This window comes from Megalops cyprinoides, chromosome 2 (genome assembly GCF_013368585.1).
Source record: "Megalops cyprinoides isolate fMegCyp1 chromosome 2, fMegCyp1.pri, whole genome shotgun sequence".
NCBI classification, from domain to species: Eukaryota; Metazoa; Chordata; class Actinopteri; order Elopiformes; family Megalopidae; genus Megalops; species Megalops cyprinoides.
The window spans coordinates 48,242,836-48,531,193 of record NC_050584.1 but is presented as its reverse complement, the minus strand read 5'-3'; the positions used below and the strand labels follow the sequence as shown (position 1 = coordinate 48,531,193).

Sequence of the window (288,358 nt, the reverse complement as noted above, 5' to 3'; positions counted from 1 at the left end):
AGCAATTAAAAGTGTAATCAAATCAAATGATTTGTGAACAGATGAATAAAATCACAATTGGGTAGTGGGGATGGCATGTGGATTAATAATTATCACTAAATTCAAGGCATTTATATTGAATTAGTTTTGATTTATGAAAAATAATTACATTAATATAGTTTTAAAAAGGAATCATCTCATGTCAGACACACACCTTTAAAGGTGCAAGGCAATTGCATTTACACAGACAATGACAACTAAATAGGTTTTACTAAAGGTGATAAAATGAGCTTAGTTATTGATAAAGTTGCACATTTTAATTAACATAATCCTAAAACACATTGCACCAAAACAAACATTTAAACAATTGCAATGAAGCATTTAGCTTTAACATATTTTGGCATGGCTGAAGGCTGTCCCTCGCAAGTATCAAAAATCTTGGATTTCTGTGAAAATTGAGCTGAATGGAAATGAGTCATTCTGAAGGAATTTTGAGAAACACTGTGCATTGCTTGAATATTATAATTGAGAACTAGAAGTTGAATTATGCAGGTCCCGCAAACAACACTAACATTGTTCTCCAAATGTTTTGCAGTGCCACATACTAGCTCGACAGCAAACACACTGGTGATTCAACTGATATGTATGTGAGCTGGGCCAATTGCTGTTAGATGTTGTTAGTCTCGATGGGCCAATTGCCAGGACCTGTAAGTTGTGGGCATTCACGGTTTATCCTGTATTTACAATTAAATTGAGGATGAGAGGTAAAGTTATACCCACCTCAAGTCCACACTGCAATAAAAAAGCAGGAGATCATTTTCCCTCCACTGAGCAGTGGCGTTGAACTGGACAGCAGTGCTTATCTCACACAGTTCTTTGTTCCGTGGCTCCAGCCATGTGTTAAGTTATTTTTGGGTAACTGGTTTTAGTCAATACCTAATACTCTCAGAATTTCTGTGTACTGGTGCTGATACAGTCTTATTTCAGAGAACCTGGAGGAAATGTACTCTTTCCCTTATCTAACAAAAAAGCATAAAACTGCTTACCATAAATTTACAAGGGAGATGTAAAATTAAAAAAATGTCTGGTCTGAAGATGCAAGATCCTTTTTTTTTAATTTTCAAATTAAGGTTAGTTTTTGATCAAAGTGGTTGCACTAAAAAAGAATTCTACATTATGCATAAATGAAATACTAATGAAATTCAGATAAATACATTCATTGTCTTTCTGAAAATACAGATTATCATAACTCTGATTCCTATTTACTACATCATTACAGTTCGAATAGAGATTATCTGCTCGGAATGCATTGTCCTCTCAATCACAATCAGGGTTTACTTTGGAGAACCTCAGCTGTACTTAATCAGTTAATAAGTGAATTCAGTGCACATTTCATTGGCCTACATTGCCATTGATGCACGTTTTGAGGAAATGCCACAAATGCTCAAGATAATTTGCCTTGAATATACTCAACAGGACCCCATTTACATGAATACAGTATTCCTTACTTTCCTACTCTCCTCTTTTTTGACTGTGATCTCTGTGATCTCAAGCAACAACTGTTCTTAAAATGTGTGTGTTGCTAGCTCTGAAAATGATGGCATAATGAATGATCAATTTATCATGTTCTTTTTTGAGAAAGCAGAAAGGGCTTTCTTAATCATAAATGGAGTTATTTCATTACAGACTCAGACTCATGGTCATATGTAACCATTTAGTGAAATCCAAATACTTGGCCAAGCATTCATTTCTTCACTATGGCAAATATTGACATGGCAAACCATTGTTTTGAACTCTGTTGTTTTAAGAATAAATAAAAATGAATTTAAAACTACAGTAAATGAATAATTCATCTGTAGTGCCTCCCATTTCTTTGTCATTCCAGGTTTTGCCAGTGATGAATAGCATGGTGGAAGATGCTTATTGGACATTCAGGGAAAGTGCCTTTTAAGGGGCGGGGCAAGCACCACAGCATCAAAATGTCAATGGCAAAACACACTCACTCTCAGTAGGCACGCACATCATCACTCATCTGAGGGGTCGCGGCAGCTTTAAAGAGCTCAGCAACGTTACTCCCCTCTGACTGGTGAGCGAACCCTCTGCTAAGATTCCCTTGTCACTCCCTGGCTTTATCTCCCTTCCTCTGTGGCAGCGAGATTCTTCTGCTTTCTCAAACAAAGACAAAACACAACAAAACAGACTCTCATGTATTAATAATATAAAGGCTTTTCAACTGCTTTAGCGGGCGAGCAGACAGGCCCTGCTCACCTACCCGTCTCTCTCCCTAATGCTCGATCCTTTTAAAGCAAGATCAAACCAATCAGATAGAGAAAATAATCACACTCAATTATCTTCTTCTGGAAGGTGCTGTAAACAGGTAAGTTTGCAGAACTTCCCCCATTCTCGTAGTACTTTCCCTCTTAGCCTATGTTCTCATGCTGTTAATTTTAGTCCGAGTTTAATTTTAAAGTAGTTGAAAAACTGATCAATGGAGTATCATTATATCAATTAACCATAATACTGTTCTCTTCTTAAGTAAATATTGCTTTAGTTTGCAGTCTTGATTTTTTTCTATATTCGTGTCAGTTTAGCATTCAATAAATTCTTAGTTGGCATCATTTGGACTGAAATGGTAATCACTTTCAATGCTTATCAGATTTTCAGAATTTCATCATAATTCATGTCAAGGAGCATATGATATTTTGTGTTCAAATGAAAAGTTGAATACTGTCCACCTTTGCCCTTGGTTAAAGGATATGTTTCCTAGGCACTGTTACCTTGATCATTTTGTGTGGATATTAAGCATTTCAAGATGCTTATGGGAAAATTTATGGGAAGTTTATGCAGCATAATTTGAATTGATTTGAGGTATAAGCAACTAGCTTGTTTTATATGGCATTTATTGCCTAATTGATTGTACAATTACATAATATCCTCTCCCTAGATGTCACCAAGGCTAGCCGTTTTAGAGTGATTTTTTCCAAAATATTTCTCATGGCACATAAGATAAAGACCATGGTAAATGATAGTTTTACTGGCTATTTCCACAGCAATTTTTCGAGTAGTTTTAGATTTATGTGTGGTGATATTGTACATGGTTCCTAAAATTGAAGGGGAAAAGTGTACAATGGTTCAATAATAGAAGAAACAAAAATATTTCCCCATCATTCCTCTACTGACTATTGTTTTTGAACTTTTTTTACAGAGAGTAGTGTAGAGATCAGGGCAGTGTTTCCAGGGGTCATCAGAGTGAACAAAACAATAAAAAAAGAAGTTTTGTACTACGTCAGCTGTAATTTATTACCAGCAGGAGTCCAAGTACGCACTGTAGAGCTGAAATCAGTTAAGGCCCACTCTGTCTGACAAAAAGAACAGTAAAAAATTTAACAGCTACAGATAGTAAGATAGCCAGTTATGGTTTGGTAATTGAGGGGTAATCCAAGGGTAATCAAGCACTACCCTTATCACTGAACAGCAAGAGGATCAGAGTGACCACAGACTACCAGTTTACTTCATATAGAAAGGAATAAAATGTGTCACCCAAGTATATGTGTAGTCATATTCTATGATTGTTACAACCAGACATGTATGTTCATGAGTTTAAAGGTGAAGTGAAAAGGAGTAATAATCAGAGTAATAATTCCCCATGTCGAACTGTAGCAGGTAGGTATTTCTGTCCTCATGAGATTTCTAGAAATTATCATTTGTTACTGCATGTGACTTTACAGCAGACAACCAGAGGAAGTATTTGTGCACTTTCGACAAACTGCCAAGAGGATACATTGTAGCAAAGGAGCTCAGGACCGTTGAGTCATTGTAGAGAAGGACAGAGTTTGAGTTACAACAGGTTTGGGACAACAACTGTTTTTCCCATATATTGTTTTTCTTTTAACATGTATTTTGCATTCTTTGACAAGCAGTTGAACTTAAGTGCCCTATCTCTTATTATATTGATTCCAATCTCTTTCTTTTATAGTGAGGGAGTGATTTAAGTAAGTGTTTCTCAATCCTGCTCCTGGAGGCCCACTGTCCTGCATATCTTCTATCTATCCTTGCACCAAACATACCTGATTGAAATTAGTGTGCATGCTCTTGATTAAATCAGGTGTGCTCAACTAATCAAAAGCGCCACTGATGAGTTCAGTCAGGTAGGTAGAGCAGGGAAAGATGGAAAATGTACAGAGCAGGGGGGCCCCAGGAGCAGGATTGAGAATCAGTGATGTAAGTAATCAAGCAGTGTGTGCTACTATCCTCCATGTATAAGCATTTTTCTGTGTTCAGGATATTTAGGAAGTCCCTTTCTCACTGAAGTTCATTGGGCAATGTTCTATAGTGTGTATGTATTAGGTATAAAGGTCTTGGGTGTCCTTGAGGATCCCACCTTTTTGTATGACGTGCTACACCTTAAGTTCATCACATTGTCTGTATTATTTGTCAATTGTGTATCATAAGTCCCACTTTTGTGAGGTATTGGCACTTTCGACTCGGGTGTCGTGCAATACTCCTCCTCCCACTTGCTATCTACAGAGTTGTTACCCACTATTGTATACCTGACCTGCAGGCAATGGCACTGATTGGGCAATGTGCAATAACCTCTTCCCCACCCTTTCACACAAAGCTGTAGCTACTCTTCTCTTTGCATTGTACAGTACTCTTCTCCCAATCCTTCTCCTACTGGGCTGTTGCCTGTTAATGTATACCTTAACTCTGCAGTTAAGTTATTCGTGTGGAATCTGATGTCTTTAGACTCCTCCCTCTTGTGTAAGCAACTAATGTAAAGGTATGAATTTGGTTTCCTAAAGTGGTATCAGAACTTAGTCCACTGCTTTGGTTTGTATTTTAACTACCTTGCACTTCAGCTGTGGTGCAATCACTGTTGAATACTTGGTGCACTTTGTGTTTGTAATTATTTTAAAGAAAAATTAATCAGTTGTGTTATCTTAGGTATGATGAATAAACAAAAGATTGTACATTGATAATTTTAGTCTCTCTGATCCTGTAAAACAAATATGGATAATTTTTGTACAACAGCCTATGCTTTGTTTATTCAGTTGAAGATTACTTGTGTAGGAAACTTTAGCCTTAACACACATTACATTGTTAAGGGACTCCCACCCTTCCAACTGAGAGTAGTGTAGTCCGGTTACTGGTTATTTCAAGTAGTTCTACTTTCTTCCTCTTACGTCAGGGGCCACATAACACTGAGAGCAAGGACCAGAGGCTCTATCTGGGACATTACCTCCTTCAAAATAGTCCACAAGTACATGTCACATGACCAACACAAGCCGTAAATGTATGATATGCATTTATGATATCCGTTTTCTGTCTTTATTCAACAGAGTATGGTTGAACATGATATTAGCATTATCCCTTTTAGGGATCCCAGACTAAGAGGAGGAAACCATATTTTTTCGCTGTGGCATAGTCAATCAGTTGTAACCCAACAGAACCAATAGCAAATATCCAGCAGTGTGAATGAATATCTTTCAAAAAATGAAAGTTCTGTAAGTTGCTCTGGATAAGAGTATTCTGCTGAGGAAAAAAAATAAATGCAAACAAGAAAATAGGCCATAACTATCCTGCAACAACTGCACTGAAATTAAACAAAACACCTATCCTTCCTAACAGATTTTCAAATTGGACAGGAATGATTGGACCATGGAAAGTGAGCCAAGTAGCCAAACTCCCTCCTGAGGTCACTCCATGAGGTTTTTCATATTGCCTACTCTATTTTGCAAGGAAATCTTTATGATACTGACATGTGAATGAGATGATTTAATGGTTAACATATGGTAGGGGAAATGAATATGTAAATTAATAGCACAAATCTGTGCTTGCTGTGTCTGCTATGTCAGTGTGGGTTTTTTGGGATACAAAACAAGCTGCAGGGGTGGTGAGGGTGTTTAGCTTTTCCCATTGATTTCCTATTTATATTCTGGTCCCAGCCTCTCTCCCCCACATGACACCTACACCTGTCTCTCCAAGTGCATACTTCAATTTCATTACTAACCTTCTGATAATCCTCACTGACATTAACCCCCAGCATGTCTACCATCATGGCTGCATTGCTCTGTTCTCTCCTCTAAACAACCACGTCTAGCACATGTGTAATCTTAGTAATTCCCCTATTCATGATTACAGAAACTAAATCGCAATGCTTGAAAATAAGCCCCTGAATCTACAGTACATTGTGACTTAGCAGCTCATCTAGGAGTCAGTACAGCCCATCATGCTGGTTATTAGTTCACTGTGTCAGTGGAATATTGCTCAGAAAGCCTGAATATACAGATAATGCATGGCAAGTTGTTTCCATAAATACCTTCACAAATAATGAATCATTCTATTTCTGTATGTATATTTCCAGAAAAAAATAACCACATGGATGTTGGGTTTTGATTAAATTTATTGATTAAATGTCTGTCAATTTGATTAAATAATTATTTGTGACTGAATAATAAGCTTAAGTGACTTTGACTGTTTCACAAGCACAAAATCACCTTTTTAGTCAGATGTGCTTGGGCAAGAGTGTTGAATGACACCTGTAGGGACTGATGGAAAACTGAGTGCATAGTGGTACATCGATGAAGTCCTGGGACCTCGCTGTTTGACCCTCCTGCATGCTCATCGCAACGTGACAACATTCTAGCAAGACGGTGCACATCTTGAAATGAATGCACATCTTCTGGCTGCTCAGGATGCAGTGGCTTTCCTGGGATATTAGAATGTAACAGTTGCACTGGATACCCCACTCAACAGAATTAAGTCCCACGGTCCCACACCCATCATTTGCAGGATGAGCCACAATGATGTGCAGCTTAAGGAGCTCATAAACAAATGAACAGGAACATCTCTTGTGCAAGATTTACAAGAGGAATTGGGCAGAATTGGTGCAAAGAATGTGGCTGAATGCTGATCATGTTATAATAATCGTTATAATCATGTAATTATAATAATCGTTCCTCTGTTTTGTTAAAATGTTAGGGGGGGCCAGTCCAAAAGAGATCTTGTACTTTTGGTAATTTTTTGTTGCAGTTTTCTTGGATTTTTTTGTAGGTTTTAGTAAAAATGCAGCAACAGGCATCACATTTGATTTAGTACATCCTCCAAGATGCCCGTGGCACAAAGCCATTCTCTTGATAAGTGGGACATGCTGGTTCTTCTCTGTGTTTATCTTTATTGATTGTCCCCATGCTTGACATTCAACAGGTCACCTCATCTGCTGCGCCCAACCACCTCTCTCATGTAGTGCTTATGTTCCAGACAAAATCAGTCGAGTATAACACAGTCAGTCCTGAATGATCAATAAATGAAACTGATGGCAAATCCACTAAATGAGTGTCAAAAATCTGCACACCTATTTTTTTTTCTAAAAAACTAAAGTAACAGCTATCATTTGATGTTCAATACCACAGTCTGAAGTCTGGACTCACCTAACTCTCCAAAACAACAACCACACCAAATACCAACAAAAAGCAAACACTCTCCATGAACTCTATTGTGATTACACTACAGCTCTGTAAATCTTGCAATCAAAATGCAATAGTTCCTTTGGTTTAATCAATAAATCCTTTCTCTCTGTCCTCTACTGGCAAATGCAACACACTCTCATTGACCATGTGCAATCCATCTCATAAAATATTCAACAGAGTTCAATGAAATTCATTTATTAACAATGCAAGTGAGTCTGCACAAATATTATTGGGGTGAAGTTTCTATATAATCTAAACCTCTGCCTCGATTAGAATTGCTATCCACCAGCTCAGTATTCTGCATTTCATTTCAAATAGCATTCGGTCCCTGTTCTGGTGGGCAGTGATGTCCTCCCCAACAACTCCCTTAAACACTGAAAAGCCAGTGTGTTCCAATGCAAGCCTCTGACAGAACTGTTTGGTTTTGTGTTCCCTAATCTCACTTACTAACTCAATTCTCATTCAATTCACTTTGTCAGACAATGTTCTCACAAACAGATCTTGGCATTTGTTTTAAATATTGACCCCTTTTTAAAAGATCCTAAAAGCCATAGCAGTTGTCTAATGGAGGGCACAACACACAATATTTTGGGAGAACACAAAGAGGAAAAAATGACAGCTGTGCTAAAGCTGCCATTTTCCACCTTGCTTTTTTAATATAGCTAGGTAGTTCTTCATTGTGTCAGTTTATGTCCCTACGATCGTTCACATGACTTCATTAGTCCCTTTCTCTTTTGGATAAGAGTGTCTGCAAAGATAACAGTAAACTCACCATACTAATTCCAGTGTCATTTTCATTTTAATGTTATTGACTTTCCTGACTGTGGATCTTTGCTGCACGGTTCAAACAATTTAATCAAAGTTTTCCATGTTAAAATGTCTGAAATAATTATCCAAAATGGAGCAAACAGTTATTGGCACAGAATATACCCTCAGATATTTGAAAATCACAGGATTTCACTGCAGACCTGCTGGCAAATTTAAGGGTGCAGCAAGGAAGCAGTTTCTTTACTCTAACGACTGTGCTGTCTACCAAACATATCTTTTGCACACAAAACTTTATCAAAACATTCAGATGAGCTGTTCAGAGATGAAATATGTCGAACAGTTTGGTGAATGGCATATGCTACCACTTTAACAGTCTCTGCATGGGGGATGGTCATGCCTGGTGACCAGGGTGTACAGCTCAATAAAAAGCAGGGGTTGGATTGAGAGTTTCTACTCGATGAAGAAAAAACAACTTTATATTCAAGTTAGCTGAGATATCCTTTACATTTCAATCCACTGCCACAGTGATCTATGAAATTTAAAATCCCATAAATACATTAAAGAGATAGACCTGCAGGCAAACTCCCTATTAAATGCATTCCCTCGGGCTAAAATGGCCCATTTCAAAACCAAACAGTTCAGAGAAACAAAATATATTCGAAAAAATCTGGAACACATTTATTCAGTTTTCACAACAGGATTCATCCTTTTGCTCATATAGTTTGACAAAACTTTGAATAGGATCTAATCCTCTGCATATAAGATTCAGAGGCCAGCACAACATTTTTTTTATACTAGTGTCCTTTTTTAAAACACAGCAACAGCTGCATGTTGACAAATGACAGACAGCTCCTTTGCATTCAAAGTCTCTGCAAGCACCTTGAAAAGAATCCATTCGATCCATGGACAACACAGGCAGGATGAATGGATGTTCAACTAGCAGGCAGAAAATGTACATAGAACATGTCTAGAATTGGACTTCTGGGCTTTGGAGAACTACACATTTTACCTTCTATTTACTGACTCCCTGTTCCTATATCTTGACGCAGGTGGTAGTAAATTCCAGTTCACTTGGTTTTCATTTCTTTAAGCTCTTCTCATTCAGTTCAGTGCATACATTGTGAAGTGCCCCCTCTAGAGTTGGAGCATGTTTCATTTCACACTGACACATCCTTTCTGTTTTCCACTATCCCACAGAGTTATGCATGGTTGTCAACAGCTGGAAATGATAGAGGAATCCATGCTTGTTTTACAACAACAGTGTGAAAAGTGTACTTGTAAAAATAGGAAAATCCCTCCACACAGATGGATACAGCCAAAAATCAATTTACCTTTGACGGATTTGGGTTGCTTTTTCCCACTTCTGCGTGCAAACCATCCATTTTGAACTGCTGGATGTTTGCATCACATTCATTTCAACAACAGGACCTCTGGAACAGTTATGTACATGCAGTGCCTTCAATGCAAAGACAACACCTGTGCATTATTTTTAGAATACAGCTGATGATATAGACTGAGATTCATGACAGACTTCTATATCTCAAATAATGCTAACTATTCCTTGGAATATCATATAACCTCTTACAATTGAAAATTAAGTGATCTGCATTTCTTCTTGCCTCCTGGTGCAAAAAAGTGTTATTAAATGCTGAACTTGGTTTCCTTTGTCAAGTGAGGGGTCAATCTCACAATTCAGTAGCACTATTCTGTGAATAATGTGCTGTGAGTAGAGGTCTCATCCAATGTTTAAGCAATCCTGCAACGTTCACAGTGCTCATAATTACATTGCTCATGATTATATCATGAATCAAACCTGCAACCTTTAAGACCCACCTTCTTAACCACTACATGGCACTTCTGTACCCAGTGGTGCCCTGAGGCCTGCAATCTGCTGTCCAGCTTTATTCCATCACTGCTCATTGTCCTTACAATCTAGGAGATTGACACTAAAATAAGACCGTACCAGCAGTCGTGTTCAGGGCTCATTTGGAATTAGCAGTAGTAGGGGAAAGCACAGAGATTAGGTGTCATATTTCTAAAATTACTTCCAAATTTTTTTCTCTCACTCCTCTGTAATAAGTATGTATGAGTCAGACTCATAAGCATTACCAAAAAACAAAAACATTCTCTTACTCTCTGCCAGCTGTTACCTTGTACATCAAACTAATCTTGTATTTCAAAGCAAAAGGACCATTTCAAGTTTTCTGTTTATAATGTGGTTTAGTGAAAAGGTTTCTAACCCAGTGGATACATTTGTGATTAAAAAATACACTCCTGTGTAAATGTAATCCTTTGCTCTTTGTAATAAGATTTTTTTTAATCGGTATAGCACAATGCAACACAATTGTTGTCCCAATAGTCTTTGCAGAGGCAGGTTCCCAACACTTGTTTAAATCATCATTGTATAATGAAATGATATTTTCATAAGGAGGAAGAGTGATTCCTTTTTTATTTTCTGCATGTGCTACATCTCTCTGATGCAGTACGTTACATTCAGACATACTGGTGGCAAAGTAGGTAATCTTTTCCCTGAGCCAGAAGGTCACACAGATTAAATCCTTCTTTGAAAACTACAGTTTTCCATGGCAGGGTGGAAATTTTCATGTCTGCAGGGAAGCTGTGCTCAAAGAAGCAACTTACAAGAAGATAAAAATTAACTTTGCATTTGTTATGTTAAGGTCAATTTTTAGCAAAGAACGCTGTCTCCAGACAGATTAATTTTTCTCTGTGCAGTACTAATGTGTAAAACATAATAAAAATATCCCTTAAAATTTTGCCATAAGTTGAAGTATTACTGAAACTTGGTTTGTGTGCTCTGAAATCATACATTATCTTACTGGTGTAAAACAACTTCAAAACCCCCACTTTTCACTGTTTTATTTCACAAAGAAGAAAAGTATGGTTTTAGTGTCAATTGCTAAGCCCTTTGGGATTGTTTCTGAGTAGTGTGGACATATAAAGTTATAAACCTAAGATATAAATCAAATGTGAGGGCTTAGTAAAGTGGGCAATCAGCAACGAAATACAGCCAATATATACATTTGGAAACATGAATCAGCAGTTAAGCCACAGGAAAAAAGACTTCCTCTAAACCCAGTTATTTCACCCTTATGTACAGCATTCTTCAGGCCCAAACAGTGCATATGGTTGATATCTCCAGGAATAATCTCAACATTCCTGTCAACCATTTGCTAATGATTATGCTTGGCTGTGCATTGTATTTTCATCAACACTGTATATTGCACTGAACTTTTTGAAAAGACACCTTACATGAATAATGTAACAACAGTCCTTCTCCCTTGTGTCTCCCTTCTGTTTTCACACAATGTGCAAATGACCTTCATAGTACGAAAAGCAGCAGGATGGAAACAGATTAATATTAAACTATATATGTGTATATATATATATATATTTCTTTTCAATAGAACTTTGAAACTGTTCACAGGGCTTCATCATGCTTTTCAAACACAGCAGGGCTGTGCATAAGTTAGGCCGGAGTTAGACCAGAAATAAAGACAAATAAATAAAATTACATAATAGGAGCCTCTGTGAGTTTGCCATTTGCATCTGTGACCAGAAATAGCCTTCTGGGAACAAGAGAGGACAACTTTTGAGTCATGCTTTATCAAACTCCATCAAATTTACTGGGTGGACTGGGGCACTGGAAACAACTTTTCTCATGGATTGTTACAGAATAGAAAGCCTGGAAATACAGTGGTCCTTCAAGCGACTATGTAGGGCATAGGTATGGTATGTCACATAACATTTCATTACAATAGACAAATTGGCCACCTGTGGTGCTTGTTTGTTGATGTTGATCAAAATGATACATTTCTATGAATATATCAAGCAGAGGGATAGGATTTATTCCCAAAATATCATCTCATGGTCATACCTTATTTTTCAACAGCCTTGTCTCTTTGTCTGAACAATTTGTTACAAGAAGTGGTAATAAAACTAACATATTAGACATATTTATATCACAAGAAGGCGTGCTTTCAAAGCAGTCTGGCATGATGGCACTTGATAACAAATTAACGAGTCAATTAATATGTCATGGAAGTCATTCAAACTTACCGGTCTGACTGATTCAGCGATTCTAAACAATATCTTTAGGAAAACACATGTTTAAATTTGGTATGTTTCTCCTGCACATATAAATGAGATGGAAAAACAGCCATGTAGATGCTCATTTTAATTGTTATAGGGAAGAGCAGAAAGTAATTACCTTTACACCATAAAATGGTCAACACTGACATTTACACAGAATACTTTGTTTACACATGGTTTTATGCTTCCTGCATTAAAGCTAAGGATTCTCACCCATTAACTCAACACATTAAATTTAAAAGAATGGTAATCTAATTCTTATAATGTCCTTTTGTATAAGTTGCAGACAAGCCATAACCTGTTTGGAATAGCTCTAGGGCTGGTGATTACTCTCGGTAGACATTAGCAGAAGAACAATCCTGTTAATGTGGTGCTTAAAATTGGTCAATATATTTCATCTGCACCGACACCCTTTACAATCAACATGTGATGTTTAAAAAAGGTTATCTTTAATGACCCCATTTGTCACTGCCTGAAATATTTTAAAGGTCACTCTTGGGTGTTAAGATTAATTGTAAATAAAATCAAGCATTTTTGTAAGCAAACAAAATTATATTTTCAATTTAAATATGTATCAAAGCTGATTTCAAAGTAATTAAATTCTCAGACATTGACATGTATGCATTTGACTGGTTGAAGTGAAAAAGCAATAATGACACAGAGTGAATCTAACCTTAAAGTTTTTTGAGACATGGTGAACTGTTGCTTTCATGGGAATGCTTGGTCATCATCTCTATGAGGTTACACAGTTTAGGGCTGCGGTGGGAAGGGGAATATCATGGGCCCTGTTAATCTTCAGGAAAGAAAATCACTACATTCAGAATTGCACAAGAACTTTTGAAGGGGCTGATAGAAAATTTTCCTTGGTACCACTGCAAGTAAGCAGTGAAGTCTCAAAAACAGAGAAAGTGTCCTTGAGTGTAATGCTGGCAGCACAGTGGGGAATGCTCTTAGCTATGTGGGGCCAGTGACCAGGGCTTTGCTAATGTGCTACAAAGAACAGTGTCCTTCAGATGCTCATACAAAGAAAATTAAGGCAGTGTTCTTTAAAGCAGAATGAGAGATGGGACATTCTCTTTATCCAGACTCTCAGGACTCTCTATTTGTCTTTATTTCTCCAGTCCTTAATCCAGACTCTCAGGACCATTTTAGCTGAATGATAGCATGTAAGGACAGTGAAACACATGAAGAGGATGACAAAAAATGTATATGGAACTTTAAATTATTGTTTGCTATGAAAAACACACAATTTAACCTTAAATTGTATGGTACGGTATGTTGTACTGTACTATGGTACCGTACCAACGCATGTACATACTAGTTATCGCAGCACTGTAAAAGGCTGAATCATGTCTGAATGTGGTCAGATGGGTCATATATGTAGTCCCATGTTTTATTCAACTTTATAGATGGAATATGCTCTCGATATTTTTTGTTTGAAATAAACACTGAGAAATCAACTTCAAGTTTGTTTATTAATAAAATGTTCGCTTCAACTTGAATCCTCACACACAGCACCAAATTGAGGCTGATACTTTTACAGAAAAAAGTTGTAAAATTCACTCATCTCCTCACTTTTTTTTGCTTTGACCAAACATAAACTCAGAATTCCCGAACTAAATCCACAACAAATGTGCATTGAAGCACTGCATTTAAATTCATATTCATAATACAAAGTAATTCAAGCATTAAAAGTATGAACTGTCCACTTTGAATGTGCCATAAGTAAGCCTTTACTGATAAATGGTGAACCTCACACGAAATAGATTTGCAATATTGGCTTTGTAAAACACACATTCAAAACATAATATTTATTCATTTTAGTCATTTTAGACATTTTTGACCTCATCCCTGTGATTTTGTGGGCTTATTTGTATTTTTTCCCCAGCTGCAATGTATTCCTGATGCTGTTTGTAGGTAAAACAATATGGCTTTCAGAACCAAAAGAAATTGCAAATGTAGTAATATATGCTCACAGAATTCTTTCAGATCATACAAGTTTTTAAAGGGTAAAGGAAATGACCTGATTGCCATACTTTGTGTCAATACATCATGTTCTTTGATTGCCATGTTGGATTATGTTTGGATTTTTTTTCTTATTCAGTGAAAAATGTCAAAATTCATTAGTGTAAGTTAAAATTAATTGTTTTAATTGAAAAATGCTCTGTGAAACATGGAAAATTCAGCATTAAATGAAATATATGTATGACTAGATAATTGTATTTTTTTGCTTTCCACTCATTCATAATTGCTTTATTATTATTTCCCTTGGGTGCGTGGGCCAATGTAGTCTGTTTGGTGGTGTAATGCATAGGACAAGGTCTGCACAATTACTAGGTCACCAGTTCTAAGTTCAACTTAGGGACATGTTGGATTGTAAATGTTTTCAAGTGTGGCATAAAAAAAAACATCAAGCTTTGAGAATCAGAGAAACATATGGCAACATGTTTTTGTGGAATGTTGTTTTTGTGCATGTTCTTGGCCCATGTGATCACGGCTTGCAGCTATATTCTGTTTTCTCCAGTTTGATGGTTGCTGCCAAGTCTGTAGTTTGGCAACCAATCAACAGTGCTTCCACTTCGAGTCGGACACTACACAACAGTGGAGTCAACAGCACCTCAAAGAATTCTGTTTGAGTGGCATAACTGACTGTATAACAGCATACCTTTATGCCATCCAACACCACAAACATCGTCAGGTAGGGTGACAGAAAGCTAGGGTATTCTGAACCTTTCCTCAATCTCCATCCCAAATTCACATATCCTGTTTGAAATGCCCCAATGACTGAAAAACAGTGTGAATGGTTGTGATGGTTAATAGGGTTAGTTACATGAGATACATGAGATGCTTGGTTAACAATATAGCCAGCTCTCCAAATTTAAATGTCTTTTTATGACTTTCTCTGTGTTGTGTACAACTTATTCTAAGGCTTTAGATGTATCAGTTTTGGGAAGCACATGGTATCACTTGGTCCAGAGCTTTTGCATTAGTAGGCAGGCTTGTTGGCACACTCAGACTTAGTTTGTGTAAGAGTTTGAGAGTGAAAATAGACTTCATTTATGGTGTCAGAATGCATGCATCTGGGAAAATGCGACACCCTCATTTTAAGCAAAACAGCCTCATTTTTAGACAAACTCCATCCCAAATGCACATCTTACACATGGCAGCTGAAGTGATCCATCTCTGAATGTGTTTAGTAGTAACAGAGGTGTGAAAATCACCATGGAAGCACTTATGTTTACATATGTTTCATTACATATGTAGGTTTATATGGGTTTACACATATATCTCAAGTCTGAATCACTCCTTTAAAGATTAATTGAGATGACTAAGATGCCACAATGGGAACTGTGGGAAAAGTGGCTTGATATTGAGGCTATTGACCTCTTGGTGCTGTGCAATAAAAAACTCCAACAGGAGCAGTAGTATTCTTCTGGTTTATGGTATTTAACTGTGATAATTATGTTATTTGTAATAATTATACTGCAGAAATTGAGCATGTGGGAGAGTCAGTCTGGTTCTTTATGTTGTTGAAGTTGCCACAAGAATTTGCACATTCATAAGTACTCTTTCAAACAAGAGGTGGTTGATGAATGAAACAACTACTTTTGATTTTCCTTTTATAATCTATATGCAAAATCTTCATGTAGGTTTTAACATTGTCGTGTTATCCAAGTGACAGAAGGTGTTTGTGGAAAGATTTATGTAGATGAATTCACTGTCTTGTCAGCTTGTGAATCTGCATTGTTTTATAGTTGATGCCTCCAATTATTGCTTGAATTTTTATTACTTGCAAAGTTGCTTATGAATCCAAAAGCTCTACATTTTAGTTAACCTTCATATTTCAAAGAAGGTTTGATCCGTCAAATCAATGAAATTGATCCATCTAATCAATCAAATTTTATTTAGTAGAGCACCTTTAAGCATACATTTACAGCAAAGGGCTTAATGCGCCACAGACTGTTTGACATGAAAAAAGCATCTCTGGCATTGATATGTGAAACATTAAATTCAGTTAAAACAGAAATCTGAGAGTTCAGGACTATTGTTCTGCTGCCCAGAACTAACATGCAAGGCTTTTTGAAGGTACCTCATCACTCTGTCAGCAGTTTGCATGACGTGCTTTATGCATAGCTGACAACAACCAGCTCTGAGTGCTTAGAAGGCTCAAATTTCTGTCAAGGTTGAAGCTTTTGTTTTAGCATTTCAGCAAATTGACACAGAGCAAAATGCACAGGCTGCAAGTCATAGATCTTTTTCAAGCAACACAAATGTCTAATTATGAGGCTGTACCCAACTTATATCATTATGTGTGGGCTTTTCTATTTTCTTCAGTCAAGTGGCCTTTTCAGGATTGCCTTCATCATATGGGACTTCACTCCTTTGTTGCTTTTGATTATCTTTCTTTTCCATGGATTTCAACCTTTTTCATAAAAGAAAAAAAAATGTTTTTCTTTCAGATTCAGTCTTCCTTAGGTGTACTCCCAACTCACATCTTTGCTTGCATTATTATTATTTTATCAGTGACTATATTGAACAACAGGGAACAAGGATATGTTGTAGTTGTAGATTTTCTCTAGATGTAGATTTCATTCTATATATCTATGTGTGGGCCAAATGTCATTTACACATCATTATATTACTGGATTTTTTTGCAACTCATAAAAAACCCATTTAGTATTTGTACTGTTTGCAATTAGACATTACATAGGTAATGCATGCATTACTTTAGAAATTCCACAGTGTGGTGTTCCCATTATGTTGTATTTAATCAAAATTTTCTAAAAATCACCTAGATTTAACACCTAGGCTTGGTGTTAAAAAAAGACTGGGAGAAGGAAGATGTGGGAATATCAGCTGGTTGGGGGGCACTCTAGATGAGTTTCAGAGGCCTGATCACACAGATATTGAGAGCAGTAAGGAGAGAGTTGAGGTAATCCTGGGGGGAGAGAATCAGTGCCTTGGCCAGGAGCTGGGCTGAGGATGTGATGAGGAAGTGGCAGTTTCTTAAGATGTCATTGAGGAAGAATTTATATGCCATGTTCGGTAATTGTATGCCCTCTCTAAAAGTCAGCTTGTTGTCCAGTGTCACCCTGAGACTTTTGGCAGTATGAGTGACATCACATTTCACTGTGTTATGCTTGGCAAAAAATTAAGAATATATGACTATTTTGAATAATGCATATACGACATACAGTCTAAAATTCCCTAGTATATTTTTTTCTTTTCTGTGGTGGGCCATTCTGTTAGAAAATAGGTATGTTTTATCATTTGTACATACCACAATCTGAGGGGGTTGGCAAAAAGCTCCTGGATGTCATTTGAGCATAACTGGATGATGCTGTTATTTTTGAAGATAGACTAAATACAAGCACTATGACTATAAAGATCACTAATATATTGGAAGGGCAGGTATGCCAGTCAGCCATGTTCTAAATTGGTACACTGACATACCCACACAGTGCCAAAAGTCTGTTTCTAAGAAAAGAGAGGCCAAGGCCAAAACAAATCCTCCTCCCATCTTCTGTACTCTACCTGAGGGCCCTCATCACTCAAGCCCTCAACATGTCAGGCTCTTCCCCAAACCCAACATCAGTGCCAAGTTGTGCTTATTCAATTACTAAAAGAGGGAAAACAAACAAACCCAATCATTTAATGAAAGTAACATCAGTGGCAAAATGTGGCATGAGCAGGATAAACTGTAAGGGAGGAAATTGAAAGCATTAAAAGCATGGCTTCTGCAATTGACAGTTTGAGGTAAAAATACTAAGGCTGACATTTCATCATCTGTTTACAACATTAGTTTTGTTTGTCTGTGTGCTTTGTAGATGACAGCAGGGTTGTTACTGTCAGCAATCGTGGGATGAGGAAGCAGGGAATGAGTGCTGGTGGGCAGGGCTGGGGGATTACTCACCCTAACACATTTCACTTGCAGGTAGTCAGGCAGTGGGGAAGCTGACGGGGGAGCCCTTTATTAAAGAGGCTTTTTTTAAGCAGAGATGGGTTAGGCCAGCTGGGATGGCTGCAAGAAAAGAAACATCTGTGAGCTCCATACAACATATTGAATATATGTTCATTGCATGACCTTTCATTGCCAGGGATAGATACCTGTAATAGCAGCAGTCAGGATAGATGGTGTGGTATCCCACTACTTATCAACAGGAAATCTGAAGCATTCCTTCACTTTGCTAAAAATTGTTTTATCAACACATACCTTAACTTACCATCAATGGTAAGATCAAGGAATTAATTTTATGCATCAGCAGCTGGATACCAAGAGGTTTTACATATACAGTTAGACTATCACTGTGGAAGCCAAATAAAGCCATATCCGGGTATTTCATGGGTCTGAAGTGCATATTCTAAAGCCCAAATTCTTTAGATGGTGTAATTTAACATGTTCATAGAAAGCAGGCAATGTTTTAAAGAAGCTGACAGTTTAAGGGTACTGTTGTGTCCTAGATCATTCATCACTCTTTGGCAAAGTAGACTGGCTCACCATGTGGCCAGCCAACAAAGCAGACCAGGAATGCATACTGGTAACTGGCCACTACTGGAATTATTTCAGAATGGCACCCCCTACCATCAAAGTTGCTGCCACTGTAATAGTGTGGCTAAATGCCATTCAGCACACTCTGAAAAGTCACTTTCTTCTTGTTGGTGGTAAAATTCTTGTTTTTTTCCATCAACACAGACTTTCAGAATTTCAATGAAAGAACAAATCAGATAGAGTATCAGAGATTTTTAAACATGTTTTTGGTCTGCTTCAGTAACACAAACCAATTTACAAGTGGGCAATAAACTTGCATTGTGTTACTGAAGTAGACCATAAACATCTTCTTGGAAAAGGTGATGTACAAAGTGTGTGCATGACCCTCATCAATACTGAATTATCCTGCCATCTTTCAAAAGGTTTACTGGATAGCATTAACCCAAGTATGTACCACCACCACATGCTCCACTCAAATTGGGGAACATCATGTTGGATAGAAGATTAAACCTAACTGACTTTCCCACATGCACATATGCACACAAATACATACTCACTCACGTATACACATTCATTAACAAAAGAACTACTTTTAAGTAGTTCAATTTTGGCAAAAGCCACAAAAGATGGAAAATTCTTGAAATTGCCCTTGTATTAAACTGGGCCAATGCCCTGCTAAGTTTTTTCAGAATACTGATTTGATACATGCTGTGATACTTTAGCTATGTTGGGTAACCTTACACAATATGTACCTACCACTGGGCAATTTGCAACTTTACACAACATGCAGTCACCATTGGGCAGATTGCAAAAAAGCAAAACTCAAAAACATCTCAAAAAGGAAAATATATAAAGGAATAAAGGAAATAACCATGTATTTGGTTACTATATGTAATTAGCCTTTTTCACCTAGTGGCCATATTGAAAATGAAAACAAGGCTTGGTTGGGTAAACAAACAGTTCCCCGCCGAGGTAATTTGACATTAGCTGGGCATGGCATGTGAAAGATGGACACAAAACCTACTGCTTGTGCCCAAAGGCAAAAGGGCACACCTTGCCCATAGTTTGTGTCCCCTGTATGTTAGTTAGTTAGGTCATTCTTGTTGAAATGTTGCCCATTCATATGTAAATCGTGTGTTGCTACTGTTATTTAGGTAGCTAACATTACCTCGATCTCACAGTCATCATAATGTTGCCTAGCTAGCTCTTTTAGCTCGCTAAACAGGGATTAAATATTAGCTAATTAAGCGTCCACCAGCTGGCTAACAGTTTGTGTACCCTGAATGTGTTAGTGAGATGTTAATTAGTATTAAAATGTTGTCCATTCATTGGTTAATCGTGTTTCGATACTGTTATCTTGCTAGCTGCTAGCTACCTCGTTCTCGCATCTGACAGTCATCTTGCATGACAGTCATCAGCTGGGTAGCTAGCTAGCTAGTTTTTTTAAAATCGCTAAACACGGTTGAAATATGAATGAAGTAGATAGCTAAGACCAACCTTTAACGCTCTGGTAACGCTAAATAACTGAGTAGAAAGTAGATTCATTTGTAGTGTCGAGTGTCCACTAGCTGGCTTAACTAGATTCATTTACCCACCCAAGTTTTGTAATCAATATGGCGACGCAGAAAAAGGTGAATTATACATAGGTTGTAACATATAATTTTACTTTCTAGTATGAAACTGCTTCATTAATTTCTTGTCTTTGGCCAGCATTTAACAGGAATGTAAAAGTAGTTTTGTGTTAAAGAATATACGTAAATAAATATGAATATATATGTGTGTGTGTGTTCTCCATATTTATTTACACTTCAGTCTCAACACTACTGCACACAGTCACACATTGTTCACAGAACACCATTCAGCTCCATTAACTACATTTTGAAATGTTTATGTGATAGCTTCACACACAAATTTGAAATGGAAATCACAATGATGTGATACCAAAATACACCATCTCTCATTCTCTCTCTTCTCTCAGGTGTTCAGAGGTTATAAAATAGTTTAATGTCCATACCTCCTCTCACCAAAAATATGGAAGGGAAGAGACACCGGTTAAATGGACAGCAGTTGCTGAAAAGGCTTTAGAATCTTTCTTTTTTCTCCCCTTTAGCATTCACACTATTCTTCCAGACCCTTTTGTTTCTTCACCTCAGGGACCCCATTGAGCAGTCTGAGAACTTGAGAACTTGCAGGTCTACGACAAACCAGGGCCAGCCCCCCACACAACACCTGTGAACAAAGGCCCATGTGGAACATCCTCTCTGCATCCAACAGAGAGAAATAAATGGAAAAACCTGCAAGATGCACTCTTGTAGCGACTCCTCAAAGACAAAATTCAGGTCTGACTATCAGAATGGCCATTATATTAATCCAGTGTGGCAATTTGGATAGGTTATTTTCAGCACAAAGCTGTCTTTTATGCCTGCGATGAGAGATACCAGGCTGTCTAGGCTTTGAATGCCAACTTCTGATGGCAAGATATTAGTGTCAGTGGAAAAAAAACTAAACCAACAAAAATTTTGTTTAAGGAACCAGTGAACAGAACAAGCTAGTCTGATGTGAAACACCACAAAGGCTGGACATCATTTGGTTCCATTTTATTTAGCAATGCATAAGAACAATTGTCAAGTGGTTTGTGTCATTGCCATCAAGTGTCATTGTGGCATTTTTTTTTAAAATCTCGAGTTAGTCAACACAAAACTAAATGTGAGTTTATACTTAGTACCGCATTCAAGTTCAGGTTTTTATAATACTGATGCATTGAAATATGAAATAATGCATCAACACAAACATTTTGTGACCTAACTAAACATAGACATAAACAAATTAAGCAATAAACAAGCTTAACATCACATTGTTCAAGAGGGATGAATAATGAGACTGGTTCCCCACCAATAAAACTAACCAAGGTATGTATTTTAAAGCTAATAATAAATTATTAATAGATAATATAGAATAAATATATAACACCGATTTGAAAACGAATTATTTTGATTAACATTCACTCATTTATCAAAGTTAATCATTTAAGGCAATTCATTTCTAACACGATAACCTCAGATAGCAACCTGTAAACTTATTCCAATCTACCTTTGCTTCATCATTACAAACTGCTGCTTGTTCTGTGTTCTCTGTTTAGCCCATTTTTGTAAATAAATCTTATTTGTGGATATTAATTGTGTGTTCTAGTCATTTTACTTGTTGGACTGTATTCATTTAAACAAACTCAAAACAATGCAGTTAGGGGATCTTCTAAATCATGAATTAATCAATTCATCTGTTCCCTTTGATAAGAAGAAATAAACACCCAATGTCACCCACATAATACACAGCACAGTATGTAAGAAAATATGCCCTCTCACCACTGAGTACAGCACAGTTGCATGTGAAAAGGACTGCAGGGCTTATCACAATATGCTCTAATGAAGATGTACTTCAGTGAAAAATGATCTAGCACATAAACACCATTAAACAAAAAACACAGTATGAATTTGGAATAGAGGCCTTCAGTAATCATGATGTTATCATTGAAAGGTCAATTGTGTTTGTTTTTCTCCATAAACTTTTAGCTTTCTCTTTTGTTATTTCAAATTCTAAGGAATACATTGACATTTTAATGACAGAAAGTAAATGGTTTTATAATAGAAGGATTTTTTTCCACAGGGCAATAACTGCTTTGGGACAATGACCACATGGTAGAATAGATATGTGAAAACATGTCACTATGCTAACACAACACAACCACTATGCTAAGCATGCAAATTTGCTTTAGAAGGCAACGGATGCTAATCTTTCTCTTTTTTCTCTTGTGTTAGATGCCACATCTGTTTATGTGTTGTCTGCTTTGTGTGATGTTGCCATGGTCGACAGGTTCTCTGATTGAGGTGTTTACATTCTGCACTAGTCAGGATTTTGTCAAGCTTGCAGGTGACCCTTTTTTCCAAAGTGTTATACAAGTCTATTACACCTCCTATCTTCCCCATGGAACCTACAATAGCTCCTTAGTATGCTGTACAAGGCTATCCACAGTAGACAATCCATATCCTTACGTTAATTCTTTTTGTTTACTTGGGTTTAGCTTTCTCATTTTGTTGCGTGAGTGAGATATTTGTGGTCATGTCCCATCCAGGCCAATTCAGTATGCAAGAGTCCTGGCTTGTAGACTACAGCATTTCTCTGCAGAGTGTGCTGTATGTCCCTCATACCCTCTCTGTATCTCTACTGGATTAAAGTAGCCTGCTCTTTTTCCTCTCCTGCTCCTCACGGTATTGCTCTGCATCTCTCCTGATACTGTGAGAGGTTAGTGGGTGTTAGCAGTGGGTTTAGGGCTTCGTTTTCCCACCCACACTTCAAAGTTATATTGCTGGCTGTTCACACCACGCTGGTAATCCAGTCAAATATCACGAGCCGATAATCATGCATTAATGTGCTACAGCTAAGCATTAGCTATTTTTCTCTGTGGGTGCCTAGAATTTCACCTTGCGTTATTGCATGCTAACCTCTGCGCAAGGCATATCACTGCAGTGTACAGTATTCATATGCAGTGTATAGTTCATTTACAATTACTGTCATCAGTTCCAAACAGCACATTTATGTAATAGCATTCTGCAATGTATTTGTTGCACAATTACGATTGTCTACTACAATCACTTCATCTAATATTTAGTAAATAGTCATTTGGCTAGAATTTCAAGATTGTGTGTAACATCTACAAATTGTGTAATTTAAATCTATAAGAATTTAAATCCACTTATGCCTTTCATTTTCCCTCTCTATTGTAGGCTATTGACAAGGGCCGGCATTTTATCCTGAAGGGCCTTCAGCTGCTCCTGTACAAATGGTGTGAACATAATCCAGAACACACAACACATGTGTGGCTGATGTACCCAGGCGTGTACTGTATTTACAGAATGACAGGCATGGTTCTCCCTCTTTTTGACGCTCACTTTCGAGGTGAGAACACTGGTTGTATTCAAAACCGCACACTATACTACCAGTGTATACTGATTTTGACCAAATGTAGGATGTAGTATACAGTATGCGAACGAAATGAAATTTCCAAAGATACCCGGATGACAAACTGATTTGGAAAAATATCACCAGTATGCATCAGACTAGTCTACCTCGCCTACTATAGGAAGTGCAGCTGTAGACGTCACAGGTAATTTTAAGGGTAAAAAGCTGAAAAACTGATTGACTTGATTATGATCCTTTGCAATTCCATTACATGTAAATGACTGTAGTCTGAAACTGTATGACATCTGTAATTAAACTATCAATTGTTTCTCACAGAAAATGTTTTTATTCATAAAGAAACATTTTTATTCATAATTATTCGTGAATTTTCATATACATTTTGACCTTATTACTTATCTGATGACATAAAGCGTAACAGGTGTAACACCATAAAAAGTTAAGCTTGCAAGCTAGCAGCGTAGGCTACTTACATTATATTCATACTCAAATAACACGGCCAAAATGTTTTGGTTTTTTTTTTTTTTTTTGTAGCAGCCCTTCTCCTCCTCTGTGCCACATTATGTGCCCATACCACCTAAAGGTAAGAGATTGAAAAGAAAAAACCTGAAAATACTTCAACTCACAAATACTTTTTGTGAACTCGTCAATACTTTTCAGTCGTGAGAATGCTAGTGGCATCAAACTGGAAAATACCATGAGGAAATCTGGACATTTCTAAACTCACAATGATTTCACGTGACAATGTAGCACACATTAGCATAGTATATACTTGTGTAGTACGCAGTACACAGTATGCAGTAGGTGGTTTCGAATACAGCCACTCTCTATGTTTGTACAAAACACAATGGACTATTGGGTTTTTCCTGTTACAAGAATGCGCCCTTGCAACTCTCTGGGTACTGGTGTATCATTCCTTCTATTTCCATCACTCTCAGAAAAGTAGATCCAATTAATGTGGCTTTGCCTTGTCTCACCCAATCTTATGTTAATGGCTTGCATTACGTTAGTGGCCTCCTTTGCCTATCCAGAGAGACTCAAATGCCTAGTGTAAGCAGCTAATCTTACATTACAGCTGTTTTCTGTGTACCACTTGTGTAAATATCGAAGGTGCAACCAGTGCAGGGCACTGGGGCCCAGAAGCTGTCATGGGCCCATGTAGGAAGGTTTTTTGCTGCTTTACTATAGAGCATGTGAAGATACATCACGCCGTGTTGTATGTTGGGACCGGGGCACCATCTTGTGAGGAACGCTCTGTTTACCTGTGTACCTTTTGTTTTGTCTGGCTAAAAAGTTGTTTTAATCGTTCAAATCTGATGGAGAAGGGAAGACATGGAGAAGGGGAAAGAGAAAGAAAGCGGACCCTGCCGGGAGAAATTAAATCGCAATGCCAAGCAATGGTATTTGGACAAACTAACAACGATAAATAACATAGATCCATATGACTTGGCAGCCCAAAACTGAATTACAGACCCCGGTGCACTACCTCTACTCACATACCCGGACATTGTAAATTACTAGTTTTTGGACTGAGCGCATACACTTTGTGTGAGTTTAAAAGTTATAAATCCCTAAAAGCTCATAACGTTTGCAGGGGCAGGGTGCAAGATCTGCTAATTCATAATCTGGCAAACTGCAAGAGCACAGTCATACTTGAAAAGGTAAGGTGGCACTCTTCTTTTTGGCCCAATTATTAAAACAAACAAAATACAAAACTTTGAAACATTCAGCAATGTGATTCTTTTATTGAGTCACATTATTAATAAAAAAGATTTGCTATAATCTTGGACCTCCTTCTTACTGCAGCTACCCAAGCCATCCAGCATCTTCTCATCACCTTCTCAACCTGTCTCCCTTCGTGTTTTTTCCACGTAGGAAAGGCGAAAAAACGTATTCCATTGTCCAGTTTTCTCCCTCAACAATGGTGCGATCTACTATGGCAGTTCTTGATGGAGCAGCACTGACCTACCATGGCAACGTTTTTCAGAATCATGACAGAAAATCAAAACACAGCCTCCACGAACTCATGAACAGAAAGGCAGCGGGATCCTCACAAGATGGCGCGTAAACAAAATTCAACACGGCGTGACATTAACTTCACATCCTCTATTATAGGTGGGCCCTCTCGCGCATTGACCTCTTATTAAAAATAAATATTATTTCTACCCACCACTTATTTAATTTGGTTGCTTTCTTCTCAAAAAGTTACGATGCAAGAAAAATGCTACTTTGTTTGTCCAATGACCTTGCTCCCTGTCATTTGTGATAGCTTGTGTGGACGTCATGATGTCAATTTTTTCTAAAGGGTTCAACCTTTTAGCAAGAAGCAAGTGTTCTTCAGCAAATGGACGATAAGTTAGCGAGTTGCATGGTGAGTCTCTCCATGGTGACATAGCAATTATCTGCTTTGCAATTTTCTGGAGTGGTTGTGTGTGTGTGTGTGTCCGTGCATCTGAGCATCATATTTGGGGCTTGGGGCAAGAGAAAATATTTGCACCGGGGCCAATCACAATTATGTTACGCTACCGTTGGGTACACATACTACATGCCTTGTGGCCAAGAGATGTAATCTCACTACAGTGTATTTATTTGTAGTGAATTGCATTTTTTAGAATTACTGTCATCTGTTGTACAGTCTTGACCACCATCCATTTAGTTATTTAACTGTTACATAGTAGTGCAGAATGATTTTACAGTTTTTAAGCACGCTAGCATTGTTCAAATCACACATGGAGTTTATAGATGTATTACAAAATGAGCAAAAATGGCATTACAACACAATCATCATCTTTTTTTTCATAAATTCATTTATTTTCTTACCCTGTTGTAGGTAATGGACATAACATGCTACCGAACTTAATAATATGAGGACATTTATTGATTAACTTATACTCAGTTCTTTATTATAGACCAGATATTTAAAAAGTTGATAACAGGAATCTTGCTCAAAGCTATTGTGCAAGAAACAACTACCAACCAATTGTGAATATCAAAAGCCTGACATATTATTAATGAACAAACCATGGTCTGAAATGTGATAGATGGAACTTTAACAGAAATCAAATCCGAAATTGATACAGGCAAGAAACTTGTTTCAACCTCTGTTCTCTCCAACAACTGTTCCTGCTTTTGATGAGTAATGAATAGGCCCTTGATTTCTAATTCAAAGTGATCTTTTTTCAGTTCTCCATAAAAGCCTTAAGGCATGCATGGGTGGCTTCCTTTAAACATTCAAACCATTTGTTTATATTTTAATTGAAAGTTCCACACAGTAACATACAGTTCATCCTAACATATGTGTTGACTAGGTCTACAGGGAATAGATGGAAATCTATAGCATTGTAAATAGGTTTAATAGAAGCACAATCACAGACAATAGCATCTGAAAACAGAGAAGTTTATCATAAATTGGTTTCATTTGTATTCTCAGTTTTTCCTCATAGATTTTCACTCTTTATGCCCTGCTGAAATGCTTAAAGGATAACATAGTACAACGTCAATTTGTCCTATCATCAGATACCTTTTTGTCTAAGTTTTCAAACTGAAAACTCAACTGGCAAAGAAAGCTTAGCTTGGGGTAAAGCTTGCGTTTAGAGCTCTGAGTATAACTCTCATTTGAGACGAAGCATGAGGAGTAAGTTGTTGACATTTGGCAGACACACAACCATGTCTCAGCTGCTAATGATGAGGAAGAACTTGGAAAATAGCCAATATTTATTGAAATGTCATGTCACAGCACACTTCAGGGGGTACATGGCCCCATACATCATCCTTTCCAAACAAGAGATTTGTCTCCTATTATTCTATCAAAATATGATACACCATAGCTGGAAAAAGATCATCATAAGAAATTATCATTATGTTTTGTTTTGTTTTTTTTCACAGAATAAACAATATAATAGATTGCTAAGTACAAAGCCAAGTTGTAATTCCACAGTGTGCACTATGATATGTAAAGAATATAATACACATTAAAACTGTAATTCCATAACATACAAAACATATGACAATACTCTGCATTATTAGCACTCAAGACATAAAAATGCCCCCAAAACATTTCATATCCTATGGATTAATTAATTTATTACATGTGCATTTCCAATGCTTATTGTAAACATTTGGCCTCCAGTGTTGCCTCTTCTCTCTGATCTATACCTGGCAGTTCAATAATATATTGTTGCTTGTTCATGAAAATAGGTTTTCTAAATGTGTATCCATTCTTTGTCGTGTAGCTCAATTTACTTAATTCATTTTGATAGACCAATGGTTTGGGCATCTGTCCTATCCAATAGGGTTCAATGAAAAAAGTAACAACAGGCTGTCAAACATGGCCTGCTTTGTTTCAGTTTCAATTTGTGTTGAAGGGAATTCTTTAGGTAGTGGAAAACTAAAATGCTATAACAAAAAGTCTATTACAGTACAACTTTTGTTGTAGGACTAAAGTTTGTTAGCCACAAGCCATGTTTAAAACTAATATTCTAGCCCCAAAATATTTACTACTAGCAACCAAGTTAATAAGCATTAATAAAGACAGAAAATGTGTGCTAATTAATATTGTAAGCTTTTAATGTCTGAGCCATTTGGCAGTCCATCCCTTGTTGCAATGCAGAAAACCTGTTGGAAATTCCTGCCTACCATTAGCTACCCGTTCTCAAACGTGATCACGATTAATATGTGTTTTTGTTTGTTGTTGGCAGTTTTTGCTGGCAGAGAACATGATTTTTGTTTTGGAACATACTATCATAGCATAGCTGCTGAGGTTAGCAACTGCAAAATTTATCTAACATTGTAGCTAGGCCTCTGCTGCAGCGTACTAGGTATAGATTTAGCTAGCTAGTGAAATTATATCCCGGCCCATTGGTGACTGCGCTGTAGGTAACTAGCAAGATAAGTATTACCCCTGGAACTGACTACCAGTTGAGCTGATTAGATAGTAAACATGATAGCTGATTACATTTTTGATTTTTACGAAATATCTCTGAGGCAATTTCACATTGCCATGACCAGTGCTGCAATGTATATCTGAGATATTCTCTCTAAATTTTGCAATATGTATATTTTAATAATGTAAAAAAGTGCATGTACAACAAAAAAGCAAAAATAGTCATTCAGTCAAAGAAGCCTACATCTTTTATCTTATTGCATAAAAATAACAGCACTGCATGGAACAACTCCATGTCCATAATAAGCAGGAGCTGGGCAGTAGGGTTTCTCGCAAAGTAGATATAGACTGATATTAAAAAAAGCTTTGACACCTGGCATAAAAGAATGTAAATTCAGAAGCCTGGAAGAGAAAAGATTGAGTGAACTGAAAATCACACTCCTCGTTTACTATTGCCTCCTCACACAATCAAAGCATTTCATCTGGAAGTGTTGCGTTGCCTGTGGCTCGTTTTGCAACTGAACATGAAAAGAGGAACCCTAGAGAGCACAAAGAAGACAGAGCCTCCCAATAGTTCCATTTTTGACCCATATGTGATGATCACATTTGTTCATATAAGAAGTTTTTGTTTGTGTTTGATCGTTTTAGTTATTACATTTAATGTTTCATCTTTTTTTTTTCTTCTTTTTTGGGGAGTCATAGTAACTGAGTGTACAATAAACCCAATCAGTGAGAGAAATGTAAACATTAGTTCATTAATGCTTTGCTATGAACATAATGACATGAGCCATGTTTTTTTTCTCCTACATGGCCAACTGGCAGAGAGCCCAATATATTATTCAAAGCAGCTGAAACCTCACATAAGAATTTTTCATCATTACTTCTTCTTCTCTCCCTCAATATAAAAGTAATTTTAACCCCACTTTTAATTGTAGTTTCCTGACTGTGTATCCAAGGAAATTTGAAAGCTACCCACATGCAAAAGATTAGCTGCTCTGTATTACAAATCAGGAATGTTTCTTTCTGATCTTTCTGCCATGTATACAGCATGGAAGGTCTCTCTAGGGATACAAATCATTTATGAGCCATGAATACTGTAGGATTCATCCTCTGCTGGCAGAATGGATGTGAGGTGCAAGGAATGGCAAGAATAAATCGCAGCCCTAGGTGTATATATCATAACACTGCTGTTCATACAAAAAGTGATTTTGCTTGGCACATCTGTACGATAAATGTGCATTTGGAGTTGGACAGCAGAGGAGCGTGTGAAAAATGTATTGCATTAGGCCTCACTCAGCCAAGTGGAAGCTGTTGAACTGTATCATAATGGAGTTCTCTATGTCTTTTGTAGGGCACATAAAATTATAGGTATCACTGTCCTTTCACCCATGCCACACACTTTTTACAGGGATTGATCCAACTCCATTGAATAATTTAGCTAAAGTACATTTACCAGTTTAAATTTTATGAGATGTAATAATGCTCATTTTTGCAATTATTGATCTCCCAAGCACAGGAGACAGTGTATCTTTAACAGCAGTATGAGATTTTAAATGTTTTCTGTGAAACACTGAAGAGAATAAAATTGCATATTATATACAGTAGTTCACTGTTGTATGTGTGTGTGTGTGTCATCGCTGTCGCTGAAGTCAGAGAAAATATCTCATTTCTTTCACATTAAAAGGAAAATGCTTTTGATAAGAGCTCAGCATGATACTGACTGGTGGTTTAATTTTCTTTTGAAGCTGATATTTCCCACATGAACTGTGGAGCAGCCAGGCACTTCATACACAGGCATATGCGGCCCTGCATTATTCTTGTGTCAAGGCAGCTTCCTGAACTGTGCTATTGTCATTATATTCAGGGCTGCTTAGACTGTTAGCAAACATTGAGCACAGCATGGAACAATTTGCAACTAAATGGTTATGATAAAAGTTTTACAAATATATCTTTTCTAAGCTCATAACAACCACCCAGACAGAGGTGTTTGTAATCACCTACATATCATATTTGATAGGTAAATACTTTAGACATTGGAAGTTTTTAATTCTTTGGATTTCCATGCCCTCCTGTATTTAAAGACAACTCATTAGATTGCTGTAATCAAAATTATAACAAACTACCAGCTTTTCCTACAGTGATCAGGGTAGTGGAAAGGGCATGACAGGTACAGAACAGAACAGTTTAGAGTTGATTTCCTAATGTGATGAATGAATAATCATTTTTTAAAAAACCTGTATAGTCTTGACATATATTCTAAATACCATTTAAATAGGAGGCTATCACTATCACACTGTTGGGTAACCTGGGAACTTCACAAATAATTAAAAAATGTATATGTTGTTCCTTACTAGGTTTAGTTTTGTAGTTATGCATAACAAAAACCAAGGGAATTTTTATAATCTTTCAACCAAGAACTGCACAACAAACCATATCTGGATTAAAGAGTGAGTAATAGCAATGCAATTCCCAAAAATACAGTGATTCTCTAACAAAGTAACAATATTTGGATGATAAAAAACCCTCACCCACTTAAAACCCTATAGGACCTCTTGTGTGAGACTTCACCTTATGATTTCTGTGTCAGGTGTACACAGTGGCGACCACACAGAGGAGGCACTGGAAGTCAAATCTCCTTTAAAAATTCATCAAAAACATTTTGTAAATATCCCACCTTTTTCTTACGCAGACAGTGACAGACTAGGTTAACAACACTCCCAGACCAAGTGCATGCACATCATACAAGGATCACCATTAACATGCCCGAATTAGACAGCCTAGAAAAGTATGGGAAGTCTTTAAGTACATATACAAGCATACAATATATTAGAATGTCGCTAAATCACGATATCCAGAAATCATGGCAATGATGCAGGTAAATAAGCAGCAAGTCATGCAAGTAGGACAAGTAGCAGATGCAAGGGAGTGGGGACTGAAGGGGAACCGAGATTCAATCTGAAAAGGTGGGTCTTCAGTCTGTAACAGAAAATGAATAGTGATTCTCATGTCCTGATCCCCATGTGAAGTTAATTTCACCACTGGGGGAACATGCATTGTGACTGAGACGAGTGACCTTGCCAGGAGGATACAGTGAGTTGCCCCAATGTTGCAGACTGGAGTGATCTGGCCGGTGCATAGGGTTTGAAGTTTGATCAGAACTACAATGGGGCCATTCCATTCACTGTCCCACATGCCAGTGGTAACAGCAAGTCGATGAAGTGAGGTGAGGACAGGTGTGACTTGATTGTATTTAGGTAGATTATAGACAAAGTCATGCAGCTGCATTCTGGTTCCATAATTTAAAATGTGTAAATTTAGCACAGCACTGCTAGCATTTATGACTGTTATTATATCATTATGTCATTATATAGCCCTGCCCAGAAGCCCAGCTTCACATCTATTTGTAGAGAACCTTATAGACAGCTAATCATATGTTTTGATGAATACTACCTCCAACACTTAATCCCTAGTTCCTTGTACATGCAAAGTAAATTGAAGTGACCACTGGATGTCAGTACATGAGAATAATATACCTGGAGAGTGGACTTTAAATCCACATGGAGTTAAATTGGAAGATTGACAAATTGGTGGTGTGTTGTCTAGGGTTTGAGTTTTGTTTTTACAACCACAGTTGTATTTAGCTAGCTAACATAACTGCTAGCTTCATTTACTTTTAGCTGGCTAGTCAATTTGCTATTTTGGGTAGCAGACTATTGACAGTTAGAAAAATGGCTGCTCCATGCAAACGTGGAGAACATTGTAGATTAGATTTTATGTAACTTGTTTAAATAAGTTAAAATAAGTTCGTTACAAAGAAAGAAATGCATTAAATCTCAGCAGAGGCCAAAACCTGTTATTTATTTGGTTCAAAAGCCAAGACGCAGAAATGGGTCTTTTCACTCCTGTCGGTACAAAAAGAAAGTAGTTTACTGGTAGCACGGTTTCCAAGTGAATGTACTGCTGCCCCAGTCTGCTGACATGGTCAAGAATGGAACTTGATTATCTCTGTAATTTTGACAGATCTTGCAAAAAGCATCAGAATTCGAAGAGCATGGTAGCGCATGTGCTTGATTAAGTCTACTGGGCAAAATATGGGTTGATGCATGCCGTAGATGAAGACACTCATCTCAAAGTGGCATGGCATCACAAATGGTCAGGAAAAAAGGACAATGCGGAAATATTTGATTGATACATCCACCATTACAGGGCAAAAGGAACTGGCTTTCAGAGGACATGATGAGGGCAAACATTCTGATCAATAAGCACAACTACAGGTAGTTAGTTGAAGTAATTTCCCAGTATGATGAAGTTCTAGCTAGGAATGTTGAATCTTCAGCTGTGTTTTCTGATATGTTAAAAACAACCCAGAATGACATAATGGCTTCCATGTCAGATATACAGCTAGAGGGGCATAAAACTAAAATTATAACATCTCCTTTTTTGAATGACAGATGGATGAAAGTACTGATGTTGCTTGTCACACCCAGCTCTTCATTATTCAATGTTATGTAAATGTTAAGTGAATTATTCAAGAACATTTCATTGGTGTTTGACATTTTGGATGGTTGTGATACTCAGTCAGTGTTTATTTTGTAAATGCATGATTTGCCTTACTTGTTTTCATGCCTTATATGTGGTATTTATTTTCAATGGCGGCAGGCAATTTGCTGTGAGAGGACAGCTTTCAGTTCAGGAGTGACAAAATGCACAGACAGTTGCTCCATATTCAAAACAGGACATAGTACAGCTTTCTTGAGTTCCCTATCTGCACTATCATCACACAGTAATCATTTAAATGCTTATCATGTTGTTGGATTGCAACGGCTAAGGAGTTATAAAATATTTTGTTTTCAAATTAAGACTTGAATATAATGTTACTGTCCTGTTTTGTCCTCAGTGGAAAGGTGTTTTTACATTTACATTTACAACACAAGCAAAAAACCATACGGAATCAACAATATTAGAAACACTGCATGACCAGGTTTCAATGGTTGGTAAGACTTAAAAAAATGTAATCTAATGGTTTAACACACTCATTAACTTTACCTGCTAGTTTTTCCTTGCCACTGTCACCCTGGTGTTACTTGTTTGGACATTCAGCGTATCATGATATCGTGGAAAATGTTTATGCAAATCAATTAATTTTTATTTGAATTTTAAGCAATTAGATTGTATTTGACTGAATTTGTTCCCTGATTGCTTGTAGAATTAAGTAATATAATCCCCCAAGAGGGAACCAAGACTAATGACCTCAGAATGTTTTTGGCCCAAAATTTTCTTCCAGGCATGTTTGAAAAGGCTGTATCTGAATTTGAATACCTTTTTCAGGTATGTGGCCAGATGGACGAGCACTGCTCAAGAGTTGTAGTGCACCCATCTGGTAGGAAATTTTTCCAAGAAATGCAAGGAAGAATAATGCAGAACTATTTACAAATGACAAAAAATTGGAACACATATAAAACAACTACTTTGCTTTTCAAAAACAGCATGACACTACTCTGTCTCTTCAGCTCAATACCAACTGAACATTAGGACCAGCTTTATCTATGATCTCCATTTAAGCTCCTCCCCCAGAACATACCACAATTAAGGGAAAATAAATTATCGTCATCAATTGTATTATTTACACAAATTTTACCAGTAACAACAATATTACCTACATTGCTCTGAAAATATAACCAATAATCACACTGTAATACTCTACAGGTCGATGTAATTTCATCATTATCCTCCCCAACATTGGTTTGACTTTTGTCAGGCTCCCCTAGATCAATACGGTTTCACCAAAGATAACGTCCCACCTTTTCCATCACCTGACGGTGCTAATGCCGCACCATTCCCACTAAACAATGGGGTAAGTTTTATCACCTTTACATTAAAAAAATGAATACAGATGTGCACTTTTTCCAGAATATTCTCATATACATTTAACCAATGTTGCTTTAATTCACCTAGTCATATTATTTGCGATGATGCACATAGTTAGCACGATTGCGTAGCCCCCTCCATATTAAATTAACCTGCATGCTAACTTTGGTGCTGCTTTTGCCGGACTGGCTTCTATTATGGCAGAACTACATAAGTAATCCAATAACAATTCATTCATTTCCATTTGTAGTGCAGTCATTAAATTAAACTGTTTTCAACATTAACATTGTACACATCGTTACAATTTATCATATTAAGGAACGGAGGACTCGCTCCCTTATAAGTTATGCAAAAAAGCATCCGGTCATTGAGACTGAAAGTGAACCAAGCATGAGCAAGCTTTTGTGTTACAAAAATACTTCTAACATTGTTATTTGAACATCTAGTAGCTAGCTACGTTACTTCTTCTTCACAGTTTTGACTCACTCCACTTAGCAATCTACAACATAACTATCAGTGTTATATGTCTAGCAAGCTAGTTAACTTGTTTGTTTGCAATGTGATGATCAATATTCTGCTTTAGTTGGTAAATTGAATATCCCTACATAACATTCCTTTTCATTACAAAAATCAGTTAGCTAGGTTAATAATTTTCAATTTTTAAATGAAATACTATGTGTTTTTCTGTTAGAATCCAGACAAACTACTAAAAATACATTTGAGAGATGCAAAATACAACTATAGCTCTCCAGTTGCTGTCTAACTACAATCCATATTCAGCCATTAAGAGTCAATGAATGATCAGGTTTATGTTTGTGGTGATAACCTGGACAGCATAGGTTACTGGGCCTCCTGTTCTAACAGTGTCACCTTTTGGAAGTCAGTCTGTAGTTACAGTATCTCCCAGACCATCATCCTCTGTGTCCCACAGTTGCAATAAAAGGGAAAAAATTCTATGGCTACAATCAGGCTTTACAAAAACCTTGACTGATGTTAGGACAAACACCACAACTTCTGTTATGTACCATCACATCCCCTTCAGACACCATGTGATAGCATTTGACAAATCCCACCTTGACAAGGGAAGCACCAGCCAGCTGTTCAGGCCAGCTGCCGACAACAAATCTGACAAAAAAAGTCACAGAAATCCCAGTAGTTTCCACTTTAAATGCTCGAGCACCATATCCAATCAGGCACCTCACAGCAAAGCTAACTGTAAAAAAAGATATCCACCAGAGATCAATGGTGGTGGTGGAATCTTAAATAATAAATCAATATGTGCATTATTTATTTTATTCAGGAGGAGTGGGTAATAGGTGGCAGGGTTAAAAAAGGGCAACAGAGTAGCTAATTAATGAGATATCTATTGAAATCTGAATTTCATAGTCTTGTTCTTTAACATAAATGACTCTATACCAATTTTACAGTGAATGGGTCCCCATAATACACACAGAGCTGTTTCACTAAATGTTACATCAAATTACATGTAAATTCCAGTTCATAATACAACTACTTCTCCTCTCCCAAATTCCTAAACAAATAACAGTAAAGAAACTTCAATAACAGAGACAGTTAATGTATCTTATGTATTCCTAGGTGTTTACTGAATTAACAAAGAAGGACAGCCTGGCACAGGCTATTGCTATCCGCAATAAACCAGAAACAAAAATTAATCCTGGAAAAAATCTAATTGTGCTGATTCTTTTAAACGAATGATTAGACACTGCTCCAGGTATTTGACTGAACTCTTGGTAATGTGGTGCACTGGCCACTGTTGTGTCTAGTGTGAACTACAGCTGACTTGGAAGGCTTAGAAATAACAATTGTTGTTTTACGCCACCTCATACCAGTCCCTCTCAAGTACAATATACCCTATGGCCTGCACCTTTGGATGATTTTCTCATTATAGCCTATCATGTCTCTCCTATTGCCTCATTTCTGAATTCTTTCATGTCTTTTTTATGCTGTGGGCATTCCACTGTCCCTGAATAAAAGCTTCCTTGAATAGCTCAGTATGGTATCACCCTCTGGGCTTCACAATCCTACGCTGTTGCCATTTCCACCAAGTGAGCCCCCCTGTCTGTCCTTGGATACTTTAAGTTTGCAATGTGCCTTGCTATTCAGTACTACTGTGTCACTGAAGTCCTCCTGTCTTTGTTGTCTTTTTCCTCCTGTCCCCAAGCTTGACTCATACCGCATACCACATTTCTGTTTGTGCTATCCCTACTACTCCCACAGAACTGGGCAAAACATTTTCTATGATGACAACCTTTCCTGTCTTGATCATCTGAAATTCTTCAACAATACTCAAGTCTCCTTTAACTGTGTGGGTTCCCTGAACAGTGTAAAAAAGTCAATAGATCACCAATTAATCTCTATAACCCTTTTGTTACTTGCTCTGGCATTAGACATCTTGGAGAAATAATCATCATTCCAGGAGGTATGTGACTAGGTTCCCAGTTTCACTTGAGCTTGCAATTTTGAGCTGCTCCTATTTTTTGAGTAAGCTGTGAAGAGACAGTTGATCCAATTTTCCTTTCAGAAATTGTTGATTTATGCAGCATCATATATATATATATATATATATATATATATATATATATATATATATATGAAAAACAATGTTAAAAATTAAAGTAGCTAACAGATTATAGTAGATACTGCACAGATTTATTAATCCAATTAACAATAGGTTCATGTTATCTCTTACCTAGTTAGTTATCAGTTCATTTTTCTAATTCATACAACAGATTTTTTTAGAGACAGAAGTTTAAATGACTTGAAAGTAGAGATACTAGAGGCATTAATGGGCTAGCTAGTGAGCATCACTTTACATTGTTTGGAAGCATGGTGGCTTGGCATGGAGCTTGTTACAGCTAACTTCAGGTACTTTACTTGCTAGCTATGTGATGTCACTGATTTGTGTCAAGAATATCAGAGAAAGGCATAATGTTTGACAAAAGAACATCTCAGTCAGGGGTTTGGAACATGCACTGATGTTAATATTGTTCCACAATGAGAGAGTAAAGACATAATAATACTACTGGCAAAGCAAGTATGGATGCAAGCAGCATGAATCAGTCATTCTGAAAACAGTCCCCTTAGACCCCCTAATGGTAGTAACTTTGCTTTTTACACCCACACCTGTCTGCTCTGTCACAGCATATTGCTCGGTGCTCAGTTTGTGACTGAGTGAGTTATATGACCACCCTGCACTGATTTTGCCAATATCTTGCATTGCTTTTAAAAATTTCAAAATATATGACACAATTTGTTCAGTCATTGCTCCAGAATCTGTGCTGAGGAAACAGTCTTTCTTACCATAGTATGAAACTCATATGTTTTTGAACTCAGAAGATTTCCAAACATGAGATTTGTACTTTACAGAATGCCAGTTCTCAAATTACCAATCAATCTGCCTTCAGTTTGTCTTACCAAAAACTTAAGAAAAAATTGGGGGTCTCCACAGTCCCCTGCCACTCATCAAATGAGAGATTCCACATGCAATTGCTAGGGATTTATTCCAGTTCACACACTCTTGGTGTCCTCTATACTTAACATTGAGCATCACAGTTTCTACCAAGCCCCCTGTCTTCTCCCCCTTTGGCCAAGTTTATATTAATCTTCAGTGGGACAGAAATGCCAGAATTCAGAGCTTAACAGAGGAAAGGTATGTTTCAGCTCAAAGACAATTTTTCATGGAAAAATGGAAATATGGTAGATAAAAGGAATGTGTGGAAAAAAATACTGTTAAAAAATACAGGCCAAGCTGACTGTTGAAAAGTACAAACGATTTTATGGGTTGATAATGTAATACCCACTACAGGAAGTTTATCAGTAATGGAACTTAGCACCAGGGTTTACTCAGGTATCTACCTAATGTTTGTAGGTAGACCTAAGTACTTCCTTTCCAGCAAACATTTATTATTTAAAAAGATGTATACCAATTCATTACATAGGCATCTATGCTCCCAGTAACAAATATGAACATATCCAGTGGTAGCTGTTTGAAAGCTGTACAAAAATATATGTGAAACTATGAATTCTACTTAAAGATAATGAATAAAGAAAAGAATACCTACATCTTTCCTGTGCATTCATTAACACTTCATTCATTGTTTTATGTTGCACCTTTCCCAAGCTATTTAATTTCTTTAGCTAGCTTTATTTTTATCTTTACATACATAGTTCTTTCTCTGGAGATGGTGATCTTAGTTTTGTGGGGGAAAGTATGCAGTTTTGGATGCAGTCCAACATCCCTTCCATGGGCACACCAGTAACAGCAGGAAAACTCAGATGTAGCCTGCACTCATCCTGGGGGCATGGACATGGTCTGGAATACAGCCAAAGTCAAAGAATATCTAACTAATTCCTTATCAACTGCAAGAGAAGAGGTGAAATAAAAATTACCAAGCAATTTTCTGCGAATTTCTGTTCTTAGGAAACCAAAGTAGTGGTATAAGCATACCGTTTACAAACTGAAGGGTCACAAGACTGAAGTGTTTCCCTGGTATTTACACACTTAAATTTACTGCCATATGAATTTGGAATGCAATTTGGATTGTCTGTTATAAATGCTGAATATTTCATTTTATAACTTCAGCTCTCAGCGTAGATGTGTTTTTTAGTCTGGTTTATTGATCCAAGCCTTATATTTCTTGTTGCGTTGTCTACATCAACACTATGTTAATTAAAGAAAAGATGGTTCCTTTTGTTCTTCTGGGAAATATTTGAAATCTAGAGGCTACTGCATTGCCTTCATGAAAGTAGCACATGATTTCCCTGCACCTAGATTATTGAATTTTTATACATGTTTCTTAACACACACTTGTCATATCAAGCAAAGAATAATCTCCTGAAGTAAAGCATATTGAATATTGCATCAAAATGTAATAACTGAATGCAGAAATATTGTAATAATTATATCAGTAATAAAATGTATAATACAGTGTATTTATATAGTGCTGTACCACATCTACATAAAGATGAAATATAACTTCATTAAGTATTTGATCCCAAAAGGCATATATCGAAGGATAAATGTATTCCAGAGAGTTCATAGCTGTGTGTGTCTGAAATTCAGTGGTGTAATTTTGCATATATGCTCGCAGGAGGTACATACTGTAACTACTTTTAAGTTCACAGATATACGTGGACTACCTAGTGGTGATCAGTAAGGCCTGCAGATCAACCCACCTGCAGGTCCAAGCCCATGTCCTCTCCTGCCTGGACTAGACAGCTTTCTTCTTTCTGTCCTCCCTGCATGTGTCATCAAACCCCTGCAACTCACCCAGAATGCTGCTGCTCAGAGGGTCCACAGTGTCCCCAGATTCTTCCATGGCTCACCCATCATGATCTCCTTCAAAGATGGCTCACCCTTATCTTCAATCCATCATCAGACCCTACACAGCAGGCCAGGTTTCGGCAGTCAGCTTATTCAGGCTGTCCACATACATGTATGTCATACATGCATACAATTGACACATTTTCCCAAATAATCTCAAAGATGTTAAAATGCCAATATTCCAGATGAATGCTGACAAATGTTTCCCTATTCTTTCAAGTAAATTGACCTTGTGCTTTATCATTTTAATTGGCCTTTTATTTGATATTGATACTCTGAGTGTATTTTGTAAATGTGTATCCACTAACATAGGGAAAATATATGTTTTGTACCTGTTAGTAATCCATATGCTATTTTACCTATATACTTCTTTCCTTTCCAGATGTTGATTGGGGTTTATGTTTTGGGGAAAAAAATACATTCATCTTATTCATCCTGTTTAAACAGTATTATCTCATCTGTCTGCCCCCAAAACAAAAATCATCCATGTTAAAAATCACTGTTGAGTCTTGGAGAATTTGTTTCTGTATGTGCTATTTTCACCAGACACATTCACGTGTACTATACCTGGTCCATAAGCCCATGCTGGCATGTATCTGCTTGAAATAGCAATTTTTTTGTTGTTTTGATTTTTTCGGTTGTTGAATTTTTGCAGGTATTCTTCACCTTGGGTCCATTCCAACACCATCAGAGGTCAATTACCCGTCACTCCACCCCCTCCATTTTTAGTGTGCGTACAGCATAACTTAAAGGTGCTTGCAAGCGAAACGATCTTTGTGAGCACAAGTTATGCAGTGTGGAAACTAGCTTGAAAACTAAAACATTTTCAGTGGCACATCAACTGCCATAAGCCCATTCCTATTGGATGACCTTAAGACAACTGAAAAAGTAGGTTGAAATTGGTAATAATTTGTTAAATGCAAGATAAAACTTTTAATTTTAAGAGCTTTGAATAATGAAGTAATAGATGTAAAATGTTTTCAAAGGCTTTCTCTTGCTCTCTCTCTCTTACACACACACATACATACACACAAACACATGCACACACTTACACACACTCATACACACAAAATCTTCTCCAAGTGGGTATTGACCGTTAAGTCTTTATGTGCATATAGTTCCAAGCAAGGATTTGTAACTTATATAATTCCACGGGGGCTTCTAGTCAGACTGTCAAGTTCATGTTTTTGTCAAGTGATCATGCGGATTTAGGAATATTACAACAAATCTAAAAATCAATATTTGCTATGTGTCAAGTGATAGTTCAAACCACTGCTCAGCTAAAAAATGTATGGGGAAAAATCATAATCACAAAAACAGACATGAAGGTATCACTGCTGCTGAATACCTGCCCCTTCACTGAGCAAAGCATAGACATGAGATCTATTTTTCTGGACAACAAATATGTCTTAAACTTTTAGATCTATGCCATATGGCCTGTATTACTTAATATCAAGAAAGAGGCTCATCAATGGGTTGGTGAAGGTCAAGTCTATATTAAGGCTTAGGGTCTCATGTGCCCTTCTACACTTCACTGCCTTGTGATGCACAGAAATTGTTTCTGAAATATTTGTAATTGCACTTTTTCACTGTAATGCAAAAAAAGTATTGCCATGCAGAAATCTACATTAGTTCTACACAAACCAAGTTTTTCAGTATGTAACCATTTTCTGTAGTTAAGCAATCATCCATAGGCAACTGCTATCTGATTACAAAATACATCCCAAAACGTGATGACATCTTGAAGCAAAACGAGAACTACTATTCACAAAGCTGAATAAGCAAATGCCACCACATTTTTAGGTTAGAATATTCAAGAGTCTGAGGTCATCATTAGCAATAGGTATTCATATCAAGCAGACATAATTTTGTATTTGCGACCATCATGATGCACATACAGCACTATACCTCTCCTTTCACTGGAAACAGTCTGGCTTCATCCTTTTGTTCCTCAATTCGGCAGCCTTCTTGGCTTTCCCCATGCGGCGACTGTGCATTGTTATCAAGATTCCCAAAAGAGGCCAAAAAAGCTTTGAAAAGAGGGTTAATCAGGATGAAGCTACGGTTATGGAAAACCCATCTGAACCCAACTAACAATCTTAGTCTCCCCTTCCCTATTTCAGTCTTTTTCACAGGAATTACATCACCCAGGCAAGTGAATTATCTTTAGAAATACTGTGTAAACTCCACTGGCTATCTTTGCATGGAAGTGTCACTGAAAAACAAATGATGCTTTCTGTCCATGGAGGCCTATCCTCCGCATCAGTTAGCAGGTTGAGTTGTGAATACTTCATCTCTGCCATCATGTTTCAAAAAGGCAGCTATTAACTTATGGCTCATAATGGCTTTGGCATATAATTGTATACATTTGAACTGCTGAATTCATGGATGTCTGTTAGTAGGATTCTGTTGTTTTGATCTCAGTACTTTTTCATGTATGTAAGCAACACTGGGACTTTATTTTTTACTTTTTTTTTTTTTTGGATCGAGACGAGAAGTGAGACATTTGTTTTTGCTTAAAACAAGCTTAAGCATTATATCATATGCACCATTACCTCTGTTAATCTTGGGTAGGTTTTGGTCTGTACTACTGTTTTAAGATTGATGTAACAGAGATTTGTTAGCTTACACGCACACTAGTTTTACAGATGCCATTCCCTAGGTGCAGCTGACAACATATATGTTACACATTTATATCCATTTAAATATCTGAAAAACATACTGATTAAGGTGGAGCATGTTGTTCAGTTGTTCAAGGGTACAACAGCAGTGTACTATGGCATTCAAAGCCAATACATCACACTCCCATCCTGTTATATAACTTTCATGTTTAATAAAAACACATATTATTTATTGACACAGTGCAGCATGCACAACCCCAGAAGTATAATTTAGAGCTACACAAAGGATTTGTGTCTACATAGATGGTTAAGTTGTTTCATAAAATGGCAGAAATACTGAGGTTTGTTCACTTGTTCTGCGGTTTATACCTGCAAACTTTTTTCCTGTCTTCTCTTCCTTTTTTTAATTATGTGATTTTCACACTGAATTACAATTGTGAACAAGCCCAAAAGAATATTTAAAAAGGCTTATCTGTCACAATACTTAAAAGGGCACAAACCTTCAAAGAACTCTATTTTCATGATGTTTCGTATCGCGCACCTTATTTAACATGTAAATTAAGTGTGCTAATGTAACTTGGGAGCAGAGATCACTGGTTTTTCAAATTCTACTTGCAAAGCAACAACCCATGATATTTCACTAGTTCAGGGGGTCAGGGAGAGCCAATAAAACTTGAAATTTACATTTTGTTCACAAAAAAAAACATTTAATATAATGTAACAATATATCAAAGTTATTGATACTCATTTTTTGTGTAATAACAAGATTGGATAAAGCATTTGTTTAACTGTTACTCCTGTGGGCTGCCAGAACAATTTTTATATCCCAGATATTTCTTACAGCATAATAAATTCTATTTGAAATGGGCAATACAGAAAGCATGAAAAGAATTGACAGAATAGAACTGCTGCACAGGTGTTGAGTCTATACCAGTCTTGCCAAGTTGTATCTAAAATGTTCTTTTCAGTATTTCTCCTCTTCTCAGTATGTGTTAATCTTAGTTATCTTTGACACATCAGAGAACTTGGAACATAGAAAACATAGTAGTCCCACATGTGCGGTCTTCCGATTTTCCAAACGCATGCAATAAAACAACTGTAGGAGTGAAGATGTTGGCAAAACTCAGTGTGGCCATGGTACAGATCATTGATGTTAGTTATGCACAGCATCTTCTGTAAACTGATGGTAAATATCATTTGTTTTTTGTTTGTCTTTTTTGTACTTTTGTACTTTTTCAATGATTTGGAAATAAATGTTAGCTAGCTATCTTCTCTTGAAAGGGTGTTTTAAAAGGTTTGGGAACAACTGTCTGCTTCCAGAGATTAAGGTCAGGTAGCAATTATAAAAAGACAGGTTGCTCCATTTTTATGCATCATCTTCCAGAGTGATGAGAGATTTTATGACCTTGTGTTTTAAGAACCACGTGAATAGAAAAGACTATGCAAAATCTAGTTACTCTAAAGGCAAGAGCGTGTATTTGCTGTCAGGACAGACTACTGAGACTACCCAGGCACCTTTTCTTTTTTTATCCATCTAGCACCTATTAGACAAATGAAGCAGTAAGATGTCTCAAAACTTTCTTAAATTTCTGCTGCTCATAAAATACACAAAAACATCATTGCTAACCCCTCCCCCCCCCTCTCTCCTACACCCCCTAGAAGCATCATCACCCAGAAGAGCCCACCAAAGAGAAGCAGGCACCCTCGATCACACACACAACACTGTAAGCGGGTTTTGCCTGAACACACACTCTAGTACTGCTAAGTGCATAAATCTACTAAATAGACATGTAAGGCATGGCCCCAGACAGAGATTTTTCACACAGAAATAAAACTCCTCCTCACTGTTGGTAATACAGCCACTCTCCAAGAAGCAAAAGAAACACAAGGGGGTATAGTATAGGCCTGGCTGGGAGGCAGGGGCTGATCTACAACCCAAAATACCAAAAAAATCAGCTACACGGCGTAGTAGGAACGACAGGTATCATTCATCAAAATGTTTGTCGGCCACAATGTTTTATTCCTGGGAAAAGTATACAGAAAAGTTACATTGGATAAATGAAAGGTATGGAAAGACCCAATTTCGTTTTTATCCTTGTCCGTATATGCTTGTCGATGTTATATGTATTTAGCAATTACAAAACATGCATGTAAGGACATGCTGACGACCTTGTTGCATCAGAAATTTTGCTAGTTTAGTTTATTCCATCAATGTTTGTCTGCATTGCGTTAATAAACTTGTTTTATTAATTACATCGTCACCTTGTCTGTGTTTTGTGTTGACAAACCAGACTTTAACAGGCTTAAAATAAAAAAAATGAAATCAATTTTCATTTTTATATTCATTGATGAATGTTAACTATCCCCACCAAATGATCAGTGCCTCTATGGCAATAGCCATGTCTCTTACACAATTGGTGTCCTCTCTATTTATGTAATTTCATTAATGGTTCACCTGCATCATAAGGTACACCAAAATGTTCATCTGGAATGTGGGTTTTAGTATCCGAGTGAATTTTTGGAGAAAAGTTGGACAGTGAAGGCCGTGGGATGCTGAAATAGGAGGACAGGCTACATGTGCCATTCACTTTCATTATGAATCTGATAACTACATTCCTTGCTACCCATAATATACCTGTTTTAAGACCAACACTGTTTTCAATTGTGACAAAAGAAGGTCTCCCCTCTGTCCTTTCTGAACTCTGGTTTAGCTGAGGAGTTCATTTGTTTAATTGTTCTGACAATGTGCAGCTATTTTAAAACTTCAACAGAGTTTTAAAATGTTTCTTCCTTCCGGGTTTTATATGTTGTGCCTGCACCAGTTATAAAATTTGATTTTATTCTCAAAACATGGGTAAGTGCACTGTTCATGATGTGATGCTGACATGAGATCTGCTTAGCTGGAACCAGAATTATTTGTGCCATTTTAACAACTGTTTTGAGAACAAGATGGATCTCAAAGGCGTGATACAGGTTTTAAGTTCTGTTTTTCAGCTTGGCTTGTACAAGATAAAAGGGGTAAAAGTATCTTACCTGCTGCTTATCAGACCCTGAACTGATAAATTGGCAGGCACGCCAAATTTCCAAAGGTACAAACCAATGTAACTTGGATACTGTTGTAGCAGATTCTGCTGCTTAGAGGATGTGTTACTCAGCACTGCATTTCTCAACTTACTGTTGACAGCACTGTTTACACAGGCTGATAACGCTCTCTCAAGTGCCTGCGATGTCTACATTGCATGCTGCGAAATGGGGCCATGTTCATGGACTGTACTGAGATTGCTCAAATAAAGGATTTAGGATTTTAGGATTATTTTGGGTTCCACTCTTGCTTCCTCTCAGCATTGGCTGTCTGGGTTTCTTTAGTGCTTCCCTTGGCTTCTCATATCATTTCTATACAGATGATGCAATATTATTTCTCTCTGTCTTTTACATTCTGATTTTGTTTCTCTTGGATTACAGACTGCCATTCAGACATCTCTTGGGTGCATTCCCACACTCTGCTCAAAATCTGACCCCCCATTACTTCTTGCTCCTTCTTTTCGGTTTTTATTAACATTCTTTGGTGTTTATTGCTCACCTACCTGCTAAAATCTTGGGCTCACTGCTTACTCCTTCCTTTTTTTCTCAAGTTCTTTTTGACATGGTTTCCTTTCTTCATCTTATTCAGTATTCATAGAATTTTTTTTCCCTTTTAACTGCGTGTTCTTCAAAATACCTGTTGCGGCTCTGATAATTTCGTTTCTCTATTGCTGTAATTCTCTCTTTCCTTGTTATATACTGTGTCTTCAGAATTGTACTGTCTTTCTTGTATTTTCTCTTCCACCACTGTGTTGCTAGTCTGTTGATCAGTTCCCACAATGGGCTTAGAATCACTGCTTGTATTCACTTTAAAATTAATTTTTTGCTTACTGCAGGTTTATTATAATCTTTATCATCATTTATTATTTCATTCATTCTCCTCCTGTGGAATAACCATCCAAAGGAAGACTCTCTTTGTTTGTCCATTGACAAGTATTATTCTTTCTCTTCTGTATTTCCCCAATGGTCATGAACTGTCTGCATATATTATAAATGTACTGTTTCTTAATACTTTTCATTGTCTCTTGACACATTTCTCTATGTCCCCTTTTCTATGAATTTTCTCCTGTTAATGCCTCATTTAATGCTTTTAATTTAGCTTGCTCATATGTCTTGGTTCCATGATTTTTCCCCTTGAGTATATTAAGAGCTTATTTTTAATTGTAATTGTATTATTTTCTTTGCATTTCCATTTTAATATATTGCCATATATTTCTAATGTAACATTTTTTCTAAATTGTAGTTTTGTCTGATGTAGTTTTGTCAGTATAAATTTCACATTTTTCCTGTTAATGATAATAATGATGTTGTAAACACTATTTAAAATTTCTTTCTCTATTGTCTGATTTTCTCTGTTAAAGAACGTTCTACAATACTGCCATACCATTCCAACAGCAGAGGCTATTTTAATAAGGGCACTACAGTATATCTCCTCCATTCAGACAATTGGCTGATTTCCCACAAACACATGAACCTGCAAATTACTGCATTCTCCTGCTGGCCAGTAAAACTATTGATCTGAAACTAACAGTTTTTGAACAAAAGAATTTTACTTTTTATTGAAGAAAGGTCCTCTTCAGTGAATGTCTCCTACAGGACATGCATTAATTTTGTGAAGCCTCATTACCTGTCAATGACTGAAGACTAAGTTTCCCTGCATAACACAAACCAGAATTCAGGTTCATTTGTGGTCAGGTTCTGTATTGCCACAAGATTTATTCATAGTATGAATATTCAGTTTATGAAATAATTGCTGCCACTGCTTTGTTGAAATCATTAGTAAATTAGAAATGATAACCAAATTTATACTGTACAATATCCCACACACACAGAAGCAGAAAGATTGGCAGCAACACGAGCAGATTTACTGAAATAGCATCACTTTCCAGCACTGAGTTACCTGTATTTATGTTTCAGTCTTATTAACATACTGGCCTCCTAAAGCAACATTCCCACCCATATGAGTAAAATATTGTTAACACCCCCAACAGGATGTTAGTTATTGAACCATATTTTATCTGGAAGAAAGTACATTGATGCAAAATGTGAACTGAATTTAAATATAAATTGATGATGAGCTTTCTCAGTTTTTGCCTTTGATAGCATTTTTCAAATAAAGGAAAAAGAGTCAACTGTTTATTACATGGTTCTGAATTTTAAAATTTAATTCAAGGCAGCTGAGGATTATTTTAAGACTTTGAGAATTTTTCAGTTAAGGTTGTTCTCACATTCATTAGCACAGCTAGTGGTTAGTAACCTGAATGCTGCAGTTTGTAGTAGTAGTAGTATTTTACAATCAGGTTCCATATATGGAGCAAGAAGTTGGTTAGTTAAAATTTTGAATATCAGAATAAAGTGTGTTTTATAGTTTTTTGGGGGCCACACTTGTCCTCCCAAATAAACAGATCAAATACAGACGGCCATAAAGAGATTCCAGATTAGAATGGAATTAGAATCCAATCGATATTTTGTTCTTTCAGTTCCCAATAGTTGTTTACATTGTTTACATGTGTAACATTCAGGATATAGTCTTATGTGCGTCTGTTTGGAAACCATACAGTAGGGAGCATGTTGACACTTTCAAAAAGTGTAAAGAGGTGCGCAACAAGACTGATTCTGCATATCAAACATATAAGTCATAAAGAGAAAACTGAGACACAGAGGGCCCTACCGTGAGGGTGCAAAAACTTGTACAATGGTGAAATTCAGGTGGTTGGCTCAATACTACTATATTGTTCTACATGTAGAAGTATATGCACTTATGTTTTCATATTCGTCCTTGCTACTTCCAGCACTTGCTTTGGGTGTGTGTGATGCGGCTGAACAGTTTCTTTGGCCATATGTATTTGTTGTAATGTGAAGCATAATGTGAAGGTAATAGAAATCTGTAATGTTAGTATAATACAATGCAAATGGTTTGTTAGTTAAACCAGAACATGGGTCAGATTTATTAGGGGATGCATCCCAAGACAGATGCCACTACAGTAACAATACTTCATAGAATTCCATTCTAGCAAACTAAGTAGACACATATTGTTAAAATCTGTTATACAGCTATTTGTCTTTGAAAACACAAAAGCATGGGAGGAGAGATTATCCATAAATAATTTAAATGCTGCTTGAGTTAAAAAGGCTCAAGTTGTAACTGAGCCTTCTGAGCCATCTAAGTAGGGTTATGAAGGCTAATGAAGTAAATTTAATCAACTACTCTCCACCTTCAATTGGACATCTTTGAAAGGAGAAAAATAATAATATCAGTGCAATAACAGAGTGAATGTGCATACTTCACAGTATGATGACAGAATATTATAGGTGCCACCTTTCCTACACTGCTGTCTTCATAATATTATTTTTTCCAATTAGCACTGTAGACAGTATCTACGTCTTTGCCCAGTCCTCACTTTTTCCCATTTATGAGAGTTACAGGCACTTTTGTGTAGTTTTCATATGATTTAATGATTAGTGTTTTTTCACACATTTGTACTCACAGAGAGAAAATTCTTTCTTATTCATTAACCCAGTGCACTGGTGGCAAGCTAAAGAGTATTAAACATTTGAATCTTTGTTATTCTGAGTAATAGAATAGCATTTGGGAAATGGGAAAAAAAAACAAAATGGTTAAAAAGAAATAATTGTGTTGGCTCCAGGGCTTACATTCAAATGAAAAGTCCTGATTATCTGCACACAGTAATAGGCCATATGCTACAAAGTCTTAGACAGCAGACAAATGAAACATTAGAATGTCAATACACGCACAGGCTAGTTTTCCACTGCTCCACTGCATGTTTCTTTTTTGTTTATTTATTGATATTATACCCACGCATACAGCCACTGGCATGATGTCGAGTTATAGGTCAAGGTAGCTCTTTCTCCAAAAAAAGGTAAAGGGATGACACAGTTATCCAGGAACAAATTAAGTGGAATATAGCTCCATAAATTACCACAGCATTAAGGTTTCCTCATATTATAGCTTTTAGTCTGAATAAATGGAGGTATAGTTCCAGGTTTCAGTTCCAGCTTGTATGGCCTCTTTCTTTGAGGAAATAATCAGGGTGTTCCACCTGAAGCCAGCCCCACACCCTCTATGATCATTTTTAACACTTTTATTTTCTTGGAGCTGCTGAATATTGTTTGCCTTAAATTTTAAATTACAAATGCATATTATATTCTGTTTTAGAGTTTCAAATAACAAACATGTGTGTGTACAGATCTGTTCCTGTAACACGTCTGTACAGTGCTAGTCAGAAGCCTTTTCTTGCCCTTTCACAAACAGACTTTGTATTTCTTATTGGCAGCAGATATACAGTTAATGTTGACTATTTTGAACAATTGCTTATATTTTGTCGAACAAACTTGCAGTAATCATAGTGTAATAGTTATCCTTAAATACTTTAGTTGTTTAATATTTGTCATTTATAAAATCGATCACTAAATAGGTGACACAATTTATCACCACCCTCAGAAATATCAATATAAAAATCACCATAACAGTCGGTCCTCCTCTCTTGCATATGTGCAAAAGTGATTGTTGTGACTGAATTCACACTTGGCAAAGATCAGTATTTGACACAGATATTTTGATGGCTGAGAAAAAAAAAATATTTAATGGGTCATACATGCAATAAGAGAGGCTAGCGGTGTGCAGTAAAGAAAATTATCTGGGGAAATTGGGGAGATTAATAGTGTTGAACAGCTATTGATTTATATATGGCCTGCATGGAAAGACCTAAAAGAATAAAGATCAGGAATTTATGGACTTGAATTTGTAAACAGTCCACCTTGGACAGAGGAAGCTGGCATGTAATTATTTATTGGACAGATACCCTTACTGATAGCTACTTGTAATGCATTAGAAAATATAAGATTTGTGCAAAATACAAGCTGCTTTCTACAATGTAGTATGCAGTAGTGATCCAGAGCATGAGTAAAGTTCAAAACAGAAAATGTAATTTCATACCAGCAACACATTACACGTGAATGGCTGTAGTCCAGCCATGCACATTCCGAATAGACTCAAGCTAGGTAAACCAAAGAAACCCAATATCTCATCATAGGGGCTTCAAAGTGGCTCAGTCTACATGGTGGCCATCTTGAGCGCAGGCTGAGCCCTATGGCTAAGGTTTGCTCCCAGCCGTGTCATCAGCCGACAATGACATGGAACCCACAGTGATGGTACAAACCGGAGGATAGGAATTTCCATTGAGAATAGCAATGGATAAGTCAGCCAGAGTTCCCTTGTCTCACTGGTCTCAGAAACACTGCAGGTCTTCAGGGGCCTGTGCGTTGCTCGGAGCTGCTTCCATCCTCCAACTGGTTCCCACTTCACTATGATGCGCTCTGTAACTTGTAGTGCCATTGGCTGAACACAAGTGAGTTGGAGGATTACCTCAGCATGACTGCAGGAGTACTGTCGAGGTGGGATGATTGACACAAAGCACATGACACTCGGCTTACAATATTCACATCCATCCAGGATGATCTGATTCTTATAAGTGGATGGTTTTTAAATGCGTAAATACAAATATAATGGATAAAATGGATTTGTTTGTTTTATGCATTTTATAATGTTTGAGAAATTTCTTTAGTTAAAGTCTGTAGAAAGGCATAAAAGGCATATCCACAGCATTTCCATGCAATCCTTCATTAAATTAATGAAGATGTGAGATGTAATTTATGTTAGGTGTGGCTTGTCTGCATTCATTAATTGCTCTTTATAGAACAAAGCAGGGATCGAGTGATAGAGAATCATGTTCCATATGATGGATTTTACAGTGGTAGAGACATGGTTCCTGTGGTGCAGGGATTGCAGGAACTGTGCCCCCTGAGAGAAAGAACAGAGCTGTTTAGTAAAGTTTATAACTTGGTTGCAAGTCATCTGTGCATGGGGGCGGCAGCGTAGTATAGTGGTTAAGGAGCAGGACTTGTAACCAAAAGGTTGCCAGTTCGATTCCTCACTGGGGCACTGCTGCTGTACCCTTGGGCAAGGTACGAGGTACAATTGCCTCAGTAAATATCCAGCTGTATAAATGAATAACATTGTAAAGAAATGTAACCTATGTAAGTTGCTCTCGATAAGAGCATCTGCTAAATAATGTAATGTAACAAAAGGTGAGTATGAAGAAGGAGAGAGGGCCAATGTTGAGGCTAAGTGTTGAGGCAACACTGGCTGAGAAGGGACAGGACAGGTTTGCCGAATGAATACCATTAACATCAGCAACAGCATACTGCAACACCATAACAACAGCACAGACCACTGGCCTGTTTGGGTGGGAGAACAGTAATGTGTTAATATTTTGGCTGTAATGCCATATCCATGAAAATGCAGTGCAGGAAGTGTATGTTTCACCTATGCGTCACTACAGAGAAGAACTGTTTCATGTTCATCTTCAGATAAAACTCAAGATGAATATACTCATAAGATAGAGTGGAAGGTAGCTTCAATCTGTGTCACACTAAATTATTGAGCCAGTGCTGGCAGCTCATGTTCAACAGCGAAAGAAAATGGCCTTGAAACTATTTGAGTTGGGTTATTTGGTTTATTTCTGAGCAAACACTGTGACAAAATCATAAACTTTGTCAGCACGTCATCTTCAATAGGAAGTACAGGCGAAATGCCAGCACTGCATGTAATTTGTCAGTTAGAAGAAGGAAGCATTTGCAATCAACAAAAATCTGATGGTTAAGATGCATATATCGCACAGTGTTTCTATAATTACAATATTAAAGTATCAGCTTATTCGATTTCTACCAGACATATGCACTGCCATGCTTTAAATTTAAATTCAATAAATCCCTTAAAACTCCTCTCCCTTAACTCAGTAATTACAAGCAGGATGCCTGGTCGAAAATGGACAAAACAACATGAAAATCCAGTCAGTGTTCCCATTTACAATCTTACTGAAGGAGTGAGTGTCCAGACTATGTAGCCTGTTCTTGTGCATGTAAGAAAAACAAAAAACAAATAGTGCAGAGACAGATTTCACAATTGTTGTGAAACTCCAGAAATTTTTGTGGGCATTCTCAAAAGTAGTTTGAGAAAGCATCACTTAATAGACAACTAGCTATTAATGGAATCAGTTATCACTTCATCCAGGGTTGTCAATTCTAACACATTCATTGTGACACTCACACATTGAGACTGTGAGGGCAAACTTCAACAAACTGTGGAAGCTGAAAACTGTGTCATTCTGAAGCACTGCTACATTTGTAGGCTCACTGTATATTTCTGTTTCAGTGACTTAACATTTATCATGACCTTGACTTTCCAGCACAAATATTAAAGTCATGCCTTTGCACAATCCTACATGCCATTAGAAAAATGACTAGTGGGCTATAAACACTCTTATAAATAGGGGCACCTGCTAATTATCTTGATAATGAGCAGAGAGGTCACTATGTGTGTAGACATACATGTAGTTAGCGAGGTTACTGTAAAGGCAACATCTGACTCCCACAACCTTTACAGTTATATCTGGCAGCAGTACAACATCTGCTGCAATGTGACTCATTATTTACTTAAGACTTAATGAAATGAATTCACATGCTTCTGTGGTTGATGCGAACCGTTATTGTGGTGAATATAATTACTTTAACAGAAAAATGTCTGTGAATCTAAGATTTGAAGTCAGCAATGGTCAGTAATGTCATTGTGTATATGATGCTCATTTTGATGTGTGAGGTCTGCAACTTAATTTTTTGGTTGTGACAGGATTCTGTTCAGCAGGTCTCATAAATTAAATAGGATTTTGGATGAAAATACAGTTTTCTTTGTACATATCCTTTGTCTGTTTAACCCTTTCGTGCATACAGTCAAACGGGAGTGATCATTCTAGAGTGGTCCCTATGGCATACAGTCAAATTGGTGTGATTAGAACACTAGATTAGATGCAACAAAGCAACATTTGTTCTAAACCCACTGCTTATTCACATAAAAACATTCTGCAAATGCAATATGATTATTTATTTTTCAGTGCAGATTCACATAAGTTCCAACATAACCAGCATAACACCGTTCTGACTCCAAATCGGAAAAATTCTAGTTAATGTTAGCTTAATGTTAGAAAACAGTGATTTTACATTAGAAATTACAGCAAATGCGGTGGTGAAAACTATGAAAAACTTTATAACACGTGACTTATTAAATTACTGAAATCCTGTGTTTCTGGGTGTGATTAAATATTTCAATACATCAATACCGTGGAATTCCATTTTTTCCCATGTTGTACTTGCTGAGTCAACTGAGCAGCACGATTACACTGATACATCTACGTATAAAGCAAGTTTATTCATCTCAAAAATAAAGGATACGAAAATGTACTATAGGCAATTCATAGCATATTATGTATTCTTAAAATTATATTTCGAAATAAGACAGTTCACATTTATGTATCTATATTTCTGAGTGCCACAAAGCATACCCACATTTGCTGCTGTTTGCCCACCAAGGAAAACAAACAACAGATTATGATGTGTGCACATACAGAACACTTGGTTTAGGTATACGTCTGCTGCAATTCTATATGTAATAAACCAGTTTTAGTAAACAATATTAATTCAGATATTAACCAACTTCCATGCCTTCTTAGCTAGTATAATTAACTGGGCTGCTAACACTGGGCAGAAAGTCTGTTTATTATGATGTGATAAAAAAAATTCTACGATAGCAGGTGTGCAAGAGCTAAAATCATGCTGGGGGCAGTTGGAAATATTTTAGAACTTACGTGTGAAAGGGTTAACTTTTCATATTGTCTTTCACCTGTTGAAAGACTAGTTATACATGGCCTCCCCAAAGGGCATATCCTTCACTAATTAAATATTTTTACTTAGGCCTACTTGTACATGTTAAGAAATGTATGACATAACTAATTTATTACAAAAATGTGTTAGTTATCATAGTATCTTTTCTAAATGTTAGGGCAAACTGTGGAAGCTGAAAACTGTGTCATTCTGAAGCACTGCTACATTTGTAGGCTCACTGTATATTTCTGTTTCAGTGACTTAACATTTATCATGACCTTGACTTTCCAGCACAAATATTAAAGTCATGCCTTTGCACAATCCTACATGCCATTAGAAAAATGACTAGTGGGCTATAAACACTCTTATAAATAGGGGCACCTGCTAATTATCTTGATAATGAGCAGAGAGGTCACTATGTGTGTAGACATACATGTAGTTAGCGAGGTTACTGTAAAGGCAACATCTGACTCCCACAACCTTTACAGTTATATCTGGCAGCAGTACAACATCTGCTGCAATGTGACTCATTATTTACTTAAGACTTAATGAAATGAATTCACATGCTTCTGTGGTTGATGCGAACCGTTATTGTGGTGAATATAATTACTTTAACAGAAAAATGTCTGTGAATCTAAGATTTGAAGTCAGCAATGGTCAGTAATGTCATTTTTAGTAAACAATATTAATTCAGATATTAACCAACTTCCATGCCTTCTTAGCTAGTATAATTAACTGGGCTGCTAACACTGGGCAGAAAGTCTGTTTATTATGATGTGATAAAAAAAATTCTACGATAGCAGGTGTGCAAGAGCTAAAATCATGCTGGGGGCAGTTGGAAATATTTTAGAACTTACGTGTGAAAGGGTTAACTTTTCATATTGTCTTTCACCTGTTGAAAGACTAGTTATACATGGCCTCCCCAAAGGGCATATCCTTCACTAATTAAATATTTTTACTTAGGCCTACTTGTACATGTTAAGAAATGTATGACATAACTAATTTATTACAAAAATGTGTTAGTTATCATAGTATCTTTTCTAAATGTTAGGGCAAAGGTTTGCTTTTCCATCATCCTCTCACCAATATTGACTAGCTGGAAAGCATTCTCAATGGCTTGCTGTGAATTATGGCTTCTTCCATCACTGTGGTGATTTAAAGACACCTGCCAACACATCCGCAACCCTCCAGGTACTATCTGTCATTGGAATTACACTCACTCACCACTTCGGTATGGAACTTAACATGCATTTTTTTTTTTATTTGCCAATGATTTAATGTCTTGGCCCATCTTCCAAATTCATGTCTTTTATTACTTAATATAGCAGTAATATGGTAATGACTGACAACTTTTCATTTATCTGACTGCCAGTTCTGGTAGTCAGCTGCAGCAGTAAAATAGTCATTCATCGTACTAAAGGGAGGCTGGTAGGCATTAAAAAAAAGGGAGCCACATCTTTCTGGAGCCACTCTTGGGTAAAGGGGTAACCTCACACAGTTAGTGGACATCAGCATGTTGACCTCATATTTTGAAGCCTTTTATTTTGAGGGCAGGCAGGAAACACACTGTAGGCCTCTGGACATGCCTTTTTTGGTTTTTCATTTGTCCTGTTAATTACATTGATTTTTTTTTGCTCATCCACTGATTTTTTTCTTCAGTTACTTGATCTATGGTTAATGACCCCACATGCCTAATTTAGCCGCACAAGCCAATGAAAAGCCAGTCATAATAAAATAAAATAATAAAGATCATTTTCATGACAAAAATATTTGATGCACCTATACATGCTTTATAGCACATAAAATATAAAGTTTCTCTCACATTTGAGTGGAGATTCTTGGAATCTTCTTAGGTATCTGGATCAACGGTTAGGGTGATTTGAGCAGCTAGGGAAAAGTCACCAAACCTTCAGTGAACTCACTAAAATGTGCCAGTTGCTCACACCACTGCTTATCCTCTTGCCACACTAGAGAACGGCTTGCTCCCGGGTTCTAGGACTGCATTTTATGTGATACTGGAAATGGAAAACATTAAAATACTTAAGAAGAAAATTAAGCGGTTGGAGAGCAGAAAGTGCCCTTGAGATTCTGTCTTGCCTTAAGCTTTTTTTTTTTTTTTCCTTTTGCATGTCCCCACAGAATTCCAAAAAGAGATAAAATTCTAAGAAGTCATCTGTAATTCCAGTGAGTGTTTTTATTTATATCACATCTGTGGAAAATGTTTTTGAAAATAATTTTCTGTATACGTAATAATGTGTAATAATTTCAGAATGATGATCAAATGTATGTGTTGGGAGGCATTTTAAATAAATGATCTGAAGGGTTGCATTTGTGTTTCATTGTTGTTAAGGTAATGACTTGATCTTTAAAAATTATTTTTCAACAGTTGTCATCAATATCACCTCCATTATCAGTCCAGATAATGTTATTCTTTAAAACCAAGTGTTTTGACTCATAGGTTCCTGTGTCATTTAACATTATAAAAACCTTCTGTTGTCAATACCAACCTACAGAAGCACACAGCTTTCTTTACAGGTACTTTAAAGGTTATCTTTCCTAAACATCACTCCCAGAAGCACAATGAGCTCTGCTGAGCAGTAGGTCGATGCAATGTCTGCTTTTTTTCTGGAAGTAGCCTGTTTGCAGTGAGTGTGTGAATGCCAATACTCAAAATGCCACTCCCTTTTCTGTTCTGGGTAAACAAAGGAACAGTCCACTCTCTATGTATGATCATGAGCTAGCTAGTAATACTGTTGAGCTGTGCTGTACTTCCATTAGGCAGTGTGAAGGAGAAGCCTTTACATGTCCCCAAAACTTGATTGTTTGTGATTGTTTAACTGTCATTTGTATTAGTTTCTGGGGATCCCCTGTCTTCCATTTTACATCCTGGTAAGTAACACATCTATATCCACTCAATTCCATAGCGAGCAGCCTCTTGTCATTGCTTTGTCATTGTCTTGTAATTACTTTTAACCACCTCATTGGTTAATTGGCCACACCTGCCTAATTAAAGGCATATTAAATACAGGTGTGTGGTGGGAGAGCAGGAGGCTCATTTTTTCAGCTGACTCTGTGCACAGGCTGCTTCTGTTTGTTTCCTGATTTTCTTTTTTGAACACTTTCTGTTTCATGTTTTGTGAGAATTGTCAGTCAGCTTCTCTACAGGGGGCAAAGGGGGGCAACATGGTATCTTGATGGAGAATTATTTTTTTCCAGATGTTTGTTGACTTGAATGAAGGATAAGGGCACGGGAGTCTATTGCTACTTTTACACCTGAATCTACATCTGTTATGATTCACATCGGGGGAGTGCTGGTATGGGGCTTTCCCCACAGTTTTAATACTTGTTTCTGGTTTCTTTGGTGGGATTTGGATTTCTTCATGCAAGAGGTTCCCATGCATGCATAGGGCTACAAATGATCTGGAGTAAAAAGACCACAGCCACATAAACAGGTATGAAAAAAATAGTGAAGTGAACAAGCTGGTGGTAGCTCTTATCAAAGCAGGCCTTTGCTACACGTCTTGGAAATATGATCTGAAGTTGAAATTAAGAATCACAGCAAACTTACAGGAAACTGCCCAAGTAAAAGGAATGCCAACCTTGAGAGTCTTAATAGGGCACTGGGCTACCACAAGCCACCAAAACATCTTCACTACACCATGGCATAGTGTCTGGAACTCTGTTGGAGGGAGGTGACACCATTCATACATAAGAGATTCCATTATTTGATGTGCTGATGGTTGTGGAAAACACAATCTCATGTGCCACCCCAGAATCTCCAATAAGTATTCTGTTGGTTACTGAGATGGCCATGGCATATGGTTCATATTTTCATGCTCATCAAACCATTCAGTGGCCACTTGCGCTCTGTGAATGGGAGCATTATCATCCTGGAAGTGATCACTCTCATCAGGGTAGAAATGCTTTAAAATAGGAAGAAGGTTATCGTGTAGAATGGCTTTCTATTTATTGACCTTCACCTCTTCCTCTGAGGGGTTGAGTGGCACTAACCCATGCCAGTAGAACACACCCCTCACCATAACAGAGCTTCTAGAACCCTCCACTGTGGGGAAATGAGCACTTGGGACAGTAGGTTTCTTGTGCAACATACATGCACTCATCTGCTTGTTGAGACTGGGGTGAATGATGACTCATCTGATCATATGACTTTTTTCCACTGCTCGGTAGATCACTGCCTGTATTCTTTGCACCACTCTGCTCACAAATATGCATTTTTAGATGTAATCAGGGGGTTTATGTACTGCAACCTGAACTTGGTATCCCTCTCTGTGAACTTGAAACTGCCTGCTCACAACCAAGATTGATATTTCCAGTCAAACACATGACCCTGAGCATGACAGGATGTTTATTGTTTGATTCAGGAACCATGTGTGGATGCATCTATTTTCATTATAATTTGTATCCCTCATTTACTTCCTTTATTTTTCACAGTTACCCATATTTTGTGTCTGTTCAATCACCTCAACAATTTTACTGTAATTCACTGTATCAACAAGTTCATGTTCACTTTACTGACTCAACACTCTTAGTGAAGCACTTGCTAATTAGCATAAACCATGTAACCAGACAAGTCTAGCTAGTGGACAAATAAAACAGAGAATAAAATACAGCCTGAATCAAAAAAACATGTTAGCTTCCATGGGTAGCAGAAATGCGGTGGGCCTGATCTCACTTTTTTCCATCTGATCTAATCAATTTTTGTTTCAGACTCACAGAAAATGTAGACTAATGTGCCTTACTCAACGGATAAAACAGTGCGCCTTCTGACTAATCCTGGACCTCAAGGTTCTCAAATGACCTCTATGTCCAAGGCTTAAAACCTGTCTATCCCAAAGGTTAGGTATGAAATCCACCTGGGTGAATCAGTTTGCCTCTATGGACTTGAAAGGTGTCTTTTATCCACTTGCTTGATGCACATTTGATATGGTAGGACTACATCTGCACCAGTACTCATGGAAATTAATTGAAATAGAAATTTAAGATAAAGAATAGACCTCACACTAAGTATCAGTCATAAAGTCTTTCACAAAGCCTTTAAGATCCTAAAATCATTCGTAATATATCAAAATACTTTACAAAGCAACATTGAGGACAGTTTGGTAATCCATTCAGAGATCTGTGAGCCCGTAGATCTTTTCTGCTGTAGGGCATCAACTTCTACAAAAAAGCTCACAATTTTTTGGTTAATCATGGAATCATGGAAATATTTTTTTATGGCAATGATGAATAAAAAGTGTAGTCAAATATGGCACGGATTTGGTTTGTGACAGATTAAATTAGTCACTGATCTGATGCATATAAGTAATGGCAAATTAAACGTTGTGACAACATATGGAAACATCTGGTTAAGCTATTGTGGATTCCTGTTTTCCATTACTATAAATATTTAGTCAATACATTTTGGCAGTGTAATTATGTATTTCTTTTTTTAAGAACATTGAGATGATTAAGTTATACCACATATGGTGTATATCTGTTTGTGGGCATCCAGCTGTTCATTTGTTGGCTTACATGGTTAGTTTACAGAAATGTGTCGTAAATATACTATATATGCTGCATGTTGTGACATACATACAGCAGTGTTGCATAAGCTTATGCATCAGAAACTCAGCAATTTGAGTTAGGTCTTAAGTGACCCTATGCTACAGAATCCAGAACAACAGCAAACTGCAACATATGTTGATCTTCTCATTTGGGCAAATGCTTGGCTGCTTTTGGAAATGTAGTGATAACTAGTTACGCAGAGACAATATTTGTTAAAAGGCATTATTATTCCCCCCATTTCTGAACAATTACTAAAACATTTAGTTACTTGATATAACCATCAATGGAAATATCTTGTTGATGCAAAAATGTAGATAAAATAAATATATTTGAACACATAAGCCAGAAAAAGTGTAACCTTTCTGTTATGTCAGACGTAAATTATTATAACAATGCTTCTGGATTTAATTAAGATACAAAAGCATTTAGTTTGGGACCTGCCATTTGTATATCACTGATATAAGATGCCAATATTTTCACTATGCTGTTCCTCAGAGCTGGTTATACAGTTTTCCACTGATGGTGAAAAGAAACTTCTATATAAATATCAGGGGTGAAACATCATTGTGTGTCCATAAACATGAAACGTGATTTTCATAGCTCAGACATAAAACACATTTTGCTTTTTTCTGAGAGTTTGTAACAATTTTTGGCTATAAAAAATAAATAACTCTGCTGTGTGCAACTTTTAGGTAAGAATGAATTTCAAGGCTTATACTGTAGAGTTTTTATGAATAACGGCCCTGGGCTAAAAATACATGATCACCTATTTTAAAGCAGGGAGAAAACTGACATTGAAGTCCTGCCTCTCCAGTTTTCAGCCAGGAATGCAGGTACAGTACAGTGATCTACCTTATGCTACCATTTAGATCAGTTAATCAAGGCTAAGAATCATAAACATGAGGATGGCCTACCACTGCTGCCCATAAACACTGCATGAGCTTAAAGTGTAAAATGAATATATTTTTACCTGTGATATTAATTTCTTCAAAGCCATGCATTTTATTCATAATTTGCATATGCACTCATTGCAGAGTACTTTGCCCTAACACAAAAATATTTTCTTTCAAAATAGAAATAATCAAATACATATTCAAAAGCCTATCGATCGACACATGCAGATATTTCCTATGTATAGGTATGAGGTAAATAGATAAATTTAATTAATTCATCTGCGAACGGGGGAGTATTAGCCATTCTTTCTAAATAATATTTACACAATAAAATACAGACAAAACAATGTCACTGTACAATTATTTCTGTCATCAGTTCTTCTTCTCCAGCAGTGAATAGAGGTTAGGAATCAGTGAATATATTAAGTGTATATACTTAATCATTACAACATTCATATCCACCCTCCCCACAGCACACAGGCTTTCAATCGTGTGTAGTCTGAAATTGAGAAAAGACAATCTGACAATATGATTTAATAGGTACATCCTCAGTGCTAGTATTATCAGCATCTAAAAAATCCCTCTGTTTTAAACTGGCCATCATTCTCACTCTGCTCCTGTGTTACATTGATACAACAGATCCCTGCTGACTATGTCTTAATAATTCTATGGGTGACATCCATTGACTGTATGTGGTATTGATCATACTGTTCAGCCACGTATATATAAAGCATACATAAAGCTGACATAATCATAACATGGCAGTTGCATTATGCATTCATAACACACTGTGCATGATATGTGACACATATCTCTGCCAACAGTGTCACATGACATTGGGACACCTCTTGCCTCAACTATGTCTTTTGTGTCATGTGATGTACTTGGTGGGGTTGGATATGAAATTCATTTCCAACACGTTATGACATGTGATAAAGTTTGTCATGTATCATACAAAATTATACATGACAATGCTTAATGCAGCTGCTATGCCATTCCAATGAGATTTATGTATGCCTTTTGTAGTTGCACTTTATGTACAATGTGACCCTGATATTTAATCATTACTCTTGACACAATGAAAAATACATATTCTACTATTAATCATACTGTATACAAGCATTTTTTAATCAATGTTTCAAATTATTAGGTTCACCCCACTAAGGACATTTTAGTGGTCACCAGTGTCCTTTAAACCAACATCCTTTACTACAAAAATAAGGAGACTGTATTAACATAGCTAGTTATGTAGATACTGCAGTTTTCTGAAGTGGAAGAGAGAAAATGGAATGGCTGTCAATGCACTTGTAGATCAAGGAATCATTTACTTTTTACAATGCAAATTCTAACAATATAGCATCCAAATATTTCATATTTGTGTTTGCAAAGCATTTCATTGACATTTCACTGTATATACTCATTATTGAACGTTTTTATTACACACACAGGTACAGTACCTGAGTGTGTCTGTATGTGTACATGGAAATTAGTCGTATAGGTTTGTTATTCTCAAATTATCTGTTAAATCAAGAGCTGTTGAATAAATAGGCCAAAGAATACCCTAAGGGTTCTAACAGTACACTGCAATTTCATCTTGGTGATATTTGTCCGTAAAGCTTGTATGTTACCATCTATTCCAAAGAGAGCAGGAAGACCAAGCATAAACAGCCTATATCCAATTGCTATTAATTCTTGTCTGCTTCAGTCTATGCAACTGCAGGATAAAGGTGACACCAACTGAATGCTTCACTCAGTCATCATGTTTGCTACCTTATCTATTCTTGCAATTCCTTTTAAAGTTTAAATTAACTGCAGTCATTCTGCGTGTGCTGGACTCACTCCAAACAGCCAGAGAAAATCTCACAAAAGCGAATGTTTAATTAAATGTAAGCACCTCTGTCTGTGTTATTGATAGGATGTTTTACTGCTAAACCAAATAAGTGCATATCTCAAATGCATGGGTTTTTTCAACAATTTATAGTAAGTTTATATTAAAAATTGTGCTTCTGAAAGTACATTATCTTGAATGTGATAATGAAATGCAAGCACAGACATATATTTAGAACTCTTATCACACAAAGTTCCATGTAAATACCACAATGTGCTCTGAAGGCTACTACATATAATTTACTGAATTAACTGTATCACCACATTGTTAAGAAATCTGTTTCAATATTCTGAAACGTTGAGTATACATGCCCATGGATTCTGAGGAAAACACTGACAACTTGGAGATCCCAAAATATTATAAATAACTTCCATGTTATCTTTTCTCAGTTTACACTGATGATAAGTTAAAATCAACAATATAGGAATAAAGAAAGTTAAAATCAAGCATTTTTCAAGATATGAGGATTCCAGTGTGATAGCTATGGTAGTTTCCTTAAGGGGGCTATCTCATATCTCACATGCTTCAGATCTAAAAAAAAATAAGTAAAAATAAATAAATAAATAAATAAATGTGTAAGAGAGACATCTCAAATTATTAAATTATAAGAGAAAGCATAACTCAGAACAAGCTGATATAAATGCATTTAGATAACTAGGAACTTCATAAACAGAACTAGCTTTCCCTCCACTCTCAGTTAAAATCAGCTGACAACATCCTTGTTTCCTGAATAGTTAATGTTCATTTAGTTTGTTAATGAGAGCAGTCTTAGTGCCATAGGGCTGACAGCACAAGTGCAGGGTAGGGCTGGGAGGCCAGGTGCAAACAATAATGAACTGAATAACAAGGGAATGCAGCACAGCTGGTTTCCTTTTCCCTTTGCACTTTCCCAGAGTGATTGGAGGTTTTAGGTGTGTTTTGAGTGTGCGTGTTTTTGGTTGAACAAACCAAGATTGCTGAGAAGGGTGCGCTGCCCAGGCCCCAGTGAGCCATCCGCTAAATTAGCCATTGAGGGGCAGACATTGCCCAGGAAAGATTGAAAAGGTGAAACCAACTCTTTTACCTTTATTGTGAGCTGGGGTCCAGACAGATGTGTTGTCAGGTGGAAAGCCGTCAGGTGGGGAGACAGGAAAACAGAGCATCAGACGTGTGATCAAGGGTGCTGATCTTTTGTATGCAAACAGATTTACCACTTATTCCTCACAGTGTGTGTGTGGCCCACCTTGGCGTAGCAGAGCACAGACTGGGCGCTTTTATGTACTGCAAGCTTTGAAGACGTTGGCTGCTATTAGACCACACCAACCTATTACATTTTGCCATTAAGCAAATACTTTGATCCAGAACAACTTACAAAGAGCAAGTATAAAGTCCATCTACTTAAGTGGCATAAAACATTGTACATACAGGACACAACTGATCACATTTGGACATGTGACTGCTGGTGAGCTTGAAACAGAGGTGGCACAAGCCATACCTTTAGCTCTGGTTTTGGTCTTGAATTGGTCTTGCTTTAGGTAATCCTGATTACCGCTCAATTGGATATATTCCTAGTGTCACTCCATGCCGCTGTATTGATACATTGGTAACTTACATTATATTGGGCTTTCCTCATGAGGATACGACAATCTGTGTGAGGACAGGAATTTGGATATTCTTGTCCAACTCGACCTTATCTGTAAAAGCCAGAACTGAATATAGTGTTAGAGTAAGTGTCCTTATTCGATTCATAGACAGTGGCACAGCTGTAATAACATGCAGTTTTTACCTGAGTACAGACATGATACACTGTACCTGCTACTCTGCTAGTTTGGACAAGTGTGTGTGTGCATGTGCATGTGTGTTTCTACAGGAGATTTCAAGAGTACATTCTACTATGTAAACAATTGAGATGAAAAGTAAAAGTAAGACTCAAGCCTTAGTTTGTAAATCAACATTGTCAGATGGAAGTTATAATCTGTGAAAAGGTTTTTTAAAAAAAAAATGAAAAAGTGTCATCATTTATTCAGTGTTTGAAAAGCTCTTCCACTCCCTGACTGTGCTCCTAGAAAAGCTCTGTAATGTAATTTAAAAGGAGCACCACAGCCAGCTGGCAGGGCTTCCGTGGTTTGCTTCACAATTGGGAAGCTACCTGTTTGAAAAAAAGGGTATTATGGTACTAAGGATCATCTTTGAACATAATCTGCAAGAAAACATGGAGCTGAGAGGACTTTGGTTTTATACTACTGGAACACAACACAGTGTAACAAGAACTCTGATTTCACAAAAAACAGCAATAATGAAAAATCTAATGTAATTACTTGCTAACAGGGCTGTTAAATAACAACAAGGATATTTTAGTATATTGAAAGCATTAATTCAGTTTAACTCTGCAGGATGGATTTACATGGACAGTAGTTTTTGAGGCATGGTCTGTCAATCTGCCTTTGTAATGAAATCGATTTTAAATGTATGTACAGTTCACTCAAAAGGATACTACCTTTATTGCCTATAAATCACTAGAAGTAGTAGTACCTTCATTCAGTCACTCCCTCAAAGTAATGACACTACCTTTGTGTTACCACTAGATGGCAAAAAAGCCAACAATAAGGGAATCCATCACAGTAATCACTGTCCCTGAGATATGAATTTTGAGCTCAGGGAATTTTGGTATTATTCACAGTGTCTGTCTTGTGGGATATTGCATAGTTCTGTCCCTAAACACACACTGCAGTCTCATATGACCTTTGAACTGATATGTTTAAGGTTGCAGGTGATTCAGAGATCTTCATGTTTACAGTGATGTTTCCAATTTCCAAGTTTTTCCTCAGTGGTGTCATTTATGGACTGTGCTTATTCAGGCTGGATCTGACTCAGGAAACAAAATCATACAAACTACCATAATTTATTTATATATTGTGAACTAGAGTAACCAAATCTGCTCTCTTATTTGGCTTAATCGATTGAAATGTCATGATTTCAGTGTAATTCATATTTACTTTCAGTTATACACGATGGTAAACCTGCTCAACCGTAGTTCTTGTGCGCCAAAATGTCTGATTAGTGCCCAATTTGTTCAATCATAGTCTTGATATAATTAGTTGAGATTTCACCTCCATTTAAGAGAATGGTCATGGCTGAAAGATGAGGAATTTGTTTATTATTATTATTATTATTATTATTATTATAAATCTCGAGATTTTGTTAAACAACAGGGATCAGGGAAATTGATAGGTTTTACAAATAAAATTACAGTATAGGACTAAATGACTAAGAACACTAATAAGGCCTTTATTTTTCATGTAGAGTTTAATGAAAAAAATAAGCAAAGTTCCTTTTTGTGGGTGATCTACTAATATTTATGTCAATGATGACTGCAGCCAGACTTGAACATTCGCTGTTTCTTTGGAAAAAAAAAATCCTTTTGCATGTTGTTATTAATTGTTAACATAGCAGATTTATATGCACAGTTGGCACCAGCTCAGAGAATATCAAACCAGTCCATATTGTCTATTAACAACTAAAAATGCATGGTTTTTGTTAAGCTGATATACTTTTTAAAAAGGCAGAAAAACCTGAAACCTGAATTCCATTGAGCCCCATAGGTTAGTGAAAAGTATATTAGTCATTAGGCTGATGGCAAACTACGCAGCCCTTCTCACACACCTTGTTGAATGCCTTGGGAGTATCTAAAAAGGTCCTTCCAACTCAATTATTATGTGAATTTCATCAAGTAGTCCAACCGGCAGTGACTTAGACAGTCCTACAGATTGCACATTTGTAATGGCTGCAATCAATGCACACCAGTGTATGTACAGGTAACTGAAAATAAAAGAATCACTTGAGGAAATGGGGGATACAAAGTATACTAAGAGGACATGCTTAGTTAGTTAAGCAGTTAACATTCTGTTATGCTTAGGGTCATATATAAATGCAGGGAATTATTTTGGCTAGAGGAATGATCTCAATAACTTCAGTGATGAAGACTGCTCAATTTGCTGATGTTTCATGAGGAACAGTGGATAGGATGAAGTTGGGATAGAAGTCTGAGGGAAAGACATCATCAACAGACGCAACTCTGAATCAGTTGACTGCAAATATCAATCATGGTTATGGTTATGTATAAAGAGGTGCACAGAACACAGGCAGTCATCTACTGAGCAGTGGAAAAAAAGTCATATGATCACGTGAGTCATCCTTCACCCTGTTCTCAACAAGTGGTCAAGTGAATGTGTGGCTCATTCCACAAGGAACCCATGGTTTCAAGTGCTTGTTTCCTACAGTGAAGGGTTCTGATGGCTCTTTTATGGTGTGAGGTGAATTCTCCTGGCATGGTTTAGGTACACTCCACTCCTCAGAGGGCAAGGTAAACACCAATAAATACTAAACTAATCTAAGTGATCACCTATCTCTTTTGGCGAAGCATTTCTATCCAGAGGGGTGTGGTTTCTCCCATCTACAGGGCACGAGTGGTCACTGAATGGTTTAATGAGCATGAAAGCCATGTAAAACTTATGTCATTGTAGACTCATTTACCAGATCCCAACTGAACGTTTGCGGAAGATTCTGGAGTAGCAGCTGAGACAGCGTTTTCCCCCACCATCAGCAAAACAACAATGGAAATTTTTTTTAGAAGAATGGTGTAGCATTCCTCCAACAGAGTTCCGGGCACTTTTAGAACCTAAGCCAAGGTACATTAAAGGTGTTCTGGCAGCTTGAGGTGACCCAACAAAGGTGACCCTATGAAGACACTTTGGCGTTTCCTTTATTTCGTAAGTTACCTTTAGGCACCTATGTAAGATAACGGCAGCACATTAGCAAAAAGCTGTCAACTACCCAAACTGAGTTACTTTAAAACTCATTAGGCTGATTTGGAAATGCAGAGATGGAGAAATATGGTTGCACGCCCCATGTCCCGACACTCTGTAGTCCACAAGAGGTTTGTTCACACACCCTTGTCGAGAAAAAGCTAATTGCCAGTAAACGCTCAGTAACTTAATTTCCAAGCTCTGACGTAAAAAATTCTGGAACTTGCTAGCTACCTATACCTAGGAGAAAAACATTTTCAATAGTTAAACCGAATGTGAAAAAGTGAAGAACCTGTACTAATATTTCCAGCCTAAAGAATCACTGCTGTTTTAGACTGCTGCTAGCTAACAAGATAATGCTAGTGTTTTCTAACACCATCAAAAAAACCCCACCAAATTATGGCATTTTTGTGGAAGAATGTTGTAGCATCCCTACTAAGATGCTTTATAACAATAAAAGATGTAGATCTGACTGCATTTGAATGGCATTTGACCAGCTACCACTGAGGCAAACCAGGACGTTTTAGGAAGAGTCAAGCTAAAATTATTTCTGAATATTTCCCAATAATATTTGTCCACACATTTGGGTTTATTTGTGTAGAAAACCTGAAAAGGAAAACCTTTCATTAGGCAGCCACTTCAGATAATTTCAAGTCAATGGTTTATTTCTGTAACTACAGTGTGCAGTGGGATCTCAAGCTCATGACATTCAACAAGAGAACAATTCATTGTAATGCAAATTACAACAGTCTAGTCTTCAATGCACAATCACTTGCAGACCAAAAAAAAAATAATAATAACACAACGTTATGCTGGCACGATATACATTTCCTGCTTTGAACCTTCATATGGCTCACAATGCTGAAGAAGTATAAAAGAAAGTCACTAATGTATTATATTCTTTATTCAAAATCCATGTATCCTTGTATAGAGAATATTTCTGTGACCATTGTCTTTTATCCTTGTCATTATTTCTGCAGCTGCAATGTGTAAAATATTAAAAGCTGCCATTCTTCTCCACATTGACTCAGTGCAGTAACCGCTAAAGAGAGTCACAGTAATTATAGCTCTTTCATGCATGGACAGGTACGTATTGTCCTATAATTCGAAAGGCTTTTAAATCGTTTCCTATTGCTTAAACCCAAGCAAAGATGGCACATCTGTTAGGGAACAAGATATTTTAGAATTTGAGCCAAAACCTTCCATAACAGCATTTTTCTTTGTATGGTTTCTTCAGATGTCTGTCCTTTTTCTGAGGTCATCTCATGAGCTGAGTAATGCATGAGTAAATACAAATCCAATCTTATTTTTGTTTGTTCATTTTTCATGGGGAGAAAGCTTAGATATTATCCATGTCATAATTGTTGAGTGAATGATTTCATACTGACAAGTCACATTAACATACAAATTACAGCAGATGTACATTTCAGCACTTAATATTATATTTAGTTTTTATTCAATATATTTGTTCAAAAATGTATTATCATTGCAATCAGTGTATGAAATCAATCTAAAAGTGCCAGTTTGATAAATGGCAACTAATACTCATTTCACACATGTAGTTCAACCTTAATAGTAAGCAGAAATGATTAAATAGAATCTCATACACAAATTCCACTTCATTTCTGGACTTTTGGTGATTTTTGTGCATGCTCTGCCTATGATGTAGATCAAAAACTTTCATCTGTCCCAGACAAATATGGAGCCAGAAGTATCTTCCTTAGTGTATTCAGGTGTAATCAGCAGAGACTGAGAAGAGTGAAGAAGTAAAAAATCTCAATTTCAGAAAGGAGGAAATGGTTTTACTTGCTGCTATGAACTAATGCTGAATATGTATAAATTTAAACCACTGAAGGCTTAAATTCATTTCCCTTGATTTTGGTTTCTGGTATGATTTTTTTTTCTTTTCTTTGAATTATTCAACTCTGAAGACCTTTAATGATCTCATGAGCAGGAGACTGTGTGTGTGTGTGTGTGTGTGTGTGTGTGTGTGTGTGTGTGTGTGTGCGCGCGCACGCGTGCACATCTGTCTGTCTGTGTTTTTCAGTTCTAAAGGGTCCCCTTATGGAAAAGTATGTCGTTGCCTGGGTAACCACTGTGCTAACTCATGTGCTAAGCATGTTTATGTAATACAATGGGCCCCAAGGAAAACCTGTGACCTCATGCTGCACAAAGTTGCAGAGTACACAGTTTAGTAAAACTCTGTTGTGGGTATTTTATATTCTGCGGGATGGTGCTGGGTTGATAATCAACAATAAGACAGGTACATTTAATTCTATTAAATTTATAAATATTTCAGCAAACAAGACTGAAGATATGCTGATAGTAAAGGAGAAAAGCACTGTTCATGCTTTAAATCAAAGTGCAGCACCTTAACAAATGAGGGTTACTTTTAATATCTCACAGAATTAGACACTTCAGTGAGATATCAAAATTATAAAAAAAGATATGAAACAGTTTGCTTGATTTCAAACGAGTTCCTCTTGTATTTTACTAAAAGTATGAGTTGTATTCCTCTTTGTGCACAGAGCTATAAAATTGTCCCACAATTTGAAATCATGAAATCGAGCCATGCTATCATTGGTTAAACATTACCTTAGTCAACATATTTTAAAAATACTTTTTTTAATTCTTTCATTTTCAAGGATCATTTCTTTGAAATAAATTAAAAGCAGCTTGAACTATACAGAATCACCTCTATCTTATTGCCAACTGTTAATTTCACTTGCATGCTGCACCAATACTTTCACCTTTTCTGCTTGTTAGAAAATGGTTTACAATATTGACTATGGAAATCTGAATAAATGTATCACTTTAAGTTCCTCTCAGTCCTCTACTCCTTATGATCTACATTTTCATAGCTAGAGATTATTTCATCTTTGGGCCAGGAAGGTCACTTGCAGTCTCATTACACAGACATTTGGATGTCATTAATTAACTACTGCCATTCATGAAACTTGCAAACCTTGTCAGAAATAAGCTGGTTGGATAATATGAAAACTGCCTTATTTTAAAACTTCATTACATTTTAAAACTCTGTTACTTATTGGAGATTTTAAAATGCAAATGTGTGTGTGTGTGTGTGTGTGTGTGTCTACATATGTACAGATATTTTAAAAACTCATAAAGGAGTTTCATTCTCAGAGGTTTCATTGGACAAGGCAAGGTGTGCCAGTGCTGTCATGTCTTCAGCTGCACATTTTTTGTTTTGAACCCATCTGTAAACTATAAAAAAAATACATGTGCCTGCTAATGCACTACATGTATTGATACATTTATATACAGTGCATTTTGCTAATAAAAATACTGGGACAAAACATTTCCATACTAATACTGTTCAAACTGCTTATAAGAATCAGTTTGGGTTAACTTAAAACATGTAATATAGTTTTTATTAGAGTCAAATGCTGCCTGGACTTCACTGTCTACATGCCAGTTGACATGTCAAGAATACTGAATATGGTTTCTACAGATGGAAGATGCTGTGGTACTGTGAGTCTTACTGATACCAATGAAATAAATGCAGCTGAGAAACTGGGCACTCAACACACTAAAGTGTCTAAGATTCTGTGATCAGCTAAGTAGGCATCACATCATGAAAGTGAAGAGTGCAGTGTATTGGATTACTTTTAAAGCAATTAAAGTTCTGTAATAAAATTCCTGTTCCATTTTTTTTTTTAACTTTTAAAATGTACTAACAGATTACAAGTGGACTAGGTGGAAGATGGAAAGAAAACACTCATTTTAGTTTTTGGAATGTACAATTATATCACCAAACTTTGTAGTTTCAGAAGCTAATGTAGTGTAAAAGTATGATGTGAATAATGTAAGAAGGTGCAAGTGTCACAGGTAAATGGCCCATACTTTAGCTTACTCCACATATAAGCAGTAATAGTTCAGAATATGCTGACAAAAAGCAAAGTGTTGAAACCCTTAAAGCAGATAGGGCACAATCCCATTTGATTTCACATACCTGGTTAAACATTATTTAAGCACCCTTCACAGTATAGCAAGCATTAACAATACATATCAATTTTACTTTGCTTTGTAGTTGCAACAACTTTCAATTTACTTGCTGAATTCATACAACACTCAATATCAGCTCTGCTGTGTTGTCTGTGGTGAGATCATGTGGCTGTCCTTTAGACAAAAAGGAAGTTGTTGTTTCCATGTTGATGAATACTCTTTAAATAGTAGCTAGCTGTTTAGACACTGTAGTGTGATTACATTACATTCCTTCATTTAGCAGATGCTCTTGCCCAGAGTGACTTACAAATAAGTACATCACAATGCTAAGTGTAGTTATCGCAAAGTATTACAAGAGGTCAGTAAGATACAAATTTAAGTGCTAGGCTAGTTTAGAGTTTTTCTTATTATGAAAATAGCAATAGGATAGATCCTATTGATCCTATCTATCGATAGGATAGATAGACATAGATAGGGAGGAAGGTAGGCTACAGATACAGCTTGGTTACTCACTACAATACTAGCTAACTAATTCCATTTGCTAAACGCAGTGAGAGGACATTCCTGATTCTGAGCACATCAGAAGAGAGCCAACTATTGACATTATCATCACAAGTCCAGTTAATTCTTTATTTATTTTTAAATACTGCATAACTTGCCTTCTATTGCCAGCTACTTTGTGTAGTTTCAACAGCAATGTTGAAATTCAGTCAGTAAAAGTAGGATTTTACCCCCCCCCCCCCCCCCCCCAAAGGCATGACAAACTGTAGTGTCTGAAATGTGCACTATATGTTACAATAATTCAATATAAAATTGTTTTGAAGTTTTTTTTTTTACAATTGTACAGTGACATTTGGTACATTAGGACTGACAATAGTGACTCCATACTCTATAATCCAGAATAAAACTTTTAATATCAGATATCTCATTTTCAAAGCTGTGATATATGTATATTACAGTAATGCACTGCAGCTGACAGCCACCAGCGTTAGACACCCACATTAATGTTCAACACAGAGCTTTGGAGTTCAGTTCAGTGATCCACAGTCATGACTACCATCATCACTTTTGACACCTTACTCTTGGGATCTTGTGATGTGTTTTGGCATTTTCTTTAAACAGTTTTCAGACTATTTGTTTATGTTCAGACAAGGAGCTTTCTATAAATTGAATCCCTATTAGCCTAAAATTTCCAGGACATGACAAGATTTATTAATAGGTTTTTTGGGGGTATTGGCAAAAAAAAAAAAAAAGTTAGAATATTAGAAATGGTACACTTAGCTCATTTAGAGTTCATGTGTCTCTGGCATAAGTAGAGTTAAGATTTGTCATGCTATCAGCCAGCAAACCAGCTATGTCTGGCACATAGCGTAGGGTTAGGATAATTCTGCCATCGATATTTTTAATTGCTCGTGTGTTGTTTTGTTGTATCAATACCTACCAGCTTTAACTGCTCCAACACCAACTACTGGGAACAGGTTGCCTGGGAAACGGCCGCATGGCAACAGGATCAGAGCCTGGGGGTTGTCTGCTGCTCGGTCTGCTCTCATTTTACATCACATTTCCTCACTAGATGGTGTGCAAGCCACTGGAGAGTAGACTTCTTGATACAGTGCCGCTCTGACAAAACAAACCTGGAAAACTCTCTGGAACGCCATTTCTTGAGGTTTTCAGGGAGGGAAGAGCCGGAATAAGAGCTTTGCGTGAAGGTGTTTGTTGCCGACAACAAGGAAAATATTGTAGCTGTGATGGACACAATGTTTGCGGTGCAGGATGCGTCCGTCTCCGGTCAGTGGTTTACCGCTATAATTCTAAGTCTCTGCTGCTTTCTGCCCTCCTGTTTGCCTGCTGGACAAACTGTGGACTATGCGTGGATGGGAATGGAAAATGTGGTCAGCAGACAAGGGGACACGGCTCTCCTCAGGTAGGAAAACAAACCAAACAACTTAACTAGTTAATGTCCTCTGCGGTCCCATACTGAAAAAGTACAACAGCGTGTGATACGCACATCACCCCTCTCGGAAGATATTGACGAAAGTACTGGTCGAAGGGACGGGAGACCGTTTTCTCCTTCACATCGTGTGAGAGAAATGCGTTTTACACATTTCCCCCCACACTCTATCCTTAAGTGGGTCATCTGGTGTACACTGAAATAAGCGGTACTGTCCTCGCTGCATTCTGTCAACCAACTAAATACTTTTTTTGCGTAGTTAACATTTCCACTTAGCGCTTTAAAATCCTGGCGTTGCAATAAGCTGGCGATGCTTTTTAGACATTGCATTTGGCTTCAGTTACCTTCTTGCATTAGTAATATGCACATACTTAATAAAAGTAGCTATTTTTAGAGACTGCTTAATGTTTTCTTAGTTAGCTACAGCCCTGTCGTCATCTATATTTAAACAGTCAGGCTCTGAGCGTGCACTGATTTGTCCGAAGCCCAATATAGACATATTTAGTTCATTTATTTTAACGAACAGTAACAAAGCTTTCTGTATTGAAATGCTGGGTTATATTCGTTTTATACAAGATGATGTTTGGTAAACTGAATAATCCTGTGATAAAGTTCTCTTCAAAGGAGTTGACGTATTTCAGCTCTGGCCAGGCTTAGCCTACACACCCGATTTACAGTCGGAGAAATGTATTTTTAAGAATACGATATATACTGTATTTCCTACGCCTTTCTCGCCTTTCCACTTGTACACTTTTCACTGCTGTGCAATCATTTCAGGTGTTGTTAAAATGGAGTTAGGGCTAAAGAGGATAAAAAAAAAATGATGCATGCAAGGAAGGGTGAGAGAATCAGCGGCTGAGGTAAGACAACTCTGTCTCGCTGATGTTGGTGGGGCATGGTCAGAATGTGACAAATAGACTGACAACACTTTCACAAATCTATATATATATATATATATATATATATATATATATGGGTGTGTGTGTGTGTATAAAATATATAATTTTTGTGGGCAGTATAATCAGTATAATTTGTGTTTATGGTCATAATAATGAGGTTATATGTAGTGGAATAATTTATAGCTATATGCATTAACAGCAATGGATTTTCCCTGCTGAATGTTGACCCACCACATCATGTTAGTGATGTTCTATAAGGACGTTTTGGCACTGTAATTGCATGTAGGGGTGCCTTAATGACGTGTAGCATTTTAACACTCTCATATAGGTAGTTATCAGACAGAAGAATGGTAGATAGTAAATTATACTGAAGTCAATAATGCATTTGTCATACATACAAGGAGCTGAACTATGGAGACAGTCAGAAAAGTATTTTAACACATTCATGTACATGTGTCATGACAGAGGGTGGCTCTACGGTAATTGCTGGGAGGGGATACGATCAGGATTTCACTACAGGGGTAGATCATTTGAATATGAAGCCACCAGTGTGATAAAGAATTAAGAATTATGAACAAGTTGGTGAGTAAGGGAGGGGACTCATCTGAAGGCTTAAAAAAAGCTGAATCTCCTCTGGTTCTCATTTTCATCCTGCTGGTTGCAGTGATGAGATCTGTTTTATTGTGTCATTAATAGTTTATGGGGCTGCTCAAAATTACCGTAGCAACAGCGATGAGGAACACACTCTTATTTGCCATATTGCTTGTATGCCCAAAGGCTATTGTGTCACATTGCCGTATGCTTCAGATGATGTCTAAAAAGAAGTTTAATTCTCTGGTGTCAACCTGGATTGTATTTGATGAGTGTTGGACGCATTATTTGAACACCAGTGGGTTATGCATTTGAAGCTTATCTTGTATTCTGTGGTGTGAAGCAACTTATTATACAAGTACACCCCCTGGAAAAGACATCAGCCAATGGGCCATATTAATGTCACTACCTCAACCTTTTCTCCATAGTACAGAGTATCAAGTATAGAGGCAGGAAGTACCTTGGGTAAAATCTTTGATGTGTCCTGAGTGGAGAGGTAAATCTAACTATACGACCACCAGAGTAGTTTCAGTATGTTTTCTTTCTCATAAAACAGCAGTGTTCCTTGTTAAATCGTTCAGTGTTTCGTTATTATTTGATTCTGCTGAAGTCTTTTGCCCTGTTTTATACTGAAAAGCCCTGTAAACTGCTGTAGCTCTCTCAGCATTCAATATGATTACAATCTTTGGTTATAACTACTTGGCTGAATACAAGTGAGAGGACTGGTTATATCAGGCTGAATAAGATTAAGAAGACTGGTTATAACTGTGAGGACAAATGTGAGAGGACTGAATGTGAGAGCATGTGTGAGAGGACTGGTCTCACATTTAGAAAAAAATGCATCTTCACAAAAACACCATTTCTGCACCTCTGTGCCCCAAGGAATGCACAGAGGTGCCAAAATGTTGATTTCACTGTGATGTATTTTTTTCTAAATAAGGATAGATAAATGGAGTGCAGCATTTACCCTCCAAATAATGTTGCCTTTCATTTTCCCCGTTATTTCCTTTGGCAGTACACTTGATGTTCATGTCGCAGAGTCCAAAGCCTTGAAAAGATGATTTATGGGGAGAAATGGGTTCCTTCTTGGCCCTTGTTTTAAAATCTTGTCTTTCAAATCTGTCATCATATAAAAAATGAAAAATCTGCCACCAGAGATGGCAGGGAGGCAATCTTTTCATTGCTGTTTGAAGGTAAAACACACAAGACAAAACTTCTGTAGTTGTGACAACCCCAGAGGCCAGCAATTAGCCACGTCTGTCACTTGGATTATGAAGATGCTGACTTAGATGGTCACCCTGCTCTCTGTTAATTTTTTCATCCTCCCCACAATCCTTAACGTGGCATTGCGTGTGGTTTTGTTCTTTCTGATACAGCTGATTATGCCCTTCAACAGGTCAGAATCAATTAGATGGTTAATAGGGAGCAAAATGAATAGTTAGCATGTGGATCATATTGCTTTTAATATATATTTTTAATGATGTAACAATTAGCTTTCTTTCTAAAGTCCTTTTCACAGTTAAAAAATGCCTTGCAAACTAAATGTGTTGAGGTGTGGCACACTGGATGGCTAGATGAAAGCTGGGGTTTGGCACACTGGATAAAAGCTGAAAATGCATCTATTCAGAATACATCTGGGCTCCCTGTACTCTGATACCTTCCTCTCCTGACATTAATACATGCTAGTAGCTAGGAGAGGAAACACATTGCAATATAAGTGCAGAAGGTAAAAGCTTGGTTGCTCCTCAAGCTTTTGAAGTGACTTTAGCTCACTTATAAATACATTGTGATGATACAAAATTGTGGAGTTTAAAGTTGTATGGTTTAAGTTTAAAGTTGTACAGTAATAGGTTGTGGTTGAAGTTTACGGTTGTACAATAATAGTTTATAGTTGTACCAGTGTTCCCCCTGGGATTTTTTTCAGCAGCGGGGGGGAAAGGTTTTGTTGTACCTGGGTGGTGCGCGCACATAGTACGCCGGTGGTTGGAGTGAATATCAATAGGTAATTAAAAAATATGAAATAAAGAGACACTTGACTGCAAAACAAACTTTAGAACATATTTATTGGCATCTATGTATTCACACATAATGCCTCCTGGACCCACTACTTACAGAGGGCACTATATATTAGCCTCAGTGGCAAAGTTTGCAGCCTGGCTGAGAGCACTTAATTTTTCTTGGTTATTTAAAGAAGAACTCTAAGGCTCTGTCATAGGGAAATTCGCCCAGAGGTGTCCTGTTGATGCTCACGAGAGGGAGTGCTGTTATACTGTAATATCAGCACGACTGTGATTCGGTCGAAGATCATCACAGTCGTGCTGATATACAGTATAACAGCACGACCTCGAGTGCAATATTGCTTTTATACAACAGTTCTACAAACAAGGCTGTTTTATCAAGTAATGATAATTTGAGACAAAAAATGTGTTTTTTGTCATTTATTCAGCTCCTCTGACAAAAATAGTTCCTTCAGGATTACATTTACACATTGTCAAGCAGCACATGATCAGTTTCTTGACTGCAGGTTAGTTAGCTAGCTACCTGCTTTTTGTCATACACGAAAAGGCTAGCTAGCTACTTTCTTTCATACCCAACAGCAGGCTCGCCATCTACTTTTTATCATACACGTAGCTATACAGTAGGCAGGCAAGCCATTTTTAATCATAGCCTACTACAGGCTAGTGAGCTACTTTTTAGCATACATGGACAGGCTAGCTATACGGTAGGCTTGCTAGCTAGCTATTGTTTATCATACCCAACTGCAGGCTAGCTAGGTTCTTTTTTATCATGCACGGAAACGTATCCACATTTGCACTGTCAGTAAATGCAAATTAAGTTCGCATTGGTTTAAGCAATGATTGCATCAGAACATCTGTAAAGCGAAGTGTATAGTAAAATGGCCCATTGATGTTATACTCTATTATCAGCACTCTTTGGAATGCTCTTGTCCGATCAAATTACTCGACCGGAACTATCTGTTGTATAATTCAAATTAAAAGCCCTCTGCAGGCTCGTGTAATTGCGACTTAATGACATTTCATAAAATGAAGCAATAAGGGCAGCTGTTGCAAAATTTATATAACAGAAACATGGTGTATACCCTTTGACAGCACATAATCCCATTTTGGCAGTGTTTCCCACAATGGCACTACATGTCAAAGATGACACTATTTTTTTAGTATCTGCACAACTGATTACCTAACCCCACTGCATGCATGCTTTTAAGTTGCTCTGGATAAGAGCATCTACTAAATGACTAAATGTACATGTTGCAAGTACAAATAGAGGGTGACCCTGCTCTTTAAATAACAAGCAATGATGTTATGTGTTTGAAAACAATAAGATAGACCAAGACTTCTTCTGCTTAAGACTCCTCACAAAAATCACTCCTGTTCACCAGGTGACAGGAGGAATCAGTTGGGTATTGAGACCAAACATTCCCTTGAGTTTCTTGCCCTCATTTAACCAGAAGAATGATCATTGTTGTTGATTATTAAAGCATTGCACATTTTACTCATCTAATCAAGGAAAGATTATGAAAAATGTAAACAGCCTACAGATTCCTGATCTGTACATCAGATGCAATGAAGTGAATCCATTTTCCTTTGGTAGCCATTAGGCATCATTGGCTAAAAAGCCCCCTTTCATGAATTAAATCATTTGTTCAATTGCTTTGGTGAATTTCATGTGTCTTCATGCAGGCCCCACCCTAGAATGTGACAGAAACACTCTACAATTTGATTATAACAAAACTTTCCTCTGGAATTGTCTTCAGGTCATGTGCCAGTATTTTACAACTGAGTAAAATAATATTGATATATTATAATATTGGCCTATGTAACGATAACACTGTGAAGGCTTAGAGTCATCCACGAGCAGTCTTGTGAGTAAATAGCAAACATTATGATTCAGCATGAAAGTGAGGTGATATGATACATTACAGTGTCATTGTTAGATAGTCATCATTGTTAGTATTATTTTCCTCAATTTAACAATCTCTCTCTCTCTCTCTCTCTCTCTCTCTCTGTCATTACATAAGTCAAGTTTCCAAATTCTTAGTAACAGAAGTCAGATTATTGTGTATGCAAGCACCAAGCCAATGTGTGGAAATGGATGTTACTTACTGTCTTTCATCTTAGTTTGAGTTGTTTTGCTTTGTATTCTATGACTTGAATATTTTGTTCCTGCATGTTTTTGTTCTGTCTTGAAGTATTGTAGTAATGTTCATTTGAGAAAAAGAAACACAGTTGTCTCACATTTCAGTGTTTGACAACTGATGTCAAACTCTGAATGAAAGTTATGATAAAATATGGATTTTACTAGATAGTTGTGTGTTTACTGAATGTTTAGGAATGTTTACTGTGTTTGGTTTACAAAAATACATTAATATTTATTCATTTTACATAAAATTAAAACATTGCCAAGTAGGTGCTATCCACATTAATGTGTGTGTTGTGTGTCTGTGTTTGTGTTTGTTAGCCTGTGTTAGTGTGTTTACTTTTTAACACTTTCCTAATCTGTAGCTTCAATCTGTAATTCCAACATCCTCTCCCATTCTCTGAGATAATCTTTCACTTACAGACTATCTCTTCCATATCTTGATTTTCACATCTGAAATCTCAACCCTTCTGTTAAAGTATGTACAATAGCTTCCTATTGGTGGAATGAACTTCCTGCCAACATATGAACTGCCCAGTGTCAATCTTTTCTTGTCCTCAGGCACACTTCTTCAAATAATCATTTGTTTTCTTTTCCCAGCTCTGTAATACTTCCACTAACCCTGCTGATACCTTTAATTTCTTTCTGGATGTATGCAATTATCCATGATTTTAGACTTACCATTTAGTATATAATTTAGGTTTAACATGAACTGTTTTAATTTGCTTGCTTATTGTTATTCCATTTCAATGTTTATATCTTAATCATATTCAAATGAAGAATTTTATTCGAGATTGTATTTCATACTGTTTTGTTTCCAGTTGCACTATATTCTCATTATAACGATTTTGATTTCAGAGTGCCATGCTGGTCATTAAAATGGTTCAACTGCAACAAGAATTCACTTGAAATATTTGTCTGTAATCTGAGTTTTACAAATTGAGTGAATTAAAAAGGGGTCAGGAAATAAATGGGGCAAAGTCATACTCATGTAATTCCCAAGTTAGGACATAGGAGTCCCGAGTCAAGTCCTGAACAACAATGATAAAATTTCAAGTTAAGTCCCAAGTTAGAATGATAAGGTCAAGTCATGAGTCACCAGTCTGGAGACTCTAGTCTAGGGTCTCAATACTATACAGTATTGGCCCACCAGTTATTCTGCAATTGTTCATCTTCAAGTCTATTTTATGTTTGTACAATTTGGTCATTAACAGGATCATATAACTGTCCTTTTCATGTTAGCAATATTCATTTTTGTACTAAAACCACCTTAAACTTTTGTCACAACACAAGATATTGAACTACAAGCAATATTGTGGCTATTAGCCATGTCACCCGGAGGGCCATTTTCCATATTTGAAGGGGTTTTTTTTTTGATGAATACGACTGTGGAAGATGTCATATCGTATTTGTTTTCAACATCAAAACACATTTTACTAACATGTGTGACTGGATCTGATCCTCAGAATGCTTCATTCTCAACAAAAGCAGAGAGAGAGAGTCGTCTACGTCCATTACAGTGGTACATTTTTTCCCCTAATCAGTGCATGCATTTCTTCCACCTACCCTTTCTGTGTTTTTTTTTTCTGTAGATATTCTATGATGCAGATGTCTTGGCTTTAGCAAGCTTGGGGAATGCTTAGGGGAGTGAGGCTGTTGATATTCCAAACTTGTAACCTACACTTTGTATCTGAATTCATGTTGGTTTCTGGGTGAGAAATGGGTGACTTGGTAATTCCTTTATATCATCAGAATGGATTAAATACCCTTTCATTGATAGTCAACACACACAAGAACCTAATTTGAAAATAGAATTGAGTTTCCTTTGCTGTATAATATAGTTGTGACTAACCAACTAATTAGCTAATATGCTGACTGGCTAACTGAAACATACTAAAACAAAGCCACTAACAAAATACATCAATCTATTGAGCACAGTAACATCACTCTACTTTTCTGCAAGCATTCAAGCACAGAATGTGTCATGCTGGCATCAGTGATTGCAACAGATGAGGGAAAGATACTCGCATGCAAGTCCAAGTCCAATGACTTGAGTCCACATGAGGATGCTGAAGAGGTAGAAGACAACACATGTGATCTTGATTTTCATTCCATCTGTCCCACAATACATTATTCAAGCAGACCATGAAGGAAGATAGTGTCTGCAACTGTCTATTTCTACCTTGACAAGCGGCTCTCCACAATGCATTACAGTTTATGAATTATATCAGATCTTAGTAATGGGTTATAAAAGCAAACAAAATAAACACATTTTTGTAATGTGTTGCTTCTGATACTGTGCTAAGTTTAAAGAAAACTAAATTATATTTCTGAAGACAACCAATCAAACCCTCAAGCTAACTCAATACAGTAGTTTGCTAGCTACATTCTGTGATCAATGCAGTGGTATTTTGTGAAATTCTTTGCAGGTGTATCACTTGTAACATAATGACATCATATACTATTGTGAACTGGTGAGTAAGTGGTTATTACTGGTGCAAGGTGCTCCTTTTGGCACTTTACATATTATAACTAGTTACTGTAATATTGCAAACCTGTAATTGCTATAGAGGACTGCTCAAGTATACTATTATAACACTCCTACTTTTAATGTCACTGCCCTGTCTAGCTCTATGATTTATGCTAAATGTACTCTCGCATGCAGACAAAATGAAAGAAGAGCTTGATATGTTCTAACATATCAAAAGAGCTTTATTTCCTTTCTTTTCATAGATGAAATACAAAATGAATGACATCATGCTGGCATTGATACACCAGTTCTCCACAATGGCATCCAAACCATTTGACAGCCAGAATAATTGCTGATTGTAGCAGCATCATAGAAATGCCAAGTGTTTCATACCATTGCCTGATATTCATTCAATACACTATTCATCTGCAATAATTGAAATTGTTGCATTTGAATATAAAATGAGAAGGTTGGAATAATGTTAGGACAGTAACCTTTGGAGGTTTCTCTCTAACCCCTTGACACATCATCCACAACCATCAGTCCAGCAGGTCAGTATATCTTGGAAATAACAAAATATTTCATATATCAAGGTGGCTGTGCTGGTTGTCTTAAAAAAGCAGACTCTTGAATTGATTTTCTCTGAGTCATGAAGTCATCAATTAGATGAAGTTATGTTTTAGGAATATAATATTTTTGCAGCCTGATTTACCTCCCTGTTGGTTTTTTTTTTTTTTTTGGATAAGACTCCTTGATTTCCACCACTGTCCTGTTCAAAACATTTGCTGATAAAATAAGTTTTAGAAAAGTGGTTTGGCTTAAGAAACTTTTGTGGTATTTTGTGATATTTCAACCAAATGAATCAAAATGGATGGCAACATTTTGAGTAAATAGGCTTCTTCTAGTGATAATGTTCAGGCAGTCTATCAATTCATGGTGAAATGTCTGTTTTGGCAGCCTAATAATACTCAAGTGAAAACTGTTCTCTAACAGTAAGAATGTTTCTTACTTCCCAGCCAACATTTGAGACTAAAATAGAACATATGGCTTATAAAATACACAAATACAGTTGCATGAGCAATACAACTGTAAATTATTAAACTAAGGGTTTAATGTACTGACTTATGAAATGTACATATGGCATCTGACTTAATAATTTCTTCAAAGAATATCACAAAAGGAAATAATCTGTCAGGTAGGTTGTTGTCTTCCTCTTTTGGGAACCAAGTAGGTATCTCAAGGGAACAGTATGCCCTGTCATCTACCCTCGTCTGACATCTTGGAGCTATCAGGATCCAGACATTTGATGGGTGGAAACCTGCTTCCTGGTAGCCAGAAAAGATCCAGGGCCCCACCTCATTCTGTCACTGCTGATAAATTGGTGCATTCCCATTGCATGCTGTTGCCACTGAGGATTAACGGGATTAGTGTCTACATCAAAACATTCATGTACTCTTATTTAATGGTCTAGCCTCCTTTTTTGTGCATTTAGACAGATCACAGAAAGAGTGGCGATACACTGGCTCACACCCTCCTTGCACCCAGCCAAGCATCCAGCCTTGGCATTTCTTTCATGCCTCCACTGCATTTCTCTTTGCCAGTATAGGAATGGCAAGTGTTCCATTGTGGAATGGTGCTGTGAGGATGAATCCATGGATCTCACAAGTCAGAGGATATTGAGTATATTACATGAATATTAAATAGAATAATAATTTTGTGATTTACATGTGTTATAGTGTTGATTGTGAAATGAAAAATGAGTTTTGTTACTAATGTAACGTAATGAGAGCTGCAGCGGGTTGGGGTTGGGGTTGGTTGAGGGGGGGGGGTCGCGGTTCCGGAAGACGGAACCACAACACGAGACCGTGGGCGTTTGTATTGCGGTTTCAGTTTCAGAACCGTTACACCCCTAATATTTACATTAATAACATTAATAGGTCACCTTTTTGATTAAGTATTGTTTTGGCATCTCATATTTTAAAATGCTCAAACTTTACTTGTCACTGACAAAAGTGAAACATGACCAGGGAGGTTAAAGGTTGTTTTAGGTATCCTGAATAAATATGTCAAAAATAGACTAGTATGAAATAAAGGTGGAAGGTGGATGGACCAGTCCATCATTCTTGTTTACCTCATAACTCGCATAACTGCCTTGAAGAACAATGGGAAAACAGATGTAGGACAGCAGATGCATATACAGTACTGTAGTCTAGAATGGAAAGTTATGGTATATTTCTTAATTGGCACTGAATACGAATCCCATGAACTCTAGAAAACCCAAATTAGAGCTAACCTCATTTTCATTGTATTAATATTTGCTTTTACTTGAATGCTTTCCTGTCAGGTGTTAATTTTGACATTTAGATGACTTTGTCAGCTCTCCACTTGACAGGAAAGTCAGATTAAAATGTACTGCATTTGTACTGTCACGGTTAAGAATAAACTTTACATAACTGTAAAACTATAACAGTCAAATAACAAAACACTCACAATTATTTTTTTTTCAAGGACAGTTATCCTTGTCAGATTACCCCTTTATTCAGGGGTAATCTGACAAGGATGTCCATTAGCAATACCCCCCAACCCAACAAAGTTTACTGTATTAGTAAAATGCGACAAACTAACTGAATCAATGTTATTATACAAGAGAGATATTTCTTAAAAATTTGGGCTATAATATATTTATTATTATTGTCAGCCATCACTGAAAAAAAAATACATACCAACATGTCAGCCCACAAATGCATCTTGTAAGAACCCAGGAAAGCTTTAACAAGAAGGAACTCACTTCCTGGAGGATGTTGTAACATATTCCTAAAACATAATGAAGAAGCAGAAGTATAGATAGGATGTATCATTTCTTAATATTTTTCAAATACAATCCAACTAAAGATTTGGTTGAGTACTTATGAGCCGAGGTTCAAGCAGTATCTGAATATACATAGCCCTCCAGCAAGCGGGTTATCATTTGCAAATTCAATTCATTACCTGAAAATACATCATGATCAATCATACCTTTGTGGCGCATTACCAGTGTGGGCCCATCTCCCATTTATTGTGGGTAACACAATTACCTGTACACATAAATACACTGTATGTACCTAAAAATGCAGGACAACATAATAGACAACATTATTCAATGAAATACTTTGACTAAACAGAAGCCATAGATGTCATCTGAATCTAACACTGACCTCAAAATTAAGCAAGCTTCATATACCCATGAAGGTCCACATGTATCATCAATATACCATTGGAACCCCAACTTAACTTACCTTATTGTCTTTATTCAAAGCAGTAAACAGACACATTGCTGATGCATTAAGCAACAACACATTAAGGAGGCTTTGTAACAACGGTCATTTCCAGCAAGGAACAATTGCTAATTTTCCATTACCCCAGTATCTCCTCCCACGCAATGGCTCCAGAATCCATAATTTCCAACCAGTTTTGGGAAAAATAAAACAGTAAAATTAAAATGAAGGACTTTTGTAAAGAACGGCAGACTTAGTGAAATAGCACTACCAACCTTCAGCACCATTTCCCTACAGTGCAATTACAGTACTCAGCTAAATGGACAAACCCTAGTCAATCCCACTAATGGTTAGATGTAAAATAAATTTGATTTTAATTAAATCTCCATTAATGACTGTCCAGTCACAGACCAACAACTACAACAACCACCACCAAAATAATAAAGCACAAATGTCTTAAACCTGGCTAAAACTGAGAGCATGGTAGAATTCTACAATTCTCTTGCAGTCTCACCTCAATTAGGTGATCGAACTATTGACTAGATTCATTTTCTGAAAAATTAACAATAATTTCAAGTCAAAGCTAGTGTCAAACTAAGAACCAGACAGTCAGGATTGTTGTTAATCTTCATAAATGTTCTCCTGTTTTCACTTGTGTACAAAAATGTGTTGCATTCAGACAGAACCCGAGCAATACTATAAGCTTCTTTTGATAATGTCAAAAGAAAATTAAATTGTGGTCTTTTGTACCACAGTACCATAATATAAACTGTGGCTGGGTGGGCTACAAATCCAGACCAGGTTTAAACCCCTCCTTTTCTTCACACAGCAATTGTTTATTATTACACCAAGAAGCTTAGATGTACCCTGGACGACTGACAGGACAAAGAAAAAACTTCTGAGACTTTAGTCCTTTTTTGGGAACTCCCATGTGAATTTTCAGTATAAGAGCATATGTGTCTGATGTTCTCACTACTAACCTTTAAGCAAAGCACTGCAAACAGAAAAATATGAGTTATATTTACATTAGAACAACAACAGCTTTGAAATCAGTCCAAAAGTATGGGGAAGGAGAAAGGAGGTGGTCCTAAAATTCATTTCACTCAAAACCTGGCTTTGTATATTTATTTGTAGTCATTTCCCCTTACAGTAATTCCCCATGGACACTCAAATGACATAACTCCTTCTCTGTAGGACTTCTCAAGGCGTCTGTGATAACCTTGTGTTCTGTCTTATCTACAGATTTACTTGACTATAGGTTTACAAGTGTTAAAACTGATTTTAAAAGTGTTTTACTCTTACTACTGAGATAAAGATTTCTGGTTCATATCAGTGTAAGCTTGAATGAGTTCCCTGTTATCTTTTTCCCCATATGGAGGCATTCTTTAGGTAAAAAAAAAATGTATCCAGGAAAAAAAAGAACAAAACACTTTATGGATTATGGACTCGAGCACAGGAACAAATATCCCTCTTTGAGTACCTTAATGATATATTTCTTTGTATGTTTGACAAATGGTCATGTACAGGCATGAAAAAAGACATGCTGAATATGTATCATGCAATGTCTACATACATACTGAATATGGTATACTCTGGTCTCTTTACTTTTGGACCAAGAATGATTCTCCATTGGAAACAGGATCTGCACTGCACAAACATCTTTCAAATCTCTATGCATAGCGAGTATGACTTAAAGAGTACAATAATATTTTAGCAGGGGGAAAAAAACCTAGTGGGCCAAGATTTTATGAATATATGCTTAATTGTATATAGAAATATGTCCTAATGGGACATTGTATGGTTACTTGTTTATATTTTGTGATGGATCTCAAATTGAGGAACCAGAAGTGAGAATGATGAAACTTTTCCAATTCATACTAAGCCTCTGTATCCCTACTATATCCCTAATAAATTGAACACCAGTTTATAAAAGGGAGCGTTCCATTTTTGCAAGGCTGAGAGAACTGCACATTGGTGTACAAGAGCTTGCATACAATAGTGCCCTCTACCCAAATTACCTTGTATTACCTCAGTTGTCAATAGGCATTCGAGGGACTTGCCAACTTGTGACTTGGGTCCCCAAGGCATGACGAGAAAACCCGCATAAATACCACATGAGAACATTTTGACAGGCTCTGTGACAGAAGAGCTTTTACAGCTACCATTGGGAAATATGCAGATTACTAACTATATGTCTCTCAAACATGTTGCTTTGATTGCCACTCAACATAATACCTGTAGGTGTTCCCTGCATCTCCACTACTAATGTGCCAAGTTGCTTGCAAAATCAAATTAACCAGCAGCAATCAATGAGTCACTGCTAGAACAGAGGTGCACATAAACTGAAGTAGTACTTGCTGAGGATCTTTTGAAAAAATTTGATGCTTGTCAACACTGGTGGCAGAAGTCAAAAATCACAATTCAGCAAAGATTTTTGTTGTCATGTGGCGGGTACCCAAGTCTTGAAACTACTTCTTTTTGGAGATCATTGGTATTGTTATGGTGTGAAACAACCAGGTATACAAATGTACCTTCCTTCATGTCTCATCACAAAGAGGATTATACCTGTTTGGGATCTGTACTTTCTCTTGCAAAATCCTGGCAGTCAAAACTCAGGCATTATGAATTAACTGTCCCATCTTCTGTGCCTTGTCCCAACCTCTCTGATCCAGGAGATATTACGGAGCCTGTTCTCGCTGACTGTTAAAATCTGAAGGCCAGGAATGTAAATTAATATGGCTCTTTGTATTCACAATATAACTGTACGTGATGGGGGTGATGAATGATTATGCAGACTCTGCAACCTCTGTCTGGGAAACTCAGCTCCTGTCATTACCTTTGATAATTGCAACAGCCCACCCAAAAAGAACTGAGGTCTCTGCAGTTGAAGTTGATGGTGCTCTGCTGTTTTGAATGCAGCCCTGCTGAGAGGGGTGTGCTTGGGGCTGGTGGGTCTGTTGCTCCCATCCAATCATGCAAACATAAAAACAAACACTAGCTTGTCCTCTGACACACTCTCAATGATACTCTGACTGTTCAGTGTTGATGGTAAATGCAACCTTTTTGTAAGTGGGTAACTAGGCTTTAACCATGTGGGCAGAATGAATGATAAGTGCCCTTACAAACAGTTCTTTGATTTAGCCATGATTACTTTCTATAAAGACAAGTGATTATAGTCCTTACAGTTTAACATAACTGCAAATTAATGTAAAGTGAACACTGTTCGAGGAAACTTTATTTTGGAAATAAAAGAAGCACTGCATTCACAGCGGTGTTCAATTCTTTTGGATCTATTACATGATTATCATTATGAATATACTCTGTGTGTGTGTGTGTGTGTGTGTGTGTGTGTGTGCGTGTGTGTGCGCGCGCGTGTGCAGGGGTATTAAGCACCCTGCAGAACTGTGCAACAATATCCACATAATTATAGAATTTCTACGGGAATGAGCTCAAAGTATTCCACAGAGTATTTCTGAGAGAAGGCATACAGTTCAAGATGCTATCTGACAGCAAATAATTATAGCAGCAAGAATGGGTCAACAACTCCATTGCAAATATACCCAAAGCTTTTAAAACTTCAGTAGATTCAGTAAAGGTAATTCATGAGAAAAGTATTATGAGTCTGCTGGGGTTTTTTTTTCACTTTTGGTGTGATGATTCATAATCAATGTTTTCTGGCATCCTGTCAAAATCACTTTTGTGAGCATAAAAAAATGTTGGATATCATCATTTTACGACATATTGGAATACCTAATAGATTAAAACTTTAGATAGCGTAAGAATGAAAATATGTGCAGACCTGCCAACATTGACAAACCTTACTGAGTAACCACTCCACAGGTCAAGACTGTAACCTACTTCATGTGTGATACACAAATAATTTTAGTATGTACAAATAAAGAAACGATCTCTGTTATTATATGGGCCTGTTTATTGTATGTAATTATATAATATTTTTTCCCAGCAAACTAAATGTTTTACTTTTACTTCTGCTTACTTCTTTATCTTCATTTTCTTCTATGTCTTCTCCTCCGCCTTTATTTTCCTGTGGCATTACCTCTTTGCTCTGGTGTCCCTAATTATGCCTCTCACTATTGATCCTCTTGTATTCAGATCGATTGTCAAGGGCAAAACATACATGGAGCCACTAGGCCTCCAAATATTTTCACTTATACAACAGATAAATATGTACACATCATACTATTTCAGTCAATAAGAACATGTTTAAAAATAAATAAAAGATAGATGGTCTCCATCTTTGCTTTAGCTAGCTTGCTAATGAACTACAGTGAAATGTAGTAACACTTAAAGACTAATATAGCTGTATGACCTCATTGGAAACAACACATTTACTATAATTATTTGTTTAAAAAATTCTATGTATGTTGACTGATGATGCCTAACAAGGTTAGAATGCAGGTATTAACTTGTGCCCAGCTGCAATCTGTCCTCTCTGTGTTAAAAATAGGCTCAAGCTTGACAACTACCTGGTTAGCCAGCTAACTTTCTAATGTTCTGTTTGTATGTATGTTTGAGAACATTGTTTTGCATAATGGCTTAATTGTTATATCAACTACTTTAATTACAGATGTATTTTAACAGGTAATTTTACTGACAACTGCTTTTTACATGTGAGGAACTTTGTCGTTCCACTTTCGTTGTCATAAACTCAGTAATTCTTAAGGTTTGTTCATCCGTGAGGACAGAACATGTTTTTACCACTGCAAATGCATTTGAAATGGGAAAGATCTTCCCATCATTCAATTGCTAGCATCCCAATAGGCTAAGCCAAACTGACACGTGACTCCTCTCAGGTGTAGCCTTTAATCAATAAATCACCCTCTCCTTGTTTAACAAAAATTGCCAATACCATGGCACTGTTGCAGAATGACATCCAACACAGCAGCTTGCATGCTCAACATATCCTTAAGCCTCAGTTACTAGCAAACCTTCCTGTCATGCATTCATAAATAGGATTTGCAGTGCCTGAAGTTAAGCCTTAACTAAGCAAGTGCATGCAAAGCAGTGTTGATTGATACATTTCTAGCAGGTCATGTTCTGTGAGTGAATATATCATTCTTTAATATAAGACTGTTATCCTAATGCATCTTACTCTTAACACCTGTTGGTTACGTTTAGAATACCACATACACATTAAATGCTGGATGAGTAATGCAACTGAGAAATAAGCTTAGGATTTATAATGTCAGGACATACTCAATGCTTTCAGCATACAAAACAGCCTTAAACTGAAATTATTTGAACATTTGCACATATCCTAACTACTAGAGCTCAGGTTGCTGTATGCATTATTTCTGCTTGAGCTACAGAACAAATGCTTGACAAAGGAAAGAGAACAAAATTTGTCTTGTACCAATAGTACATTATTTGAAGCACATTATAATGTGTTAACAGTATTTGATACAATCTAGTTCAAGCTCTACAGCAGCAATGTCGTGTAGAGCAAAAAACAATAATTAAGTGGTCCTTATCAGATATCATTAGTCTGTAGTGTTGGTTTTATTCAGACCTTCATTTTAATCAGGCTGCAGTTTTACATTTTGGGCAGAACTATATTGTGGCTATAATTAATGGCTTGAAGAAATGATTCATAGATGAGTAGAACTGGTGATCAAACCGCTTCAGAAAAACATGGAAAACCCACATTGGAAATACATATTTGTTTTAAGAGAATGAAGGATAACATCTAAATTAAGCCTATCTCTCCAAAAACCTGTGATAATGAACCAAACCAAGTTCAGAAAGTAGAGGGGTAGGTATTAATTAAGACAGTGCCACTTTGACTTCAATTTATTGTCTGCTTATGTGATAGTGCATTAACATTTTGAGGTAATTCACTTGTTTATAATGTAGAATCATTATATAGTTCATTTCTCACTCAAATGATTTATGGAAAACTACACTGCATTCTTAAATTTTCTCCAGAATTAGTGTTTTGTTGTTTTTGTTTCATATATATTACACATGCATAAATGCATGCATTGATACATACATACTATACAAATAAACATTCAGATATTAATTAAAAATGTTGGTCACAAAAAAAAAAAAAAAACTTCTGTGAAGACTGATCTGTGTTAAGGAAGCAGGAGCACTTGGAAGAAAACAAGTAAATAAAAAAGTTCTTTGAGTGAGAGACCACATTAAATTATGGCATCTCTAAACATATTACCATAATCAGGCAATGGGCTTCTGTCCCATGCAGCCTGTTTTATTAAGATATTTTACTGCTTACACAGGCAGTACAAACCTTTTCAGACTTCCAAAAGACAGAATTTAACCTGTGAATGTTCTCCACAGTTTTAACTTTAACAACACTGAATATGAATATGACTCCAGAAGAGTTATTTTTGTTATTTTCATGAAAAATATAAGAAATTATGTTTTAGACTGCACTGGGTCCTTTTAATAAAACACACATAAGTAATTAAAAGAGGAACTATAAATAATGCAAAAATCAAGTTAGTTGCACATATGGTTAAAGACTTGAAGGTTTTTTTTGTTCATAACATTTTATAATTTTTCAATTACCTTATTGCTTCAAACATTGCTTTTGTTCTTTACAGTAAACATGGGCAATTTGGTTCGGACTATTTTGTCAATGAGCAAGGAATAGACTGCAAGTATTGTGGGAACCCATGTGATAACTAAAAATGTTGGCACTGTACAAAAAAAAGTTTAAAAAAGAGACAGCAGGAACCTTTTGGTGGATATGACAGAAAATCACTACTTGCCTGTGGTATCAGAAAAAAAAAACAGCTTACAACTAAAATCAATCTATAGGATTATAATTGTGTTGTGAGTTCTGAGTGGCTCTGAGATTTGTGTAAATATGATGCCTCCCACAACCTATTGTGTCCCTGTGGCCTTTGGATTTCTTTTATAAATTGGATTGATCAGTCTTTATGATTTATGAGGGCGTTACAAATTTCAGCTCTGTTGGGAACTTGCAAACAAAAAGCAAATACAGTGCATTATTATTATTATTATTATTATTATTATTATTATAGGGGCTGTATAATAGTAGTACTATTCTCATGCTTTTTTGCAGTGGACCTATTCTGGAAAAAACAGAGGCCCCCTCTTTAGGCTGCTCAAGGCAACCTTATCAGCACTATTTTGCCATGTCTCTAAAGACATAAAGTCGTCAGGGCAAAGGCCATTCATGATCTTCTCTTGTGAGAACATGGCATTTTTTGGAATGAGTTCCAATTTTCTCCACAATGGATGAGACCATTTAGTAGCTGAAAGTGTTGATTGATACAGTCCTGAAGGACTATCATACATCAATGTCTCAGCACAGTCATGCCTTTCAAAGTCCCAAGACAGGTGAAAAGGATAGAACCAGGGTTGGTGGAGATTGCTGGTCAGTTTGGGGCTATAAGATGGTGCATTACTGGGTCATTGAGGTCCTCTTCCTTGTCCATTTTTAGGGAGTTGAAGGGGTTCGTCATCAACAACATTTAACTTTTTGGTCCACCACCCAGAGTGGCTGGTAGATGAAAAACTCACCAACCAGTTCGATTTTTCACCATCCAAAATAATTTACTGCAAATGAAGTTACATTTTAACTGCATCCTGCCAAGCATGCATCTGTGTGGTAGCAACATTATATATTATTAGCTAAAACCGCTAGCCAGCAAAATACCAAAATAGCTAAAGCTGTCAGCTAAACCACACTAATATTTGTTACTAGTTAGCTACATTGTCTAATTATACAAATAATCAATGATGTAATAAAATTTACTTGCACAGCTGCTCAAAAGTTGGAAAGGGGGGGGGTCTCCCCTTTTCCAACAGTATATACCGTTCTGAACATAGTCTTCATTTGCCTGCAGTGTGTTAATTAGGGTCTCCACATTGTAAAATGAATAGTAGAGTAGTTCTCAAAATATGTAACAGACATGATATCAAGAATTTGCATTGTGTCATGCGTATCTTGTTATTACACAGTTTGCATTGAGATCACCAAGTGGAAATTTTGCAATTTGGTCCTGCCATTGATTTACAGTTATTTTTAAAAAATTGCAATCGGACTGGAAGAGGCTTTTATTTGGGTATCTTGTGCTCGAAAAGGGTTTATAAGGGTGGCTAGTGACTCTGCCACTTTAACTTGTGAAAATCCACCTATATTTGTGGGCTGGTGGGTGTTAATGTTGGTCGCTGCAATTAGATTCTGATTACATTAATAGTGTATACTAAGTCATCTTACAAAGGAAGGGTCTTATATTTATTCATCTAAAAAAGGGTAGGTTCTGTATGATTTGACAGAGCTTAAAATAATGCAGTGTAAGAGTGTAAATTTTATTTATTTTGCATTACCATTATGTCTTATTAAACTGACACTCTCATTTTTATATTTTACAAGAAAAAAATGTGTAGATGACAAGACAGCAATACCTCTGTATTGAGCTGGTGGGAAGTCAATTTGGTTTGGTTTTGAATTACAGTATTTAGTGTAATGCTGTTCAACCTTTTAAGTTGAAGCTAGGATTAAATTTATAAATATTATCAGCTGTTCTTGCTTGTAAAATTGTCATTTTATGTGATAGTGAATGCAATTCTGAATGCTTTTGTAAGATTATATGTCAGTGTGGTTCATTCAGGGCATACAGAGCAGACTATATATTTTGGTTGATAATGAAGGTACTGTTCTCTTCCTTCATCATGCTGTCCTTGTGCTAAGACTCAAAAAGACTAAATTTTCATGGGCAGAAAGCAACATCTCACTTTTTTTCTGCCATGTCCACTGGCATCAAAAAAAACTGCACAATTTGCTCTCAGATTATTTTAATGGTGAGGGCTATAATAATTAATGCCAGATTAACACATTTAAATTCTTGGTTTTTTGATAAGTATTTTAGAGCATGAACAAGTACAAAATTATTCTTAAAAAAAGACTCCTTGATTCTTATAAACAGAATATTCAGTGATAGTATACAAATGATTCTGCCCCAGTATTTCAGCATGGGGTCGATTTTGACATAGGAGTGCTGAGTGCATTTTTTGTGCACCTCAATGTTTTGCAGTTGTCAGGATACAAACTTTACTTATGCACCGATGTATCTTTGTAAATAAATGTAAATTGGCCTTGAAAATCACATCTGTTTTCAGACAGCAGGGAGGCGGACAGATTTTCTCATGGCATTCCATTGCATTCATTTCCTGTCATAGCAGAACTCAGCTGAATGACACTTCTAACTTTAATTATGAAACCTGAACATACATTTCTGATTTTTTAATACTTTAGCATAAAAGGACAAAAGTTAACATCAGATTTTTTTTATTTTAAAAAGGCAAAAACAACAGTGAAAAGTATTCTTTTAAAATCATTTAAATGATTATCATCATGAAATAATTAATACATCAAAAGTAATAAGTAATATGGAAGTTTTCATTTCCAAAATGAAATCTACAATCTATTTGTATGAACATATTAGTCGTATTTACATACAAATAGATTGGAGAGTTCATTTTGGAAATTTGTTGATAATGGGGCAGCTACCACTAGCAACTGTTAGTTATAGCAAATTTTACTGTTTAATGGACGATTGAATCGGCATTTCATCTGCCACTTCCAGACATGACAGTATTAAAATGTAATGTTTAAACAAATGTCAAAAAAGATCATGTCTTGAGGATTAAAAACAATAGTGCAAACAAGCAACTTTAAATAGCTTACAGGACATGGTGTAGCACATACAACGTAGCAAGATAACTGTCACATCAGTAGAAAAGTGTACATTTAGTTTGTGGTCTGAAACACTGAACTAGTTTGGTCTACTACCAAGCTAGCTATCTCGCTAACTGCTCAGAACAACAGGCTGAGTGGTCCACACCATAGACCACAAGTGTTATGTGCACTGTTTTTCCAATGTTTTGTGCATGTAAGGATTGCAGAGAAATCTGACATGTCTGGGCAGAATGTGTATAGTTGGAAATAAATGAGACACACCGTCACTTTTGGTAAAATGCCCTCGGTTTGGGCAATGAAGGTGTACAGCTTTTCTGGGAAGCACTTAAGTGAGTCTGAATTGGCCCCTATATGTGGTTAATCCTTACATCAGTACTTCTTACAAAGAGAGCGCACTGTAACAAAAATGATACTTTCTGTCCATGGTCATTGCGCTTGTGGTTATTGCTAAGACCATAGAAATTGTGCCTTTTGTGATGATGTATGAAAACTTTTACTTTGATAAAATGCATTTACATTTCATATATTTTTTCTGAAATACTGGTGAGTATCAGACTTGCAACTTCCACTCAGTTTTTTTGTAATACTCAGACCAACTGACAGGAGGCATATGGAGAGGTAATACCAATTTTATATTGTAAAGGCCTCCTGAATGCAGAGGGCATTTTCTTTTGGTTTTTGTCAATGACATCACTTCAAAGATATCTGAATAATAAACCTGAGACTAAGACTGACCCTAATATACCATGTGTCTTTGAACTTCATCCCTTTTATTGAGAGTACCCTCATTCTGCTGCTCACATGTTCAAGATGGGTGGTTTCTCCTGTTTTTCTCCAGAGAAGGTTTAAAAGAAGCGTTGACATATTTTATTTGGCTGTGTATTGCTTGGCCAAATGGTTTTAATTGGAGCCAGTGTAAGCAAGTCTCGAATTTGTCCATCATCTGCATAATGAATGTGAGAATTGCAGACTGCTGTTAATGTTTATTCGAGCTGAGTAATTGGAGGGACCACATTGATAATTATTAGGAAGTGGAGGAAGGAGCAGTCGAGTGAATCAATATCACTGTGCAGAGACGTTTTTTCCACTGGGAGTTTGTTGAAGTAACAGAGGTGTCATGCACCAAAGAGATTAGCAACTGCTTGATTTGCAGTGATAATTTATTCAAGTGTCCTAAATTCATGTACATAGTTATGTTAGATAACAAACTAACACACGTGTGTGTGTGTGTGTGTATGGAAAGTTGTACTTTTGTTTGTATTCTGTGTGACATTGCTAGAAATATCTCATTAAAACAGACAACATTATTGGCAACCTTATTTCACGGTTTGTGCTGTGAAGTTTGTATATGCACTAAATACTGTCTTACAGCATGGAAATTACAATCTTACAGATAAATAGGACTTTTGAATAACTGTAGGTTTTTGTAAAACTAAAATTCACCATCACTTTTCAAAGCATTAAATAAATTGCTGATACATACATGTATTATTAATTGTTTAGTATTTGCCTCATTCAGTGCATTCACAGAAATGTGAAAAAGGAACATCACATATAGTATACTGCTAGACACAAATGGACCTATGAAATAAACTGTAGTTTACTCAGTGTAGCTATCTGCATTACATAAACATTGACCAGTAAGAAACAGCTAAAAGATACCAGCAAGATATTAAAAGGAGCATTTTAATCACAAATGTTTACAGTATATAATGTTTTTATATAAGCTTTTAGCTTGCTGATCTTGTATTCTATTGCATAAACATTGCAACCAAAACATGTTTTCTTTGTTAGCAACATAACAGAATGAGTGTTTACCAGTTATTCATTTTCACCAATGTTAACATACTTTTTTGGATTTGAAGGATTCATTCTAACAAAGAAATAAATATACACCTTAGCCTTTTTTATGTATTAAAAAATAGGCTGTGTGGCCTTGTTGCAATGGTATTGTAGTTACATACGTAGATTGCTGTTAGGCCTACTGGAATGAGCTGAATACATTGCATGTTTCACCTCACTTTTGCTCCTGTTCATCTTCATATCTAGTGCTGAAGAAGTAATAAAAGATACACTGTTATTTTGTTTGGCTAATCGGGGTACAATTTGCTATACTGGTTGCACAACTGATGAATTTATAAGTTTGTATTTTATTATGGATCAAAGTTTTTACCTTTGTCTTACCCTAGACAAATCTGATGTTACTCATCGCAGTGACGCAATGAAACTCTGGCTTAACAATGGCTTACTTGAGCAGTTCTTACTACAATGCCATGTATTTACCCTTGAGTTTAAAACTAAACTTTTACTGTTACACTTAATTTAATAATAAATATTAATTGCAGAGTGAAGTTTGAGACTGTATTATGTTCACCTTTGGCTGCTCAGCACATAAAAATGTTTGTTATATGGTCACCTTTAGCAGGGGAATAATGCTAGATCACATACTGTATGCATCTGTTGTAATGTATTAAAATTACAAGGTGCATTGGTCCGGTCAGATCTTTATGAATGAAAGGTCTGGGAATAGTGTCACCATAAAGCCATATCTAAAAAATTATTTTTGTTCAACAGTGATTTCACCAAGCTATTTGAGAGAAGTGTTATTATTTATCAGCTAATTTTAGGGCATGAGGGCTTTAGGTGGGAACTTGACTGCAATTAATACCCCTTATCTTTGTTGACAAGGTTTGTTTTCTTTAATGGCCTGAGACTTCTTGTGCTGATTTGAGACTTACTTTATCAGTGACATTTGGTGGCCTGAGCCAAACATATGGCCACATCTGTTCAGAGAACTTGGAGATTTTCCAAAGACATTTTATTCGTAATGTCTCCATTTACTCAATGCCAAGATGAGTATTGTGTGCCTCAGTAGCTGTAGTTATTGCTTGACTGAGGGGATCACTTTCACTGGTCACTTCTGTGTGGAGTGAAGTGAACAGACATTACTACACATACTGTATTAGTGTAACTCAATAACATGCAGTTTGATTTCCAGTAAGTGTTCATTGTGAAGCCCTCCAGTCAATGAAGAAAGAGGCATAAATGAGAGAGCATAAATTATTACTTTGTTTAAATGCATGAAAATGTAAAAAATGCACAAATTAAATCAAAAACCATATCATTAGCCATTACTTTTGATGTATTCATCATTAGCATCCCAGGAAAACAGCACAGTTTGAAAGAAATTGTGAATATTTATTGGCATATTAATCAATTTTTACTCTCTGATATTTATAAACTTTTGTAATTTGAGGAGGTGTGGCAGGCAGGGTATTGAATTCAGTTCTGGTTCATGGTTAAAAGTAGGGGTGCAACGAATAATTAACATAGTTGACTAAAATCAATGACCAAATTAGTTGCTAACGAAATTAATTGTCTATTAGTTGGTGACGTCATCGCATGTGTTTTTCGTGCCGACTCGGAATGCTCTGACATGTAGCTTAAGCTGCGTTTCTTTACTGGAGTGAACAATAGAGATGGCAACACCTTCATGAATAAAGACCTCAAAAGTTTGGCAGCATTTCACTCATTTAACCCTTTCGCACGTAACTTATTTTTGTGCTATGTAGCTCGTGTATTACATTACATGGTTCATTATGTTTTCATTAGTTATTACTGTTATTAAGCTTCTCATAGTTTTCAGGTAGCATTTGCTATATTCTTTAATGTTAAATCACTGTTTCCTCAAACTCAAAATTAGCTAGAACTTTTCCAATCTAGTTTTCTAATCACACTGGTTTTAGCATACGTGCTAAACGGCTAATCACAACGTTGTGACCGTACACATGAAAGGGTTAACTCTGCGGAGAAGGCTGTGAACTGCAACATTTGCAAACCTGACCCTGCCTGGCATGGGAGCACATCAGTTATGCTCAAACATCTGAAGAGGTGCCATGTTGGCTCTCTGGATGATGAAGATTCATCTCGTTAGTTAGCTAGCTAGCATAGCCAATGTTAATGTTAAAAGCCATGTTACTTCACGTTGATCAATAAATTATTAATGATGTTGAACATGCAGGGTAGCAAATGATAACCTATTATTCTCAACGATCCTGTTCACATTCCAAATGTTCCCTAACTTTACAATGTTAAACCAGAGCCCATGTACTATTTAGAAATTCTCTGCTTAAACGTTGCATTGTTGTCGTGGCGATGTTTAAGGCTGGAGATAGTGTCCAGCCGAGTGCTGAGGGCACAAGTTTAGAGAACACTGAATTAGTCCTAGTAACCATTCATTAAAAGACATACTGTATTTTTGAATGAAGTTCTCATCTTTATTATATTCCTAAAACAACCTTAAACTAAATTTACAAGCCGATAGATAAATAGGAGCCACTGAGTAATTGTGCGATTCATAATCTGAATAGTCAATTATTTGTTTCAATAATCGATAGATTATTCTACTATCAAAATAGCTGTTAGTTACAGCCTTAGTTAAAAGTAAAAAGAACCCCTGCTCTCTCTCTCTCTATATATATATATATATATGTATACACATACAGGAACTTGAATTTTAAGTACAACAAATATGGCTATCCTCAGTATAGTTTTCTCTGTTTAATTTGTCAAGAAGCCACTGTAATCAGGAATATTAATTGTCAAAAGGAATAGATACTTTTGTCTTTTGTTTTAATGGAATTATGAATTTTTTACATTAAAGGAATTCCTCAAAGTCATAATTATTCTATAGACATACGTAGGGTGTTAGATATGAGAGTGCTAGTATTTTGTGATGAATTATTACCACATTTTAAGAAGCGTATTTGAGTAGCGATACTGCTGCTATTATTATAACTACTACTAATAATAATGATGATGAGGACCTTTCCCCTTTTTCCATATTGGAGAATGAGATGTATGCATTGTAATTGTATTGTAATTGTTAAGGATTTGGCCATGTAAATTCATGCTTTACTATCTATACGTGCTACAGAGTAGTCTGAAACAATATTGAAAATTTATATTTCCATATATTCTCATGTCATGGGAATGAGTTAAAAATAAATAAAAAGGTCGTTTCAACAGTGTTTATTGTATACCTCACCAAGTTGTGTTAATATCAATAGTGTTGTAGTGTTAATGTGGTGGTTGTTTTGTTTATTGCCTTCTCAGTTTTCAGTTTATTCCCCTTTTCAGGTACAATTACAAGCTTGAAATCATCTCACAACCCCTTCTGCAACAGGAATAACCAGTGGGTCATTGTACGGGAATACTCCAAAGGTTATTGCTCTGTGTGGAAAGAAAGGAATGAGAGAGGGGATTACCACTCCAATGAAGTACAAACTAATTAGTATGCAGCTTTAAGATTCCATTAATGGATCTGTAGATAATAGCATTGCATTAGAGCTACCACCATAGAACCAGTTACTAGAAAAACAAAAACAGCCTTAATTTTGGACTAAATAGTGTGTGCAATGTTACGCAGAGAGAAAGCAAGAGAAAGAGGAGATCAGGTTATAATGAACAATTACCAGTTAGTTTGTTGGATGCCCCCCCACACTTCGCATAGTGTTATTTGGTTTTGTGATGTCTGAATAATTCACCTTGGAAAATGTATTTCAAACAAAAAATAAATAAAAAAGGAACAATGCGTTTCTTTCAAGAGAAACATTCAAGGGAAAATAACGGTTTCTAAACTGAAATCCGCTGCCAAATCACATCATATTCTGGTTAAGGTATCCCATGTTTTAAGTAAAGGTATTGCCTTAAAGCATTCTTGTAAGATAATACACCCTTACCTAAGGTAAAAGATATCCCTTGAAGGGCACCACAGGCAATTTTAGAAAAAAACAACAAACAATTTGCCTTTCCATGGCCTGTGGGTATAATGTGTCTCATCTGGGTTGACACTGGCTTTAAACCCGTGCAAACTGAATATTAATAGCCCTATAAAATCCAAAGCTTGCTTGTTTGAGAAAATTTAAAGCTTTTCTACAGTTTAAAAATATATACTTAAAAAGTTTCCAGTGCTGTATGTCAACAAAATAAAATGTTTTGGGATTATAGACAAGTCTTTCCAGTTTGGTCTGAAATGCTATTTATATTGGTGAAGCATGATAAGTGTTACATTCTGTAAATTGTAAAAGGTATCATTACTACTATTATGCTCGACGCATTTAGGAGGCAATGGCTCCTATAATTGTTCCTGGCAAGAATACAGTCACCATTTTTGGCAGCATCTTGTTGTATAAAAGTTAGATTCTAATTTCAAAATGTGTTAAGATGAAAACTTGCCATGGAGAGTTATTGGTAGCCTGCATAAAAGATGTGTATTGCCTTTCACAATAGGAGGGATTTACAGTTCTACCCACAAGAAAAACACCACAACAGCGAATCATTGTGTTCGGCAGGATTTCTATTCAATGGCTGGAGGGTTGTTAATGCACCAGCCACTTGCACAATAAATTCTTGATAAGAGGGTTTTCTCTGAATCTGCTGAAGAAGAAAATTAGCTCTGGAGAAACTTTTTGCTGCAAAGAAGAAAGATTCTCTGGAGATTTTTTTTTTTTTTAATAATGGTACCCCTTGTAAAATCTTGCACTTCAGGGTTATCATAAAATACCTAATCAAACATTATGCTTTGTACAACTTAAACCTAAGCATGTTGGGAGGAAGAACAATCACTTAAATCACTTTATGCAATGAGAAACTGCTCGTTCCCAGCCTCAGTGACTGCACTGTGTTATGGTGTTTGACTTGAATGAACTGTAATTAGATGCTGCAAAGAAAGATCTGAATATGGCTCAAATGGCATACAATTTGAAGACATTCACTGTTGCAGATGCCGTACTGCCCCTGAAGAAGTTGATACATAGAACTGGCACAGGAAACCACGTTGCACATGCCCCACATATTGGTAGAGTCAACTGCACTAGTGGTTACATATAAATTCAAAAAGGGATATATAGTAACTTGTAAAATCTGGCACAGGGCTAAGCATGAGAAGTACTTATTTTCTTTTTTTTTGTCTTATTACACTCAGGACAAACCTGAAAACAGGTGCTGTGCACTGTCACTTGAGTGGCATGTGCTGTTTTGTTATGGGGGGATATTTGCAGCAGATGTTTCATTATGTTTTACTAATGGTAATGGGAGCACAGTACATTGCAAAAAGTAAATAACCTGACAGACATTAGCTACTCTGAGAGTGACTGTTTTCATAACCAGTGAGGCAGATGTCCAAGTAATACACATGAGGAGAATGCAAATATAAATGAAGTAGTGATTTAGGACAGCATTTAACCTGAAGTACCAATTATACAGTGGAAGGGCTTCTATAAGTGAGAACAATATCTGCTCACACATTTTTGTGTACAACAGAAACACTCAGATGAGACCCCCGAAGAACTCACAATCCATTAAACCAATATTTAGAAAATACTGGGTGGGATGACATTAAAACATAGCTGTAATATCTAAGCAGTCAGTGTCATATTTATTGAGCCCACTGGCCAAGATATTAATGAAAAGAGTACATTTCCACTGAAAACACATCTACCATCAGCTGGTGCTTCCACATTTTTGATCACTGAATGTGAATGACAGAATCACTGTTTAGTTGGGAGCAAATCGACATACAAGAGCCCTAGAACTAGAATTTGTTGTACCTGCACTGGCCAGTCCATTACCATTTCACTATTTCTTTCAATATTGTATACAATATATTCTTGAAGCCTATTCCACGTATCCTTTATATAAAATGTGATTTGATATCTACAATATCTGTTTGTCAGGATAAGCATGGACTTCTGATTACATGAACTCATTTGAATGGCCAGTGTGCCAATCAGTTAAGTTATAGGTTGATTGCATACTGTTCATTGCACAATTTTCATTGCATACCTTTACAGGACCAAGAGTTAAACCCTTTGTTCAAGTTTAATCTCCAAATGTGTCTAATTTCATTTAAATATAGATTACTTGGAAACAAATGTAAAAGACATAAAGGTGGCTAATCTTGGACCATTTTGCAGTTTCTTACCTTCTTATGCTATTTTTCCATCTTAATTTTTCTACCCATCACATCATCACAAATTTGCCACTATTCCTAGCAGTACTCACCGTTGGTTTGACCTGTTTGAATTTTATTAATAGCACCATATTTAACCTTTGGTAGCACCTGTTTATTGGCATCAGTTGCAAGTGTATTGTCTGTAAATAATATGAATAGCATTATAAGTGATGTTGACTGTGTGTTAGAAGGGAGATAGTGTGGGATTATTGCTGTTTGAAGTACAACTAACAAAGAGGTCTCCTTATGCCTTTCAAACTAGTTGGCTATATGCTGGGCTGAAGGCCACATTAGATATGTAGTACATAACTTCAGACTGTAATACATAACTACATATTTGTCTGTATTCATTGCTGCACCATCTGGAATTGTACTCTTTATATTATACCTGGCCTGTGTTGGTGGGTATAGCATCTCATGTAAGAATATTCTCGGGTAATGGTATGGCAAACCAAAGGACTGAACATCTGTCTGAAGATGTATTTCAACACTGCAACAATCCATTACGCATTGCTGGAGGATATTGACAGGTTTGGATTCTGCAGAATACACTTATTGCTTTATTAATGAGCTCTTACTTCAGACAGTGTGCATGCTTTGCCAAAACGGTGTGTATCCTGTGGTGTGCGCCCAACTCACAAGCAGAAGCAGCATTTCAGGTTCTGCTTGTGCGTTGGTGGGACAGGTGTGAACTGGAAGTAATGCAGGGCACGGGAGTGCTGTAAGGCTCTTAAAAGTCCATGAAGAAAAAGCACAAGAGCCAGTGACATCAGCACACATGATGTGGAAAACATGGGGTTTAACATTTTGTGTGTGTGGCCTTATAATGATCGAAAACACTGGGAGAGAAGTATTCCTGTATTAATACTGATTAAACTATGAATTGATCACTGTGCTTGTAAGAATCATAAGGAACATGTAACACAGTTCTCAATGAAGCATAATGGCATTTAATTAGTGAAGAAAGTAGAATTGGAGTGCAGTGAATCCTATTTTACTTACTATAGCCCTTAGCATGTAAAATATAATGTAACTTTAGCCAAGTATTTGTATGCAGTTCGAGATTGCAGGGATAAGAATCACACTTTCCGCAGACTGAAAGCGCTGTCTTCTTGAGTCTTGAGACCAATGAAAGAAATGTAGTCTTTGCAGAGTGTACACTTTCCAAGATTCTGTTAAGCACTAAGGAGACATCACATCATGATAACAAATGCAAACAGGCAAAGCACCATACTGCCAATTATCATGGAGGTACTCAAAAAATAATTTATTTGAGCCACATTATTTTGTTTTCATTTAAGGAAATTCACTGCCACACAGCCGCTTAAAGAATCAGTTTGTCCTGGACAAATTCAGTTTTCATTGGTAGAGTGCACTGTATCAGGATTATTTGGGGCTGCATGAGTTGAACTCTGGTTTGCAATTCCCTACTCATCATCAGGTTAAGCTAAGGTTTGGTTAATGTCAAAACACTTTGTATCTCCGTATCTGTTGTGATTATTTTGCTTTCAGATCTTGCCTTTAATTTAATACCATGATCAAGAGGAGTAAATATTGCACACATACCTCTTGGTTATGTTTGCATAGTTGTTTTTGGTGGTCACATATAGTACTTTGATAATAGATGTTTTGTCATCAAATGAAACTTTTCTGAATTACAACACTAAAATATTGTTGCATACACTACGGTGTACAGATAATTAAAAACCACCCCGAACCACGTCAACAGTCACGTCAGCCAGAATTTCCAAGTTTGTACTTTGTATTGACAATGAAGCAAATATCCAAATACGTTCTGCATTGTTTTCTAGGTCATTACATTACCAGTGATTATATAAACCCTTGTATTTTCTCCCCAGATGCCAGGGCCAGGTGGCAGCCATACCTCGATTTCATAATTCGCAAGCATGGTGTTCCTGCCCCCTTTATTTCAGGGGATGATAGAGATGAGGGTAGCTTAGTCATCAGGTGTTAACAATTGGAAGCAATCAGCCTCCAGCTGATCTCAGCTGGAACAATACTGTGCAGAGGCCTGACACTCTTCTTTGTTAATGCAGAAACTCAGAATTGGGCAGGTCACCCTTTTTCCAGCACAAGCATGCTGTTTCATCACTTTAGTTGCTACTCATTCCAACAGTGTGTCCCTTGCCTCCCTTACATTTATCGAACAAGTTCAACGTACAGAATCCATCTTTTGAAAACCTGCACACGTTCTTGTAATTTGTCTTGCTTTTTGTGTGGATTAATTGCTATTGAAACAGAATGTATATGTCATCATGTGTTCAACAGTTGTAACTAACAAAATATATCATTTAAGACTTACAGTTTTTCATGATTTCATGATTAAATTAGTCACTGCAAGTTAAGGACAATATGCGGTGAGATTTAATGCCCCCCCTTTATTTTCAAAGTGGGGTTTAAAATGTGTGAGGTCTGTTGCTCCACATCTGCCTCATTAAACACAAGAAAGAGTTGCAGCATCCCTTGGGTGCATCATTAGCCATTTATATTTTTGCTTCACTGGCTAATGTTTTCTAACATTAACACGTTCATATGTGGTTCATTGACAGCATTTAAAAATTAATTCACCAGTTTGAAAAAGGTTCTAAAAACTCAAAGGAGTCCAGAGGTTATAAAATATTGTGGTCATTCTATGGGAGGAAACAGAGTTCCTTGTTGTTGAGAAACCTGCTTTTTTATTTGGCTACAAGCAGATCCAGCACTGTCATTCTGTAATGTCATCTCTTCTGTACAAGACTGTATGATTGGCAGATGAAACTGGCAAGATGAAACAGTAAAGGGGAGAGGATAAGCTGTATGTTGACTCGTTTCCCCCATGTCCCTAGAATCCTGATGTTTGGTGTCAGAGAGGTTCCGTGAACAGAATGTCATGCCCAGCTGAAGTGCTATACAGACATGCTGTATTATCCTTGTGATAGCAAGAGCTACATTACTTTAAATATAGAGTAAATTAGTCCAGAGAGTCAGAATGCAAGTCAAAGGATGGGTCAGTGTCACAAAAAATTACCTTGTCCTTATCATACAATTAATATTTTTAAGCTGGAAAGAAAAACTCTGTACAATGGCATTTACAGATATCCTTATTTTTTTCCTTTGAAATAACATCATAACAGTATATTGCATATTGCTAGCTAGCTAAATTACTATAGCCAGCTAGCTACATTTCTGTAGCTAGCTATGTTTTTAACGTTAGCTAGCATCAAGATGACATTTTGTCGAGTAATGTTAAGATTACTCGTGCTATTGCTCAATTGCTCTAGTCTGGACAAGAGTATATAGCCAAAAGTATTCAGTATAAATCTAAGGAGGTTATATTGAAATTATACAATGCCTTAGTCAGACCTCACTTGAAATACTGTGTGCAGTTCTGGGCACTGCACTATAAAAAAGATACTGAAGTTCTTGAAAAAGTTCAAAGAAGGGCAACTGAATTAGTTCCTGGCATGAATTATAAAAGCTATGAGGAAAGACTCAGGTTACTTAACCTATTTAGACTTAGCGAGAGAAGGCTTAGGGGTGATTTAATTGAGGTTTTTAAATTTATAAAAGGACTCAATAAGGTTAACTATAATAGATTTTTTAGGGTGAGTTCAGTCTGTAAAACAAGAGGACATAAATGGAAACTAGTTAAGAGTAAGTTCCGCACTGATGTAAGGAAATATTATTTTACACAAATAGTTATCAATACATGGAATAGGTTGTCAGGTCATGTAGTTGAGGCAGAGACCCTTGCTGTGTTCGAGTCTAGACTTGATGCAGTTTTGGATACTCTTTAATTAAGAAATGTCGAGCTCAGTTGGGCCGAATGGCCTGTTCTCGTCATAATATGTTCTTATGTTCTTAAGATAGCTAAATTGCTAGCTAGCTGATTATCAGTAATGAGAAATACAGGTAAAATGAGTTAGTTGGCTAATATGTACAATATTACAGGTAACATCCCAGACTAGTTCACTCATCCTAGAAGCCAGCTATAATGAGCCTCTGAAAATATTATGGATGTACCCGAATACGAATAGCCTACATTATTTGGATAATCACGAATAGTGAATTTTTCCCAAATTAGTGATGATGCTTTAGCTTGGATTAATAATTGCACACCGTTCCTTGGAGTTTAATCATATCATACCACTATCTACCACTATCACTAACACAACTAGTTCACAAAAATGAAAACCACGGCCCTTCTCTTTTCATCCTGCATCTTTTTGACTTTTTATTATATTTAAATACAGGATATCAGTACGTCTCAGCTTGTCATCTCCGTTAAGTCCTGCTCCTGGTGAGTTAATGGGTTTGCAGGCTTTTGTCCCAGCTAAGCACTAGCACACTTGATTAAAAATAGGCAAGTTCTTCTTGATGAGCAGTTGATTAGCTGAATGTAGTAATGCTGGGCAGGAACAAAAGTCTGCACACCCAGTAGCTCTCCAGGACCTCTGTACTGATAGCTTACACTGCAGTTGATATCATTAACATCTGAGTTAATTTAGTCCTCAAACACACTTTTTTGTGTCAAATTCAAGCATTCAAACTTGTTCATCATCTCAAGTTCAACAAAAAGGTCATTCAATTTACCACTGTGAAAGTTCACTCAACAATATGAGGAGCAATACTTCTGTATATATTGCATTTACTTTTACAGTTCGTTTCTATGCAAAAACGAGAAAAAAGAAGAATGTTTAATCATAAAAAAAATTCTACAAAAACTTTGCTAATGTCTTAAATCTAAGTAAATAATTAAAAAAAAAACCTTCCAGGAAACGTATGAACTAAAACATGCAGGTATCAAAGCATAGTGTGTCGGAAAGCCTTGCCAGTGCATAGGCCAAATTAAAAGCTCAGGTGATTGTGTGAATTTCGTTTTTGGCCTCTGCCAACTCCTAACTTTGATTTAAAATGTACTTTTTGGTTTGGATTAATAGAAAAGTACAAATTGCATGTTAGCTGTACTTCACCTTTTAAACCATAACACAGAATAAAACAGACACATTCCCTGAAAACATCCTGGATTAAATGAAATGGGTTCATCTCTTTTGTGCATTTCATGTGTATACCTTTGACAAGGTCACCCACCTTGTTGTTGTTTTTTTTTTTTTTGTCTTTTCAAAGAACAGTTTCAGAATTTTTTAATGGGTATATTGACTCCTTACTTACCCATCCCCTGCAGAGGACCTAAGTACTCCTTGCATAAGATTACTTATTCAATAACAAAAAGGTCAAACCAAAATTCTGCCATGGGGGCTTTAAATTGAACTGCAGCCAAATCCCAGGCCACCACAATTCCCACATTGGCACTACAGATTGTAAAATGGCAATAAAGATTATGAATTATATATTATCAAAAAATAAATGGACGCAGTAGTGCCAGGATGTGATGTTGTGACATCTAAGGATTTTTATTATTTTTGGGAGCTCTGTTTAGGAAGACAAATTCACACTTCCTGGTTGCAAAGAGAAAGACAGAAATCCTTATTTAAGAAATGAAGATATTCTTTGCCATTAAGTATGATTAAATTTGGTGACCTCGGTAAGGTCAGAGCACAGATTCTGGGTATCTCTGCCACGTGGTCCACATCTTCTTCAAGAATGACTACAAATTAACCTTACAGCTGAAACAGGTAATTATTCGAAGTTACAATATTAACTCTTAGTTTGATTTTTCATAACAGTGGGGACCAGTCTGCTTCACTCTGGTCTTTTAATATGAGAATCAGCTAAAGGATAAGTTGACCTGAGTTGATCCCTCTTCAGAGTTACATAAGCTCAAATTGCTGTACACAGTAAATGAAAAAAAAAAAAAACAACTGGCAAGTCATATTGTACATCTTGAAATGCACAGCTAGTGTTGAAAACCCTAATTAGTAAAAATGTGGAAGTGATTGTTGGATGCAATCTACATACAATAAAACATCATCAGTATATGAATGATATTTTATGGAGGGGTGAAATTATTATTGGTGTAAAAAGTGTAGATTGTTAAATTGCTTGAGTCAGAAGTTCAAGTACTAAACTAATAAAAGTGATGAGGGAGGGCGACCTGGGGGTCTCAAAAATGGCAACATTAGGTGAACATAAACACACAGGGATAAACACACAATTTCAATAATGTTTGTAAATTTGTCTCCTAAAGATACATACTCAAGTAGAGATTATTAATAAGACCATTCTAAATGATCAAAGGCCCTCTCAGCATTAAGAAATGGAAACGTGCTGGGAGATAAAACATCTGAAGGGGCATTTATAATATCAAGATGACACAAGTTTTCTGGGACAAATGATTTTTTTTTTTTTTCAAAACTTGTTGGATCTTAATGGAGTAGCATAGACAAATCTACTTCATGACAATATGACAGAACTTGATCAGTGGTAACTGCTGTGTTTGTTTATACAGATGTAGAAATACCTATATGGTCGTATCACTTCAAAGCAGTTTCACAGCATGATGATGCACAGGTTAACAATTTATCTGAGGTGAAATATGAATGGCAACTTTGCAAAGTATGAAGTAAAACTAAAACTTCCAATGCAAGTTATTTTTTGTTCTTATGTAGATATGATGCTTTGGGATAAGATTGTTTGCTTTTGATAATTATTGATTATAAATTGCAGTGTGGAGGAGTGCTCAATTTAATGTATTTGGCCAGTTAATGAGAACTGTGTTTCTGCAATAAATTACCATTCCATGCAAAAGGATGGGTTAAGTCAGAATTTAATTTAAGTGTGATAAGTGTTTAAAAGCACATTTTTCAAGTCTGTCAGGGTGGCAAGGCAGGGGGTGTAGCTGCTCTTATGAGCAACTGTTTAATGTTATTTGTGGTTGATTTTAAGTCTCAGCTGCATGAGCTAACTTAGAGTTTCTTAGAGAGATTTCTCCACTTTTTCTATTTGGTCCTCCATGAAAATATTTTTTTCATTTTGAGTATTTGCTTACTCCTGCTGTAAAGGAACATCTGTCTTCATCTGGATTTTGGAGGAGTCATGTACCTTGCAATCACCCCTCTTTACTGTATGTGTCCTGTCAAAATTTGACATGGCCATGTTTACATCTTTGTAAAATGATCCTTTGTCAATGGTTGTAGTTATCACAGTCAGTAGTTAGTTGGAGCCAAGGTGAGCCCAAACTCTGCCTGCATGCTGTCCATACAAGGAGGTGACTCTTTGCTCTGTTTATGGTGAGTTAATACTGAGCTCATAAGTAATAACTCTTCAGGTGATGGGTTTGGCCTTGTTAGCTCTATTTGATTTGGTAATTTGTAATATTATATAAGGTGCACAACATCATTTTTAGTGGAAGTATGAGGTTAACATGAAGTAGTGCATTTCAGTGGCTTGATCATAAGCTTGTGGTAGCCTGGAAAACATGATCAACCAATTTAATATTTAAGTCATTCGCTAGTGGCCCATCATATATCCTATCCTTGTACACAATTTAAAAACGATCAATTTGATAGCACGGAGCTTTATTATCACGCATGACATTCACAGTTTATTGTCAGCTTGTTAGCAAAAGAGATTGTAAGGAAATTGTTGAGAAAAAAGGAACTGAGGAATAGGTGCAAGAGATAAATTTAGCCTGTCAAGAATGGAAGGGGCTGATTTGGAGTGCTGCTCAAGCTATTCATTTTCGTAAGGTTTATGTTTCCTTCTGTGCTTGCATACACACAGTGACTTGGCAGGGGGGTAGTCGCAGCATCAGCCTCATTAACCAGAGTTTTCACCTCCCTGGTTTTCATTAAATGGCAAGCTAAAGGACAGTAATGCATTTGGAAAATACAATTTTTGCCTAAAACACATATGCAATCTAAGAATAGATGTTTTATTTTCATCATATATTATTTCATCATATATTATTTGGAAATTATTCCTTGATGTTGTTTTCCAAAATGTTATTCATCACAACCATCAAAGAAACCCATTGTGGGAAAGAAATGAATATATATTTGAACAGAGCAATTACACAGTATGAGAGCAGAATTATCTTTCATATGGTTACATATTGTTACAGCTATAACCCAAAATAAGGAAAATTTCATGCATTATCTTTCTTCATTGATAAATATGATTAAAAGTCAAATCTTAGAGTGTGGCAGAACATTGAAAATTTAATACATATTTTTATTTATTTATTTACACCTCAGTAACAGTTGAAGCTGTGTGGAAATAAATTGTGAGTTATGTCTTTGCTCAAGACATCCTCATTGATAAATGACTGCCTAAATTTAAAATAAGGTTTAAATTGAGGTACAGTAAGTGAGAGCTAGGAATTAGAGGAAATACCCCAATATCGTGTCCCTCACAAAATGACAAATGTGTCCTGGCCCTGAGAACATCCTGCAAAATCAAATTACCATGTGATTTAGATATGTATAGAATGTAACCCCCCCCCCCCCCCCCCCCCCCGATAGTAATGTCTGTTGAATTTTAACTTGCTTTAATTTTACTTGGCCTGTGCATTTCTCTACTTGAATGTTGTCTGCATTTTTTATAGCCATTTGAACTGCTTCTTGCTAATACCACTAGAGGTCAGCTGATATATAGCCATTATGATATTTGTATGGTTCATTACATTGGCATTAGTACATAGGTACATAAGGAAAACAATATGGCAGATTTTAATTCATTTTCAGTGGGTGTTCCTAGTGCTTTGTCTACGTGTCACTACCAGGCTTCTTCCTGCTGCATGAGATGATGGCGATCATGTAACCAGGGAGCTGTTGGTGCATGGAGAAGGTTTGTTAACCCCACTTCTGCGATCTAAATTAATTTCCTTTGCCATTTAATATGAATACTACAGAAATTATTAAACTTGTGGTCATTCATAAATGTAATAAAACATTCATTGCACTTTGTCAAGCAACATGCCAACAAACAATAGTGACCAAAGCTAGCAGCTGTGGGCTCCCTTATTCCCACGCTTGCTTTCTGCTATGCTAGCTAGTTTGTTATATAGCTATCATAAAACTTCATAGGAATGGCGGAGTGATACTTTTCCCACACTGTACTACATTTAGTCTAATTAAAATAACATTTACTGATTTGGAGGGTTATTTTCTTCAAGCAGAATAAGTTCCATCTAGCTAGCTACTCCCATTGTTGATAGCATCGGCATTGCTTGTAAATACTTTAGCCAGCTAGGAAGGTGTTGGGTATATAGTAAAGACATTCTCTGCAACCTTGTTTCTCCTGCATGAAGAATTCTTTTTAAAGACCGAGGTTTTGTTCTAAGGGAGCTTTGTCAGAATTCTGAGTTTCTCTTTGAATATATTGGCCATATTAGAAGCAGTGTCGCATCTCTATCTACATCAAAAGAGGCCACCAGGGGAGGCCGTGTCAACTCATCCCATTTTGCTGCTGCTAATTAACTTAAACTATATGCTTCTAATCGTATCTATTATCTATGGAAGTTTTACTTCAGGGTATGTTTTGACATTGTGGTACAGTTGATATGAGTGTTTTGTGCTGCCCTTGTGTGTTAGGAAAGGAACACATTTGTCATCTTTGCATTTCTTGGCATTTTCAGCATTTTGTTGGGTGTACTTTGTGCATGACTTTGGGAGTCATTTTGCATAAGGACTTCTGTTGGTTGTCAAAAATGTAACATTAAATGTTCTCATCATGTATGTCACTCTGTATAAAAGGGTCTGCTGAGTCACAAAATGTAAACATAACATCATGGATAACAAATGTCACTCAACAAATGGTAGTCATCGGGATTTCCAAAAATTAAGCAGGCCAAATCTGTCAAGGCTCAGGCAAGGACTCAGGCGCGGACCACGGGAGCTTCGGGTTCCAAGCGTCTTTAACGAAATCGTCTGGCAGATCGCTAATCAGAAACGGGCAGGGTCGAAAACCGGAAGGCAGTCCGTGGACAGAATGAGGATCGGAAACCGGAGCAGGCAGGGTCGGGAACCGGACAGGCAGGCAATCAGGCGAACGTGGCAAGGCGGCAGGCAAAAACGAGGTCAGGATACGAGCAGGGTCGAAAACGAGGAATAACGCAGACAGAAGCAAAACGCAAACAGCGGGGACGAAACAGGAGAAACACACTGTGACGAACTAGCAACAGGACAGGGAAAAGCAGGGAAGATATAGGGCAGGGCTGACGAGGGGATGGGAAGCAGGTGTGCAGGCAATCAGGCGGGCGGAGACCGGGCGTGGAGCGGGGCAGGACTAAAACACAAGGAAAACAAAAGCACATGGGCAAGGAAAACAAAAACACAACAGCTAAGGAGGCGGAGCACTGACAAAATCAGTTTTAGTGATCAGGCCAGCTAGTATAGTATAACGTTAAAGAAATTGTGTGTTGATAGTGAAAATCGGAAAGTGACGAATGAATTTGATACTGAGTTAATAATGTTAATAAACATTACTTAACGTAATAACGTTAAGTAATGTTTTAAAAGTGATTAAATACATATTATGTCAGACAGAGTATAAATGAAGCAATAGATATTGATCTCCTGAGAGTTTTTGAAATTCGTGAAAATATGAAAACTCTAATAATGTACAATTCTATGAAATTAAATTCAACAACTTGTTCCTTTTTATTGAACAGCTTGTTAATAACCCATCAAAACGTAGGAATGCTTTAATACCGACAGCCCACCTAATGGAACAACATGCCATAGAAACAGTGGAAACTACAACTAGTTGATAGAAGCAGTCTTCATCTCAAACTTGAGGATTTGGTAATTCAAGTCACTTTGACATTATATGGCAGTTGGGGATTTGTTCATTTAAGTCATGTTTATACAATAAGGGATTTGTGCAACTGATTTGAGCAGCATTTGCATAATACTAAAGTTGGCCATTTAATTTAAGCTGGAATGTGTTTACAATGTGACAGCTGTGCATTTGAGCTGAGTCCCATTAATACTAAACAGAAGTTTGATATTATATAATTTGAGGGTTGTACATTTGTTAACTCAAGATGATTTTATTCCTTTTTTCATTTTTATTGCTTCTTAACTTTTAATTAGCAGAAATGAGTGACAAGTTGCATATGTGAGAAGTTGTTTTATCTGTATTTATGTTACAGTGGACACTGTACTGTAGATAACCTATACAAATCAACAGAGTACTTTCTAATAATGGGCCTTCATTACAGAGAAATCTTCTGTAATGAATGTTTCATATCAAAATGTACTGTACATTAGGTTTCAATTTCACAGTTTTGTCTTCACAAACAGTACTGTTATCTTTGTAAGAATCTCTTAATATTGCCTTGGAATTATATATTGTGAAAACAGTCACACAGTAAAAAAGAGAATGTGCTGTCGTCTGTGCCACACATTATTCATTTTGTTAGGAATAAGAATGGAATAAGCACAACTTACGCTGTAACCTTGCATAAATAGTTTTAGAAAGAACGAATGAAGTAGCATAAATTCAAATGTCTTTTCCATTCTGCTTTTAAACAGTGCTTATGTATGAGGGCCAGGAATATACTGAAAGGCTGTTGTAGGTGCAGCCCTCCCAATTTGTATTCTGGTGATGCTCTCTTGGAAGTGCGACATGCTGAATCTCCTTACACTGTTCCCTCTGTCAGTGAATAAGTGACAGCACCCAATTATACGATCTTAAGGCAGCGAGACACTTCAGCATTAGGAATTACTTAAAAAGGAAATTGGGGAGATAAAATGAAGGGAATAAAGGAAAAAGGCCTCAGGTACAATAAACTGCGAAGGACTGGAAATACAGTCAGGAAAGCAGGGATTTTAAATAAAATGGGAAAGGTTTTTGGAGAGGGATTTACTGTTTTGCTATAAAAGTATGCAAATGGTGAATCTGCATGTCTGTCTGTGGTAGCTGTATTGACAGCATATTATGTTTAGATGTACTTCTCCAGGACAACTTTCAGTCCACACAATTTTACTGTTTTACCATTTGCAAAATTATGTAACCCATTTGCACACTGGATTTTTGCACCAGCAATAGCTGTAGAATCGGTGAAGGATATGACCCAAGATTCAAACTCTTAACCCTCAAGTTACATAGAAATGCTGTTCAACGTTAGCATGGTTCTCTCAGAAACCAGCAGGTTAACTGAATGGGGGAATATGCAAATATGGTATAGTTTTTGAAAGCAGTGATTTGTGAAGGGCATATATCACTGAAACAATTTTATGCATTCCAGACTGGTTTGTTATCAAATGTCCTACCTGCATACTTTTAAGGAATAAACCACTTCCTTATGAATAAGAAAACAGTTTGTGAGTTTTCATTATCCTGAATTCCAGTAGGTTTATAGAATTAGGTTGTTATAATTATATATATATGTGTGTGTGTGTGTGTATGTGTGTGTGTGTGTGTGTGTGTGTGTGTGTGTGAGAGAGAGAGAGGGAGAGAGAGAGAGAGAGAGAGAGATTATTTGTACTGGTCAAACTTCTTGGTGCTAGTGCAAAGTATTTATACATGTCTGTACTATTATAAAACCTTAGATGATGCATTGTCACTTAACAGTCTCCCACCATTTGTTCAGTAAGTATGATTTTATAGTTACTGTATGAAATGTGGAGTGTGTTGCTAAAGACTGTATTTTGTTTGATATAAATATAAGAACAAAAAATAAATTTGTTAGAGGTGAACTGAATTTGCAAGATGAGTGAATTGAAGTTGCTCACCATAGCTAAACAGTAAAGAAATCTTCATTTGTAAGAAATGAGTTGGTTTATATTACTCATATAGTCTTGCTATCAAAGGACTATCAGTGAGTTGCTAGTTAATTAGCACATGGAATACTGAGGATGAAAACTGAAAAGTTATAAGAGGAATGTGATGTAATCCTGGCGAATTGTTATAAAATTAGCAATCCCAAACACTGAAATGATTAAATCTCTCATTTATAGAAGTTATTTCTGCTTTTTGTCAAAGTAAAGGCCCATGGTGATTATCAAGACCAATACTGTAGGTATAAGGCCAGGGATCCTGTGGCATCTCGGATAACAAGTATACTGAACAGCTCCATCTGTACTTTCATTATGCTACAGTGCATCCCCAAGCCTCTCATTTTGTTAGATATTATTTAGTTTTCAAATGGTATTATATATTTTTTATTTCAATCCCTCAACAGAACTGTTGTTCTTACATTTTCAAAAGTAAGAATGTATATTTGTTGCAAAGTGGATTTTTTCCCTAGGTAGTCGAAAGAGCACTTGAGTTACATTCACGAGTAATTTGTCTAACATTGGTTGCCATTGATTTTTTTCTTTTAATCCTTTTTTTGTCAAAAGTTGAGCATCTTTCATTTTTTTTCCAAGAGCTCAAAAGTCAATTTGTCGCTCTTATTGAAACATTCATAAGTTACTTAAGCAAAACGACTGAAATTCAGTCACAAACATCTTTCCTTTTAAAGCTGGACTTTTTTTGTCCTGCACTGTAGGTGAAAATGAGCAGAGCAATGGGCAAGTTTCCACCATGATAGATGAGTACTATTGATGATACATATGCAAGGTAACTGGCTGGAAAAAGGTCCTTCAAATATATTGGATGGAACCTATGAGTCTTCCTGAATTCTGCAAAATACAACAACTCAGCCTATTCGTTAACATTCTGTTTTCATCTATTTTATTTTATTATGTAGTAAGAGGGGTCCACAGATGCTAAGCACCTAGTGAGCTAAACCAAACCAGCTGAATAATGATCAGAACAAGTAAACGTTTAGCATTGAGTTCTTCACAGGTAACAGAGGGTGCTGAGACTGAATTAAGGGTCATTCATTACAATCTGATGAATTTCAGAGCTGAATAATTTCAAATACTAATTGCTTTTCTTTTGCTGTTATCACTCACATTTTAATAGTGATGAGTCATTGCATGGAATGTGTGTTATTCCTCTAATTACTGCAACCAACATTAGAGTTTTTTACTGAAACTAAACTCGTTAGTATAATCATATGAGAGGCCTATATAATCATATTATCATTATGATCTTCTAAATTTGTCAGATTTATTCAGAGAACCCTCTCCCTGAAAGCAAAATGTTCATAATTCATAATGTTCATCATTGGAAGTATGTGCATGTAGGAACTCTGTATTTCATGTCTTAAGATGAGAGACACCAAGAATACCATCATTCGTTAGTCTCCATTTCAGCTTTAGGTTTTTACATCCTTTTTTGATGCGTTGGAGTCTTGTCATCCATGACAGATGGGTTTTCCAGATAATGATTTTCCTTCTTTGAGCTTTTGAAGTTGAATATAAAAATTTTAGACAGTTTAGATAATGTTATGAAATCTAAAAGGGAAATACTAGAGATTTAAATTTTAAGTTAATTAAGATGAAATTAAGCTGGTGTTGATTTTCATGGGTTGGGGAGGGGGGGGGGCATCACAAGAGGTTGAGAGACAGGGATCAAAGTTTCCAGTTACCATAACATTACCACAGCAGCGTTGTAATGACAATCTTGAAGTAAGTATACTGTATCATATGTCATATTCAAGATTGATACCAAATTCTGTTTTCAAATGTCAGAAACTCATCTCACATTTCACGTACCTATTTGCCATGCCCACACTTGTTTTCATAGTTCTTGGTTCTTTGCTACAACCAATTGTGGCATAAAAAATATTTCTGCATCAGTTCTCACAAATGTCTGATGATGCTAACATTTTCCATGTGTTAGTAATATTCCATAGATATGCAAGAAATACTCTTCTGTTGCTGCTGGTTTGAGGCCACATGTAGCATGGCCTCCAAATATGTGTTTTACATTTATCAATGACTTCTTACCATATGCCCTCATTCATTGCACATTTAACATGTTTATCAAGTATGGAATTTGACTGTGTGGATTGTTGTGGCCCTAGATCCCTGGTCATACCCAGAGTAAGCAGTAATTATACAATAAATGGTACTATTGTCTCTAATTGTATATAATGAAATGGTCTGAACATGATTTTGGCATTTTTTCTCAGCACTCAACTAATATACGCAACATTTCTAGAACACTGTATATATGTGCTCTTGACCACAGTTAAAGCTTCCATCTATCCACTTTGAAATCCTTTTTGTTGTTACATTTACATTTACATTTATTCATTTAGCAGACACTTTTGTCCAAAGCGACATACAAAAGTGCATACAAAGGGCAAGCAGGCACAGGCACAAGAGCAAGATGTGTACATGTCATAGCAAGCATATAGTGCTGAGGCTGAGTACAAGGTCAGTGTAGCGAGACAGAGCTAATCTGATCTAGGGATACATATATCGAATGCAATCAAGGGACGAAGAAGCACCGCTATGCTACCTAGGTAAAATGTGCTACAAATACAAGGTGAGAGATAGAGCTACAAGTACATGCCAAGAATCTTAGGCCAACAAGGTCAAAATGGCAAGGGTGTCAGTCCAGGTAGAGTCTGAAGAGGTGTGTCTTTAGACCACGTCTGATGGGTTGGATTGAAGCGGTTGTTCTCAGGGGGGCGGGTAGTTCATTCCACCATTGAGGGGCGATGGTGGAAAAGTGACGTTGTGAGGAGCATGGGCCTTTCGTTCTGATGGTGGGAGGAGCGAGGCGTCCGGATGTGGCAGAGCGATGTTGTCGAGCAGGTGCGTAAGGTTGGATGAGGTCCTGGAGGTAGGTCGGGGCAGTCTTTTTCGCAGCGGAATAGGTGAGAGTCAAGGTTTTGAAGCGGATCCTGGCTGCAATCGGGAGCCAGTGGAGCGATCTCAGCAAGGGGGTGACGGGGGAGAACTTGGGGAGGTTGTAGATCAGCCTAGCAGCTGCGTTTTGGTTGAGCTGCAGCGCCTGAATGGTACTGCTGTTGTCTGCAGCTTATCAGTAAAACATGCCTTTCTTTGCTGTTTTATATGTTTTAACCACCTCTGTAAATTGAGATATAGGACATGTTGTTTCAGCTCTTTGAAATTAACACACAGCCTACTTCTCAGCAGGAGGGCTTTCTAGCACTGCAGTCTGAATAATGTACAGGATTTGAGCAGGGACACTCTTTTATCCATAAGATAAACAAAACAATCTGTATGTTTAGTCAGGACTAACCCATGACAAGCTGTGCTGTTGTGTTCAAATAAAGCACGACGGGGTGGTGTGATGAATTCCTGAGGCAGACCCACCCCAAAAATACAGACATAAATAAACACATATTGTGTTGATTGTGAAATTGATTGTCAAATGTTGACAAAAGCTGGAAAACAGCACACATTTTGTAAAATAATAAATAGGTTAAACATTATGTTATCTACTGTGTCGCAGTACATAGCAAACTAGAACTTACACCTATTTCATGGCGGTTCTCTATAGCTAGCGATCTTACATGCAGTTACATCTCCTATATAGCTCCAGCCTTGTGTAGCCAGCTAGCAGCACCAATTCTACACATTTAAAATATCATTATCAGTACTGTACCAACTGCAGTTATCATTCATTCTAAATAAAACATGTGTTGCTCTTAGATCGCTAACTACCAATACACTTTTCCCAGGCCAAACACAGCTAGATACCTAGTTAACTAGGTAGTTTCTGAATTTAAAGAGTCAGTGATTTTAAATTGAGTTACAAACTGGAGATCATTACCCTCTTGTGGAGGAATAATATTTGGATTTAGGATTGTGGGGGCAGTAGGCATGTAAATATGTTTCTGCTAGTTCCTGAAGAGGCAGAATTAGGTTTAAAGTCACTCATTTGGAAGTAGTAGTAGAAGATAGCAGTCTGCTATGTCTGGGTACAGGCAAGCTAAATTTAGAATTGTATTTGTGTATTGAGTATTGATTTCAAACTTTAACTGGGCCAATTTTGCTTAAACTAATTTACTCCCATCCATTTAAATGTATCAGCAGTGCCGTTGTTGGAAATGAATACAAAAACTCTCAACCAGTCAGAATCCATCCATCCATACTTGTCCAAGCTGTGGTATGTGGTCTCTGTATTTGAGGTAAGGGATGCCCACCTTGGTTTCTGGGAAGGCTGTGCTTCACCATTCAAAGTTGCAGCAGCACAACAGCCTGCAGGCATTCTTAATCACAGCAAATAGCTTGTTCTGAGTGGCTGTTCGTGTGGGCCTCACAGGCTCCGTAAGGGAACTTGCAGTGTTGGCCAATTAGCAGTGGAAAGTGTGGGGCTGTGAGCGTTAGTCAGCAGGGAAGTCCGGGCCAGTGGAGGCGTGTCATCAATCATCACAACAGCTCTGGTTCTGGCTGCTTCTTGGCTGAGGAGAGAGCCTGACTGTCTGTGGAAATGGCACAGACTGCATTAGCAATGCAATCACGAAGCATCAGTGAGGCAGGTGTTTGCAGGAGAGAATGTGAAGAGTGACTTGATAAATAATTTCTATCATCTCCAACTTTTCATATTATGATTGTTATAATTGTTGTAAGTACATTTCCTCATTTTTGTTGTTTCTTGTGTTTTTTTTATTTTCATATCATTATTGTTAAGTTCATTTCTTTATTTTTTGTTAAAGTATTTTCATGTTCAACTATGGGACCGGACATTTGAAACGTTCTGACTTTTGCAGCCATTCAGCTCATCTTGTGCTTTTAGGATGCAGAGATTATACTGGTCAGCGTAAAAAAAATAGTTGGTTCTGATCCAAACCTCAGCTGAATTTCTATAACTAACGGGGTCCTCGGAACAGTCCAGGGTAAAATGATCCCAGCACAGGTAAGGAAGTCTTGGTAATTGCGTTCTCCTGACTGCAGGGCAATTGTGAATCCACTGGAAAAGAATGATATATGACTCCACTAGGACCTTCTCTGTTGCTGAGACAACTGCGCGACAGTGCTTTGGCCAAAGTTTGCAAGTTGTGGCCAGAGTTTGAGTGCAAAGTCTCTACTATCACCTCTGATTTATTCTGGTGAAACACAGACCAGCATCATCAGTATCGGCATCAGGAGCCATGCTTTACAGGGGTTATAAAAATGGTGACGTCTTGTTGATTTGTTGTGTTAGCCAGTACTGCAAAAGTGAACAATGATGCAAAAGAAAAAATTTCATTAGACTGCAAAAGACATGAAAGAGAAAGAAGGTGATATCTCTGTGACTTGCTCTGCATATCATCCTCCATTTGCTTGATTTGTATGCATATACATGTCTTTCTTGCTTATCTGGTTTCATATTGGCAAATGTAGTAGAATGGCAGGTGTGATCAAGGCATGGATTGGTATTGGATAGCCCATAACCATATAGCACAGTGACCTGTGGGGTCTGATCCCTTACAAACATTTACTTCTTAATGGCAAAACTGGAATGTATGGACTTCCACCTGCTTCATCTCCATCCTAATTTTTCTGCTATATTGCACCATAACAAATTACCAGTATACATGTTAATACTTATTATAGGTCTGTCCTGTCCGAATAGCCTATTTTAGCACATTCAATCGATAGATCTGTTCATTGTAGCCTTTTTCAGAGCATTGTGGGTAATAACAATTTCAGCTATTGTGGATTGTATGGTAAGACCTCTGATGAATACGAAATGTAGAAACATGAAGGTTTCTACATTAAAAACACATCTGCTACGGTATATATTATGTATACAGTGTCACAAGTCATGATTGTACACACCAACCAAGGAAGAACTGAATCAGAAAAGAGTAAGAGTGGTTGCAAGTCAAAGCTCAATGAGAGGGATAGATGGAAAATTGCTAAAAAGAGTGGTTTTAAAATAAAATGGATATAAAAATGGTCAAATGATGAGAAGTGAGCATTTGCCACATGAAAATGGACCATTTTAAAATGGAAAAGTAGTGGCTTTAATCACTTAGCTTAAATGTCTGTTCATGCACTTCAGTGCATAGGTATTTACAAACACTTAGATGGAAGAGGTGACAAAAAGACAGCCAGGGAACAAAATTTGAAGTCCAGCAATCACAAAAAGTTAGACTGACCTACATACTGCAAGAGCTATTCTTCTCTTGTGAGTGTGTTCTGGTGGGGAATTGAAGGTCTTTCTACTGAGGGGTGATTTGCTGAGGCTTCAGACTATCTTGGGAAACCTTGTGAAATATTGGACACCCCTCCGAAGAAGCCAGGCTGTTTCAGCTAACATTATCAGGAGTCTCATATCTCAGATAAAAGGTCCGATATTTCCATGAACACTATGCTGCTTTAAGAAATAAAGCAATTTCTTGTACAAGTGAGCTGCTAGGTTTGTTTGATTTACTGTATTTCTGCTTCATGGGATTCCATCATTAGACAATTTTTATCATTCATATATTGGGCATCATTTGGATTAATTAGTTTTACTGCTCAGGTTTGAATTCTGTTTTCAGAATAATAGGATAACAGAATTATTTGAGATGCCAACTTCTGCAATTTGGCTGTAGCAACTACAGCTATTTTATGCTGAGGTGTTGTTGGTGAGGAAATGTGTATTAAAATGCAATTAGCAGAGCAGTTTTGTGATTAATGCATCAAAGTCGATGGATAATTGTTGGACATAAACCTATGGGAGAGTCAGGCCTAATTATTTTTCTGTTATCCTGCCAGTATTCACTAGACGGCAACATAACTACAAAACATGAAAGTGATTTACTGTTTATTACTGTGTCATGTGATCATATGGCACCCAAACTTTTGGCAACATTATGCCAAATCAAGACAACCAAGTTTAAAAGTGTGAATTGTTGCTTCTTTTTTAGTAAGAAAGATTATACTTACCAGTACTGCTTCTCTGTTTTGGTTTGCTTCAGTGATGTTTCAGGTATTTTTAACCAAAAGGGAAAGAAAAAAGGGGAAAAAGGAAACATTTATCCATAAAACATGTGATTTATTTTTTTATTTGATATAGTTTTTACCCATGACCATCTCTTCTCCTTATATACATTGCTAAATTGTTATCTTTCACCAGCAATGGCTGTCAGCATTTAGGGCAATGACCTTGTTTTGTAAAGAAGATATGGTTAGTCAGCTAGGTAGCTAACAGCTTTTTCCATCATCAAAGAAAAATGTAGCCACCTGGGAAATAACCATCATAATCAAGTAAAAATGAATACATTGTTTATTTTATGGTCCTCTTTATTCCCTCTTCATGCCTCTGTAATGTCATGGGATACTTGAATCACCACACGTTACCATAGATTCTGCTGTTGCCTTTCACATGGCCACTGTTGAAATTTTAATATCTCTATAACTTTAAATGATAGCCTGTCTTTTCCACTTTGTAGTACACAGTCTCGGGTTTTGTGAGTATTTGTATTTCAACAGTACAAAAAAACTTGCCTTGATGAACTAAAAAGATGTTACCATAACAGTATTCTACAGCAGCCTTTAATCTCATTTCATGCCATAGGACACTGAATAAATCATGCATTAGTAGACATGTATCACCACAAATGAAATTCACAATTCATTTTCTGCAGTTTATACATACAACTTAACATCTTAACAACTTTACATTTAATGCCATCCACCATATTTTTGTCCATGACATTTGATTACAGAAAATGTTACGAAAGATACATGTCAATTATATAGACCTTTTTCTGCATAATGGTAACAGTCTGTGCAGTGGCAATAGGGGACTTTGACTGTGTTTTAATGAGAACTTCAATACAGATATATTTTAGATATTATATAAAGTGTGAATCAAACAGAGTTGAAAAGACCTAAAGCTGAATGTAACTGTAAAAAGTCACCATTCATTTGTCTAAAGGTAAGGGAAAAAAACTTGGAAAAAGAGGCAAAGATAAAGGAAACCTCTTGCAAGTGGGAGGTAAATGCATCTGTAGAAGCCAATCATGTTCCCTACCAGGCACATTTTCTATTTAATGATATTTATACTTGTAAATGTCAGAAAAATATGAACATAATGGTTCTTTTTGAGGAAGGATAATACATTTTCAGATCACCAATAGGTATTTCTTAGGTAAATAAGAATTTACATTGAAATTGTTCAAAGTGGAAAGTATTTAGGTATGATATGTTGTTTCACAGGTGTTAAAACCATCTAGGATGTGAAAGAATATTTTATCTCACATGATCTAGTAGGGCTGAGAATACATAGAGAATTATGTAATTGAATAATGTGTAAAGATGTAACATTTTCATAGATCCATTGTCTTCCATTACTTATTTCAAAGCTGTGTTCAGTGTTCAGTGTAAATGTTACATATTGACACTTTAGGGTCTTATTGTCATACAGGAATGTCATTCATAAAAGAACAGCTGTTCCACCGCAGACACATGCACATGCATAGACACAAATATACATTTGAAAAAAATACTTTTGTCATAATACAAATGTTCTGTATTGCAGTGATTTTATACATCTAAATTGAGAAATAGTTCCAGGTAGCAAACCATTAATTTTGCTGAAAGCATACCTCATGGTTATTCCCAGAATGTGCACATACATTTAAGTACCAATGAAATCTGAACTAGAGTGCTCTGAATCATGATTTCTTTCATTTTCTGGTAAGTCATAAATCACAGAGGACATATAGAAGATTTGATTTGGTTTTGGGGACACTGTTGGCAGATCCATTCCTCTGGTAAAATGACTGCATGGACTACTGAGAGATGATGACACTTTCAATGTATTTCAGCTTTATGTCACCCACAACAAATGCAAGCTTTTACATTTACAAATATGGCACTTTCAGCTTCAATACCTACAGTATGCTGGTATATAAAATGAAATAAATAAATAAGAAAATCAAGATTGCAGTGTCTCTTTGACACTTGTATGTTACAGACATAATACTCATACCATTATACATTTAACATATGCATATGTTTAAGACACTTCTAAACAGCTTGTCTGGTACTGTATTTTTTCTATGTTTACATATAGTATATGGTAGTATCACAGGATTCATATATAATTTTGATTTTGTCATATTTTCACTATGATGGACATTTTGTTTCTAATGTTATCATGGACATGTACATTGCTATAACTGTTAATGAGTGATATTTCCTTTTTACACTGCTTAATCATTTCTACCTTAAAATGTGTCATTTCTTCTCTCTCTAGTCTTTAGGTTAACCTATGAATTCTGGTCCCTGGTGGTTTTTATGACCACCTCACAGGCATTAGGCCTGTCACTTTTACCATGAAATGGTAATTACAGCTCAGCATGGCCAGTAAACAATATGTGCGTCCATAACATGTCAGCATTACTGCATACTTCAGTGTATGGGTTTCTTCACATTTCTGACATGGTTAATTATTGCAGAGTTTAGAAAAATAATACTTCAGGGGAAGTCAGACACTTGTGAAAGCTTATTTTTGAACCTTGCTTAAAGGAATTCAGTGCCAATGGCAACATATTCCTTACTTTACATCTTTTATTGTTATAATATGTGTGCAGCAGGTACCGTTATCCGGTAATTACTGGTTTTTGCCAGGTAAAATTTATTTTAAAAAAACAAAAAACGATAAATTAAAAACTTGCCAGTCAAAATGTCCGGTAATAATGTCCGGTAATAATGCTCATACAAAATGTAGCTATAACAAAGGCTATCCCTAAACAGGACAGTTATGTTTTGACAGCGAGTGATGTTATGGGGGTTTAACTTTTGCAACAGCTTGCAAAGTGCTTGTTTATGGGTTCAGCGAGCTGTACCCCAACTGGGCTACACTGGCTAAAATTGCCTGTGTTCTGCCTGTGTCAGGCGTGCCAGCAGAGAGGGGCTTCTCTCTGCAGAATCGAATTAAGACGGCTTTGCGAAGTCATGTGGAGGAGGAGAGAATGACACGGCTTATGCGCCTTGCAAGCTGCAAAGACACAGTGGATACATTTGATGTCAAGTTGGTAGCAGAGGACTTAGCCGCAATGAAAAAAAAGGAGAAAATAAAATGTTACCTGGTGCCATGTAGGCCTAGCCTTTTTTCAAACAGCCTACATTTTAGCGGCTAATGTTGAGGTTTTGCTCAATCATTACTGTTCTTTTTGCTTAATCATTACTGTTCATTAATTAGTCAAACTGATTTGAGGTCGTTGTCATTCTTTTGTCAACCTAGATGTACATTATATTTGCGTTTGTAACATAGACTGTTATTGAAACATGACCGGTAAGTTTCAGATTTGTCCGGTGAAATAAATTCTTTCCGGACACCAAGAAGACACGGCAAGAAAAAGTGCTAGCGGAAACCCTTGTGTGCAGTATAATTACCAAAAATGACTCCTACCAGAAAGAGCAACATCACGCCAATCAATTGTTATCATTTATCATTATTGTTGTGGTAAGAGAGCATATTAGCAACTACTATGAGTCGCTTTAAGGTGCTATTCAGGAAAGAAGACAATATTCTTGGGTTGGGGGGAGGGTACTTCATGATGTTTCATAATGGTTAACACATACAGTAAAAACAATAATGCACACAGTGGCAACATCTCCTTGATCATGATGAATATATTATAATCCCTACAAATATAGTCACATCTAGAAAAGTGATAAGCCCATTGCAATATCTGTAATTTTTCATCATTATCAAGAGAAAGGTCTGCTCATCAGATAAAACCAGTGTCAGACATACCATACCAAGCATTTTTGGAAGTGTAAGCGATTGTTTCATGTACACAGTGTATTTTTCTTAGTTCATTCAGCTTAACAAATGGCATTTATTCATCTCCCAAACCCTCACCAACAAAAAACTAAGTAATAGAAACTAACTCTATTAAAGTTCATTTGTCAGTTGTGTCAAATGTAGTCAACTGATTAAATACTGTGCACTACCTGCAAAAGGCGATTTCATTTAGAGCACAAAAATGATTTTGAAATTTGATTTTGAATTATGAAAATATTACTGCATAAAAGAATGCATGCTTTTGTGGTTCTTGTGTGGAATTAAGAATTACTGTCCAGGTAACCAAGAACTGAAGCTCCAGGTGTGGGACCAGCTTATACATAAATACAACATGATGGACATCTTCACCATTAAGTGTTTTTCTTTTTTGACTTTTGAGTGACAGCCAACTGAGCTCCAAAGCGAAGAGTTGATTAGATCTCAAATTTATCATGTAACTGACTTAATAACTTAATTGAAAGTAAAAATGTAAAGTGTGTATCAAAGATCATTATATGGAATGGGATGTGTTCCATCTCTAGTGTGCTTGTTTCATGTGCATAACATGATAATTATCATTCTGTGCTTCCACTACATGCAAATCACGATCAAGACAAATGTGTGCTTGCTGACTGAAAGTCATTTAAATGGATGCTTTTTATTTTAACTTGTACTCAAATACACATGCGGCTTTTTGTGCTCTTACATTCACAACCACAGTGTCAAGCTATACTGTCCAGCTGACCAGGAACATCACCTGTTGCATTTTGAATACAGAAAAGAATCTGCACCACAATAGTAAGCCAAAGTAAAGACATTTTCAAACATGAAGGCTGAATGAATATCTTATTTAATAAACGTTAGACAAGTGCAGTCCCTAAACTTGAGACAGTCCACAAACAGGCTTCAGTTTCACAGTAGGATTTTGTTTTTAACATATTTTTAATTATTGTGAATAAATCATATGTTGTCCATTTTGAAAATGCCATCGCTTCTTCCATCTGATATTTTATACCAAAATATCAGATACTGGTACTGAAGGCAATGTCTCTATCCGGCAATCACTTTCCAACCATGGGCAGTATGTTCTTGAAAACACCAGACTTTGGCAATACCATGGGATAACATAATTTCAATTAACATTCATTAAAAATAGACAGAACATAATAGACATTTTTCAGTCTTCTTTAAATGGTTTGGCTAGCTACAAATTTAGAAAATTAGATTAGATTAGTTCATTGTGTCTTTAGCCTTTTTTAATTACAGACAGTATAGTCAAGTAGTGCCTTTATTGTTTTCGAGGTTGTGGTTATAACTTTGTTGTAAAGGGATTTCATTCCCAGAGGATTAACTTGTGAGACAATTGAAATATACTTGTAGTAGCAGTCACAATAACAGACATTTTTAGCTGTGCTCCCATAACACCATGGATTTTGAAAATATTGAATGACATGTATTTAATTTCTTTTAGGTAGAATGCTGTGAACTGATGGATCATTTTCAGGGTATTATTACTCTTAGTGATGTTCAATATCTGAGATAGCTGAAGCATTTGTTCATGACTATATCTGATCTATATCACCCAAATCAGTGAAATACCAATTTTGCTGTAGGCTATTCCTTTGTGTCATTTCTTCCAGGTCCATTATTGATGATTATTTTATTGTTTACAGGGCAGTAAAATAGTTTTACATCTCAAAATATTTGCTTTGTATGCATTGTCAAATAATACAAGCTGTGATTTTAAAATCATGCATTCCAGATAATGTCATGTTATGCTTTAATTTAAATGTTGTTTACATTCATGCCTGTTCACCTGTGCCAGATTGGCAGTTGTCATCTGCAGCTACATCTACTGTTCCAGCAAGAGTACTAGTCACAATTTGCAAGTACTGTTTATGCTGGGGTGGTACTTTCATGTTCATGTTCATGTTCATGTGGTCGCATTCATGATGATCATTAGGCTGTTTTGGTAGTACATGTGCATGGTTTTGAAACCACTTTTGTTGTGTGCTTTAATGGCATCATTGCAAAGGTATTGTACAGAAATTGCCTTACTTGTAATGTGCAAGTAAGTTGAGGCTCACCAGTGTGGAAAAGCAAATACTTACCCTCCTCACCAGGTCATGTGCATCTAAGGCATCTCATTAATTTGTCTGTTTCATTTACCTAAACTACACTCGGTAGCCTTGATGATTAAGATGTATACCTGGGGGCTGGATCCATGTGCTGTGTGACTGACGGAATCTTGCATTTCAGAGTTTACATTTTACCTCTGTTAATAATTTGAGCTCATTATCTAAATAGGACAGTAAGTGCATCTTAAACAGGCATTGTCAGCATGAATGTTAAAAGATTCAAAAGCTGAGATTTCAGAATAATACCACCATTCAGTAAAGTTGTTCTGTTGTGCTATTTGATTATGTACCAGATTGATTTCTACTCTCTCTATGCAGCCTCTTGACATTGTGCTTTTTTTCTTCTTTTATCAAGACATATACATTGAAAGGGGCATGTGTGGGGTTACAGTTTTTTCAAGTCTTTTATGTAGCAATAGCAGCTCTTCTTACCTACAGTGAAAGGACTTTGCAATAAAAAGGAAGTGAGAGGAAGTAACAGTATGACCAGTGAGGCTGAAAAACACAAGATACTTGTGTGCTGTGTTCACTAATCAACGTTTGCTGGCTAGCATATTTCTTATATATAATAGGAGGAGATATGGTACTTACATTATGGCAGTACCTGGGCAAAACATTTTGCAGCAGAGAACAACCTTTTTTGTTCTGCAGCATTTAAATTCCAGAAGTGGTAGTTTGTGACTGCTAAAGACAGACCTGTCTGACGTTATTATGATTCCTTGATTTCTTCTTGCATGTCAGTAATGCCTTTGGAAATTATTATTTTGTCTGAGACTGGCTTTATCAGCTTAGATAAAGAAATACCATGTTTTCTTAATTTAAGGAAATAGCTTTACTGTGCGTGTATACGTATATCAAAGTAGGCCAATTAATTTAGTATGCACTTTAAAAATATGTATATGTTAATAAAACAGAATTATCAGGGCTCCAGACTGTGACCATTTTTTGAGTGTGCGAGTTAAAAGTTCATGTGGTCACATTCATGATGATCATTAGGCTGTTTTGGTGCCCCTCTGGCACGGGTACTGCATTAGCCATTGTGGTTGAAAGTAGTACTTTTTCTTCTTCACTGGCTCAGTTGGTCTCTCCCTACCTGCACTTTCATCATCAGTACGCTTGAAACGCACAAAACAATCCATTTAGCTGTTACCGTGTTCCAAAGATGAAGCGGTCTATAGCTGATTATTTCAACCCTTTCGCTCGTAACTTATTTAATGTTATGTAGCATGTGTGTTACTTTACATGGTTCGTTATGTTTTCTCATAGTTTTCACCGCCGTATTTGCTATATTTTTTAATGTTAAATTGGTTTCCTCAAAGCTAGAATTACCTAGAATTTTCCCAATCTCGTGTTCTAATCGCACCAGTTTTAGCATACGCGCTAAACAGCTAATCACACCGGTGTGACCATATGCGCGAAAGGGTTAAAAAACAAAATGAGCAAAGAGAGGAGGAGGCTGGTGGAGAGGGAGAGCCAATGAGAGGTCCCGACTCAGACACAACTAATGATGAGAGTGCAGGGTGAAGGGAGAGTGCAGGTGCAGGTAGGGAGAGACCGATTGAGCCAGCGAAGAAGAAAAAGTACTACTTTCAGCCACAATGGGTAACACAGTACCTGTGGTTGCGGTACGAGGGGAATGCTATGCTGTGTGTGTATTGTAGGCAATGTGGCCTGTCCATTGCAGGCAACTCTAAACTTGTTACCGGGTCAACACAGTTTAAGCTTTAAACTTTGAAGTTGTACAACGACAGTAAGAAACACAAAACCTGCAGGGATCGATGCATCACCCGAAACACTGAGCCCCTCCCCACTTCTTTTCAGTGGTTAGATCAGAGTAATCGCTCAACAGTTCAAGTTCAACACTGCCTATAATATAGTTATGCTTTGCTTTTGTTTGATAACATTTTTGTTATGTTTTCTGATATATTATCTAAGACGACCTATTTTGTCAGCCACTGCTTGTGGCAGAGAAACTTAATGTTCAGATTAAAATATTTTGCAAATATCATGTCTTGAGTCTTTACATCAATGCAAAACCTGGGTATGCAATCAAGACAACAATTCATCAGCATGCAAGGTCATTGATTACTACCACGCTGTACCAAAAAAAAAGCGTGCGACCAAATCATTTGCTGGTGCGACCAACTGAGAAAGTTGAAGTGGAAGTTTCCAGTGGAAAAGTTTGGAGCCCTGATTCATCTCCTCTTCTCCTTCTTCTAAACATCATTGTAACATAAGAATTTTATTTGTTTTAGTTGCAGCCTCTGAAAATAAAAAGGCTTTTGTCCCATTCAGTGAGCTATGATTATATGATGCATTTCTATGACTGATTTTTAGAGTCCTGATCTCCTCAGTAAGTTTGATTGTTGCTGGTGATGAACTGATACAGGGAGTATGTAAAAATGTTCACTGAGGCCAATAAATTGTTAAAGCACAAGCATTGTTGCACACTATATCGACATGTTAGCTATTGTTTCCAATAGAAGTGCATACTGAAACACATTATGCTATGACTCTTTATGCCTTCTTACATAGCATACAGCTCCACTGGGTGTGTTGCCATGGCTACCAATGCTGGACTGGGGCATATGTCCCTGAGGAACAAGGGAACATGTTTACAGAGAAGAGTGGGAACACTACCAGCTCTACTGATACAAAATCAGGGGAAGCCTTCTTAGTTATCTGCACTCAAAACTAACCAGATTTCTTCCTCAGTAATTATGTTAAAGATGAATAAAATGTAACCCAATCAGGGAATTTATGGAGAGCTCTCTTTATATTCACAGGTATTTGGAAAGGTTAAGCTTTAGAAACAGGCTTTTAGTCTACCTTTCAAATAAAATAGAAAGCATAGCAGAGAGGGATGGTGAATGAGGAGGCACAATTTGGGACTGAATGATTTCTGACCAGCTGTTTTTTTTTTTTTTTGAGTTGTATTTCGTGTTGAAAATAAATCACATCTTGGAAAAAAATGTAAAATGCCATGACCCATGAGTAGTCAAATACACTCAAACCGCTGCTCGGTGGGCAGAAATGCAATTAACCTTAAACCTGCTGGGACTGCACTTAATGTTTTAGTACGTTGCAGTTAAGATTTTTCTTCATACTGGTGGCATTTTTATGGATTTTTTGGCCAAATTACCTTGTCTCAGTAATATTCTACTTACATTAATCTTACCTCTGTCTAAAGCTATATAACGACACAAGCATCCATTCAAATTGCTGAACTATTAAAATGTATATTGAACTAATTGAGAAACCAGCACTCAGCATTACAAAAAATGACAGTGATGCACAAATGTAAATCATCAAATTATTTATTTTTTTAATTATTTTTAATTATTTTGTTTTCACTTATTTCACTTATAAGTTAGCAAGCATCATACAGGGTACCACATTGTCTTAAGTTTTTCCACTGAGTCACAAAATTAATTAATTACCTTTTTATGGTAAAAATGGCATTGTTGAGGATGCAGTTTTTTTTTTTTTGTATAGGCAATGATGCAGCATCAAGTTCAATGGTTCATATGTTGATGAATTTGTTGGAACAGTGATTTTTGTAAGGTGCTATGAGTAGTTTCTGTTAATTACTGTCTGTTTCTTATCAGCGGATGAATCCTGAAAGACCTCAATTCCCAGTCTCTACACCCAGGGGCAAAGGGACACCTTATTGTCCAACTTTTTCAAAAGAATGCAATGCAAGTTAACAATTAAAAAGACATTGGGATGGTGTGTCTTTCCACTGTGCTTCATCAGGGATTTTGCTTGCTGTACTGCTACGATGCCATAGATTTGCTTGGTGTAGTAGAGACATATTGAGGGATGTGCTTTGATATATTTCCCAAAGTTTACTTTTTTCTGATTTGAGCACAACCCAGACAGGCACAGGGAAGTTTCCAACAAGCCTTGTCATTTTTATTTCCCATGCATTATACAAGTAGCATGCTCTTATTTTCATATTGTTTTTTTAGTATTCCTATCACAGTCTCTCTCTGAAATAGTCCCTCCTGTTGGTTTTCATCAAGAAAGTAAATGCTTTGCTCTTGCCGCCCTCTATTTGAATCCCAGCATGACAGACATGGATGAGCTCCCTCACCACACTCTTGTACATCACTCCTGGGACTTTCTGTTAGGCTGTCCCTGCATTTTAATGTATTAATCATCTAATCACTTTAATTACATTTTAGCGTTGCTAATTTCTTGCTATACAGTCCCCAATGATTAAGGCAATCTCAAGCTGAGTGCATGCTCTATCAATAAAATCACATTGAAATCACTTTTATGATTCCAGGACCACCTTTGTGGGACAAACCCTGTGCTGTGCATAAGCCCCTCCAAATGGTGTCATGATTAGCTTAACTAAGGGGATTGTACTCCATATCAATACAAAATATGGAGGAAATATAAGGAAAGGGTACTCCTTCAATCATCTTCCTCTTTTCATCACATAGTACTGAGTAGTTCCTGATACAAGCTGTATTTAATAAGAATAGTAATTTAATAAGAACAGCAACTGAGCATCAAGGTGAAAAGCAATGCTAAATTATTTGTATACAATTATGCATACAAAATATGCTTCAGGATTAGGAATTGTGTGTTTGTGTGTATTTTATATTTAAAAGATTTGAAATAACATATTTGTATATTTTATTACAAATTTACTACAACCAGAAATAGGATATGAAAAAATATCTGAAGGCCCACAGGGATATTGTCATGAACATTTCTCTCCCCAAATATTTGTAAAGTCAAGCGAACAATCACACATTTGTGTTTTTCAGGGACATAAATGTTGCTGTGCCCATCTGTCTGTAGAATGTTGTAAAGCCATGTAACAATGTAGCATCACTCTTTTGGGAAATGGATTTTACCCCTGAGTAGTTAAATCCTGGAGAACTAAATGCAACTGACAAGCTTAACTTAAATTCTACAATTACCAAACATTTCCCTTTTCCCTTGGCCAATTCATTTTCAGAAGTTACCTGAAACTGTCAAAATACAGAATACCACAGTGAAAGGAGCAGAGAGCTCATACCTGTCTTGCAACACTGATATGAGGTTGCATTTGCACTTTTTTAAACACAAACTGTGCATTGTGCAGAAATATATAAGGGCCCATTGTAGCCACTCAGTAGCTCCATCATATTCATAGTCTACCTTATCACCTGCATGTGATTGGCAACCTCTGTGTTTACCAAAACAGAATAGCAACTAGACACACATCAACTGCCTGCTCCATGCCATTCATTCAAGCAGCATATGGACAAGGGACAGGCACAGCAGTGTAAATTATGATTTAATCCATACTACTGGATTAATCATTTGGTCATAAAATTATACAGCTGTCCATAATTATGTCCTCTCAGATGGGAATTCATATAAATTGACCCTATTTGTTATTTCCTTAGCCTCTGCAGTTGAAAAGTGCATGGATTACTGTGTCAAAGAATGTTTTGAATGGTTTGATACAGTGAAGTGGGATAAGGGCAAGCAATCTTAGAATTTAAATTTGTGCCATTAAAGTTCACAGTCCACAAAGGTTTAAAGCCGAGATGAAAATGAGATGAAAAATATTATTGCGGAAAGTCATGGGTAACCTTTTTTTCTAACGCAATAGCTGGTGCAGCTTTTTAAAGCTTCTTAAAACCTTGCCCATCCCAAAAGCTATGATGGTGTGTCTTTCAAACAAGTCATCTACATTTGCTGAATTCTTTTTCTGGCTTTGGCGCAGCTCTCATATTACAGCATGTACTGTATTTAGCGGTCACTCTCTACACGATGCTTTATCTGATTTTACTTCACCTAGCTGCAGTGGTGCTCACCCTCATTGAACTGCTCAGGAGGATAAGTAATCAAAACCCAATTTTGCTAAAAGCAAGCTGCACAAATGAAAAAAGCAAAATATGCAGTATGCATCTTCAGTGCAACAAGCTCAGCTAAAATTATGAATAAAATACAAACAAGACTAAAAAGTGACCTGAAAAATTATTCATCAAGAAAACAGTTGCATTGTGTGTGTGTGTGTGTGTGTGTGTGTGTGTGTGTGTGTGTGTGTGTGTGTGTGTGTGTGCGCGTGTTCAACACATTATTTGAGACATTGAATTAAAATACAACATTAAGGCAAAAAAACATTCAGCCAATTTGCAACTTTGCTTTAACATATATGTAGTGTACATGTGGAAACAAAATTAGAGTTTTTGATCCTAAACTACAAAAGGAAATATTATGAAGGTCAAGAGGACACAGCCATTGTGTTAGAGCAGATGGGGCTGAAGGATAGGATAGCCATGCACCAGAAATATACTATGTCTGGTAACGAACACGCCAGGAGATTATGTTCAGGTGAAATACAAATTAAGTGGCACAAACTGAATAATAAAAACAAAAAATACTATATATGTAGAAGTGCAAAAATTAATTTCAGCTGGATCCTTTCATATGCTCTGCAACCATGGAGCATCTGACTGTCCCATCCTGATGGGGTCACACCTCTCTCGATCCCTGTCTGTATTGGTCCCTCAGTGGTGGGGGTCAGGACAGCAGAATCACTGGCCATCTTCTGATACAGACTGAAGACACTCCTATTCAGACTGCATCTCGGTTCCACCTCAATCCCCACCCCCCAACACCAGCTACTGGTAGTACTTGCTTTTTATTTTACATGTAGTATCGCAATATGTTTTGGATTCTGTGACCTAATGACTGATGCATGGTATTATACTTGGCTTCCCTTGTGTAGTCAGGTTGCACAGGTTTACTTGTGGCAGGGCTTGAATAGTGTTATGCTCACACTCACTGTTCTGGGAGTGTTCTCAGCCTGGTCTGACACTGTTGCTCATTCACTTCTGTTCTTGTGTGCTGGAGGTTGTTCTGGATAAGAGTGTCTGCTAAATGAATGTAATGCAGTGTAATGGGAAATGAGGAATTCAACAATACAACAGAACAGAACCATACTGGGAAAACTTAAATTAAAGCCAGTCAAGGTCTACAGTGTGAAAGTGTGTTCAGTCTAGGTTTTCTCCCAGTCCTTACTATCAAACCAGCTCTGCTTCAGCAGATGACAGGGAGCTCTCTAATTGTGTGGTGTTTCTTGTTCTATTGTGTCACCTTACTAGTCACAGACTAGTTGGTCAGCAATGTGAGTTTTTCCTGTCTTACTTGGAGAGATGGAGTCATGAATTTGTGCTTATTTCATCTAGTAATCTGCTCAATCCACCATGCCACATATTGGAATTATACATTTCCACATTTATTGTACTCATTTAATTGAAACAAACATATCAACCTTTTGTTTACTGAGTTTTCACAACTTTGTTATGATACATGCATTTATATTGATTTTTTCAGTTGCATGGATCTAAATTGCTTTGGATAGCTTTAGTGCGGCTGGAGCTTTGTTATAAAAACAAATGGATTTTTCATTACATTGGTCTATCACACAAAATGATGACTAATTAATTGCTGTATGCATAATGTTGAGAGTATATTTCAATAATGAAATATACTTGGTATGTATCTGCATTTTACTTCTCAAGGTCCTTTCCCCAATGTATTGGTGCTTTTAATTTCTATACAAATCATTAATATTTAATGATAACTTGATTGTTGACATATGTCACTGTTGTATATACTGGTGAGTTCATTTCTACATTCTTTGAAGAGTTTCATGATAAATGCAGATGTTCTTCCCCTTTTTGCACCATTTCATTTAAGGAATTCACACTAAATGTATTCAGCTGTCCTCGACCATTCACACAAAATCATTCCATTTGATTGCAATTAGCATTGACATATCCAGCGCTATTTATTTCTTTTATATGGGAGGTTATATGGGAGATGAAAAGTCTTGTTTGATTTGCATCTACTTCCATCTATGGTTTAGAGTTTCTTAGCACTGTGTAAGATCCTGAACTGAGACTCCTCCCCTACTCATTGGTGTGGGTTAGGAAGGCCAGTATGTTGCAAGCATGCTGTTACTTTGTAACTCATTAACAGCCATTACATTTCCGCAAATATCTCAAGATGCAAATTAGCATTGTAACAGAAGGAGCACTCTCTTTTGAAGTATTGCACAGCAACAGCAAAACCTCAACCTCAAACTTAGGTGTCTGAAGTCTAACACTAATAACTGTGGTAGTGTCTTTGTGATGATTTGAGCCCAGGCACAGATGGCCCAGAGAAACAGATGTCTCTGATGTGTAATTCTGGTCACTCTTTTTTTCCTCTCAGGGTGAAAGTAAGGTATGAGGCATGCTTTTAAAAAGAATATGGTTTTGTCTTGAAGCGCCCTGTAGGTTTAAAGTAACATATGCTCAGAAATCATAGTGGAGACTGTATCTATTGAAAAAATATTTTTAGTTAACCAACTATGAAAGCAAATGATGAAATTGCATTGTTGTATCTCCATGTGCAAATTACAACACACATGGAATCAACTGAAGCTGAAATAATGACCTTGCAGAGCTTATGAAGAAATGATGTGCTCAGGCACTGTCTGGGGTGTGTCAACAAGACCTGATACAGACAAGTCTCACTGTGTGCCTTCCATCCCTGGGCCTCGGCAAGAGGCTAAACTGTAATCATCTCAGGCCGTTTACTCCACGCTCCCTTTTCAGAGAGAAAGATTCACGGGCAGGCATCCATGTGGAACGTTAGCACCCATGTTGCAGCTGAAGCAGGCCTCATTTTCACACAACAGGTAGATTAATGACGGAATACTCGCCTCATGACTCCTATCCCTTTTAATCTGCAAACACATCCCATTAGGCACATTGCAACCCACAGTCAGGGGCAAGGGGTTTACATTTGGGAGGAGCTTACATCTGTTTTTCTGAGTTAAGTGATGTCTTTGCTAGCAGCTAGGGCCCAGTGCACCAGCATCGCAATACTGTATGTATAAATCTAAATCCTTAATAGTGGTAAAAATGGTTTAGTGGCAGCTGTTTCCTAATGATACTAACGTTTGAGATTTTAAGATTACACTGATAATGCAGCTTGGGAAACACTGACAGATACTGTTTTTTTTTTTATTATGCACCTAGAATATTCATTTTTAACTTTAAACAATATTTTATTTGTAATTTGTGCTGGAATCTTCTACAGTTTATGGCCTGACCACTGCTAATTTCAGAAAGGAACATCTTTGAGACATACCCATTGTATGTTGTAAGAGTAGGGTGTCATTGAAGGCTATGCTATAACATAGCATGTTATTGTTAAAGCAGAAACATTTTTGAAAACATTTTAGGCATGATGATCCTTGTTAGAATACAGCTACTATCTATGTATCTACAGACCTACTGTAAGCATGGTCAATGTTTATCACCGGTGGAACTATAGAAAACCCAGGTAATATACATATTCCAAATTTCAGTCCCGGTTCTAGCCTTCCATTTTTGCAGTGATACTCCATTGCATCATATACATTATGAACAGTTTCTTTTACAAGACCCGGTTTGGACTGAATTATGTCAAATTGTGTGATTTGAATCCTTATATTAATGTAAAATCATTGGCATGTTCTCATCCGTTAAGCCCTCATAGACTCCTCTGCACAGCAGTCTGGTTTTCTCAAGTCACCCATCCAAATATTTACCACAGCTAGACCTCCTTAGCCTCAGCCATTTGGCAAGTGAAGGGCTTACAGAGTGGCATGGCTGGTGATATCACTAGCATGTGCTGCCAATTATGTGGTATCTCCACTTCAAAGGAGAGCGCTTTACAGATAATGGTATGCCATACTTGATATTGTATTATGCATCTAGTGGCTGCTTTTATTTGTGACATTTACACAGTGGATCTCTGTAGAGGTGACACTAGGTAAGAGGAGATTAGGGGTCTGTTGGTTGTTATGGAAATAGTCTCATTTGTGAAAGGCATGTGCATAATAAAAAGAACTTTTCCAGTAATGCACGGTAAAGACTATTTTAATACTGACAAAATTCTTCCAGATAATTAAAAATCAAGATGAATTCTGAAAACAAATTATTTATTATTATTAAAATTTTAAACCAAAATGTATGATATGTAGTATGAATTCATTCTTAATTAAAATTAACCATAGATATTGTGGATTAACACTATGTAAACTGCAATATCATGAATTAATCATGGGGAATTACATTTTTATTCATGAGAAATTCAAAGAGATTAAGCATTATGAATATAAAGCATTGCCAATATTTTAGTCTTCAGCCTAAAATCATAATTACTTTAGAATATTTTTAATGTCAGTTGTTATCTTAGATGAACAGTTTCAAATATTAAATTTGAATTTTAGTTTAATTGAGTTTTATGGTCACAGAAGGGCGCCAACACAGCGACTCAGATGTTGCAAAGAACAACTTTTTATTTATCAAAAGATGATATTAAGTGTGAATTTTGTGCTGTACTAAAATGTAGGTTTCAACAGCCATACTTGCTGTAATGCAGATAATCAAGTAAAAAAAAACACCAAAAGCAGAGCTGGAAAACAGGTGAGTCCATTTTACAGACTGAAATAGTTTAAAGAATTTCATAGTCAAACAGTATGTTCCAAAGTTGCAATATTTTTCACTGCCTGTTATAAGGTTGTGTAAGTCTTCATGCTTGTATGCAATAAGCACTGTGGCACTTTGATGTCCTGTTTGAGTGGCACATAGCACCATCTATGTCAGTCATGTTTTGACACTTCAGAACTTGTCAGAATGTCATAGGTTTGTCAAAGATAATGTCCAGGAGTTATGTGATGGTAAAATTGTGTAGTTACTATGATATGTGTTACAATATCAAGCGAGATTGCCAACTGGAATGCATTGTATATACAAATGTATTCAGATAATACACAAGTGGTCTAACTCAGCACATCTGATTCAAATTTTAAAACAGATTTTCATGATTCATCATTTCCCATTTTATACTGCTGTCTGGGTAACTGTTCACAGCATACTTCCAGAACAGTTTTTTAATACCAGCATTTGTTTCTTGTGATAAACTGCTTAGGATGGCAGTGGGGTGAAAAGGGAAGTCATTAATGCTAAGCTGCAGTGTCCTCAGCAGTATGATTTGACCCATATGACCCTTTTCATTATTAGTTAGGATTTAGAAATCCTATAAAATTTGTCCTAGAAAAATATTTTTTACTGGTTTCAAATATGTTCTATAGCAAGTCATTTTGATAGAAAATTGGTTTAACAATCATCCAAACCATTTTTTTTCCTTATTTTTAATTGTCTTTTTATATGTTGCTTTTTGGCTCATCCGTGATGATGAGGTTGAGGATGGTGCTAGAGGATACGGATCAGGTAATAAAAAACAGCCCAAAGATTGGAGGTTTGATTCTAGTTCATTCTATTTACTGTGTGGATTATGGCTGCAAGGCTTCTGATATCACCCACATGCCTCAGCAGACAGGATTACCGGGAGATTATGTGCCTGGTGTTCCATACCTGCACTGTAAGGCATCATGTCCTCTTTTCCGTGTCTGTCCTCTGTTGTTAAGGATGCACACACACACACACACATACACACATACACATGGTATTATTGTGCAAAGTTAGTTGAAGTCATCTTAGTGTGTGCAAAAGTAACACTGAAACCTTCATGCTTTATGGATAGTCCTGTCTCACTGTTCTTCAGACTATACTCTTACGCTTCCTGGAAAATAAAATGACAACACTACCCATTTCAGTTTTCCCCCCTTTTAACTACCATAATATGCCTGGTAGATTTGACAGATCTCATGAAGACCAGTCACACTTAGAGGTACAGTCTTATCTGAATATTACCACAATGAATACTATAAATCATGCAGCCTGCAGTCATACACGACTAGCAATTTTCTCACCCAACACCTTCCAACACACATTTGATCTATGGGAAATTATACTTTAATTCCACAGTTTGTGACTATTCATCTTTTGAAAGTACATGATCACACTGCAGTATATCTGAGACTTTATGGTTAGGACCCAGACTTTTTTCTGAACCATGTGACTTGCGGGGGTTTCAAAGTATTTTTCAGCCATCCTGCAGGAATCCTTGTAGGCACTTCAGTCTCTGCAAGCTTGGTACAATTAGCGCATGCATGTGAAGAATTATACAATTATCAGTTGTATAATTGTAACAATTAGGAGTTCATCAGTGCAAAACAAAAATTGGTGCAGTTGTGGGCAACTGGAGGAGGAAATGAAACATGGATGCACGAACACTGTCAAGAAACATTTTTTAGAGTGAGTGAGTACAACATTATCTGCCTGGTACACTTCATATTGATGGATGTAATTTATTCTGCACAATTTGCAATTCATCATTAAACCACACACAAAAGATAATCAACTGGTATTAAAAATCTAACTCTGACATTAATGCAAGCACGGTTTAATCCTCAAAAACAAAAAACAAAGGGTGAAAGAAAGACGTCATTCATGATTTGATAGATGTACTTGTCTGTGCAAGTATTCCCCTTGAGAAAGTAGATCAGCCAAAATTGCATATTTTTAAACAAGCAGACAATACACATTGCGGCATTTCAATGAGCCAGTCAAATTCAGAAGGTTTGACTGGTAACTTGCAAGAAATCAGAATCAAACAACTTATATACAAAAATGTTCTGTATTCACTGTGTAATAGTGAAAAGTCATAATTCTTTCTATATTTTTTATGGCTGATGCAGTTCATCTGAACTCTGTGAATTACTCCTCAGTGGCAGATAGTGAAGACTGAGAAATTATTTTTCTCCCTTTACTGCCAGTGGTTGGATCTGTGTTTACCTGAAGCATCTCAAGTACTCCTGAGCTCTCCATACCAGCACACCAAAGAGGCCCCTTTGGTGCTGTTGTAAAGGAGGGTGAGAAAAGACCCAACTGTTACAATGCTCATCATAAGATACAGTGAATTTAAAAGCCATGCAATAAAATACAGCTCAAATATACATCAAATATATTAAATATTCCAAGGTCATATTGATGTCAGAAATGCGATACCTTAATTCCAGCCCATCCCAGATATTTTCCCTGTTTGGGTCAATGAGAAAAGGGGGGGGGGACTACACCATCCAACAGTAGGTGAGGTACCGTCTCCTCCTGTTTTCTGACAAATGAATATGGAATACTGGAGCAGTCTAATATGGAGGGCTCGACAATATTTGTTGGCTGTTACCAGTTCTATTCTACCAATGCTGCGATAAGTATGTCTTTCTATGGGAAAGTTTCAACGGTATCAGCAATCCATGAAAGAAAAGACATAAACCAGCTGACAATTATTTAATGTAACTACACATCTTAAACCTTTTATTAACTACAAAATTTGTAACATTGGACTGTCTTTCACTAAACCAATGTTCTTGCTTCAAATAGCTTTTTGTTTTATGCTACATTTTATATGCTAGCGCTGGTTAATGAGTTACTGAAGTAATATTCTATATATCCCCACCCCTTTAAACAAAGAAACTATTCTATACTCACATTTCTGATAAACAATTTAACAGAATAGCACAGCATTGCTACAGAATAAGACTGTAAGGCTGAATTAATGGTAATTAAATATATCATTAAGATGACTGAGGTAGCTTCAAACAGATGCTGCCTCTAAGTGCTGGTCTAGGACCTTGTGCTGTTCAGCTTATACTGGTTAACAACAGAAGTGTGGTTGGGGAATCTGGTCCTAGACACATATGAACTTTAATAAAATACAAGCGGACAATAGAAATGTAGAAGCTTTTATCTTCTGTATAAACTTATACGTGTTACAAATGCACAGGGACATGCAACTGAAAGGGAACATAATCATCCCTTCTGAAATGCCTATGAATACATTCTTTAGCATCAGATCATATTGCATTAGATAGCACCATCATGGCATTAATGTTGCTAATGTTCCCTCCAAGGTATCAAATAAAGAGTACAGGCAGCTGAGGAGAGTTAAACATGAAATGGTTTAAATAGTCAGACTTTATGTAGAGGTTTTCTTAAAAATAGTAGATAATTGTTTTACCACAGTATAAACACAAACACTTCTATGTTCATTTTATGTGTCTGTTTTCTTTTTTATTTGTTGATGCACTGGAAATGTAACAGATTCCCTTGTTTTTTGTTTTTCTTTTTTTGACTTATGATGCCATGCTCATTATGTACTACATCTCTTGACACTTTGGAAAAAAATATTTTGATGGAGAGTTATTTTTGTGTCTCTGCAAATAAATTGGACAGTCAGCGTAATGTTCTAAAATGAACAAAAACTCCTTCAAAACAGTGTCCAGTGTTGCCCAATTACAATTTCCTTTCAAAGAAAAAGAGCCAAAACAAAAAAAGTAACGGTTGGTTTTAAGTTTAAACGGATTGCTGCTGTCTTCAATGTAATCACAGATATTTACGGTAATCCAAACCTCTTGTAATACAAATTATTTGGTTGGATAACAATCTGTCTGTCTAAAATAATTCAGACTGGGATACATAAAAGTGTCACATTGCCATCTCATTAAATACATGTAAAAAGGAATCCTCTGCTGCGATTAGTGAGCTGTACTAAAACGGCTAAGCTTGTTAATCACTAACAACAATTAAAACCAGGCCCAGGGTAATCACAACGTAAATTCTCATCCTACTGTTTCTTTCTCTGTGGAAGCCACTTCTCTCTTATATAGTGCTGTATCAATTATGACTGGCTTTCTTCCTCAGAAATAGATTAACATCATCAAGTGTAACCAAAAGGAGGTAACTTTTAATTGTCTTGTTTGTGGAAAGATAGCCTTGGAAAGTGTCTCAACAAACTTAGTGAAGTGCTTTAGTTAAAATGTTTAAATGTGATTTTTAAATTTTACATTGCTCTTTGAAAATAATACTTTAATATAAATACATTTTTTTCATATTACAGTATGAGACATGTAGTATCAGTATGTTTTACATTGTACATGGCATTGCTTAGTTCATCTGGGGGAAACCAAAGTTCTTGAAGTAATAAGAATGTAATGCTTCTAGTGAGATTGGAGTGAGATTCAGCACATTGACTCACATGATGTAGGATGTTATAGTTTGTGTTTTCCACTGCTTGAGTCTGTTAAATTGCTTCAGGAGTCTATATGAATTTCAGTAAAAAGTGGAACAAAGTCACAAATTTCAAAGGATTTTGCATACATTAAAAATGTATGTATCCTCGACCTAGGGTTTTAATTTACCAAGGTCTTAATATAGTGTCAAGTATATGCAAATCCCATTTGCCCTTAATCTCCTACAGAATAGGTTTTCTTCTCAATCTGAATTTTAATTCACAGTGAGTTTATAATCTGAAATCATCTGTTCTTCTCTTAGAGTGTGCTCCTGCTCTTTTACATCGCACAACCATAATGTTGACTCATCTCTATTAAATTTACTTTGTAATAATGTTGACACTGTGGAATGGTGTTGAGTGCATCCAATGAAAAACATAAAACACACATTCCTAGGACAAGTACAGAATATAATACTTCACCCTATTTACAAACAATCCAGTTAAGTTCTAATTCAAAAATATCCTTTTTATGCATGCATAGTTACCGTTATTCACATTAGCAGTTTTATTGAAAATTTAACACACACTGATATTGACAATAGTACTCAACTGTAATAATGACTCAGGCAAATATCTAATAGCACTACTGTTTTGCAATGGAAAGTGTCACATTTGATAGTGGAATACTTTAAGCCCATTAGCAAGAATTCCTGGTACAAGTTCAAGTCATTACTTAATAAATTAATCTCTGCCTCAAGAGAGAACCTTTCAAAAGTGTGCATATTGTCTTAGCCAAATGTTAAAATCAGCTTACAGTGGAACACTAAGCCATGTTTGTAGGATAAAATATTTCAAATACTCATGCCAGGAAACATATTTACTTTGTATGAACCATTCAACTGAATAGACAGTTTCAAAAGAAAATACAAATCTGGGTCAAACCTATGCTCCAGCTATAATTATGGCTCACTCATGTAGTGCCTAAATGAGTTTGGATAAAAGGATTAGAGCCTGCTTTGCTTAATGACTGCCATACTGTAATTAACGGTGGCATTTAATCATTTTCGATTCATAAGAAGGTGCTCAACACACTTATACTTTTTGTCTTCCACATTATAACTGAAGTGAATAAAATAGGTGTGCATTGTGAGTCAAAATACAAAATGTTTCAAATGAGTCCATCATTCAGAAGCCATTTTGAAGAAACAAGCAAAATTTTTTTTACCTGAAACACTATGAAGTAGAATATTCCCGATGTAAAATGAGCAATAGAATACAGGGAATGGAGCCAGTAGAATCATTAATGCAGTGCCCTGTGGTGCAATGGAAAGCTTCATACTTTAGCTTCTAAAAGACAGGTGTGTGTAGAGAAAAACTCAATGAATGTGAATGTTTGTGTGGAATTGTTGGGAAGCTCTTTGAGAAGAAATGACACCATTGACTCAGAGAAGTTTACAGGGATGAAAAATAGACTACAATCATGACCTGATTGCAGTGGGTTTTCAAATCGTCACTGAGTTCACTATCCCTTTTGAATGTTAGTAAATAAACACCTGGAGAGACATTTTTGATATGAATGCATTTCTATTTTCTACCTGATGTCTATGTTTAATAGTCAGTGGACTTTTGCAGTGGAAATCAGTATCTATTGCATTTGCATCCACTCTCACTGTTGCTTTACTGATTTCATATACATATGTACTCCAGTTAGCTATGCTATGATGTGGAACAGGCTGAGAATATAGGAGTATTATGGGGTGTTCTATGTTAGTGCTGTTTTGGGGTTTGCATGGGTGGGACTTCCTTCTGCACCAGTCCAGTAATTATGCATTGTCTGCTGTTGACCAGGGTGCTTACATTGTGCCTAGAGCCGTATGTGTCCTTTGGGCTACAGAGTGCTACAGAGGCCATTGTCCTCCACTGTATGCTTCATAGTAATTTTCTTGGCCCAAATGAACAGGGCTTAGCAGAAGATGCCAAACTGATTTCCTGTGTGGCAGCATTGCTTGAGTTGGCACAGTAAATGATGTGGTCACAATTATTAAACAATGACTGGAGTGCAGTTTTTTTTCCTCATTATGTTTCTATTTTGGAAAGTGGCCATGTTGTGTTTCCCAGCAAAAGCTACAGTTCGGTTTCACAAGTTAAAATCGCATGGAAGCAAATGAGCTTTTGACAGAAAAAGTGAAGGTTTGCACTCTGTGGGAAATTGTGTGCACTTTCGATATTTTGGTTTAACAGTTATGCTTCAATGCTGCTTTAATATATGGTGAAATGTATAACAGAGGCATGATACAAAAGAGCCCATCTTGGTGCCACTTTTCCACTGGGAAGGGATGCATGAAGCCATACATAATGGATTATAATCTTTTTTTTTTTTTTTTTAAGAAAAGACCAACACATCAGGCAAAACCTTGCTAGTGTGCCTTTTTTATTCAGATACCTCAGAGTTTTATACAGACTGTCATGGAAGAATTGAGCTGAGTATTTTTATTACAAACCCAAAAATGATTAAATTACAATTTTAATTTCAGTCACACATACTTTATGTCATCAGTGGGAGGTAATTTATTTTTTTTGTTATGATTTAAAAAATAATAATAGGAAATCCAAGCTTACATGTGTACTATGAAAAATGTAAAACATTAAGCAAGTCATTGAAAAGTAATACAACTGAAATAAATTTGAATTTATTTTTTCTTACTCTTTCAGGTGTTATCTGTTGGATGGATTCTCAAAAGGAGCGTGGTTGAACCGCTCGAGCATCATCTTTGCGGGGGATGATAAGTGGTCAGTGGACCCTCGAGTGTCCATTGTATCGGGCGTTGGCGACAAACACGAATACAGCCTGCAAATACAGAAAGTGGATGTTACTGACGACGGCCAATACACCTGTTCTGTACAAAGTGAACATAACCCACGATCAAAACACATTCATTTAACAGTAAAAGGTATGTGCTTCTTATTTGAAATGAATGGTATGTTTTATGAGTTTAACACAGCATTGCAGTTCCTGAAGATTTTCTGTAGTTACCTTTGAGTGGCTGTCTGAATTGGAAGGTTTGGCAATATAAGAGCTATTATGGAATCCTGCACGTACTGTTCAATTGTCAGGTACAATTTAAAAAAGGAAGATGTTTCTGCTTTATTTTTCTTTCTCAAGCCCTACGAAGGCCACTGCACACCAGTAATGGATGTGACATGTGAATGTGTTCAATCGTGTGCCATTTTGTCCCTAATGATAAAGGTAAATGGCAGAGGGCCTGGAAAAACTGATGCTTAGAATGAGCTGATTGGTTTACGGAGACAGCTACAGCTGGACCAGCTGGATCACTCTGGACCCTGTAGTGCTCGTCCATCTTGTCATCATTCTGTTTCCTTGTGCATTTATTCAGGTTTAAGTTGTGGTTGAGTTAGTATCATAGCCCATCCAGAATTCAGTGCTATGAATTTGACAGTGCTTTATTTCCATTGGGTTAACAGTTGTATTATAAAGGCATGTACTTGTTTTAACGCAACATTTTGTTGCTACATATTTACCTCAAACACAGAGTTCATGTGTTTGATGGCAACTTTTGGTAACTGCACTATTGATAATGATGCACAGAGGTGATTTTTGGTCATGTTGTACTCAGCTACAGTTATTGACCAGAGGTAATATCAAAAAGGGTATAATTTAAAATGATACACATTTACAGTTTGGTGCGGTGTAGATAAAATGAAAACCATCAAATCAGGAGTAAGTCTCCTTAAAGGCTAAAATGTGCTTGTTGTCAGGAATTGTTTTTTGGTTTTCAGGAAATGTTCTGAGAAAAGGCCCTTCATTCAAGAAGGTAAATTGATTAACCAAACAGTGCAGAATAAAGGTTAATACTGTTTGGCCAATTACAGCTCAAATCACACCCTTGCCCCATCAGTTGTAATTAAGTATCTTAAAGAACATCATAGGGAGTGGAGCTCACTCTGATGCATGTGTTGGAGACATTTTCCCTATCCAAAGCATTTCTCACATCTCCTAACCCCTCTATACGTGCAATTGTACAATGGCTCATGCTGTGGTTGCTACCCTTATGAAAATGACACTGTGAGTGAATGTCTGTATATTTTTCTCTCAGGTACTGTTGCTGGACTCAGGGGACAGATATTTGCTATGAGCCATACCTAAGCTGTAATATTAATCAGGGCATGATATACACAATATGATAGGGAGAAAAAGCTCATTTACCCAGCAGGGTCAATTAGTTTAACAACCTGTAATAACAATTAGGGAACCTTCAAATACCACAGTGCTATCAACAGTCTTAAGGCAAGGCCTGACTTTGTTGTACTGTGATTTCTAAGGTTGTTTTTTCATTAACAATACTGGCACTTAATGGTAAGAGGTGTATCCGATACCATCTGTACAGAAATGTATTTTACACTCTTTTTAGCACTTTGCCACTCTGATACCACTTATTTCAGAGTCTTTGTTTATGCTTTATTTTTGTGTAACAGTCCACACACTGCTGGGGTAGTTCAGGTAATATGAAGATAATAATGCAGTTACCACGTTCACATCATATAATTAATGCTTTATCACAAATTTGGTACAAGTGAGCATGTGTGTTCATTAGTAGTTTATTATTAGGGTTATTTAAAAAATTATGACCATAGATAATGGAAAGTTGTGCAATTTGTCTGTATTTTCATTACTTGAAAGAGGCACCAAAATTTAATGAGCAGATACTTCCATTAGCTTTCTACAGTACTACTTGCTTTGTGTAGTTCAAACAGATTTTGTAGGATTAATGCCCTTTCATCAAAGTTTATATGTAAGAGATTTTAATGATGCTAATTTGGATGAGTCTATTTGTAAAAGGATGGTGCTGCAGAGATTTGGATGTTTATCATGAGCTCATATGAGATGTGCAGTGTGTGAAGGTATGACGAATAGTCTAAGGTCATTTGCTGTGATGGACTAATGCCTGATACCCGGGGATGTCCTAAAATGGATTCTGTACTGTTGAGAGTCATGTCACCAATGTGAAGATTGCTCATTCAGATTCATGATGTTTGATATTTCAATACATTCTTTATACATTAAATTAAATCTTTGAGTGAAAGACCAATAACTCGCTGACTTGACTTTTTCCACATGGACAGTGTTTATGAAAAGGGTAGAAAGCCGAGAGCAGCACTCTAAACAGCTTAGCTTTCCCAGAGTGTGTTTCATCATTTTTGACCAAACATTACCTGAAAAATCCTTTCATCTACAGAGATCCAACAGTGCAAATCTGAAATCACTTTTGTCTGGCAGCTGTTCATATCTTCGTGCCAGCATAGGCCTTTTCAAAACATGTCTTTGACTTGAGACTAACAAAAGCAGGATTCTCAAAATATAAACATATAAGTAAAAATACTCAGTAAAAACATTTATGTGTCTGCTTTTAGCGACACATTGTAGTACTTTCCAAAATGTTCATTTCAGAATTTGATAGTGTGAAATGTTGCTCAAGAGAAATTACTTGCATGGCCATGACCCTTGAAATAATGAAAATAAAAACAGAACATATAATCTCTGTTAACTCACAATTCTTAATGCCATTTTTACACATTGATTCATTGCTTTGCTTCATCTCTTTGGATTAGATGGTATATACATTTCTCCATGCTTCAGATAAAATACATTCAGATAAAATTCATGCTAACTAGACTGCTGTACAGATCTTGCACCACATAAGTATTAAATCTAACAAGTTGCATTTGCCATGGGGCCTTTCGAAAGGCATTGCAAATGAGATCTTAACCCATATTTACAAAATCAAGCTTGATAAATATATTTATGTCCTCATTTTCATCTTTGGAAAACTGCAAAAGTTGTTTTGACACGCTTTCACGGCACTAATTGACAAGGTAGACCACATTATTATTGTCTGCTGTGAAGGTAATTGGCCAGTGTCTGAATAAGTGCATGGATGCTTCCTTATTTGGTTCTGCAGTGCCAGGTAGTGCCCATCATGCAAATGTGTCTTATTCTCTCTCTGCAGATATAGGTGAAGTACTAAAGCATGTACTGCAGGTTTGGTCATAATAAATGTTTTTTTTTTGTCTGTTATAAGAAAAGGAAACCTTCTCAAGACAAACTGTAAGATCCTAGGGTTCATCACATGTTGTAAATACATTCTTATTTTATTTGATTGTCTGATATGTATTATGGTTGTCATAAGCCATTATGTCTATCTACAAATGCTAAAAGCAATAGAAAGCATTATGAATGGTTTTGAATGAATATCAAGTCATTATGAATTCATTAATTTAGCTATATAGTGCTTTATATTCATATACACTTCAAATAAAGTGTATGAATATCAATTTTGTTGTTGCATGAATTACCAAAAAAACCACTAAAGTTAAATGATTCATTAGTTGTTGGAAATACAGTGTGTATTTTAGTCAGAGTTGACCATTTCTGTAATGTCAATCATAATTAAAGGTGGGGATTATATTTCTCTGCAATTTTTTTTGTTTATTCTGCATGAGAAAATGTAATATATAATACAGGTTGTAATTGCAACATATCTTTTGAGTCAATTCTACTATTCAAATTGATATTGAAGTCCAGACTTTTGTGTGCTAGAGGACTCCGGATGCATTGTAAGATGACTTATGATCTACTGAAAATTCACTGCAGTTGATAAATGTCTTTGGCCAAATCAGTGACAAGCTGCTTATGTTGGTAAAGAAAATTATTCATTATAATAGCAGACACTTGTTCATGTCTGTATGTATATGGGTCTGCAGATGCTTTGCCACCTCTTCAACTCCATGCCAACAGTTTTTTTCTTCTTGGAAGGCTTTGTCAAACATTTTCATTTTGAATTATTACTTGCTGTGATCCATCGCTCTGTGCATATAGCTTTCACTAGACAAAGTGCTTTTTTTCCTCTCTTGAAATGTAGTGAAGGATAGAATTCTGTCACGTTCTATTTACTTGTCATTTTAACCATAACATAAGCTAATGATGAGGCATGGAATATAAAAACCAAATAATGTCAATTTTAATTATGAACCTACGCATATTGTAATGTCATAAGAGGTTGTGCAGGAAGTGTGTGTGTGTGTGCATACATACATATATAACTCTCCATATAGGTTCAATGATGCTTAAATCTGGCTATTGGTGATAGAATAGAAGGTGGTCCTGATGTTAATGACACCAACCTTGAATCCTTTTGTCAGTTTGTATGGGAGTGTTATCGTCTTGGAATATGGGAACATTTTGGGGATCACATATGGGATCACATTGCTTGTACCTCATTGTGTATCATCATCAATCCTTATGGACAAAGAGTTACAATCATCACCATACTTCATAAAAGATTTGCAATATATCTTTTATGGTCTTTTATATCTTTTATATACTGTATATGCAAATTGTAAGAAAGAAAAAACAATTTACCCATAAAATTGTCTCAAAATTCGCTACTTTATCTACATCAATGAAAAATATGTCCATTGACTACCCTCATATTCAAATTGCTGTATCATTGCCAACCATTTTATTTCAGTGTAACTGCAGTAATATGTTTATTGGATTATTCAGTTCATATTCATATAATGCCAAAGAAAGTACACACATACACACACACACACACACACACACACACAAATGGAAATGCTTATAGTGGGCCCCTTGCCCTTTCAAAATCCTTTAATCCCAGTGTGACATTTATCTTCCTTAGGCATCCTGTGCCACCTCGACAAATTATAGTTTTGCATCTGAGCTTTTCTCCTTAAGGTTTATTGCCATGAAGTGGTACCCATGAGACTGCGAAAATTATTTAATTCAGAAAGCTTTACCAGTCATGCATTACAGCTCAGAAGGATGTCTTGGTTTAAAGGGCATATCTGACTACCTCATTTCCCTTAGTCTTATAGTTGTCTCAGAAATGCAATGTATTATTGTAGGTTGTCCCATCATATTAATGTTCAGGTGAAACATATGGTATTTTGTGTGCAGTTATTATTATTGTTGTTATTATTATTATTATTAGTAGTAGTAGTAGAAATAGTGACAAAAAAAGTTGAACTGGAGAGAGAGCATATTGTAGTAAATTCTTACATTTTTACACGTTTCCACAGTTGGCATATGCTTCTTTGTTGTTAAAGTGTAATTAAAATGAAATATGATTGTGACTTTAGATACTGCATCTCATACAACCCCAGTGTCCATTTCACACCAAACCGCTCATTACATGTAATTGCAGTGGAAAGTTACACATTTCAATTAACCTATTAGCTTGAAAAAATGTTGATAGGGCAAAACTGGGATTTATTCCCATTTTTGGTATGATTTTGCCCAGTGATAAGCATTCAAGAGTTTTGTTATGACTGCTTTTAGCTCTGTTTGAGTAGGTCATACAAAAATCAACATTCCAGGTAGGAGTGGTAGTGGTCATAAGGTTGGGCAAATCCTATAGTTGTCTGAGGAAATGATATTGTCATGGAGATGAGACAGGTATGGCTAAGGTCCCCTCCTCACCCCTGATCACCAAATAAATATTATTTGATGGAGTTGTCTAAGGGGAGCTTTAATTAACCTGGGAATTTGTGTATTTAAATCCTTTGTTGTTTTAATCCTGTAGCTGTTTAATAATAATTTACTTATCACTCATTGTATAACAATATGCCATGACAAAATATGGAATATACCTTTGGTGAAAAGGTGAAATGTTTAATAACTGCCATGTGTGTAACATGTTTCATAATGGAACATACTTGGACCAATATTTGGGCTTAAACTACAACATCTGAACAAATTGCCCTTTTCTATTATTCTGTGCTGACACTATGGATTTTGTAGGTTTTTAAAGTGAAATACTATAGCAACTTTAATGTCCCGTGGTTCACAACCTATCAATCAGTGTGTTAGAGACTCTCATCTTTGAGAGAGTCTAGTTTTCCATTTCCATATTATAGAAAATCAGAGTGGAGACAGGACAAACTGGCAGCGTTGTTAAAAATAACCATGGATATTGAGTTGTTTCTTTGTTTATTGAATGTATTGGCTCAGGGAGAAGAATCTGATTCTTTCATTTTGCCATGAGACAACTCTAACTAGGGAGAGTCATTAGTGTCACTTCTGTTAGATTCACAAAATATATAAAATTCTGGCTTTGATTTCAGGGTTTAGCAGTGTATAATTACAGGGTACAGCATAAAGCCCTAGCAGATCTGTATCAACGCTTGATACCATACTTCGGAGACTTTGAGACTGTCATTCTCAATTGCTCTTTTATAAATAGATTTAATTTTCTCTGGCTGAAGTTAAAAATAAATGTCAGTCAGATACACTTTCTGAATCTCTAAATTAATTCAGAGAACAAACACTTTTAAATGGCATTTCTTCAATTTACCATTAAAAATGTTTATAAAGGTACAACACCATCAATATTGTATGCTTATAGGTAATTGCATCTTCGGTCTCCCACTAACTTAATTCAGAATAAATTACATGCTAGAGAATAATGGTTAAATTGCATTGGAAATAGCACTATTTAAAGTGCTAAAACCTGATAGGCTTAAATGTATCTGTTGTGAAATCCTCACTATTTCTTACTTGCCAATTAATCCCCTGCTTTAAGGCATGGAAAATCACTAAGTTTTCAACCTTTGAAATGTAAAAAAGTTCAACTCCTCATGCCAATAACTCAAATCTGTATGGATTCTGTATGAAAACATTCACATTACTCTGTAAAGGCATACAGAAAAACTGTTCAAAATGCTGTTTGATTCTTCCTTGCATTTCATCAATTGCTCATTTCACTGTGTTACACATACTCATCACTGAGTGTTCACAGTGTGAAAGAATGACCATTTTTCTGTTATGGTGTTGTTGGCAATTTCATGTATATTAACATGATTTTGAGTTCATACTTAACATATTTAGGTCTCTGCACAACTAGCAAAACTGAAATTAATGAAAAACAATGTAACAGGCTTTAATCACTTTTTCCAAAAAGGACAAAGCACTTTAGAGGTATATATAGTGGTTTGTATTTAATTATATTTGTTATGAATATATGCAGTTCGCCAAAAATTGCAATCAAAATTTGCCATTAATAAACACAAAGAAAAACAACAACATGGTCATAACTTGTATTATAGGAAAGATGCATTAATCAGGTGAGTGACCTGAAATTTCAACAGAGAACAAAACTTTGAGTTAACGTTAAGTAATTGACATTCGAGTCTTTCAAACTGTTCAAGTATCAGACAGGCAAGTGAAAGAGACATCTCCTATCAACGTTTCAAAATTTTAAGTGTTTTTAATAAAGTCTTACTAAAAGAAAATGTTCATTTTGGTCAGTAAACCATAGCACATAGCAAGTGTGTTTGCAAAGAATAAAGGTAATGATGGTTAACTTTATGGCTGTTTAATGTGTGAACTGAATTGACATCAGATAGCTAGAATTATTTCTTTTTACAGGATTAATTTTTGGGCATTTTTTGTATTAATTTATCTATGATATGTGGTTGCTGGACATAAATGCAGTGTTGGATTATGGAACTGCAGTATCAAATGACATTCTATTGTTTCTGTGTGTGTGTGTGTGTGTTTGTGTGCACGTTCGCACATGTGTGTGCACCATATGAGCATACAGTTCTGGAATTAAAAATTTATCCACTGGCTCATCATAAACGCTGAACCTGATATCCACTAGTCTTTCAGGTTTGCCCCAAGTAAAGCAAGCCCTCATGTTTTTCTTTCTTAATCTGCTGTAATTTACCATATTGTTCCTCATGCTAAGGGAAAGGGTATGTGTATCACTGGCCTGGTATCATTTTTCTCCTATCATGATATTGTGCTGGGATTATTCAACACAGATCCATAATAACTTCCCTTGTCAGACTTTCAGGCTAAGCTCTCAGAGTCCTGTATGTCCTGCAGGGTCTACTGTGCATTAAATTTGTACCACTGTGAGAGATGGTGACTCTTGGCAGCAGAAAATATGTTTTAAAATTATCACTCTTTTGTAAGATGGCTACCCATCTCAAAGACTCATCATTCCTAATTAGGCATAGAAGAATATCACAGGAACCACAGTCTGCCCCACAGTCCAATATATCACACTTAACACAGACAGGCAGTAGCAGCAGGACAGCGCCTTGAAATCTCCTCTGTGAAATTCCCCTGCATCCCTGGGAAAATGTCTGAATGGATGAAACACATGGAATCATTTCCCACTACTTATAGTTTTCCATCCATAATCAGCAGAATGAATCAAGTCCAATTGCTCAGCTTTGGTGGATTTCAGGATTTTTGCCCCATTCAGAGCATGCACAAGTCATATAAAATAAGAAGCATGTTTTGTATGTTTGAACCATAATTTACTGTAGAGAGAGAACATTTTACAACAGTGTAACTTGATTTTGTGTATAAGGACATATTTTTCAGCTATAAAGCCTGTTCATTTAAGCATTTATTTGCAACAGAATTATGTATCTAGCTCTTCAGATTTCAACTAGCCTGTAGTCTGCCTCAGTTTTATGTAATATTTAAACAGGTACAGATATGTGCATCTAAAATGACTCCATGTACTTAATTCAAGTCAAGATGCCAAAAATTCATAACTGAGAAAAAGCATTAAACAAACCCTTGGGACACCGAATTCCGGAAAATGGGGCAGAAAACTGGGAACACTTCCACACATACTATGAACTCCCTAATGGGTCTAACAGTAAAAGCTGAGACACTGTTTGGAAACAAAATATGATGATATTTCAGCATGTGCAGGTAGGGTTGTTGAGGGTTTGTTCTTTCAAGTGCTAGCCTCTTGTCATTTTATTTCCTGGCAAAGTGATAATAATAAACAAAAACTGGTAAGAGTAATCTTATAGAAGTACTTTACAAATTAGTCAAGCAATCTTTGCAGAATAAGTTTCACTGCATGTGCCTGAACTCATGCATTATAATATTCTGTACATATTATAAATTGATGTGTAACCTCTATACATACTTCAGACTTTCATGTAGTGCATATGTATTTTATTCAGTATATGTGTATTCATTGCATTGCATATTCTTCCAAATGCTAAACTGAATTCTTTGCACTGGGTGTCAGTGACCCAATCAATAATAAAAAGTTGTATATTACAGCTTCATTCAGCTAAGTGTGTTTTGTCTCATTTGTTTTCATTCAATGAAAACCCAAAAAGCAGTAAATTGAAACCTCACAGCTAAATTTGGTAAAGTACATGGTCATTTTAAAATTTATACAACTTGCATGTTAAATTGCAAGCATCACTTTAGAGCAAATGCTGTGCATGTTCATTAATCCTTTATAATAAACACATAAGGTTTCATCTTCAGATGAAGTCGTCTGATTCCAAAGTTCATCAGAGACTGGCAAGCCATGGTTTGTGGGGGGAGACACCAACAAATCCCTGGATAAGGTTTCAGCATGAAAGTGTTTATGGCCATGATTTGACTCAGAACTAACCCAGTGAAAACACATGTGATAAAGTTAAGATCAAACAGAATTGCTGAAGGAGATGATGCAGTGTGTATCGGGATCAACTGATAGTATATATTTCCCTAAATAGACAGTATTTATATGTCAATGTGTGATACTGAATACAGCCCTGCAGCACCAATGTTGTTGAGATGACAAATAATTAAATCTATGCCTTTGAGATGGTGTGATAGTGTGTTTAGATCTTCATCTACATTCCTCGACTTGTGCCTTGCGAGTAGAAAAAGATGATTTGATGTTATACTATAGAAAGAGGGTTGTTGTGTCCTACTGGGTAATCATGCATGGTCATGCAGATATACATCTATCCACAGGTTCTTGCATCAGGAGTATTGTATTGATACATGTCTTCAACCAAGTAAAGTCTACAGATGAGATGGATAGTACAGGAGTAAGGGATAAAGAATTGTGGATATTTGATCATCTAATTTTACATGTCCATTTTTTGTATTACAATAAGGAACAGGTCATGAGATGCATTATCAGTATATTTAACAGAATTGATAGCTGACCTTGGGTTGAAGACATTAAATCTGATGGAGTCATAATTTTTTTAGACTCTACTGCACGTTTCAGCTGGAAGACTTCTTCCTCCTGTCAGACAGATTTGATCAAGGAAGTTCTATCAGTCTTACATTGAATTGAACACTTGGGAATCAAAGTTTGGCTTGTTTGGCTTCCAGCTGATGTTGGAATGAAAGTGAGAAAAACTGCTGATAGCTGACAGCTCGCAAAAGAGATATTAGGTCTAAATAAGGCCAATGTCGCTGTCCCTCTTAGAAGAAGTTTCTGTTTTTGAATAATAATGTTTTGACAAATATTCATGTTTGTTTCTTTGTTTAGGTGCTCAATATTTTGTTTGGACATTAAAAATAATTTTAAATATGTGGAGTCTTACTGTAATTAGCATTTGTACATAAGATTCAGCTATTAAATGTAGTTTTATTGCCACTAGCTCATTTATTTTCACAGTGGCTCTCTTCGAAGAACTCATATGGTGTGTAGAGCATCATATTGCCTGCCCATCGTTTAACAGTCAGGGTCATTCCTTATCTGGCATCTAATCAATACTGGGGATTATCAGAGAATGAGTGTACTTGTTTTGCAGTGATCAGTCCAGAATAGCCCACACACTTTTTTTTTTAGAATAATCACCAATCCTTTCCACCTCTTAGGTCCTTCCTTGCTTGGAGGACAATGCCAGTTATCATACTGTACTTGTAGGTGAATTACCAGTAAATGGCACATTTTGAACAGCAGACTGGATTATTTAATGTACAAAATGTACTCTGGACTCAGTCATTCTGTGAATAACATGCCCAGCTTTCAACAATATGTCACTGGTAAACAAAGGAAATATCAGTATTTTTAATGTGGCTTATTACAGTTTAATAACAGCCTTAAAATATAATTGAATGTCAAACAGTGTTTGTCTTGTTCTCATTTGTGTGTGTGGCTTTGTCCCAATCCACATTTTTGCTTACTTACTGTAAGCACTCCCTCAAAATGGTGCTGAGTCCTCTGGTCGAGGGTATCACAATCCGTAAAATAGACTTTCACTTACCCTCAGTTGCTCCCTTCGAGTAAATGTACAAGCGTTGAGCCTTTATATTTGGTGTGGCATCCCAAGATCCCTTTCATTCATTCCAGGGTGCATGTCTTAGAAATTTACAAGAGTTTGATTCAACTACAGTAATGCCGAAAATACTATAATGTTACCACAGATAGTATTAAATTTTACCATATGAATGAATATTTCTGAAACACAGTAAGAAAAAGAGGTAACATCGGACCAATTGCATAGTGTATAGAATTGTATAGTGTTAAAACCCACTTTCAGATTAATAATGCTTTTCAGTGTCTTTCTGTTTCATGTTTGGCTAAGCATTGTCTTTTACACCTTGTTCATCAGTCAGATGGATACTTAGCCAAAAATAAATCAGTAATCCTAAACTGGAGTTAAACACTCTGGAAGTTGATCTAGATAAGAACATCTGCTAAATGACTTAATGTAAATGTGGCGTTGCCACGAGCCACGGTGCTGGAATTATTACAGCAGAATGCATCTCAGTTTGCTGCCAAATAACACCTTTCGCCTTCTTCCCCAAGTATGTTTGTGCATGATGTCACATGAAGCATGGCCTCACTCACTTCCCTCGCTTGCTTGCAGATTGGGGTGCCACCTGTGTGTGTGTGTGTGTGTGTGTGTGCGTGTGCGTGTGTGTAAAATGTCATTCACACACAAATTGGCCTTATTTCCCTTTTTGACTGCATTGCACTGACACAATTCTGCAAATTTCGGCAACAGTATATAGCTATAGCCTGAGTATACAGTGTGACTTTTAATGTTGGATAATAACAATAAGAAGTAATTGAGTTATAAGTTTGAAGTAAATGAGTTTTGATGAGATATAATCCTAAATCGCCTAATCTAAAAGTAAAATGGGGAATATGCTCTTATTATATCTTTCAGTATTACTAGATGAAGTTAACTGCGTTATTAGGCAATTTTCTTAAAAAAGAAATGGTTTGGTCTGTGGCACAGATGTTGATTTATATATAAGCACATTTCAGAGCTGAGTTTCACATTATTATTATTACATGAATGTGTGCATTAACAACCAAAGAAGTAACACATGAGAATCATAGATCAACCTTGCATCAAATGGTACAATGTAGTTTGCATCTGCCTTCAGCAGTGTGTCTCATTAAACATGATCTTGCCACTTTCACCTCTGATGCTCCACTCAGCTATGTCAAAAGGCAGTGCGACAGATGGAGGCACGAGGCAAAGCTGAATTCCTCTACATCAACTGTTCCAAATGCTCAGAGCCAGAGCTATTCACTGTTAGTCACAGGCCTGCCAGCTAGGCTTTCCCACATTATCTAAATCCCTTTCCTCGAAAAAGTCAAACTAATGCCGGAAAACCAGTAGTGTTTTGTATATTTCTGAAGTCCTGTGAACATACTAACAGTAGCATTACTACTATTTGAAATACTGAATAGTCAATCTTTTATCATGTACATATCCTATGCATGGTTTGAACTCTCTGACAGTTATACTGTTTCAATAGTAGCAGTAGTTTTAACTTATCAAAGAATTGTACAGTCATAACTTACCAATACAAAAATGCATTTGTGTTTTGAAAGTATTAATATAATTTGTCTATAACAATGCTTGGCATGTACACATTATGGTTTGTTTTCAGATGCAAAATGGTTTGACCTTAACATTCAATAGTTCTGGGCCCTACTGTCAGTCAGTCAGTCATAACCTAGTATTGCACCCTTCACATCTGAATTGTGTAGAGAATCAGTGAACTTCCACATGTGTGTTTCATGGAAGGTGAATTCAGGGCCTGGAAATGAAAAATCTCTCATTTAGAACTTGGTTGTGATCACATGTCTGTTTGAAGCAGGGTTGCTATAGATTTTTGGATAAACCAAAACCAAGAATTTAAAATAAATTCTTGCCTGTTGTCAACTTTCTGATGAAGTTCCCCAAACAAACAAATATGTATGGTAGCTTTGGTAAATTCTTCAGCTGATTGAAAAAAAATCAAGAGCACAAGGCAGGGTTACTGTTAAGCTTACTGTTAAGGTTACTGTTTTAAATTGATGAGAACATTAAATTCAACTAAAAAAACAAACAAAAAAGTGTGTATATGTAGTATATCTCAATAGATATACTTTAGAATAGTTAAATTCATAGCTAAATTAGCCAACTTCAATCACACCTTGTTCAAATCACATTTTGGTTTGGGTTTCATAGATGGCTAACTGTAGATGTAAGCCCCCTATCAATTTTGTAAAAGTGTAGAGAATAAGATAGAAATTGTTCAGGATGTGGAATGGAATGGTGGATATAAGTTGATTTTGGAATGTAGATAGAATGGAAATATAAATGTGGTTGGAAAATGATTTGAATGTCTTCAGGTTTGTGGAGAGCCTTGATTCTTAGACCTTTACTTGAATGAATAATTTTCCATAATTTTAGCATTGCCTGATGAGGTGCACGTATGCTGTCTTTGAATTTGCATTTATGTTCTCCCCTTTTTTGTTTCCTTATTATAATTTTACTTTTGGATTTTTTTTTGTTTTTTTTGCCTTTTTGCCTTTTCTCCAAATTTTGGTATTCAAAAGCCACACTCTTTGCTGCAACCTCCACTATCAATCATGTCAGCTCCAGCTTCTTTTCTGCAGTCCACTAGTTAAGCTTGTGGGGTTCGCTGGTGTGCGGACATGGACATCCCCTGCCAAATGAATCCCTTCCTGGGTGATACTATGGCCAACTATGTGCCTGCGGGGCTGCCAGTCATAGTCAGCACTGGCACAATTTGGATCCTGTACCAGACTATGGGGCCCAACCACTCACTAGAACAGTGCCTTGACAGAATGAGCCACCCAGCAGACCCATTATTTTTATGGTGTAAAAGAATATGGTCAGAATGCCAGTGACAAATTTAAAATTAAGAATAAAATTTTGTTATTATATGGCCACAATGTGATAAGAAAGGCGAGAATGACAATCAGACAGTAAGGGAATGTTTTATGTAAAGATAATATGTGTGCAATATTATATTAATATGTAATACTAGTATTACATTCCCAATTCACCATTTCAATATATAACACCCACTTCAATTTGTTTACCTTTCTTAAGCAGTCCAACAGTGCATTTAGTGTGTATTATGGTATGTCTTATGTTTATCAGGTTCCTTGATGTCCTCCCCAAACTCAATTATCCATACATTTTCAGTTCACCTAGTAGTTACAGAGGCACACAACTCTTTGCGGAAGCAGTTCTACATTCATGTATGTGTAATGTATCATGTCCCATACCCATTCTGTGGGAAAAGGTGAAGCAGTTTGTTTTCAGTTTAAAAAGATCAGTCTTCCAGCTGAATGCCAGGACATCTGACTGTATTTTTCTGTAGTGGATAATCCTGGGAGTGACAACAAAAAATACTATCATAGAGAAGGACTCCAAAGGAAGTGTGTAGATGTGGGAGACTACCTCAGAAATTGATTTCTTAAAGAGTGACAATTTTGTGCAAGTCTAGAGCAAGTGTGACTGGAACCTGTTAAAATCTGTCACATGTTGGTTTCACATTGGGTTAAATCTTAAAAGTTTAACCTTTCACTAGACCTTGCACTACTTCAAATTGGATCAGACTGTGTGAGGAGTGGATTTGGTATTGCTTTACAGGCATCAACTGTGAGGCTGAATTTTATGCCATGTTTGCAAGAGGAATTAATTGTAATATTGGAATATTTGTGATATAACATGGTCTCTTGTGTGTTATATCTTCATGTGATATGTACAATATTTCAAAGACAGCTTTAATTATTATTTCATTACAAAGCACTTGCTACAAATATGTGTGTGTGTGTAGTTGCTCTCTGTAGGTACTGTCAGGAGTCCAATATAACCTGAAGGGATACACTTATGTTCTATTGTGCTGGAAGTCGCTCTAGATAAGTGTGTCTGCTAAATGCATGTAATGTAATAATGTAATGTATATATGATAATATCGCTGATGTCCTACTATTACAGCATCAAATATTCTCTCATAATGCATTATCCTGGTGGGGCTTTAAGGTCAGCTCATGCATGGGAAGGTGTGATGCTATGCATGCCTGGAATTAAGTGTGATAAATATACAAAAAGTACTTCCATTGGAGTGCATTACATCACAGATCTTTACAATTTGAGTCAGGCCCAGATTTAACAGTGATACTTCAGTCAAAGCATTGTATAATATTTGTTAAATGTAATGCTGCCTGGACCTTAATCAAAATCTAAGACCTAGCTGGCATAAATTAAATTCAGTAATCATCAGTACAGTGTATTTTTTTGGCTGTGTTTGGTGAGGAAAGCTGATTACCATAAACAAATTAGGACCCATTTCATAAGTGGATGATACCTTATCTTAAATTACATGCATGGTCTAGCTTTCACATTTCAGATTGATTGCCTCTTAGGACTTACATTTTGAAAAAAAAAAGAAAGAGAGAGAGAAAATGTTCTATTTATTATTATTATTATTATTATTATTATTATTATTATTTGATCCGTTTCAAAAGTGCCTAAAATTTCTTCTGGATCCCATGCTTAAATTGCATATCCTCTGCCCTACCACATAATAATGTAACTCCATTTACAAACAAGTCCTGACATTTTGGGGATAATAGTGTTAGTTTTGCACTATAGGTCATGACAGGAATATTAGCATATATTCTTCTTGCTTTAGTTATATTACAGTGCCTATTAACACATATTCATTATACGACTGGAATTACACCTCCAGTGGGTTGAATTTTATTGATTTATTTGTGTTATCACTTCTTGAATCACCTTAACACTGAAAAAAACTGATGTCTGGCCTGAAGATAAGCACTTTGATTTATGTGGATTATCATGAGGCATTGCCACCAATGTTTGCATTACAGAAGTCCTGTGTGACATTCAGTTGCATTTTGGATCAGACTCACTGTCATTTCTACAGCTCATATTGGAAAACGGTGATGAAATTGTATTTTACAGTAAGGACCAACACAGGGTTACAGGACACATCTTGAAAGGACAATACCATGTGCCTGAAGCAAGGCAATAAATGTACTCCTCAGCATACATGACCCTGTCTCCCTGTTGTCAAATACATGTTCACCAAATCATTATTGCCTGCAACTAAATGGTGTCAGTCTCTTGGGCTGAAAGCCCAAATATTGCTCATTAGGCAGTATACTGTCTGACGTTCAAATAATCACCTCCTGCACTCTGTACAGAGAGAAACAAAAAGCGAGGGTATGGTTAGGTTCTGACCACAGGTTCTGAAAACAAACGCATGTACACAATAGCTCACAGCTTCAGCAATCCACACAGCAATTATGAGAAGGAAGCACAACCACTTTAGATACATAGTGTAAAAAGTGTTTTTTGATTTTTTTTTCAAGCGAAGAAATGATCAAATTAAAAAACATTCACCCATTTTTGATATTATCCTTGTCAGTTTAATTAGTCCTTACTTTGGAGAAACTGACATTAGTCATTAGGTGTATTTAAAAAATCTTTTCACACAAAATTAAAGATTGAATTTATTTAGCATGCAAAAGCAACTAATTAGAAAAGTTATTAATTGAAATAAAGATTTAAAAATGTATTTGCAGTGAAAATACAGCATAGGTGGGGTAGAGTACTTTAACTGGTAAAATAATAGCTGATGAACCCTATATACTATTGGTTATTTCAGTTTAGCTGTTTCAGTTATCCATTTAGTCAGTCATAGCACAGAGCTGGGCTATAGCTGGTCTTGGTGACTGAGCATCAAAAAAAAATATTTTGCAAAACATCACTACATATTCACTGTGGAATGGGAAACTGAGTAGAAAGGAAACATTGTTTTGTCACGTGTTCACTATCTTCAAAAATGGAAATCAATGCTGCTTTTGGGATTTCTGTGTCTAAGAGGCGATAATGCCAAACGGCAAGAAAATGGGAAGATCTATAAAGATCTTAAAAGCCTTTTAAAGGATTGCGCTTTAATACACTTCCAGCTTGATCAAGCAGGTTTACTGAAAATGAGTGCCAGTGCTCTAATGGACAATGCTGTTGCAGGTTTCACCCTATTATAGACATGGTTTCTCTTGCCCCTAGGGTTCGGTTTGAAAACCAGCAACGCTCACCATCTGCTGTACAAACCGGAAGGCTTGCCATTAAGAAAACTTAAAATGGCATATTTTAGAGTCATCAGTGTGATGGAGGCTGGAAACATTTAGTGGCAAATGGTTTGTTCTGATTCTTTAATTTTGTGTGTCAATGAAGGGAATTTCTTTGTTTTGTCTGTAGCTTGTTTGTTTGTTTTATTTGTTTTATCCTCAGGATACTTATGTACTGTCTTTCCAAAGAATGACTGACCTAGAATTCAAAAACACAGAGAATAACAAGAAAAGGATGTTTTTATGTATTTTTCCGAAGGTCAGTAAAGGTTTGTCTCTCATAGTACAGGTGAAATTTTCCAAGACCAAAAAATGTAGTAAGCTATTTTTGTAATTTCACTAGCATAGCCTCTAAGGGCTCTCACACAGTGGTGTATGAGAACCTCAAGAAGACAATCTTGATTCAGCAGAATTTCAAAACACAAAAATTATGTGGAGATCATAGTCCTGTTAAGTCTGAAGATAGTGGAGTACACTTTCATAATGGACATCACAGCCACATGTTTTTATGCACATGGGTGGACAGAAATCATGACTCACCAATCCTTTCATGTGGTGGCAATTAACACCTTGAAAAATGCTGGGTTTATTATCATTGTTATTATTATTATTATTATTATTGTTATTATTATTAATAATAATAATAATAATAATAATAACCTGAAAGCAATTACCTAAAAGAAACAGATAGTCATCCCTTGTACTTCTAATAAAATTTAATTTGTACAGTTTTTAGTTTTATTTAAACAATGTCATTTATGTGCATAATACTTTAAAGTAATGTAAACACTGCTTAATGATAGACTTCAAAGGTGACAATATGAATGCTGCTTCTTGCACTCAGTGTACACATCATAAAAGACACGGACATATGTCAATCTACAGTGACTGGTTGCAGATACTTTCAGTTGTTTTGTGGAAATTATTAACTGGATACGCTAAAATACCAGTCATGCATATGGTTTGAACTGATTATTTCATATCTGAAAAAAATTCTCACAGAGATACAGATTTCTGCTATTGTCATTGCTTGACAAGAAGAAATAGGGCTCTAGCTTGAAAGGGAGCTGAGAATTTAAGATGTAGTTTTGCATAAATATTCATGGCACTACCTACTTTAGTTGGACACAATATTGCCCATAGTGTGTGTGTGTCTGTATAATTCACTTTGTGTTTTCAGGCCCTGCTCAGTATATCTGGTAAACACATCTTCACAGGGCTACAGCAGGCATTCTTTCCTTTCAGGTATGGACCTTGCATTAGGGGTGGGCTTATAGATATGTGCTACACCTTTCTGAACATTGGGCCTGTGGCCATTTATAGTATACCTCTCACAAAACACAAGCATAATAATAAAATCTCAGTTGAAATAATAATTACTGATCTCTCCACCAACAGAAATGTCATTGACACCTGAATCAAAGATCAGAAGCCTCCACTGAATCATGATCTGTGGTTGAATCAGTTGGCTTATTCTTCACCCTGCTTTCTTTGCCCAGCACTTTGATGCGCAAGAGAGAGAAGAGCTGTCTTTCTGAATTGACTGTCTTAACACCATATCCTCTTAAGCCACAGCACCTGTGCTTTGGGCCAAGACCATGTCAGCATTTGTGGATGCCTTCAAAAGTTAAATAAAATGTCTGTTTGCAAGGGGGTAGCTGCAGATGTTAGCGTCATTGCTGCCAATAACATTTGACAAAAGCATGGTTTTTCCACTATAGTACATTTAGTCTCTCATTTTTAAACTTATTTTTTCATCAGATTCAGATGTCAGAGGAGACTGAAAAGAGTTAAAGGGCCACAGTGAGAATTCTGGTGTCAGTAGAACTGAGAAATCACAAAAAAATAAGCCAAAATCATTGTGATCTTTGTCCTTTTTTAGCAATGCAGATGTTACTTCCTTATGGTGGGGATACACTGTGCGATTTTGGGCTATCCCAGACAAAAGATGACCAATGTGAAAGAAACATGGTGATATCTTTGGTCGTGGCTCCAAAACGGCGGTCCTACGTCGCACTGTGAGAGAGGTTCAAAGATGGCTGTTGTCACGATCTTGTGACCAAAGATAGCCTGGGACAAAATTCTGACAGTGTCAGAAATTTAGGATGACCATCTCACAATGTGACTGTTGCTACAACCTACATTTACTAACCAACCAATAGGAATGCAGCATGAAATGATGCACTGATCAACGCGACACTGTTTACCACTATACCACTAGATGGATGAAGCACGCTGATGACATTTTATTCTTGTATATTAACTTGCGTCGTAGCCTACCATTCAGTAGGTGTTATCATCGTACAGTCTACATACATCAAACTTGATGTCGTACCCAAGTTTATGAGATTCATGTTGCACAGGGCGGCTTTCAATAAACTCATAAGATTGCTGAAATCTCACAGTCTGTAGGTGCCATTGGGCCAGGCAGGGGGGAGGTTAACTGATGGGAAGAGATTAAGGGTCTAGTTTTGATCATCTAAACATAGTTGTCTAATCCAAACACAATCATCAAAAGTAAATCAAAAGAGGTAGGAGCAGCACAACTGGGTTATCTTGACAAAGCAGAAAACCTGGTGCAAAAAGCAGATTAAGGGAAGTAGGGTGGGGGAAAAAATGATGATTAATGATTTAAAGACTGCACCTGAACAGTGAAGATCGGGATATGGATGCAATCCTTTTGTGTATATATATATATATATATTTTTTTTTTTTTCCTGAATTTCATGTCATGAGAAAGTGATGAAATGTTTTGTGGCCCCAAGAACATACCACAAAATCAAATTACAACATGAATTACATTAAAAGTGTGGACTGGACTTTTTTGCCAAAATATCATGTCAGTAGTATTTTTACTATTGTCCTGTCCATTAGACCTCAGTAGTATTATGAAAAAGCCCTTATAAAATGATTACTTCTGATCAATTGTCCCTGTTGAGTTTATGTTCCAGTTGTGTGCATATCATGGTTCACAACTGAACCATGGGTAAATAGAATTTTCATACAGCATTTTAATATCATTGCACATTACCAGACATAAATATTGTTGTAAGCCAGCAACTAAACTCTTCTGTGTAACCTATATAGCCCAAGCATATATAGCCCATGTTGGCTAGCTTGTTCATCTAGCAAATCTAGCAGTACCGTTTAGATAATGTTAGGAAATTTACTATAAGTATAATAACTAGCAAAGTACTACTTTCACTCGTGGTTTCATTTAACCAATACATCTTGTTAATTTCAGTCTCTCTTCTTACTGTATATAGACTCTTGGGAAGCAGACAAAATAAAACTTGTTCAGTCATGTTATATATTTGTTTTCTTATCAACATTATTTCATAGGGGAATATTGTTTTGAAATAATGCCATCTCATGAACTCCATTTCATGAAACATATGAGCTGATTCACATTATGAGCTGAATGTGATGCTGATTGGTTTGGAATTGATGACTGATGGAGATAAAAACCTGTAACCTATTACCGCGGTTCACGTGCGCGTATTGAACCGTAAGGGGCGGTATGTTGTCGAACCGTTTGGTACGCCCTTACAGTTCAATACGCGCACGTGAACCGCGGTAATATAATATGCCTGTCATTTTCCTATAATTTTCAAAACTTGCTTATTGCGCTGCAGACTGCACGCACGTTGTACATTCAGATCCACAGAACATCTCTTGAGCCTATCAGCGCTCTGTGTGCAAATACGAACTGGAGAAGAGAGGGAAAACTAAAAACAAACATTCTCGCGTACGGTCACGCCGGTGTGATTTGCCGTTTAGCACGTATGCTAAAACTGGCGCGATTTAGGATAAAACGGTTGCCGGTTTCACAGTAACCGCAGTAAAATTCCCGACAGTTAGTATTACTGTTTTGAATTTTAATTATCATTAAAACCGTGGTCGATTACCGCACTTTGAAAAACTCACGTTAAATACTGCCTAGCATCGACCAAAGTTAGCAACAATCTCCCAGACGGAGGTGCACAGGCGCAGCATGCAACGTGGGTTTGTTTTGTGTTAGTGAAAATATCGTGGAAGGCAGTGACAGCGCTCCGGAGATTTTTCAACGGTAAAAAAATTTTCATACCGTTTCATCCCTAGTGCGATTAGACACTAGATTGGAAAAAATCTAGCTAATTTTAGCTTTGAGGAAACAGCGATTTAACGTTAAAAAATATAGCAAATGCTAACTGAAAACTATAAGAAGCTTAATAACACTAATGAAAACATAACAAACCATGTAACGTAACACACGCGCTACATAGCATAAAATAAGTTACTATGTGAAAGGGTTAAAAGTTCAATAAATGCATGATGTTTCCTAAGTCCGTGAGAAATCGTGTTAAATAATCGTGATCTCAATATTGACCAAAATAATCGTGATTATGATTTTTGCCATAATCGAGCAGCTCTACTAGTAAGTCATGCTGCCATTTTTCTGAATGAAAAGTTTTATTTGTCTATAGGCTAAATGAAGAGTTCATTGTTTAAAGAGTGGTGTGTTTTTATTTTTTTCTTAAATATAAAGATACCAAAACCGTACCGTTACCGTGGCCCAAAAACCGTGATACATACCGAACCATGGGCCCACTGTACCATTGCATCCCTTATATATATATATATATATATATATATATAATATAAAATATATGTATACACTATATGGCCAAAAGTATGTGGACACCTGACCATCACACCCTTATTGGACATCCCATTCCAAAACCATGGGCATTAATATGGACTTGCCCCCCCCCCTTTGAAGCAATAACAGCCTCCACTCTTCTGTATTTCCACAAGATTTTGTGTGTGTCTGTGGGAATTTGTGCCCATTCAGCCAAATGAGCATTTGTGAGGTCAGGCACTGATGTTGGACGAGAAGGCCTGGCTCACAATCAACGTTCTAATTCATCCCAAAGATGTTCAGTGGGGTTGAGGTTAGGGGTCTGTGCAGGCCACTGGAGTTCCTCCTCGCCAAACTCATCAAACCATGTCTTTATGGATATTGCTTTGTGCACAGGGGCACAGTCATGCTGGAACAGGAAAGGGCCTTCCCCAAACTGTTGCCACAAAGTTGGAAGCATACACTTGTCTAAAATGTCCTTGTATACTGTAGCATTAATGTTACCCTTCACTGGAACTAAGGGGCCTAGCCCAAATCCTGAAAAACAGCCCCAGACCATTATCCCTCCTCCACCAAACTTTACAGTAGGCACTGTGCATTCCAGTAGGTAGCGCTGTCCTGGCATCCGCCATACCCAGATTCATCCATCAGACTGCCAGATAGTGAAGCGTGATTCATCACTGCTGGGCTTGTGTGCAGCTGCTCGGCCATGGAAACCCAATTCATGAAGCTCCCAACATACAGTTCTTGTGCTGATATACATATGTGTGTGTAGAAGTACAATTGTAGAAGTATTGTATAATATATAATACATACTGACCCACTGTGAGGTCTACACTATATTGATGCTTTGACTCACAGCACTTTTGGGATATGCGTTCTGTTCCAAGCTCAATATAGCTGGCCTGGTTCACAGTCACATCATTCAAAACATATTGCAATTATTCACAGCCTTGAATTGTCACTATTTTCACTTATAAATAAGACTACAGAAAGCTAGGTCAACATTTGTGTCCAGTAGCCCCGAAGGGTGGAAAGAAGTTTCCAAGTACCAAAAATTTGATCTGCAGTGAAACACTTTCTGGTGCTTTTTAATTTGTACAGAGACATAGCAGTAATAGATCTTAAGCATAAATGGGGTTAAATTATTTATGAGCATAAATTTAGAGCAATGCAGTCATATTTCTTGATTTTTTAACGTACATTTGGAAAGCATGATTTAACCTGACCACAGAAATATGGTTTAAAGTCTGTCATATAACAGAGATATACTACCATGAGTATGATTGATTTCTAAAGAGAGGTCTATCAGAAAAAGAGTAAATTCAATCAAAGAGGAACAGTAGGCAAAAAGAAATACAGATTAGCATAACTACAGTATTAAAGGGTTATGCTCAGAAGCAACATTGCAGCACAGTAATCACTAGAGGTTAAGGCAGAGAGCAGATTATTATCTGATATGGAAAAAAATAACAGGAATAAGTGGGGAACTGGGAAGATGAGGAATATTTCTCTTGGTGGGGTATTTTAATCCCAAAGGCTGACTGATCCTTTAAGACTGAAGGAACAATTTAATAACTGAAGATGGTTGGTTGAGGGACCTTGCAGTTCATTTAGATCAGAGCAGAGACGAGTGCAAACCACATCTGACATTTCCATCACAGATCAAGCAGTGAGTGTTAAGATCAGGTAGTGAGGATGTTTATTGAAGAATTGAGAATTGTCCCAATGGAGTGCATAGAGGTTGACCAGATCAACTGGTATATTAAGCAATTTGCCTTGATGTGATATCACTGTATGCATGTGGTGGCAGTGCAGTGCTTATCATGAAAACTGTTAGGAAGGACTTTCATGCTCTTTTCTGTTATTTATGAACCACATGAAAATGCCTTATTGTATTCAAATCATTTAATTTTGTATTGCAAGCCATATTCAAATAATAATTTTTCCCAAACTGTTTTCTTTTTTATGCTTTTTCCCCTTTATGCAAGGATATATTATGCTTTCCCCGCTGCAACAACCATTGCATTCATGCAGGAGTGTTGTTGTGGAGCGTATGCAGTACTCCTGTACACAAACTGTGACTATTTTTCATACTACAATTCACCCATGACACCATAGTGAGATAAGCACATACTGGAAGATGGGCACAGCCTTACTGATGTCATCCAAGCAATCTGAGGGTGCCTGAAGAGTGCCGGGGTTCCTGAGAGTGGCAAAGCGTGCAGCCCCTGTCAACATACCCATCTCTATACTTAGTGGAGTGAAGCCAGTTTGTTCCACTGTGGTGGGCTCCTGGTCATCACTGGCTAATAACACGGCTGGTATTGAAAAGGGCTGTAGAGCTGAGGTTGTGCTCAGGGCAGGGCCTTAACCTCTCAGCTACTGAGTGATTTTACATACACATGTTGCAAAATATGTGGAAAAAAACACATTTTGCAGATGTCTTGTGGTTGTTGCAATCAGGACAATATCTTATGATACAAGGACGTGATACCTGTTATTTATTAGAAATGACACGCAGCACCCACGCACTGTAACAGAGAGATTGTTTCTCTGAAATGTAAATAATTGACCATATGCCAAAGTTGCATAAAAGAGATTATTACACAGGTTGTGTGTTAAATGTCAACAGCAAAAAGCTGCATTGTGGCATTGTGCCTCAGCTCTTTCTCTGATGTGTTTCTCCTGGTCCCTTAGAGGTGGGGATATTCCAGCGAGTGATACGAACTGATGGGCCTGTCTGATGCAATGCCATGTAAAGCTTGTTTCAGAAAGGTTGATGATGTTGCCTTGTAACTGTGTGTCCCTGTCTTTCATGTCTCTAGAATTTAATATAGAAGCTCTTCCTTTTACAGTAATCCCCTTAATTCCCAGAAGTTCAACTGATATCAGACTTTGACCAAAAGTGGAATATAACGGCATCTCATTAGCATTTTTCCATTCAGAGGTCTGGATTAATTGACATAACCACGTTTAAGTTGTGTGAAGAATAATGTAAAGAACATTTGCATGTTTACCAGCAAAAATACATTTCTAATGGTTGTATTTTTCATACTGTATGTATCCTTCTAAGCCAGAGTTTATTTTTAACTTTTTCACTAAAGGTTATTCTGGGATAAAACCAAATTTTCTACTGCAACTTTCAGCTACATAACAATCATTTTGAAGAATAAATGTAGCACTTATCTGTAATTTACTTTAAGCTGATTTGTTAAATCACTCCATTAGCAGCTCTCAAACCTCAATCACTTCTTTTTCTTCTGTTGATACTGTTAACCAGCTCTCCTAACCTCCGGTGCTTTAGAGGAAAAATGGAGGCATTCGCCTTCTCGCTTGAGAGATGAAGCCTTTTAATTGTACAAGGTTTGGTACTTGATGTGATGGATCACAGTTCATTCACAGTGATGGCAATACATGAGCCACAAGTAATACTTCCTTAAGCAGCACAGTGTTTGACCCCTGAACTTAAGGGGAATGTATAGGTTCTGTATGAAAAAGGGAATGTATTTGTATTTTTTTAGGGGTGTCTTACATCAATATTCTGTAGGAATTTCCATTCATACTGTAAGTCCAAAAGAATCCCCATCACTCTTGAATTAGTACATGAGTGTCACTGTTTAATTGAAAATTATGGTATGTATTTGATCTAAATGCATTGTCTGATTTGTAAAGTATCAAATCTAGATATTTTGATTACTAGATACGATCAATTCTAGAGCTTATAAAAATGTGTTAAATTTGAGGAGGAACTGGTAACTCCTGATAAATGCAGTAGAAATAAAATAAGGATCATGCCTGGGACCTTTAGGGGTCTTCCTGTAATAGAGTTTTAATTGCTTCCTTACATTTGTGAAAAAGAAGGACAGCTGAAGAATAGCCACAGTTAATTGGATAATGCAGGGCTTTGGAACAAAAACATTTTCCATTTAAATTATACGTTGCCAAAATAAATCCATTTACCAATGGTTTCTTTATTTTTTATTTATTTATTTTTAAGTATTATTATTAATTGTTCACACATGATAATGTACAATTGACAAAACAGTTATAATGCAAAAATGCTGCCTGTGTTTCAGTAGTGCCCATCTACATTTAATATTATAAATAAATGAGCAAAGAATTGTAAAGAATTTGTTCCTTGCTTTCCCAAGCCCTCTGCCCAGGGCTGTCTGCATTATGACAGGAAACCACGTTTCTCCGGGTCTGTAATTGGAATGTGGGCTGGCAGTAGGTGTAAAGTAATAGGGTCCTGCAATTTGGTGGCAGCAGTCAGCCCTGGAGAACCTGTCAGAATTTATATAAAGGCAAGCCATGTATTACACTGTATGTGGAGACCCCCTGCATTTTAATAGTGCAGCTGTAAGCGTTTCTGTAATTCAAGGTGGCGTCATTAGAGGTTTATTTATGCATTCTGGGACTGGAAAGAGGATAATGCCTCCCAGATCAGCTGTGGCGGCTCCATCTCACTGGCTCCTGCAGTGCCAGTGAAGGGAAATTAGTGTAAAATGGGTAAACATGACAATCATACTGCAGTTAACGAATCAGCATGTAAAGAAAACAAGCAGCTTTGGAGGAGACCGGGGAAGGGTTATAACGCTGACTTAGTCCTATTGTTGTAGTTGTCATTACTATTTACTATTATTGTACAACTGAACACTGAATAAAAAAGTCAAACAGCATAAATGAACAAAAACAAGCAATATAAGTTAAAATCATACTTTTTTAGTTGACTAACTCACAGATACTGTGTAAATCTCAAATATGTTTTTCTTTAATTGGCAGCACTGCACTGCTGGTGTACAGTGGGGTTGTGGGAATTCAAAACAACTGCAGCTGCAACCAAATAACTGGATAATGGTGAATCCTCAGGGTTAGAGATTAAATAACATTTTGCTATCATTATGCACTCAATAGAAGGTAAAGAAGTGGGCTCTGTACTGGTATTGACCTTTCCTGCTGTTTATGGTAGTCTGTTGAGTGGAGAGCTGAGGCAGAGGCCCTCCAAGCTACAACATTCTCACTCCTACTCAAAACCAAAGCACTGCATTCTACATTGTGCATTGAATCTGCTAGTTAACTTGGTCTTTTTCATACATATTTTATGTAACACCATGTCAAGGGAATGAAAACTGCATTTACAGCACTTTAGAGTAATATTAGTTCCAAATGATGCAAATAACACATTGTGGAAATCTTTAATTTATTTTTAGAACCTGTCAAAGTGACTACAATCTACAGAAGTGTTACACATGCAGAAATAGTTGCTGAAGACAGCTGATCACTGGCTTTGATTTTGCATACTCAGTATTTATCCCAATTTTCTATGTTTATGAAGGTTCACCATGCAAGAAAGTATTACATATAATGTAAGGAGACCATTTAATTTGGAGCTCCCTTTTGGTTTTCTGTCATTGCTGTTAGAATTTCCTGTTCTTTATCACAGAAGGACTTGAAAAAAATGGGTCAATGATATTCAGTCAGGAGCCAGCGAGGTGAACTCATCACACGCTCAACACAAAAAATGATCTTAAACAATTTAGATTATGCACTGCAGCATTTAGAGAATAAATGTGCCGTTGACTGCTAAATATCATGGTATCTGGAATTGTTCATTAAATTCATTAGAGGCAAGATGCAGTCAACGATTTATGACCATTTTCTAAACAATCAGGTTCCAACATAGAAAATTCCTCCCCCAGTGTGAGAAAAATAAAATTGTGTGTTAATGTTTTTTTGCCTGGATGCATGCATACCAGTAGTTTAATTTAATTTTTTTTTTTATTCTATAGTACCCAATTATGAACACCAGTTTGTTCAAATTAGTGATATTCCCTTCTGGATATTATAGTAAATATCACGTTTTGCTTCAGCATACTGCTGTGCGGAAAAAGATGTGTGCACTTTGTGTGCACAAAGAGGTGTAATGTGACCTCACTGCAACCCCTGCCTCATGCTACCCTGCATATTTCCATAGGTAAGAATAAATATGGTTTTTTCATCCATTCCTCTTTCCAAGTCATCAGTTTTCCAAGTCATCATCAATTTGCTCAAGCGTGTTCTGTGCTCCACTATATCTGCAGTGCTAACCATTACCTTGAGCGTGCACAGCAATATGATTACGTTGAACTTCGTTTAAAATCCTTTTTTTATTTAATGTAATTTCAAACAGCCAGTCATCATGAAATGCAAAATCATGCTATTTTATATACACCAGGCAATCATTTCTGTCTTTACACTGTGCAACAGTGATTAGATTTTAATCAGAATAGCAAGGGAATGTTATATCATCACTTGAATGACATGCAAATCAGGAATTGGGCCTTTTGGTTGGTGCTGTCATCTTTGATAGCAAATCCCAAAGCATCTGTGGAACCTGCAGGTATTCACTTTCATGCATTGCTAAACAGCAGGGTTTGCATCACTATAAATGCTTAAACTCCCTTGTCACATGTGATGTTAAAGACCAATCCAGTTAATCCAAATAATCAGGTTTTCAAACAACGCCATATAGCTAGTTTCTTAAAATGTACACAGTTTTAATCATGCATGTTCTTGTTTCTCCTTCAGTGTGATGTCTCCTGCATTTTTTTTTTCTTGACATGTTAAAAATGCTGTCCAAAGCAACAGATTAGAGTCAGTACAACACTCCAAAATAGAATCGATTTCAAAGAACAGTGATTGAAAAAAATAATACCATGTAAATGGCACTGGGTCCGAGGTTAAGCCAAAAGGCAATTATTGAACAACAAATAATATTTTTAATGGTGCCAAGCACCTGGGAAAAGTAAAAAGCAAAAAAAAAAAAAAAAAGCTTGTAAACTCAGTACTTTTGTGTGGAAACATATATGAATGCTCTCTTACAGTCAGGACAATGTAAAAAGATACTATAGACAAGGTCACATTGTAGACAAGGTCACAAAAAAGTTGGAGAGGTTAGCATGTGTAGTTCCAAAGTTAAAATTATTAGACAATTTGCCAGTAGAGAATGGGAATGAGGAAAATGCAGAAAAGTTTTCTCATGCTTACATAACAGGTATCAAAAACATTTTCCTGCATTTGATGAGGACACTATACTAACTGCTGCTGTTTGAGGAGACTGTAGCCATGTCATTCATTTTTGCACATACAAAACCTTGAGGAAAATAGCCCATTGTGCATTCAGTAATATATTGTTCATTTTGCAGTTAAATAAGTCAATCTGTTCTCCTTATGTATGGGTAAGGTTATTTCTGGATGAGGGACCAGCCGGTAGTTTGATGTTATACAGTGAGGAGAAAGTTCTTTGTGTGGCCTTGATGTTATGTATCGAAGACCATGGCATTGGCACGGCATCTGAAAAGAACACTGAACTCTTTCTGGTGTCTCTTTTTCATAGACTGTCATTCATCATTTGAGATGAGTGTATCTGAACTCTAGAATCAATAAAAAGTGAAACTGTTATCAATGGTCTTCCTCTCAGGAGGGCACATACCCCAGGATTCAATCAATATTCACCTTAACTTTGACTTTGAAATTAATGCAAGTGTTACTTTTTTCCTTCACAAGCAGTTTGACAAGTTCAGCAACAACCAAAATTAATGAGAATATGTATACTCATTTTTAAGAGAACTTATTTAAAAGTCAAATGGACACATTTTGATTGAATCTAGTGGATAGCTTATGTGGATGAGAAGATTTGTCATCTTGTGGTTCTGTTCAGGCTTTTCTCTCAGAAGCAGCTTTGCAGATGGGCAATAAAAAGGGTTTTAATTGTGAGCTGTAGCACTTCAGTGCAATGATGCATGTCAAAAGTAAATTCATAATATCATTATATCCACTGTAGGAGGACAAAATATATTTGTGGGGTTGAAAAAGTCATTTTATGGATAAATGTCAAAACATGTACCTTAGTATAAAAAATCTACTTGTACATGTAGATCAGTCAGAGGGGGACAGCAACAGATTTACCACAGAATTTGCTTTGCTAAAGGAATGGGTGATTTTTTTCACATTGACGCTGTGGTCAGTTTGACTCTACACCTGAGGGTTAAGTGATTTTGGGCTCTGGCTGAATATCGTTTGGCTGCTATGGTTATTTATTTGGAGTTTGGGCAGACTGGATTGATCTTATGGGGCTTTATTCTTTTGAAAAAAATACAGTAAAAAAAAAAAAAAACAAGACCCTTTCAGAATATCTTTTGAATCCATCAAAATGTGCATGAACACCTCAGTTGTTGAGTCAGGTATGAGAAGAAAAAATGCTGGGGGATCAGAAGGAAGGGAATTATCTTAAAGATTCTGTCTGAAAGGGGCAGAATAACAACTGCAGTAGAACTGCAATCCACTTGGAACAAGAACGAGCAAAAGGAAAACTTTCAACTTTACATTTTCAGCACCAAGTAGAAGTATTTTTGTATGGATACTTATAATAGTGACTAAACATTACCAGAAATAGATATGGAATATATGGGAATGATGGAAATGATGTGAAAACATAGACACAGAAAGAAAGATGAAAGAGATTCTGGAATGTTCTGACATACAGAGCATAACCAGTCTCTGATATCAATAGAGGACAGCAATATAGACAGCTGAGGAAAAGCAGGGTCCAGGGAGAGAAAGGTTATCAGAGGTTAGTTCATCAAAGAGGCAGTTGCAGTTGTTTTGGATATTCCTTAAGGATTGGGGTCCGGGTTAATCAGGGTCTAAGCATGCTGCCCATATGAGTACAGTTAAGATTCATGTGTGACGCTTCAGGTCCTTTTTCAGGTGTTGAATGAACTTGCTAAAAAAAACCCAAACCAAGTTTGAATTCCAGTCGGCTTTTATGCAAAAAGGTAGTTCAATGAGCACTTTTAAGTACAGTGGGAAGTGACAGTCTGGAGTCATAGAACTGGGCTTGCAACCAGAAAACTGACAATTTAAATTCCAGGTGGGGCAGTACAGTCGTATCTTACTTAAACTAAACTGTGTAAATGGAAAATATATAAGTGTAATAGTATGTAAATGTAGGCAATACACACCTACAAAGCAGATAATAATAATCATAATAAAACAGTATTCTAGCACCAGGTTTTTAACCTGCCTTAGCTGTATATGTGCTGTTCTAGTGGGAGCATATTTGATGGTGTACATATCAGTTTAATGGGTCCCATATGGTCCTGCTGACGCTGCAACATCATGCCCAGTTCCACCTACATCTGCCTGCCATGTCTGTGTGTTTGCAATGTGCATTTGCTTTCCAGTGTATGCAAAATGATCATCGTGTTTGCTTTTTTTGTTATTTATGTTATGCAGAGAGTAGAACAACGAAAAGTGCTCAGCAGTTGATGCTGATTATATGTGAGTCTGAAGCACAGCACAGAAGGCAAATGTTTATTTTCTAGCATGAATGAGAATGCTGTGAGGACCCTTCTTTATAGCTTGGAGTAAACATTGTTAAAGAATCACAAACCCAGTCTGGATGGCTGTGCACTGTCAGCTGTGCTGCTGCTGGGGCCTAGCTCAGAGGTCTCTCTGCTCAGAGGTACACTGCTCTCACCCTACAACATTTAACCCAATATGATGTCAATTAGTTTGTAAATTATGTGGCTACCATGGCTTCATATTATTATTTCCCTTTTGCTCATACTCTTTCGTAGTGTGATATTTTGGCAGACATCTTCTGCCAAATTGTGCACCTCACCCTCCAAGTCTTGCTCAGCTCAGCAAAAATAACATCAGCTTCCTTGTGCTTCTTCCAAGAAATGATGGTCTTTCTTGCTGTGATTACACATGTACAAATGCAGTCCACTCATAATAATGACAAGATAAATATATACACGTGTTGGCTGCTGTATGTCCACTTTCCCAGCTGCATCATTGGTTGGTCTCAACACAGCTGTAAGACTCAAGGGAGTGGAGTTTTTTTTTCATTTGTAAAAAGCGCCTTTTTCCCTCCATGTGTTTTTGATCACTATATGTGGACAATTCTTGTATCATTAATTCAGACTATAGTTATAGTTATAGCAGTGAGAGTTCTGGTCATTTTGGAGTTTCCCATAAGCATAACCTATTTCACTCCAGGAGAGGATCATGTTAAATATGCTCTTTTGTGAATATAACACACACACCATTTCTGTATTATCACTACAGTCACCAGAGTAAAAGGGCAGACTTTGATCAGTTTGATTTCTTCTTATTCTCTTCAACCATCTCCTCCTCTCTTTCCCCCTGCTTCATCCTTCTCCTTCCTCCTCTGAACATTTGAATAATTACAGGTTTTTCATAAGGCATTTTAAAATCATTTAAGGGGACACACTTCCCTGAGGTCACGTGTAACCCTCCCACTATCCCCCTATAACAGCCATATCATATGGCTTTATAGATTAATCTTTCCACATTCCTCTTGTTACAATATGGATTTATTTAGTGCTATTCCTCAATTCAAGGGACTGCTTTTAAGTATATTGTGCATATGGGACATCTGTGAAAAAATGCTTTTCGCTCAATGTGTCACATACGCATAATCATGCATATGTAGATTTTATAACTTAGGTGTCTGCACCAGGTGTCAAAATCCAAATTATTTAATTATCCGTTTTTAAATTTTATTCTACCATGCAGTTCTCCATGCAAATGAATTTATTTTGGGTCTGTAATCTCAAAAAGACCCATTTTTTTATACCTGTCTCACATGCCATCATAATTCTTTATAATTATGTTTCCACTTACATTTTTCACTGCTTATCAGGTTTTGCTTTCCGTTTGTGAGGATATGATCAGCAGACAAGCTCAACGTTTTCCATTTTTGCTATCAGTCACTAAGGAGATTTGTCAGTGGCAAGAGCAAGCATAAGTAAACAATGAAAGGCAGGCAGGCAAGGACAATTTAAGCATGGCTGCTGAGACTTAAAGCTCGTGAAAGAGGGGGACACTTTTACTTTGTTTCCATTAAGATCAGAATCTGTTTGACCTGCTGAAAGAAAAAAAAGCTATTTCATAGAGCAGGCAGAGCGAAATAGATTAAAATAAAGAGTTGTAGGCCGGCATTTTAATGGATGTCTGACAGAAATGTGTTTCACTGTGTACAAAAGGGGCACTTGCTTAAAGCCATACATCCATGAATTACATCTGTTATAGCTAGGTGTATTTCAATATTTTTCAAGTTAAAATGACTGCCTACTGCTGTTTCTCTCATCAGAGCTCTTTTGATTTCACTATTTTTTTATTATTCTTTCCACAGCAGGACCTTATGTTTTCAAGCATTTAACTCATCTTAAAATCATGGAGTATGCTTTATTTGGTAAATTGATCAGATTAACCTTGAACTTGATTACAAATGCAGCAGTTCAACAGCTTTAAAAGGTGGTCCTCTCTCGTCAAAATTCAGAATGAGGAAGATTACTGATTGGGCTTTTAGTTTTTCGTTGTGTTTATGATAAGCGCGTTACACATTTGTCAACAAAGTATTCTGGGGCCCTGCTTTGTCTCTACTTCAGATATCAAAACTGCCTGCTTGGCGGACAAATATTTGGGTCATGGAGGGCTGCCAGGTCCAAACCATATGCTTCTACTCAATTTAATTTCTAAAACATTTCCCAGCAGCAATAACCTCTGCAGCACCATTTCAAAACATGACTGCGTTGCAGTATTCAGTATGCCAGTATATCATGACCTTTCGGGAAATGCAGTGTGTGTTATCAGGGGCAGCATTTATCCCCTTGAGGTACACCATGGGATGGAACCCTTATGCCTGTGAGTTCACATGACTGAACATTGTTCACTTTTTTTAATCAGCTCTACAAACAATCACAGTTCACTGTTCCTGGAGAGAATCAGGGGGGCCCATGTGCCACATTCAGATATATACAGAGCGCATATTTCTTTAGAGTCATAGGGGCCCACTGCTAAATACTTAGTAAATTCATGAAACATGATGAATGCTGTGAAAAATGAACACCAATATGATACTGAAGACATGAAGACTGATATGTTAGAGAAAAAAGTTTAATCGGTTACATGAATGTATGCAACAAGGCTCAATGAAAAAAAGATCAAGTGAGGATTTTTTTTAAGGTATCAAGACTATTTCAGAAATGATTTTATTTATATGATGTTAAAAAGGGTGGTAATTGTCAAATGCTATACATTCTGACTATGGAATATTCAAGCAGATAGCATAATATCACAGAATGACTACTCTACATGCTGCATTTTCAGTAGGAACCCAAGTTCTTTTCTTCCTCTTCTCCCTGCTCATGCCCAGAGCAAAGTAAATTTGGCTCACAGTTGCAACAATTGGGTTGGATCCCTTGGGACTTGCGGGATACCAGTCCCATTGCAAGGCTTCACTTTAATGTTTCTTTATTGCATGGGTATTTCATATACTTTGAATGAAAAATCAGCCGAAGGTGGTTAGAATGATTCGAATTACTTTTTTTTTTAAATTGCACTGCATGACTCTTATTCATCTCAGTAGTACAATACTATAAGAAGGGTTGTGCCTGACAAAAGTGAAGCAGTACCTGAACTAAATCAGTGGCTTTTCCTGACAATAAAAGATGTTCCTTTAGACATCAGTCCTACTCAAAAGTATGCTGAGATGTTTAAAAATGTGGTCATTGGGACTGTGATGATTGTAGACTTTGTCAAGGAAGGTACAAGTTGTACTATGGATCAACCATCCTTTTGGTAACAGCTAAAGTGTTATATGGGATTTATTGCTCTGTCTTGCTGTTGTATCTATTATATATGTATCCGTAAACTACGCAAAACAAGATTAAATGTCATTACTGTTGTCCATTTTCCTGCTCTGCTATATTTATGAGGTTATTTAAGAAAACCTTAAAATATCCAATGTGCAATGTAGAATCTGTTCTTTCATCCCCATACATGGAACCTGATATTTTGATACTTGCAAACCTATCCCCCACAAGCTTGTTTATTAGTTATCAATTACCAGTTAATTATTAATTTATCTAATGTATTCAGCAGACAGTACTCTGACAATGCAAAAATCATATAGCTAGCCTTGGTGCTAAGACACCCATATAGAAAACATATTGCTTAGGGGCTTTTTCACAGAGCTGCAGTATCATTCAAATAGAAAAGTAACACATTCTGTGAGGTGTCCTACATGCTACATAATACCATTAAAAGGACTCCAGCCTAAGCATTCATATATGTTCAACAGTGCACGCTTAAAAAGTTTATGGAGTAATTTATATTGGATGGAAAAAATGGCATGTACAATTGCAATCCCAAAAACTGTAGCTCCCAAAATTTGAAAGATGTTAATATGTGCTTTTCATAGGTCTATAGTTTATGAACATCATCACATAGTTGTTCAGGAAGAATCCATGATCCATGAAGTAATCTGCCAGATATACTGTAATTTTAGGGGATTCAGAATTTGAAAGAATTGTTGTTCACTCATTACAGAGTGCGGAACATCAAGACTGTTATCTGGGCATGCATGATGAAGGTGAATCGGGATGGTGTTTAAAGTTAAACATAAACCATTGTTAAGTAGCTTAAGACTGGCTTCAGCAAAAAAAAAAAAAAAGAGGAGTTGAGGAAGAGAGACATTTCCAATTTCTTTCTTTTCCAAACAAAGTCAGTCAGGAAGTCCCAGCCCCTTTAATTATCTCCAGGAACAGAATCCAAGAGCCTTAGTGGTATGTAGTTCTATGCCTCCCACAGTGAGCAAAACAAAGCGGATTCTCACCATAAACAGCACTTATCTCCTGCTTCTCAGATTCCTTCCTCCCGCCATCGGCTGAGGAAGAAGCGTTTAAAGAGCCCCAGGTGCTGGCAGTGTTGATTTGATGGCTGTCAGCTTTACCTCAATCTTGGGTTGGGGTTCAAGGGCCCTTGAGATTGGAGTTCTGACTGCGTGGGCATATTTGAATGTAATGCACCGAACAAGCCGATTCTGGAAAATGTGTGGTCCTCTCCCACAGCCTCCGACAGCATCACAGCACATGAGACTCTAGTTGGTCTTTCAGTTTTGACAATCATGTCATCTGTAATTTTTTCATTATTACATGACTGTCATAGTTTTACATTTGAGTAACAGTTTTCAATAAATCATATTTTATTCAATGTCACACTTTAAATACGTAGTGTCTTTTTCTGTCTAGAGTCTCACATTTATAGATGTTCCGGACAGATAAACTTATGTTTTATGTCACTGTAAGAGTTGACAAAACTGAAAGAATGAGCAAAAAACTCAAATACACTCTTACTTGACTGTGCCATGAAAATGCATTCCAACTCACACAGCTTTTCAAAACGATACTGTATATCCGACGTGGCTTCATTAAGGACAAAATGTGCCCATGGCTCAATTAGTCAGTGGGGTGGGTTTTTGAGGATGGATGGCAATCTAGCTGCTATTTCCTAATGTCTAAAAATCATTGTCAAGGTTATCATTTGCAATCAAAAAATCTGCTGCTTGCTGGTGAATGTATAAATGTAGATGAGGGCATGGGTGTTCCAAACAAGATGTTTCCGCTCCTGCCCTCATTCACTCCAGTTCACCTGGGAAGTATTCACTCATGTCACGTACATGTTGTGTGAAGCAGTGTCATTTCAAGTGAAGGAATCAAGTGAAATGAGTAACCTCAACCACGCAGAAGGCAGCCTTACTGTTTCTTCCTCTATTCTTATCAAAATGTATCACAAGATGTTAGTCATATTGCTAGTAAATGTTAGCATGACACAGCAAGTAGCAGTTATCTTACTACTCCCTCTAATGCCATATTGCTGGATACTCATTTAAATCATTTATTTTAAAAATTTACATTTAGCCCTTGCCAAAAATAGAGACATTAGCTAATGCAACTTCACAGTTTTTAAAAATCACCTTGACCAGAGAAGTGGAATGCTGCTTTCCTTTATTTTAGCTGCATAGTCAGTGTTTCCGCATTTATAGTCCTGCATTATATTAAAAAATACAGTTATTCATGGAATGTGTATCTAAATATATGGGCAGTAACAATCTAGTTTTTTATGTCATAATATCCTGCACATTAATCATAGGGAGATTAAACAGCCTTTAATTTAATTAATTTTGATTTACCCATTACTCGATTTTATACTTTACTCAAGTTGTAGGGCAAACTAAAGCATGTACAAGACAAATGACAAAGCAACCTTGAAATTATACATGACAGTTCAGTTAAACTGCACAATGAATAGCCCTTCCCAAACTGTCCTGGGTGTGTGTTTGCAAATGGTGCCAGAGAAGAATATGCTATAAAAAGTGGCAAGAACAACCACTTAACAAGTAACATTACCAGTTGCTTACACTACTCTGCATAGGGGTGAGATGAGGCAAGTAGAAAAGGCAGTGAAAAAGTATGCCTAGGGCTGAGGGCTGAGGGCTGAGGGCTGAAGGGGGGGGGGTTCTGTGAAGGAAGAGGTGGGATGTCCTTTTTAAATGTATTAATGTATTTTAAATACATTACTGTTTGCACTGGGAGTTACTGCAAGACAGCATGCAGAAAAACAAAGAAAGGTCTAAACAGAGTAGTAGCTGACAGAAACATGCATCCAACATGCATTTTGTAAAGTAAAGCAGCTGCATACAGTATGTTTATTTGTGTATTTTTAAAGAAATTCTGTTTAATTTTAGTACAATAAACCTCAACAGGACTTGAGTGGAATGTATTGTTTTATGTCAATGCACTTGATAATAGGAGTTTGTAAGCAAGCTGACAGCAGACTGCAACAAGATATTTTTAAAATGCAGGTGTGAGAAGTCAGGTTGCGTGGTTTTATTATGCATTTTATATGTATGTACAGTGTGTGTTGTTTTAGTGTGTGTCATTTTATTTAACACTTTCAAAAGGTCTCTCACCTGTTTTAATAATCTTCGAACTATAATCAGTGTTTTGAAAACAAGCAACACTGTTACATTTCATCAACTAATAAATGAACCATGCTCCCTGTATGCTAAATTAAGTGGAACACTGTTTTTTTGCTTTTATTTTCTGGATGTAAATTTGTAAGAGACCATTTAAGTACAAATAGTACACATTTTGTTCTGGTCTGGTTTTGTTCTGGTGTTATAGTAAGTGCGTGCACAACTTTGTTTTACAAAAGACAGATTTCATTACAATTTCAAGAAGAGATGAAAAGTGTTAGACATTAGATTTAATTGCTTAGTTGGAAGGAATTCAGTAAAGGGTTCCTCCTCTAGTTGTATTTATCTGTATCATTATTTGCTTAAAATGAAATAGTTTTGCAAACTGTCAGGGGGTAGAAAGGTCAAGAGGCTTAAAAAGGCCAAAAGCAATAGCAGAATAACATAGTTTATCTCCACCATCACTTAAAATTTACTCCTACCACAGTTAGAATAACAGTTCAAAAGATATGGATTGTCAGCTAACTTGTTACCTAGCATATTAGCTCACAAGGGTGCTTGAATTGGTCACCTAGATGGTGATTCAAAGTCTGCTGAATCAACTTTAATTGCACGCAATGTTATGTCCAGTTAGCTAATTCACCTTAGCTGATGCTGATATTGTTAAATATTCCAAAAAACAACATTTGGTTTTCTTATCATTGATCTACTACAGGATTATTAGTAACTTGCTATTAGTAACTTATATCTTTGGATAATATGCATTGAATTTCGCAGGCATTAATACTGGAGTCATTTTTGGGAAACTCCATAGTGAACTACCAGAATCTGAAATGTTGAACAGCTACGTCTTGAAGGTGAATACCCAGATGTGTTCACCTTCAATATCCGGAAACCCTCTAGCCACGCCAATATTCATGTTATACCATGGGTTATAGTGCCATAATACTCTTATAAAATGGATCCATAGTTTTCTAAACTTAAAGTTACCTGTTTTACTACGTAATAAAAGAGACTGAATTTAACAAGTGTTGTTTATTACATGACACATTCTGCCAGTGAAAGTAGTTACCAAGCTTGTTATGATAAATATTGCTATAGTATTGTTCCTAACATGACATAACTGCTGCTGGACTTGCTAGCTACTGAGCGAGCTAACTAACAAGTGGGCTTCTGAGGCATTGATGTTTTTTTCATGTTAACAGAACTTAGTTGAGTTAAAATGCTAGCTGACCATAAAACTACTTACTTCCCTTTGTTCTAACTATTAATGTGTATACGTGCCCATTAATAGCGCAATTAACATCACTGACATACAGAAGTGTCACGTCAGAGTTTTTGAAACAGAGGGTACACATATTTTGTTTGGGACAGACAAGACATTACTCCACTCTTTCCTGTTATAAGTTGATGGTTGACTTTGTAGTGAGTGCTGTGCCTTATGGCCATTTAAACCGGCTACATTTTTCCCTGCCTTACAACCTATCTTGAATTTGCTAGTTAGCTAGATATTCTATGAATATCATGAATATTGACACAGATATGGGGGTGGTGGGGTTTGAAATGCAAATTGACCAGTAGGAACAATGAGTCATAACTAACAATTCTATAATACCCAACACTTACTTGTGTTATTAAGGATTGTTGAAAATAGCTTGGAAATAAAATGGAAGAGAAATGACCGTGCACAGGAATCGTTTGTTTATTTAATATAAAATGTTACCATAGTAATTACTAGTATCCAATTTGAGGCATGCTTTTTGAATGAAGGATTGTTGTGAAATTTTAATATTCTCACATCTCACAAATTCTCTTCTAGCTAGGTTGTGTCCCACATCTTAAAATCAGTGCAATATATCCTCTATTAGTTTCATTTATTTATTAACTGTTGATTATTTAGTTAAAACTACAATGTGTTTGTTAAGAGTCAGTAGTTTATCAGGCAATAAAAAAGGCTGTATCTAAATATTCTACACAAGATGGTCATAGTTATCTTTCTGTGTTGCACTGGGATAGATTTCAGTAACGACAGGGAGAAAGGCAGGAGACATTAATTCTAGAATGCTTGGAGGAGAAACTTTACATTTTATGCAATATTTATTCATATACATTAATATTAATTTATTGCCATATGACCTGAATGAAGACCCTGAATTACACTCCCTTCTATACATGTCTTCCTACCAATTAACATTCTTAACTATTTTTGCCAGCCAGCATGACAATATAAAATACAAACCTATTGTTTGTTTTTGGACCCATTAACTTATACAAGGTTGTTCTTATAGACACTGATCATGTAAGCATGTAGAACTAATGGAAAAAATAAAATGTCATTGTTTCATTTAATTGTTTCTGTATTACTTATAATTGAACTTCAATGTGATTTGTCAGAGAATGGGTTCTATTTTAAGAGGAGATGAGTTTTCATAATCCAATGGAAGCCTATTATAGACAAAATGCTTCTTGTTCTATGTCCTTGTTCCTTTCTATTGCTGTGTCTGTGTGTTTGTGTGTGTGTGTCACTACATTTTGTATGCATTACCCACTGTCATGTCCACATTTAGTTGATTTTACACAAAGTAAGCAGTTGTACATAATAATAGATTGTACTACACATGTAATATTTCTCCAATATGAATGAAGTAACAGTTTTTTTCTTTCTTTTGTCGTTACAGTGCCCCCCAAGATATATGACATTTCTACTGACATCACTGTAAATGAAGGCAGTAATATCTCACTCATCTGCATGGCCAGTGGGAAGCCAGACCCCACGATCTCTTGGAGGCATATAACCCCATCAGGTAAGTTCAAAATTCACCAGAACCTTTCCAGACACAGTGAGCTGCTATTGTGACAAGTGTCATTTAAAGAGGTTTTATTTTTCAACAGCGAACACATATCTGCAGGTGTTGTTGCAGATGTTCCTGTGTTGATTTCATCATATTGACCTTGACCTCTTCTGAGTTTTACTAATATTAATGGATGAGTCCAAAAGGAAACTGCATTGCACTTATCTCAAAATAGGGAAAATGACTGCTTTTTTGTAAGAAATGTCAGATCCTCTGCTAAATGCCGTTGCCTCATTGTACCATATTGCTTTTAAGGAATTGATCAAAAGAATCATCCTGGGAGCCAAAGCAGCAATCCTTTAGTCAGAGTACTTAGAAGTGCCCATACTTTGAAGTCTTTAGTACGATATGGTGAAGCCTGAAGGCAGTTTTGAACACATCAAAAAAGTCTCATGTCATGTTAGAAAATCAGCGTTTGTCATGTGCCTTTCACTAATTTATTTACTGAATTTGTTGTCAAATAATAATAAAAAGGCTTATAATAAAGGCTTATTTTTACACTGTTCCACAGGGGTTGTAAGAATACAGTATCAGACACATCAGATTAACGTAATGGGGAACATGCATTCAAAGACATTTTGATCTAAAAACTGTTTCTTATATAGTTGATGCCTATGTATGAATTTCTTTCCATTTGATAATATATTTGTTATTATATACACACACAGTGTGTGTGTATATATAGACATTTGAGGAAGCCATTTGTAGCTCAGAAATGTCTCATATGCATTTACTTTAGCTTCACAAAGGACTGAATCAGATTTCAAATCTCACAAATGAATATGGTAACATGTTCAGGAGTTCTGCAGCTCACAGTAAGACTTGTTTCCACAAGCCAAAAAAGTTGATGCTGACACGTTTCCTTGTACTGCATTTCCTTAAATTATCTTGCGGTGAAGTTAGTCATGAAATGATGTTAGATGTCTACCTCTTTTGTTTTCATAAGTGCATGTAAGAAACCTGTACCACTGCTAGCTGGCTAAGGTTGAGCTCCTCATTATTTTTAGCAACTAGCTTGCTTAGATAGGTGGAAAACAGTTCAGCTTGACAGATAGATATTAATGTCCTTCAACACAGTCTGGTGTGCAAGGTTAGATAATCAGCAGTGTTATATTCCTATATTACTGACTGTAAGTTACTATGATGCTAGGAAATACATATGCACAACTGTCAGGGAATGAAAATTGTCCTAGTACTTGCACGAGAAACAAACTTTATTAAATCAGCACTGGTGTCAGTTTTGGAAACAGTACCTTTGTTTTGACAATGTTGAGTAGTGACCTACAAAAGTTATACAGATGCACACTTTATTGTTCGTGTAGGCCTTCGTCTTTGGTCTGCGTGTTGGGCAGCAGCAAATGACTCGTCAGGCTGTATGGTTTCATGCACGTGCTTTTACTGCGTCTGACGATGAAAAAGAATAATTCGTTGGCACAGTGTTGGCAGTGGCACAAAAGGGTGAATACAGAATGATCGTATAGATTTTCAAATTAACAGATTATTATCATGTTTCTTTGTATTGTATGCATATATTTTCGAATTATCAATACATTATTCGGTATCACACGTGCGCATACACATTTCCATGTGGCTAAGATACTAGTCACCAGAACCCATCTTTACGTAACATAGAAAACAAACTTTAAATGCAATGAATACAGTTGCACAGTATGAACAGTATAACATACCCGGCGATAAAAAGAATAATTGGTTGGCACAATGTTGTTCAATATATCTTGCTCCAGCCCGTGTCCATGTAAAGCAAATTATATTCAAACCACTAGTATTAGCCGGTAGCTAGACGATTCTCGTGCAGCGGCCATTTCACGCTTCATTAACTTAGTTCTATTGCATTAATCTTACATTAACCTAGCAAGTGGTTCGTGCAGCAGTTACCTATCGAGCCTGTAGAAGCTAGCTAGCGAATTCGCAGAACACCATTCATTTATATCAACAAAACAATTACGGTAGGCACTTATAGCGATTACACCTCATCACAAATCATTGCTTATACATTCATAAAACACTTAATACGTGTGGATCATACTTTCAAGAGTTTCAATGTTTATAACATTTTAATTCTCTAAAAGGGACGGAGCAAAGATTCTACCCACCACTCCCGTCACCGGACGAGAGTGACGTTTACAGTGAACTTGACTACAGCCAGTGCCAACTAACACCATAAGAGGGCGCCAGGAATACAATATCAGGTTTCTATAGTTAAAGATCGTTAGAACGTTTTTCCCCTGGGAACAATAACATAATATTTTGACGAATTTCAACGTATCAACATGCAGGTACTTTTTACTCCTGCTACATTAGCATACATACTGATGTCCCTATGATTGGCATCCACTGCAAGAGAAAATCCGTAAATCAAATTCTTTAGTACCACAGCATTTAGGATAAGTTTGCCCCTCTGGCAATCAGACTGATAATACAGTGCAATTTATTCTCATGCTTTCCTTTAAGCCCAAAATGTGAAGCGTTCTGCTTGGACAGTTGACAGTTAAGGAACTTTAAGAAAGCCTCACCAGTTGATCTGAGAGAGATGTGCAAAGCAGCCTAAGATAGCTTTTTAAATAGCCTTCATAGTCCCAGCTGTGCAGAAAATGCTTTGATAAGCTTTTCCATTGTGGTTTGAAGCCTCAGGATGTAATGGTGACCTTTGAAAAAGCTGACTAGAATACCTCATATGTGATTGTTATGTGTTATAGTTTAATGGAAGTGTGCTGAAACATTTGCCTTTTTAAAAAAGAGGCTACATTCAGAATGTGATGGCATTTTAAGTTTGTTGAGTTCAAGTGTATTCAGCACAAATTTCAATGAGGCGTTTTCAGGCAAGTCAGTTGACATCAGACCTGGATAACACCACCAGATGTAATTATAAAAACTGTCAAAGCAGACCATTCATAATGACCTTAGTTTTGAAATTCAGATTGAAATATATGATAACTGATTCACTCATAATGATGGTGCAGCTTTTATTTCTGTATTAAATTACATGTGTGTGTATAAAGTACAGTACATGTTGTTTTGGACTTCAGATAATAGGATCTGATATTGATTGACTGCTAAAACTACACTCATTTTAAAAAGGTGGAGCAGGTCATTGGGCTTGAAAATTAATTCTTTATTTCTGTTCCAGTTTTATACTGTGCATTCAGGTCTTGCATTTTTTTTCATTTGATCTGCTTAAATTTAAATGCCAGCCAGTATGTAACTGTTTTTAATTACTAATCAACCACTACTAAGCACCCCACATATACAGTCATTTTGTATAGTCTCAGTTGTCTGAATTACAGAGGATGTGGGTGAGATTTAGATGAATGTAAAGGGCTACTGATGTTATAATTACATTTTTTGACAATTTAAGGTTTAGAAGGTCATTGAATATTTTATTTGAATAACTAAAAACATGTACAAATGACCATATAGACCATATACGGAGATATATTAACTGTTGCTTACAACTCAGCTTCTCTCCCACATCAGTTAAAAAAACAGCAATATTTCAAACCTGTATGTTCAAAACAGAGGAGATACACATATAATATTTATATTGACTTTTACTGTACTTTGTTAGAAACACCCAACATTGGCTAACTAGCTCTTGAATAGATCAACCTGTTAATGTTACAGCTGTCAATGACTTCAGTTGCTGACCTAAAATAACCTTGCTACAACAGTTAACACAGATTCACTAAAGTACTTTGTGGATCGTTGATGCATCCATTTAATTTGTTCATGATTGGCTAGTTATCTAGCTAAGACATATGCTTGTAAGCAATCCTGGAGCAAGTGAATATCACATGTCATGCTCCCATCACTTAAAAATACACAGATACAGTCAGGGATATCATGTGAAAAAATATGATTTAAGCATTCACTAAAGTAGCAGAACTGTCCATGCTTAGTTTCAGAAACATCTGCTATCATTATTAGGTAGAATACTCTATATCTACACAGTAATGAATAAAAATATCTTTAATTGCTTCATTATTAGCTATTTGGAGTGATTACGAGATACAATATTACAGTGTAAGTCCTATCTATGTATGCTTTAATTGACTGTATTGACTTCTGTTCTGTTCAGTCTGAATGTACACAAACAAAGTCAGAGATGGGGGGAAAAAGCCTGCTCAGTAAAGATAACACTCTCTACCTAGCAGCTGATGAATATGCAATGCCCGTTAGTTGCAAAACTCACACAGTGACTATTTGATAAAATAAGGTGAATAGCTAAATCAAATAAATAGCTTAACCACAGCAAAACAGTGCTGTAATCTCATTTGATTGGTCCCATTTAAAAAAGGCTAATTATGATGCCATGAAACAACTGATAAATTATATATTCTTTAGTAAAATTTATAGATATAGTCATAGCATAATCATTCTGTAGAGCTAAAATAAAGAAGGCTATTAATTATGTAATAACTTCAATTTACTACCTAAATTCATTGGTGATTAGCTTAAAATCAAAGTGGAGACTTGTTTTCATTGCATGCTGAAATATAGTAGGCCTATAAGAAACCAAGTATAACATTGTTCCATAATAGCAATTTTGTAATCCATTTATTAAATTGCACAGTATGATGATGGATGGAGTGACCCTGTGTTTGCAGAGGGGAGCACACTGAATGAACTGAAGGAGATTCTCCGGACGAGATGTACTGAAGAACTGAACGACCTTCACTGACCAAGATTTACTGAAACACTGAAAGAACTGGTAGAAATGAATGAATCAATAGTGACTCAGTGAACTGTAAGAACTGGATGAATGAACAAACCGCAGGCGCTGAACAAGTATTGTACTGTGTACTGATTCATTCAGTGATAGGGGGTGTTTACATTCATTGACTTCACTGGTTTTGATACACTCCCTGGACAGTTGCCTGCCCAAAGGTAACTTTTCCTCCACTTGCAGTCATTTTTGTTTCTTTAAATTCCCATAGGCAGATGTAGTTGTTGATCTATGCATAGATTAATGCAAGTGGCCATGACAGAAAGTATAAAATGGAATTCATTTTGGCCTGCAGGGGTAGTCTGGTCAGAGCAATGAAGGTGAGCAGGTACTGTTGTAATACAGGTCAGAGGAAATAGCCCATAAAGCATAGCCTTGCATTGCATATTCCTAGTTGTGTGGTTGTTTTTTGTTTGTTTTTTTTTTCCATTTGAATTTTCCTAGTTAACACTGTCGATGTGAACGACACTGGATTTTTTTGCACTTATGAAAACAAAAGCATCACAGGTTTTCTCCATCTGTTGTCTATGCTACTCCTTGCCAAAAACCGGTGAAAAGTATTCACAGCAAAAACAATATGTCATATTCTCATTACAAAATCATCACATCTTTCCCCACACATAGATGGCTAGCATGGTTAGCTGATCATTTGTATTGTAGCAGCTTGGTTCCTGAGTGAGATATGTCCATTGGAAACGATTCAGTGATAACACACTTATATATAATATGATTGGAATGATAAAACAGGCAACATGTGCGGCCTTGTTTCAATTCTCTTTGACAGGCACCTTTGGTATTTCACAAAATAGTGCTTATTGGTGACAAATAAAGGCAGCAGTGGATTTTACAGAGTTTAAAAAAAACAGCTGGGTAAAACCCTGCTTGACACTAAAGAATTGAGGATGAGTAGTGCTCATCTTACCTCTCTGTGGCAGTCATGAAGGTAATGTATTCTGTTCATAACACGATATAGGAAATTGCTTACTGTGGATCCACTTACTAGAAACTAAGGCTAACCAAATATAAAATTAGCCTTGGTATGATTCCCTTAAGTTTGTTTGGAGTTCTTTAATGTGTACTTGGCTCTCTATATTATTATTATTATTATTATTATTATTATTATTATTATTAGCGGTCAAGTACCAAAGGTGCAAGGCACCTATTGTAATTGTTAAAATTTTTCACTATTACTATACTTTCTGCAATGTGAGTGTATGGCAGCCCATAGAACCCCTTGGTGGAGTTTGATGAAATTTGGCACATTGATAGAGGACAGTCCAAAGCATCCAGGCATCAAATCTGGGGTCAATACATCCATCTCTGTAGTGCCACCAACAGGCCAAATTTCAAGGTACATTTTTGCTTTTAACTTTTGAACCGTTTGTCCTAGGGTTTTGATCGTTTTTCCCCTGAATCCTTGGGTCATGTCGATATGAATGCACGTATTGCCATTAAAGTCTGCCATATTGGATTTTCCGCCATTTTGAATTTTTCGAAAAACCGACTGTTGCAAACTAGTCCTAGATCATTGATCCTATCACCACCAAATTTGGTACGTATCATCTACAGAGGGTTCTGACCAAAAGTTATTCAAAGAATTTTACTAGGACAAACGCTATGGCTGCTGTTGTCTAATGAAACTCCATGGTGAAGACGCCAAAACAGGAAGTCAGCCATATGTCAGCAATGTTTGGTATACTTTATTGCCAGGGGGAATATTGGGTACCCACCAAGTTTCATGAAATTTGGCCACATGGGGGCGCTACACCAGAAAAACAGAGAAAAAAAATTGAAATGCCTGTCACTCTGGAACCAAAGCAGATGATTTACCAAATGTTTTGTGCATCATCACAGTAAAGGACCCTAGCTGGGAAATTATGAACCCTCTGTGTCAGCCATTTTGTTTTTCAGCCATCTTGGTATTATCGTTTTTGGGCACCAAATTGGGGTCAATCCATCATTCCCTGTAGCACCACCAACAGGCCAAATTTCAGAGTACATTTTTGCTTATAACTTTTGAACCGTTTGTCCTACACACGCTTACCATGAGGCCTGGGTGGTACACACCAAGTTTAGTGAAATTTGGCCACTTTGGGGTGCTATACTGAAAAACAAGTTTAAACACCCATGTGTCCATGTACATTTTAATGACATTTTGTTCAAATGGACATCACAAGGTACAGATCACACAAAGAAAAGCAGATATTGCAACCAATTTTTTGTAGATCATTACATCATTACATGTCAGGTCCTAACTGGGAAATGAACACACAGTTCAATGTCCAAATGGCATGGCTGCTAAGATACAATCAGTTTGTAGCACTTAAAATAGGCACATCTCCTGTACCTTTTGACCTACTGCCACAGCTAATACACAAAATAGTGTTGAAGAAACACTTGGACTTTCCATATTGGCCTGAATGTAAGACAAGGTTTTTTTTTTCTACTTCAGAAATTACGTCTGAAAAGTGGGGTTGTCTTACGTTCTAGTCTAAATCTAGTCTAAACTTTTTAATGTCATCATACATTAACAACAACAGATGGCGCCATTTATCTGAGATTGTTCAGTGGTATTAGAAATCCCAGTAGACTAGTTTATTTTTATTTTTATTTTTAATTTAAATAACTTATTCATTTGAAAATGTGATTACATTTTAGTTTTATTTAAATGTGGCAATTCCAAATTGCCACATTTAAAGAAAATATATCACTGTACCTTGTTTCATTCAGTGTGTTTTATTAAATTGATATCAAATGAAATCATTTCTTTAAAAAATTAGATTTGATCTTCAAAAAGTCTTACCAAAAAAATGGGGGGTCCTTTTCTAATCAGGGGCATGTTATTATATTCATATTCTAATATGGTATGTTCTCTGCCATTTTTCCCACAATTTTAGATTTTTTCAAATACCCAAAAATTCAACTAGTCCAACAGCGTTGGCACTTTTTATTGCAATGTCCCAAGGTGGCACACTGCATTTTATGGCACTGCTTATGTTTAAGCTTGACATATATGTAGTGGGGGGGCAGTACGGTTGTGCAAATGGGTAGCACTACTGCCTAACAATATGGAGGTTTAAAGTTCGGGGTGCGTCTGCGTTCAGTTTGTACCATGTCCCTGTGTCACCAAACACATTCAGGAAATGTCAATTGGACATGATGTATTGCCCATAGGTGTGAGTGTAAGAGTGGGTGTCGATGTGTCTGTTCACCCTGTGATGGACTGGTGTCTTGTTCAGGGGTTGTTCTGATTAGTTGTCTGCCTGGTAGACCTGTGGTGCTTGGCCCCTTCCTTGCTGCTTGCAGCTATATTTATTATTATTATTATTAGTAGTAGTAGTAGTATCAACACCTTATCCAAGTTGATTTATAATATATCATATTAACACATCAAACAATATATGTGTTAACATGTTAATTATTTCAATACCATTACCAATTGTTTTAATACAAAATCGAACACAGTCTGGACCACAACTCTACCAAATCACTATAGGATGTAAATGCAAATTACCCTGCAATCAATTGATTGCTTTTCAGATTACAAACAAAGTGATAGAAGATGTCTGCTAGAGAAAACATGAAAACATTGAGTTATTAATGGAGAAACCCCATATGAGAGATACAAGAATGAAAGTGAATACAAGGCATTAAATTGAGGCAGAGACAGGAGGGGAAATGCAGGAGTACCTTTTAAAGAGGTGTGTCTTTAGGAAATAACAAAACATAATGAGAAACTTCACCATTCTAATGTTGGTGGACAGTTCATTCCAACACTGTTGAGACAGAATAAAAAGAATGAGATTTAGGAATAGAAGAATAAAGAGAAGGAAGAGACATTTTGTCTTTGCTGCACTTCTTTCTCAGTGTGCTTTCATAGATGTCAGGGTTGTAACATATTTTTAAATTATATGCAAGTCAGTGCTGTTGAAATATGTCAACATTTCAACCTCTCAACTATGGTTGTAGTCTGCTGTTCCTTCTGAAAATAGAAATGGTTGAAATGTTTTATATAAAAATACAACATTATCAGACACTCAGACAGAAAAGACACAAAGTAATCTTAGTTCAGAAAGGAGCCATTTATGTATTTCAGAATTTTTTTCATTTAATACCTCGGGACATTAAAGTAATTTGCCTAGTAATAAAATAAAATAAAAAAATCTCACATTATTTTACAAAATGGTAATATATTAATCCAATGTTATTTGTATTTTGGGATTCATTTTAAGTAGATGCACTCAGCAATACTCCCTTTTACTGGATCCACTCTTTTGCAACAAGCAGCGCCCCACGGTGTGTATAGTATTTAGGGTATTATAGAATAGTAGAAGTTCAGTGAAATGCTTCTGAGAGTAGTTATGATATTTGGATTTTTTTCACTCTGTGACCGTTTATATTACATATTCCCCCAGTTACAATAAAAGGGGATACTCCATAGCCTTTTTAGGTGGTCAGACGTGAAGGTTGAAGCACTTCATGCAGACCGCTTCTTAATGAAGTCACTAAGGACTCATTTCTTAAGCTAGTCTGTAGACCTTGGTCATTTCCTCTCTGCTGGGTCCAATCAATAAGATAACTAAGAGTCCATACTGCAGATTGTGCAAGAGCTGACAGACATAAATCATACAGTTGAGCAAAAGGAATTATAGACCAGGCCACTGACAGATGACAGGAAGAGTTATAACCCTCAGATATGAGAGGCCAAATAGACAGGAACCTTAGAGGAGTCTGAAGTAAAAGACAACAAAACTGAAAGGCACAAAGTGGATCACTAGTACATGTATGCTATGTATGTGTTTAATTATGAAGATTAATGTTTTACATGCAAGTTTGTGTGTATATAGGTGGGCTTTCAAAGCATATTCTTTGAGAACAAACTTGGGGCAAAAAACATAATTTATTTTTTACTAAGAGGGTGCTGACAACCTCGATCACATGTATTTGAACCAGCCATCATTTGTATTCCTTGAGATAAACAGACACTAAGAAAAAACTATTCTTTAAAATATAATACTGTAGTCCTTTTCTGGGTAACAATGCCTTCAGATAGTTTTCTGGAAAATGGAACAACTTTTAAAGATAAAGCGAAGATTACATTTCAATTTGTATTTGTGAACAAAAATTCAGATTAAGGACAAGATTTTGCAGTTAGAGGCCAACCTACTTAAAGTTCTATTTTCCTAATACTTACCACTAGGGATATGCAGAGGAAGCACTTCTTACACCCTCAATGGTATCTGTTCTTATAGGGTAATTTTTAATTGCATTCTTACTCAAATGTGAAACTCAGAGTAGCCAAAACTGTCACTCAAATTAGCAGCCAGGAAGCATTAGCATTACTGTGTTAAGATATCCAGAGAGCTGAGAATTTTATAAGCTCTATAATTCATATGAAATATCCTCAGTCCAAACAGTCTAAGTCCAAAGCAGATTCTTTCTTCTGCCACAGCCTGATGTAGTTAACTGAATTGACATAGTTCAATAGCACTTTATTTTTCTAGGAATGAGTAATCAAGTAACCCCATGCCAGTTGTTACTGTTGTGGAGCTGTGGGATTTCCTTGAGCTTGAAATTAGGCTTTTGGTGAAGTCACCATACTGTTGTGTCCGTGTTATCCATAGTCTAGACAGTTCTGAATAGGTTTGTGTAAATATATTTTTCTATGTGTTCACATCAGTATTAAATATCTGTTCACAGAGAGAACCTATGCCAGGGACTTCATTTTTTTCTTGGCTTTTATAGTTAGTTTGATCTCCTAAATGTTAGAGAGACTGGAGTCTATTTTAGGAATATCTTCTGCTTATGGAGGGTTAGCTGTCTTGCCGAGCTCAGGTTAGCTGAGTACATCATTGAAATGCTAACCCATCTAGCTAATGTACAAAAGGTGTAACAGGGCCATTTTTTTACAGCAAGGGCACGTGCTTGTTGGTCGTCCTACTACAGATACATTCTGTGATCACCTCATGCTATAGCAGCTTGCTCAGCCTCTTTCAGAAGAGCCTTTCCTCTCTCCTAGTGCTGTTCTTCACACCCCTACCTTGATTGCCTATATTTCTTAGAATTAAATGTATTTGCAAGAGTATTTTCAGCATGTTACTTACAAATATGAATCGATGCCAAGGATTCATGCTCTTGCATTAATTTAGTCCAACTTTCTTATGCCTCTCACCCATTTGAAAGATTAGAATGGTTCAACGTCTGCCAGGAACTTCTGGCTTCACAACCAAGAGCAACTGTACATGAAATGATGTCTTCAGATGGCATTGCTCTGGGGTTTTTTATACAAAGCATTTAAATCAAATCAAACCTTCTGCATGAGGAACTAGAACTGTGAAGAATGTCTACTGTTTAAAGTAGAAAAAGATGAGAGAAGAAAATGAATAACAGTAAACAGGGCTATGTATTCCCCCATGATAAATGTGTGTGATGTCAGTTATACAGTCTTCACTCCAAAATCTTCCCCGTAACCCATTATAACACTCCAAAAACACTTTGATGCTAAATACAGCAATATGCCAGAGATCCTTTTTTTCCAGAGAAATACTGTATTCAAATTACAGACAGTTTTGAATCATACGTGTAAAACATATTTTAAGAAGTTTGATTTTGTTTGATATTTCAGTTAAAATTTAAATTTCTAAACTTTCTGCAATTTCATTATACATTCACCCTTCCCAAAACCTCCCGATAATTGTATGTCAGTGCTGTTATATTTCTGTTCTGAGAATGCCACCAGAAAGCGCAACGGTTGTGTGAAGTTAAATGTTTCATCTGGGAATTTGAGACTTTGTAAGATTGAGAAGGCAAGTCGCCGTTTCCTCAGGGGGAAGCAAATATTTTCCGCACAGTGTTCAAATGGTGTCACTTTTTGCTTCTGACTAGGCCTTGTGCACTACCCATCACATCTCACAAATCATCTAAATACAGGTTTCTTTATTTATCGCGGGTGTTTTAGCTGACTCAGAACTGTGGAACGACATTCTCTTCAGCATGCCAGATTGGAAATTAACTTTGCTGTGTTGCTCCCATCCTTGGAGTGTTTTATAAATACGTGTCACATGGATACATAGTGGTTACAAAATGAGTTCTGATCAGGAAAACTGGTGGAGGTGGTAGTGGAGTTAATCTCTATCAACTGTCTGCTATGTGATGCTGCTACTCATTACATGAGAACCTTTTTTACATATTTAATTTTGGGTAGATTGCATGTTCAAGAAAGCCATTAATGGTAATGAGTTTAATCTGCTGGGCTGTTCTGGGCACTAGTCTGCTGTGCTCTTCATTTAATGGCCAAACAAATATTGACCTGTTGGACACACCAATTTAGCACCTGATAGCTGCATTAATATGCCTTTTCTGGTAATGTTATGAGATAATCAAAGGACTTTTGACTTCAATTAACATTAGGGTAAATTTGTCTAAACGGTTTCCTCTTGTCTCTGACTTTTCTGAACTTATCTGCATAAATAAGACATGGGAAAAATTTCCCTTATCATATAACTGCACAAGTCATTGTCTAATGAATGCATATACCCAGTGATAAGTAGAAAGTATTTCACAAGCCAGTCCAGTTAAAAATATTTTGATGGAAGGCACATTGTTTTAGTTAAGCCACCAGCTGGGAGCACTTGTTATTTCTATGGTATTCTTTTACAGTATTATTTGTTCCCCTACTTGATTCCTACATATGACAGTCAGGCTTCAACTTTTCTGTTACAAATATCTAAAGGATTTTTTTTTCAATGACTAAACTGAAATGGGTTAAATCTTATTTAGAATTGGTTCTACTTCACATGTGCTTTTTAGTTCTGTTTCCATAAAGGTAAAAAGAGACTTTCTCAATTTCTTCAGCATTTACTCACATTAATTTTAATTAATTATGCACCACTGAGTACCTAGGCATCGTATTGTTTTTGTTGAGAAGTTTTTTGATTCCCCTCTTTTCTACTTTTCTGCTATAAATTCCATATGGTTTATCTAAAACTCAGCACATTGGCTGGTTTGTTGAGGGCTAAGTTTGAACCTTATGGTAGCACTAGAATAGATGGGTTTTTGTTCAGTTTTAAGCTGTCATAAAATACACCATGCACAGCCCCAAAACATATACAGTATGTATCTCTTCATGATGAACATTTTATAAGTGACATTTATAGCTTTTTGACTGAAGTTCAAAAATTGTAAATGGCAGGGTTTTCAAACTGACAATTATCTAATAATATATGTCATATCAGTGTCAGTTATATTGGAATTGACAGTGTTGATCTAATATACATGACATGGTGATATAAGTTTGACAACTTATAAAGCTTAAAGTTCCTTTACATAAGGCTTTCAGATGTCATCTCTGTATTTTGAGCTCTACCATCCAAGCGAAGGAGCATTTCCCACATGAAACAATATTGCCATCATCTGCGGTTAAAAATACTGACTTGTTGCTGGCAGTCAGACCTCAGTATCTACTGCCTTCTTCCTTGCAGGGGGGAGGGGGGGCAATTGAGAAACCAGTGTGAGTTTGTTGCTACTGAGAGCATGTACAAATAACATGTAAGTTAAGGAACAACATGAAAAAAGGTTTTTTAGATTTAGTGCCCCTTTGATAACATAGCAAAATTTATATAATGACATGTTCTTGGGATGATTTGGGGTTCCTTGCAAGATCAGTTAAGCATGGTGATGCTAGTTAAACTGTGAAAATGAATTAATTCTTAATGTTTTGTATACCTCACAGTCATAGCTGATGATAAATTGTCAGGTTTACCAAGAGAATTCCTTACAGAAAAACCTTCCCTTGCTCACGATTGAAACACAAATCTCTCATTAACTGAACAGATCAAGCGTGTGTCAACAATGAAGAACTCAGATTTCTCTGAAGGGAGTGTCTCAGAGCAAAGCACTAGGTTAATATTAGAAGACACCATGTAATGTTTTGCAAGGCAGTAAAAAAGGGAGCACATTCTGAAAACAAACAAAAATATATATAAATATATATATAATATATATATTTTTACTGTTATTTTAATGTTAACCAGGAGTAATGCTTGTACTTTCTGTTATTTACTCACCTTGCTGCAAATATTGAGGTTATCATATCAAGTCGTAATGTGATGATTCCAGGTTAACTCATATTCAGGTATAGTTGTTTTCCATAAAAAAGATGCTTCAAAACTCTATATCAGTTATCAGTTACTGTGTTGTTGTCTTGTGTATTGTTCCTGTAGTTTGCTGTTATTGTAATGTTATGCATGAAATAATTGGCATTACCAATAAATTCAGATAGCTCTTCTTCAATAAGGCAAAAGGGCAGTTGTCAAACTAGCGTGTTTAATGCATATACATTTCTTACTGTTAATGTAAGGTTAATGTAATTTTGATGAATGACAATTTATCAAGTGATTGGTGTTATAATTTTGGGCTTCATGTATTTCAGCCTGTCTATTCAGCCACGATTTTAAGGAAATGTGTTATTTAGGTGTCTGAATTGTCATTAAAATCATTGTGGGAATAATTACTACTTAATTCATTTGGATCATTTTACTTTCCTGTTTTTCAAGCACCAAACTTCTTGGGCATTTTTTCTAATCAAAATGTTTTGAAACATTCTGCCTCCCTTTCCTTTGTCTTACCACTGCTAAATTAAATCTGCAGGTGGTTACCCAACAAGCTCATTGAATAAGTGTGCATTGCTAAAATAAACCTTAACATTTCAAACCAGCTTTTAACTTGCCGCACAGCAAAGAAGATTTGGTGCGTTAAATCTATCATGGCATTCACCAAAGTTTTTTGTTTCCTTTTTTTTCCCTCTTAGCCAAGAAGTATGAAAGTGGAGAGTATTTAATGATCAATGGTATCACCAGGGATCAAGCAGGGGACTACGAATGCAGTGCTCAGAATGACATCTCCTTCCCTGACACGAAGACAGTGAAAGTCACAGTCAACTGTAAGTACAATGCATTATGTTGGCAGAGCTGCAAAGCTACAACCCCTCCAACAAGGGCATTGTCATTTCTCTCTCATTAGTGATCTGGTTTATTTCACGAACACCTTGCCCACAAGACAGAACTTTTAATATAACTTCTTGATTGAAGTTTCTGAATATTTTACCGGAGAATTCCCTTTTTTGTCTGTGCTGAGATGATTAATTTTCAGTAAGGAAAGTTCTCAATGTTATAAGGAGTCTTCCATTATGCAGGTAATGAGTCTTTCAAAAGTGTGAAAAGACAGTAATGAGCACTCAAAGCATTAATGAATTATACTGGCTTTGCTCACCATGGTCAAAGAAACACTGTCTTCTTAAGTATGAAGGGAAAGACATTTGACAGGTTTTTTTTCTTCTCCCTTGCAACTCAACAGCATTAATCACATCTATAGATGTTGATAATATTAATCTCTTTGTCTCCTTTGGTAACATATGCTGAATCACACCACTGTAAGACTACATCAGTCTTCTGGCTGGGGAGTTTTAGAAAAACTTTAACATGCACAGTAAAACCCTTCTCAAGTTATTTCACACACGGGTTCACTGGAAAATGTGGAAAAGTCAAGTATCAGTAGACGTGTTGATCAGCTCCTCCAATGTCTAGAGGCAGCAGGTCCTTCCAGGCAGCCAAGTCCAAAAGTAATTTTTCTACTGCCCCTGTAATATTCCAAAAACAATATTGTTTCAAGGTGATGTATGTCATGCCTCTGAGCTTAAACTGTGTTGTGGCTTTCTCTCCTTTACAGCATGATATTGTACACTGTCTTAAATAAAAAAGAGATCAAGGAATATATAGGACTTCAAGAAGACATTTTTTTCTTTTTTTAATAGCAGGGACATTGACAACTCTGTAATTTTGAACCAAGATGAACAGTTGCAGATTAACATCCATATTACTACAATTAATGTAAGAATCCATGGTTTGGGCTGCAGGCAATTTTAAAATCTGCTCCTCCTTGTCTTGATGCTTCGTATACTATTTACCCTCTGTGCTTCTTATAACCACCAAAACGCTTTCTTTAATACTACCTGACCCCTTTACCCATGATTTTTTTTTTCTTCAAGCATGAATTTGTTTTGGCTTTACTTCTCTGTGAATTTTAACAAGATGAATCTCAAATGATTAGTAGAGCTTAATTATTTAAGACTTCAGAGACAGTGGCTGCTTGTGTAAATGGGAACAGTCCCCATTTTGTTGTAAACAAGGAGAGGCAATAATTAACGTGCCTGAAAATTGACACATCCAGGCAAATGCACTGTGCCATTGTGGGGCTGAGTCTTTGAAAAGTATAAAGAAAAAACAAAGAAAGAACTTGTGCATTTTTAAAAGGCTTTCACTGTAATATTGTAGGTAGAAGAGAAAAAATAATCACATAATATAAAGAAAGTCAAAAGCTATGAGATTCCTGAGTGCTTTAAATTTTGAGGTATGTAATGGTGGAACCCTGCAAAAAATCTGTTATACAATACTTTTGTGATATGATACTTCAGTTTAGACTATGTCAAAATCAGTATAAATCAAGTGGTGTTAATACATTTTTTTACCTGCCTGCCATGTACATTATTGACGAGGTGTGAGTCAGGATCATCACTCTGTTACTGCTCCAGCTCACCTTGCCTATTTCTCGTTGACATGTACTTATTTAAAATCCATCTACTGTAATTAGTTCAAGCAGGATGGATGAGCATGCTGTGTCTAAATCAAGTGCAAATCCTGGGAGCTTCAGGTTACAAAAAAATCAGTCCTTTCATATAAGCTGTATTATTAAAGGAATCATAAATGTTTGAAAATTTCTAAATCATGAGTTTCTCCTTGAATTATGTGATATATAGATCATGGTAATCAAAAGACAAAAATGAATGCATCTTTAAAAATGAGCAACAACAAGGTCCATACACACAGAGGAGCCCATTTCTTCCATCTTTGTTATGTTATTGTAGCCACTAAGGGGCATCCATTATGTGATCAAGGAATCAGGCTTAAAAGCTAAATTCAGATCATAGTGGAGAGGGCCTCTCAACAAGGCTCATCGCATAAGCACACACAGAATGGATGTGCCAATTTTATTTCCTTGTCAAGAGTTAGGATTTACAGTCTCATTACCCAATGCCTTTTTGTGTCAACCTAAATACAGTAAAGAAATGAACGCTGCTGTTCCTTACCACTACCACTCTCACTCCACAGCCATAAAGATTGTTTGAACAATATAACTAATCCCAGGACACCACTAAAAGAGAGGAACTCTGAATTTGTCAGGCCTGAGCATGCTGCTGAATGTGAGCACACACTGCCCCAGAGCTTCTTGCTCTCATGCTTCCCAGACAGCTAGATATCCACAGCAACTGACATCAAGGCTGGCAAACTACAGAGTGCTGTAGTGCAGACTGGGGGGGCACACATGCTGTGAAGAGTGGGGTTTGGCCTACAGACTAGCTAAAAAAGGACTTATGTATACGTCAATACTTAATGCCTTGAGGTAATGGTGGTTTCTGTGTGTCTTTGTGTGGGTGTGCCTGTGTGTGTATGCCTGTGTGTGTGTGTGTGTGTGTGTGTGTGTGTGTGTGTCTGTGTGTGTGTGTGTGTGTGTGTGTCTGTGTGGTGTTTGATCAAGACAAAGTTAGATCCAGCGCTAGTTACACTCTTGACTATAGCAAATTGACAAGCCTTGGTAGGGTGAATGGATTGGTCTTGTCATTAAACTGATTATGTTCTTACACTCGTATGTTTGTTTGTGTGTGGCCCTGTGTGTGTGTGTGTGCGCGCGTGTGTGTCTGTGTGTGTGAGTGTGTGTGTGTGTGTGTGTGTGTGTGTGTGTATGTGTCTGTACATTTGATTTTAGGTTTATGCATGTGCCTCTGTTACATATATTGGATAGATCTGAAGACGCAGTGCGTCCAATTTGCCACCAAAGATAAGCTCCAACACATTGACCTCCAATGTATCATATTCATTTGGTCACTTACACAGGAGATACCACAGACGAGACGAATGCAATAATGAATTATGCGAGTATTGGCCACTAGGTATCCCTGAATGCTTCTCAAATCCTCTAGATTAATACAACTAAGGTGTGAAGAGAAATAAGCTTAGTGGTCCCAATTTATCGCTCAGCAAACACTGCACATCACTGTGTAGTCAGTGAATTGGTTTTGTCACTGGTGAATTCTAAAGAGAAGAGATGCCAAGTTTGGAATTGGATGGAAAGTGTTACCGCACCAATATTTCCAGAAAATATTGTGAAGAAATGTTCAAAATAAAGCAAAACTGGAAGAGCAATCTACTATGCCAATACAATTTGAAATCAAAAGTGTCTGTCGTGCATTCTTGTTGGTGATGGAAAATGTCCACATTACTCAGCAACATAAGAGTCCTCATGGGGACACACGGAAGTATCATCTGTTTTCAGCCTTAGACGGAGCAGGTTCAGAATGGATCCTGAATTTGCAATTATTCAGGATTGATCTTTTTAGGATTTCTTAAAAAAAACAGTTGCCTCAATAAACTACCTTGTTACCTTCATTGCAGCGCATTAGCAGACAACATTCCATTCAGTAAATCATAGATTTTTTTTCATATGATATTCATGTGCTTACATTTAAAGCTACATTTTCCAAGGTAACCAAATGGTAGTTGGTTTACATACATTAGTGCATCCTATGGATTAATAGGAGCTTTGTGCACAGACTTGTGGTGGGTCCTACATTAGCAGACTATCGATATAATATGATATAGTATTATGTAACAACTATTTAGCAATTTATATAATTAATCTTTAATGCTGACTAATGAAATGGCTCTGAATGACATAACCTGTGAGATGATAGTGTTGTTCAAAACAGCGTGACACATAGGACTTTTTGAAAGTGTGTCAGGATACTTGTAATAACCTGTTTGTCAAAGGTAAAGATAGCCATATCAAGCCAATGCTGGTCACACGTGACCAGGTTAGAAATTAAGTAAATTTTTTATTGAAAAATAAAGTGTAGGATCAGGTGATGTTAGATCTTAGCATCTCAAGTGTCAAACATGTGTGCTGTAGTATACACTGTTATTTGCAATGAATGTCCACACAGAGGTTGGCACAACACATTCCCTCTAGATATCATATGGACAAAGGTCTGTAGACTCACTTGTGAGCTAGTTTCATGTTGTCATTATCCTTTTTTTCCAGAATGTGGTGTACAAAACAGCTAGTATTGCAGTTGTCCTGAAAAAGCACAGTGTTGTAGATCTTAATGAATTTAGACCTGATGCCCTTATTTCATTAATTTTGAAAACCCTTGAAAGGGTTATCTTTGGCCATTTAAAAACTCAAGTTAATGCATAGTCAGACCCCTTACAATTTCCCTAACAGCATAACATTAGGAGCTGAGGAGGATGCTCTCTTCTGCATGCTCCGTAAGATGTGTACTCATCTGAAAAATGTCAGCAGTTCAGATACATTTACATCTTTGAATTGTATTTTTCCAGCAACTTCAACACAATGCAGCCACACAGAGATGCTCATAAGTGTAATGGTTTTCTGGTTCATTAACAGTTAACTGGATCTTAATTTACGCAACACATAGTCCTCAGTTCATGAGACACAGCAATATGGTTTCAGAGATCCTGGTAACATGCAGTGGAGGTCATCAAGGGATGGTGCTGTCCACCATCTTGTTCTACTTGTATATAGTGGGCTCCAGGCTAAACCAGGGATCTTAGGGATCTTTAGATGCATTTTCATAGGAGATGGTACAGAAATGGTACAGAAAAGTTGCAAGGGTTATATTGTGATGCAAACATTTTTAGGGCTTTATTTTGCATTTTCATAATCACTTGCCTTATAATTTTTGTCAGTTGCTTTCAGAGAGGGAAAGACCCCATCACAAAACACGCTGTGCCACTAGGACAGTTGTGGGTTCATTTAAATGCTTTTTTTGTAAAGCCTTGATTGGACTGTAAAATGTATACATTAGAAATTAACAAACTGTAATGTTTTTCCTTAGCAAACTGTAACATGTGCAGTAAGATTTTACATGTTCTTCCAATAGGTTATGGGTGGTCTATTCTAATCTAATCTGATGCGTGTGTGCTGGAGAGGAGATTTTATGAAGGGAGATGTTAACAAAGCCAACAAATTAAGAAGGCTGGCTTCACGGACGGGAGGACTGTAGCCTCTTGGGATAGCTATCGAATGCATATGGCTAAGAGAACTTGTGCAGTTATGCAGTTTGTTATGCAGGAGAATTATCCTCTTCATTGCACACTGATGCAGCAGAGTGTTTCAGTGGACACTTTATTATACCCAAATGCTCCGCTGCACAATTTAGGTTCTCACTCCTGCCTGTGGCAATTAGATATTTTAATGACTATGCAAAGTTAGATTTTTAATGGCTGCAGTGTGTTATGGCTGTTCTTGTCAAAATGTATGTTCGTTGCAGACAAGTGGTGAGTTGGGCTGAAGCAGTGTAGTATTTATATTGCATTTTGGTATTATAGGGTGGAAATGTGTTTTTATTTATCTGTTTTAACATTGTCTCAATGTATCTGCTGCTTCTGGCAAACTAATTCCCCTTCAATAAAGTTTCATCTATATCATATTCAGTTCTATTCTCTGTGGGTACACAATTAAGTTCTAGATGCTTTTTCTTCAACTTCTTCAGGATGCCCCCCTCAAGCAGTGCTGGCGCTATTATTAAAGAGTCATATTTTTAAAAATAAACACCACAATTCTGTTGTCAGCTCCTTTAAAAGGCTTCCTTCTGGCTGCAACCACTGTTCTGATTTTTATCACTTCCTCCTTCATCATGCCAATGAGAATGAGAATGAATGTGGCAATACACATAGACCCCCCCCTTATGACATCCCATCCCATTACACAAACTTGATTTTTTTTTTTTTTTTACTTTGCCACATGAATGCATCTTTGTATCAAAGAGTAGCACTATCTGTCAGATATCAAGAAAATAGCACAGCAGTTTACCCAATTATTTATTATTTAAAAGTAACAAAAACGTGATTAAAAATGTGTCTGTTTGTGCCCATGATTGTTACAGGCACCCTAGTCTTTGTTTTCTTGTTTATTTGTTTATTTCGTGACTTGGTGGTTTTTGGGGGGCTGGAGGGGAGTGGTGTGGTCAGTGGAAAAACTTCCAGGGACCAGTAAGTGGCTGGCCACCCAAAACTGTTTGAGAAGCACTCATGGTGAGATTGACTGGATGGTATTAGTATCAGTGTGTCCACCTTAACCATTATGAAGAAAATTTACTGCCCCCCCCCCTCCCCCAACATGTACAAATGAAACCACTGTACTTGTCTCAGCATACCATCTGAATAATCAATATTCTTCAGAATTAAAAGGAATGAATAGATGCATTAATTATACAATTGCAAATTGTGTATATAAACATTAAATAGAAACAAAATAATATATAAATACTGAGGAGAATTCCATCAGTTGTTATTGGCCATTAATTAATCAGCCCAATCAATGAACAATGTTCTACTTAGCCTCTAAAGTTTATAAATTCCTAGCTTTGAATTGCAGATTCACACGGTAAGTAATGGCATCTTTGATAATTGTCTAATTTAGTTTGTGTTGTCAATTACAAAGACAGTTATTCTTTGCATCTTGTCAGAGGATCCCCAAAGGTGCTTCACAAGTCAAACTTCATTAATCAGAATGAATCCCTAAATTCAAACTGTTGTCTTATTGCACTGATATACGTTTTCAAACCCACATTGTGTTTCAGTGACTCCACAAAACAGAAGTCAACATGTATTAACACTCCTGCTTTCCTAAAACCAAGGTGGTGTTTCATGTTCACTCCAGTGGGACCAGAAATTATTATTAATTATAATTGAAATATAATTGTGTGAACACAGGCGTTGAGCCTCAAACCTGTGATGTTTCATTGACACTTGGAATGTCAGACAGAAGTCCACATGTTCACAAACCAAGGTGTTGTTATCATTGGTTCTGTCATGATAAAGAAAAGTTCAGCTGGGGGTTCAATCCCCTTTACATCCAGCCATATGCTGTGAAGTTCACTCTCTTCAACGTACAGTATCTATACATATGCTGTCATCATGCGCCTCAAAAACCAGCAGTATTTTAAAATATTTAGCTAATAAATATGAAAAAAGCAGCTATGCACATTATGACTTTTGTACCCCAAGCTTGCAGCTTCACCATGTTCCTTTTTATTCCACATAGAAAACAAAACCAACATGGGCATTTAAGTTAGGGCTGATTGATTGTTTGATTTAGACACACAGTAAACATTAACATCATGAATCTACAATGTGGATGTGTTAAATAACTAATCTAATAATGATTGTATAAATGCTGTTATGCTCATTATTATTTCTATGCTGAAACCATAGATTCAATTACTGCTTTTTCTCTTCACCTTACATATTCAATGTGATCATAAGACAACAGAATCATTGTTTTGATAGCTAGCAACTAAAAATTAACAAATGCATAAGTATTCCTGAATATGGGAGAACAAATGTTCAGACTGATGAAATATCAGTTCATTTAAACAGGTGGATACTGGTTACATGGTTGTTGAATATTTTGTACTGTGTAAGGGGTGGCAGTTTAGCATAGTAGTAAGGAGCTGGGCTTGTAACCTGAAAGGTTACTGGTTTGATTCTCTAGTTGGGCACTGTTGCTGTACGCGTGGGCCATGTGCTTAACTCACAATTGTCTCAGTAAAAATCCAGCTGTATAAATGGGTAACATGTAAAAATTGTAATCTATGTGTGTTATTCTGGACAAGTGTCTATACGTGTGAGTAACATGAATACAGAGTAGATATTATGTCTTAATTATTATCACACAATGAGCACAAACATATCTGAGCATATAATGCCATCTTTCACAATCAGGCATTTCTTTATAATAGGAAAGATACCGTATCATTTATAAAGCAATGGCATACTCTCCAACACAGTTTATGGAGATATAAACCAAAGACAATCCATCTGTAGATAAAGATAGGGTTGGTTGCCCTGGCTTTCATATACCAGCAGGTGTGACTGTAGTGTGGAAGGTTTGATGGACTTGTCATAGTTACTCAATTTCAAAATTGATTCAAAATCTCTGTTGTAATCACTAGGTATCCTCATTAATAATGAATAATTAATTAATGTAATTACAAAACATTTTGCTCTGCTATCATCATGGTATTGGTGTTTTGGTGGTCATAACATATCTTGTCTTCTTTTGACACTTACTTCCTCAGAAATCCAATTACAAGAGTGGCCATCCAATCCTGGCTTTGGCTCGAACCCTATAGTTTCAGTTTTGTAGGCAGTGATAAGATTGGTCTAGATGTCATTTAACTGCTCCATGACATGGGCAAAATTCTTCTTTAGAACAAGCCCTCAATGACCAACATACACCAAATGACCTCCCTACATCAATATGTCACAAGCAGCTGCTTCTGGGTTGTGTATCTTGCATACCTGATGCAGAAGCCATACATAGCTGACTGTATAACAGGTAACAGACCAAGAAAATGTAAAAAAAAAAAACCAAGAGCAAAAATAATAATAAAAAAAACATTATATATTATAACTTGGCTTATTAAAATCATTATCAAAAATGTGATGGAGGTTTTGACACCAAAAAGGACATTTGGAGCTGGTTTTGGAAAAACCCTAATTGAATTTGATTGCCTCTAGATATCTGCAGGAACCCTTCATTCAGAGGTAGTGCACATATTGGGGAAGTGCTCTGTCTGAAAAATACTCCCTAGCTGAAATGAAATGTGAAATAAAATACAGTTACAAGTACAGTGTAAAGCAATTTATGTTTTTTCACTTCTTTGTGCACATTATGTAAATGCTATTTCATGGCACATATTATATTATTAATATGGCACAATTAATATTATTATACTATTATTAGACAGTTAAGAACAGTAAAACAAAAAAAAAAAAAACAGGTGGAAATGGTCTTTTTTGGTCCATGACACTAAGGGGTTGAAATAGCATGCATTCCATAGACATGAATTTCATGACCTGAAAAGAATGATGACTTTTTGTTTTTGTAATAAGTTCTGATAATGTTATTCTAAAAAGTCCTAGAACATTAGAACATCTCAGAAAGTGGTGTGAAGAGAAGGAGGCTCAGGTATGATAACAGCACATTTTCCTTGATGATTCTCTAGTCAAATGATGCGATGAGTTTGAATTGGAAGCTATAGTCCTCTTATAGGCGCACTTATCCTCTTCCTGAGACAATTAATTTTCTTTTCCCAGCTACCATCAAATTTAACATCTGTTTTAGATTTTGGAATGTCTGACAATAATACTAAAATGAAGGCTTGTATAATTTGAAACATAGCAGGGGTGTTGCTTTAATTTGTCCCTGTATTTTAAGAAAAGCAAACAAAGCCTTTCTTTTACAGGTACTTTCAATTTGTAATTAAAAGGTCCCTCCTTTTGCTGCTTGACTACCTTCTATGAAGTGGAAGTACTATTTCCACCTAAGTAATTTGGTTTTAAGGGGGGTGTTTCTATACATACTTAAACATGCATTGTGCTGTGTTTTCATTTGTAATGTTATTTAATTGGCTTTATCAATCATATTCACATAGATGAATGATGAGAAATTAAAATTTTCCAAAAGGTGTCCATATAAATAGCGATATGAAACTTCTGAATACCTATCACTAGTGCAGTAACCATGAGTATTCAAATGATATAAAGGTGCTCTTTTGTCCTTCAGCACCTTTATTCAGCCACAAGAAATGTTTGTATGCATAGTCTATAGCGGGAAGAAATGCAGAAACTTTCATCAACTTTCCCCGTTGATTAATCTTGTGCATTGAAAGAAAATGTAGTTTGGAATTGATTTGTGTGTAAGCCCAGTTGATAAATGGGCTCCATGAATCTTGCAAATGCAATTATACCAATCTCACAAGAGGATCTCATGACACACTGGCTTGTTCCTACAACCTTTGAGTCTTTTATTTTAGATTATTTGGAGATATTTTCACAAGACTTATTTCAAACTTAGAGGAGAAATCAATAGTGTGTGTGTGTGTGTGTGTGTGTGCGTGTGTGTGCGCGCAGGCCCGTGTGTGCGTGTGTGTGTGTGTGTGTGTGTGTGTGTGTGTGTGTCGGTGTCCACAGTAGGTGCATTCTCTGTCACTGACCTCCATTAAGGCCACGGATAAAACAACTGACACTGGAATTTCAAGGGCAGACAGAGTAATTAAAAGGAAGCCAAAATAATCTCCTTCCCCTTTAAAAATAATTACAGCTTTTAGGTAAGGGGATAGCTGACCTCTAGGCTAATTGTAGATTAGAAACACTAATTAAAAAAGCAACAGTAAATTTGAGCTTGTGCTTGTTTTGATAGTTAATATTTATAGTGTGGAATTAAGTTCCACATACTTTATATTAATAGTTTGAAAACTTATCCCTGGATTTCAGAGGATTCTGGACAAATATTCCCAGTGCAATGATCCTTATCATGAAAACTTACTTCTGAAGTTGTCAGAAAGCCCGTGTGAATGCTTTGTGAATGAACGGAATGTCGGTCCTATTAATTTGATTTGATGATGGGATTATATGAAAAGGCTTACCCCTGGATTCAATCACCATTTTCCATACCAATAGCAATTCTTTTTCTAATTATTTTTGGGGATCCCTGGACTTGTTAAACTGTTCTGGGACTTAAAGCTAAGGGAGAATGATTACATTGAGAAGTAAATGTATTATACCTACAATGCAGTATAAACATACAAAATGCAGTATACCAATAATATTTACAACTTCATAACATTGTTTACTATAGTGTAATGCAATGCCTTTTAAAATCTTCAGCTCTGAATGAAAGCAGCTCTACTTGCATGATAAGTACCAACTGCTTTTTATTGCTTTGTTTATCTGCTTTCATCCATGCAATATTCAAATATGGCCACCAGATGAGCCATTGAAAATAAACACATAAAGAAGACAGATTATGTCATCAATCATTACTGCCTGTGCTGATTTTCAGATATTTTTTAAGTTGGTTAATTTTTTTTTTTAAATCCACCAAGAAGTGTTCCCCTTTTTAGGGTGTTAGCACACCTTGACATCTCAAAAACATTTTGCTTTGTGGTAAAACCAAACTTGAGCACATCACGCACACTTTCTTTAAATTGAATTAGGCCTACCTTTGCCACCGAGATCAGTGCAATTAGCATTCATTGTAGGTCTGCTGTCTTCGAAAGGTCAACTACAAAGCTTAACTGCTGTGGGAGAAATACAGCCTACTTATTAATTTATTTTACGTGAGAAGGCAAATGTGTCATCAGAGGTCCTGTGGTGTTTTACTCTCCTTGCCCATCCCATACGGTTCACTTAAGATATTCTATAACCCCTTACAAAAATAAATGTAAGCACATCTATTAAAATAATCTTAAGAACAGAACAACAAACCATCACTGTATAGTGTTACTACTTCTATACATGTCTTACCTCAGTTTGGACCATTTTCAGCAAAATGATTTGTGAAGGTTTTCACAAGTACATGATATCTTTTACTTCTCAGATCAGATATTATTTATTAGCTTTGCAGGAAATGTATTCACATTCCTAGAATTCCCAGCCAGATATTTACTGAAATAAATACATCAAGTACTTTACTCAAGTAAGCAAATACAATGCCCCACTTCAGATTCAAACCTGTAACCATCTTGGTATAACTATACAAGTGACAATTAAGTGTAATCAGACTTGGAAAATGTGGTTTGTCTAATGGACATGGTAAACATCTAAGGAAGTCTGGTGCCAAAATGATAGATGATACGTCTTATTTAACATCTAGCATTGCATTACATCTTATTCCACATATACACACAATTTACATTATTTTCATTTAGACTATTTCCAACAGTGTATGATAGCAACGGTGAAAAAAATATAAGCAGAGGTGTAATTTGTAATGGGCTCAAAAAGAAATTATGTTTAGAATGTCTTTTGAATCTCTTAAACATATACATTTAACCTCATCTGTGATCACATGCATGTCCACCATAATGTCCTGATTAATGCAAATGGTTGTTTAATTAATTAAACTCTTGTTGAATTGTGTAATTGAACTAAAGGCTCAGAAATGTACTCAGTTCTTCTGGCAGGCAGGGCTTCACTTCTGCGTAAACATCATGCCCCCCTCCTGCAGTATAGACCTGCTACAATCACAGAGAGCACAGTCTGCTGAGTCACATCCCCTTGGCACTGGGTTTACAGTTATGGTAGTTTAGCCTATCCCCAACCCCCCACCCCAATCCCACCCGCCTGCTCACTGTGCAGTTATTACAGCTGAATTAACTGAGTGCTGCAGCAGGCTTTTGCTGTAGCCTACTGTATCTCCCAGCAGACAGGGCCATAGGAGTCAGGGTGCCACCTCTGATTGTGAGTGTGCTCTGAATGGGAATTGTCGCTGTTCTGATACCTGCTGAGAAGTCTCACTGTTCCCCTGGCATGCGACCGTTCTGTACTGCTGCGAAGCATCGAGCGTTATCTTCCTGTGCTGGTTTAGAGTTACATTCGGCTTTGTTATGCAATTGTGTAACTCCACTGCTCTCGCTGCACATTTCTTACACAGTTATTTACAGTTATTTTACACTGATGCTGCTGTGTGATTAAGACGACACATTGATACTGCAGCAATCTACTGGGCTTCTGCAGTGTAGCTGCTACTGCATGGTCTCAACTACATATTTTCAGTCAGTATGGTAAGCGTGGTTGTATCTCAGCATTTACAGCCCGTAGTGTCTGCCTCCCGAGGATGACAATGATATGTGCAGCCAAGCCTACAGAGTGCGGGATGGTGCTCAGTGTCCTCTAATTAAGTGTCCTTTGATTCAAGTGTTGGCTATTGTACAAATGTGAGGCAGGTACCCCCCACTCCTAAGCCTCTCCCTCCATGGAGCCATAGGCCCTCTGTGACTGCTTGTCTGTTCTGATAGCTTTGCCCTTATTCCATGAACCTGTAATACAGTGCTGTATCTGGCTGTGCATGCACAGATTTATTGAGCTGAGCAGGCCTTCTCCAGTTCCTCACAGTATTGCAGTGCTGCTGTTGCACAGCCCCTAGCAGCTCTGCAGCTCCAGCTGTGGTGTTTATGGGCCCCGATGCTCTCAAAGCCCATAAATGTTCACACTACTGTGCACATGCATTTTTTTGTTGAGGGTGGTTGAACATATTGACCAGAGAGAGTGAATATATAGTGAAATATATTTTTAATTGTGGGATGTGCTATCAGAACATCAAGTGATTTGGCACTGTTTTAGTTATGTTGAAGAAATTTTATGGATATATATCAAATACATGGGTATGTGGTTAAAGACTTGCTAGGTGGGTAGAGACACAGGAAGAGAGAATGGAACCAGGGAGAGCAACAGGGAGATCCAGAGACACATAGGAAACAGGCTTCCAGAACAACTGATGAAAACAATGCATCTGTAAGGAATGAGTTTTGTTGTTGTTGTTGTATTCTTAGGTGGTCCTCAAAGAATTCAGCTAGTAGCAGGCCAGTCCCTGGAATGAGAACCACAGTGTTTGAGAAACACTGTGACATCTGTATCAGGCGTGTAGTGGGGAAAGTCAGGCATAAGAAGCATAAAGTTAATAGCCGGAAATGTCACGAATCATGTACCATCGTTGCACTCCAGAGTGCATTCCCATATTATTTCCCACAGCCCCATCTCTCAAACAGAGAGCCCCTTTGAACCTGTTTGACAGGAGAAGAGATTAAAAGAACAGCAACCCTCAATTAACAAGGATGTTTACTGACACTGGAACTTTAGGTTTACCTATCCCCACAAACAGGTAAAAAAGCTACTGCTTTTTGTGGGCTGTTTTAAGCATCATTTGCGGTCTGTTTTGACCGATTAATGAATACACCTTATTCCTATATAAAACTAAACCAGATATAACTTCAGACACCTGACTGGTCCATTGTACAGAAAAAAAGACAAAATAATCTTTCTAACTCAGTTTTCCTAACATCACAAAGGTTTTTTTTAATGTCAGAAATTAGACTAATCATTTTTGCATTCCGTTACAGTATGCTGGGTGTTCATTAAAGTCCAACTTAGCTTTTATAATTACAGTATGATCAGGCAAAGTTCAAGACAATATCTCTATTTCATGCATCCTAATACTAATTGACATCAAAGCTCTGAAATCATGTTTAATTAATTATCAGAAATGCACATTAGAATTGTTATAAGCAATTAAACCCATATTACTGATAGTCTTTAAATTCTCTGGAGTAATTAAAATTTTGAAAGAGGAAAGTGTTGCTCTGACCTGTTAGCATTTTCTCAGTACAAACTAAACAGTTGACTCTGGCATGGACTTCAGAAACATGATTTTTAACCTGAACTATGTTCAAGTTTTTGCAATTATATTTCAATTTCAGCCTATGTTATGTTTTTTATTTATTTATTAAAGTGCATAAGGGATAAAGATGTCAGCTTAACAAGCCCCTTAATTACTGACATGAGTCAATGCAATTACCCTGAAAGTGAATCTAGAGATATATAAGCATTTTCTTTGCATTTCAGGTATGTACTTCAACCAGAAACATTCTGGGAAATAGCAATACAAAGAAAACAGGCACAGCAGAGGAAAATGCAGGAGGAATAATTATAGCTGGCACTGAAAGTAAATAAACTTCAGTAATAATGATAATGAATGATTATAGTCATGTTATCTCTATGCCATGAAATACTTCTGAAGGTGTCAGTCATACTGGAGCACAATCTATATTATTCTTTGTCTGAATTTATGAAGCACTTGTGTTTTATGCATACAGGTATCTGTGTGATGTGTCATTGGGACAAAGTGATGACCTTATGTCATATGACATTGTTTGCCATTGTTGACATGACATTGGATGTTAAATAACACACACAATGATTTTTGCATCACCTATAATTTCATTCTTTCTTTGAATTGTTTTCTGTGAAGCACAGTTGACGTTTCCATCCTCAGAAGTGTTATATCAAATGCAATTTGACAAAATTGGATATATCCTTCTATGTCTGCTTTCATAATGCTTTCAAAATTATCTATGCCATACTTCATGAATTCAGTATGTATTCTTTATGAAGGATTAGTGACATTATTGATACAGGACTGTCTGATTAATCACAGACATAAGAGTCTACCACATATAGTGATCAGAACACTAGGACAAAATAATTTCTTTATTCTTAAAAATGAGAGTATCATGAAGAACAATGAATTCGGTAAACTAATGCAAACCAACAAGAGGCAGCGTTGTACACAACAGCAAGCATTGTTTAAAAATAATTCTCATTACTCAAATTATCATTTTGTGTGTGAACTCATTTAATTAAGCACATTAACCTCATCATAGACCACTGAATTGTAGCCCACACATAATAGCAATTCATAGAGTGATACAGTGAAGAATTATAGTAGTTTCATTTTATCCAATAATACTATTAAGAAGAATAATCATATTCATCATTATCACCATCATCATAGTCACCATCATATAAAAGTATTGTATATAAATACATTTAGTAATATTGTACAAATACATAAATGCAGATACTTAGTTTTCTTTTTTACATGTTACCCATTTATACAGCTGGATATTTTACTGAGGCAATTCCAGGTTAGGTACCTTGCCCAAGGGTACAACAATGGTCTCTCAGTGGGGGATTTGAACAAGCAACATTCTGGTTATGAGTCCTGCACCTTACCACTATGCTACACTGCTGGCCCCTTATATAAATGCATTTTGTTCCTCATTTGATAAATTTCGCAAAGATCATTTTTTAAAATAAGTTCAAAATGATGCTCTAAGCATAAATGTCCTTTTCAACTCATTTGTTTGTAATCCCGCTTTTAAGAATAAACCAATACACTGAAATAGGCTATACAATGTGACCCAATTTGACAAAATCATTTTTATTCACCTTCATGGAACTGACTCATCTGGTGCTAAGCTTGTTATAAGGAAGTGCTTGAGGGATCAAGAATGAAGCTTCCTAGTATATACAAATAAATTATACAATTAATACAATCTCTTAACTGTCCTGTGTATTGTATTCAGATAGATCAAGGTGCAAATTAACCTGCTGGGTTATGAATATCAATCCAAATAGAGAAAATACCTAGCATTTATACTGGTTGGTAGGTTGAACAAATACTCCACAAAAGATTATTAGCTAAACTAGCTTTCATTGAATTACCTGTTAAACTGAGTCTGGCCATAGCAAAATAAATCATTTTCTGATACCTGTCAGATATAAGGTGATAATTGCTGTAACTCATTTTCTAGTTGCTACATGATTGTTTCTGTCATTGCATTAAAAACTGTGAACTGTGGACTGACTCGGTGGCTCACAGGATTCTCTTGTGTTTGCAGTGTATGTAATTATTTAGCCATGGCACCATATGTACCCCTGTAGAGTAAATTTGTACATACTGTGCCAATGTTTACGTAATTATTTGAATTGTGGTTGTGGCCCCCATTATAAATAAGAGCTATGGTTATCCATCCTTGACCTTTGAATACTGTGAAATATGTGGTGTATATTCTTCCACACAATCATAAATCTTTTTACTGAGAAAAGTGGTTCTGTGGTTAATGACTTGATTCAATAATATCATGTATTTATATTTTTACACAGAGAGTGTTATCCATATGACTGACAACCCCCAAATCCCATACTAAAACTGTTATATATAAGGATTGTGAGTGAGAGAGAAATAGCATGTTACGCTTGGATTTTTAAATAGAAATTTAATGAATTAATAAATCTTGGCTGCAAACCTGCTGCTGGGTGACAAAAAAGACAATGAACCACAGCAAGCATTTTGAACAGCCTTTCTGTTTATAAGCTGATAAGTCATGGACTGATGAGTCCATTTCTTAATTGCCAAGAAAACTCATTTAAAAATGTGGCTGAAGAGGTAGATTATTAATTGATCTTTTAATTAAAAATCTTGCCCACTTCTCAAACCAACAGTAGTTCATAGCTAAGTAAATCACTAAATTAAAAAATGCCAATTAATCATTTATCTCCAGATGCACAATAAAATGTATGCTAAGGTAAAACTGTTGTAGCCCAAATGCTTCCATTAATTTCTCCTTATAATTATGCCATGAATAAAGGGCTTAATTGCTGTATTTATTGCACTTTGCACACATATTTTATTAGTGTAATATCATGGAATGTACCTGTTCTTCTTGCTGTAGTTTATTTCAGAATCAGCATCAAACACTTTGTGTGATGCTGTGCCTTCTAGCAAACATTTGTCATAGACGGAGGGCCATTTTTTAGAACCGCTCATGCATTGAAGTCATTGCAATTTAGGAATGATTTACAGCTACAGCAGTGTTATATAGCCTGCAAATTATGAAGATCATTGTTGTCATTCTGTAGACTGCTATACACCACTCATTACATTAAAAAACAGGTGCCTGTGGGAAAAAAAAGATTGGAGGGGTTCTGTGTCTGTTTTTTTTTTTAAGTGACTAACCCTAAATATATAGTAATATAATAGTATTATGCTTACATTAAACCAGTAGGTAGTATACAATTGCTTTTTCATACAAAATTTTAATGAAATTCCAGTTTTATGTTTGCATTGTATGTCTTTTTGTGTAAACAAAGATAACATTTATAATAAGGTCTTTAAAATGTAATTTAAGGAGGAAAGTCAGATGAGCAGAGAAGGCATAACATGCACTTCATGGGTCTCTAGGTAGAGGAAAATGGTCTCCATTGACAGTGAATATTTCCAGTGAACAGTACATTGGTAACAGTGGTGAGGAAGAAATCTCAGAGTGGACAGAATGAAGAATCCTCAGGGGGAGCCAGATTCATCCACTTGGGCCGGTTTTTCTCTACTGTTGACGGAAGGAGTGCTATACATTTGCTTGTGGAGATCTACAGTAAAGCAAATACCCCATGCTGACCATTGTTGGAGTTGTCTTGCATATATCCAAAATAAGGCAGATCATGTGCACTGGCTAAGTGTAGAAGTTGAAATGGGATCCTGATAGATTCGAAAGGATCTCGATGGCATTGGACAGTGACACAGGTTTGGAAGAAAAACAGAATATTGGCCTCTTTGGCCTTCTTGCTTTCATACAGGAGTATGATTTAGTTTCACAGTTCTGTATTTCATTCCCACATATGATTGACAAATTGGAACTTTGGCAGCAGGTAAATGATGGCAGCGTAGCTATGGGTGAATACTTTGTTGTTGTTTTTTTCATTTTGATTTGGGTAATGAGATCCTGATTCCAATAAATGGTAATGCAAGTAATTTTATGATTTAGAGCCCCTTTGCCAAAAGATGCTGCCACCTGTTTTAACTTTGAAAAATTTGGGGAGGACAAGGTGGCCAGATGCCCAAAATCATGAGGGACTAAAATGATTATATGGAATAATGAGTTTGTTCAGGTATGATGGCGCTAGATATTAAGCACTTTGTCAGTCAGAGGCAAAATTTGAAATATACTCAGTATTCTCAGGATTTGGGAGATGTGAAGAGAAGCTAGAAAATGAGATATGTGATCTCTCTGTTGTTTTAATCAAAATCCAAAATCCACCAGCTTTTTAGACTATTTGGAGAGTGAAAAAAAAGTTTGGTCTTCCAGGCAGTAAGGTATGTTATAATCCAGCCTTGAGGAGAGATAGGCGTAAATTAGTTTTTCTGCATCCTTTAGCATTTACAGTGTCTTATTTTGGCAATGATTCTTAGATGAGAAAATTCCACTCTGAAGATATTACAAATAAATCAGGGTCTAATATTCACAGAAACACTCAATTTATGGTTTCATTGAGATGTACAGTTGAAAATGACACCCACTGACACATAGATGTGTGTGTGTGTGTGTGTGTGAGAGAGAGAGAGAGAGAGAGAGAGAGGGAGAGAGAGAGAGAGAGAGAGATAATATGTACAGTACCAGTCAAAAGTTTGGACATACTTTTCTTTATTTTTGCTATTTTCCACATTTTAGAATAATAATAAAGGCATCAAAACTAAATAATTTTGGTCATGCAGTAACCAAAAATCTGTTATAAAAATCAAAACTATTTTATGTCAAAGTTCAAAGTTTTTTATTTGTCACATGCCAAGGTACAATGTACAGTGCAGTAAAATGATGGCAAATGATGGTATGTTTTAGATTCTTCAAAATAGCCAGACAATATTTTTATTTATTTATTTTTTTCTGGAAAGAAATCTGTACACAGGCATTGACTTCTTGATTTACATTTGTCAAACAAATTTCCAGCATTTAAGCAAAGTCTTTAGATCAAAATGTCTTTGAATGCATGTTTCCCATTACCTTAATCAAGTGTGTCCAAACTTTTGACTGCTACTGTATGCTGAGAAAAGCAGAGGCCCTAAGACAGAACCTTGTGTGATATTTTAGATGTAGTATTTTGGAAGGATAGTAATTGCCGTACAAAGTTATCTCAACATTCTAGTTTATATATTGCATCAATTGTGTCACATCTTCTGCTTTAGTCCAGGAGTATCAGTATAGAAGCATCTTACACAAATATTATGAGTGTTCAGAGTAATTATCATGCACAGCCTGTTTTTTCAAATTTTTGAAAGAAACAGTAGGTTTTATAATTCCTCAAGGGCCAACACACCTCAGATGAACTCCGCTTCCTTCTTGTTCCCTACCTTGAAGTGAAGTGTACCAAATCATCTCAGGAGCAGAGAACTCTCCAATTGATTTCTCAATTTCTACTTAGCATGCAACACTTCCCCACTACAGGAAGTGAGAATTTCTGACCTGTATTTTTATCATGTCAACATGAGAAAGCATGTTCAAAGCATGTTTAGGAGGCTTCCTTGGACCATTTAATCCATTTAGAGTTACTGGAATATTATTTCATAAGATTTCAGTTGAAACTGACAGTGAACCCTTCAACATCGCTGCTGTCTGTATAAAAAAAGCACTGCATACCCATAGCAACAATAGAATAGAATCCAAAGTAATGACAGCCATGGCAGGGATGTGTGTTGCTGTCTAAAGCTTAGTTTACAATGTTGTTTCTCTATTTTATTAGGGAGTACATATATGATTGTAAATGGTCTTCACCCGCATTTGCTGTGATTAGTGAAGCGGTCAAATATCACATAATTTAGCACTGTCGACCAAATGACTGTTACAGAATGCTTTGCAGAAAAGTAATACTGAATCCTAACAGATGCAATGTGAAATGGACCTGAAAATAATGACATATACACAATTGAAACATTTAAGTGTAACATTTAAGGCACATCCACTCTACTTTTTGCATGCATTGGTTTATTCGTCTTAGAATGATAGGATGCCATTAAATATGGATGGAGCACATAAGGTAATCTGAATTAAATGAAGAGGAGTGAGCAAAGTGCATAATATGCAAGCTAATTTGAAGGGAGCTGGCTTGTTTTGTTTATGAATGAGGTAGCTTGGCTTTTGTGATCAAAGCTACATTAATGTCATTGGTCCTTGCAATAAATGCATGGTTACTCTAACACAACATTTCCCCTCTGATCAGCCATGTCAGTGAGCTACTAGTGCCCTTGAACAGTGAAACAGTTTATCAATGAACCAACAAGGGCTCTTTAACCAAACACTTAAACACTTAACAGTAAATGCAAATTTCAGTGGATAAATGATGAGTGCCAAATTGACACTCTGATCTACTCTGAACATCTTTTACAGACAAGGATAGGAATAGCACAATAAGGTATGTTTACTGCCCCTCATCATAGGCAGTTTTTTGTGTGTTTACTGGAAATTAACTTACTTGGACACATGTCTGAACTATACAGTTATGTTCTGTAAATGATCATAAAACTATTTTAGACATTCTGTTGCATTCAATAATGACATAAATGGTAGTTCAGCGCTGAATATCTTGACAACATGAATATAAAGAGGAATCAATAGTGTTACATCATCAAATTGTGGTTTTGTATTAAAATAAAGTGGGTTGGTGTGATTTCTACCATCAGCTTCCCCTAGCTGATGATGTGGACTTCTCAGACTTGTATGCCAACATCACTTTAACCACCATTCCTCGTGGAACATCAGCATGTTGAGTAGGGCTGGGCAATGTCTACCAAATTGGCATATGACGATGTGTATAGATGTGTGTACAGATGTGTACATGAACTTCATTCTTTTATTTCGATCATGGCTATTATTACCTAATCAGAAAAAGAGTAATTATTTGAAGTCGCTGAAGTCCGGCCAGGTAATTAGCCTAAACTAGGGCCGCTTCAAATGTAATGCGGAAAATTAGGATTAAAACAGCCAGCATGTGACAGTAAATCAGCAAGAGTTTCCTCTAGTCAGTACAATATTAATAATTCATTGATTATATTTTTCCTAAACATGAAATATAGTTAAATGTGCACAGCGAGACATGGTGAAAAAGGGTTAATAACAATATAACGATTAGGAATTATTTTGAATTATTTGTTGTTATAGCAGAGAACGGGAGAGTTCGCTCTGTAGGTAAATTTTAATCCTCAATTTTGTGATGCAAATAAAGACTCACCCCTTGATTTACTGAGGTAGGTGCAAACCAGGTAGATTTAAAAATAATTTTTATATTTGCGCCTAAATTAAAACATGCTTTCACTGGGCGGTATAGTGTGATTAATCCTTTCACGCATAGAGTTACACCGTTGTGATCAGCCGTTTAGCGTGTATGCTAACACCGGTGCGATTAGAACACAAGATTGGAAAAATTCTAGCTAATTTTAGTTTTGAGGAAACAACGATTTAACATAAAAAAATATAGCAAATGCAGCGGTGAAAACTATGAGAAGCTTAAAACAGTAATGAAAACATAATGAACCATATAACGTGCTACATAGCATAAAATAGGTTACGTGCGAAAGGGTTAAACAAGATGTTTTTCCTTTAAATCAGGCAAGGAGGTAATATAATAATATAATAATTAGAAAAAACCCATCCTTCATTTTTGCGCTCTCTGGCTGACACTTCTTGGAATACATTTTCATCAGTTCTACGGCTCCCCGGGGAATCCCCAGAAATAGATAATAAATATATTTTCTATGTTATAGCAAAGACACAGGAATTATAGTGTGTGTGTTTGTGTGTGTGTGCGTGTGCGTGTGCGTGTGGCAGGGTGCGCCCCGCTGTCTGTGTGGACAGGGAGGGGGGTTCAATCACGATGCCGGCTCAACATCGTGATGTCTGTCAACCATCAGCGATGGATGAGCAGTCAATCACTAAAGTTGAGTGGTCAATCACTAAGTCTCCTGCCAAACCTTGCCCAAACATTCACTCATCTGTCAAAGTCATGGAGATCTCTTCCTGTTGCTATGGTAGCCAAATTAATGGTCAACAGGGTCTACCCTGCATTTTTATCCATGGCCCTGAGCATAACAGGATGTTAATTGTTTAATTAACTCAGGAACTACACCTGCTTGGAGGCACTTGCTTTCAATATGCTTTGTATCCGAAAGGTTGCCGATTCGATCCCCGCTGGGACACTGCTGCTGTACCCTTGGGCAAGGTACTTAACCCACAGTTGCCTCAGTAAATATCCAGCTGTATAAATGGATAACATTGTAATGAACTGTAACCTATGTAAGTCGCTTTAGATAAAAGCGTCTGCCAAATGAATAAATGTAAATGTATCCCTCATTTACTCAAGTGTTTTCCTATTGTAGCAGTTACCTGTAGATTAGTAATTAAATATGTTGTTAAATGCCAGTTGAGATTTGAATTTGGAATCACAATTGTGTATTGATTCCAAGTTGTGAACAGACCATTTCTGTTAAGACTACACTATAGTCATAAAATGTTGCAGTGGTGCTGTTGTTGGAATTAATACACACCCTGTCAACCTATCTAAATCCGTTATTGGTATTCATACACTTATATGCACTGTACGTTTAGCAGAAAGTGTCCCTTTCACATATCATCCCACTGATTTTGATTAGCTGTTTGCAATGTTTTTACAGAAAAGTATGGTATTATTAGTTTATGTATTATTTTATTATTTTCATACACTATTTAGGTAACTATATATGTCTTTGCATGGTCAGAGTGTAAATCCAGAGGCAATATCACAAAAGTAATTTTTAAGCTAGCCAGCTACTTTCTGTATGATGCAATGTGTCAGGGCTGGTGTGTTGTAAACCAGCAGAGGCTGTTAGCTACAATTAGCATGGGTTTTGATACTGTTTTATTTGTGACTCTCGGGGCCAGGCAGGCACAGACAGGATTGAGACATGTCATAGAAGCAAGTCAAAAAATGTATTTGTTCAGGGAGAAAGAAGACTATTTTTGGTGTGTGACAGCATATAGAAAAGTAAAGGGAGGGCAAGACACATTTCAGGAACAAATCTGTATCAATATCACACGGGAGAAAAAGGAGACAGCAGATAAAATTCTGCTGTGTTCTGATTTGTGAAATCTATTTGGTCAGTGTGTGTGTGATGTTTCAATTACTTTTAGAATCAAATATCAGGGTATTTAGAATGTCTACATACACAGACACCAAGGCAGTGTAACAAATTAAAAAAAGAAACAGTCCTGACTAATGGACTATTTCTGTTAAGATACAATCTACACATTATTACAATACCCTCTTATATGAGTATTGTTTCTATATTATAAAATAAATACAGTATGATAGTTAGCTTTCATAACTCAGGAGTTGCAGGATGCAATGCATGCTTCAGTGAACTGCTCGCTGAAGCATGACACCAAATACATATGGATTCCAATAAAAATGGTAGAAGATTTTATATACAAATCAATTCATATTTTCAGATTTAAAAAAGGATTTGTCTTTTGTGGTTAACACAACATTTAACTGAAACTGCACTTTGTTCAATGGCATTTATAGAGAAATAAAATCGACTTAAAAAATGGTATGACTTTTTGTTTACCATTTGATCACCAGCAGCAGTGTTTACAGACACTATTCTGGAGTGCATTGTGTAAAATTCAGCAAGTAGGGAGCATAACTGGGTTGTTTTTCTTTAATCCTTGGTTATAGTTATTACCAATGGTAATTAAAGATGCCAGCCGTCTGGACTTCAGATATAGTTGTGTGATAAAGATAGGGAGTTAGTCCTGTGGAAATCCATCACAGTCAACTTCTTCACCACCAAGCAGGCTGCCTGCCAAGAGCTGCCAATACCTCACAAAGCAGCTCACATCCAAGTGATGAATGGCTGGGAAAATTCCCTGCCACACATGTAGATGGGCTTGTAATGTTGCTTATTTTCTACAGACACCCAGGCTTTCTAAATATAGGGGTGTTTGGGTAGTGAAGCAAGGGGCACACACACAACACAACTTAAATTGCTTCCACATAACATCCTAAAACACTTAATCGACTCCTTTTTGGTCTCCTGACTATGTTTACTTTTAGACAGATCTTACATGAACAGGAAATGTTACAGAACAGTTATGTTGTTTACTGACGTCTGATTGAACACCATGTAAGATCCACATTTGTGGTACGTGGAATAAAAGAAAATGACTCTACATCCTAAAATGACTGAAATATTAAGCAAAGATGAATTGGAGTGCTTTTTATAGCAAACAAAGGAACCAAAGGTGATGTGAAAATATACGCAGACTTTGCACAACTATTGCAAAGCCAATTTTTGTTTACTCATGACGCATTTGGTGCTTTGAAAGAGACAAGCCCCCTGTAAATGCCAAAATGGAAATGGAAAAGTGGCTGAGTTATTAAGCAAAGAATGAGGTAAACCATATAGCAATTTACAGTTTGGGGGGTTGAAGAGGGTAAATAATTCAGTAAAACCGTATGGGATACTAATGAAATTATGAACTCAGGGAAACAGTATAGTAATGTTTTGCATGTTTGGGTAATTCATGTAAATAGCATTAATAAATTATGCTTCCAATCTAAGCATCACAAATTACTAGGTTTTAGCCTTAAGAAGAGGCGATATTTATATATTTAAAATGTAGCTAGTTTTGAAAAAAATCTCTGTAAATCATGGGAAGCAATTCAAAACAGCACAAATGCAATCGTTTTTTTAGAAGTAAAGGAATATTGTTCATTAACATTGTCAAATGTCAACCAATAAAGAGGTTTGCAAGTCTCTTTTTTAAAATAATGGTCCGTGTCTCACTTCAGTCCATTTACCCCTACTTGCAAATGGCAGTGATTAAGTAACTATGGCATAAAAATGACCATACTGTATGTATAAGCCCATATAAATGTGCTTAAACATAAATAAACTAAGTGCTGTCCATGGAGATTAGTACACCTCTGTTACTACTAAGCGCATTCAGAGATGGATCACTTAAACTGCCATGTGCAAGATGTGCATTTGGGATGGACCTTGCCTAAAAATGGGGCTGTTTTGTTCAAAATGAGGATGTGTCTCAATTTCCCGGATGCATGCATTCTGACACCACATTTTGCGATTGGCACTGACATGAAAACAATCATAAGTGAAGAGGAAAAGGTGAAGACTTCAGTGCAGCGTGTTACTTAGTGGTCACATTAATTACCTTTTAGTTTGCTACTAGAGGCAATGCACCTTCTTCCATAGATGAAGGGTAAAATCGCTGAACCTCTACCCACTAAATATGCAGGTTTGTGTCTTATCTGCAGAATACATGGAGTCCTATCTGTGATCATAATTGTCAGCAACTCCAGTGAAGATAATGTTAAACCCACCCTTTGAAGATGTCTGTCTCAATGATTGGTTGGTTTAGTGTGCATCACAAGCACATTGCCTTGTTTTAAAATCGGGAAAAAATATATGTCAAGCATAGCTAGCTATATTTCAAAGCCAGCTTGCTAACACTCTTTGAAAGAAAGTCATAGGGAGAAGTAGTTGTATTTTTACAGCAAAATATGTATAGCTAAGGAAACAAATTCAGCTACACAACATAACATTCTTCTAAGAATGCTATAAAACCTCACACCTGAGGTCCCCCTGTGTTAAGAACACATGTATGAAAAGGGCTACATGACATGACATAAATAAATAGTCAATGAACACTTAACAGTTAATCAACTAATCTACTATAGCTATGATATGATACAGTGACATATACTATTATATTCTTTATTCTTTACTTATAATAAAGAATTATATATGTGCTATAAGTTAGAAACAGATCTACATAATCCGTGGATGTCAAAAAATCAAAATATTAACTGAAAACCATGACAAACAAGAATATATTGAAAGAAAGTAACATGCTGTATGTACTAGTCTCTTATTTTTATTGCTCAGTTAAGATTTTTTTTTCTTCTTAATTGTGTAATTATTTTCTGTTAAACTGTAAACATTTTGTGCACAAAGACTTTTGCTGGCATAGAAATGACCTGAATTTTATAGATGCCATTTGGAACTGGAAAAGAGATTCACACAGTGCTTCAGAACATGAAAGGTTTTCTTCTCATATTAAATAGTTCAAACCTGCCAGTGCCTTTCAGTCGTTGAACTTCTGTTTAAGCATTATCAGTGGAGTGATTCATTTTGCTAACCCTTGGGATGGATGATGTTTATTTCCAACACCCCCATACCTACAGTACGGCATGGAATTGCCATACAAGCAGTAGCCAACACATTAGGTGTCTTACTTTGTGCACCTTGTGATATTATGGAGCTCATTTCTCTGGGTCAGTAACTGTACATACAAATTGTGTATTTAATTCATTCATATTTACATTTGTATTTGTTACTTTTAAATTTTTTTGCCATTACAGTTCCCCCAACAATACATGAAATGAAGTCTACTGGAGTGGGCCTGGGACGCACTGCACTGCTGAGATGTGAGGCAGCAGCCGTACCCTCACCCGTGTTTGAGTGGTACAAAGGCGAGAAGAGGTGAGTTCTTTCTCCTATACTGTATGTTATTGCATATGCAGGAATATTCCCGCAAATCTTGGATAAAAAAAACAGTGGAAAACAAGCCATCCTGAGGCAGACTGGTGAAAGTCACTAATACGTAGTGTGTTATTCACATTTTTTAAATGTTAAGTTTTTGGAGGCACACAAGAGCAACTACAGCCATAGAACTGATATAACAATTGCTCTAGATAGATCCCTGTTTTAAACATGAGTACAACAGTATTGGTACGAAAAGCTGTTCATCTAATGAAGACCATCAGGTTCAAAACTTTTCCATTTGTTTCTTGAAAAGTAATTTGGGAGCATTTAAGTGCTGTGCAAGTATAGATTTTTCTAATACCAAGCACCTGGAGAAACTCTTAAAGGTGTGTATGTTTCCTCTTTTCAAAAAAAAAATGCGTGGCTGTAATGTAAGTGGAAAAGAAAATGTCAAATCTATTTCACTGGGAAGACTGGGAGGTCTGGTAATTGACCACCAGCACCAGAAACATCTAGATATCATCAAGAATTTCTTTTTTTTTCTGTAACAGCACACTGTGGGAGCCCTTGAAACCAGGCAACACCACTAGCTAACTCAAAGTCTTTGATGGCAGTAGATTGTTGCCAACATCTCTTTTATTCAACTTGAAATAACCACCATTACTCTGGAATGTGGATTTGATATAGAATTATTTCAGCTGTGCCTGCTCATGACTTAGTGCAGGAAGCGTAAAAGAGAAGAACTCTGACACCAACGAACATGGATAGGGGGTGAAGATCTACGAACTCATGGCTGACTACAATGAATACATAACACAGTCATGTCATTAACCTGGCTCATGTCAAGCCTTGGATGTAGAGAAAGAAAGGTGCAGACCATAATAAGACTAAGGGCATCATCAAATTCTGCTAAGAAGAATGCAATACAGCAGATGGTGAAAGGCCAAAGTGAATACAGGTACAAGGTAAATTCTCTTTTATACTGAAATAATTGCTAAGAGAACCAAAGGGACCTCAGCTGGGTCCTCTTAAGGTACGGGGACCTTAAGGGGACAGGGATAGTCGGACCTGCAACAGATTTTTGGATACCATCCAACCATATGGTGTCACTGTTCTTTGAGGTTAATAGTAACCACAAAGGCATCCTAAAGCACATATCCAGAGCTAAGCGGGACAGAGATAAGAGGGAATGGATTCTGTTAGACCCATTTGCTATCTGATGTGTGTCAGGCTTATTAACAAAAAAAAAAAAACAGATGTCAAAGGACTGCCCACCTGAAAACCTCTGCCAAGCATGCAAACCTTGTTCTAATTGGGCAGCCCTGGTAAATATACTGCATATATAATTCACTTACCATTCAGGTGATTGAAAAAATGCATTAAGGTTAGGCCAATTCAATGTGTTATCTTGTTATCAGGTGGATGACTTCATGTGGTCCCAAAGAGTATAGAAACTCAAGTAATTTAATAGATTTTTTTTTTTTTTCATTTTTTATTCTAACCCTGCATTTTAATTAAATGTTTGTGTAACTTCGTCAACCTGGTAAGAACATTCTCAGCCCATAAGGCAATCAGTGTAGATTCAAGTGGTAGTTCTTGAATTTAAATACCAAATTACTCACATTACCCATCATTTACCCACTCCTGGTGAGCGCAATTCAAATCATCAGTTCATACAGTGCTAATTGTAATTGTAGGGTGCATTCACTTTTAAAAAATTGCTAAGGAGGCACATCACCATGAATCCAGTGTTTACTGGATTCAGGGCATGGTTCGTGTGATCTGGTTTACAAATAAAAAGTATATTTTACAGTTATATTGGAAAAAAATAAAATGTACGTATGTAGGATAGTTGCCAAATATATTTGTGTAACATAGATTGTATATAATCACATTTTTTGAGGAGAATTTTCCATTCGAGGACAAAATATTGTTATCTCAAGTATTTCCAGTACCTGTGATTCAAATACTCTCTCTGTGCACTTGAGTGTAGAGTAGTGTAGATTATTTGTATGAGCAATCAATGCAAGTGTACTCTGCAAGAATTCTGCTTTCCAAATATTTTCACAATTCTCACTGCTGGAAGTCTGCTGTCTCGTCTACTATGGAATGGCATCATTTAAGTGCTTAAAGAGAGGTATGAAGTTGCACCCTAAGAAAAACTATCTTTGTTATGTCCAAATTTAGTCTACTCAGTCTAAATAGTCTACTTAGTCTAAATTTATGTCTAAATTTAGTGTACTTGATTTGCTATTGCCCTTGCTATTGGAGGGTTGAAAAGTGACAAATTTAAAATTTTGAAAGTGATAATGTGATCATTCAAAAATATTTTTGTAAACCTTAAGGGTACCATATGATGGGGCAAATGGGATTAGAGTTGTGTCAACTGCTGGGATCTCAGATGAGATCTAAATATCTCAAATGAAAAAAGTATGGGATGGCAATGTGTTCTTGTTTCTTTGTTTTTGTTTTTGTTTTTTATAATATATACATGAAATGAGAAAGTAATATTGAATGGATTAACTACTCAGGAAAGAGGCCATGAAACAATACCGAATATAAAGAGAAACAGAGCTGGAATGAAAATTATTTGTAAAAGGTAAAGAACTGTGCACTACAATATTTAGTGCATTAATATTAGTGGCATATCTCTTTCACTGTTCTCTTTAATTTTGTACATCTCTGGTGTCTGAAATAATACAGATAAGGATGTTCAACAATGGACATTAGTGTTTTTTAATGGAATGTCTTGGATATTCCAATATTGGACATTGTCTACACAACACAATCAACTATGTGGTGCATGTCCAGCAGCATGATTTTACAATGAATGTGATCTTCACCAAACAACAAATTATATATTTGTTTCCACAGCTATGTTCAGGCTTGGTCTGGGTCTTTCATATTGTTATTTCTTTGTCAGACAGCCATACCCATGGTGATTTACAGAGGTTGATGTTATCAATCTCTAGTTAGTCTGAAGGAAAATTTGTGCTTCTGAGGAACCAGTTGTTAATTTGCTGTTAGCTAGATATAAAAATACATATGCACAATGGCTGAAACTTGTTAAAAAGTTTCCTTTGCTAGATTACTGATAACATATCTTTTTTAATTATAAACCCCAACGGCAAGTCCGTTAAGCATGTGGTGAAAGTATTTTTATTACAAAATAACTTGGATTCAGAATTATGAGATACTACTTTCCTTCTGGCTGTCACTGAAGAGAAATCAAAGGCTTTCACTGGGAAAGCATTGGGTTTTACCCTCACTCTTAATTTATCTATGCACTCTACACATCTACAGTAGGAAGTCTCAGTCTTTTATTTCCATCTCAAAAAAGTGTATATTGTTTGCAGAGAATTACCAAACACGGTTGTAACAGAGAACAGCTCGGTTAACTTGTAAGGAAACTTACAAGACATCCTTGGAAAGCACCTGAGTATGTCGTTTTTTGCCTCTTGTTTACATTTTGTCACTCTTATTTAGTGCGACTTACCAAGTAAGAGGACAAAAGTGTATCTAATATTCAGGAACAATGGTACAAACATACTATAGAAAAAGGTACAGCGCTGTTCAATGCTGGTAGGGCATGCTGTGAGTCCAAACTGATCCAAATTTTTACATCAGAGAATGCAGAATGCATTACTTTTGGAGATATATCTACTGGAATGATTCCAAATGAATTCCATTCTGGTTTAAACAATTACAGTGTGTCTCTCTATATGATCCAAGATTTTCTATAAGAAAAAAGTACCATTCCTTTCCTGTGAAAATGACAGATTTTGTTTACTGTACTGATTGTGTGTTGTGCTACAGACATATGTAAGGGTGTCATCTTTGGGCTTGCTGATGAAGGGAGATGTGGAGTAGCGATGAAGGGGGAGAAATGTCATGGATCTTGTTCGAACATTGTGTCAGATATATGTTGTAACCGAATAAATAATTATTCCAACAAAATCAGTTTACATGTTTTTGTGTTTGGCTTGATGCAGCCATCATTATAAGCCAGCCCACCAGTCTTGTAGATGCCTCAAGCACATAGAATACAATACAAAGAGTTTGGTTCCTCCTAGCTCTGTGGGTGGAAATATCATCATGAATGGGCTTTAGTCTTGCATGGACTTTTCATTTATCAAATGAAACGTCTTGTGTATGTGCTTTATGTATCAAATGAGATATACTGTGTGTATTTTATCCTCTCTTTAAATGGGAAGTCTCCTGTGTTTTCTATTCATTCTTTAAATAGGAGAACTACTGTACTATGCCCATCCATTAAATAAGAGCTATTATGACTGCTAAATCCATTATTCAAATAAGCAGTCTGTTGTGTGTGCTATATTTACATGAGAGGTGTTTTGCTCTTACCTTATTTATGCCTTGCATATGTACATGAATACACACACACACACACACACACACACACACACACACACACACACACATATGCACATACGCACACACACACACACACACACACACACACACACACACACTACGTTACACATCCAATTTTCATTAATTAAAAAAGATTTGTTTTTTTCTGTCCTACCTTAGGCTTACCAGGGGCCAAGGAATTGATATCAAGATCCTTGGTTCAAGATCAGTCCTCTCCATGACTAATATGACAGAGGATCGTTACGGTAACTACACGTGTGTGGCCGTCAACAAGCTAGGAACGGCCAATGCCAGTGTGCCACTCATCCGTAAGTAACAAGGACATGTAATTAATGCTATCTTGTTTCCATGGTGATAGACTGTCAATTAAGCAAAGGTTTTTATGGAATAGCATTACAGTTTGGTTCTCAGATGTTCTATATAATTCTATGCATGCTCATATCCTGGGACAGTTTTATAAGGATTTCAGCATTACAATGTGCATACAGTGCATTGTGTGTTTTATATAATTCAAAAAGTTGTTTGGGTGGATTCTGTGTGTATGTATGTTTGCAGTGTGTATACATTGTCTAGCAGGAGAGCCCAGTGGGCATCCACAGGTTTCTAGCTTGCATCCCTACCCAGTTCTTACTTATTTGGGAGCCATTATTTGAATGGGAATGTCTGCCACTCTAGAGTTCAATGAGCCACTCATCGAGAGGGATTTGTAAAACACAAAAACCAAATATCTCCAGGACGAGGAGGCCACTACTTTAGAGCTGTATGCAAAGAACCAAAGAACTTTGAATTTTGTTTTGCATTGTGCATGGTTTGTGTGTGCGTGCACGCATGCATGAATTCTGAGTGTTGTACAATAATATTTTGTAGTGGACTAGTGGTGTGCACCAGCAATGGACATCAACAGCAGCTATTTTGTGACAAAATAATGTGTGTCATCCTATGGTGATTTATAAGTAATGTCTGTGTCAAATGTATCCATTAATTATGGGATGTTAAGATTGAGAACATTGTTAAAACAGTTATGCCTATAAATTATCAGAAAGAAAGCTGATTGTTAGTATACACTAATATATGAGAAAAAATGTTGTTATAGTAAACAAATGAATAATTAAAAGGGGTCCTTAAGATGGACAGCACCAGGGACAGCTCAAACCTCCTGCTTTTAAATGCAAAAAGAATGACATCAAAGAAGGCTGTGTGGATGGAATACCCATAATTCCTTTCAAACAATGTAAGAAGCGGTTTTCTCTGTTCTTATAGAGATGCACTGTGTCTCATTTTATGATGTACGCTAATGAAAAAGAAACCAATTCTGGTGTTCTCTAATGACAAATGACAAGCAATTTCTGCAGCACAGACACCCACACATTTGTATAAATAACAAAGCCAAGAGATGAAAATCATCATGGACCAGTCTGCATTGTTATTTTAATACCAGACCATGTACAGAGAAGGAGTAAAGGTGAATTCATGGTCATATTAATATTTGATCAAACTATGCTGTTATTAAAACAACTGTGAATGCAGCAGAAACAAATGCAGGTTTGTGTTATTTGTTTTAGGGTCAGTTTGAAAAATCAAACTGAGACCATTTTTACAAAAACACATTAGTTATTATTTTGTAAAATGTATGAAAAATGGTATCAATTATATATACAAATCAGGTATTTAACTTGCTACATTTGTTTGTTTACATATTAAATAGGGTCTTTGTCTATAACTGCATACATAAGGAGTGGAGGGGAGTGAGCATTATGAACAAAAATATTTTGAATATTCACTGTTTTTACTTCACAGTGTTTTCATTTTACCCTGTTTTTTCCTTTTGTCTGATACAAACCAACATAAAAAAAACACCTAAAATGTCAGGGTTTATGGCAGAAACTACCTGGCATCTCGTAGCAGATATTGTTATAACTTCAGTTTGTAAGATTGAAATATGGTGCCTGTGTATGTTAAATCTTCAACATAAAAGCTTACAATATATAGTATTTTTATCATGTTTTATCAAGGATAGTGTTTTGTTTTGATTGTACTTTGTAGGTTACCTGATTGTTTGAATCAGCTATTTATTGGTTTCTGTACCATCCTCAGTTTTGCACTATGGAGATGATTTGTTACTAATATTATTATGTGTAATGTTATGTATGTTTTTCCAGTGGCTTACCTCAGTTGAAATTGGCTGAACTTTGTGCCATGCTGAAAAGCTGAGATCACGAGACAGATGTTTGTTAGATGAGGCATTATTCAATGGTGCAAAAGGCTTTGCAGGATAATGCACTAAATTTGTCTACAGCTGTTCAATTTGCTCTCAGACAATGTTCACCTTTGATGTGACATGCACCTTATTTATTGCCATTTCTTGTTCTCAGACACTCAGTCACACTCACTGGTGTGCTGTTTTTAACTGAGGTGGGCTATATTGTGGTCCTTTACGTGTGCGTGTCAAATGGCTTGTTAGAAAATTGGAACTGGAGTCCATGCCTAAAACATGGATTAAGTGTGAACTAACCAAATCGTGAGGCCCTTTTCAGCTTAATGCATGCTTTTATTTTCCCTGCCGCACTTAGCTCTCTGCCTTGCCATATCATAGTCTTCTGACCTGCTTTCAGTGCCCATCTTTGCACTGTAGTGAACTGAAATGAGAGGAGACACATTGACAGCAGAGAGTATCCATTTCTCTCCTCAGCATAGATATGTCCGCAACAGCTAGGGCTCCACTGGTTGATGGCTAATGAATGACTTGTTCGTTTGTCATGCTTATCAATCACCTGCGTTGTATGTGTCATCTCCCCATGTCTCCTCATCTGACACTGTGTCCTGACTGTCACCATCCCTGTGTCTTGGTGATTTGAAAGATTTTAACAAGGACGAAACAATGAAAAAGAGGTTCAGCTATTATGGAAAGATGTCTGTATAAAGCACTATGACTCTAGCAGTCAACAGTTCATATCACTATATGTAAAAACATTGCTGCAATCATCCTAAAGTAGAGGAAATACTGATTCTTATATTGCCCTTCGTTATTATTGCATTCAATTTTTATTGATGAAAATGGAGGTGCAATTTCAAAAAATACTTACCAAGGTACCAGCATATATATCGCTGTTTCTCACATATAGCACAAACAGCCTCTAACAACATGAAATCAAACTGTTTGACCAACCATATTTACAAGGAAAAATTCTGACAAGCTTTGCACCGAAAGAGGGCCTCATTTTGTTTTATTTTTATATGCCCTGTACTCTGCTGATGAGAGTAATTACAATGATTGAATCCCACTGTCTTTGAGCATATCATTACTTTTTTATGAAAGGAATCTTTTAGATATGTGAAACATTCTGGACTGGATGAACTAGACATGAAGACAGCTGTGGATGTGAAGATGGTTTTTATTCTTGGATTAAACTCTTCTGGATTTTTTTTTGTGAGAGCTGTGAAATGATGTGTTGACAGCATACTCCCCGTAGAGCTGCATTTGTGGTGGGAAGTGTTGCTGAAATGCAAATGAGGAAGTTTAGATGAATCAGCTTTATAGAAGCCCAGAGGATAATGGGAAAGAGTCATGCTGTGCAACAGACAGGAATAAAAAAAAGATTACATTTATAAGGATACATAGATATATTAACACCTGATATGTTAACCTAAAATAAGAAAATGGCTATGTAGCCTAAAGGGCATATTAGTATTCTGAATTTGATTGTGCATGAAAGATAAATGATGCAGCCTGGGATATGCGGCCAAGAAATTCTCTGTATCTGAACTTCAGATTAGATTTCTAGAAATTAAATTCAATGAAAACCCACTATGTCAGGTTGGAGTTGGAATTTTCATCAACAGTGTGTTCTTTATATACCTCTTTATTGAGGTCATCATTTTAATTATAAACCATTCAGTGAAAGCCATTATGAAACTGGATATCCAACATACTGTTTTCACTAAAGTTCAATAACCCCTTTCTTTTAAAATTACACTACATAATGATAATTGCACTGACATGAAGACTCATACTGTTAACTACACAAATGTAATTTTGAAGTCATAATAGTATACGTAAGAAAATCATGAAATAAATAACTTTAATATTACCAGGATCACATGCATCAGTTGCAGGTACAGTAGCACTTTAACAGCATAGCCATTTGTTATTGTTGCAATTCATAACACACCTTGAATTTCTCTGTAGATTGAATCAATGCAGGTTTACATTGTGTTGAAATTGCTCATTTTCTGTGGTTGTCGTTCTGTGAAGAAAAACGAGGTGTTATTACAGTACAAAATGAAATTCCTGACTACATAATGCATTTTGTCTGGCAAGTGAGGGCAGAGGACAATGAACAAATACAAGCATACGGAGCGATGGAATGCACTGTGCAATCTGAGAGAATTTCACAAATGACTAATCTGCTTTACTTCCTTATAAAACACCTGACGAAGATTGGGTCTAAAATACTGCTGTGTGCTCAACACAGAAGGACTGCAGGAGTGTTTGTGAGTGTTTGTGAGATCAGAAGTCGGTTTGAAGTACTCTCTTGCCAAAGTATTAAACAGGTAGTACTGATACTCGGGGGGGAAAAAAAGATTCCCTTAGGCTGTCTTTTGCAGGAAGAAAACCAAAAGACCATTAGCAGTAATAGGATTCTTCATGGTTCCATTAATATTCATATTGGCAAGCTTATAATTTAAAAGGTGTTTAATTACATTAATTCCTACAAATAATTGCATTTCTAGCAGATGGCAGTTCATTCACATGACATATTAGCTACTCTTTTCTCTCGCTTGAGTTCACATGTTTGGAACATGTTGGGCAATTCTCAAATCAGAATGCCTCTGGAGAGTAAAAAAAAAAAAGTTATGATCTGCTTTTAGAAGTAATGGGCACAGTCAAGGGCTCTGGATATTTTTGGATGTTTAATTTGATGCCTCATTTGCATAATATGTTTCTACATAATTTCAACCACACACTAAGGAATACTACCTTTCATTGGTAAGCTGTGGTATAAATGAATGACATGTTGTTGCTCAGAGGTATTATTCCCCATTTTAAAAACCTCCATTAATAGAGAGGTTAAATGAAAATCTAGAATTTGATATGCTGTTTTATATCGAGCAAAAATATAGATTCAAATGGGGGATTGGTTTGGAAATTTTTCATAAATTCCTGTTAATGCTATCTCACCACAACAGCCCCCCCCCCCCCCCCAATGTCTAAAACACGCAGTTATGTAGTCAAGAAAGGTATATTTCCAAAATGTGAATGAGTGATGTTTTTGCTTAAATATTGGTCACAAATGGTAGTTGGTGAAAGCTGAAAGTATTTGATGTATATTATTATAAAGCATAAAACATATTATATTAAATATTATAAAACATATCTGCATAAATATATAAACATGTCAGAGGAAAGATACCCATTGGAAACCTGTCTTTGGTGATTTGGAATAAAATTGAGGGTGTCACTGTTTTTCACGTCTAAATACTTCTCTAGGCTTAGTTCAAAATTAATTCATAGAGTAAAGCAGCAGGGAGATGTAGGCTAAACTTTCTCATCTGCAGTATCAAAGTAATCTTCCCGATTTGCCATTTCGATTTCTTAAAACATTTCTACTTGTAGACATGACCCAAAAGAAGGGGTGAGAGAGATAGAGAATAACATGATATCTCCAGTGAAAATTAAATTACATCAATATGATTAAACGGCTGCCCACAGGGTGCAAATTTAACTGCATGTGGTAATTGAGAAGAGCTTTATTCTCCACTGTTGAATTGAGTGAAAGTTAGTCATATATAATCTTTGCTATTATATACCTGTAATTTTGATGACATGGAAATGGATCCATTTCAAAAGCTTAGGATCCCAAGGTAAAAGTCATTAAGTCATGTCTCAGCTCAGCTCATTAAAAGGCTGAAGCCAGGCACTGGTCTTTGATCAACACAGCATGGGCATTTATACCAGGTAAATAAGGACTGTAACATTGTAGTGGCACGTACAGTGGAAGGTACATACAGCTGGCTTTTCAGTCCTTTTTACATTTTGAATAAAGGAAATCTCTGTGAAGAGGGTGTAATGGGTCAGTACCTCATATAACTACTCTGTAAGCACTCCAGCCTAAACATTCAATGTTAGTACATTAAGAGTAATTAAGTGTAGAGTAATTAAGTGTTTTCAAAAATGGACACGCCATTAACATCTACAGTGGGTTCCGTTGAGAATATTGAGATTAGTATTGAAGCAATAAATTAAACTGCTTGTGGATCATAATGAAAGGCCTGCTTTATGAGTGAGCCTCAGATTTGAGAATAAAATAATACTAGTATTGAGAAAAGTAACAAAATGCTAAAATTTATGCAAAAAAAGAACAAAGTGCTGAACAAAACAACATATAGATGGAAGCAGCAAAAAACGTAACCAAAATATTTCTCAGCATGTAATAATTTTTTAAAAAATGTCACTTTTAACCTGTAAAGATTCCTACAGTGATATTGCTTATTCCCTATGCACCAGTGTGTGCTTTCTCTAAGACAGTGTCCCATTTCAAATGTAAAAACAAAAAACTTTAAATAATAGGCCAACAAAAGACAACCATAATGCACAGGTTGCTACCTTTACTGAGATTAGGCAGGACAGTCACCAGACACAATAGTGTTTCTGTTTTCATTCCCTGTCTTCTGTCTTTGCATGTTAAATTTTCTTTTTCGTCTTCATTATGTTAATAATACATGAATGTCCTCTTTTTCCCTTCTTCCCCTTTTTTCCTTTAGCAATTATTGAACCTACCACAACTAGTCCTGTTTCAAGCCCAGGTCAGTATATGGTATTGTGCTGTACGCAAACCAGCATCTTGGGGTCCTCTTTACACTAACCTGAAAACCTCTCTTCCATTCCAATTCTTTCCTCTTGACTGGCTGGGATGCCTGCAGGTGTACAGCTTTCTGTGTCTTTTGGATTTATTTGTTTTTTTCTTTTTGAGTTTCTTTCTATGTGGGCAGCCGTTTCATCGCACACTTCACCACCAACGCCCTCCCACAGAGCAATGTGATGTCATCGATGTGACTGTCATTTGTGGCTCTGAGACCAGTGCTTTCTAAATGCTGATAGCTTCTCTCTGGCTCTTTCATTCCTTCTATGCTAAGTGCAATCTGCATGAAGGGCAGGATATTGATACAAGGCTATCGTAATTCTGTTTGCTTTGTTCAGTGGCTCTCTTGCAATTTGTCTTCTCAAAGCAGCAGTGTTTGCTGCCACTAAATAGTTTTATTTTCTCCCCCCCCCCCCCCCCCCCCCACTGTTATGTTGCTTTAAGCATCTTAGCTCTTTTTATCCCTTCATTGGGGACCCTTTTTTGTCTTTATTTTCATTTCGTACAAGTCAGGAAATGTAACTGCCCAACTGGTTACATTATTCTGCTCAACGCTCACACACACAAGCACATGTGGAGAACAACAGTGAATGATAATGCATTATGGGTCTACATCCTGCTTCATGGGTTTGCCAATCTCTCCAGTGTTCCATTACATGAATACATGACTCAGTATGAGCATGTCCTCCCCTGCATCCCTTACCTATTTATTTCAAATGAATGGAATTAGCAATAGGAGCTCTGTCAAATTGCAAGTAAAAATCAGCTCCCCGGCAGTGTGCAGCCCTTTACTTTGATTCGGTAGAAATGCTTGCAGAACAAATGACAATTTCACGGTCCAAGGCAACATTGCAATATCAATCACTAAGATACACTAACTCGACATCCCACTGTTCTTGTTTTGTAGTGTTCGAAATTGTCTTTATGGTTAATTTTGCAATGTCCTAGTTCAGTTGCTCATGAAGGAAAATTGTTTCTGATTCCTGACAACAAATACAACACAGTCAACCAGTGCCACTAGGCAATGAGATCAGTTATTATTATCTGCACATAGCATAAAAATAAATTTACCACTCAATTTATGCATGCATGTTTTTAGGAAAAAAAGAGAAGGTGATCACATTCTGGATATTGATTGAATACTTGTGGTGTCAAGTTGATTAATTGTCCATTTATGATCGTGACGCACTGGAGTGATTTTGACTGTTGTTTAAGTGCTGTAACACCTCATTAGTCAGAGAGGATATTCGGCACAGTTTATGAGGTGATTTAATCTTTTGAATGTTCAAGCTTTGTGAAATCACAAAATAAACATAACAAGGAACTAATACATTTGCTTATCTGGAGAACTTCACCTTTGTGTCGCTAGTATGTTTGGAGCTGGACATCCAGCAGATTAAATTCCTTTTGAAAAATTAGACATTAGAATGTATTCAATCAGTCATGAATGTTCAATGGATCAAATTGACACCAAAAACATTTAATCAGTATCTAAAATCTGCATTTTTGTGGAATCATACTGTATAAAAAGTTTATCTTTTTGGTAAGTTACATGTTAATATGCAAAAATACACTAAATCATGCATATTCTGAAGCTGAGCTGATGTCATATGAGCAACAGTAAATGTTGGCTGTGCGGCATCAGTGAGAAATTTCAGTTTGTGGTTGTCCTTCCTCAGCACTCAGTGAAAGTAGGCTGTGTTCAGTTAGGCTCGCCTGTAGTGTCTCCTCATTAAAAAGATTGATTCACAATTCTGAAAGCCAAATGTTGCATATAACATCTATATTAGGATATTAAAATTATTAAGGATTGAGAGGGTTTTTTTTAAATATTATGGTTTCATGAAATTCGTGATTTTTTTTACTGAAATGAACACGAATATATCAAACAGTTTCTTATATCCATGAAACATCTAGAAATTTGGCATTACTGCATCTGTGTAAAATCCATAGCACGTATTATCTGATTAAAAATGTAACATAAAATATAAAATAGTTTTAAAAAGCAGCTCACAAACAAGCAATTTTTATTCTGGCAAAGCAATTATTCACAAAACAAAAAAAAACTTCATCAGTAAATTAACAATGACTGTATTTAGTGTATCTTGCACAGCTTAAGTTTATGTAAACAAATCAAATATAATATGCCAACCAAAGCAACTAATATTAATAAAAATATAATAAAAAAATGAAACCCTTGTGTTGATAAATTCAGAAAATTCCCCTAAGCTCCTCAGCCTGGAGTTTTTCTCTCAGTTTTCCTCTTACTCTGGAACATTACAACATTTGGCCATGCCTCGATATTGCATGTGTTGGATTTGAAATTTCTCTATTCGTGGCCTGAAGAAACTGTCCCCATCAGAAAAAAGGTTTTATTGGCTACACAGATAGAGAATAGACAGAGTGACAAAACACATATCTTGCTACTGTGGGTGGTAGTCAGAGCTGAATTATTTCAGCCATGGTTAGGGGCTTTAACTATCATTGCAACTGTTCTGTCAGCAAAGCAAGCTGTTATGGTATTGACTGTTGCTATGTTGATATATTTTTTTTATTTTGTTTTTCAGAAGATCAGCACATAATGTCCTCTTTGGGTTTTGAATATTTATCATTTACAAAATTTTCCCAACTCATGGTGATTTTTGTGTGAAATTTTAACATTGAAACAGATAGTGACAAACATCATTATTTGATATTTTTCAAGCATTCTTTGAGGGAAACAGGCTATTCATGTATGGCTAGGTTGGCAAATGATGTAAATCTTATGTCTTAGTCATATGTATAAGGGCTTGGCCCTATGGTCCATGTGTGAAGTCATCAGGCAATGATGACCGGGAGTCTCCATCAGCAGAACAAATTGGCTTTGTTCCAATAGAGATAGGGGTGGGTATGTTGTCCAGGGTTTGACTGACTTTTCTCTCACTAGAAAACCCACCCCCAGGTAAAAAGACATTTTATCCATAGTCCATTTTAAATATTCAGTAAATGTCTCTATAAAAAAAAAATTCAGAGAGTATGGTTGACTATGGTTGGTTCTGTTCATAAAGTGAATGTTGCCGTAAATGCTACATAAATGCGAATATGTGTGAAATTAACAAACAGGTTTTTGATTACTGCTATTAATAAGAAACAAGTGTGAAATGAACAAATGAAAGGCTTGCACATGTAGGCATGTAACAAGTTTACTTAAGTGGGGTTTCTTTAGAATTGTTTCTGTCGAATGACCAGTCTGTGTGAAATGTTTGGCACAAACACATATACTCCTGTTGGAGAGTAACTCATTTGCAGGTTTAAATGGCATGTTATCTTGGTCTTTATATTATTACAAAGTGTTGCATGGTAAATGGAAACCATCTGTTTCATCAACTCATTTTTAATCCAATGAACACACTCATAAGTGTTTGTATCTTTGGGAGCGAGTGCAACTTTGTGGTTCCTGCTTCTATAAATGAATGTAATGTATATATTCTGGTAAGTGGTGCCTTTGCTATGTTGTATCCCCACGTGTGTTCAGTGATCAGAAAATGGGAACATTAACATGGTACTTTTGGAATACGGTTTGCTGCACTTTATACCTTGCATAAAATAAGGTGTGTTTGGTTCCATATTCCCTATTGCAAGAAAAATAGATTGCTTTACTGTTTTTTTGATCTTATTTGTAATGGATAGTGGCAAACATTCAAGGTCCAAGTGCAGTTAATTTAGTGTATGTTACAATATCTTGCATGCAGGGCCGCATTAACCTATTGGGCAACACGTTCCCCAGCCACTGGGCGGCCCTGGGAACAGCAGATGACGTTGAATTTTTGAATGGGGTTTTATGGTGTTTTGATTGTATACTGTACATTTTGGACCAGTTTCCCACCTGTAGAGTAGCCTACATTGTCCTGTCGTAACAATTAATCATCAGTGTCAGTGAGAGTGGTGTTTGTAGGCTAGTCACTTAAAAAATGTAGCAAAAGCTAACTGAAAACTATGAGAAGCTTAATAACGCTAATGAAAATGTAACAAACCATGTAACGTAACACAAGCACTACATATAAAATAAAAATAAGTTACGTGCAAAAGGGTTAAAGATTCAGTCTGCGATTCTGACAACCCGGATCGTGACAACATGTGGTAAACATGTTTATGAAACGTTTTTAACACATTGGTATTCTGTCTAAAGTCACACCACATAAGCACCACCGTTAAACGTTAGAAATAGTTTCAGATACATTCATTATTTAATCAGAGGTGGAAAACCATGGCTTCAGAAAGTGAAAGTCCTACCATGTATTTGTTCTAGCCATTCACTAAACAAGATGATTTCACGAATTAGCCCCTCTACCTGGCTGAAGAGTTGTGCTAATTAAATTCAGCTGGTGTAGTGCATGGGTGGAACAAATACATGGCAGGACTTTTACTTTCTGAAACCGGGGTTTTCCACCTCTGGATTTAACGTTGTGTTTCATACTTATTTAGAACAGCGTTTCCCAAACCTCTCCTGGAGGACCCCTTGTCCTGCATGTTTTAGATCTCTCCCTGCTCCAACACAGCTGATTCAAATGATCAACTCGTTATGAACTCCTGAAGCTGCTTAATAACAAACTGATCATTTAATCAGCTGTGTTGGAGCAGGGAGAGATCTAAAACATGCAGGACAAGGGATACTCCAGGAGAGGTTTGGAAAACGCAAATTTAAAATGTGTCAGTCACGTCGGTTATTGGGCTTCCATGGTTTCTGTAAGTTGACACCAAATCAACACCTTTGTTAAACGTTGGAATCGGTGTTTGTCACATGCATTCATTTTTAAACATTGTGTTTAACATTCGATTAGAACAAAGAAACATTTCTTATTGGGTTCCTTCCATTGGTGTCAATAAACACATTTGGTGGACGTAGTTTATACATCGGTTTTGTTGAACACCAAAATACAACAAAAATCAAATGTTGGTTTTGGTTCAAATAATGTGTTTTGCTACTTGGGTTTTAGTTTTCCGGTTGAAAATTGTGGACATGGGGCCCCGGGAGGTGCGTTAGCCCTGGGCCCCAGGGAGGCTTAATGCAGCCCTGTTTGCATGAGACTTTCAATAGTAAATAACGTCATATTCCCAACTGATCAATCACTCATTATAGATCATAAACAATCAAAAAAAATTCAAAGCACTGTAACAGCCATCAGTTGTGTGCCATGTAGCAATGGGTACCACCTGAAGCAATTACCATTTCAAAAAGTTCAATATTTTGTAATATTTTCTTTGCACCACTTTAATTACATTCAAAGTAAAGCGAACTAAATATCGTCGCTGTGGGGTGGAAACCTCGTATCTCCACATTTCATCTTTTTTTTCCATAAATCAATGCTATTGGTCACCCTCTACTGTCAGGGCTCAGGCACGGACTCAGACACAGACCACAAGTGCTTCAGATTCCAAGCGGCTTTATTAAGGGTCAATGGACGATATCGCAAACTCGGAACAGGCAGTGTCAAAACCAGGCAGGCAGTCAGAAGGCAAACCTGGGGCAAAAACAGGAACAGGCAGGGTCGGAAACCAGACAAGCAGGCAAACCAGGCACTCAGGGCAAGATAGCAGGCAGGAACGAAGTCAAGGCACAGGCAGGGTTGACACAGAAAAAGCTATCGGGCAAAAAAAAAAAAAAAAAAAAAAAAAAAAAAAAAAAAAAAACTGCAACAAACTGGCAACAAGATAGAGACAAGCAGGGTAGATATAGGGCAGGGCTGACGAGGTGATGGGAAGCAGGTGGGCAGGCTGGCAGGTGGAGGCAATGAGGTGATCAAGTGGGCGGGGACAGGGCGGAGAGCGGGGCAGGGCTGGAACACAAGGAAAAACAATAAACAAAAGCACATGGACCACAATGACAGATGGGGAGAACATCAACAACTAGGGGGCCAGAGTACTGACATTTACGTCTGTCTGGGTTTTACAAGCTCTTTTTAATACTTTTCATTGGTTAAATATTTGTAAAACCCACAGACAGACATAAAGGGTGACCAATAACATTGATTTATGTAAAAAAATAAAAATGACGCATTATGGACATACGAGGTTCCCGCCCGACAGCGACGAAATAATAATTACACAAAGAAGAAGACTGGGTAAGTCATCCGTAATGACATTAAATATTTTAAATTTTACATGCCTCATACAAGCTGCCCATGCACTGCAGTGTGTCATAATGAAAGGGCATTTAGTGTTTTTACATGTGACCAGAGCTAGAGGTTGTCAAGGGTCTTGAATGCACAATATATGCATTTGTGGTGGTTTATGTGGCTTGATAATGTTTAGAGGTAAGCCATAGCAAGCATAGCTTCTCAGATGAGGACAATATGATCTAAGAGCCTGTTAAAAGACAGATATTGCTGATTGTTCAATGTGCCACATGACACTTTTTCAAGAAATGGAATGGATTGCCTTGGTTAAGGATGCTTTACAAAACCATTGTTTACATGGTGTGTGTATATAAGACCTGAATGCCGTAAGCCATCTCAACACATTGCAGGTTGCCTCAGATTTGAGGAAAATAATGGAATATGCATCTAGCTTGATTTGTGACTTACCAAGAGAAAATATTTGGCTCAATTTATGGCTGAAATTAGAATAAGACCTAGTTTGTGACAGTATTTAGATGTTAATGGAATTAGGCTGACCACAAATGCACTTTTAATCAGAAAAGACATTGAATTTTATACCCCAGGCACAGTAGGATAGTGATCTACATCCCACAAGGACAACTCTATCCTGTATATCACAGTTTTGTTTTAAAATAAATTAACACTGGCACAGTCCCCAGGGGTTTCACTTTGAATTCAGGCCAAGCCCTTAGGCCCAGGATTGAAACTGGCTAAGTCATTTGATGATAATGACCTGGACAGCAGCATAACAAACTGGCTATATTCAGGATAGAGGTGGGTATGTCGGCATTAGTTTCCTTGTCTCACCGCTCTCAGGCACTCTGTGATTCATCAGGCTCCTGCAAGTTGCATGGGTACCAACAAGGGTATTGCGCCTATCCAACTATGAGTGCCCTATTCAATATAGCGCACTGTCTGCCTTATAGTGTGAATAATAGCTGCTGGCTGCATATGAGTGTATCAGAGGATTGCATTTGTCTCATTTCAGTGGTCTTGCCCTATGCACAGTGTAGAGGTTGTCGCAGTGAGACAAGTCTGATGTACAATTGGTGATTCCAAAAAGTTTTTCATAAAAGGGAAAAAGGAAAAAAATAACAGTATCTTTGCTGATTCCATTTGTTTTAAATTACTGGAAAGCGTCTAATGCACTTTCTTTCAACACCACATAGCTTGTGTTCCATCTTCTGTATTAGTTAATATTGCATTTATTCAAGGGGCATCTGGTCTTTTATCTGTGTGGTTCCATGTCTAATATAGGTATGAAACAAGAAAATCTATTCCTGCACAGAAATAGACATTTGAATTTTATTCAGGAAACATGTACAAGTCAAAGAAAAAAATGACTTTGCAAAGAAATTTTGTTAACATCTTATTCAAATTTTCCATATTTTCATATGAGTACATTAGCTTGGGGGGATCATTACATCAAAAAAGACAATGACACGATATACAAAATAAATAGTACATAACTAAAGCATATGATCACTGCAAAGCAGAGGACGTTGCAAAGAAATTGTCCAAACTCACCCACTTGCACACACATGCACGCACGCACACACACATACACACAAGTTGAATCTTGTTACAAGACTTAATCATATTCAAGTGCATTCATTTCTTGTTTTGGTAACACATTCAGTGGAAGGACTGCAAGAATCCTTTAACTCTATAACCAGAAAGCAAATTGCAGATGTATGAGACTACTTCAATCTCCGCTCAACACCCCTGTCATATTTTCCACACAGAAACTTTATGTTTATTTTACAGTGTACAGGAGGTTTGTTACTTTCAATATGTCATATCGCACCATCAGTAAATGGAAAATTGGCTCTGTAAGAGCGGTGCAAAGTCTGCCTATGCTTTCGCATCACCAGCAATTCTCTTGTTTACTTAAAGAAGAACTCCAACTCATATCTGTTTAATATCCTGGTTATTTCAGAGCATACAAATATTTTATTTTATTTATTTCTAATTTTTTTCAACCAGTCATATGGGCATTTAAACAAAGTGTTTAATCACATGTCAGCAAGCAACAGTATTATATACAACAAAAATAGTCTCCACCTACTGATAGCTGCTCAGTATTCAGATGCACGTCTTTCTCAGCCCAGTTGACCACATAGACGACAAGAGCAAATCTGATGACTGTTGAAATCAGTTTTTATTTATCAATAGTATAACTGAAAATATGAACTGCCTTGTAATTACATCTCTTGGATTGCAACCATTTAAAATGAAGTTATTTTTTGCTCTTTCGATTTCATATCATTATTTAAATAAATAGTTTTATTTTATTGTTGTAGTCTGTACTTGTGCATTTATTTTTTAACAGTGTTTATGTAAGTAGTTGTTTATTGAGTGCAGTGTGTTAAAAATAAAAGATATTTTAGATTTTATCTAACTTTCAGATTTCACCTGGCATATTTTTGCCTGGCACTCAACACTTTTTCACATTACAAAGCAATGGAATGTCTCTCTGACATGTTTTTTTATGTTTATATAATCCAAACAATCTGTGCTATCAGTGTGTGTGGAGATACCTGAGCTGAGCATTTGCATTTGGAGGAGCAATCAAATATTTTGTTTTCAAAAGGTGAGAATTATGTTACCTCATAGAAAATGGCATAGCAAATTCCTCATGTCATGGCCAGGCCTGCTGATGGGATTTCCCATTAGTCAAATTATTTCTGAAGAAAATGATACAGTTTATGGTGAGTGGATGAGTGGATTGCTATCACAGATTCTGGAGGGGAGCCCAAAATGTACATAAATAGGGCAGGGTGCATAGCGTTAAGGTCATTTAAGTATTGGTGTAAGGTCTTTTAAGTATTCAGTGTAATGTAATGTAAGCATTAGAACCGTAACATGCAACTTCCTGCCTATTGGTTACCAACATGTCAGCAAGGCAGAAGACTGTCTAATCCTCCTAAGATTATGCATTTTCTTAATGCTTGTTGAGGAAATGGAGTGGCAATTGTAAAAGATTTTTATTGAACAATTGGTGGAACCAGGATTTTGCCTTGCTGTGATGAGCTGTCATTGTGAAAACGGGACACATCCGACTCTCAAACTCGTACAGCCCCGCGGATGACACTGTGTTGACAGAAGAGGCTCATATGCACTGTGCTGCGCAGCAAAGCATGCTAAGTTCTTCCACTGTATTTCAGACATATGGCACAACATATGCTCCATGTCTACATCACCATAATAATTATTACTATTGCAACTACAGGGTCTTACAGATTGAAATGTCCTCTTTTAGTTCCCTTGACTGTTTGATATGTGTAGATGAGTGTGGTTCTTTGTTCTCATTTTCATTCTAGCTCTGAGACAAGTTTAGATTTTTGTGTTTAATGACAACATTAGCAATGAATAGTGTGCATCAAAAGTAAACTAAATGAGCACAGCAAAGGAATGCATTGTTTTTATTTCCCACATTGAACAATAGCCAGCATTGTTTGGCAGCAAAGTATGGTTCAAGATTGTGGATTGAATTACATTTCAAACATATGGCCTTGCAAAATGTATGATCACAAAGAAACAAACTGTCCCTTGGCTCACACTTAAGTCTTCTGTCAGATGTGCTGCAAAGAAGAGAGTGTATTTGTATTCTACATTGTAGCATAGATGATTATGAAATTATTGAAACCCTGCATGTTCTGCACTTGTTTAATTGTTTCTGATGCAGAAATGTATTATACTGTCTGCATTGCGAAACAGATGACAAGGTTTTCATATATTTAAAGGCAATTATCTAGTTGGTTTGGTGATCTTATCAGTGAAGTTATGCAATTACTGTTTAACTATATAGCTGTGTAATATATACTGTGTAAATGTAAGTCTATATTGGTTTGTCAGGAAGTTTTTGATAATTTAATATAATTATGTGTAAGCCTTTCTTTCATCAATGCTGCTGTATAAAGAAGGCTAGCACCTATAAATGTCAAGGGGTAACTAATATTCTTCCCTCTGGTTCTCAGCTTTGCATTACATTGTATTACATTACGTGCATTTAGCAGATGCTCTTTTCTAGAGTGACCTCCAGTGCTAGATACATGCAAGACTTCCAGCACATACATATCACAATGATGTGTGACCACAGTTGTAACTGCTGCAGTCATCATACCAAGGCTCTGTGGCAGTAGATTTGTTGAAAAGTGAGCACCACCATAATACATATGCATCATTTTCAGCCAAGTGAAAGTTAGTTTTATTACTTTATTGGGGAAAAAATACATTTTCACAAGGCAATGCCAATGTATATATGATGCAAATTCACCTTTGAAATATAAGAATAGAGGTTCATTGTACATATGTTTGGCAAAACAACATTAACTCTTCATGATTCAGTATCAGAGATTCATTCTAAATCTTCAGGATCCACTAGGGTATATTAGATTTCAGCTGTATAATATGTACATTTCTTTTTCAAATAATTTAATGGTTCAGTTTTGAGTAGAGAATAGGAACAGGTTGGTGTTGTTTTGTTTTGTTTTTGTTTTTGTTTAGGTTTTTTTCATGAATGATCCATTCCAAACAGGACCACAAATTTTTAGTTCATTTCCCATGTGTTTCAGGCACCTATGAAAGTTTTGATGACAATCCACTATAAGGGTTTCCATGCTGATAGCATTCTAATTCTCACAATACAGTGAGAGGAACAAAGTGCTTTAGGATTCAGACAGATGTCAAAGTGTTAGCAAATAGACAGTCCAATTGTGATTAATGATGATCCAATTATTCCTGAATGCAGATTTGAATGCTGCAGCTGCAAGATTTATTACATTTTTGGTGTAGCTGGCACACAATATTTAACTTTGAAGTAGATACTAGACTCTAGATAAAAGCACTGTAAATACCTGTAATGCGTACTGTAATGAATCAACACAAGCAAGTTTCTGTCAATTTCTGTATACCGGTAGTAGTAACATATTCAAAGACCCAAAGATATGTAGGTTTGAACTAAATAAATTAACCAGCAAACACTATTTTAAAATATTGTCTATAGTTTGTGTGCCCTGAATTTGTTCTGATCCGTAGTTTGCAGTCTTTCGGTTAACCATTTTCAAAATGGCCCTATGCCTCAAGATTGATAGCACATGAAATACAGTTATTTAGCCTTCTCTCTCTGGGCATTAAACAGTTAAGACATAAATGTGTGTGTTAAAAGAAAAAATCGAAAATATGTAAAAATCGAAATATGAAAAAATGACTTTTAACCGATTATGTGTACTGTGGCATAGCTGAATCTTATAAGATGGCAAACCATTAGAACATTAAAACAGTGATGTTTCTGTACTAGTAAAAATCAGACAGTAGAAGTTAAGCTTATTCATAAGCACTGTTTAAAGGAATTTTCCCAGCATGCACTACATGGAGCTCAGTGGTCTATGTGAGTGTAATGCTATTTGGCAGAATTTTGAAGGCTCACTCATCAGATGTATGGCATATCAAGAATGGCAGGATCAAAAGTAGTAGGCTTATGTAAGCATAGGTATGTGATACAACTTGACCTTCATTTTTCTCCACATTAAAAACAGGGAAGTCTCTGGCAGAGTCAGATAAGCAGATGGCATGTCATATATCATACTTGACCCCCAGATCCTTTCACAGGCATAAATAGGCCACTGTTGCTTACATTTACCCCAGTGAACTACTGTAGTCTGTAGTGCTCTAGAGAAATGGTTGAAGATGCATTCCTTTGGTTAGTGCTGGTTTATGTGAGAACCATCACTTTGAAATTAATTCAGAAGTGCAGTTATTATTCTGAATACAAAGTACGTATTTCTTCTTAATTTGAAGGCTCGCTTTCAGGCTTCAAGGTTGTCCTTGTGACCCTATTGCCTTCTATATCAGGGAATTTAAATTATTTGAGTGTGTGATATTCAGTCTCCATGGAATGCCATAATCTTTGATGAATCTTTGAAACTGACAGAATATGGTTAAATGCTTTTTTTCCTGATCAGTCCATGAAATGTTTTTTTTTTTTAAATCTGTATTAAGATTGGTGATGAATGGAAATACGTTCTTAATATAAGCGATAAAGTAAGGGCCTTGTTACAGGCCCAGAACATTCAATTAATATCATGTATTATGATTTAGAATGGCTATAAGAAATACAATTATTTGAAAAAAAATGCTATTTTTAAGATAAAAGGTTTAAAATTGCATCATACTTCAAATCAGCTCACTGATGGAGAAAGGGCAGTCTAAGTATAATGAGACTGTGGCTGCCTTCCAGCTAAAAATAGCCTTCAGGCCAAACCTGGAAGTCAAGCTTTCTATGAGGATTTGGGTGTAGAATACAATGCTGTGTAGGTCTGTATGATTCCTGTAATGTGTACAGCTGGTTTTACGGGTTAGAATTTTATTAGATTAAAAACAATCCCGTTACATGAACCTCATAGTTGCAATAGATGGGTCGGGAAAAAATATATGGAGACAATGCGATATTAAAAAAGGAAAGGAATAAATGTTAAATATAGAAGTCAAGGGTCTGAAGATGAATAGAATCTGACTGCTGCCCAAAACACCAACCAGTTGCCTACATTAGATGTACATATGCTCATACATATTTCATGCGCTCAAATCTCTTATTCATGACTCCTGTGAAGATTCATTTTCAGCCTGGAGACACTCTGCACTCGGCGAAATGTCAGCCCGCAGTACAAATGGGCATGCCATGGGATCATCATTCTGAGCAGACCCATTCTCTGGCTCTCCCACTCCATCTATTATCTGTGCTCTCCCACATGCACACTCAGTCTGATTATCGCTCCCACTCTGGACCTTCTCTTGCGCAGCGGCCATTAAATATAATCTATAGAGTACCATCACCCCCCCTCCCCTCCCCCAACCACACACACACACACACACACACACTTCCTCCTGGCTTCCTAAATACTTAGAAAACCACCAACAACCAAAAAAGTTGTTATGGTTATTCTTGAGCTACAGTAAGCTTAATTAATGTGGGCAGGGGTCTCTCTCCCCTTCCTCTTATCTCATACAAAAGACTACTCACGATCTCTGTCAGTCTCCCTCTCCCTTTTTGTACTTGATCTTGCTAATGCTTTTATCATGTTTGTACCACTCCTATGCCATCTCAGACATTACCATTCTTGTTTTTCCTGTCTGGCATTTCAAGGCTCTGAAATGGTATCATCTTGGGATTGATCAAAGTAGCTCAGACAAAACAAATGCATGATGTCCTTAAGCTCTTTGCTTTTCATTGATATTTCAATGCAATCTTTTGGTATACTTAGAGACAAGAACCTCTAAAACATCCATATTTTTGCAGTATACAGGCCGTATTCTGTTATGCAGGTGTACTAAGATTAAGTCATGCCATCACTTCTGTTGTAGACGTTTTGTTATTCATTCTACATCAGCACAGTGCCAATGTGTCTGAGAGCTCTGTTTCTAATAGAGCAGAGGTTTTCAACCTTTTTGGGGTGAAGGCACAACAAAGGTCAAACCAGAACGTCAAGGCACACCAACTTAAAGTTGGTTATCGATTATGAAGAATGTCACACACTATGCTATAATGTCATTAGCGAGATTTGACCCATATTGCACTACATCAGACTGTCAAATAATTATCAAACAGACAGTTAAATCAGACAGGAAATAGTATAATTTATTAAAAATGCATTGAAGTGCAAGAATTGTCCGACACAGTGCGGCATCATGAACAGCAACATACTAAAATGAAAAATAAAACAAAACATTACTCCATTAACCCTTTTGCACAAACGGTCACACCGGTGTGATTTGCCGTTTAGCGCCTACACTAAAGCCGCTGCGATTAGAACACAAGATTGGAAAAATTCTGAAATTTTAGCTTTGAGGAAACAGCGGTTTAATGTTAAAAAAAATATAGCAAATGCTACCTGGAAACTATGAGAAGCTTAATAATGCTAATGAAAACATTACAAACCATGTAACATAACACGCGCGCTACATGGCGTAAAAGTAAGTTATGTGCGAAAGCGTTAATAGCACAATATAAAACAGTCTTTTCACTGAGTATAAACGCACACACACACACCTATATAAAAATGCATCAGGTTCTACTCTAAAATGCTACTCTGTCCACAGTACCTGGTTTTGTAGTGTTTGTTTTTGGTTATTTGTGTTTATAGTTTTTGTTTTTCCTGCAGCTTGCATAAACATATTTTTTTGTAAATCAGGTCACTTGGATGTAAACGAAGAGTTCTGGGAATTAATTTTAAAACAAATTGCATTGATTTAAAATTATGCCACTATTGTAATCATTCCATCATTGCAAAGTCCAGTTCAGTTACACTAAGTGCCAATAACTCTTTTCATGTTTGCTTGTTTCCTTATTGTAAGTCATTGTGTTCATAAATATCAATACCATGATTGTTCTATCAGTAAAGTCCACAGTCATCTTTTACATTTATTATTCATCTCATACATGCCATGGAATTAAGTTTATTTAATTTCTACAGTATATCAACAACGACATTAAAAATGAATAAACAGAAATACTACTGATCAGTAAGCTTTATTTCCCAAAACAAGTTTAATCATGGTTGTGGAGTTCCTATGTAGATATTAGCTTATAGGCTTAAGTAGTTGTCCATTTGCTGACTGTGGAACACAGATCTTTTTTGTCTTATTTAATATGGTGGAAGAAACTGTAACAAAGTGATGTACATATTTGTGTAATTTATCACAAAGTAAAGCAGCCTTGATATATGGCATGGTAGTTGGCTTATATAAAAATAATTCATGAATGGGAAGTCAGAACTGCATTCTACATTCATTATGTAGGCATTGGTGGACAGATTGACACTGCAGTTAGGTGTCACAAACCTTGCCATTTAGGTAGCATAGGGTGTATTTTTATTCAATGTGGGCGCAATGTATTTGACTCTAATTGGCTCAGGTGGAACACGTAGCAGGTCAGGGTCAGTCAGGGTAGAATGAATTAAAGGTTTGTTTAAATAAAATATGCCTGCCGTTAAAGGGGCTTTAGGATAGCTCTGAGACTTTGGAGGATGTGACAACTGTATTGGTAGTGTAAGCTTGATGTTGATTTTTATGCCTGCCTTACAAAGGCATCAAGAGGCTTTCATCAAGAATGTTGTCAGTCTGTCCTCTGCTCCTTCCAACACAAACATGCCTCTGTTTTTTAATGAAACTTTATTCATATTTCCTCCTCTCACTGTTCCCCAGAACCCATGCAAAATGTCAAAATTCAAGAGGCTCCTAATTTATTCATTTCGAAGGTGTGAATTACTTGTGTGTTCACAATTCCTAAGCTAAAATCCATGCTTGACCATCATGCATTCATAGAACTTCTTAACACAACACCGTTACAGTCTTCTTAACAGAACACTGTAAGTGGCAACATAGTCTGCCCACCACCTAAGTGCTAGAAAAAGCAGAGGTCCCTATTTACCACTCTCGTTCGTCTGTACAGTTTTTTATTGAAAGGATTTCACATTTTTTACACAATACCCTTTTAAATGTCACAGTCATAGTTCCTATAGAGCTCTGAACTCTTCATACAGGTTATCCATCCAGCTATCGAGGACAGCCACGTATGGATTTTTAGCAGGGTATTGTGATTCCTGTTGCTTTTTGTTTCATACATCCAAACATCTCTTCTCAGTTCTTCCCACACAAACTGCCCTGTTGTCTACTCCACACAACCAGCCACAGCCACAGCTCTCTGTTGTTCAATCTGGTGCATGAAGGGACAGGAGTGGTGAGAAAATCCCTTCTTCTAACCTTGAACCTTGAACATTGAAATTGGGAATTCTAGGGAAATACTCTGAGAATACGAAAAGGAAATGCCTTGTATGTGTTTAATGACACGACGTGCTACTTTTGTATTATATAATTATGTAATAGAACCATGGTCTAGCTTTATTCTAAATTAATCTCCACATTTTCATATATTAATCAATGGTTCGCCCTCACCCCAATGCAGGCACATTTTCTTAGATAGTCAAAAAAAATTGTCCTATTTTGGCAGCCTTATTCTTGAGGATGAGTTTTAAGTATTGAAATTTCAGTAACTTTTTAAAACTTCCTTATGATTGGCAAAATGGAGTAAGGACTGCAGTGTCGTATTTTACTGCTTCGTTGGCTACTTTGTTAACATGCATAAGGAGATTTTTGACTTAATGGGGACTTAAGCAGGCCTTGTGAGATGCCTGTTCATCTGTTTTGTGGAAGAAAAAAAGTTGATGTCTTCTTTGGGCTTTCAAGTATTTTCAGTGAGTACTTTCAGCTTCAACATTAAGTTTCTGGGGAAAGAGCTGTGGGGTGCCATAGCGTTTAAGGTTTAATATGACAGCTGGCGGCGAGCAGATTAGTAGGGGCTTTCATGCCAGGGGAAGTCTTTGTTGTAACTGCCCCAGTGGCCTTCTAACCTCAGGGATTTCATTCACTAGTTGCAGTTTTTATCACATGACATGTTTGTGTGTTCAACGGATCAATTCCCTCCCTGTTACACCATGATAAAATGTCTAACTTACTGTACAGTTGATCTCCACATTACAGCAAATCCCTGACTGACATCTCGGAGAGGGTTACAAGCCTGGAATGTCAAGATAGTAACAATACTCGCTGCATAGCTTTTTTTCCTTATTTCTTCGGTATATATTCCATTAGCATCATATATTTGTTATTTTATAATAGTGAGCAGAGTCTGTCTGTTAGTGGAAAGGAAGTACGTGGGAGGATATGGGAGGGTTATTTTCTATAATATTTTGTCCATGGCTGAATGCATTTTAAAATTCCATTTCATAAGTGCTTAGTTTCTTTGAAGGTGTTATTTATACTGAATGGTGCAAAGAGGTTTTCATCAACATGTGCACAGAGGGGTTCAATCCTTGTTTCATTTTACAATTTGTCTGACAGTCATTGTCAAAGCTGAGCATTTGTACTCATGCTCGGTACCTGCTGTCAAATGTAATGAAATAGAGAGGAAAATAAAACTGGCAGGACTGAAATATTATCATAGTTATAATCTCCCAGTAAGTCCAGGGAATCTGCCATGGCAAAGCTGCAAGACAAACAGTTGTGTTTTGTTGAACATATGTATACAGCATTGTATTCCACAAGATATAATAACATAAGTTTATGTTACTTCCATTGGTGTGCTTTGGTAATTTTTATAACACCACTGGTTTTAGGCAATTGATAATAGTAGAAATAAGAATGATATTATATTATCCACTCCATCCTTTTTAAATCTCTTTTGTTTTTATACAGATTTCAGGCATTGTTTTCCTGGTTCTTTGATTTTTTTCCTGTAGCACTCTGTTATTTCCTGCGTTTTCAAGCTTGAGGTCTTAGGTTTTTCACTGTCCATCAACAGAACTCGGTACTAGGTATTCTGTACTCTCAGGGCAATGTCACAGGCCTTGACAGTTTCTTATTCTGGCACCCCAATTATCCCTGGAACCCCTGGAAGAAAACTCTGTTCTCTCCAATGCAATTTCTGCCCTTCATCCTTCAGCTGTTCACACTGCACTTCTCCCTGATCAGTCTCAAGTCTTCTCATCACCTGCCTTCATTAAGTGAGGACCTGTAATTGAAGTCTAAAAACACATCGGTCTAGATATTTTGCCAGAAATTAATTCTCAATGTCATATTTTATGAAAAAAAAAAACAATACCGTGAGGTATTGAAGCTGGATTAGAAAGGTCACGGCATTAAAAGGTGTCATTTATTCCCATAGGCCTGAATGCTTGTCCCAGTCATGGCAGCTAATGCCATGATAAACCCTATTCTAAAATCTGGTTGTATGTGCCATTGCTTCTATTCAAATCTAGTCAATGAACCTTCACTCAAACAAACAGCCACAGCTGCTTTCTCACTCCAAGGCTTTTTTCACGTCACTCTGATTTCTCCCTCACACACACACACTTTCTCTCTCAGTTCAGATCTCTGTCTCTCTCAGTGCAGTTCAAATCCCCTTCTTGCTTTCCATCTTTCTCTGTCACACACTGTCTCTCTCTATCGCACATACAAATCATTTTGAATTGGCAAACCCTAAACTGCACATCCCTCGCAAAATGTTTCTTCAAAAATACTCTTCATGGCACTCAGTTAATTCTTACAGTAAAGATGCAGTGCAAAGTCCTCAGGGACACATCCAAAGATTAACCCTTTAGGTCTTTCACTGCCAGTGGCAAAACATTTAAGGAGGTTCCTATGGAGCCTGTTGTGGCTTTCATGTACCCTCCCAACGAGTGGTAATGATCAAGGAGGTCAATGTGCAGAGCAGAGTGATGCCGTTGGCAAAAACTAATAGAGATCTTAAGGCCTTTGCCCCAAGGCCATGTGGGCTTTGAAGTTATAAACGCCAGTTAAAATTAATATAGTTAATTTATATGCTGAGGAATGTCAAATGCCTAAGCCTCTTTGAGAAAAGATGATTAATACATTTGTTTTACTGTTTTTTGTAATGCATTTAAGCATTGTAGAGCCCTCTAAAGTGTGTGCACATCACATTCTTACTGAAATGGAGAAGAATTTGGCTGGTGTTTTGGTAGGGGGAATTTTAAAAGACATTTACACCACGGGTTGTATATTTCTGTGGGTTGTACATGTCTGCCTCAAGATTAGATTTTGATAGCCTGTCCTTTGCTTTGTTTGTTGACATTTCAGTGATTGATGTGGATTTGTAGATGAATAACTGAGCTTGTGGTTGGCTGAGGTGAAACTGTCATTTTCATCGGTTGGAAAAATGAAAGGAAACAGTTTACCCTGGTGACAGTCATCAACAAAGTCACAATGTACTATAATTCAATTTAAAGAAACAAGTCATATCACATTCTCAAAAAAGTTGAAAATACTTTTTCTTTTGGACACATTTTGGCTATTTATTTCAAACCTGCTTTTTCTATACAGTAAAATCTTTTTTTTTTTTTCATTAAGCTAGTCATGTTAAACTCAAGGTTGCTCCAGTTTAGAACACATTATTTGTTTGGGTATCTCAAAGAAGGAAGCTAATATATGATAACAATACCTCTGCCACATTGCCAAAATAAAATAGTGAGCCTATGGGTTACAGGGAGAACAAGAAAAAGGCTTTGCCTAGTAAAGACATTTCAACATTTCTCTGAACATGTTGACACCTCAATCACATAATTAGTGCCTGCTCCAAACAGGGATGTATTTGCTGCCATGAAAGGAAATCTCAGAATGAACCTGTCAATATGAAATGGCAAGATGTAAACCAGGCTCTAAAGTTTCATTAATAGTTCATTTTTTTTATTCTGATCAGTCTAAGGTTATTTCAAGAAAATACTTGGAGGAGAGTGAGCTGGCTTTTGTAATTCTGGACTTAGTTTCAACAATGGCAGTGCATTATCATCAATGGACCTCAGGATGACAGGAGAGATAAATTTCTTACCCCTGAGTCATTACCCATTTTCTTATGACATGGCACCAGCTACATACTGACAAATTTGTACTTCAGAATGACAAATCATTTAATTAAAATATACAAGTAGCTAAGCGCTGTCTGACCAAAATAAAAGCTGTGATCATGAATCAATTTCGGAGAAGGACCATGGTCTCTTTAGTCAAATCAATAGCCGTTAGTTACAGTACCTGCTGATTAGTATATCCTCCAATTGTGAGTCATTGTTGTAGTGTGTGTGACTTTCATTTCAGTACAGAAAAGAGGGAGAAAAAAGGGGTCAGAGAGAGAGATTTCAATCAAATTGAATAGCGAAAGCAATTTTCATCAAGACATTTTTGAACCCCCTCCAAAATCATGAATAGTCAATCAAGTCTGAAGATCTGGAAATACTCATGAGACTAAGTTGCCAATGGCAAAAACACTGAAGAGAGGAAGGTTTTCATTGCCTGCAAAGGCCTCAGAAAACTCCCACTCCCTTTCTCAAGTAAGCATCTAATTATGATTGTGCCAAATGAAAAAGACCTGTAGTTAAAAATTATTCTCCACCATCTACATGTGAATGCACATAAGATGTGTGTCATTGTGCCACTTTTATGAGCTGCTGCTCTTATTTTGTTCAGATTACAAGTTCATACCATGGATGTTAATTATTGCATGGGTGAAAAACAGGTTCTTTATAACTTTTTTCCATTAATTTTGTGCATTATTCAATTTATATTCCCTAGAATAAGGCTTGTAACATTTGACAATGGAAAGAATTATTAATGAAGTCGATTACTATTATTTAATTTGTTTTATCCTCAAAGTAAGCCAAATCTCTGCCAGATATGGGTTTGTTGGTTGTATTATTTTGATAACATTTGTTTAAAGGGCTAAAATCACTTAAGGTTTTCCTCTTGCAAGCCTCTTGCAATCCTCTTGGTGAAATAATTCAGAACTGGCCCTTCTGTTTTTGTTGACTTGACTCACCACCATAATCTTTGCCAGCATTTTTATGGCATAAGTATACATTCATGTGCACAGAATAACTAAGGATAATGGATTCCTAATATCATAATATCATGCCTTAAATCAACAAGACTAAAACTGTCTTGGAAGCTTCACTAGCTTCACTTAGTAGCTTTTTTTAGGGCATCATGTTATGGGGAATTAGGAATATGAAACTGAATTTCAGTTGGGAAAAGGTAAATGTAATCAGTGCAAAATAAACTGTTTTTGAGTGCTAACTTCATTTTCTACATTATATGGCCTGTGTATAGTTTATATTTCTTTTTAATAATGCTAAACATCTGCTGCACAAATCCTGTTCACCATAAGCACACTTGAATTTAAATGTGTTAATATATATAAGTCTTGAACACAGTGTGCAATGCTCAGGTACATTCATGACGAGGTGTAGCCAGGGTAATGTGGTATTTTGACTGTGCAAAAACATGGTGCAGAATGCATCGCTAGTCTCAAATGGTCCAAGGAACATTGTTTAATGAGTTGTGTGGAAAAGATGTGACCAAGTATTGGCCAAACAGGACTTAAGCTGGCCCCACACTAGAGGATAATTGAGCCAATTTTGGGTTCGATTCGCCCCTCCCAACAATTGGGGGGGGGGCGTTCCTGAGTCAGGGCTGGCCGGAACCGATTGTCTGCCCAAATGATCCTGTAGTGTGAGGGGTTTACAGACATAATCTTAGTGTTACTGACTTGATCGGAGTCTCCCCGATTTCAAATCGTAAATATCAATATGTTGATAACTTGAAATCCTGTAGTATGAAAGGAACAGCGATGGAATCTTGAGCAGAAACCCGCAATAGCCAATGACAGCGAGATGATTGGGAAGTGTCACCAACCCAGCAATTGACAGTTTGTACAAGCCCAGAGCACAGTAATATTAATATGGAACGGCATCTCCATGGCAGTGGAAGGTCAGAGAATGTACAAAAATGACTATATTTCTAATGATCACAGATTTCACTCTCCCCTCTACCTGTGTACAAATAACAAATAGCTTGTAGCAGTAGCTTGCACAAGCCCCGTTTGAGACTAACAATAAAACTTTATTTCCAACTCAACTCCAGCTCACGCTGCATAATGTGTAAGCCATGCTGATTACATCTTCTCAGCTATGACTTCATCCACAGTTTTTTTCTCCTTTGTTTTTTTTCTGTCCAAAACATAGCACACACAAGTGCAGCAAGCTGAAGCCGACGGTCCGCCTCCATGTTTGCTTTGCTCTGATGTCACGTTTGATCCCTGTAAGATCCCAAGTCCCTGGAATTGCCACTCTGAAATCGTTTAGAATCGCCAAGTGTGTGGTCCTGCATCTTGACCGAATCGTCTGGTGTGTGCGTTCTTACGATTAAAATATTAAAAATCGGTCAAATCTGTTGTTATGTCTTGTGGTCTCTCACGTTTTTAAAATCAGTTAAGATATGAAAATCCTCTAGTGTGCACCAGGCCGAAGCAGTCAGAAACACTGTCCAACAGGTCACTGTTTCAGCTGTGCTATTAGCTTGTAGATACAAATACCCTGCTCTGATCCTCAGAATACATGAAGACCACTTTTCTAGTTAGCTAATTACATTACATTCATTTATTACATTACATTCACAGTCTTGAGTCTAGTAGTTTGGAGCATAAGTTACACCTTCTCTCCCAATGATATGACATTTCTTTGTTGAGCTATGTGTGCCTCTCTCCCTTATGACCAACACCATTTTTGTGTGATCATGTACAATCATTGTAAGTTTCTATCATTTTCATGGACCACAAAATGTTACTAGCTCTACGAGTGACAATATGGTTAACATTCCAGAATAGCTGGACGTTGATTGAATGGACCACCCACCTGATGGTGACATAATGAGAACACTGACTGGTGGTGGTTGCGGTGCTAAATGATTTTTCACCATTAATATCCTCACTCTTTCATGGGCAGTGGAGCCAGCACCCTTATGTGGAAATTCAGTGCAAAAGCTAAGTCGCCAGACCCATAGAATTTCTGCAAACCAGATGACCAGCACCAAACTGTTATTTGTCTAGTTTTGGTCTCTGGAAAGCAGTTATTTTGAGTCCAGAGGAGTAAAGAAAAACAACTAATTGAATTAACTTGGACTTGGAAGCTAATGGATATTTATTTGGACTCTGTCAAAGCCTAATTTCTTTTAGCCAGGGATTGAGTGTTGGTGAATAAACTGTTGTCAGCTACTGAAGAGCTGCAGGGGAATGAGAGCTCACAGCCTGCCATCTGTGAGCATCCTCCATTTTGACAGCTTAATTTGCCAGCACAAATAGAGTCATTCTGACCCAAAATTTTCTAACTCTCTCTCAAAAAAAAAAAAGCTTGAACTTGAGAGTGCAGAGCACTTCCTGCCCTGCTGCCATGAGGTTTGACAGTGCTGATATCAAGCTAAAGTGCATGTGTCACCAGCAGGGATGTGGTATTTATGCAGCGGTGTAAGTCACACACAGATAGTGTCAGTGTGCCTGAGAGGATAAGCCCAACAAAGGATAGAGTGGATTTGGAGGTGATAGCGTTCAAAGGCTTTTGTGTGCACTCTGACTCTTTCTGGCCCTCTTTGCACTATCACTTAAAATTTGGCTTTGAGTGTGACGTTCATGAAATCTGGCTGCAATGTTACATTATTATATTGTCTCAAGGCAAAAAAACAACACATCTACAATCACTTCCAGACCATGAACCACTTACTGAGGTAGCAAGGGAACAATAGGTTGAATGTAAGTAGGGCTGGACCCGAATATTCGACTATTCGGATATTCGTTCATTGGGTAGGTATTCGGTTTTCAATTTTGGGATTCGGATATTCCGGATATTTTTTTTTCTTTTCTAAATGTAGGCTATCAATGAAGGCAAACTGCAAAATACATTTCGTCAGCACATTCTTGTACTATATTTTTACTTTTTAATTTCACTGTTAAAATGTGGAAATATATACCTCCTCTGCTTGGGCACCCTGACATCCCTCTCACTCACAGCAGTGAATGTCACGGTGATCGGAAAGTAGCCTCCAATCACCGAGCTGGTGCTTTGGGACTCAAACGGAGGGTCTAATTGTTTTGACCGACCCCTAGCTAAGTTTGTCACCCTGGAAGGATGCTAGCTGCAGCGATGCAATGCTTCTCTCTGCTTCCGGAGGGGCATGAGACCATTTTTAAATATAACGGCTCTGTAAGCAGTGACGGCAATGAGTGTATAGGATGGGTTAAATGCAGAGGACAAATGTCTTATGCGAGTACTAAGAAATGACAATAAAGAAATTATAAATAAATATAAATCTTATAAATATACATCTCAAATCTTAAATTTGTTGGAGCTAGTATGCTGTTTCTGCACTTCTGTTTCACAGTGCTTTGTTAGGCGTTGTGTCTGTTTTGGAGCCTATTATTATGAGAATGTATGTAGGTCTATAGTTTATGCATGATAAGAAAATTTGTCACAAGCTGTTATTATGTCACAAAAAGTGCATAGATAGGACTTCTTTCAACCAAACCCCTCGGGATTACAAACGTGTATAAAACACACCAAAGCTTTTGGAAAATGTTTTTAATTAACAAATAACAATACAGCCATGCGTCGCTTAACATCCTTGATACATTCTGTGGAATAGGATGTTAATGTGATTTGGACGTTGTGTGAACACCATACTATATACAGTATATGGTAGGCCTATGCTACAGTATGTACTGTACCATTATACACCTGGCAGCGAAATCACTTTATTTCCATGAGACATGAGATACACGTGTTGCGTGCGGGAAGCGTTGCCTTCACTACGTCTGGTTACGTCTGCTATGTCCCATTCTGCAATCAGGTTTTTAAGCTTTATTATAACCTTATGGGACTACGGACGTATATGCAAATGGACGTTGTCCGAATGGATGTTAAACAACAATAATGTAGAATAACAGAATCTTTAAAAATTAATGCCTTTAATTAAACCGAAAGACACGTGTTGCAGCACTATGCCGTCCATCTCAGCCGAGAACGGAGAAACATCTGGCTGAGTCCTTCCCGAATCATTCTCAGCACCCCGCTCCCCGGCCGAAGCTTTGAATATTCGCTGTTGATTACTACCGAAGCTCCAGAGCCCAAAAAATGGTATTCGGGACAGCCCTAAATGTAAGAAACTTCGGCACTGAAAAGAGAAATCTATCATGTATGTATCTTGAGGTCAGATGATCACAGGTCATAGGTCAAAATGAGTTTTGTTTGCCAGTTATGTTGAAGCAGGTGTATTTGAATTGTTTTTATTTTTATCCTATTGTTGAACATGAACAATGGACAGTTGCATCAGTTATCACATTATTTATTGCACTGTCAAACAGCATCTTCTTGTATTACATTTTGTGGGAAAAAAAGAAGATAAACCCATTCTGTCAAAGGTCATGACCAGCATTCGTTACCTGTACAGAGCAGTACAACTCCAGCCATTAGCTGATTGTAGATAAAGTTGATAAAGTTTTTTAAAGCTGAGAAAAATACTGAGGTCAAATTTCATTTTTAGGACACTAAAGTTTTTTGCATATTTATCATGAATGAAAGTATGTATGAACCAAAAAGACCTTGCTACATAAATCATTTGACATCATTACTTGACAGTTGCTTAGCAACATTTACTGTACTTCAATGCACAGTTAAAAAATAGGGGTGATGAGAGGTAAGCAAAATGAATAGTCGGCCAAACAATGCTGTATATATTATGGGAATGCTTTGCAATTTCCTCTGGTAAGAATAGTGTAATGCAAGCATATTTTACTACCAAATTTTATTTTAACATTTATTTAACATCTAATTTCCTACTTTCCACCAGTGATCTTTGAGGACAGTACATACAGTGTTATGAATGGCCATTAAAGATTGCTTTTAAATCCTATAAATTTGTTATATAAAAAAATGTATAGGATTTAAAATAAATAAAATTGCTTGTAAATCCTATAAACCTGTATGACCTGTATGACACATGGGTTAGGGAAGAGTTAGATAGAGTAGAAGAGTTAGATTGCAATTAAAATTCTTTGCCCTTTAAGTCAAAGTTATTACATCTCTAAGCACAAACTTATGTGGTAAAGTACACGAGCAAAAAACAAAGCTCTGCAGCAGCAGAAGAAATTTATTTTTTATTTATTTATATGGCATTCTGGAAAAGGAACTTCTAGCTCCAAGCGGTGCATAAAATAACCAAGCACTTGAATGAATGTAGCTTACTCCAAGACACCATGACTTTCATCTCTTTATCCTTGGAGCAGTGAACATCAAGGCAGTGAGTATAAAACTGCGGGATTCAGGCCTTCAGGTCCTGTCTCTGTACAATAAGGAATATTTCATGTTCAGTGTTCACAACCTGCAGGGGTAACAACCAGAGCACAGGGTACAGCTGAAATAATTAATGTAAACATATGGTGTATACCCATACTGAATGTAGCCAAGGCCTCCGCAGCTGAATTATAAGGCAGAATTTGTGCAGGAGCCTGAGAGAGCCTGTGGTCTTCTCTGTCATTTCAGTTGAAATGTTAATTCACCCACTTGTTCATGATCCCTACCTTACAAAAATGTTCAGTCTTATTCATGGATGACACCAGCTGGAAGAACTGTTGAAAGATCCTGTGCTACACACAACTGAAGAATAATAGGCTGAACTATGCCTAATGTACTGCAAAGAACGCTGCCATTAACCAAATTTGTTATATATAAAATCAGAACAAAAAAATAAAATGTGGCCTAGATTATGATCAAAATCTTTTGATTCCATTGGGCACAGTAATTATTGTAAAAGACACAATAAATGTCTGCATGCAAGGCCAATCGAGAAACAGCAGACACCATTACAGTATGAATTTTAGAGTATGAAATGAATATTAAACGTATGGTTTAATTATCGGTATACTGTTATGCAAATTTACATTTCTGCAAATATAATAACATTACATTGTATGTTATCATATACAGAAAAAAATCCATTTTGCTATGTTTTACAAATCACCTAAAAAGAAATAAAATACATACAGGACTAGTATAAATTTGGACAATGTGTTATTTTTTGAAGGCTCCAAAATGTCTTGAATAACAGAGCAACAGTTGGATTTCTTATGACTCTTTAGAGAATTAGACACTCTAGAGAACCTAACCAGGGCTGTCTTAAAAGGGAATCAACACTTTTATCCCACCAAAAATTTATTCAATTGTTTAATTGTTACTAAAAGGTTACTTTACGTATTGTAAATGATTAAATATGAATACTTGTTATAGGCATGAAATATTGACTATGGGATACAGTACAGCTTCAACAGTATATTGAGGGAATCTTGCTGTAGTGAAGATGACTACTGTACAGCCTGACACATAGCAGGAAATTCCTTACAAAGTACAGCTTGGTTCTTGTCTTACACAAAGCTCTAGTACTGAATGTGCCCTTGGGTGAACTTCATAGTTTGAGACAACCCTCCTACCATACTTGATGGCACAGAAAATGCAATATTACAAGGTGATTTTTTTTTCTTTTGGGAATATCAAAGGTCATGGAATGAAGATATTTATTTGTGTATTTTTGTTTCTTATGTGCCAAACAGGAGAGAGAATTTATGGTGCCTTAAGTCCGTATAAATTATATATTTATAATAATATGCAGTCTTTGTTGTCACAGCCAAACAATAACATAATCAACGTGCTTAAATGTGTTGCTGAAAATAAAGAAAAAAACACCCATTAGTTTAGGTGAAATTGAGACCATTCAATTTTACTTAATAAGACACAGATCTGAGATTTGGAGGCCATCAGAGTTTTATGTTCACAATTGGTTTTGCATTGAGGGGTTTCACATGTATGGTCTATCAGGGCATCATGCTGAAGACAAGGCTGTGGCTCAGAGATGTGTATTACATCTTGCCATCTCTGGAGGCTGCCAGGGGACAAAAGGCCACTGATTGATGGTCAAGGATGTTGAACTCCTCACTAAAGGCCAGCTAGGAACATCCCTCTAGGGGTGAGGGGAAGCCGTGCTGACAATGGATTGTGTGCTGCGGGCATTACGTCTGGAAGCAAAAACAGCCTTTACAAACCCACAATGTCTGCCAAACTAGGTAGAATTCCAGCTGTTCAAGGACTTTAAGACAGCAATTTTCTGTTTGGCCTGCAAATTAATTTTTATAGGTCTCTGGTTGGCGTGTAGTTGGTTGCTGGTGTGGCTTTCCGGTTGGATTAAAAAGTGTAAATCCTTGTTGCGAGCCGCAATGAAATAAAACAGAGACAGAGAGTGTTAGAGGCTATATTCTGACATGTTTTGTTCTTTCAGTATTACAATCATTTGCTTTTTGGCAATTTGAACCAGGCTCGTACCAAAACAACATCACTTAAAAAAACTTACCAGAAAATCAATACCAATGATTGAATATATGTGCTTCAAAACTGTCTTAAGAGTATATGGGTATGGGATACAGAATGCAGGACATTGTATTTTAGCTGTCTTTTCTGTACCACAACAGACTCGAGAAGTTGTTTGTACTCCTCAAAAGTTTAAATCTGAGTCTGAGGGTAACATGGAACTGAATGATTAGTGTTAGTTGTGTGGAGGTTGTTACTGCGTGACGCACATGGCGGTGGAGCCACATAAGCAGTGGTGAGTCATGGCGGGTGAGGATGCACTGCCTCTCTCACTTGAGCTGATTCATCCACATTGGCTTGCCAACAAAAACAGTCTTCAATGACCTGAGCAAATGCAGCGTGCTTTAATTTCCTGCAGGTTTAATAATCAGACTGTCCTTTTTAAAATGTTCTGTTTGTTTGTTTGTTATAATGGTAATAAGCAGCTATGGCATAGAAAGGGCATGTGGGGTCTCTCAATATATGGTGATAATCCCCTGAAGTCATTTAATTTATAAATGCTGCTGGGCTTAAATAAAAAACAATTTTATCCATTTTACAAACAGTGTGGTGTCACTCACTTTGAGTGTTCCATGTGTTATGCAGAACATGTTGCTGGGAAAACAACTGCATTTTAGTTTTTTAAATTTGAAACTACTTTTATGTTTTATGCAAAAACACAATTTTTTTTTGAAAGATCAGTAATTTCACTGGGAATTACAAACATTTCTGTCAGCTCCATTAAAAGTGATATTAGTTTAACTGCACAGTGTAAAAATGAAATATTTTCCTGCTGGGCGTTGGTGTTTGCAGCTCCCTGTTTATATTTGTCTTGTACTATGTATGTATAGCACGGTGTGTGCGTGTGTGTGTGTGTGTATGTGTGTGTGTGTGTGTGTGTGCGTGTGTGCGTGTGTGTGTGTGTGTGTGCGTGCATTCTTCATTTATATATTTTGATGCCTCTGCAATTACTCTGGTGGGTTCAACATATGTTTTAGTATTTTTTATCGCAGCATCTACTGAACTAAAACACTATGTAATTGTCTGCTTCAAAGATGTTTTTGTAAGAAATGAAAAACAATGCTTTTCAATGTAATGAAAGATGATAGAGGCAGTAGATCTGCATTCTGCGCTGCTGTAATATTCCGGCTCCCGCTTTTCCGTCATGTTAAAGCCGAGGCAATCATGTCACAGTCAGCTTCTGCTGGCGGAGTTAATTAAAATGGCAAGTAACAACCCACACAGTCACAACTACATAGACTAATTTGGAAAAGACGCAGTGGGATATTAAACCAGCTCAAAATGAGGCACTATAAGGAACGAGGCAATATAGGCTTTTTCCTTAATTAGCTCAAGTATAGGAAGAAATCATGTGTTTGGCACACTTAGGTATGAACCTGTTCATTTCTCAAGCGGTACATATGGAATTTATACAGATGGCTTACTCCGACTGAGGAGTAATGGCAATATTGAACAGCAGTAGTTTTTACAGAGCAGTTATTCCTTGCTCTTACCCCTAAGTGCACACACATATTATGTTTAAGATAAGGATGTAAAATTCTCTGATATAGTCATAGATATGTATATTGTGGAAGCATCTTATGGCCTGAATTATTTTGTTACAGTTGTTACGCAGTCCTGTCTTCAGACTCCAGCAAAAGGGCCATGCAGGATTTGAACCGTCTCCATGGTTACCATCTCCACTCTCCCAGAACAGCAGTACTGTGTCATTATCCACTGCTATGGATGGGAGCGGAATGAGGGAGGAAGTGGTCTGCAGCTCTCTCCACATCACAGTTTACTCTCAGAGGCTGCCCTTGCATTTTACACACACCATCACAGTTTTCCTTCATGGTACATTTTTCTGCTTTGCATTTGTTCCTTCCATTTGACTTCCACAAAGTGACAAGTCAATTCCAAATTGCGATTGGAAAAGCTTATAGTTCTAAAGGTAAAGAACCAATTTGATTTTACTGGGAGAGAAATTGTGCTTTTGTTTGTACCACAGATGGAGCTCTCAAACAATAAATCAAGGACACGATAAGTAAATATGGGTTATATTATACATGTGATGATATTCTCTAATGCTTTTGAAATCGAATTTTTGGTGAATCGCCACAAGTGTTCATACAGCAGTTATTAAATTTTCAAAGGATGTAATGGAATTAAAAATGGAAAAAATAGAATTAAAATTCATACTGCAGTCAAATATCTTTCCATTGTAAATGATAAATTAAAATCAAAACACCCACAAAGATGTAATTTTATATAATTTGTGTGTCACCCATACATATATAGGGACTTAACTGAAGTTGCAGTGATCACTGATCATTTGTAGTTACTCCTCAGTCATCCTACAGATAATTCACCGTTCTGTTCTTCGGTATTGAAACCATTTGTTCAGGTAACATGAAGCTTCCAAGTGGAGCAAATATGAAGGAGCTGAAAGTGAGAGAGAGCTTTGTTTAACTGAGCTGTAGTGTCATTATTCATCTATGGAAAATCACTTGGAATGTTTGATGAGGACCTCTGACACCACCTTGCAGAACCCCCAAGCTCCTTCAGCACAGGCTTGGGGACCCCTGTGCATGTATACTGTTATATAGTAAGCATTTTCTGTTATAAGATAAAAGAGAAATATGGCTGAGAACACAATTGTCTGTGACCAATCTGGTAAAAAAGTGCTGATCTATCATGTATATATCTATATGGTTTACAGCACCTGAAGGAAATCTTACATTTTTTTTCTTGCTTTGGGTCTTCCAAGAGTTTACATATCCATGTCCAATGCAATGTAATTAAGATTTTAAGCTAATTACAGACTCCTTTTTAGCAGGCGCATTGTGGTAAGCTGGGCGGAAGGCTTTCTATTAATACATGATTTCCCCTGGTACAGCTGAGTCTGCCATGTTCAGTGTGAGTCCCCTCTTAAGATGAATGCCTGTGCACATTCACACCTGTGCTCTCCTTGGTGTTGGGCTCAAGCTCTGTTTGCTTTTGGGATCTCATGAAACCCTCCCTGGTGTTGTTCAGTAATAAGGCCACTGTACCACTGTACTGGAAACTGCTAACTGCATGGAAATACTGTTGTCCTACCAATATATTTGAAAGGGAAAAATGTGTGTACCATTCTTGAAGAATGTAATACATGTGAATATTGGACACTTGCACATTCGTAAAGAAAGGCACAAGAAGAGAATAAGCAAACATAAAATGAACCAGCCAGCTCACTGTTCAATGCAGTGGTGTTCTACATTAACTTAACATTACATTAATCTTTACATTAACTTGTTTCCCTTCAGGTAAAAAATGAAAGCTATTTTTTATTATAGGGTTTGATGGTGTGGCAGCTGTAAAAGGAGGAGAGGGAGGGTATGTAATTGCACCAAATTGAAGACTAATCAGTGCTTCTCTTGTTTCTTGCAGCACCCAATACGGCACCATATGGAAGTACGGGAAGTGCAGAAGTCCTGACATCCTGCCAGTACCTGATCCTTGCTCTCTCCTCCTTCATCAGTGTATACTAGCTGAGGATGGCCATACACAATGACTGTAAAGAACCCTTAAAAGCATTTATCAATCTTCTGACATTGCTGACGTCTGGATCCAATCTGGTACAGTTTGTTAAAAACAGCGTGGGATATAATCAGCATTAATTATGTGGGGATTGTCATTTTATGTGAAATTTCTCATTATGTAAATACTTGAAATATTTTTTTCCCTTTTCTTTTTTTTTGTGTGATTACCCATTTTGTGAAACAGTACACCATGTGCTCTGCAATGCACATAAAGGCTCCAAATGTATTTTCTTTCTGGGGAGGGAGGGGGGGGGATGAATTAATTTAAATTTTGATCTTTGTTACCATAGATGGCTTAACAAGCTATGCCCATGGCCTGCCAAGTCCCTCAACATAGCAGTTCCTAATTTACATAAGAATGCTGTAGTCAGTGTTAAAACTCCTAGAGGGGAAAACAAATTTTCATTTAGATCCTACCCAATAACCTTGATGAATGAAAAGTTTTCGAGAGAGGGTACAGAGGTGTGACTACAATAATAACAAACATAGAATAGTAGTGAAACTGTACGGTCTGCAGGGATACAACATGGTAAGGTGGATATTTCACAGACCCGGATGAGCCCTCATCTATTTATTAAGGACCTAATTGTATCTACCTTATCAACTCTCTGTAGCCCTTTTGTATTTTGAATGATCATCGCAATTCTTTTGTCATGAGTTTCCCCACCTGAATGCTTAGGCAGCGCTCCAATGAACCTGTAAAATGGGGGGTGGTACACTAAGATCATGAAGACGAAGATTAATTCCAAAGTATATCATTCGCTTAGTTCATCCTGACCTTGTTTTTAAAAATGTACAGTATAGTATCATCTCAATGTGAGCATTAAAACCGGAATGACAAATCCTGAGAGGTTACAAATCATGAGGCAATGTTCAAATATATTCACGCCACAAAAGTTAACTACACCAACTACTACAGTAAGAGCTGTAGTTGCTGGGATACCTCAGCTGTGAAACGCTGGACAGTTGACTCCATGAAACCAACAGTAATGGAATCATAAGTGGCTTACTGTATGAATCCATATTTAAGAGTGTTTTTGCTGTCTAGGATATGTTTACTTTACTCTTTACTCATTATGTTACTCTTCAGATTTATGTATACTTTAGTTGTATTTGTAGTTGTAGTTGTACATTTTCCACCAGGCATATATTATTACAGAACTGTTTTAGCCTTCTGTCAGCTCAGGTGATACCAATTTGAAAATATAGCTTGCTAAAGGTACAAGCTTTTCAGACACAAAATATGCAATTATGCTTGACTCTGAATTTCTCTCATTGCAGCTCCACTATGGTCAATCAAGGTACAAAAGGCCAATGAGGTAGTGGCAAAATCATAGCTCGACAATTTAAGTGATTTGAATCAGCGCTAAATCCTATTTGGGAAAATGCAAGGTTATTATCCAAATGTGTGATGTTGTCTGAGATCAGAGCTAATCGGGGTCAGGGAAAATATCCTCATTAATCCTGAACTTCTGCTTCTGGGTATAACTAACACAAACCTGGTTTCATGGGAGTTTGGCTGCAGGTTTCAATAAACTCTTAATATGAAAGAGGATATACTCAATTTTGGAGACTTGAAGAAAGTAGGAAGGGATAGTGTGAAGTAAAGCTGTTAGACAGTGTAGACAGGATATACCACACATTTCTTACTTTTCATTTACATTTTGTTATGCTTAGGGTTTTTTTTTATTTGTTTGTACATTTGTTTGTTTGTTTTGTTGGCACAGTTTATAATGAAGGCACAGCCATCAATCTGTGTTCTTTTAAGGTTGGTCAACCTCAGTTTATGTAATCTTTAAAACACAGATTGTACACAATCATAGTGCACTGGACTTAAATGCACTGTATATGTAAGAGTTTGTGGTTGTTTTAATTATGTGCCTACCAGGCTTATATTTTGTTTTATATTTGTTCCTTATGTTTTATTGAGCCTTTCTTAATGTGGCATTGCATTACCTTTCATCTAAACCTCATAGCTTTATTTCTCTTCCAAGATGTACAGTATACCACTGAAAAACCTACAGATGTTAACAGCCACACATCTGGTCCATTATGAATATGAAATGACTCACTGTTCATTTTAACTTCAAATTAAATTTCGTATGATATAACAAAATAAGCAACATTTTATTTTAGAATTGTCTATTTAGATGGCTGGTTTGAGGATAAAGACACTTTAATATGTGATGATGTAGACAACCTTCCTCTTGTTTCTATAATTTGAAGCACATCACCTACAAAAGAATCAGCACATTCAGATTGTTCTTATTAATTAAACTAGTGACTGCATGGCTACCCGTAGTCTGGAAGCACAAGCACTTGCCATTACTGTTGTCATAGTTCCTTTCTGTTTTATGTACATTTGCTATAGTGCAACTGAAAGATGACAATTAATTTGCATTTGACTTGTTAATATCAACATGTACAATATCAACAAGTACTGCACCGTATATTCATTTGTCCCAATGTAAAACTATGTCAGAGGTGGGGCAGAAAAAAATATTAAAACATGAATTATGAAATATATTCTGCTTTAGTTTTTAAGAAACATTTTAAAAGTGTGGATCTGAATTGGTGACGTCACCATGATGTGAAAGAAATGCAGTATGGTACAGTTTACTATGTTGTTAGTTGTTTTACATGCTTTAAGTGTTGTTTATCCTTGTCAAAAGTTCATATTTAAGGAATGTTGTTGTAATCTAATGATTTCCAAACTTGGGGTGGATACCAATAATGTGATGTAATGGAAGTAAGATATTAGTGTGTGTATCTAGAAGAAGTAGAGTTCCTTTTGATTTTGTCGGTAGAGCCCTTTTTAAGGAAATCTAACAGTATTAGCATAAATTCAGTATTAACTTCGTTAGCTCTAACACACTTCTTGTGTGTTATGATGAGCAGAAATCTTGATCATACTGATCTGAGCTGATCATGCTTAATTGATAAATTAATGTGACCAATTTACTAAACCAATACCTCTAAATTGCTTCCTTAAATCAGTTGCACAAATGTATTTGCTATAGTATATCATTACTGGCATACTGTTGAAGACTGAGCCGATCATTGTTTTAATTTCATCAGAGTTCATTTATTTTTTCATTCTTAGATTATGTGCATGTCTTTTTATGTTCTTAAATGATGTACATATTCTAGCACACTGGTGGAAGCGTTTGTCACATAGGGTAACAGTTTGAATGTTTAAAATGTAACAGCCACACAAAGCAAAAAGGGAGACTTGCACTAGACTGTGGAAAGAGTAACTATTTATTTTTGTAATATTATGCAAAATAGGTAACTGCTTTGTCTGAATTTTACGGAAATTATGAAATAGAGGGACTGCCTTCACTAGTTCTCACTAAGTAATCAGAAAAACAAAAAATAGTTAAACAATGCTTAGCCTGTTCTGTATATTAGTGAGGGTGAACATCCATTGTTCATTTTGGTGTCATGATCTATGGATATTTAAGTTCATTTTAAGATATATTATAAACTTTGAAATAACCTTTGGAAATGCAGTCAGGATGACATCATAAATACATGTCTGTAAGATCTATACTAACATGTTTATCTTCCTTTGGCAAATATTTATGGATGGTCTTCCTACTCTTTCACTGAAAAACTCGTTCTTTGCATTGTGTGCCAGTATATCACCAGCTAGTGCTGCAGATTGTATAGCAACATGAATACATTGTTGCTACTCAGTTACCTACATGTATTTTGTTAGCTGACAATGTTACCTTTACATTTAAATTTATACATAATCAATTTTATTCAAATGATTATGGCTCAAGATAGCTGTCTAGCCTCATTATTTGGCATACCTAATAACAATACATTCATATTGCAGTTATGTCAGGTTCCGCAGGCTGCAGTTAAGTGTATTTAAATAGAAAACTAAACTAAAGACTAAAGTCTTAAAACAGCAGTGAATCGAACATCAGCGTAGACCTTAGAAACAATGTGTAGCTAGCTGACGTTTGTTTAGGTATAAATCCAGGGTATACACATACGTCCCTGAATTAGAAAAGACCTAAACTCACTGACCATCTATGTTTCTCACTGCCCATGCGATTTGACAGTTTGCTTCTCCTTTTTGAGGGCCTTGGGTCCTAAATCAGTGTTCTGTGCAGATACCAGTGTGCTACTGAATACATTCCATTCTAACATACATCTTGAAAAAACATGAATAGTTTACATTAGGGTTAAAATGATGAGATTTGTAAGGTCATGAGATGGGTAAGGCTGAACTCATTGAAATGATGAACTCCAACAACTCATTGGATAACAATGGAGTAAATTATGATTATTGATTGTCTTGTACCACCACTGGATGGACAGTGGAAATGCAGAATTGAATGGTGAAAGTCTCTTACCACAAAAAATGGGATTTAAAGATACATGAGAATTTGGTACATGCTTGTGAAGCTATAAGTTGTTCGGGTCTTGTCCTGAACTAAAGTGGAGAATTCATATTCTTTTTTTTTCCCCCTTTCTCTTGTTTTTGTCAGCAGTAGGCCTTGCCACATTTCTGCAGTGGTTATCCCCCAAGGAAATACTGTCACCTGCCTCTATGCCTGTGGAACATCAGGTTTATAACCTAAATTTTAGATAATAGGATATTTAAATATTTGTTTAATGGTGCACAGGCATAGTCCTAACTGCCACTGCAGTATTGGAAGTAACATCAAAGCATTCTCTTAACCCACCTGCAAGCACAATAATTACATTAGTTCAATGCTTTCTATAACAATAAAAGGCATTGTTTTGAATAATGAATAAACAGCCTTCAATGAATCCATATGGGGAACAAGTACTGTATTTAATGTGCCTTTAAAGTATTTAATTAATAAGTTAAATACCATATCCAAGCCTCATTTATAAAACAATTATTCGACTGGCCTAGATAAGGCCATTACCACATTTAAGGGTAATTTACATAAGTGTTCTACAGTATCCAAAAGCACTTCTTTTGCTAGTTCCTTTCATATCACAGATATTGTAGATATTTCATGGTAAATCCAGACTTTACAATTTGAACATTGCTTTACAAGGAATATACAGTATGTTAGGCTGTCAGACGAATATCTTGCGCTTCATTTAGTGTTTCAGTTGCAGTCCTTATGAGTCAGTTTGTGTTATAAAATAGAATGAATGTCTTTGACCACATATTTTGGTATTTTCCTCGCACTGATCATAGATGTGTGATATATGCATACGGACATAAATAATACATTTTGTTGCTCAAAGGCATCTGTGTGTGCAAGCGGATACATACGGATATATCTGTCAATTGTGCTTATTCAAGTGAGTGCAGATACTATGGCCAAAATGCAAACCGTTAACTGCAGATTTGAACAACTTCTGTTTCTATAACAATACTTTAATCTACAAAATTGTGTGAATTTGCTTAGGTAGACTTGTCTGTGCATAAATTTCAAAATATTTTTTCTCAGACCTGAGACAAATACAAATGCAAAAAATAAGACTGTACCATTATACAAAGCAGTAGAACTTATACAGCGCAGACACGGCAATGCATGGCTACATAGTTTTAACATATGATACAATCTACAAAGATGGTATGGTGGAAAATGCTACAGAGGTTTAGGTGTGTTATGTGTTAGGTGTAATTTATATTGGTTACTACTTGCTACTGAACCCATTCCAAAAGAGGAAGCTTTATTTACCTCAGTTTTGAGAATTTTATCTCTCTTTTATCTCTTCTTATGATTCAGAACCTTCACTGTGTGGGCAAAAAGGATCGCGGCTGTAATATGAAATTTCTTACTGTGCTGCCCCTCCCTATTTTCATTCTTTTGGGAAGCAGGTTTTTAATTTCACAAAAGTAGCAAATTGGCACATAAAGGTAAACATTTGTATTGTGGTTGCCTGATAGTTTTCCATTGCATTGTGGGTTATGAGTGAGGTATGCTGCTCAATTGTAGGACCAAGGGGAGTTTGCCACCATGATACTGTCAAGCATGTGTTTCACTTCCTTGTCCCTTACAGAAGCACTTCTCAGAGTCAAAAGTAGGGTTCTGATTTGAGATGATCATTTGATCCTGTGGTTAATGAAATCCTTCCTGTGCCTTTGTCAGATTTTTAGTGGAGGATTTGATCAGATGCTGCCTGCCTTTCCCAGACTTCTGTATTTCAGTCTATAAGCAACACACTTCGTTCTCTGTAATAAATATTCTGCATTGCACAACACCTAAATCCTACTCTCTTTAGTTAAATGTGACACTTCCGATGTTAAAGCATTCTTTTCTGTCACACCTTGCCACTAATATTTCTTGCATTTTTAGACATGTTAAAATAACACTGTAAAGAGACAAAAAATCTTCTCTCTAAACATCACTTGATGTGTCAGTCTTAAGACACCCTCTGATCTGCATCATCTGTCATGAACCCTCAGAGTTTCAAATTACTAAAATTGTGTTTTATGAGTTTGCTGACATGAATGTATTTAGTTGTTGATTATGTTATGAGTAATACTCCTCCAAATAATAATACCGTAGCTGCTGGAAAATAAGAATGTATGGCTTTAACAGCTTCCCATAGAGCATTTGTCAACCTGTCCCTTATTATTTTCAGTGAGCTGGAAAATAAGTTAGCTAGGCAATGATGCAGAGTTCTAGATAATTCAACATTTTAACAGAGCTATCTAATCCTGGTCTCCATGTGAAGCTAATGACTGAGTCCTATTGAGAGAAGTGTTTATATAAATATGTTGTTGGCAGTTGATAGTTTAAAAAAAGAAGACAAACTCAGTTACAAAGCACACTCTGTTGTAGCAAGTAAATATCACATGATTTGTCTTTTGTTGTGTTATTTTATGTGCAGAAGCCCGTTTAATCAGTTCTCATATGGAATGATATGGGGGTTTTGAGCTCTTGTAAAGACAATGATTGAAGCATCACTTTATAACAAATGCACAAACAATTTTTGTTTGTGTACTCAAATGAAATTTTCACAGAAACCCTGGATTTACAATGTTGAGGGAACATTCCACAGAAATACATACTCTTCGTTAAATCAAATTCTACAGGATTTTTTCGAAAGAAATGAGTACTGTATTTCCTCTTCTGTTTTTGTTATTTTCTGTATATATTCTAATCGTATATCTTTTTTTAACCTTTTATAAGGTAGTGAATACGTGGAATGGATGGTACACCTAAACTTGAGTCATATTTGTGGGATTTTTTATTATTTGGTATTCGAAGCATCATGCTGACAAATCTGTGATGAGAAATTTGAAATGGTTATCTTTACTCAAATGTGTATGGAGGTCCTTTAGCCACCAGGGATGTAGTTGTATATTTATAGGCTCTAGATCACTGGAATGACATATATGGCTTTAAGTGGCATTGATATATATTGATATTTGTTGAAAAAAAGAAATTGAAAATCATGTATTTCAATTATTTTAAAGCTTACATTGTGTATAGCACGTATGCAAGTACATTTTCATCCTGTTTGATGTAATTTTGTAGCAGTGGTTTGATACTAATAAATGGAAGTTGATGATTGAACTGTAGAATTTTATGTGTGGAATAATTTACTTGGGGTGGGGGGGAGGCAGTGAGGCATTCAGATGTTTCTGTTTTACAGAGAAGCAAGGATCACTCACCTATCTTAAAAAAAGACAGGAAAGCTCACTTTGGATTTCAGGAAGGTGGAGTGTGATATCTCACCTGAACCTTTCATCTCTTTTCACAGCGCCTGCAATGGTTGATTTCTTCTTGGCTCTGAGTTGAAGTAAGGTCATTTTCATCTTGCATCGGAAATCCCTCACCTAATGTGACACGTCGCTGTGGAGTTCCGCCCCTGAAATAACATTTCAATGACGATTACAGTTAGTTGTTTGAAGAAGCGTTCAGTTTAATGCAGATGGACGTTGGCCGAGTCAAGCATGACACTAAGGTTTTGCTTCACTCTTGAGTCCAAATTATCATTCACATTCATATGGTATTCTCCAAAATGTCTTATCCAACAAACAAGGCAAAGTTTTCTCTCACACACCCCTTTTACCTTGTTTAAGTGCTAATTTTGCCATAGCTGGGCCACCCTAAAGTTACGGTTACAGCAACATGCTGAAAAGTGACAATGCTGATGTTGTCTGAATTTGAATGGAACCGAAAGGAAGGTTCTCTCAATCTTCAAACCAGTGTGTTAGAATAACTGTTTGCATACATTCATATGCCTGCAATGGAAATTGCAGCACATGGCTGTACTGACCACAAATCCCAGTGTGGCAGATCAAGCACATATCATATCTATGCTGTTTTTTCTTAACGTCAGAAATTCAGTTCAGCTTTGCAAACTGTTACTTGGCAGTATTTTATCTAAACAAAGCCACACTACATACCTTCCCATCTCTGATGGTTCCATAAAAATGATTTTAATCTGTCTTCTCCTTTGTGACCTCAAGTGAATATAATTAATAATCTTTCAGCAACATATTAAAGTATGAATATTTTACAATAATTTTTTTTTTCCATTAATTACGTTAACAACGCTGGTACCCATTCCTCTTTTTTCATGCTTTGTAGATTTAAAACCACAATATTTCCCAGTCTGTGTCGTTTTATTATGCAAAAATGTATCATGAAGCTTTTCCCCACCTCTTAGAGATAACCTTTAGGATTTGTAATGTTTTTGTGCAATCTGAAAATGGGTACATTAGTTGTGCATGATCAATATAATGCATATTTATAACAGCCATATATTGATCACATTAATGCTGCGCATGAATCGCTCTGCAATTAAAATATTCTACAAACAAAATAAAATTTGGATTCCTAAACTCCATCTATCGTATTCTATGCTACCTTAGAGCGGGGGGTGGAGAAACTCAGTAAATTCCCACAACAGACAACATATTTGACATCTGAACCAGCTAAATATTTTAGCTTCCATTCACTTGAACTCAGCCAGTATTTTTTAACTAATTGGATTTCTGTTTGAAATTGCCCTTCCAGAAATATTAAAATTTCCCTCCTCCAAACACGAAACGGTCTCATCCAGCAGTTATCCTGCCTGTTGTCCTCACCTTGATGCTGTACAGGAAAATGAATTTTCTCCTTGTGGAACTTAAACATTTTAACACAAAATGACATGGACAGTGCTAATAATGAATTTGTCTTAGTCTGGAATTAGACCTGGAATTACATCTGTCCCTTTCCTGTGTTTAAACAGGGCATGCCAGGTGAGAACCCTGACGTTATCCGTTGTGATTAATAAAAATGTCATAGTGTTAAAACAGATTTGTGTTTTCATTTCAACCTTTCGAGCCACATTTCACCGGATACGGGCTCTGGAAAATGAGACAGACAAGTGTAAGAGGCAAGCGGCAGAAAAACCAAGCTGCAGGAGTTTGCTATTCCACTTGCAAGTGGAAGTGTACGCCTGGGTTCGTCATCACTGCGTCTCTGTTCCTGATGGAGGAGACGGGGAGGGTGAACACCTGCATGCTGCAGCCCTTTCTCTGCATCAGGAGGGGTGCAGGAGCCTGGAGGAAATTTGGAGTCCAAATACAGAAGAGAACATGCTGAACACGCGGACATTGCGTGCTTATGTGTATATGTGAAGAGATGCTGTGTCAAAATATATTGGAAATATTCTATGTTTTATCATGTGTATAATACTCATTTTCACTAAAGAATTAGATCACACTATCCATCACCATAATATCATCTTAAAGCACTGGTCAATATCCATTTTATCATCAGAGATGTGAGATAATAGAGAATTTTGTGTTTCAGCATATCTTCCACCATTTAACCAAGTTCAGCCTATTTTCTCCACTTTGATTTACATATACTAATAATACAAAGCTCTAGTTAAGGTGTGTGTTGAGAAATATGAAAACCCCCCTCCCAAACGAAGGGGAAACATCTCCACAAAGGGTGGTATTGCAAACTCGTAACAGATGATTTAAATTAGAAAATTGTGTTTCACCAAGTGTCCTTCCACAGTTACACATGTAACCGTCTACCTTGCAGTTCAAATCTTTGGTATTAGTATAAGTCTAGCCCAATGAGAGAATTTAGAATAGTTCAGATGGTACAAAACCTTAAGCTGACAATATATACATTCCATCCTCACAATATCCTAGTTGCGCCATGAAAGTGTAATGTCACATTAAGCTGTCGATCAATCCAGTAAATCAGTCTACTATTGTTTCACTATTTTGTTTCTATTTCTTTTTGGTTCAGCATCTTCCCAAAACAGATGCTGCACTGCATCTTTCACTAACCTCACCAGGGGACACTGGGCTCATTTCACAGTGTTCAGTACACAAGAACTGAAATTACAGTAATTTTGGAAGCTAATGCAACCAGCTGTAGGCATAAGTCACTACACTATAGGAGCTCAACTGTATTTTTCTCCAAGGACACCCAAAATAACGGAAACATTTTGTATAAATTCTCAACATCCACCATCCAATCCACTACAGTCCTGCATCCATGTTACAGATATACAGTTGCCATTGCTTAAATAAATGTCATCCTTAGTAAGATATACATAAAACATGCATCAACAAAACAAAAAAAAAACAAAGCATCACAGGTGAAGTGAATAACATTGATCATCTCCAAACAAGGGCACATGTCAAGGTCTGGGCAGATTAGATGGTAAGCGAATAATCAGTTCTTGTAGTCAATGTGTTGGATGCAGGAGAAATGGGCAGAAGTAAAGACCTGAACGACTTTGACAAGGGCCAAATTGTTATGGCCGTGGTGATTACCTACCGACAGTGGTCCGAGGAGGGACAAACCTCTGTTTGTGCACACCACTCCCACCTCTCAAAGACCTCTGTTTAAGACCTCTGTATCCATGCCAGGTAACCCGAGGCATGGGTACACCCCCAAGGACAGCTCCCAGGTCACCATTTGCCCTCTGAAGTATCTGCATCTATTGGTCACCAATAGGAACTCCAACAGGGCCATGGAGTTTGGACAATATAAAAATTGTGGTGACCTCAAAATTGTGGTGACCTCCATCACTCCAGTGCTGCACCAATTCCTGTGGGGTGAAGAACTGGGGACACCAAACTCCCGGAGATAGTTTGTTGTGTTGTTGTGTGTTTCTATGCCAACAAAACCACACACACACACACACACACACACACCTACCACCCCTCAATAAAGGTCTGAACTGGAAACCTGACTCCTGCGTTCTGACTGACACACCACTGCGACAGCAACTTTCTCCTGAACCTAGTGTACAGGTGAAATTGCCCCCTCAGTTTCAATAAATATAAGCTAAAAACAAGACAAAACAGAATTATGCCACAATAGCCTTCATGGTGCACAAATCCTTCCACATACAGCTGGAATGGCAGCTTTCCTTTGGTGGTTTTAGTTAGGGAGGACTGTGGAGAGCTAGTAACTGTTGCAAACAGATTCATTTCTCTATCAGGCTGGCTATGGAAAATAACTACGCTTTATGAAGCAGTTAAGCTGACATGCTAAGTAATCTTGTACAGTTTTTATCATCACTATGGAAGCTATCGTTTTACTTAATCATAGACCATACAGCTATTGAGCTGGTTCCCCGTAAAATCAAATTTGGATGTACCATACACGTCAAAGTTCTAACATATCTATTTAACTCGACTGGCTAGCTTCCCAGCTAGTGTCAGTGTACTGGAGAATTCAGTGGCTGCTTTGAAAACATGCCCTACTAAAATACTGGGGTAGACAAAAACGTATGCACAAATTCCACAGGTAAAACACTTAAAAACAGGTTAAAACACTCTGGGTACTCAAAAACCGTCATTATGAGCTGCTCCATGATTGCCATGTTGTGTCTAAAAAGGGAAGTCCGCCACTACCTGGAATCTATGTTAAGATTACCTATGAAAAAATTAATGGATGCTCTTTGAGAATATAGCTAGCAGCTGAAGGTGCCATCACTTATTTTTTATCATTTACTTTTGTAATGCCATATTGCCGGGATTCTGGTTCCATAGTTCTAATGCAGATGGAGCCCGCCATCAACTGTAACATCGCCAGAAATGTGCTATGACTGACAAGAATTAAGCTCAATTTATGTGTGCACCATGTGGTCATTGCACTGAAACACCTTTTCATAATTCTGGAGAATTCAAATACTTTAAAGTGCAATATGAATATGAATACATTCCCACTGTCCTTTAAAATATTTTAGCTTCTCTTCAAAATAACATTTCAGTGTATTTGTCTGAAGTTTGTGTGAGAACAACTAACACTGTCATAAACACATGTGTTTTGTTTTTGAATTTTTGTTTATGGAAAATCACACATGCTCCTCTCTAAGAATAGAATTTTCTTTCACATGCTTTGAACTACATTTGTGTGTAATGACTTTCAAAGAAAACTGAAAATGTGACAGATGGTGTGACTCATGTAAACCATTGATGTCTTAGACCCTGACCTTTTTTAATGTCAAAGAAACAGATTGACAGTTTTCTGTTTCCGGTACTTTCCGTGTAGCTTGTGTTGCTGTCCTGCGTCATTTAATGTTTTTTCATTCTTTTTCTTTTTTTTTTGGGGGGGGGGAGTGGTTGGGAGCCGGATGTCTCTCCTTGAGTGCTTTACAAAAAAGTGGAAAGCATTTAGTGATTCATTGCCACACGGTGTGCCTCCTCAAATCACATCACTACTTTAACATCCCATGTACTCTTCCTGCCATTTGAGAACATCTTTCAGGAACTGCTGTTACCAGGACAGCTAGTAAAGCATGGCTAATGGAAATTTAATATGTGACAACAGTGAAGAATAAGCTTTAATGCATGTCATAGCAAATGCTGATGAGATATAGCACAACAGAAAGATGCAAATATTAGTCATCTTAAGTGTGCCTAACAGGCAAACTCTAATGCAGCCCTCTAATGTGCAAGGACACATTTTTACTGCTGTGGGACTGACTTTTGCTATTAGGGTATTTATTATTATACCACACAGTTCCATTTTGCAATAGCTGCCATGTCATTGTTATGTAACAGTGTGGTTTTACATTCTTGTTCTTGAATTACAACAATTTAATTGGCGTCAGACTGGGACAGCTTATCAGAGTAGTGATAATAAAAGATATCAAAAACGACGTGTTTATCAATTTATTTAGTCTTTTTAAAACAGCCATCATATTCATTTTTTCCATGTCACAATTCTTGCAATTGCAATTCAACCTTCATTCATCCATGGTTCCACAATCCTGACTTTCTCATTGACCAGGCCAGATGGAACACAGCTTCAGCAGAATTCATGACAGCACATGTTCATTTGGCAAATGTATCAGTGACTGTTTTTGCTGAATGGGCCACTGGGGCCATCTGAAAATAGAGGAGGCTTTCAAATTATTCTGTTTTCAGTGAACCCACAAACATGAGAAACCTGTCAGCTCCCAGCCTCATGACATTTGATGTGAATCACCATTTATTCTACCAAGCTACCTTTGCAAGAGGAGCACAAGAGAATGGCAAAGCAGAGCATTTTCCAAGGCTCACTCACCTGGCACAAACTTTATTCAAGCGTTCTAGCAACATTGTATCTGGGCAAAAGGATATTGTGTGTGAGCAGATTGTCAGCAAATTAAAGTCTTGTCAAAAACAAAAGTTACAAAAGGTGACACTTCTGTGCCTGAGCAAATACGTACTTGTCTTTGAATTCACCATTGGACATTAACTAGTCTTGTCTGACCATATCCCATCCTCACTATCTGACTTTTGCACACAAAGACTGAATACGCCTCATTTGATTTATTCATACTGTTCATCCTGTACTTTGCAATGTTTAATAGTCTTCATTGATGTATATATTTTTTAAATATTAAAAAGTGTAAGCCTGTGTTTGAAGTTGTAGCACTTTTGTAGTATTTACAGCATTTGTTGAATGCAGCTGGGCTTGGACTGCTTTAATTATATTAGATATTAAAATTATTTTCATTAAAAATGGAAGAGTATATGTAATTTAAGTTATTGAATATGTACCATACCTTGTGATACAACTGCCCTTCTAGATATCCATGACCTCAACCATGACTTCGCATTATATCAATATTTTTAGATAACATTGGGTGATATATCGATTGCACAACATATCTTATTATCCCAGCTGTACACTGGATTAAGGGCAACCATATATAAAGTGTTACCTTATTACTGAATGCCAGGCATGTAATCTGCCATTCCCTTGGAAAGGCTCTTTTTGTGAGGACATACTTTTCCCTTTTACAGAAATAACTGATATCTTATATTGTTATTATCAGTAATTACAGGCTTTGTTGCATCTACAGACATACATAATAAACATGGCTACAAAATCCTGTATATTTACAGCTTCTGCTTTGTAGGCCACAGTGTTTGGCAAGACATGTGCATATTTCCTTTGTATTAATAAGGCTAAAATTACTATGGTGTTGCAGAAGCAAAAGACTTTGCGATTCACACTGGAAGTGAAGTAGTGAGTAAGATGTGCCCGCTGTTTACATTGAGGATGGTGTTATTATATATATTTCTGTTTGTTATATACCCGCAGCAGTCAAGTTACATCTTTGAATTCTCAGGTCTAACATGACTATTTCCACTTCACTGTAGTGAATAAATATTTGAGGTCTCTGTGATGTTGAAACACCTCATTGTCCTTTGAAATCATTTATCATTTTATACTTTGACCTACAGTTATTTCCAGATGCACCAACACAACTGAAATTGTTGTTTTGTTGTCAAGGTGTATCATTTAAAGACACACAGCCTACCATTAACACTAATATAGCTGTCACACTGACTGTGAAATAGGCCTCTTGGACAGAACAAGGCATGTTATTGCTTCTAGCTATGCCTGTCTAGTTTGTCTCCGCCATTGAATTAAACCAAGCCTTGCAGTCAAGAGGGCTGCACAAATCTGAATGGCATATGTGCAGTTGTATTTTTATCTGTAGAAACATTTCAAATTAACTTTCATTTATTCTTCAAGCTGGCCACAATACTAAGCATTACACTTTTGAAGGGAAAACAGATGTTAGCATAGTTCACCTGGCTCTGGATACAGTTAAGTACACGTAATTTATAAAAAGAGACATATAAAAGTCGACAACATTTTTCCACTCAAGATCAACTGTATTTCTGTTATCATAGTCTTTATTGTAACTGACACTAAAGTATTTGTACATTCCCAATTTCGAAAATAATTACCCTTTAATACACAGTAAGAAATAGGATAAGAGCCTTTTTTCTCAAAGCTATTTCAAGACAGACATCAAGTGCTATTCATGTTTAACATCCTTACCATGGCTCATGTGCCAACACTAAAACACTATCAATTCCCAAAATTATATGCAGGTTATAGCTTTAGTAAATCAAAGAAAACTAAATGAAGATGACTAAAGTGGGAGCCCTGTGATTAGTTTGGGGCAAAAAACACATTTCAGAAAAAGAGATCCCTGTGGAGTTGTGCTGAGATAACACAGGAAATCCTCCAAATTGTTTGCATGCCAACAAGGAGAACAAACAAGAAATAACAACGAGGTGTGCTTTTCAACAGAGAAATACAAGCTAAAACATGAAGCGCAAATAAATCAATGATCAAATGCAGCTGTCCTTGATCTTGAACTCATTGCTGCTATAGAGGAAATTCATCACTCATATTTCTGACTTGCTGAATTGCAGTCATGCCTCAGACATCATTAATTTTGCCATGGATTACTGAAATCCCACCAACTACACATCAAACAAGATGAGACATGAACGACATTGATGATAGCCTTATTCCTTTTAAATGTCTCCCTGCTTTTTTCACCCAACTTTTTTTTTTTTCCAAGCAGCAATTGTACATCAGGCTTTTCTCACCACAATAACCTCTGCATTTGCCCAAGGCATCACAAATGCAATCTTCCTGACACTACAAGTTCCACAGTGCACTAGGAAGAAAACAGCGCACAGAGAACAGGCACATCTCAGTGATGTCATCCGAGGAGTTAATAAGCATCCGACTGAGCTGCAGGGTCCTGAGAGCAGTGCAACATGGGACTCTGGCTGTCCCCTCTCCTAGCGGAACAAAGCCAATTTAGTTAGAGCTGTGGGCTCCTGGTCATTGTAGGCAGATAAGAGATGAAGTTACAAAAATTACTTTGTCAATCTATAATGACAACAGCCATGTGGAAACTAATATCAGTGCTATGTTGTCAAATATAGAAATACAAGCATTTCCATTCTTTTCTTCATATCAATTGTATGTTTTATTGCTCATATATTTCAGTTAGAAAAGACAAATACAAACCAGTCTTTTAAAGAATACCATAGTCCAGGGACAGTGGAGCAAGGCTAGTGGATAATATCCATTAACGGTACCACACCCATGCACATATTCTTTCTTACTGTGCATTTTTACATGGAAAATCATAGAAAAATCACATCAGTCAATATTTTTCTTTCTTCTTCCATAGATGGTAAATGTGAAAAGTTTATTTTTCAGCATACCAGAATTTTGGTCAATGGCCTGAAGGAGCACCTGACTCCCATTTCATTTTAGGGAACAGAAATGCGCTAATTTATTTGAGGAATGACTGAGGGAGTAAATGACTGCTGGCTCTGCATGCCACTAAGGCCTCCTCCTGATTGGAAAGCAATCCATTTTAATGGCTTGTTTTTCCTTGACTAACTGGGAGAATCCCCCGCATTAAGAAACAAACTAATAAATAAATAAATCCAACCTCTGAAATCAATGTCACACTGTTAAAAAGAAAGAAAGGATTAAAGTAATGAAACAATAAAAGAAAAATAAATCTTCATGACAGATGAGTTAGTGAGATTTACAGTCCTACTCAGAGTCTGCAGAGATAGATTCACGTGGTATAGGCATAGTATCTAAGTAGCATTATACCAAATATGGTAATGTAATTATTCTAATTACCCACTTTGTCCTCTTATTCCTCAACATATATCTCAGTCCTGTCACTGTCAGGATGTGCATGGCCTTTTTAGAAGAAATCCAGCACATGTTCCACAATGGCTTAACAGCCATAGATTAATCTGTGGGCTCAGTTCTTCATCATGTCATTTGATCTGGAGAAAATCTGTAGAATAAATGATACTGATCTGAATCCAAAAATGCCTCTTTCATAACCAGAGATTTCCCAAGGTCACACCACCTGACAGACATCAGATATTTACTTTGCAAGGAATGCACTCCCCAGGAAATATTAATGTGTCCACACTAACATAAAGGCATATCGAAATCAATTTGTTGGCAAACCGCCTCTCGATGTAAAGTAATGGATTTGACCTGTCATAAAGGGACCTGCATCTGCACGAAGTAGAGCCATCTCTGGGAATTCCTGACAGAAACCATTACCCGTTTTATTATTTATTTTCTCTTGTTGGAGAGGGAGCCCAATTGATTTGCTCCCTCCCTGTAGATCTGCTCAAGCGAC

The 288,358-nt window shown here is 36.7% G+C and overlaps 1 protein-coding gene across 1 annotated transcript; it reads left to right on the top strand.

The window, feature by feature from the left end:
* The first annotated feature begins 72,992 nt into the window (after positions 1-72,992).
* negr1 (neuronal growth regulator 1) lies at positions 72,993-273,916 on the top strand. The gene is made up of 7 exons (XM_036520832.1): positions 72,993-73,342; positions 145,772-146,010; positions 186,425-186,550; positions 201,151-201,282; positions 228,068-228,188; positions 232,746-232,894; positions 270,795-273,916. The coding sequence occupies exons 1-7, from the start codon at positions 73,167-73,169 to the stop codon at positions 270,893-270,895; spliced, it is 1,044 nt and encodes a 347-aa protein (XP_036376725.1). The 5' UTR covers positions 72,993-73,166; the 3' UTR covers positions 270,896-273,916.
* Positions 273,917-288,358: the final 14,442 nt, after the last annotated feature.

Bases quoted from the DNA above. Each gene is read 5' to 3' on its own strand.
- negr1 (XM_036520832.1), top strand. From the start codon at position 73,167: ATGGACACAATGTTTGCGGTGCAGGATGCGTCCGTCTCCGGTCAGTGG. The intron at 73,343-145,771 runs GTAGGAAAACAA...TTACTCTTTCAG, and splicing joins GGGGACACGGCTCTCCTCAG to GTGTTATCTGTTGGATGGAT. The intron at 146,011-186,424 runs GTATGTGCTTCT...TTGTCGTTACAG, and splicing joins CATTCATTTAACAGTAAAAG to TGCCCCCCAAGATATATGAC.